Genomic DNA, 288,358 nt, shown 5'->3' on the forward strand with positions numbered 1-288,358 from the left:
TTTATGTTCATTATGCCTCTAAATATAGTGAGATGGCTGTTCATAAACAACAAACGAATTAATAATAAAAACATTTATTGTTCGTCTTCTTTGTAAGCTACATATTTATTGTATGAGACAAAATAATCAATTACAGGAACTATTACCATCGCTGTTTGAAGAACACTTAATTACACGTATGATTGAAAACATGTTTCAGTAAATTTTTAGTGCCACTGGAATGAAACTTGTTCAGCAAAAATGTATTTACAAACAACAAAATAGACATAACGCACAAGTAATGTGGCAGTCCATTTTGATCATAATTTGTAGGGATTTGTTATAAAAATAATTCTCAAACATTGGAGGCCTGTTCCTTAAGGGGTTTAAGGCAGTGTAAAAATATCAAAGTATCCTCTTTTTCATGACCTCAAGAGGTAACGTCTCGGGGCAGTGTGAACACAAGTTATTTTTATTGTTTGCACAACTAACTTGTGATATTTTCTTTTTGGAGATTGGAATGATTTGAGATAATGTTGCAAACCACATAACACTTTGTGTGTATAATTAATATTTAGACATATGCTCAGGTAAAGCTCTTTTTACTATAGAGTCCGGGGTAAATATAGGACAACGTTCATTTAGAAGAGAGGCATTATTTTTTATGATATACCATTTGTGTTTAAAATCTTTGTGTGAAAATGCACGCACTGTATGTTCAACAGGCCTACAAAAGACCCAAACTGAAGTGAAACATTGAACTGAAAAAAATCCTATACGTACAAGCACAATACCACATTTATTCCAACGCACTAATTTACTGTCTTAAGCCATATGTATCTTCCTCAGTCAGCCCTTCTCTCTATCTAATTTGGTTGCTCATCATGCATCAGTCCATACTGTGGCTTCTCATTTGTGTTTTGTGTGGTCCCTCTTTTGCGTCCCACGGATCTCTCTGCAGGGAGCTGAGAGGACTGACTTGTCTGATTGATGTATTAGGGTACAACCCATCAACTATTGTTTTCCTTACCAGTGTTTAGTGGCTACTGTCTTCACTGCCACTCCTATCTGGATACAAATGTTTCAGATTCAATGCACTGTAGTAATAAATGGCTCATATGGTGACCTCACAGTAGGTGAAGCACAGTAAACGTCACATTTGCCTGAGTTCAGTTTTATCATTTGTTGGTTATTTCGGGGTGGCTGTAGCTCAGGTGGCAGAGCAGGTCAGCCACTAATCAGAAGGTCGGTGGTTCGATCCCAGGCTGCATCCTGGCTGCATGCCAAATATCCTTGGGCAAGATACTAACCCCGTGTTTGCCTACTGGTGGTGGTCAGAGGGCCCGGTGGCGCCAGTGTCCGGCAGCCTCGCCTCTGTCAGTGCGCCCCAGGGCAGCTGTGGCTACAGTGTAGCTTACCATCACCAGTGTGTGAAAGTGTGTGTGAATGACTGAATGTAGTGTAAAGCGCTTCGGGGTCCTATGGACTAGAAAAGCGCTATACAAATGCAGGCCATTTACCATTTATTTGGAATGGCATCGTGTTGCTCTGTGCACAACTTTTCTTTGGGTGACTTTTTCAACTTTTATCAAAATAGCCAGGACTCTCACTTTAAGACCATGAATACTTTTCTTCTAGTTTGAGTGTGTACCTGAAAACTTTCCCACAGAACTTTCCTGGATGTCAGTGTTCGCTCCCCTGTCTACCTCTCTGCACCCTTTGATAATCCTGCCCAAAACTCCTTAAATTCACAAGAGAGTTCTTAAGAATTCTTGAAAAACTCCTCTCTGGCAGTAGATGTGTTGCTGCCCAACCGTTCACCTTCTTGATGAACTGGGCAAGGCTGGAAGGTTGGAGAGGCTGGATGTCCGATCACGGCACAGGCCATTAAAGATGAAGGACTGGTGTGTGGTCAGAGGTAGAGGGGAAAACCAAGCCGGACAGTGGGCGCTCGCACCTTCCCTCATAGCATCACAAACCAGGCCGACACTTCCCCCAGTAATGAGCAGGGGCCCAGACTATGGGGTCAATTATTCATATCCAGTCAGCTGGGAGAGATGGAGGTAGAGAGGAGGTGTGTTGAAGCTTCATCGAATCCTACAATTCCACCACACTCCACAATGATTTTTTTTTTGTTATAGTGCTGCCTCCATCCACACAACTAAATCTAAGACTGGGTCTTGTCTGGATGGATGGAGTGTAACTTTAAAAGGCATACATGAGTGGCCACTCACTCCAGTGGGCATCCTGCAGCAGTAGCCTGAGCTACTCAGCCATTCTCAGGCCTTACAAATTACTGTGTTGAAAGGACAGACATTGATCGTCAACATGCTACATCTGTTTCCAAGTACTGCCATCATGCATACAGCAGACCATATCAGGTCAGTTATCAAAGGGAATTACTCAACATGCTGCGCTTCAGTGGCGAGTGTGGATTTTTCTTTTGTAGATGCTTCTGTAGGTGTGGCAAACACGGCAACAAGTGCACCTCAATACCAGAGATTCTTCCAGAATAACAGTTCTCGTTTTTGTCAGATGCTACGAGATGCTACACATCACGTCCGTTTGCGACACTCGGGCAACTCCTGGGAATGGGAATGACTCCTGTTTCATGGCCATGTTGCCTCGGCAGAAATTTCTTTTTGCCTCCATGTTTAGTGGCAATATCTCTGACGTCGGGGTAATCCATTTAGAGTGACAGATTGCTGAGCTTTTTGCTTAGAAGTTGCATATGAGTCGGTATTTTAATAGTTGTCATGCGCAAGGGGAAGAATAAATCGAGTGTGATTCTACAGGATTGATCAGAATGTGTGCGGTGATAATATCTTCAACGTGTCCTCATCATCAAAGGCTGTTGTGAAGGTGAATAAATTGTACAATTAACCAGAATAGAGACAAGTTTAATAAGGTTCAAGAAACAACTCCAAAGAAACACTCCACCATATTCCAGTTTTGAAATATACACATCCATCTGTTACATGTTTTTAAGTCATCAGGTTTTTTTCTAAGTTGTAGTATTTGCAGGTAGTCATGTGCCTACTTGCACAACAGATTTCCAGTGACTGCTACAATGCAGGTGTCCGCTAAGACTGCAGCATGATTCACAATGCCTTCATGGGAATTGTGTGAATGCATTGCTCGTTTAACTCGTGCATTTTGCTACCTTTTTTCCCATATAATTAACAACGGGACAGATCGACAATTAAAATCGAATGGCAACATTAGTGTTGAGTGGTATAATAAAGATAATATATATATAGATATATATAAATCTTATAAAGTTTGTATCTGTCTTGTGTGAAACTTGTATGAAAAGCATACAAGAGTGAAAAGAGATATAGGATCCCTTGAAAAATTATATAGATGAAACTTGTATGTTTTGGACACTTAATAAAACAATATATGAAAGCAATGAGAAAGTGGCCACTTTCATGAGTAAATCATATAAGCCTTATATGATTCACTATATGAAGTAGGCCGCATCTTATGCAATTCTTTTATAAGTTTTTACTATTTCTTTTCCATATGGGAATGATTAAACTTTATATGTATATATATATATATATATATATAAGTATATATATATATATATATATATATATATATATATATATATATATATATATATATATATATATATATTAGGGGTGCAACGATACACAAAATTCACGGTTCGGTTCGGTACTTTGGTGTCACGGTTCGATATTTTTTCGATACAAAAAAAATGTTCATGCCTTTTTAATTTTTTATTTATTAAAATTATAAATATATATTTTAACACAAAAGTACAGTTTTTAAATTTAACCCTAACCCTTGTGCGTGTTGTTTTTTAGCTCGTCATATTGCAGCCACAGAAATTCTTTTGTCCATGAAACCATAAAGCTGCACTTTCTTTTTGCCTTATAGTCTGATTTGTCATAACTTCTCCGTTTTGTGGTAAGCTTTTCTTTGGCTGTCACTTCTTCACCCTGACCTGTCTTATTTGGCTCAGCAGAACTAAAATATATATCTGTCTGTGAAGGTTCTCAGTCATCCAGGTCATCGTAGTGAAATATATATCCTGCCGCACTCACATAAGCTCAGCGATTCTCTGCGCGATCAACCTCTCACATGTTTAAGCTGCGGGAGATTTCACTTGTCATGTTTGCATAGTAAGCTAACAATTAATAAGACGATGTCAGAGGAATTGGTGCACAAATTATCATCACTCACAGATCAGTGCTGTCGCTCTCTATACACAGTTCGCGCGATTGCAAAGTGAAAGCAAAAAAACAAGCGCAAATTCAAACACGATTTCAATATGTCACATATTGACAGTGGCTCACCCAATGACATAATTACCCAGCTACATTTCTGAAAGAATGCAAAAGCATTGACATATATTTTTCCTTCCTACAATAGCCCGACAGGCAGGGCAGAGATAGCCCCGGGACGTCGGGCTAGCGATATTGCGAGCCCTGTATCTGATTGAGGAATCACTCATCTTTGGAAAAGAGAGTTTATTACAGAGAAATGTCTCTTTCCAAAATAAAAGCTATACTATCCGCTTCTTCTGGGCTATATTCTCAGCAGCATATTAAACATATCAGGTCTCCATAAGGAGAATCCTGTGCTAACAGCTGTCTAAATGACTCGGCTAAAGTTTGTAGCATGCATGCTTGTTGTTTTTGTCTTTGCACTAGGATGATGTCGGTGTAAATGTGCAGTCATATTCGTTGTGTTCCCACTAGTGCTTTCAGGTTAATCTCGTTGAAATAACCTTAACGCCACAACACGGCAAATCTCCGTTAACGAGCTACCCTATACAGAGGGGCTAGACAGCCAACACGTTAACGAGCTAACTGCGCTAACACACTAGCTCCCACCCATGTAATTGAGCATTGCATGACACATCCAACATACTGTTTTACTTTAGTCCATGACTCGCTTACCTTCAGGGTCATACGTAACATGAAAACCAAAATAATTCCAAACGCCAGATCTGAATGAGGGTGGGGAGGTCCACTTCTGTCTCGCTAGCTTGCCCTGCGCTCTTCCTTCTGACCATGCTGTCTGTGTTGAGTGCTCAGTGAATCTGCGTTCGACTACTCCGCCTAGGCTGCACTCTCGAGCCTAGGCGGAGTAGTCAAATGCAGATTCACTGAGCGCTCAACACAGACAGCATCATCAGAAGGAAAGTTGATAAAATAAATTACAAATTTTGTATTGTTCTTTTTTTTTCCTCCCCTTTGGTTTTCTTTCTTTCTCTCCCCCTCTTTCTTTCATTCTTTCCCCCTGTCCTATCCCACAGTCATGTCTGTCCCGTTTGCAACTGAAAATAAAATAAATTCATAATTATAATAAAGGTCAATCAAATGGACCAATATGATGATCCACTTAAAATAAATCCTCTTGGCATCTTTCTTGGCCTCAAGACAACAATTCTGATGGCTATAGATCCAAACGGGACACAAAAAAAAAAAAAAAAAAAAAAAAAAAATTGACAGACATGACTGTGGGATAGGACAGGGGGAAAGAATGAAAGAAAGAGGGGGAGAGAAAGAAAGAAAACCAAAGGGGAGGAAAAAAAAAGAACAATACAACATTTGTAATTTATTTTATCAATTTTCCTTCTGACGATGCTGTCTGTGTTGAGCGCTCAGTGAATCTGTGTTCGACTACTCCGCCTAGGCTGCACTGTCGAGCGCAGATCCACTGAGTGCTCAACACAGACAGCATAGTCAGAAGGAAGAGCGCAGGGCAAGCTAGCGAGACAGAAGTTAAGCTCTACTTGCAACAGGCAAATTGAACCTCATTCAGATCTGGCGTTTGGAATTATTTTGGTTTTCATGTGACGTATGACCCTGAAGGTAAGCGAGTCATGGACTAAAGTAAAACAGTATGTTGGATGTGCCATGCAATGCTCAATTACATTGGTGTGAACTAGTGTGTTAGCGCAGTTAGCTCGTTAACGTGTTGGCCGTCTAGCCCCATGCACGGAGCGATCGGCGGTAGCTCGTTAACGGAGATTTGCCTTGTTGTGGCGTTAAGGTCATTTCAACGAGATTAACCTGAAAGCACTAGTGGGAACACAACGAATATGACTGCACATTTACGCCGACATCATCCTAGTGCAAAGACAAGTGGAAGCAGACAAAAAAAAGCAAGCATGCTACTAACTTTAGCCGAGTCATTTAGACAGCTGTTAGCACATGATTCTCCTTATGCTGCTGAGAATATAGCCCAGAAGAAGCGGATAGTATAGCTTTTATTTTGGAAAGAGCCATTTCTCTGTAATAAACTCTCTTTTCCAAAGATGAGTGATTCCTCAATCAGATACAGGGCTCGCAATATCGCTAGCCCGACGTCCTGGAGCTAGCGATTTTTTCAGTCGGGCTACCAAAATCTATCTCTTCCCTGCCCGTCGGGCTATTGTAAGAAAAATATATGTCAATGCTTTTGCATTCTTTCAGAAATGTAGCTGGGTAATTATGTCATTGGCATCGGTGAGCCACTGTCAATATGTGACATATTGAAGTCGCGTTTGAATTTGCGCTTGTTTTTTTGCTTTCACTTTGCAATCGTGCGAACTGTGTATAGAGAGCGACAGCACTGATCTGTGAGTGATGATAATTTGTGCACCAATTCCTCTGACATCGTCTTATTAATCGTTAGCTTACTATGCAAACATGACAAGTGAAATCTCCCGCAGCTTACACATGTGAGAGGTTGATCGCGCAGAGAATCGCTGAGCTTATGTGAGTGCGTGTGTAAAAGCATTTCAGTTCTGCTGAGCCAAATAAGACAGGTCAGGGTGAAGAAGTGACAGCCAAAGAAAAGCTTACCACAAAACGGAGAAGTTATGACAAATCAGACTATAAGGCAAAAAGAAAGTGCAGCTTTATGGTTTCATGGACAAAAGAATTTCTGTGGCTGCGATATGATGAGCTAAATAACCAGGGCTGCACATAAGTGGTCCGCAGGTGCGCATTCGCTGTCAAAATAAAAAACACGCACAAGGGTTAGGGTTAAATTTAAAAACTGTACTTTTGAGTTAAAATATATATTTATAATTTTAATAAATGACAAATTAAAAATGCATGAACATTTTTTTGTATCGAAAAAATATCGAACCGTGACACCAAAGTATCGAACCGAATTTTGTGTATCGTTGCACCCCTAATATATATATATATATATATATATATATATATATATATATATATATATATATATATATATATAGAGAGAGAGAGAGAGAGAGAGAGAGAGAGAGAGAGAGAGATAGAGACATGTTAAACAGGCCACAGAAACTTCTAGATCGCTGCATTTTGACAAAAATTTATATTTAAAAACAATGAAAACATTTAAAATTGGCTATATTTTTTAAAAATTATATATAAACGAAACACCTGCAGTGAGTAAAACAATGAAGACCTTGGATTTGCAAAGTGGACATAACATAACTTTTCCTATTAGTTGATACAATTCAGTTTAATTCAGTTTTATTTATATAGTGTCAATTTACAATTAGCACTTTTAATTGTAGCTTAAAGACCCTACAGCGTTAGAGAGAAAACCCCTACAATCTGATGGCCCCCTACAACCAAGCACTTGGCAACAGTGTGAAGGAAAAACTCCATTTTAACAGGAAGAAACCTCCAGCAGTAACAGGCTCAGGGAGGGCCGGCTATCTGCCATGACAGGGGTGAGGGGAGAGAGACAGATCTTTAAGACATTGGGGGGAGCTTAAATTATTCAACATTGTGTTTCCCAGTTCTTACAACTCCATAGAGGAGCACTGGGTGACATAAATTTTTGTCAAAATGCAGCGATTTAGAAGTTTCTGTGGCCTGTTTAACATGTCTCTGGAACTTTGAAATTAATAACATGTGAGTTTACACATGGCTATGATGACCTCACACGCCTTTTAAGAGAATGAGATACTCAACAAAGTACATTTTTACTATAGTTTGATTTTAAATTAACATTCAATGCTAGTTTTTCCCATTATCACTGCTTAAAATGTTCCCGTGTAATAATTGTTCATAAATATTTTATGCATAAAGGTTAAGCAGAGGAGATGTCCTTGGTGCATTCATATACAAATGCATAGTAATAAACGTAATAAAAATAAACCTTACAGTACCTCTATTGTAATGGGGTTTCCTTGCAGCTAAATCCTACTGTAGAGTGTACGGCAGAGCATGCTGTGTGCATTATGTGAGAGGGTCTGTGACTATAGAAAGACATCTATCAAAATCGCATAATGGCCACCATCAAGAAGCGCTGTGAAGTAAAAACACATGGAAAGAAGATTCCCCTCTTTATTAGCTGTCATCTTTCCCGTGAATATATGTGCAAATAAATGACTAGTATCGCACAGGGAGCAAATGTGGCCCGAATGAAGCCCTGGAAATGGGAGGGTGGAAGGGGAAGTGAGGATATGTGTGTCTGTGCATGCGTGTGTGTGTTTGAGGGGGGTCCACGGATGAAAAATCATCACCGGTCCGAATGCAGATATTGTGGCAGCCTCACACTCTTGCCAGTGTCACCCTCCATTCGTCACTGTCCGCAAGCCTGCCTCTCATTAAGTGGCCCCGCTCCGGCGACAACTTAATTTCCTTAAGAGGACCAGACACCTGATTCAATTGTGCACCCATTACAGATTTGTTTTCCCCGTCTAGGCCTCGCTGGGTCTACATAGCTCTGAACAGAAATACACTCCCACTATATTAAATGTTGTGGACGTAATTCCCAGACATATGATTCATGTCTGCCTCCCAGTATCCATCGCTCAAAATGCCCTCAGCTCACATGGTGGTGGTGTAGCTCCAGTCAGCTGGGCTGGTTCAGCACAGTTCCTGCTGCTGTAGATATTATATCATCACTGATGTGTTTTATTTCATATGTTCACATTGCTTTTTTTTTTTTGATAGAGCCTTATGGGTGAAATCCTAGCAGGGTGTGCACATAAACTGTCCTTTGTTCATCTGGTTCTTTCTAGTTTTTCATATTATTTTGATTTCTGATAGCTACCCCAATGAATTTGCTGTGTCTTGAATACTATTTTAAACATGACAAACTTGCCTCCCCTAATTAATAAGCCTATTGGCTAGTTATCACGTCATCCAAAAACCCAGAGCTCGTCAATAATTCAGAAACACTTTTGAGCCATTTCAACATGACTGCTCCTCGGTCTTCTGTCTTTGTAGATCAGACAGCGTAAGATGTTTTTACCTGTACATCAGCACAAGTGAGACTTCCATTGTCCATTTGACTGCTGGTCTCTATGGTTTACCTCTCACCTACACCTGTCAGTCAAACGGTAGCCATTGGAGACCGGTGGGAACCAGCGTTTTCTCTTGTACAGGGTTTAACTGATTGTTGCTGTAATTTTTCTGTCATGGCTTTTATCCGCAAAGTGTGAGTGTGTTTGATACCAGATGTTCACCAAAAAAACACACAAAAGCCTCATGTATTCATTTATTTATGGCTCGCTCTGTTTTTTTTTCTTTTTGTTTTGTTTTTGTTTTTTTGCAATCATCCTGTCATTTACCCATAACAGCATTTCCTTTGAGGAGTTATATTTGATCTCCCAATCATCCAAATAGGACCATACATCAGCGTGCACTGTTTTGGTGCTGGTAATACTCTAAATCCTGAGTAAAGCTACGGATTAACACCCACTGTCCTCACATCTACGGAAACACACGCGCGCACACACACTGAGAGTGCAGGTTTTGCCTTAAACCTATCCAGAAGACACCTGCAAAATATAAAACTGCTGAGTATGGGTCTGTTTTCAGCAGCCAATAAAGCTCCGAGAAAACTTAAAGTTACAGAAGGCATTTGCTCCCCCTCGCTGCTCCCTTCCTGTGATGGTTTCCCTCTGATCCTGCTCAATGTGTTTGTGTGTTTACGTGTGTGTGCGCACTTCATTTGCTTTTCTATTGGCAAGTTCAAAATGCAAAGAAAATCCAGGTATTAAAATATTATGAAAATGGAATAAAAGTGGAGGTCAGCTAATTTAGAAAAAAAGTCATTTATTTTCCAGTTGTTCAGCAAAACTTGTAAGGACATGTCTGCTACATGTTGTAAAACAAACAAGTGGTCTTATATAAATCTCCTTATCCATATAAATAATGTCAGTTTTATTTAGTTTCCAATTTCTGCTTAAAGCTTCTTTTTAAAATCACATCTCTTTCTATAAATTCCTGATTCCTCTGCAGCTTTTTTCCATTTTACCTCTTTATTTCCTGCATTTTGCTCCAACTGGTCCTCAGCAGCGTGTGTGGAGGAGTGTCTCCTGTTCCCCCTGTCCTCTCCCTCTCCAGGAGCTTCAAAAGGAGGAGGACCCACGCAGGGTGTTTGAAGAGCTCACTGACACTCCCCTATGGGTGGTGAACTGGCAGATGCTGAAACCACACAACTCTATCTATGCAGGAGGAGCATCCTTCTCATCTGCTTTTGTACCCCAGCCACTGGTTTTTCTTGCAGCCATGAACCAGACATTAGTTTCAACAGAATGATTGTTTGTAGGTTTGTAACAATGTGCAGTCACCGAAAGCCTTCCTTCAGTCTTGCTCTTACAACCATTTTAGTTTTAGACCTCAAGGCTGTAGCGTAAATATGACGAGTATTTTTGATTTTATAGGATATCAGTGTGGGTGATAAAAAATGCTACTATGGCCTTTGAATGCAACCATTATGAATAAAGCATTTCACATTTTGAGAGCTGTCTAACATCTGTAGTTCCAAATTTTTGTTTCTTTTTTAGTTAAATTAAATATTTAAGGCTGATGTGACCCTCTTGTCTCGTAATTTTTACCTTGGAGGTTCAAAAACAGGGTCGCAGCAGCCAGATCTAATCTAATTAATAACCGATTACGAGATGACATTGAATTAAATTCTGCAGAAGCATGTGTTTCTAGAAGGACTTATTCATGATCATCTGTGATGTCAACTGCGGAGCTCTAAGGCTAATGCTAAAGTCAAACTAAGGAAACCAGGAGATGAACGCCTAAATTATTACAACTGTGTGCAGTGATGATGAGGGACAAGATTGTTGTCTTCATAATGAATCAGGTGCATCAAGAAACTAGCAGTTTGTGATTGAATGCAGCTGAGTTGATAATCCATTTGCAAAAATATGGCAATTAACTGTTAGAAAACTGCTGCAGTCTGCATACGCAGAAATTCACATTAAGCAGGCAATCACATTAACATTAACATAAGTGTAGACAGAAATGTGTAGATTTGAAACAGAAATTCTGCCACAAATAGTGATGTAGTTGCTGCAGGACAATGGTTTAATTGCAAACAGAATCAGACACCCAGCAACCTTTTTTATGTAGGAATGTAACCAGAACAAAACCAGTTGTCAACCAGTTGATTCGAGTCCCCTGTTACAAAGAGACATAATACAGTTGAATTGGATGTAGTAGCACAAACTGACTCTGATCGATTGGAACGTGTTGGCTGTATACCGCAGTTTAAAAACTAGACAGCAATTGTTTGCAGACAGTCTCCAATCTGTTTGAGAGTGACTGCAGTCAATTTGAGTCAGACTATGATTATTCGGAGACAGCTTTTCTCCAACTAGTCACCTTGCAATTGAAAGTGGTCACCCAGAGGTCAGCTGCTCTTTGCATTTGGTCTACAACTGCAAAAAACTTCAGTGCAGTTACTGGGCAACCAGATTTTTCCTAGTCATCTGTTATTTAATGTGACTGAGCCATAAAATAACTGTAGAGTTGCACCAGGGGTAATGATGGTTGGTCTGCCACTTTGCTCCAGGCTAAAAGACTTAAAAGTCTGGGATAAATAAATACAAAGTCTTCATCAGACATGACCCACATAGGATGTTACTGATTTATGGTTTTTGAAACTATCATATAAACTGAACTAAAACTAAAAGCCTCATGTTCTCCTCTGGACATGCTGTCGTAACTTCAGCAGTTCCTGGTGTTTTTGTCTACCCGCACCATCCATAGTTTACGGTTGAGTATCTGCGACTTCCATTAGCCTCAGCTCGGATTTTGTGTTTACTGTTTATTGATGGTGACTAGTATAAATACTTTCCTGCTGAATATTACTGTGTTGGTCTGAGCATGCCATCAAACTGACTTGTATTGTTTTAAAGGCAATGTTTTTATACCTTAATTACCACACCAACAACCCCACAATATTAGTTACCAGTTTATTTTGGACATTTGGTACAAACACACATGGGTTTTGTATATCATACAGGAATATTGTTTGCTGCCAGCACAGAGAAATGCTCTGTATTGTCAGTATTTTTTTATAGCATCACACAGCTGTGGTTCCTGCCATGCTGATTGTTTGGCCTTTAGCTTCCTGGGTGGCAGCATTGAAGCTTTGACCTGTTCTGTCTCGCAGTACTCCACCTGCTCACTCATCTGCCTCTGTGTGCTCGACAGCACTCACCTCCTCCGACGGGCCTTCCAGAACATCAGCTTCTGAAAGACAGAGCCTCCCTCCCTCTCTTTAATTCCTCCCTTTTTTTCTCCCAGTGTTTTCACAGCCTTGCCGTATCTCTCTTCCTCTGCCTGTCCGTCTATTACAGCCAACTGCTCTCCCATCTCCTGTGCTCTCATGTCAGCAGGAGGCAAAAGAGGTGTCTTTCTGTAAAGAAGAACTTGCAGCTTTGTTTTATATCCCAACCTGTAGTGCTCTACCTGTCTGTGCCTATCATCCTCTGCTGCTTCCTGCTACAAAGGCTCTTCTCCATCATATCCTTTATTTAGTGGATTCAGAAGTGCACTGTACAAATACAAGATTGATATATCACAAATGTAGTTCATGTAAGAACCTTGCAAAAATATGTATTTTAAAAAATATATGTATTAAATTTATGCTTTTTATTGAAATAATGGTAAAATCCCAATCATACATGTAGCATGCTAGCATCACTTCAGCCATGATGGAGCTAATAACTAAGGAGCCCCTCTGATGACATGGTCAAAAAAATAAATAAATTGTGGCCACAAAATACTACTTCGTGCCCTCGAAATAGTATAATGTGCCCACGAAATACTTATTTGTGGGCACGAAATATTATTTCAAGGGCACGAAATAGGTATAACGTGCGCACGAAATGCTAATTTGTGGGCACGAATTGGGTATAACGTGGCAACGAATTACGCATTTGTGGCAACGAAATAGATAACGTGCGCACATCTTATTGATACGATTCCTGGACAGCTGCGTAGAGACATAAGCATAAGAGAAGGCTAAACCTATACACCATGGACAGATAGTATGATTGAGTTTTATTTTAGGCTGGGAATGAGCTAGAAATTCATTTTGAAAAGCCTGCAATGCAAGGAACCATTATTATGGAGAGACATTTAAACAGGATATTGAGAGCCCAGTTGCTTTACAGACGTAAGTACGACCTGGACGCGGGATAGATTTTATTGTCAACCAACTGCAAGTGCCTGGGAAGGATCACGGTTATCGGTCAAGTGTTTCGTGCCCTCGAAATAGTATTTTGTGGCCACAATTTATTTATTTTTTGGACCTTGTCATCAGAGGGGCTCCGTAAATAACATCTGTAGTTGTGCTTTGTGGAATGACAGCTAGGTGTTAGCTTAATAAAGATACACAAGCGTCTCTCTCAAAATGCACTCTTGATTGATTAATTCAGATTCATCTTTTCAGTACAACCACTGACAAACCTGATCCCTCTTTGAAAACAACTTATAATTTCAGGCTGCTGCGTGGATTTGTTGGAAGGAAACAGGCAGGTAACATGTATTTCTGTGCAAATTAAGGTTTTTTTCATCTTCCACTTTTTAAACAAAATTCTCTAAAATAAACACGTTACCTGATAAAGATAAACTACTAAAACAATGACAGCAGCATTGGCTGGCTGCCATTTCGTGTCTCTATGACGCTCATTGACCTTTTAAGTCGTTTTCTGTAATCGTTGTTGCCTGATATGTAAAAATGACAACGTTCACGTACATTGACACATAATTCTTGCTCACAAAGCTTGCATTTAACTTTTTTTTTTACCTTCTTCAAAGGTTAAAAGTGCTGACGTGTCTTTCTTTTGGGCTGTTAGCCTTCATTGTTTGAACCTGTTAGTGTTCTTAGTGATGTAGGCGTACCAAACAAGTTTTACTTTTTGTACATGGCAACATTTAGAAAATCTGTTAGACTGAAACATAAGCGAATATAAACATTTTATGGTTGATTACATTGATACCTCTGCCTGTAGCTTCACACAAGTCAGGGTGGTGTGACGTTTTATTTGTGGCCCATTTGTCCCTTACAGCAGCTAAGCAACTGCATTCACTTTCCTCAGAGCACAGATCAGTTTCAGTCAGTCCCTTTGTCAGTTACGGTCAGTAAATAGGAACACAGGTAAAGGAGTGAAAAAGGCGGCTGAGGTAAGAACAGAATAGAATGGCTTTATTTGTCATTTTATGGGAGTACTAAATTTGGAGCATCTCACTACAATTAAAAGCTATTGTCACATAACATTGTTTGAGAAAACAATAAATGAATAAAAAATAAATAAATCACTGGCCTGAATACGATGAGTCACATTCGCACATTTAAATACATGAACTTTAGATGCCTTACTCTTAAGCAGTGAAATCGTGTTATAGCATGTCTTTAATCAGCTGAGGGATGAACTACAAATACGGACATTTTTGCATCATGTTTGGTTTGTAATTCAGCGGGGAAACAGAAAACACAGTTCTGTTTTACCCTTTTCATTTACAGTGATCCTACTTCCCCCGAGCAAGCTATTACAACTCTGTGGTCATATTTCATTAAAGGACTGTTTAAAATGCAACATTCTTAATAGGCTCACTGTAACTTTGTGTGTGTGTGTGTGTGTGTGTGTGTGTGTGTGTGTGTGTGTGTGTGTGTGTGTGTGTGTGTGTGTGTTACAGCTGTGCCCGCCCATTATTCTAGCGCGTGTGATTCCTGCGTTTGTTCGATCCCTTTATCTAGTGATCAAAAAGGGACTGTGTGCCCATGCTGAAGGGGGCTGGCCCAATGAAGGAAGAGAGAGGGTCTCTACACATGTAATCCTTGTCAATGAATTTAGGCAATCTTTTTTTTTTTTTTATTAATGAATTTTTCAGTAGTTATTGCAGCGAGCTTCTCTTGTGAGTCTCTCTTTTCACTGTTCCCTTTGCTCATAAGTGAATCGCTCATCTAATGATTTAATTAATAGCATTGTATCCACAGATGAAAAGCTTATATTTAATCAGCAAAATGGAGTGAACTGAGATCAGGGGCCTTGCCTGTCATCAAAAACGTGCTTGAGGTCCCACTTGTTCACTAAGCCACTCTAAGCCCTGGGACGCCCATACTTAATTGAGAGTTAATAAATAAATGTGGTTAGAGTAATCCCTGGATCCATCCCCTCAGAGCCCCAAATCTAGCTCTGTGTGTGTGGCGCGGCCGCCTGTGTGTGTGTGTGTGTGTGTGTGTGTGTGTGTGTGTGTGTGTGTGTGTGTGTGTGTGTGTGTGCGCGCATACATGCATACGCTGGCCAAGCTCCCTGTGCCACTGCAATTGTGCCAAAGCAGACTCTACTGTGGCATGCCAGATACTGGTTTATTTACCTGAGATGCTCCCCGTGTCACTGCATGTGCCATATGTTTGATCCCAGGATGACGGGTCCCAGATGGGTCCCTTTTTTCAATTTTAGTCAGATGCAATATGTGCATTAAGCAAGTGTAATGTAAAGCTTAGTGTTTAAAGGAATATAATCTACTAAATGTACTAGTGTTATTATAAAAGATATATGCATATATATGGTAAGGAGTGGAGAAATGTTTGTAGTGAAAATCTTTATTGAAAAATGGAAATTAGTCTATAATCAACAAGTGTATTTGTTGGTTGTGCACGATGTATAAAATAAAGAGTAATGAAATAAAAATGAACATAAAAAAGCAGGGTAGATGTTAGATGAAATGCCAAGGAGGTAAAGAAATTAAATAAATGGATAAACTACAATGCAGGATGTGAGTTGCTTCTGATGCTAACAGCTGTTGGATACCGCTTCTCAAATATGTGAGAAAATAGTGAGTAAAAACTTGGAAGACTGAAGCTTGGAGCTTTACTTCAGATTCGGAAACATTCAGATTTTTTTTTTTGTCTTCTCTGTCCTTTTTTTTTGTCCTCACTGTTTTTATTATACTAATGCAAATTTTCTCGTATGAAAAGAAGGAAAAGGGGAAAGAAATTGAGGGAGAGAAGTGTGTGTTTAGCTAAGCAGGGGCAGCCCCTGGTCCATTGCCCATCATTTATTGATAAAGGCCCTGGAAAATGCGCGGGGGGGAAAAAAACTAATGAAATTATCAACGTTGTTGAATTAATGATGAATGGGAATAAGAAAAGGCCGGGTTCTCTGTGGAGTCAGAGAGGAGCGCTGCTTCATTAGCCATGCAGTCTCATCACATCCTCTTTTGGAGCTGCAGACACTGGGGCTCTCCACTCTCTCCTCTCCTCACCATCAGGACCTGCCATTGGATTTCATTCAAAAAAAAAAGAAAAAAAAAAGGAAAACCTCCCATCTTCCCTTATTCCCTCCGCCCCTACCTCTCAGCTTTTTCTCTTTTGCTTATCTTTTTTTTTTCTCTTTTTAGTTACATCACCTGCCTCCGCTGCTGCCACCACCCTTTTTTTTTGCTTTTTAGAAGCCAGGATCTTGTGGTGGCTATTTTTTTACCTGTCACTGTAATTTTTCCCGAGATGAAGCTAAAGACAACCAAATCAAAGGTGACCAGATTTCTGCAGACTTTTGTGGTCACACCTCTTTTTCTTCTTCCTCCCTTTTTATTTTTTGTTCTCCAGCTATCCCATCTGACTACATCTCTGTGGATATCCTTCCTAATTCTGAACATGCAAATGATATAGGAGGTAAAAAGGAGGAGGGCGGGGGGGTGCGTTTGGATTCATTGCCCCCTCCTGCTCCTCCTCTTCGTCTCCTTCTTCTTTTCCCTGGGTGGAGCAGAAGTGGGCTGGTGAGGCGAAGCACGCTGAGAAATGACGGGCATGGGGTCTCATTAGGTAAGCAGAGGCCAGGGCAGCAGGGCTTCACCCAGACGCTGATTATTCTGTGAGCAATATCTGGAGAATCACCTCAGCTATACACCTGATTAAAGCTACTGTCTCTTATAGTTCACAGCCCTCTTTGACTTGAAAAAATGAATTAATCTTCTCTGTTAACTTGGATTTAGTATGAGGTTTGGAATTTACTGCATTTAAAGGTCAAATAAATGTGTTTTCCCCATTTAAGCATTGTCTGGTTAGGCCTTTTCGTTTTATGATTCCTAAAGCATTAAAAAAGCATTTATTTTTCTTTCCCTCACAGTCACTCCTCCATCTGAATCCCAGCTGCTGTTTTCTGCTTCTTGTTTCATTCATCTGCCGCTGAATGCACTAAACGATTGTACTGCCACTCTGATAGATGTAATTATCTGTCAGCGCCGTATTTATTTCAATTCATTTTGTAACAGAACGAATCATTTTGCAGTGATTTTCCGAGCTTGGTGCATGCGTGGAGCCCACTCATAAAAATTGATGACGCGAAGCACAATGTGTGACAGACAGCAGTGACACGCATAATGTAATGTGCAGGCCCTTACATGGTAATCTGATCTGAGAGGGATTCAATTATTTAATAACAACAAGACAGACTATCATTAAAACAAATTGTGTGTGTCAACGTGAGCACACGGAGTGAGGTCACAGGTGTAATGTTACGTCCCACGCGCAAACGCGCGTGCTCCTTCTCCATCCGCTGGCGCTTTTCTTATGAATTGGCTGAATTGATCCTCTTATGAATTAGCCTGTCCTCAAAGGGCTCCGTCAATACATTGACTCCTTTTATGAGGGTCATCAAACACCCATTACTGGGCATCAGGGGGTCCCGTTTGGGGAGAGACTGCCCAGGGTGACTGATGAGGTGGATGGGGATGGTAGCTCGTCTGGGGGCCTCGGAGCTCTGGGCCTATAGCGAAGAAAAGAGGGGAGGGGGTGCTTATTGAGTGATAGATTCATTAGTTAAGCAAAGATAGATGAATTTGCTGGGAAACAGTGCTGCTGCAAGTTGTTTATATTCTGTCTGCTTGGAACGGTTATATTTTCTACTACTTTGGTCTATATGAAGTAAGGGTCCACCAGGGTTACAACCACCACTGTTCCCTTCAGTATTCATTATCATACTCTGGATGCGGTCATGTTCTTGCATAATTACTTTACCTTTTTATTTATAAAGTTAAAAGAAAAGAGTAAAAAAAAGAAAAGAGTAAAAAAAATAGCTGTCATACAATTTCTGTCAGGGTAACATCAGATCCATTGGATTTGTCTGACCCACATTACTGATTCCCTAAATCTCAAGGAAAAGCAGAAAATCCTCACAGTGAATGAGCTGGCAACGGTGACTAATATGTTTCTTGAAAATGATGATTAATCATTTTTCAACACACTTTCAGTTAAATATTAACAAACCAACCCAATGTTTCAGCCTTGGAGTGGAAAAATGATCTTCTTCTGATGTATTTTCACTGTAATAGGACTACTTCTGCCCGCTGTTGTCCTTTAATAATAATAATAATAATAATAATAATAATAAACAAAGTGCTTCACAGCGTGAATAAATGCCACACATTAAAGAAAAGCAAACATGTTCGAACATGCAGACACATAATCAACCATAATTTGCAAACCATGGCTGAAAATTAAGGGGAAAGTTTGAGGGAAAGCTAAGGCACAAAAAATAGTTTTCTGCAGTGTTTTAAGACTAATAACACAATCAGCCAACCTGATTGGCTGAAAAAGACTGTTTGAGTGCAACAACCTTAAAATTGGGATCACTGCTGATTTTAAAATCAGATCAAGGGTCAGTTAGGTAGACAATGGTTAGGAGACAATGCCGGGCTGTATTGATAAGGTCTTAGAAGCTCTGCTCTATAAGCAGGGACCTGCCATGAACCTTGCTGTCCTAGTAGAGCGCATCTCTTTCAGACTGCAGGCTTTTTGTAGTTACTAGAGAATTTAAAAGTAGAATGGGAGACAGAGCCTTCATCTCTCCAGCTCCCAGTTTGGATTCAGGAGACAGGCTCAAAACTTTGCCTTTTTTGATAAAGCTTATAGTTAGGACTGCAGCAGGTGACCCTGAATCATCCCTTAGTTATGCTGCAATAGGCTTTGGGCGTTTGGGGCTTCCTGTGATGCTCTAAGCTGAACTCTGGCTCTCTCTGTCATAGTTTTCTTTTTTTCCCATCTCTCTCTCTGCCTTCTTCTCTTTCCCTCATCCCAACTCTTCACAGCAGATGGTGACATGGCTCTTCCTGTTAAAAGAATGTTTTTCCTTCCTAGTGTCACCAAGTGCTTGGTCATCTGGGTCGTCTAATTACTGGGGTTTTTATTTCTAAAACCCTTTACAATATAGTGCCTCGAGGTGATAAAACACAGTCACTTTGTCATTTAAAAGCACAGATTGTTGATCTTCTCTGATATTGCTACTTTATGTCTCAATTATAACTGCGTGGATTTTTCTTTTAAGTAACTTCTAGCCCTAAACATATCTAACTGTTGCATAAGCAAGGCTGGACAATCACTTTCTTGATCCAGAAAACAAACAGGGGGAAAAGGAAATCAAACAAAGTGCTCAAAGCGTGTGATATTTTACTCATGAAGCAGAAGAAATTGTGTTGATGTGCCAGCAATAAACAAGCAAAGGGGAAAAGGAGTCCTGAAATATTCCCTTTAGTTGCTTTCAGGTGTTCCGAAACAATCTTTGAAACCGAACGTAGACGCAACGGGATGTAAACAAACTGTCACTGCTGTCAAACACTTGCTTCAAGAAGTGTCAAAAGTTCAGACTTTTCAATTACAGCAGCTTTAATATGCACGCAAGCCTCCCCTGACTGATTAAAATGCACCATTTTAAGTCTAATTGTTCAAGAAAACTGTGTTTTATGTTGCTGCAATGGTAATAACTAATGATAGATGCATAAAATTAGCATACATTTCCCAGACCAAGAGAATATCTGATCATTGTGCCATAGAGAATTGCTCTAAGTTAGGAAGTTAATTTCATTATCTCCTCCTCCTCATTTAAAGCCCGCCACTTTACAATAATTGGAAAACAGAATAAAAGATTAGCTTTTGACTGGATGACGGGCATTAATAAAGTGTGATAGAATGTGAGTGTTACAGAGTGGGTACCAATTACAGCAGCCAATCCCAGCCAGGCAGCCGTTGATGGTGGTGGTTCAATCTCTTCATCTGCTGTATAGTACCATCAGGGACCCACTGCAGAGACCTCTGCTCCAGCTACCAGGCTAATTGTCAATTCTGCTTAAGTCATAAGGAGAGCTATTTTACCCGGGCTTTGGAGAGGAAGTGAACTGTAAAATGAAAGTTAAAGGGGAGTATGAATGTAGAAATAAAGTTCAAGGAGAAGCGCAGGGAGATTTTGTGGAATAATTTGGGTGAAAAGATGAAGTGAAAAATGTTTTTCGGGGAGAAATAATCCAAACGAATCATATCAGTCAACTTTATGAAACTTGGTACAACCTGGTACGATAAAATTGATAAAGTTTATGCATAAATGTCCTTTATTTTTCAAGAATGTGGCCATTATCTGCAGAATAATTGCGCCGAATGAAAAACGTTAGAGTCTTAAAGGTCCACCTTGGGCTAAAGCAGAAAATTCATGGCATCAGTTTCTTCCCAATTCTCATGGGTCACCCTCATCCCTCATCATGTCACCGCCTTAGTCACATAAATCACATCAGTCGCGGCGGCCCGACGGCATCACTCACCAGCTGTTTCAACTATTTTAAACAAGTGACCAACGCAAATGTAATTTTGCTTTCACACTGAATGGTATGTGTAGAATTAAAAAATAAGACTAAGGACAGAAACAACACTTTCTATAAACTAGTCAATGCACTTTTTTTTATATAGCACAGCTACTAACACATTATTTATATAGACCATCCCTTTAGGAGGTGGTCTAAAGTGCTTTCCATTATGCAGAGTTTTAATATGTCAGACATTAATTTTGGAACTGTTGATATTGATGTTGATGTTTGTGCACATTTAGGTTTAAAATTTAAACACACTAAATCAAACTAAAAGAGTTGCAAGAGGTCTTACACAAAACCAGAGAACAGAGCTTTGACCAGTGCTACATGTGGTAAAATATTTAACTATTTACAGCTTGTCATAATGTTAATAGGTGTGCTGCTAAGAAAGACGCACTTTATTACCCCAAACTTAGAAATCTCTCTTTTTTTTACAGTAGGAATTAAACAGATATTTACAGATTTGACAAGTTATCTTCATTATAACTACTATATAATAATCAGTTTGCAACTCTTATAAACCTTTTTTGTAACAGTGAATTAAAGAGCAGTGACCATATAGCACCAGTAGTGTTCCAGTCTGGCTTTTAAATCACTGTCACCTCAAAATCTAAGATAAATACATCATGTAATATGACACTTATTACCAGTTTGCATTGTTCAGGACATAAATTAAAGTAACAATATGTTAATAAAGTTCTCATTCTAAATTCAAGAAAATGCATCAAGCAAATGAATCATATCAGCTGTTCAAAACACCTTTCACTTCACCTTTCCACTCCCTCTAATTGGATGCAAGTAGGACAGAATAGCAGGAACCTGCCGATCTATACACCCTCATACATACACACAAAACGCAGACAATGTAGCCTCATCAAAAACAATGCGGTGGGCCCTTTGTTGTCAAACTCTTCATACCGAACTCGCATATTCATGGGGGTGTATTTAAGCCATTTCTGCTGGCATAAGCACGCAGTGCAGCAGCGGTGTTCTGAAATGTCGTTTTTCTGCTATTCTTTGCCACTTAACCTACCTCTGTGTTTGAGAAAACGTGGCACCTCGTTTTTGATGCTCTGCTCTGCATCGCGGCCCCCGTCACGGTAAAGTCTCGGGGTTTAACAGCGGCTCGGAGGCCTGCGGTAACTCGAAACACCTCCCGATTATACACTAAACAGCAAGATTTGCAGTTATTCAACTGACATCAGTTTGCTGAGAAGTGGCAGTGGACAAACAGGACTGCTTTGAATTAGTGAGCAGCTGCAGTGTTGGTGGCGTATCCTACAGATGTTGAATGCAGCTGCCTTCTTATTCTAACAATAAAGGACATGCATCATATACATACCACCCTGAACTGGAGTATTATTATTTTATTATTACTCCATGCTCCCCGGCACCTTTTTTTTTTCAGTAACACAGATGCTCTTTAAAGAAGTTAGAGACGCCTGATACAGATTTTAAATTTTGCATTTTGCAGCACAATTACTTATTAGTTCAATATCGATACCATTTATCTTAAAACCTGCTGAGCTGGCTTGATATAAATTATAGGAGAAAGCATTTTCCTGAATCAAATTTTGACACAAGCAACAGAAAAATCACCTCAAGCCAGCCCCAATCCTCCTCCGACCAACAGAGTCATAAGGTTTTGTTTCTCCGGTGCAGAATGATCCACCTGCTGTCAAGCCTCTTTGATCCTCAGTAGGTTTAGCATTCGCCGTTTCCATTAAATCTCGCCTTTGGAAGAGCTGCCAATAAAGACAGGCTTTTCAGCAGCAATGTCCCAGACCTGCCGGATGTGGACCGTAACACCCTGTCGCACTTCTCTTCTCGTGTGTCTTTGAACTGACAATAACATTACACCACTTCCTGCACAGCAGATTCTTAGGAATATGGCACTTTGGGATATATGCTTACACTAAAAATGAAGCCGCGGGTTGCAGCTGGTTAGCTTAGCTCAGGTTAAAAACTAGAACTGGGGGGAGACAGCTGGCCGATCTCTGTCCGTGCATAAGAAAAGCAACAAATATTAAGACGGAGGGCTCTCTCTTATATTCTCGGTTTAATGTGTGTCTGTTAAGTCGTAACACAAGTTTGCAGCTTACTAATCGATGTGTCCGTACCAGCTGGTGACTAGATAAGATATCAGTTCCAGAATAAGAAAACTTAACAACTTCATCGTACTTGAGAGTTCTGTAATGTGTATCTACATGTACAAAGTAATTTGTAATTTACCCATACCAGCCACACCATGAATTATCTTAATTAGAAAAAACACCCCGAGCTCTTTCTATTGATCACCCAGCATGTTAAATCAAAAGTAATGTTGGACAGTTATCCAAGAAAGTCATTGGTGATTAATCAAGCCATGCTCAATGATTAGTCTTCTAAAGAAATTCTTCTTCTTTTAATGTCTGCTTTTTCACCCCAGCGTTTTGTATTTTTAATTTTCCTTTCCCACTGCCTTATTTGATGTTTTGTAACTTTTCATGTGTTGCCAGTGCATTGGTGCCGTTAAAAAGGAAACGCTTCCCCTTCTAGGGTGGCAAGGGTCTATATGCATATGAATATTTTCCATTGATGAATACGATAAGCCACCGCAGAGCCTTTGATAGACCGCTGCTCGAGTCCTGAGTGATGTCATAATGGTGGGACAGCAACCCTGGGCAAAACATCCCAATGCACAGTCGAGAGGACCAAACGTTAGAGCCCTTTGACGCCCTCTGTGTTTAATATTACAGGACTGTTTACAGAGGAGGGAGCTGGTTCTCTGATCCACCGGGGACCACAAGTATGTTTAAGGTCAAGCCATCTCAGTTCCTCTTCAGTCAACTTCAGGATCTTTGATCACTTGTTGTTTTTGAGTGTGCTGTTTTCAATCGTGGCCAGGTCTTTATAATGCATGAGGACATTACATAGTGATGAACAGCTTGGCAGGCGAGTCAAGGCAGTGATGGAACTTGTTACGTACTTTCCAAAAAAACCCCAAAAACTTCATATTCTTCAGCGTACCTTAAACTTAACGGGGTAGTTTGAAAATCTGGGTAAGGTGCTTATTTGCTTTCTTGCCGAGAGCTGGATGCAAACATGGATGAAACTCTGAGCTAAACTTTTCAGAATCTTAAAGTTCAGCTAGTCTAATAAATAATGCACTGTATCTAAAACCGCACCTTTAAACTCTGACTCTGGTACAGATGAAGGCATAGGCATGTGATATACACTATTAAACAGTGGTATTTAGACAGTTTGTTGGTGTCTCTGTTTAACACAGTCAGGATACCCAATTTTGAAGTCTTCATGCTGGTTAGAATTTATTTAAAGTGTTGGCTGACAGCTTCAGCTTCATCGCTTCCCCCCCAGTGCAGCTGATTTCTGTTTGGAAACACTCGCATACAGTTAATTTATATAGCAGCAACTTTTTTTACTTACTGAGTTTATTTGGAGCCCTTTCAGCTGGCTGAGATTCATTGCATGTCACCTTTCTATACCAGTTTCTTAGGGTCACTGTTTGAGTTACATCCGAAATAAAAGGTAAGTTTTCCAGGAAAAACAAAAGCATTATCCTCTTCCTGAGGCTTATAGAGAACCATTCAACAACATTTTTATTAGGATGATGATAAGTTAAAGCAAAAACTACTTGCCTATTGCCCATTTTATTTTGCTCTCACAAGAAAGCAAATATATTTACAAAATTGTCTATATGTAGCACGAGCACCACGTAATGCATAAACCATAACTCCAATCTACTTATCTTTTGTGACTCTACTCTCTAATTCTCAGGAGATGAGCAATGGTCACACAACTTCTTCTAACATCCAGTGGCCCATACCTGATTTGGCACAGCAACAATTTAAAGCTTTTAAATCATTTAAATGTAAAATGCATGTAGACTAAACACTGTTATTTATTGTTTAATCATACATTTGCTCCTCGGAGCAAATGTAAAAATGTAAAGGGGAAGCATCAAAGTAAAAACGCATGTGTTACTGGTTCTTTTACACTTTTTTTTTTTTTAATTTATACATCTTGGTTTTGAACAAAGGTAGTAAAGATGTCAGCGTGTTCACGTGTTAAACACATGGGGATGCTCGTTCGCTGTCTTCGTAAGTCTTTGTAACCAAATCCAGATTTTTAGTCAGGTGTGTATACATCATTTTATTTCCTTGATGCGCATCAACAAATATGCTGCATCTCTAATATTATGTAAACTCAAGGGAACGTATAGACTAAAGCTTCCCAGGGTTAATTGTGTCATTATTTAAAGAGGAAGAAACACTGATCTGGAAAATTCTGGGACTTTTTTGTCCCCCTGAACAAACAGACAACCTGCACTATATTTAGAACTCCCTGATGTAACCTCACTTGCGTGGTAATTTAATAAAATTCAGCCAGAAAGGTTGTAATATCAATGATAACTTGTCAGCATTAAATTAATGTGATTATCCTATCATTTTTTTATGACTAAACTTTTTTTTAAAAGGCTGATAACTGCACTATAAGTGCTCTTGACATTTCAGGCAACGTGATCCATGTTTACTTTCTGAAAATCTTCTTCTTCTTTTTTTCAATAGCACAATTAAGACCTGATGTTTAGACTTCTTTTGCGCTTTATATGCGAAACCTTTGCAAGCACAGAGCCTCTTTCCTGTTTTGAAGATTTTTGCAGGTTCTGAAATGATCTAACAAAGGTTACTGCCGGTGGAGGCGGCAGGAAGAAGGGAAGCTATCGAACTTGTGTCCTGGTTTCTCTACTGGATAATGATCTCTTGAAAGTGTGTGTTTTTTCCTCTTCTTCCAGTAACAGTGTGTGCGAGATGAAAGATAGTTCCGGGGCTAGTGCACCGGCGCACATCTGACTGAGGCAGGTGTTAGAAATGTAGATGGCTGGCGGAGACTAAAGACAATACAAATTTGAAGTGAAAACGCTACTGGCACGCCTCCTCTGTTCTTAACACGTGAAGCCCCAGGCCGATCAATTATTCATCCTACTGTGCGTGCGCGTGGCATAGTGTTAGTTCTGTAGTCGGAGAGGAGGTGTCTGTTGCACTTAAAGAGCGAGCGCCACATCGTTTGGCAGGCCCAGGTCTGTCAGCCTGTCTCTGTCTGTCTCTCTCTCTTTTTCTTACACACACACACGCACACGTAAAAAGCCCTTGTTCTGCCTGAGCCTTTTTAATGATGGGATCAGGGGCCTGAATTGGTGGCTAAAGTGCATCTCCAGTTATTCTGGGGGAAAAAAGGGGAAAAGAAAGAGAAACACAGAGCAAGAAGAGTGTGAAAGAGAGAAAGATAGGGTGGGTGGAAAAAAAAGGGAGGAGGAGGCGGGTGCTTTGTACACTGGGGGTATTTTTCAAAGCAGTGCAGACTTGAAGCCATTGGGAGACTCCTTTGACTTTAATCTTGGCTACTTCTTTGAAAATTATGACCGAGGACCACGGTTGCTTCATTAAAAGACATGTTCTGTTTTTTTGTGTAGTTTCAGCCAGATTTTCTTTTTTTTTTTTTGTGCATGTGGTGCTGATTTCAGCTTTCCACCCTCAGTGCTTCCCACAGCCTCCTGAGCACCTTACCAAGTTTGAGGACCACTCATTTAGGATGTGTGTGTGCAAATAGACCTGCGAGCGTTAGTCGGGCGGACACTTATACATCGACTGGGCAGATTTTCTGTTTCCTCAAATTGCCACAGAGAAATACACACCTCCCTGTTCCCTGGTCAACATCATCCCTATCCAATTGGCATTAGTTAAATGATGATTATACCATCTACAAAGATAGAAATCCTGTGCTTTGCTTGGTGAGATTGGGTCATCAGTGTGTAAAGTCCGGTGTGCCTCTGGTAACTCTTCTCTAAAAATAGCGAACAAAGTAGGCCGGGGTGATGAACTCAGGGGTTTGACTAGAACTAATCTGTAGGAAGCGTTCATGGATTTAAACACAGTCATTCATGTGAAAAGTGACAGAAAAGAAATGAAAAGGAAAGTGAATGCAGTGTTAGGGAAAGAAGTTGAAATCAAAATTTTGGTTTCGCGTTCGCACAACTGACCCAACTTGGTGTTCATGTGACTGCTGGATTAGGTTCTTGTTGGCAGCTCATCCAGAGTACATCCTGGATGAGCTGCCAATAAGAACCATCAATGGATGAACCATATTACTAGTACTTTAACTGATCAATCTTGGTTTCATTTAACTGTGAATAAGACTTGTTCCTAAGCTTAATGAAGTAATTTTAGCCACATGTACACATCCCATAACTGAGTCATTCCTTTTTTCTGGCGTGCCACTATTCAGAAGCTGAAAACAGTTAACACCCCAAGCCTAAATAAACTAATAACACAAAAGGATCCAAGCTAAATGTTATTTAAACACAGCCTTTTGCAATAGTATTAGCAAACTCAAAAAAATTTATATCACCAGCTCAACTACACTGCAGATTGTGTTGAACCTACACTGGTGTGGGTGCATTTGCTCATATTTGTGCTTTTTTAGGTCATTTATTTTACCCCCTTCAGTGAAGACAGGATATCTTGTTGCAGTGTGACACAATTAAAAGTGTCCAATGCAGCCACTCCTTGTGTTTGCAAGATTTTCTATGTGTGGTCCATCTTTGGTGGTTCTTCCAATACATGGTGAAATCTTTGACCTGTGCATAGTATCATCAGTGTCAGTTTAAATGCTGCTGTTTTCGGATTTTGAAACGCATCAAACATGCCTCAAATGGATGCATTCATTCCGAGCACCCACAGACCTACACAAACAGGCCTGCTGGCTTTTTGTGCTTTGATTTGACTGTCAAAGTTCTCCTTTCCTACACACATTTTACTAGTACTGCTCTTCCTTTGTTCAATAGCAAAATTAACTTGAACTTTTTACTTCACTTTTGAAAGAAAAAACAGCCACGAATGATCTGCAGTAACTTGAATCACTTTAACCGCAGTGTTGAAGCAGAAGCAGGAGCATTAATTCTTCCCCACAAATGGGATTTACTGAGAATCTTAAACTGATTAAATCTGTAAATGTTGCTGACTGAAAACTGTTCAAATGTGACAGTAATATTAGTTATGCATAATCATGCCTGTTGCCCAGGTATTTATACAACTGATATTTGGCCTAAATTCGGTGTTCTGCATTGATAAAATATTGAAAACTCTACTAATGTTCATGGCTTAGCTGTTGCCAGGACACATTGTTGACAAAACAAAGTCTTTTGACAGGATAACACTCGGGATCCTTTTAACCACTCACCCTGGCGAGCTGACTTCTCAACTGGTTTTTAGCACCACTCCAACACAGGAAAGGTTACTGGTTTGCTATCTTTCTCTCTCTTTGCACCCCCCCCCCCCCCACCCCCCCACACACACACACACCCACACATACACCCACACGCAGGCGTATCGTAGATCTGATCCAGTTGATCCAGTGACAGTAGAAAATGAAGGTTGAGAGATGAGACCTGTGTGAAATGCCACACAAAGTACTAATCGATGTCATGCTGTGTTCACATACTGTGAATGCACAAATCAGGGCACAGCAAGCTGCTTCTAATGACCTGGACCAGAAGACACGCACACACAGACACACACACATCTATACACGCACATTACGCACAGACACAAGCAGCCTGTAGACCACAAAATATATAGAGTATGTATGACACACATAAACTGCTTGTATGCAGACGCTGAGCTAGGATGATTTGCCCTTTTGCTCCTTCATCATCCTCTCACTCGTCTCCCTGTCTGTCAGTTGCTGCTCTCTGTGAATATACAGCTCACACAAATGTTGCCTGGTAAATGCTTTATGAAGTCTAAGTTGTACAAATCATGCCAGTACAGTTCCCCAAAGCACTGCCAGCAGGAAGCATGTGTAGGTTGTGATCCTCTGTAAACTGTATGTGCTTTAAACATACTGTGCATGCAGTATTCATGGTGTACCAGTGCCATCGCCACTGTGTGTGCAGTGTGTGTGTTAAAATGTCACGGTGTGAAAGTGTGCTTGTTTGTTTGGTTGTATATTTGTGTGTGTGTGTGTGTGTGTGTGTGTGTGTGTGTGTGTGTGTGTGTGAGAGAGAGAGAGAGAGAGAGAGAGAGATAGGGAGAGTGGACATACTAGAAAAGAAATTAGAGTGCTTAAACCACTGAGCATTAGCCAATAACTTGAAATCTACACCAACCTGTCTCCGTTCAGGCCACACCCTCCATTCAAAATAGAGCTAGAGGTGCCTGTGCTGCTCCAAGTAGAAGTATGAGTGTAAACTTCCTGTAAAAGGAATTTTAGGATCATTATTTTGTACGTGTAACATTTTTACTACGTTCAAGTAAATGATGGTGTAAATAAAATGTAGTTTTAAATTGCTAACAGATTGGTGCAGACAACTGTAGTAAGCGTGGAAGACACCGTCTTGTCTGCAAACACTCGCTATGTACTCTCCGAGATGTAGTGAAACAAAAAAGCGCAACAAAAAACAGAAATGGAGTAGAAGTCATGTCTTACTGCTGCAGGCAAGACTTTTTATTTTGAAGGTGAACGGTTTCCGTTTGAATTTTGCGTCACATGTTCATAGTTTCACTACTGCTTGCCAAGTAGTTTTTTAATCCAAATCACAACAACAGTCATCTCAAGGTGTTCTATACTGAAAGGTAGACCCTACAATCATACAACATAGGGGAAAAAAAGACAACAGTCATATAACCCTCTATGAGCAAGCACTTTGCTGACAGTGGGAAGGAAAAACTCCCTTTTAACAGGAAGAAACCTCCAGCAGAACCAGGCTTGGGGAGGGGCGGCCATCTGCTGCTAGTGGTTGGGGCGAAGGGGGGAAAGAGAGGACAAAAGACATGACAACAGCCAAAGCAATCACAAGGAGGATTTCAGAGCAACTTTCAACTAATGTCATACTACCGACCTCCTCCAACAAACACATGCCAACCAGTAAGAGACCACACAGTTTTGCCTTAAGACAGGTTGTTACCAGATGGTTGCTGACTGGTTTCTAGGCCTGTGTGACAAATAACGTTGGCAAATACTATTCTGAACAGGGTTTTTTTGGTTAAAATGACATGCTCAAAAACAAGCAAATAATCAGTGTGTTATCTTCATGAAGGAAATTTTATAGCGTATTTTTATATTTGGGTTGCCCTCTTTATAACAATGTTACTGGTGCTAGCAGTTAATAACTTGAGGAGTAATAAGTTACTGTAACTGTAAAGGCCAAAGATAATAATACCAGAGATTAAACACAATGGTAATATTCCAGAAGTCTTTATGTGTTCGTTGTGTTTCCTAAACTGTATCGAGCATCGTGGGGCTCTCACTATTGCAGCTTTATTTTTTAAACTTGTTAAACACACATGAACGTGTTTGCTATACGAGTAAAACTTCTTTCGTTCCCTTCACTGCGTAAACATTCGGGTTTAAAAAGCCTGTATGTTTTCAGACTCCAAGGTTTACACCGTGTTTACACAGTACAGAAAGTCAAGGTCGGGACTACAGAACTAGGTGTGTTATAAATCTCTTTTAGTGTTTATCAAATGGACTCAAAAATTACAATTTTCACACTACAGTAATAAAAGCCAAAAGTGTCCCTCAGTGTGCGCACATGAAACAAACGGAGACATGCGGGAGCCCTTTGATCAATCAATCCGTAAACAAACCCTGATGCAGAGAAACCCCGCAATTGGGTATGTGCAGATCAAACTGTGTCAAATCATCAACGGGCGAATAATAAGCACTTGTTCTCTGAAGGGCAGCAGTCACAGCAGCCCCATCAATTAGACTCCAGACTCTGTGTCTTTTTCCCTTCTATTGATCGTGAGCTGAGCGAGTCAGACTCGGCTTTGTCTCGTACCATACCTTCAAACTCGGCTTTTTACATTATGATGGAGATGATGGAGAAATGAATGCTGGTGTCTTTAAGTGTTGATCGTTGAAGGGGTTAAATTACAAATGCTGGCATGTTGATGGGAGGAAATTGTTACTGTTTCTTCTTTTTTTTCCCCATCTCTCACTTTTAATTTTATTATTTTTACCTGAAGTTTGTTCACATGCTGACGTGAGACATCTGGATGTGGCATATTTCGAGATACGCCTGTCCCGTCATTGTTTGCTATGTTTTTTTATTTTGTCCCTGATTGCGCGGCCACGAAGGTAGGAGCTTCACAACTATGGATGAAGTTTGGAACATTTTTTTTCAGTCTGCTCCTTCTTGTTAGTGCATGCCTCACGCTGTGCACAAGAGTATTACCCTCAAACAAGTCTGTCCTCTTTGTTTTGAGCTCTATGGGGACCCCCTCCCCACCCCCCACCCCCTTGCAAAGAAATAATGTTTTGGAAGGCAAGCCAAACCAATGTGCGAGAGAGAGCATGGAATCAATAGTGTCTTCTTTTCTTACTTGATTTAAATGAGGGCTACCAGCCTTGAAGTTCCTTCTTGCCATGTTCATCTTGAAAGAATATACGCTGGTTGCACCGACTCCAAAGCCCAGCACAGTTACCATTGGCATATTAATAATTTAATGCAAATAATCATTGAGTATGCAGTTTGTGTGCGAATTTGAGCTGAAAGACAAAAGTAGAAAGTGGGGCCTCACATTGCGTTGAGGAAAATAAAGTGAGATGTTACACATCCAGCGTCTCCGCGGGGCGAATGCTGGAATGAATCCCCCCAAGAGCTGTACCATCTCATCTAGCTTTCTCTGATTCACATCCTATCAACCGCTCTCATTTCACGCTGCCGTAATACAAGATGTCAAAGTGTAATTTGACAAGGTTTCTCAGAGTAAACAGACGCCGAGTTTTACTCTACATTTTTATTTGTGCCTCTTCTGGACAGCTTGTAACCAAACCTGAAGTGATTTAAATTTTTTGGGAAAGTATGCTGGCAAAATTGTTCTGTATCCACTCAGGTTTTGTTGTGTATTGTGTATGCACAGGTGTTAGTTGTGGTTGCGGCTGGCTGGGGTGTGTATGCGGAGGTTGTTTGGAGGTTGGGGTAGTTGATACACATCATGCAGAGAGAGAAATTGGTATTATATTAAAGCTTCTCCTCACAATGGTTGCTCTCAGGCTTCAACTCCAGCATCATTCGCACAGTCCCATTAGACTGTCAATAATTCATGTCAGGGATTTCATAGGATTCAGAACATACTTTCGCCTGTACTGATGGCAAATTTCTTTTATTTACACGGGGCCTGTAATGAAATAAGAAGCCTCACATAACTCCACACTTAGTCTGTAGGCTAATTTCTAAGAGAGAAAACAGGAGGATTGGTGGTGGGATTGTGAAGCTGAGGAGCTTTAGTTGTGCAAAGGGTCCCAGAGCAGCTTTCTTGCTTTGTGCTCATTAAATGTTGTGCTTTTCTTCTTGACTTATTTGCGAGTTTTGGTTTGCAATCCTATCAAAAACTTTCTGCAAACACATGTAATTTAGCAGCACTGTCGACTTGAAATGACTAATTGTTTCTTTTGCCATAAACATTTTGAAGTGTATTGCTGTCTGTAACTGTACAATCACCTAAAAACATGCTTTTGCATACCCGGCGTTGGGAGAAGGGCCCACTTCTTATTGTCCACTGCTTAACTGTTGTTAAGCTGAAGCTATAGAGCTTCAGTAAGCAGACGCACTATTGTATCACGTGTTTATCCAAAGGAACGCACAAACAGGAATGTTTGGTGATGCTACGCACATAACAACCGGTGGTTTCCCACACTAAGATGCAGCAATGTGCCAACAAAGTCGGGGGAAAAGAAGACGACAAGCTGATGTAAATATTCATGAATATATTTTTTAGTCAGGTTTGCAGCAGTATTTCAGAAAGGAAGGAAATGCATTCAGCATATTTGCTGGCTCAGAAGGACTTGTTTAACACATTTTGATGGGACCATATCTCGTGCACAAGAAAGCGCCACAGGGCAGCTTTAAGGTTTATGTTTATTGAATGACGACACCGGTGAGCCAGCAGGGAATGATCACCCAAATCTGTAGTCTCCCTTTGGTTTTACAAAGCAGAGGGTGTCCAGCTTAAAACTTTATTCTTTCTGTTGCTCTCACATAGGCAGGCAATATTTCTGCGGAACCATTCAAAATAAGCTACTGCTTGCTAACAGAACCTAAATGATCATGATAATATGACAATGTTCAGCCTCTGCCAAGAGGCCAGAGAATTTATTTGTAGGATTTTATTTTATTTTTTTAAGTTTTGCTTCCATTTAAAAACAAACAAAAACTGCTTCAATGTTATTTTTGTAAAATTTCGCTTTTCCATTTTTTCCTCAGTCGCTTTGGCACATTTCTTGCGTTTTGAAGTTTTCGACTCTGAAGATGCGTTTCCCAAAGCAGCTCACACATGCAGCAAAGCACTATAGTTAACCTGGAAAAGGCTGTACATCTTTTGTCGTAACAACAGTGGAATTTGTTTGCGTGTGTTTCTCTTCTTCTACTTCCTCTTTCACTCCAACATCCATAGGTTAACAGGATTTCCACTACCTGGGCCCACGTCCTCATTTTAGGTTTGACAGTGTTTTAGTAGGTAAAGGTGAATGCTTGGACATGAATTGAGCTGCAGTTTGGGAAAGGCCTCAAAGGGCAACCTGGCAGATCCCCATGTACTAAATAGAAGTGAAGAAGTTAAAGAATTGAAAAGGGGAGAGAGGGTGGGGCACGTAAATGAGAATGAACAGCTTGCAGACCTGGCGGAACATATATAGATAAGAACCGGAAGGAGCGTGTTGGAGGCGTGGTTCTGCTCCTGAAATTCCGATACCTAATCTCCAATTATTTTTCCAGAATATTACTAAATGCTATTTAGTATCTCTATTGATAGATTGAGCATCTGCTATAGATTAAAAGAATGAACATGAATAAAATAAGGGGCAGGTAAATAAGAGAACAAAGTCCAATTAAATGATAAAAAAAATACAGGTATTGTGCCAAGATAAAGGCTGATAAGTTAAGAGTTACTTAGTTTCCAGCAGTGAGCATCATAGCAGCTAATTCATCCTGTTTAGTTTTAGATCTAGGCACCACTTGGCTTCCTGGAGTTCTCAAAGACTTTTTCTGGTTTATGATGATTAAATATGTCAGCTACATGTTAAGAGCCCAAACCCTTTTTTAAATTGTAAACAAAAAGTAATACTATGAACTAAATGCCATGTCTTACTGGAAGGACTTGAATAAGCTTTTTATAAAATAAAATGTAAAATTTAAGAAATATATAAAATCAAAGTTTTATTATTTGTATAGAAATAATAATTCATTAAAAGAAAATTTGCTTGATATAAACGGGATATATGCCAGTCAAGTTTATTTCATTGGACCAAATTTCATTAAATTTAATAATTTCCACCTTACTCACGCAGCAAAATAACATGTCAATTTTTACATGTAATCAAATTAATTAATTAATTACTTTGCTGCTATCCCATTTTGATAATAATAATAATAAATCAATAGGGCTAAAATAATTTGGTGAGAGAGCTACATAAATGTGGGTGTCATCTGCAAAGCTACAATACCAAAAACATGTACTACCATAACAAAACACAAGCCTACTTTGTGCATATTACAGTAGCAAAACAGTGCTGGGAATCACCGGTCATACTGTCACTCCTCTCTCTTTGGTCATAAATTCTCATCATGTATGGATGAGTAGAAATAAACTTTGCTACACACTTTATCCTTTTCAGTGAGGAGCTGCTCAACGGACTGAGGATAATGTAATCCTTCAGGTGGCTGCAGCAACATTATCTCCTCATCAGCTGGGCTCAGTCCTCAATGAGATGTTATACAAGAGCATAATGTGTGGAAATTGCCCTTTCATTAAGTCTTGCTGTGGGTCTAAAAGTTCAAGTGCTCTGTGTTTTCCACCTTTCCACAACACTAAGTAAAAATAATTAAAATGCAAATGTGTAAGCCCCCATAAGTCAGAATGATCAAAAGGTACTCTAAGCAAGCACAAAAACAGCCATAGAGTGACTTCATCACCTGCTATAACAATCAATTAAAATACAATATGCAAAGAACGTGTGTGTGTGCTCAGCACAGTGGAATGAATCAGCGAGTGCCTGTGGACATTGTCATACGGACATATTAGCAGCAGCACTGGAATCCTTAGTGTTTTATGTGTATAATTTCCCCCTGATAGTGGTGGTGCTTATGGTGTTTTGTGAGTGTGTGTGTGTGTGTGTGTGTGTGTGTGTGTGTGTGTGTGTGTGTGTGTGTGTGTGTGTGTGTGTGTGTGTGAGAGAGAGAGAGAGAGAGCGAGAGAGAGAGAAACAGAAGCAGAAACAGAGAGAGAATGAGAGAGTGAGAGAGGTGATGTGGAAGGATGAAGGAGGCTGAGACAGGAGAGCTGCCCCCAGTAATGAGGCCCTTTTATGGGCTTTAATTTGTCCCGCTCCCCCGGGAGACTGATGAATGGCTCTCTTTATGCTCACTCTCTTTCTTTCCCCCATCTGTGATACAGAGGATTTATTTATACCCTGATATTACCTCTCTAACAAGTGCTGCCTCGCTATTACGACCGCCTGACTCTTCATGCATAGATAGGTAGACAGACAGATAGATAGATTGATTGACTGACTGATTGATTGACAAACAGATATGTGGCTCTCTTATGTTCCTGAAAAAATAAGATTCTACATGTGTGTTTGGATGTCTGTAGGCTCGCCTTGCTGTCTGTGTGCAATTCTTCCTCTGTTCCTTTTTTTTCAGTTTATTTGTTTCTTTTCTGTTCAAGTGGGTGCAGGGGAAAAAACAAAACATTTTTGCCCTTGGGCAATTCATTGCAAATTCTAGCTGACTCCTGCTCGGTTTGACTCTAGGGAAATGAAATTTAAAAACTAACTTAAAAGTTTATCACCAGTTGGCAGCTTTGGCAAGTGATAAAAATGACCGGTTGGAGAGGCAGATTTAGGTTGACAGCCACGGAGGGATGAAAATAGCACGCTGCATACGTTTACCTTGGCTGTTTCAAAGGAATGGGCGCCACGCTGGCAGGGCTGCCGATGCCCATGTTCATCCATTCATCCACGGCTCAGCGGCTTGTCACGGCAGAGACTTCAAAGGAGAGTTTTGAGTCACAACAGTCCTTTGCATCGACAAACAATGCACCAGTGGACACAGATTATGGATCAATGCTCACCAGCTTTTATAAGTGAGGAACATAATGCTAGCTCTAGTTCATGCTGTATTGCAATTCTGACCTGTCCGGCCATAATGCTCAGCTCATACCAACTGTCATGGTGCTGGATTTGGACCAGGGCACCTTCCATGCATTGGGTCCAGACGTAAACCTGACTGAAATGTAGTGAGATAATAACAGAGCTTTGCATGAATGAATGCTCTCAAACTTCAATGAACTGACGCAACGTTGTAAAGAAGAGAGCACCAAAATTTCTCAAGAATGATGTGAGAGCCTGATGAAGTCACACAGAAAGCAAAGATTTTAAGTAACGTATGCTGAGTGTTATGGCCCTGTCCATAATCTGTTTTGGTGGCTGTTGTTGTCTGTGCCTTTAAGTCTTTGCAGGTCCCGGAGTGGATGAGCTGACGGCTGCTGATTGGTCCCCTGGCCATGTGATCTTCATTCAAATCCCTCACCAGCAGTTGTCCCGGGGCAGCCACTGACAGCAGCAGCAGGCCTGACCCTGGCCTCCAAAACCTGAGACTTTTGTGCGACTTTTTGGAGTTTTGTATATAGTGTGTACATTAGTTTTCATTGTAAATAGCACCTTGTAATTAGCACTGCAACAGAAGGGGTGAGCTGCCTTATTGTTTTTCCTTGCACTGTTTTCTCCTGTTTATTTCAGTTAGGGAGTTAGGTGTAGCGCTTGTCTTTTGTTTGTTGTTTGATTTCACATAGGGTTTTAGATAACACCTTCTCCTGACTTAGCTGGTTTTGTTTGTTATTTTGGCCTTTGTTCACCCCGGAGCTTCATTTTTGCAGTGGAGAAAAATAAATCACGATTCACTAAGAAATTGGTTTCCCTTTGTGTATGGTTTTGGGGACCAGGGCGGGGCAATTCTTTCAAACTTGTGTTGCGTTCCTGTACCCCTAGACTGGGGCGTAACATAAAGTGGGGGCTCGTCCGGGATCGCTGGAGGGTCCGAAGGAGGGACAGCTTCGGCCTTCTGTCTTCGCTGGAGGGTCCGAGGACTGCTTCAGCCTCCGTCTGTCTTCGCTGGAGGATCCGAGGGACCGCTCCAGCCTTCTGCAGCTGGTGGGCTGCGTGTCTATGTGTGCAGCTAGTGAGCTGCTCGTCTGTCTTCGCTGGAGGATCCGAGGGACCGCTCCAGCCTTCATCCGCCTTCGCTGGAGGATCCGAGGGACCGCTCCAGCCTTCTGCAGCTGGTGGGCTGCGTGTCCGTGTGTGCAGCTGGTGGGCTGCGTGTCCGTGTGTGCAGCTGGTGGGCTGCGTGTCCGTGTGTGCAGCTGGTGGGCTGCGTGTCCGTGTGTGCAGCTAGTGAGCTGCTCATCCGCCTTCGCTGGAGCGTCCGAGGGACCGCTCCAGCCTTCATCCGCCTCTGCTGGAGGGTCCGGGGGACCGCACCAGCCTTCGTCGTCTGCTGGAGGGTCCGTGGGACCGCTCCAGCCTCCATCAGCTTCGTCTGCCTTCATCCGCCTTCGCCGGGGGGAGGGTCCGTGGGACCGCCCCAGCCTTTGTCGTCGCTGGAGGGTCCGTGGGACCGCTCCAGCCTTCATCCGCCTTCGCTGGAGGGTCCGAGGGACCGCTCCAGCCTTCGTCGTCTGCTGGAGGGTCAGTGGGACCGCTCCAGCCTCCATCAGCTTCGTCTGCCTTCGTTTCAGCCTTCGTTTGTCTGAATCAAACTTTTCACTTGGGGTTACATGTTTGATTTTTGGGTAGGGGGAAATGTTACGTTTCGGTGTGTCAGTGTTTTGTTTTTGCATGACTTATGTATTTCCTGCTATACTTTGAAAGTCTGTGTTATCTTAGTGTGTTCAGTTTACATTTTCCCTGTCTCGTCAGTTCTAATTTGCCCCAGCTGTGTTTCCCTCCTGTGGTCCATTTCCTGATTGCTCCCTCTATGTATTTAAACCCTGTGTTTCAGTGTGTCATGGTCGCGATCTCCCCCCGTGTTGTAAATAGTTTGGTGTTTTGTTGTAAATAAATAGTCTGTAAATAGCTGTGAATGGGTTTGTTAATATTTTCGTTTGAGACACCTTCGTTTTGGGATTTTGGTGGAGAGCTTTAGTTTTTTTCTCGTGTGTTTTTTTTCTTATTTCTATTTTCATACGTTGCACGCCGGTTGCCTAGGCCGGGGTGTAACATATGGGGGCTCGTCCGGGATTTGAACCCGGGACCTCTCGCATTAGGAAGACCTACCTTCGTATTCTGCGTCACTTTTTCTGGCCAGGTTTGGAGACTGATGTGACCAAATATTGCCGCTCTTGCCACGTTTGCCAGGTCAGCGGAAAACCCAACCAGGTTATTCCTCCTGCTCCATTGCATCCAATCCCAGCCTTAGGCGAACCATTTGAGCACATAATCATCGATTGTGTAGGTCCGCTTCCAAAAACCAAGTCAGGACATCAGTACCTCTTGACTTTAATGTGCGCCGCCACACGCTTCCCCGAGGCTATTCCGTTACGCACTATCAAGGTCAAAGCCATTGTCAGAGCATTAGTAAACTTTTTCTCCCTTTTCGGTTTGCCTAAATCAGTTCAAACAGACCAAGGGTCTAACTTCATGTCCAAGATATTCGCTCAGGTCTTAAAATCGCTATCCATCAAGCATCAAAAATCCAGTGCATATCACCCCGAGTCACAGGGTGCGCCCCCTGCTGGCTAAAATCCAGGCTATCCTAGATTTCCCTGTGCCTCGCACTAGACGTGAGCTTCGCCGGTTCCTTGGTATGGCCGGCTATTATCGTGGCTTCTGTAAGAATTTTGCAGATGTAGTTGCACCTCTCACCAGTCTCACAAGTGTGTCAAAACCATTTGTATGGTCCCCCACATGCCAGAATGCTTTTGAGTCTGCCAAAGCTCTCCTCTGCAGCACACCAGTACTTGCCGCTCCTGTTTTTTCACATCCGTTTAAACTTGAGGTGGATGCCAGCGCCAACGGTGCAGGTGCGGTACTGTTGCAGGAGGATAGGCAGAGTGTTGATCACCCAATTGGTTACTTTTCGAAAAAATTCAACTCCCACCAACAGAAATACAGCACCATTGAAAAAGAAGCCCTCTCTCTATTGCTTGCTCTACAGCATTTCGAGGTCTATGTCGGTTCCAGTTCAGCACCTGTCATTGTTTACACAGACCACAACCCCCTCGTGTTTTTGACCCGAATGCAAAATTCTAACCAAAGGCTCATGAGATGGTCCCTCTTAGTACAAGATTTCAATCTGGAGATCCATCACAAAAAAGGGACAGAGAATGTACTGGCAGATGCGCTGTCACGTGGTTTCCGGAACCCCTAAGCGCCAAACATCTTTAGGGGAGATGTTTGGTCTTGGGAAGGGGGGTGTTATGGCCCTGTCCATAATCTGTTTTGGTGGCTGTTGTTGTCTGTGCCTTTAAGTCTTTGCAGGTCCCGGAGTGGATGAGCTGACGGCTGCTGATTGGTCCCCTGGCCATGTGATCTTCATTCAAATCCCTCACCAGCAGTTGTCCCGGGGCAGCCACTGACAGCAGCAGCAGGCCTGACCCTGGCCTCCAAAACCTGAGACTTTTGTGCGACTTTTTGGAGTTTTGTATATAGTGTGTACATTAGTTTTCATTGTAAATAGCACCTTGTAATTAGCACTGCAACAGAAGGGGTGAGCTGCCTTATTGTTTTTCCTTGCACTGTTTTCTCCTGTTTATTTCAGTTAGGGAGTTAGGTGTAGCGCTTGTCTTTTGTTTGTTGTTTGATTTCACATAGGGTTTTAGATAACACCTTCTCCTGACTTAGCTGGTTTTGTTTGTTATTTTGGCCTTTGTTCACCCCGGAGCTTCATTTTTGCAGTGGAGAAAAATAAATCACGATTCACTAAGAAATTGGTTTCCCTTTGTGTATGGTTTTGGGGACCAGGGCGGGGCAATTCTTTCAAACTTGTGTTGCGTTCCTGTACCCCTAGACTGGGGCGTAACACTGAGGGTGAATCATGTGGATCATACTTAGCTTTTCTCACACTGCTTCTAGATTTTGGCTTCGTTTTTTATTAAATAATTACACAGTGTGTTGTTATTCAGCTCGGGTTATATTTACCTTATTTTAAGACCACAGGAGCATGAGATGATTTTTTTTGCTTAAATTACATCCTGATGCATGAAATCTTAGAACTGAAAGATAAGATTCAGATTTATTCTGCAATCTCAACAGTGAAGGGTTGTTTTTACTTCACTGAAAAGTTCAAATACATTGACATATTTATTTAGTATAAGTATTATGTATTATATGACTTGTTTCTGTTTTCTGCTTTAGTTTTACAATGATGATCAGATGAGAAAATCCACCAAATGGTAAATATTCGTATATATAATATCTAATCTAATAATATAATATCTTCGTGTGAGTCTGCCAATAGATCAGCAGGTAGCTTTAAACAAAAAGTTCAAGTATGCACTTGGATTTCTGGTGATGGGGGAAATGTTCTGACACAGAGAGAGTCAAACTGAGATCATTTGTTTCCTAAATAACTTTTTTTTAAATGTGGTTTTGAAAAGGCCAGTTTTCTATTAATAAATTACAGTATTGGACACAGACATACATCTTAAGAGACGTCATGTTTTACATACACCTTAAGAAAAACGCACAATTTTTTTTATATATATCTTTTCCATGAGTCAACAGGATGATGGGGAGAAGCTGGTGGCAATCTACTCTGTTTTATCTGTGCTGTGCTCATTTGAAAAAACAAAAAAAAACAACAGTTACTATCCTAGCTCAGTTTCCTTGAAGATAAATTGCTGCTTTTTACCTGTTTCTATCCATCTCCCATTCACTCCGCACCCCCTTCAGCTCACATAAATGAAACAGCAACACAGGAGAAGAAGAGCGCTGAGAGTAAACATAACAAAAATATTGGTTTGCTTTCTTTCTGCTCGCTCTACCCCTCTGGATATGTGATCACTAACATCTATTGCATGTATTGAGGGCTGGGCGATGGTTTGGCACATAGATTGTCAAATCACACCTCTGAGTAACTCTCAGCACACTTAGCTCAAGGCCCCTCCAGCTTACATAATCCTCTGATCTGTCTGCTGCTGGAGCAGGGCCAGCTGAGGATTGACAAACACACTGAGCTAAAAATGAGACACGCCATGCTGTCTTACAGGGCTGAGAGAGCGCAGTGACGACAACCATTGTGAGTGGTAACACCGTCTACATGGATGTCTGTTCTGAACAGAAATCCCACAGCATCATGAGATTCCCTGGTCCCGGCTTTTTTGCAGTGTTTAATAACTGTCATCAATCCTTAACACATGGTCCTGTTATTACAGGATACCTTTCCCTTTAATAAAAGGAAGCAGGGTGGTCTGCTTTTCAGACCTCACCCCTCTCACCCGTGCATCTTTTTCCATCCATCCATCCCCCTGACCCTCCACCCGTCTGGCTGGTGAGAAGGGAAGCCCACTTGCAGAGCCCCCTTTGGCAGTTCTTTTCAACTTCACAGTGTCCCGTGGTTGAGCTTGGATCCACTACAGAAAGCCATCTGCCCACTGTGATCACTTGCTAAAGTGTCTTAATTAAGCCTCATTGCCTTTGTGTTATATGCTCCCCTTCACATGGACCTCAGAAATACTCAGACAGCGCTGCTAGGCGGAAGAAATATTGTGTAAGTGGAAGGGAAGTGAGAGCTGGACTTAATATGCGCACACTGACCCGTGTGATATCGTATCTCAAAGAGTGGTGTCACACTCTCTGACATATATTGTCATTCTGCTATGTGGCTGTGCTAGAGGGATTTTGTTTTTGTTCAGGGGCTCACAGGAGAGTTCAGGCAGCGAGTGGCCCCACTGATCTGCAATCATTTGCATGTTGAACACACCCACGGCTCCTTGATGTAGACATGGAACAGTGGATGTGGACCGTGCCACACATGCAGGGTCCAGAGTGCCAACAATACCCTACGCACGATGACACATACCAAGGGAAGCTCTGTCATCCAGTGTCCTGTTCCGTGTCTTCATTCTGGGGCTGCTGATGAGAGGTTTTATGCTCTCAGGACCTTCAGATCTGTCAGCGGTTGCTCACCTGTTGTCACAATTTGATCCAAAAGAAAAGGGCTGTCGTAGCTTAGCATTATCACTCAAGTATATATCTGTGTGTGTGTGTGTGTGTGTGTGTGTGTGTGTGTGTGTGTGTATAAATATATCTGTACATATATTACAAATCACTGATTTACACTCTGTCAGAGTGGTCTCAAAGTATAGATGAATGGGAGCTAGCATGTAATTCAGGTCTGTCGACATTAGGAAGGTGTAGTCAACAGAAGAGCGGTGCTTCCTTGGCATTTTTCCTGCTCTGATGTATCTCAGTACAACAGTGGATGAATGCAATTTGCAGTAGTGCATCCTTTCCTTGCCACACTTGCAGGAGTAGGCTGCACACAAATGCTGTTCAAGCCACTGTGAGATGCTTCAATCTTAAAGGAACGTGATGGGGCAGTAACTGCAGTGACAATGATAATGCTCACCAGAAGCTCTCTGTATTGGATGAGATTCCAATTCATGATTCACAATCGGTGCCAGTACAGGAAGTGGTATGCATGTTGGTGATGCTGGATGTGTAGCACATGAGATTCCCATTGCAGACCTGTAGTAAATGATAGCCTTCTTATTAAGTGTAACTGTGGCGTTTCCCTTACATTTAGTTGCCTAAACTACCATCCAAACAGGAAGTGACTAGGAGCCGCTGAGACTATGGAAAGTCAACGACATCCAGTGACTTAAAGTGACGCTGAGTGAAATAACTGCTGCTCACACAAAACTTTTTTCAACTTCAAGACGAGTAATTCAAGCTAAACTTGCAGCAAGAATGCAGGATATCATTGATTGACATGTGACCTAGGATACCTGGGTTAGTGACCAACCTGCAGCGATAAAGTGATGCACAATGAGTATATAATTATAATTATATAAATATAAATATATATAAATTATATAAATATAATTCAGATTCAAATTATTCTTTTATGTACCTACTCACATGTGAGATATTATAGTTTTGAATTTTCAAATTAATTTTTATTTTTACGTAGTTTCTGGATTGTGTTTGCTTGTTTCAGGTTAGTTGTTATTCTTAGTTTTAGTTTTTATTAGTTTCATTTGTTTTCATCTTTTTAAAAATATGATTAAATGTTTGGAGGCATATTCCCAGTGTAGGTATTACAATAAAAATGCAGAATGTTTTGTAAGCAGTTGACTCACAGTTCATCAAAACCTGAATAAGCAAGCTGTGATAACCTATTCTACCAAACCAACAGAAACTAAATGGGAGGATATTTATTTTAGCTAGTTTTTCAAGTTTACAAAATTGTTTCAGTTCGTTTTAAATTCTTTCAAAATTCTATTTTTTTTTATTTTAGTTAACTAAAATGTTTTTTCAAGTCTAGTTTTAGGTTTTAGTCTAGTTTTAGTTATCTCTAATAACCACGGTTCAGACAGCTACCATTTTGGGGGGCCTGTTCAAAAACATACAAGTCAGTAACAGTGCTTCGGATTAGTAACTGCAGTAAAACTTTAAAAAAAAAAAATCCGATGGCAATGAAAGGATCACTAGCTATCATGTCTTAAACAGCAAAAAAAGTTTACAGTTAAAAATCCCAGCTTTGTATTTACTTTGTAAAACAAACTAAAAAAATATATTTGCAGGAAATTTCTAGCAAAGTCATGCATCTTAAAGATTACCAAACAAACAAATGGACACCAACAGCTGGAGTCTGAAGATTTATGTATGCCCCTCCTTGTAAAAGGATTATTATTAATAGTGTACAGAAATGGTTTTATATTAGTTTGAATTATTATTCTAAATTTGATTTAGAATAGCTTGTTCAAAAAGTCATTAACTTCTTGTACAGAAAGTAAATACAAATCCAACATTCGGTAATAATATTTCTTCTTCACCCTTTGTGAGCTGTTGAAAACAGATGCACAGCTATCATATTTTTTTCCAAAAAGGCCGAGGGCTTGATTGATCCTTCATTTGTCAAAATCACGGGGAAAAATCCAAAAATACCTCTAACTGTTCTTTTTTTTCTACTTCCTCCCCCTTTCTTTCTTCAAAGTCTTTCTTTCACCATCCATTACAAGTGTGTGACAGGTTCCAGACGGGTTGAGAGGGGAGAACAATGTGTTGTGACCCTCAGTACCGCCCTCAAGCTCAGCGCCTGGCTTCAACTCCTTCTCCCAGCAGGCCGTGGGGGGGGGCCTGGCCACCGCCCCTCTGCCCGCCTCCCCTCTCCTGGTCCCCCCCTTCTACCACCACCACCAGAATCAATCGCTCTGTGACACCATACAAACGATCCACCGAAGTCCATGCATCACAGTACAGTGCACCACCAACAATGACTGGCCATGTGGTTCAGGAGTGAGAAAGAAGGAGCCAGAATAAGATGGAAAGTTCTTACGGGTAAATATAAAATTAAAGGAGGGAAGGAAAAACAAGAGAGATGTGGCAGCAAAACAAGAAAAATGAAAAAACAAACCATGTGTACATATTGCTCCTAAACAATTCATTAAAATGTTTTAAACTGAGTGTCCGTAGGAAATTACACAGACCTTTAACCAATTAGTATATGCCAGTGCTATGGTGTCTGTGACATGTGCTGTTGAGAATCTGATATACTTAATTACGAAAGCATATTTAAAAAGTCTGGTGCAGTCTGGTGTTTATATGCTAAGAAATGGGCCATTTTAGCTCTTCGCTAGGTGATTCCTAGGCATGTATCATTACATTTTTGTATATAAATAATGAGTAACACAAATGAGATGTTATTGTCATGAAATTAAAATAATACAATGCTTTTATAATGTATTATAGGTTCATAAATGCTAAAAACAGGTCATTTTAGCCCATTGCTAAGGAGCTGCTAAGCAACGTGATGACATCATAGTATCTGATATAGACAAGAACCTTCAGGGGCCTAAGATGTAGCTGAGTGGTGAGTTTGGTTCCTCAACTCCTGAACATATAGGAGGAGTTAAAGGACAAACAAACAAATAAACACACAGACAGAAACACAGATGATATGTATTATAGTAAGCTATCATTATAATTAATTAGATGTTTGTACCAAGTGTAAACATACACTTGTAAACAAGTGTAATATATAACTGTAAAAGAATGAAACTACTCAATTACATACAAAGAAGTTTAAATTAGCAACACCATCTTCACTAGTTAAACCATGAAAAACTAGTTTTCCTTTTCTAAACAATAATATTGTCTTGTTTCCTTAATGATACGTATACTTTGGGCATTAACTGATAGTAGTATGTAGTTTGACACTTTTAGGTATAGGTTAGAAATAATGAATGAACTCTATAGGTGCTGGTGGGCTCTATAGTGTTATGCTGCACTGCTGGATTAAACCATGTAAGCAGTTTTGTGTGCTGTCTGTGTTCTAAGCTAACTGTCCATATTTTTGTATCCCACTATGATTTTATGCAAGTATGTAGCTCTCAACACACCCTTTCTAAATACAGGAATACAAAAATTTTGAAAAAGCGCCCCGGGCCTGGCAGAAAATGCACATGGGGTGGGTTTTTGTTAGTTTGCATAATAAAGCATATATCAAAATCTGTTTCATTCAGTCCCTTTCCTTATCCTTATCCATAGCTTATCGCTGCTTCATAAATGTCTCTGCAGGATATCAAAGTTTTGCAGTAATATTTCTATCCTGGCACAGTGGTAGTGACATTTCTTTACATCCACCAGAAATAGCTGGTTTACCAGAGATGAAGCAGGGAGCAGCTGTAGCAACACAGGTGATCTAGGCTTACATAAACTAGAAGCATGGTGGAGCCACAGTGAAGCGTTTATGATGTTCCACATAAAAGAGAAACTTTGCATTTGGAGGGATAAAGAGAGGGTATGATAACTGTGGCGTTTCTTGTTCTTTCTTGTTCTTCTTAATCACATATTGAGAGCGTTGATGTGTGAGACAGACATATTGCACTGAAGGTAAAATAGTGTGGATCTTCTAAGCTAACTCCTACAATGAAAGTAAGCAATTCTCATGATGTTAATTTAACACATTTACTGACAGCAGCTGCTGGCCGACGGTCACTAGGTAACTCTTTCACCTCCTACTGTTTGTTTTAATGCTGCTAATTGCGCATGTAATAATCATAATAGTAAAATTCACAATGCATCATTCAGTTGTAGTGCATGTGTAGACGACTGAAAATTTATTATAGCTTCAATTATAGCCAGAAGATCCTGCAAGCATCTGAGGTCCTCTCTGGTCAGCTACTGCTATTGTTTACTTCAAGCTGTATTACTCTGACTCCCAGAGGTCCCCTGGGAACCAAGTGCCCTCCGTCAAACCTCCCCCTTATCGTCACGCACACACTTACACACTTACACACTTACACACACACACACACACACACGGTGGAAGAATTGTGTTAATTTACCCAGCCAGTAGTATTAACCATATTATATCAAATAACTGCCACAGACAATTGGGCAGCCAGCTCCGTGACTTCATTTTAATTGATTTTCGTACATGCTCTCAGCTGTGGATGATTTGGTTTCCCTCTGACACTATGTTTATTAAAGGCATATTGCATAAAGGAATAAATAGATATTGTTGGTTGGATTTATATGAGCTTGGAAAGAATGCCGAGATTCGCCCCTTGTTTTAATATGAGCTGGGCGTTTAAATGTGTAGTTTGTTTAAAGTCAATATATTTGTTTAACCTTTGGGCAAAAGGGACACCTTTTGTGCGTGCGTGTGTGCATGCGTGCATATGTGTGTGTGTGTGTGTGTGTGTGTGTGTGTGTGTGTGTGTGTGTGTGTGTGTGTGTGTGTGTGTGTGTGTGCAATGGACTTTACCTTAATATGTGTAATGAAAAAAGTAAAGAGAAACAGAGAAATGTTTAGATTATTCCCGACCTGTCCATCAGAGGAATAACACTCAGCTTCATGAATGAGGTGACTTCATTGTAATATGCAGCACAGCCCGTGAATAGAGCCGTGCGCTGTGTGTTGGCCTGAAACTGTTTTTATTTTCTGTCTTTTCTTCAAGTGGAATGGCTTCGAGGAGACCCCAGGACCATTTCATCTTGAACATCCTTTACCAGCTGTCTCAGTCTTAAAGGCATGCTGTTCAGCCAACAGAAAATCCCACTAATCATCTTTTTGTGTTTGAGGGCACAATATGCTGAAACAGGCAGGGTGCAAACGCGCGCACACACACACACACGTATATATAGATACACATAAACACACACACATGCAGACACTGCCAGCCTGCTGCTCTCTTGTCCCCATGCCCTGAGGGGGAGAAAAGGGAGCGGAGGGATGGAGGGGGGTTCAGTATAATCACTTGTTAGAGGTCTGGCTCCGTCCCCCACGCTCCCCTCTCTCCTCTTCTCTCAGGAACCTCCTTACTCCTCCCCCAGCGTTCTGTCCATCCACCAGTTTGTACAGTGTCTCTTATTTTGGTTACTCCATGACTTCCTCCTGTGAGTTTTGTTGTTTACGCACACACACTCACACCACCTTATATACTTTGTAATATTTTCTATTTTCTAGTACTGTTGATATGATCATTTATGGAAAAAGGACCACAAATTACCTAACAGAGAAAAAAATTATTTAGGGCTTTGGTGTTATATATGAGAAGTTTTTAAGTAACCTAAATACTGTAGTCGCCTACTCTATGTTTTCCACTTTAGTAGCAATTTTATTAATTTAGTAATAAATTAATAAATGGTGTTTTTTCAATAACATATGTAGAAGTCCGTTAAAATAGAAGAAGGAGAAGAAGGAGACTGTGAAGAAGGCTGCCACATCTTCTGAGGAGGAGGCCGAAAACTCCACTTCTCCAGGTGACAGTGCTGTTCACACTGAGTGATATCTCCAATATGGGAGAGACAAATGTCATATAAGTCTGCATTTTCATCCTGGTTAAGAAAGACTTATTAACAGAACTTAATATGTCTATAAATTCTCAAATTCAGCTGTGTGCTTGATAAAGACTGCGACAGCCAGACTTGAGCAATAGTTCTCCAAGCTTTCTGGAGTTATTTCTTTCGGACATTGGCTGCTGTTTCACTCATTTCTAGTCCAGTTCTTGTACCCGATCATTTTCAGACCAGATGGTTTTTTGTTTGTTAAGCCACTTAATAGTGACCTATGAATCATTCAAGCATGAAAAAGATGAGGCAATGTTTGGTCTACACAGAACAGGCAACTTAGCAAAGAATCAGGTTTGTATCTATCTTTTGTCACTAGCAGCTCATTGCAAAAACACGGGATTTTTTCCCATTTCTTTACATGAATCTACAAAAAATACCAAACATAACAGAGTTTGGCTGGCGTAAAAGTGTAAAAGTTTTTTTCACCAACGAGGTGATTCCAAAAAGGTATTTGCCAAAAAATGTGGCATAACTTGGGCCTTAAGAATTGTGAGAAAACTGGACAAGAGCAGGATAAAGGAAAAAGGGACAGGGCTAGAACTTACAACAAAATAACAGAACCAGGAAGAAAATCCAGGAAAGACCTGATACAGGACCTGAGAGATGCATCTGGCCCGTCAGGTGATCCATTTACTGTTCACTGAAGCCTCATCAGAAATGGGCTCAATGGAAGGTTGACTGTCAAAAAGTTTGACTGTCAACCTTCCATTGAGCAAATTTGAAAGATCTAGTTATAAGTGTGTATAAAGCAGAGGTGTGGACTCGAGTCACATGACTTGGATTCGAGTCAGACTCGAGTCATTAATTTTATGACTTTAGACTTGACTTGAAAAAATGTTCTAAGACTTGTGACTTGACTTGGACTTTTACACCAATGACTTGGGACTTGAATTGGACTTGAACCGGTTTACTTGAAAAGACTTGATATTTCACCCCAAATATAAAACTTAACATGCATATTATATAGAGATTGAAAATGTGATGTCATTCAGGGGTAAAACCGCAAAGGATTCTGGGAACTCGTGGCAAGAGGTACTAGCGCACGCAGGCTTTCAATTGAAATCAGTCACACAGCGATAAAAAGAAACACAAAAATGTCAAGAAGCTGTTGTATCATTAACTGCAATAGCCGGTCGCATGACAGCCACGGGAAGCCGACAGGTAAAGAGATCGGTTGTTATCGGATTACGACGTTGAAGAGAAATTGTTCGAGCCATGTTTCCGAAGTAACAAAGACGCCACGGATGGCCTGGATTTCAGCCATTCAAAGATCAAATATAACGTCCCAGAACACTCCAGCTCACAGGTTAGTCTGCTCCAAGCATTTACACGAAGGTCAGTGTTTTTTAGTAGTTAATACGTCATTTTTCATAACATAATTGGTGATATAGGTTACAAGCAAGTCTGGCGCTGAACAGAAATTGTCGCGCTATGCTCCTTTATTTATTGTGCATAAATAGTGAATTGTCCTGACACAATATTGCGTTTCGCCTCTGTTATTATGGTACATTGACAAAAACATATACTTTTATTCACAGGATAAAACAGGTTTTTGTATCACTAATTGCCCAGTACAATTACAGCATACAGTATTATTGTCACTGCTACATTTCTGTGATGGGTACCAGAAATTATTTCCACTACTGATTAATTACCGTTGAGCTCAAAGGTCCTATTAATAAACGGTTAAGGAATGTGTATTTATGACGACGATTTGTGAGACTGGTAAACTTATGATAGGTACGATGGTCTTTACTTTCTACACGGTGCGTTTCAAGGTCCTGCACCCATCCGTCGGTAAACTGTACCTGGGCTTGTTGCAGTGACCTGAAGTTACTAAACTTCATGAGTGTATGCACTCACTCCAAGAACCGTATAATTATAAATATGCATATAAATATGCTAAGATGAGATAGCTGACTTCATCTAACTAGCAAATGTTGTCCAGGCTACGTTGGTGATACAGTTTTTTTTTAATGTGTATGATATTTTTGTCATGCGATTTTAAAGCTGGTCCTACAACCGCATCCAAGAATAACATGCAGCTTATCTCAGAACTGTCGGTGAAAATTATTCTTGGAGCTAGGTTTAATTGAGCTGCATTTTAAAGAGGTGCAATTTCACAATTTGTGTATATTTTCTAAGTTCACTATTTTGTCATGTGTTGAGAAAAACACAGATTTTAAAATTACATGGTCTAATATTTACATTTAGCATATAACTGCAACATGCTTTTTTTCGGGGTTTTTTGAAATTCAAAGTTTCAGACTTGTGACTTGACTCGGACTTTTACACCAGTGACTTGAGACTCGACTCGGACTTGCCTGACATTACTTGAGACTTCACTTGAGACTTGAGGATAAAGACTTGAGACTTACTTGAGACTTGCAAAACAATGACTTGGTCCCACCTCTGGTATAAAGGCACTCAGGAGAGAGGTACAACAGTGAGTGCCTGCAATCATCTGTACAGATAGATAGATAGATAGATAGATAGATAGATTTAAGTGTTTAAGACACATTTTAAAGGAAAAAGTTGCTGTTTTGTGCATTACGTGTCTTTGCTCCTCTTGATCTTTAGTTTGATATTTACACAGGGAGCTGAAGTCATGTGAACATTAAGTTCTTTCTCTAATTTCCCCACTCAATGACTTTATGAGTGAACAGGTAATACATCATTCTTCCCATTGACTAATGTTCTGGTTCATTTTGTCCTTTCCGCTTCACCATCGCCTGCCGTGCAACACTGATTAATACCATCACAGCAAATTAGATAGCCAAGGAACAACATGTTTATCATTTTCACACATTAAGAAAAGTACTTTCTTTCCCTCAGTGCATTCAAAGCAGTGGCCACATCAAGGTGATCTATGCATACACAGCACAGAGGGGAAATATTAATTGGAATTATAGCCAGAGATGTGGCCTTTCTTCTAAAGGTCTTTAGACAGAGGACGAGAGCTGAGGGTAAGGCACCTTTACGTAATGATGTCATTCTTTACAGTGATCCACACAGAAAGTTCTCATTACGTCTTTTGAATTTTAAACATGCTAACTAAGCAATGGACATACAGGCAAAAAAATGTGTCTATGATATTTGTATATCATATACTTGTGTCATTGTTGTCAAATACAGTTTCTTCCTTTCTAATTGTTTCCAACTTACAACTTGCTGCGGCGGTTTTAACTGAGTGTCTGGGGGGGACAATAAAACAGGCTACACTTTCCTCAAAGTTGTGTTACACATTCAGCAAACACAGAACAACTTTGACAATCCAAGACTCACTTTTCTTTTTCCTCCGTTTTCATCTCCACCAAGTCCTGAGGAGAATCTTGGGGTGTTTGGAAACTAAACTGCTAATTATTTCACACTTTTCAGTGGCTGGTTGCTAAAACTTTGTCCACTGGCTGCCGTTTGGGGCTGGGCTGTTGGTCTTTTTTTTCCTTTTTTGTGTGTCTGAAAACAGCTCCCTGCTGAGGGCTGCTGGATTTTTGTGTGTGTGTGTTTGTAGGTTTGTTTGTTTTGTTTTTTGCTGAAACAGCTGCCCGCTGAGACAAGTTGACTGACATAAACAAGCAAGACTGAATCAAACTAGTAGACACGGAGGCGCTAAAATCAAAACATTTAGCTGAAAGACAGTAAAATTAGATCATAATTAATCTCTGTGTCATTTTCATATATAGTCGATAATTTCTCTTTAATTAATTTATTACAGTTTTTCTCGATTGCTAAAAAACATTTCTTGAAACTACGCCTCATATCCTCACAACAGTAAACACAAATCCATAACATCTCACTCAATTTCCCAAACATCCTATTTCCAGGTCAAAATGAAGCTCTACACCCAAAACTATTCACTCCTGCTGAAAAACCAAACTTTGCCCTCAGACATCAAACACAAGCCCTCAAAAACACACACACTACAACAGAGTTTTGCACACTGGTACAATTAATTCAAAACAATAGCTCCAAAACAAATAGGTTGCTTATGGTTCTCCCCTTCAAAACCCTTGTCACATGATAAACACAAAAGACGCAACCAATGTATGTACAGTGGCACATTTTTATTCATGTACTATACAGTACAACACACACCAAAAAACATTATTCCACCTCAGCATCTTGTCTTTGGTCTGGGTCAGGCCAGAGAATCTCATCCACATCACAGGCTATATTGGCCCAAGCCAGGCAGTGGGGGTAAAATCCTCTTGCATGCCTGATCCACCCCTGGCATGCATCTACTGATATGTCTAGGCAGGCCTCTTCCATGGCCTGAAGGAGGTGAACACGGACATAAGGTTCTCGGTCATACACTTTCCACCGCCATGCCGAAAATAACTCCTCTATCGGGTTTAGAAAGGGAGAGTATGCAGGCAGAAAGATATTAGAAAACCTTGGGTTATTGGTAAACCAGTCACGAACCAGAGCAGCGCGATGGAAGCTGACGTTATCCCACACAACAACGTAGTGAGGCTGCTCTGGCTGTGCTGGTTCCCTGTAGTCCAGCTGGAACATATGTTGTCTTAAACCATCAAGAAAAGCAAGGAGAAGCATAGTGTTATAGGGTCCTAGTACGGCATGGCGGTGGAGTACCCCTCGTTGGCTGATGGCTGCGCACATAGTGACATTCCCCCCACGCTGACCAGGGACATTTACAATAGCCTGATGGCCAATTATGTTCCTCCCCCTTTTCCTTCTTTTGGTCAGGTTAAAACCTGCCTCATCCACAAAGATTATTTCATGGGGAACAGGCCGTCCTTCAATCTCAAAGATTCTCTGCAAAACACATAACACAGTAGAGTCAATCGGTACCCTGAACCACAGTTCAAGAGTGCTGAAATGGCAGCATAAACTGCCATGCTGTGATGGTACACAATACTTTATACAGTATCAAAACTCATACCTGAACATATTCCACACGTTGGTTTTTCACTCTGTCAGAGTTTCGTTCGAAAGGGACTCGGTATGCCTGTTTCATCCGGAATTGATTCTTTCGGAGGATGCAGTCAATTGTGGAGAGGCTGATGGCATTTATGCCTCGAAAAAGATGATCATCCTCAATCACTCTCCTTTGAATCTCTTGCAGGCGGATTACATTATTTGCAATTACCATGTTTACAAGTTCCCTCTCTTGCTCCTCCGACAAAAGCCTTAACCTGCCTCCACCAGGTGGTCGTCTCTGTGTCCTACAAAAATAGAAGCACTCATTACTGTAACTGTCACACATTCATTTTACAGGCAAATAATGGAAACATACTGAAACTCAAGACACATAAGTTCAGTAACTTAAACGTTACTGTACAAAGCAGTCTTACTGCAAGTACACCTACCTGTTTTCCTCCCTGAAGGTTCTGATGATGGAGACAACAGTGAAGCGACTCAAATTTGGTTGTACTCGTTGCCCAGCCTCCCTCATAGTCATCCCATGGACAAGGACATGGTCAACTAAAGTGGCTCGAATTTCATCCGAGACTGACTGTCTTCTTGCCCTTGCTCTTCCTCTTCCTTGTCGCCGTCGTTCTCCACCTCCACCTCCTTCACCACGTCCTCCTCCTCCTCCACCTCTCCCTCCTCCTCCACCACCTTCCTGTTGTCCTAGACCACCTCCTCCTCCTCTTCCACCACGTCCTCCTCTTTCACCACGTCCTCCTCTTTCACCATGTCCTCTTCCTCCACCACGTCCTCCTCCTTCAACACGTCCTCTTTCTCCACCACGTCCTCTTCCTTTGCATCTCTTTGGATCCATTGTTTCAAACCTGAATGAGCTGACTTTGGCCCTTTTATCTATCCATCGCAGGTTCTGATTGGTGTGTGCTAAATTTTGACTCCTAGTGTTTCCACCTGGTTAATTGTGTGCTAATTGAGCTCAAGCTATGCTGACTTAAGTTAACATTATTGCATGCTAGTGCTTTCTAAATGACTACATGGTGTAAGCACTGTAAAATGTAGGGATTTGTGTGTAGAGTTTTGCAGTAACAGTTCACCAAATTTGAGTCATGTGTCAAAGCAGGGAATAGTGTTTATAGTTCAGGGAAATGGGTGAGCTTTTTGAACAATAGCGTTACGGTTTTGAAATTTTAGTTTAGAGGCCTGGTTATAGTGTTTAGGCAATCGAGAAAAACTGTAATATGATATATATATATCTATATATAGATATATATATATGAATATATATATATAGATATATATGTGTATATATAACCTCTAAACATGGTCGCCATTTCTCTTTTACCTGTTTTTATTTTGTTTTACCTTTGTGCTATATAAGGACATCAGGAATTTTGCGAAAGCACCTTGAAAATCGTGATGGGCCATTCACTTACAATCGCAGCCCCAGGTATTGACAGAAAGAGAGCAAGCACTCAGAAATTCTCATATCATTTTCATCCTCATATCATGCTGAGAACGTAGCCTGGCACTGGTATGTTCTTACCCAGTGTTCCCTCTCTCAGGCTGTATATCACATCATAAAGAATACATAAACCCCTTCTCCAAAAAAACCTAGTCTCTAAGGCATCAGTGCCTAGCCCTGTTCTCTAACTCTGAACAGAAAGAGCTGAAACAAAGAACTTTCCTGAGAAAGAAAAAGAAGAAAAACAACATCGCTCAGAAAAGAAATTGAGAGACAATGCTAATAACTGTAAAATATGAATGGTGACTTGACATATTTACAAATGCGCTGAGAGGCGCCCTACTAAATGTGATAAAATGGGAAACCAATGGCATGGAAGAAGGCGGTTGTGGGCCCCCATCTCTTGCCATTAGATGTTCAGTGGAAGCTGTCAACAGAAGGCGCATTTGCCTGCCAAGCTCCCTCTCTGACTGAGCTCTCTGCCTGCAGCACGCCCCAAGCTCCTCTTTGACTCAAAGGGTTCATTTCACTTCTTTTAGCCTCATTCGCATGTGGTGCTACACAAAAACCCAGCTTGCTCGCAGCCTGCCTCTCGTGTGTGTGTGTGTGTCTGTGTAAACTGGTGTGTGTGTGTTTGAAAGGGTGTGTGTTTCAATTTCTTCTTTTACTTGTGTGTATGTGTTTGTGTGTGCTGTTTTTGCACGAGTGCACGTGCAGATGCATGTGTGTAAATCAAAAGGTGATGTCAGGATCCTCACTATTGCACTGACGGCCTTAAAGCAGCAGTGACAGGAACAAGAAGAGAGCAGAGGACCAAGTCCATCATCACACATTATTTTCTAGTGCTATTAGCATGAGCTCCTTTTACTGAGGAATCACAGCCAGCTTGATTTCACTGTGATATCTCCATAATTACATCACAGCTGAAAAATCTACCATAGTAGTATCCTCCCTCATGCTTTGTTTACTCCTCGTCATCTGTGGATAGCTGTTGTTATAAGACTGGGAGCTTTGGGGAGTGTTGATCTTTAAACTGGGAGCCACATATTTCCTTACACTGTTAGATTTCAGAGAGGTTTGTTTAAAAAACTAAACACTAAATCGCTTGCTAGGGTCAGAAGTTATAGGTGTTGCAAACCCTGAAGCTGAGGGGTGCATAAAGTATCCGTGTTTGACGTTGGTAGGTTTGGTTTGGTTACCAGCACGGCCTCATGGCAGTTTATGAAACAGTCACGCAACTGAATTTATACATTTGTTTTCCTGGACACAAATTTTCCCAATTCAACATAAACCTTTATCTATTGATTTGTGTCCTTGTCACAAAGTCAAGTGTCTGCTTTAGTTGGTTGGATCACTGGCAAAGGTGCAAGTTAGGTCAGGACTAACATCAGAGACTAAAGTCTGAATCTGACACAGAACAAGTTTACCAGAGATTTTTAAACCTTTTTTATTACTTTTAGACTTTTCTATTGGTTGTTTGCTTTTGGTTCTCACTCTGTTTTTAGATTTATTGTTAAACTGTAACCACCCCACGCCCACCCCACATATGGCACGTTCTCTTGAGTGTTGTGTTGACTGTACAAAAAAGGGGAAAAGCATTTACAGTGGGGCAAAAAAGTATTTAGTCAGCCACCGATTGTGCAAGTTCCCCCACCTAAAATGATGACAGAGGTCAGTAATTTGCACCAGAGGTACACTTCAACTGTGAGAGACAGAATGTGAAAAAAAAATCCATGAATCCACATGGTAGGATTTGTAAAGAATTTATTCGTAAATCAGGGTGGAAAATAAGTATTTGGTCACCTCAAACATGGAAAATCTCTGGCTCTCACAGACCTGTAACGTCTTCTGTAAGACGCTTTTCTGTCCCCCACTCGTTACCTGTATGAATGGCACCTGTTTGAACTCATCATCTGTATAAAAGACACCTGTCCACAGCCTCAAACAGTCAGACTCCAAACTCCGCCATGGCCAAGACCAAAGAGCTTTCGAAGGACACCAGGAAAAGTATTGTAGACCTGCACCAGACTGGGAAGAGTGAATCTACAATAGGCAAGCAGCTTGGTGTGAAAAAATCAACTGTGGGAGCAATCATCAGAAAATGGAAGACATACAAGACCACTGATAATCTCCCACGATCTGGGGCTCCACGCAAGATCTCATCCCGTGGGGTCAAAATGATCATGAGAACGGTGAGCAAAGATCCCAGAACCACACGGGGGGACCTGGTGAATGACCTGCAGAGAGCTGGGACCAAAGTAACAAAGGTCACCATCAGTAACACACTACAACGGCAGGGAATCAAATCCCGCAGTGCCAGACGTGTTCCGCTGCTGAAGCCAGTGCATGTCCAGGCCCGTCTGAAGTTTGCCAGAGAGCACATGGATGATACAGCAGAGGATTGGGAGAATGTCATGTGGTCAGATGAAACCAAAGTAGAACTTTTTGGTATAAACTCAACTCGTCGTGTTTGGAGGACGAAGAATACTGAGTTGCATCCCAAGAACACCGTACCTACTGTGAAGCATGGGGGTGGAAACATCATGCCATGGGGCTGTTTTTCTGCCAAGGGGACAGGACGACTGATCCGTGTTAAGGACAGAATGAATGGGGCCATGTATCGTGAGATTTTGAGCCAAAACCTCCTTCCATCAGTGAGAACTTTGAAGATGAAACGAGGCTGGGTCTTCCAACATGACAATGATCCAAAACACACCGCCCGGGCAACAAAGGAGTGGCTCCGTAAGAAGCATTTGAAAGTCCTGGAGTGGCCTAGCCAGTCTCCAGACCTCAACCCCATAGAAAATCTGTGGTGGGAGTTGAAAGTCTGTGTTGCTCGGCGACAGCCCCAAAACATCACTGCTCTCGAGAAGATCTGCATGGAGGAATGGGCCAAAATACCAGCTACTGTGTGTGCAAACCTGGTAAAGACCTATAGTAAACGTTTGACCTCTGTTATTGCCAACAAAGGTTATGTTACAAAGTATTGAGTTGTATTTTTGTTATTGACCAAATACTTATTTTCCACCCTGATTTATGAATAAATTCTTTACAAATCCTACCATGTGGATTCATGGATTTTTTTTTCACATTCTGTCTCTCACAGTTGAAGTGTACCTCTGGTGCAAATTACTGACCTCTGTCATCATTTTAGGTGGGGGAACTTGCACAATCGGTGGCTGACTAAATACTTTTTTGCCCCACTGTACATACAAAAATGTTTGGGTACCTGAGGAGTGTACTACAAAGCAAGGTTCACTTGATACAAACCGTGGTAACTTATGCCTAACATAAGTTATTCACAGCATCTTTTAACTGCCGTATAGTTTCTCTGTTTCGTTTGTTTCTACATCACAAATGAAGCCTCGCTGTAACGTTAAAGCAGGGCAAACTACATATATCATTGTCACTTGAATTTAAATGTATTCAGCTGGTGACGCAGAGAACATATAAATGTTTTTGTACTTTTTTATCTGTTGCTCGGTCTCTGCTACACTGCTGCAGTCGTAACTGTTAGAACACAGAACATACCAAGAATACATATGCAGCCAATAAATTCAATTTGACTTTGATTTACTGACAAACTTCCACATCTCCTTTATTAATCTTTATATATATTTAGACACTTTCTAGTTTCAGAGCTCAAAGGTGCAGCCTTCACATTAGAAATAAACAGCAGCAGAGTGCACTCAGCATTAGCATAATTAACTTGAATTAAAAAGTTTACTTTAATAAACTAAAATTAATTAATTAGTGCTAGATTAATGTCGTGTTTTGTTTGCAACAGTGTTGCAATTTACTGTTATTTTTTTTTATTCTTTATAGATGTTTTTATCACCATCGCCTGATAATGTCTCAGATTAGAGGAGGTGGCACTCACAGGGATCATTTTGTGCCAAAAAAGTAATACAGCACATAAAACACTTTTTCTGTGAGCGTGCCAGAGCCTGAAGCAGAAAGTCTGGCTCAACAGAGAAAATTGATAACCATCACCCTGTACCTGTTGTCGAGCCAGAAATGCAAAAGAATCCATGTTGAACTTTCTTCATATTTTATCCTTCTAGCTGTTATTACAAGATATTAGGGTGCGATTACTCAAATATTTTTGGTTAGATTTAAATATTTTAAACAAAACTGTTATCTCATGATTTAGTAAATGTAATTCTGCAACTTTGTAGATATGTCCAGTTTAATTTATCTCTGCAATACTGATTAAATAAAAATAAATAAGATACATTTTTGTCTCCAAACAAAAATTCTTTGTGTTACATATTTTTAAGAAGAAAAGATTAAATATTTAAATTTTCAAGCATTAAAAAAACATCTGTGTAGTCTTTTTTGGTTGTATGCTTTGTTGTTGTTTTTTTGCTACAGAAGGAAATCCTTATGATGATGATGAAACCTTTCAGATAAGGACTCAAAATAAACCAGAGACTGTTTTCCACGAATTGATTTGAAAAAAAATTGAATTGGATTAAACCGATTGTCTCTGTGACTTAACTCTGTTTTAACAATTAAAACGTGCTGCATACATTTTTTTAAATAGCAATAATAATTGGCAATTTAAAGCCACCATTTTTTCTCACAGTATTTGACTTCATAAGGCTCTGGCTGTCCTCTGGCCAGTCTCTTTGACTAGCAGCCCAAGGGTCAGACCAGTGGAGTGGAAGTTGAAGAGGGTTGTTTGAACGTAATAGGTTTTGACTGGCATGTGTTACGCGCTCCACTGCACCATTGATTGAGCGCTTGTTTGCTAAATCACTGCTGGTTTCCCCTGTCTGGTAGCCCTGTGACACGTGTGGTGTGTGGTCACTTCAGCTGGAAGAGAGAGAAAGGGAGAGAAAGCAGCGGGTCATGTGATCAAAAGGTGACACAAGTCAAAGATGTGAGTCAAAAAAAACAGACAAGAAGAGTGGAAATAGAGGGTGGAGAAGTCTTCCTTTTATGATGAAACTCTCCAGCTGAGAAATCATCAGTCCCTTAATTCATTCGCAAATCTTAGCACTTTAGTCTTTCCTCCATGGACACTTGGCACAACACCCCTCCTCCTCTTCCTCTCTCCCATTTCACTCCCACTCTGCCCGCACCCTCTGCGATTCAGACATGCTTTTTACAGCTTGGAGGAAGTGGCAGTGAAGGCAGGCTGGTGTCATGGGTCAATGTCACTCAGCCAGCCATCAACTCAACGGATGTGGATCACTGGGATGAGACCTCCCAGCAATCTCTCTTCTGGTCTCACGTTGCCATTATTAATCGATCCCAGCTAATAGACTTCACACTAATGACGGGGGGAAGCCAAAATGTGCTGTGCATCACAATACTTTGACTATGTTTACAAATTGAGCATGGGTACTAGGTACACCTCAGACATGCAGGTAATTGACATCTTCCTGCTATTCATGTCTGATATCAGCTAGATTTGTTCTTTAAGTGAAGCAGCCCTTTCATTGAGATTCTGGATGTAAAACAATATAATCTGTTATCATGAATGCAGGTCCACATGAATTCAGCAAACTAAGATCTAAAAATCAGAGTTAAGAAACTGAAGGGATCGGGCCGATTTGTGAAATATCACGAAAATCACTGGATAGCGAGCCATAAAATTTGCTATTCATGTCTTTTGAGATGTATCCCAAGATTTGATGCATCTTAGTTATTATTATTGTGTCTAATACTTTTCAGAATTAGATTGCTAAAACTCTATAGCTGTGTCATAGTGTAGTTGTTTAAACATTTTCCTCACTAGCTAAAGATGCCAGTTTGATTTAAAAGGAGACAAAAATACCAAAACGGTTGTGCCGGTAACTGCATCTGGTGTCAAAATCTGCCAGATCAAATATGTAAAACTTTCTGCTGGGGTGACCTTTCGTGAAAAAGGGAGTTGCTAAAGGTAGCTTTGTTTTGCTAAACTTCTAATCTAAGAAGCATGTTGGTATTTCCAAGTAACATCTTTTGTTCTCGAGCTGGCAAGTGTTTCAATGTTTAGTACTTAATCTTATCAGTTTATGATAAATATACAGTATTCCTTAGATGTTTATATTAAAGTAATCTCTAAAAACCATACTGTATTTCCTGCATATAAATATGGAGAGTTTGTAGTCTGTGGTCCGATTTCGTCAGTTTTTGACAAATTATCTTTGAGAAGACTTTGGTTGTGTGCTTCGGTGTGGTGTGACGAGCAAAAGAGGGACAGCAAAACTGCTAGCTGTTGTTTAATGACCATTTAGATTTTTTATTGTTTTTGTTGTTGTGTTTTGGATGGGCTTTTTAGAATTAATCTGTATTCTTGAACAATGAAAGTCCAGGAAGCGGAAGCTAAGACCAGACATTTTTATTTGCTATCTGAATATCCTGTCTAAACCACAGAGCCCAAAATACTCTTCTATGGAAAGCAACACTTCAGTCCAGCCTATTGGCTACTAGACTGAGGTATGTTGCATGAGTATGTGCTCACATAGCAAATGACTGCTCTAATCTTGAAATATATATTTTTTGATATTTCAGTTTTGGATAGCAGCAAGTTTTTAACGGCGTACAGGCTAGCATAGTATAAGCTATGCTATATGTTAGCATTTACATTAATTTCAAATACAGAGAAAAATGTTAAGTAAACCTTTTAGATTTAAACTCTTCTGTTCTGCAGAAAGACATTAACTAGCTCATTGTTTTATATCATTCTCTTCTATTTCCCTCTATAATTCTAGATAGGTTGTTGAAAATATCACAGCTAGCCTACGCAGCGCCTGGAGTCCTCCCCGTGCCTCTGGAAGGCTTGGTGAGTAAACAGTGTCTTTGCTGATTACAACTCCTCTCTCTCTGCAGCCCAAGGTAAGCTAAAACACTTTGATCTGTTATTGATTGTCTCCCTCCTTCTCCTTATCCCTCCACCCTCTTTCCTCGCTCCCGCTAAAACATAGGTGAGTCAGCCAGCGGCCCGAGGCACTGAAGCAGAAACCAGCAGGCGCGCTGCTGTGTTTCTAATGCTGACCACTGAGGTTAATTGATACTCTCTCTGTGGTGTAAAAATTATAATTATGTTTAAGGGAAACTGAGGAGCTGTTTAGACAGGAGAATACTAATACAGTTTCAGATACAGAGTAGCTGCAAAATGAGTACCACAAGACTATATTGAATCACCATTAGATTCTTTGACAGGGAGTGTGACGCAATGCACAGGATGTAGAGAGGAGCAAACAAGGAGAAAAAACCCAAAAGAGAGCTGTGACAAATTAAAGGAGAGCTAGTCAAGTGTCAGTCGGCACAAAATAAAATCTGGCAGTTAGTGGGCGTTAGTTTGGACAAATACTGGTATTTTAAGAGTGCAGGAAAAACTGTAGAAGTCCTTTGAGCTGTTGCAGAATTTAAAAGCTTCCTATGTTTTGGCATGAGCCAGGGAAGTGTAGGCTCTTTGGCCCTGCTTCAGATCCCATCCTTCTGCAAAATCCAATCAAAGAGCAGCTGAGGATAATAGTAAGAACTCCATTTGACAGCTTTACTTTTCATCATTTTCAAATGCGATAACATGCAGTAAAATGGCACATTTTCACATTTTCCTGACTAGCAAACTCTTCGGGTCTCTTGAGTGATGAGAGCAGCGGCCTGCCAGTAGCAGCCTCTGTCGTCACCTTCATAGTTTCGACGGACTGATGGGAGAAAAACACATTTTTAAAATGAAAGGTTCAACTTAAATCACAAAGCACTCACGTGACCTGAGTGTTTTTTGAATGTGCTACATGGTAGGAAGGGAATAACCCGCTGCTAATATTGTGGTGTACGTAGATTTATAATCCTAATCCAGTAGGGGGCTTGAAAAGGCTGAAACACACAGTATAAGAAAATTACAGTGGCAGCAACCAGCTGATTTGTACTTCATATGTGTTGCTGGATGCTCTCGTGATTTTGACCATCATACTGCAGCAGCAACAGAGCAGAACCCCAAAGGACCGAGGCCAGATGAAGGAATTGAGGAATCGATCAAAGCCCTGGTAGCAACGAGCTGAGATCTATCCTATGCCTTGGTTGTGCTTGACATTGGAGAGTGATTTAGTGGCTTCAGAGTGCTAAGTGTCATGTTCCCACATACTCTCCTTAATGAGAAAGTGTGGAAAAGAACTCACTATCTGCTTAGTCTGTTTTCATTTTTTCTTCTTGTGTAGCATGTCTGTTTCATTTCTCTCTCACGCCTCTCCGTGTGAGGGGGGTGCAGCTGTGAGATGATGAAGTTTCAGGGAAAGGTGGATGTGCCATCCATTACAGGAGGTGGAAAGGTGCAGATAAATCACCTTATCAGCCCTGCCTTCTCCCCACTGAGCTCAGGGAGCAGAGCAAGGGGAAATCCATCAACCTCCACAAATGGGACATGACTTAGAGATCACTCTGCCTCTATATAGGCCTCTGTACATACCTTGCACTGGCTTTAACATTGTATTATAACTCAGATCGAGTTCCATCCAGGCTGAGGCAGACATCCTTGTACAAGATGCAAAGAATAGTGTCTTTACTTTTCAAGCGTATTTGTTTGGTTATGGTTGATGTTTTCTGCTAAATCAAAGTCCAAAAATGTGCCTTACTTATACAGCAACAGTGTACAACAGTTTCCTGGTTGGACTTGGTGATGTTGGGCTTCAGGAAGACATTCAGTGCTGTTGTTTGGCTCTGAAATACCAAACTAGTAATGAAATGTTGTCCCCGCTGCAGGAGCTGTGTGCACGGCCTGGCTTTTGTCATTTGCATCACCTTCTAACAACATTGCCAGATAAGACTGCCAGTATTCATGATTTCATCATGATTCACTCAAGATTCATCAAGTATGTATAACCCAGGATGTTGTATTATTATCATAATGGTAAGGCTAGATTTTGCTAACTATGACGTTTTTTTCTGGTTGAGAAAAAGTTGTGGTTATTTGGAAAAGGACAAATATTAATTGCAGTTTTGTAATGGTACACAGACTTCTATTAGAAACAATATTATTACTGTCATGGTCCTGGGTCGGTGACCCAGTGTTTTTGGTTGTGTACGTTTTCTTTTGATCGTTTTTTGTATTATCACTGTTGTGTTGGGTTTCCCAGGGTTTAGTTGGGTTCCCTCTGTTTGGTGTCATCCCTCCTTGTGTATCCCCCTTAGTGTGGTAGGTCTCTGTGTTTAGTCCGCGTCTCTGAGTTTGTGTCATTACGTGTATGTGTTTCCTGTTTTACTTTGAAGGTCTTTGTCTGATGTCAGTGCGTTCTGTTTACGTTTCCCCTGCCTCATCAGCTGTGATGTCTTCCAGGTGTGTTCCCCTCCTGTTTCCCATCCCTTGATTCCTGGTGTGTGTATTTATAGTGTGTGTTACCTCGTCCTCGTTGCTGGTTCGTCTGCTTCTCTCCATCCGTCTTCCGTGTATTTCCTCGTACCTCCCTGCATATCTGTTTCTGGTTAGTTTCTGTTAGTTTTTCCCAGTTTAGGTTTTCTTAGTTTCATGTTCACCTTCACCATCCCTGTTGTATCCTCTTTTGGTTTAATAAACTCACTTGCACCAGAGCTGCCGCATTTTGGGTCCTAAATCATTTTCACACGGCTTTCACTGCAACTTGTGACAATTACCTTAATCTACAAAAAGGTAACGACATGTAAATGCACAATTTGAGGGCAAGAGCTTTGGTACTAGCAGCTATCTGGTTTCCATTTGTAGTCGTTTTATCAGGTTTTCAGTGCATGCAGGAGAACAACTACAGGGAGTGCAGAATTATTAGGCAAGTTGTATTTTTGAGGAATAATGTTATTATTGAACAACAACCATGTTCTCAATGAACCCAAAAAACTCATTAATGTCAAAGCTGAATGTTTTTGGAAGTAGTTTGTAGTTTGTTTTTAGTTTTAGCTATTTTAGGGGGATATCTGTGTGTGCAGGTGACTATTACTGTGCATAATTATTAGGCAACTTAACAAAAAACAAATATATACCCATTTCAATTATTTATTTTCACCAGTGAAACCAATATAACATCTCCACATTCACAAATATACGTTTCTGACATTCAAAAACAAAACAAAAACAAATCAGCGACCAATATAGCCACCTTTCTTTGCAAGGACACTCAAAAGCCTGCCATCCATGGATTCTGTCAGTGTTTTGATCTGTTCACCATCAAAATTGCGTGCAGCAGCAACCACAGCCTCCCAGACACTGTTCAGAGAGGTGTACTGTTTTCCCTCCTTGTAAATCTCACATTTGATGATGGACCATAGGTTCTCAATGGGGTTCAGATCAGGTGAACAAGGAGGCCATGTCATTAGTTTTTCTTCTTTTATACCCTTTCTTGCCAGCCACGCTGTGGAGTACTTGGACGCGTGTGATGGAGCATTGTCCTGCATGAAAATCATGTTTTTCTTGAAGGATGCAGACTTTTTCCTGTACCACTGCTTGAAGAAGGTGTCTTCCAGAAACTGGCAGTAGGACTGGGAGTTGAGCTTGACTCCATCCTCAACCCGAAAAGGCCCCACAAGCTCATCTTTGATGATACCAGCCCAAACCAGTACTCCACCTCCACCTTGCTGGCGTCTGAGTCGGACTGGAGCTCTCTGCCCTTTACCAATCCAGCCACGGGCCCATCCATCTGGCCCATCAAGACTCACTCTCATTTCATCAGTCCATAAAACCTTAGAAAAATCAGTCTTGAGATATTTCTTGGCCCAGTCTTGACGTTTCAGCTTGTGTGTCTTGTTCAGTGTTGGTCGTCTTTCAGCCTTTCTTACCTTGGCCATGTCTCTGAGTATTGCACACCTTGTGCTTTTGGGCGCTCCAGTGATGTTGCAGCTCTGAAATATGGCCAAACTGGTGGCAAATGGCATCTTGGCAGCTGCACGCTTGACTTTTCTCAGTTCATGGGCAGTTATTTGGCGCCTTGGTTTTTCCACACGCTTCTTGCGACCCTGTTGACTACTTTGAACGAAACGCTTGATTGTTCGATGATCACGCTTCAGAAGCTTTGCAATTTTGAGACTGCTGCATCCCTCTGCAAGATATCTCACTATTTTTGACTTTTCTGAGCCTGTCAAGTCCTTCTTTTGACCCATTTTGCCAAAAGAAAGGATGTTGCCTCATAATTATGCACACCTGATATAGGGTGTTGATGTCATTAGACCACACCCCTTCTCATTACAGAGATGCACATCACCTAATATGCTTAATTCGTAGTAGGCTTTCGAGCCTATACAGCTTGGAGTAAGACAACATGCATGAAGAGGATGATGTGGACAAAATACTCATTTGCCTAATAATTCTGCACTCCCTGTAGAGGATCACTTTTCCCAGAAAGGAATTTCAGAACATAAGCTAATACCTATGGCCTCAGTCCCAGGAACTGCTCAGAGCCGACCTGGCTACAAAAACTCATCAGCTACTCACTAAGTGGTAGTGAAATAACCAAACATGCTGCAACTAATAAATAGAGACTGTTGGTCTTCAAAGTAAAAATAGCGGTAAGGCACAACTTTCATTTTCAAGACAAATGTTCTCCATTTCGATTGCATCGCATTTTTCAAGTTTCACTACAGCTTGGCAAGTAGTTGGCCAGTGTTTGCAGTCAAGTTGGTGTCTTCTATACAAACCATGTGACCAGCTTCACCTAGCGACTGCCAACTAGTTGGGGAATTCACATTTTTCCCTAGCCACTTAACAGCGGGTCAATCACAGGTCTCTAGTCCTGTGTGACTGAGGCCTGATAATGATTTAGCTTTTCATTAGCTCTCTAATAATGTGTCTGCATTAATACATAATGGATAGGATTCGTATGGGACAGGAAGTCTTGAGTCCCATATCTGCTGGCTACTACACATGCCCCAACTTCTTGGCCTTTGTCCAGTAAGACTAGCTGATGAGTTTTATTGTCATCACCCCAGCATCCACATCTTTAATCCCACATATCCAGTACATCATGATCCCACACTTCATACAACACAACAGGCAAATCAAGCTTCTTACTCAAAGTGCTTTATGTAGTCATTCAAAACATAAAGGAATTTAGCAAATTAGCTAATCCAAAAAATAAATAAATAAGTGAAAAAACTCTAATAACTCTTGTATAACTAAGTTGGAACATTTCAATTTTGTGTGTGGAGCTTTATTACTCATTTGATTTTTTGTTTGCGTATCAGCATATGTGTTTTCTGTTCACACCGACAACATATTTTTCATGTCATTACTCAAGTGCCAAGGACTGGAAGCGCAGCCTCTTTGTCTATTAACAAGTCACGGCAACAAGTCAGCATCTTTTTCTCCTTACTCACATGAAAACTTTTTAAATTTGTTGATATTGTGGGTCTTTTCCAATTTTATGTATGTTTTATTCTCATAATAAAAACAGGCGCATACATTTAGCCGCATGAGGTTAACGCGAATATCAGCGCTATCGAAGTGATTCATTATACACTCATGTAAATTTCCCCGTGATCTTCTGCATCTCAGCATCCACAATTGCTGTACGGTGTACACCTATGGCTCCACACACAAGGTTGCTAAGCAACAATAATGACAGTGACCTTTTAGAAATCAGTGGGATATGTCCCGCTAGTGGAAATGATTTCACCACACACTCCAGCGCACGTGTGGGGCCTCAGTGTTTACCTCAGCTCACGTCCTGAATAGGCTGACAGAGAAAGAGAACACCTTCATACAACATCATGCAAAGGCATTAAGCACATTTTGCCCTTGAGGAAACCGGAGGAGTTAGCACTTCCCCGCTAGCTCTGAATGTAGTGCCTTGTCACCAACCCCCTTTAATGTAAAAGCAGTCTATTGGTATTCAGCTGCACAGGTATCTAAGAGAGAAAAGCCTTTTAAACATCTTAACCGCTGTTTGTTCTGTCTCTAGAGGGCATGTGCCGTACACTGGGGGTTTGAGAATAGACAAGGAGAATTGCAAATTTGTTTTGCCAGCTACATGTGCTCTGTAATTCCATGCCCGCTGCATTGTGAGAGATTGTGTTAGATTTTGCATAAACACGCACAAAGGCGGGATGTTTTGTTTAATTCTTTGAAGATTTGGGATGTTTAGTTGTGATTAATGACTCCTCTGCAGAAGGAACATTACACAGAGAGCAGATATGATGTTACCTTTGTGTTGTTTTGCTGCTACGGTTGTTGTCTTTTTCTGAGAACAGCTAGAGAGCAACAAGAACACATGTAACAGGTTTTCATATTTTACTTTTGATTGGCATACGAGACTACACACCAGAAGACGGTGATGGTTTAAGCAAACAAACAAGACTGAGGCCTGTAAGATATTTAGGTTTAGATGAAGACATCATTATATTGAAGTGATTTGCTATTTTGCTTACTTACAATATTTTTCAGAATTACTTTAATGCATTTTGTTGCTAACATTTATAAAACCAGCATCTGAATGTTGGTCCCCGTGGCTTAGTTTACAGTAAAATGCTTTACCATGTTATCAGTATAACTTCAGTATAATTAAAATTTTATAGCTAAGGGTTAAATGACAATGACTCAAAATGTCCAAATATAAGGCAAATATAATAATTAAACCATACAAAGTTACACATCACTGAGAGCGGAATATTGATTTGATGAGACTGGTCAACATCACATTTACACCTTTACTGTTTGTGCCGTAATTTCTTGACAGACCGTGTCATTGGGAAGGCACTGCACATCACATATGAAAAACACTGATCACAGCTACAGAAGCTGGATGAGGTTTTTCAAAAAAGAAATTCTCTGAACGCTGCATTGCAACAGAAGACGTCAGCTGATATGAACAGATATGAGTCTGTGTCTCAGTATTTGTCAAACTGGATCACAAATCAGAAGTGGAGACCTTTTGACATCAGAAGTAAAGTAGTACCTGTTGAAATGTGTTGGTTGTCTTGGTTGGAACTACTACTACTTGGAAGACACGCTTTACGTTTCCAGTTGTGTCGCAAGTTTTCAAGTTTCACTAGTGCTCAGCAAGTGTTTTTGCAGACAATTCAGCATCTTTCACACAAAAACTGCAGATGACCGTGGAAGTCCTCATGTAACCAAGCCAAAACACACAGGTTTTTTGGTACTGCACCTTCACTGCAACCAGGATAGCCAGCAACTTGCAGCAAACACTCACCAAATTGTTGGTCCCCCTTTTAAGAAATCCTTTTACAGAGTCACCAGGAGGTTGCCGACCGATCTAGGCCTGTGTAACTGAGGCCTTATGAAAACTGGTTCAACATTTTGCATGAAATTGCTTACACAATGAACCAATTCTGAGGTGTTTAAAGGGGACTAACTTTTTAACAGATGAGAGCGTGATACAATTTAAATAACATGTCGCAAGCCCTTGTTTATGCAGGGAAAAGCAGACATTGGACAGTTCTATTTATGTGCAGTTGTGCCAAAGCACTTGTGATGTGTTCAAAAGCACGAGAATTTGCATTTATTACGCACCAAGGTGACTAAATGAGGTTTAGGTTAAACAGGTACAGTACTTTTGAGAATTTTAGCTCACATCTGAGAAATGTACCAAGGCAACAGAGAAAACTGTAAATTCAGCACAACAGGGAATGACCTAAATGAAAGCAGAAGAAAGTTCCCCAGGCAGAAAGTGTAAGAGAACAGGAAACCTCCTTGGTGTTCATCTCTTAAGTCCTGGGTATGCATCTGAATGACAAACCTGTGTGTCTGTCCCCCTTTTAAGAAATCCTTTACAAGTGGTGAGACACCAGGGCCAGGGCTGTGGAGGCTGTATATTTCTATTCATAATTGATGACCCGGACCCAGACAGACAGCACACTACACATGTAATATGGATTCACTCTTGGTTTCAGATGCATGCCCTCGTCTGGACTTGACTCTAAGCCATCATTGTGTGTGGAGCTGGAATGGAGAGGGAATGGCATATGTGTATGGGAGGCTGGCTACATGTGCAAGGGTGTTCACATGTGTGTGTGTGATATGGTTGTTACAGCCAAAAATATAATAGACCGACCTTGTGTTCACCAGCACAAGTTTGGCTCATGTTGTGACTGTTGATTCCAAGTTTGGCTTTCCAAATTTCTGTTTTTAGAACTATTTCTTTGACTTCCTACCAGTTGCTTATTTTGTTTCACACTTACTTTGGTTCCTGTGCACCTCTGAGACAAACACAAGCTTAGGGGCTGTTACCTTTGTAGATTCCTGGAGACTAATTGATCAGGAATCCAAGCCCTGGTGTGTTTGCTTGGTCTCACGTTACTGTTCCAGTTTCAGTGAAGGTTCACTTGTTAACATCTTGTTTTATTCAAATCCCTGGTGATTTTTCTTACACCCTGTGATCAGGTGATCGAAAATGTGTCTTCTCCTATTATACGTCTATGGTGCGAAATTCATAAAGGAGATGATGATTAATGCTGGCAGTCAGTTTTGGCATATTTTGACATAATCTGACTAATTGACTAATCCACGTCTGACAACAGACATGGATCATATTAACTTTGTTATAGGCTAAAGCAGCGATTCCCAACCTTTCCATCTCCTTGATGGGTTTAAAAAAAGAAGATTTTTCAGGTTTAAAATAGTTTTATTCCATATTAGCTTCTTATTTCAACCATTCAGTATGTTCGGTGACACTCTAGTTATTCACACATTTTCGTATTATTATTTTAACCTGTTCAGGTCTTAACCAAATATTATAGTTGCGCTTATTTTTCCACTTACCGCTGGCCTTCAGAAGTACCCCTGAAGCACTGAGGTATTCACGGGGCTGAAGTACAAACTAATGTGTAAAAGACGTGTGTTGCGATCATGTGTGCCATGCGACGACAAGCCTTAACTGGACAATTTTTAGCTGGAAAACCAAACAGAAAATCTGTGCAGAAAATAACCACCATATTAGTGACTTGAAAGCTGTAGATATCCTCATGATCATTGTAAGTGACCTCAAAAACAGTGTGTCCATGCTGTTCTGCTTTTGCTGTTCTTGATTTTGGACTTAATTTTAAGACTCATCTTTCAAATTACAATAACAGGTGTAATCATTAAGCATTCTACAACACTTGACCTGGTAAAAAAAAGAGCGCCATTAATCCATGAATATTATAGTCACAATGTGTAATGAGGCTACTGATGCAACAGATAAATGCACCATTAACAAACATAACGTGTTCGTACGTTGTGCAGTAACACAACTCAGTTTGCTCAGTTTTACTGCCTGTAGTTGAATAATGAGCCACTTCCTCCATCTGAACAAGCCCGTCACTCGTCCTTGCCTCCTGATTGATTCTGCGCTTTAATGGAGTTGTGTGGTAGCCCGTGAGTCTCACCCTATCCTCTGGTCTCAGCTGAAGTTCACAGAGGCCAGAGTTCATACCCAGCATCCCCATAGCAACATATGACGAGTCAAACAGAAACTCCCTCTCAATAATCTGTAATGGATTTGACCTTTGAACTCTGCCCCCCACTGCCCCTCAAACTGACACATAGCCAAGTGCAAAGCCCTACTAGCTGTAGCCCGCAGCCATGTCCACCACATTTCCCTCCACATACCTGCCACGCAAAGGTTCGTGATTAGCTCTGCTGTGGCATATGTCATCTAAGTGAACTGGCTCGCATGTGCCGTTAATGCCGTCACGGCTTAAAACAGGCACGCGCTCTCAGTGATGACACAAAGTAAACGAGGACTTCATCTGTGCCTGTCATGGTCTGGCGCAGTCATCAGCTTTACCTGCAGTGCCTGACTCACTGCGACCTCACGCAGGTCCCCTGTCATCATTATGCAGCTTCACCTCGCTGCAGCCAATCCCGTTCTCCAACCAGCCTCACTTGCTGCATTATTTATCATCACTAATCAGGACCCCAGCACTGGTGTGCTAGCCACCTACCGGTAACATCACTTCCCTGACCCGACCCTGCCTGTTTCCCCACAGCATTAACGTGTGTTTACGCTAACGCCTGCTCATTAGGTCTAACTATGCTAGGCCGGGGCCAGCTGCCTGAGCTGCAGCTGTGGGGGTTGAGGGCTGGGGGTGCAGAGGCGGGGGGGCTTTTTAACATGCTCTAACCAGCCCAAGCATCCCCCTAGTGGGGTAGGGAGAACAGCTATGTGCTAATCTCAAACAACAGGAAAAAGCAACATCGGTAGCTAGTACACAAAGAGGTGGTTTACTGGGAGACGTGGCCTGCGAGGACCTGCGATCAGGCTCCATTATTGTTGTAATTAGCGTGCCTCGTGGAGCTCGGGCTCCCAAGCAGTGTGCCTCGACCTCCCCGCCTCTCAGTCTGTTTACAGCCAGCTAAGGCAACAAGGAAAGGGCAGGGGGCTGGCCACACGGCTCGATGCCTCTGTATCGCTCCAGCAGCAACACAGCTGTTTGCTCATTTGAAGCAAGACTCAGAAGGCTTTTCATTTCTCTGCTGTCCTACACAATGCAAATATTGTATTGCAGTATTGACGAAGAGAAGCCAAATACCCAAGGAGGGGCCGTTGGAGGTCAGATATAGGATTTCGGTTTTTAATCAGTTTCACTGAAAGATTGCAGCAGTTAGCAAGTGTGCAACAATAAATGACAGGATCAAGCTGACAGCAACACTAAACATTCAAAGCCATCTGAAGGCGTGTGTGCCCACATCAAATCATGCATGACTATGTTATTCCGTGTCGGGTCTGAACCTTCTCTTCCTGACATTCTCATTTCACTTCAACCTTTCAGCAACTGCCTGAACCTCTCACATTTAATTCCAACCCTTTGGTCCTCCATCAGCAAGAGGCCACCCACGGGTGCGACACCCGTCCCCTGATCACCAATTAGCAAGGCCCGTCCCTTTCCCCTGTTGAGATGCAGAGATGGAAGCGTGGAGAGGCAGAAAGGCAGAAAGGTAGAAAGGCGCTATCAGGGCAGTTTGAGGTGGAGGTCCCGTGAAGGACACGGCTCCCTGGGTGGCTGAGCGATGAGCACGGGACCGTGAAGGGCTGAGGCAGGTCTTTCCCACAGAATATCAGTCTTTCAGCAAGTGTTCCAGTGCCTGAGCTAATCAGACAGCTTCTTATATAAGAATAGTGCCACCTTTTCCTCCATAAGGACTTGAACGGATGTCCGTTTTCACTGTAGATGTGTGATGATGTGTGTGGTAATTTTTTTCCATGTGGGACCAGATGCTCTGACATAATTTCAGAAGATAAAGAACCATTTTGTCCGCATAGACGGCGTCTTTCAAAGGCCTTCCCCAATCTTTCTCCTCGTTGTCTCACTTCATTCCCTCTCTTATTGTACCTGATAAGAGACCCTGTGTTGCAGTGTGGTAATGAAGCCTGTGTTAGAAGAGCAGCACCGCCGGGCATTCAGGCCCCACACACCTCGGAGAGGCAGAGAAGCATGTGCATATCGATCTTATATTGTTTCCTTGAACCCAACTGCCTCAGTGTGCTTTGTGCTCTGGCTGCATTGCATCGCAGCTCGCTGTACTCTCTGTTGTCATAAAGAGCAGCAAGTGAGGTGTTTATGTGTACGAGCTCATGTGTCTGTACTTGTGGCTTAATTAGAATTTATTGGAATTTACAGAGAAAAAAAGAGATTCAAATTCCTCAACCTGTTTAAAGGGATCTTATAATTTCATCTGTACATAGTCAGGTTTTTTAATCATTTGAATATATTTTTACTGTTACTTAATACTATTACTTTTTTAAATTATTTTATACAGAAAGGATGTTTAATAAATGAAGCAGAAGATGGATGGAAGTTTCACATATAACATATAAATGTTAGTGTAGATGCGGCGTGTTTACACAGGGTCTAATCTGTTCATTCACAGACTCTGTGTGTTTATGTTTGTGTGTTCCTGATTTTTATTTTTTTGGAACGACAACATGAAAAAGAATCTAAAGGGCTAAAGCGCCATCTGGTGGAAATGAAGCAATGTGTTCTCTACTCATATGAGTGTCCATCTTCACACTAATGAGCCTTCATTAGTACACAGACATGTAACTACAGGGATGTGGTGTCTAATTATTGGCTAAAACTTGAAAAAATTGCTTTATCACTACCTAAAACTCACATCCAGGATTTTACCTTCAAATTTCTTTCCTCCACATTTATTTAGTTTCTTCATAGGAATGTTTTTTAGGCCAGAGAGGAGTGAATTGCTGTCTTATTTTATTTATTTGGGGGCTTTTTTTAAGCACATTGCAAAAAGCAAAAATGCAAGAGCTTTTTTTTTTTTAATGCAAAACGTAAATACTTGTTCATGTTAAAAAAAAAATGCTGAGGAACACGTTTAAAATTTGGCCTCACACTAACAGCAAAAAAGCCAACTCCACTATTTAGCATTTGTGTGCATTTTTTTCTAGATTCAAATCAGCTCTAATTCACTTCTAATGCACCTGCGGCATCCACCGAACGTGGCTCTAAATCTGAATTATCCTCAGAGTGCCTTGTGCGTTCTGCAGAGTAAATCTGTCATGTTCTGGCATCAAAACAAGCACCAAAGTTTATTTGTTTGCAGAATAGCCGGTGAAGCCCGTCCACGCTTTTCGCTGCAGTTCTTTGTACACAAAAGACTTATTTGGAGTAATGCATGTAGAAAGGGCTGGCTGTTCTGTCCTCTCTAATTGGCGCTGTCAGGCATCCCTTCGCTGGCTTGTTTCACAGTCTGATCGGATAACCCAGTCCACATGAAGAGAGGAGTGAAAGACAGCCCGAGCAAAGTTAAAAAAAAAAAAAAAGAAGAAGGAGAAAAAGGGAGAATAATAAAAGATGTGCAGGTTGTTAGGAGATGGTGAGCTGCTTAAGAATGATCAGCTGCCGAGCAGACGACAGGCTGCGCTTTCTTTTATACATAAATAGTTGTCTTTCACTCTGTATCTTGCCAAACAATCGCTGATCAGAGGTGTGTAAGCAGGTAGAGGGGGTGGGACTCTAATGCAACATGACAAAAGTGCTACTTTGATATTGCTGATATCATTACCCTCGTTAGCAGGTAAATGCCACTGATAAGATGGAATGGGAAAATAGATGTGGAAGGCCTGCTTTTAAGTGCAGGGAGGAGCGTGATGTTTAAGTGAAGGGAAGAATGCAAAAAGAAAGATTATTTTATTCTCTTTTATCCCGCAACACTCGAGTCGTTCTCTGTCCAATTATTTAATAAAGCCTGCTTTTATTTTTTGTTTTTTTATTTATTGTTTTCAAACCATTTTAGCGCTACTTTTAATTAGTCGTGTGTTTTGTGTGTTTTGTTCCCATCCCTATGTAGGTTTGTCTGGGCGCGCGAGAATGTGTGCGCGCCTATAATTCGGGTTCTCCGTGCGCATGTGTGTGCGTCAGTAATACCTGTGTTACAGTCGAAAGTAAGTAACTTCAGAAGTCAAGTGTATCATGTCGCCGGGATCTTCTTTGTGGTGACAACAGTGATTAATAATGGAAAGCAGATGTTGGCATCTTGATCTGAAATTTTCATGAAACTTCGCTAACGTGATTAAAGTGTATGTCTTCCTCAAGTCACTCCGAGTCTTTTAACTCCTCTCTCCGGGGAGTGGCAACAAATCATGGTTGAGACAACATGTCAAATCACAGAGAATCGTATGCATGTCAGAAACAAGCTCTCTGTGTTTCACCTTGGAAAAATATGAACTCATTCTCCCTCCATTGACGTTAACAGAATTGGGCAAAGTTTGATTATTTTGCAACATTTTTTTCTATAGCTCTAGGAATTTCACTTTCATATTTCTTTATTTCCCACTGATTCGGGCTATTTAAAGCATTTTAAACTTTAAAGCAGCTACAGGCCTTGTAAGTATAATTTCTTTTTCCCCCGCTCTAGGGCATCCTTTTGCACGTAAATCAGCTGCAATAGAAAAAACAACAACACAAACAAATAGAAGCATAAATAATATAAATAAAAGGCTTTCTATTGGCGGTCTTAAAGTAGTTCAACGCCTAAATTTAAAACTTTATCAAATTATTTCAGCATGAAGATGAAATAAATAAGCGTGACTTCGTGCCTGCTAGCGTGTCTTCTCCGGTGAAAAGTGATCTATTTTTCAGGGGAAGTTTAATGACATTTCTATTTTCTCTACTTCAGACTTGGGGATTCATTTTTATATTTCTTGTAAGGTGGGGGCGGTGGGAGGATAAATGCATTTGCAGCTTGCTGCTCAGCAAAGTTTATTTATATCTTAGGATGCATTTAAAAGCTCAGGCTGCTGTCACAAGGAGATGGCATTGCTCACTTCGGATTGTGAGGTGCAAATGTATGAAAAAAGGCTCGAGCTGGAGATTCAGCGCAAAGTAGCCGGGAGTGTTGTGGCAGCAGAAATATCTGATCACTTAAATGCTTTCTCAAACATTTCTGGAAGAGGCACCGAGACCGTCTTTCTAACTATTTCTCTCTCTCTCCATCCTTTTTCCACCCCTCTGCCTCTTTCTTCCTCGCTTTCTCACCACCTCTCCAGAATACTACAGCACTTCACCTGCAGTGCATCAAGATGATGCCATTTTTGCTCTGCGCAAAAATGTACAACACAATACAACACAATCGATAAATTGTCCTAGTGTGATCAGTCAGTCAACTGACAGAGAATTACGCAAGACCTCGCACAGACAGTTTGGCTATTGTTGAACCATCTGATGCACAGCCTGAATTCTGGAGACTTTACCTCCTAAATTATAATGTTTTCTAATCATTTCTGCCATAATTTGAACAGAGGAAGAGAAGGGCTCCTGCAGACAAATTTGTCACGCTCATTTGACTCTGTCTACTTGAAATCTACTCTATTTGAGCCCATAAGTGCAACAAAAAAGTGCCCAGCAACCGGCAATATCCCCTCCTCTAAATGTATTAATAAGCCCACCTGTACATTTTGCATGTGACAAATGTTTTATGCAGTTTTTGTGCAGTAATCTGTGTTTTAGAAACCACAGATAAAGAAAACAAGGTCGAATAAGACGTCTTTCTTGACAGGCGTCAGCGTCTGCTGTAATGCTTTACGAGTTATCCTCGACTTATCTCACCAAACTTTTCATTTGTCTTTCAAAACTTCCTGACAGCCCAGTCCTGTCTACGCCACTAAATCCCAGCGGCGCACTAGTCTGGAGCAAGCGGCAGAAAATAATGCAGTCCATTACAGCAGTATTCCTCAATGAAGGTTATAATGTTGGTTTATAATACTTTAGAGAGGTCTTAAATCAGCCTGCACTAACTTAAACGAACATTTGCCAGTATACAAACAACGCAGTTCAACATCTCAGAAACACTTAAGCCTCTAAAGTGGTCAATCAACACCTATTTTAGATCAGCTGAGATTTATTTCAGAGCTGTTATGTTAGATTGAATAATGAGCCAAATGAACAGGACATTTCTAAAATGATCAAGGCCTCAGCACTCACAGCAGAGTCTGACCCCACTGACAGCCATCTCACAGTCTCACATCCTTTTCACAGACAGCTTTGGCTGTTTTTAAACCAGCACACTCGGAGCCTGCCTCTGAATTCAAGACACTTTACCTCCTGAATTATAATGTATTACAATAATTTGTGCCATAATTTGAGCAGAGGAGGAGGAGGGCTCCTGCAGACACAGATTTTCCACGCTCATTTGACTCTGTCTACTTGAAATCCACTGTATTTGGGCTCTTAAGAGCAAGCGCCATAAATTGCATGAAAGGATGTGTGTGTAAATGAATATTAAGCGCAGTATTCTTTCCAGCGAGCCGACAATAGCTGTTTTCACATTCTATCTCATTTTTGTGTTTTCTCATACCTTTCCCGCTCTTCCCTAAGGCCATAAAACAGTACTTTTACATATATTACCTTTTGATTAATGGAGCTGTATTCATTATTCTGCCCTATTGCTAATTAGAAAATGCTCTCTGCTAATGATATACAGTTGGAATAATACTTGCCCACGAGGCACGCTATCACATCAGGTTTCATGCTCGTGCGCTCGGCGCGAGTCTTTACCCACGGAGCCGGATCTGCCTCGCTCCTCCCGACTCAGCTCGTCCATTAGCAATAGAGTCACGGCGAGCGCTGGGTGTCATTGTTTTTGTTCTGGCATAATGAGGCCTGTTTTCTCCGGAGAGTTGTCACTGAGGGTTGATGAGGTGTGCAAGAACTGAGTCAAGTCTTAATCAGGAGATCTGTGAGAGCACGCGCGTGTGTGGTCTTGATTTTTTTTTTTATCATGCATGAAGATATATTCATTTTGTTGTTGCTTTATAGCGTTTTAAAAAAACATTTACATCTATTAAAAATGAATCATTAGCAGGCAGATCATATTTCAGGTTGGTTATTGTATCGGGTGTTTCCGCTGCTCTGAAAAGGCTTCCATGTTTCTCCTCCTGTCACGGTCCAAACGACCAGTGGCAGTGACAACCGTCCATGTCCCACAAGCAGACTGGTCTGTACTAATGCAGCCTTATTCCCCTGGCTGCCCCCTGACTGTGTTAATGGCTGCAGGGGTGTGATGGAGGCATAGTGGGGTGGGGATGGGTCACAGCATGCTGGTGACAAGGTAACATAGACTTTTTTTTTCTACATATAACACAATATATATGCTATATATATACTCATGAATAAATCAAAGTATGAGTCCTACAATAAGAGCCTTAAAAGACTTGATTTTCATGTGTCTTTTCTACTTTGCTACTTTACTGTATTTGCTACTAAATCAAATGGACATGTCTGTGTTTATACCTGCTTTATATGTCAATTGGCTTTAAAAGTCTATCTCTATATAGTAGTCATGGTAACAGAGCAATCTTAGACATGTGCTGTCAAGACAAAGTTACAAATTTTGTTGCAAAACATGTAGAAACATGAAAAATACACTGATTCATTTTATGCACTCAGTAATTCAATTGTCAAACACTATCTACTGTAGCCAAGTAACATTCAAATATTGCTTCCTTTTAACACTTACATCTGTGTTCTCGCTAATAGTTGCAAGCGCACGAGTGCCAGAATGTTTCGACCTTTTTGTTTTGTTGCTGCTTTTTTTAAGCCTGTTTTTGAGCCTGTTAACAGAAATTGATATTAAACCCATCCTTCAAGTTCGCCTGCAATAATTTCAGCACTTTATCAAGCCTCTACATCCTACAGAGATACACGTGCATGCCCAGGTAAAATAACCACAATAAAAATCCACGTTTCTCATCTGCAGGTAAAACAGACAGCACATCAAAAAGACAGCAATTCAGCCGCGGTTTCGTTTGACCCTACAATACGGTCGGTGAAACGTCTGTAGTAACCGTAGGAGGAAGAGAAGACGAGGTCTGCTCTCGAGAGTCTGTAGAGAGAAAAGGCCAAAGGTTAAAAAAAAAAAGCTGGAATAGTGCCAAAGAGCTGTTAACACTTCCCACCTAGTTTTTGTGGCTCAGAGGTCAGCATTTTCTGAGATTACTACTTCTTATTTTCCCTTTTCCGCTCTAGCCGAGCACCATTACAGGCCAGCACACAGCCATTAAAGATCAACAGCACATACGGTTGTAATAGCACTCTCATATAGCTCTAGGGTCTACTAACCTATAGCCTCTCTGTGTACTGCATTATCCTGCTGCTGAAGTTCTCACTCAGGTCAAGCAGGTACTGAGGTAGGTCTCTGTTACATTGTTTTCAGGCTCTGGTTAAATAGTAATGATAACGTGATGCTTGATAAGTCCTCGTGAGGAAATAGTTAACTCTTCCAAAAAGTCACCACACTCAGCACTTTCTTTCAGTCTTCATGTGTAAATAATATTGTCCTTGTGAGATTAGAGTTGGGAGGAAAATAAAATATTATCAAGCACTTTTAGAAATTTACACTGAACCAGAGTAATATGAGAATCAAAACCCAGAACGTAACTTTTTAAATGTTCACAACTCATTGTTTGGATTCTGAGGTCCAAATGATGGTCCGGCAGCTCAAACAACAAACCTGGACCAGCCTTGTTTCCCATAATGAGACAACTAACTGCATTTTCACTGAATCGCTGCACAGAGGCATCAGTTATTGTGACAAGGACCCTTGTAAGCTACGTAAAAAATCATTTCCTCTACAGTTGGGGGCCCATCCAAGAGGCAAATAAGAAAAAAAGGCCAGATTTGTATTGTCTCTAAAATTAGATCTCGAAACCATATATTAGCAAAAAATAGTTTTTTAATAATAAAAAGTAGATAATTGGTATATACAGTTGTCTGTATTTTACCTGACCCTCTCTCCCCTACAAGTGGCAAGTGGTCTTTCCCAAAGTTAGCTAGCTAATGATCGAAACAGGCATGACAGGAAAGCAGGAAAAAAAGGTTTTAGTCAAGTTGTATTGTGATGATTATTTACAGTTTTCCCCAGTAAAGTATGGTTTCTCCATTTTGAACTATTCTGTGTACATGTATGCACACATTCCTGTATGATATGTCTGATTAGTTAAGAAAGACAAAACCTATGATCCTCAAAACAAGATGGCAAGAGCCCATCAAACATTTGTGCTCGGGGGTGTGTAACTCAGTGCTTCGGCATGATTACAAGCAGACTAAAAACAAAAACCGGAAGGCAGATGACTTCAGATTCTGCATATTTATATGGGAAAGGCGTTATGCAGAGATACCAACTTGTCACCAACTGTGTTCTGGGTTTATTCATAGCTCTGTGCTACTGAGTTTGGAAATGTTAGCGCTTTGGATTGACATAGGACTGGGAGCTAGAGTGACAGAATCAAGACAACTAAAACAGATCTGCAATAGGAGAGGAAGACATAAACGGGTACCAGACAAGGAGGAACGTTTTTCTCCCCCTCCCCCGTCCCTCTGGACTCTCCTGTGTTGAATCTCAGTTTTCCATTTTAATAGCGTCACAGCCAGAGTACTTAACAGTGCCCTCCAGAGGCAGTGACGTTCGTGTCAGAGTGACACGAAGGCAATGAAGTCAAAAAAGAAATTCACAAGAGGGGGCGCCACTCTTGGAAACAGATACAGGAGGCAACACATATTTCAGCATCAGTCAGACTAAATCACTTGACATAATTACAGATGCATATAGCTTCTTTTTTTTTAAAAAATCTTCAGCCTGTTACAAGTAATTATATGACTATGTCAAACCATACTGGTCATTTACTCCATTTTGAAATGTTTCTGGCATTCCCACTTGTCACCTGTTCATAGAACGGCAAAGATACTATAAATAACTTTAATCCTGCATTAAGTTGAAAACGGTAAAAAGACAACATAACTGAATTAAACCTCTTTCAGAAATAGAAATAGTGAGGTGTTCAGGTATGGTTGTGTTGTGTTTCACTCTCTCTGTCATCACTCTTAGTGTGTTAATTTTCATGTCTCATGTTTGTTTTACTTCAGTTTGTTTCCTGCTTTTATTCCTTACCTATCTGAGACCATCGGCTCTCCCCTGAATAGTTTCACCTGTGTCTCATTCTACTCTAAGCCTTGTTTATTCTTGCCTGTCCCCCTCTCCTTTGTCAGACTGATTGTTTGTTCTCCTCATGTCAGTCTTTTGTTCTTCTGTTTAGATTCCGGTTATGTTTAACTTGTCCTTTGGACAGTGTGTATCTTGGTTTTTGCACCAGCCAAATAGATGCTTGCTTTCCATTCATTTCTCCTGAGAGCATGTCCTGTTTCAGATCCTGTCTCCACTGCTATCATGACAGGTTCACCGCTCTGTGAAAGACTGCCTGGGCTAATAGTTTAAAGAATAATATTCACTTAAAATTACTTCACAACATTGCCAAATATTTAAAGTGTCAGGATACAGAATCAGGTGATCCTGAATTCTCCGTTAGTTATGCTGCAATAGGCCTAGGCTGCCAGGAGCTTCCAGTGATACACAGATTATTTCTTCTTCACTTTTTACAGACACTATGTGTTTACACACTACTTTGAATTTAATTATTAGTTATTATTATTAATCATTGGATCTCCACCACAGTGTGTTTTTTGTCTTGTCTTCCTGCCCTCAGCCTCAGCTGATTGCGGCAAACAGTTGCCCCTCCCTGGGCCTGGTTCCACTGGAGATTTCTTCCTGTTAAATAAGACTTGCCAAGTGCTTGCTCCTAGGACATTGTCTGACTGTTGGGGTTTATTTGTATTATTCTAGGGTCTCTACCTTACAATATGAATCATGTTTGTGTGTTCATGATATTGTCGTTATTCGTTTGGGTTTCATTTGGATGCATTTTGATTGTTGATGTTTCTCACCATTCAGGCCCACTTTGCTTTTAAGTAGGTCAGAATGGTGAAAATCGTATTTCTGTCAGTGTAAAGAAGTTTAACTGCACATTTAATCCCTGTAATTTCTCAATATAAGATTATAAATATGCAATACAATAAAAGGAATCTGTCAGCACAGTTGCTTGAACTTTTAAAAGCTGAATGTGAAATTACCTAAAAGGTTCTGGTAGTTCATGTCCTGTAATTAATACAGTAAGAAAGTAAGTAAATTAAAAAACGTTTGTTAAGTCACAGAAAGTGTCCTATTTTTACTTTTTTTTATTTATCTATCTTACTTTAGACATATTGTAAAAAAAAAAAATAAGAATTTTTATAGTAGATTAATAGTCATTGTGAGGTCTTTATCAGTAGGGCAACCTGTAAAAATTATGAAAATACAATTAAAAATCCAAAATTTTTGGCCACCCTCACATTCTCCAAAGATGTCCAGTGGGCCGGATTGGAGTCTTTGCTGGGCCGATTCTCACCCCGACCTTATTTTTGACACCCCTGTAGTAATTAAAATACATATTAGCATCTAGAAAATTATTTGTAGTCATTTGAAGGAAACTCTGGTTCATTTATAATATTCACGCTATAAGAGAGAAGTTAACTATAAACACGACACCTTTTTATAACATTCATAGAACTAAAAGTTGATGTTGCTAAACTGTCACTGCAGTCAAGCCGCTAACAGAGCTGCATTTTTAATAAGATTTAAGATTTAGAACAACATTTGGTTTCACATTACCGATTACCTGAATAAAATAAAATAGGTATGAGAGCAGAGTCTGTAGCTGTCCCGTTTAGCTATTACAAAGGTAAAAAAGTAACTTACTAAATGTATTTTTAAAATTAACTGTAAATCACTGCATGTTGTTGCCGTTTACATTATATACAGTATCCTAACTTTTTTTTGGATTTGTAGTTGTAGCCTGTAAATTACTTAACAACCACATGTTCCTACAAATTTCACTTTCACATTTTCTGGCAGTTCTGAAAGCAGAAAAACAATAGAAATGTTTACATGCATTTAAAATTGCACAAACCGAGGTTGGAAAACCTGAATATCACCATCTAAGCTCACATAATAATGTGTTATTCGTTAAGGTAATGAGAATGTGATTAATGTATTGATCTTTTAATTTATTGAGTCAATAACAGACAGAAAAGTGATTGTTTATGTCACTTCCCTGTGTGGATAAATATAAAAACTGTGTTATACTGTCTCTAAGAACATTATCTGGGCCAACATGCCACAGTATTTCCAAGATGATGTGGAAAAGTGAAAAAGTAATGATGCAAGCACAAATGCTGCTGAGCCCACACAGTGCACTTCTAATGTTGAAGCTAGTGGGCCTGGTTTAATTAACTTGTATTCAGGTTTCTGGCTGAGGAGAATAATCACAGTGCAGCTCTACTTTCACAGGAGAGCCAAATTAAAACACACACACACGCAAATGAAGGATATTCTTATGAAACTGTGTCAGTTAAGTAAGTGCATCATGTTTCCTGCTAAGGAAAAAGCATGTTTGAACTCAGTCAGTTTACTCTGAGAGATTTTACTTATAAGTTATTGAATGTAATTGATCACTTGCATGATTTTGAACAACTGCTGTTAATAAATTGCTGTTAAATCTTAGGAAAATAATGACAACAGAAAAAATAGCATATTGGAAGGAAGTCAAACTCATTTTATATGGTGGGTCACACTAAGCCCGCTTAACAGGGGCAGACCAGGGAGTGTCCCTTTTCTCTCAGTGTAAAGATGTTTAATTACACATTTAATCCTTTAGATATCTTAATATAAGAAAAAAGAAGTGCAATTTTAACATTGTGTCTCAGTGTTTTCTAAGAAATGGGCAAAGCAGAAATGCTGAATGAAATCTGTCAGCTTGAAATAAACATGCTAAATTACAGAAAAAAGTGTATTCATGTGTACAGTGGATAGTAGGGGGAAAAATTTCTGTAGCATATAGTGAAAGAAAATCTGCAACTTTTCCGTCATTTGTTTTTATTTATATATTACTTAAATGGTTTAATGTAGCATGAACAGCCATGTGAGAATCAGTAAAGCTAAAGCTGTCATGGTCCTGCGACCATGACTCAGTGACTTTATGTTTATGTTCTTTATTGTTATTACTTTCATTATTATTCATGGCTGTTTTGGGATGGTTTGTGTTTGGGATTTTAGACACTGGGTTCTGGGTTTGTGCTCCCTCTGTTTGTCCCTGGTGTTAGTGTTCCCCTGTCTCGTCAGGTTAATCAGGTCCAGCTGTTTCCCCCACCTGTGTGTGATTTCCCAGTGTCTCTTTGTGTACTTATAGTGTGTGATTTCCTCTGCTCCTCGTCGCGTCGTCTGTGTTCATACCCTGTGAAATCCCCTGCGTGCTCTCCCTGCTGTTCTCCCTTCATGTTCAGGTTTGCCACTCCTTTGTGTAGTTTCACCCAGTTTAGTTCATCCTTAGTTCTGTTTTGCCATCTCCACTTTATGTTTGATATTGTCAATAAATCGCCTTCACATCTGAGTAAGTGCTGCATTTGAGTCCGCCTTTCCACTCTTCACACGGCCGCTGCCCCGGACCGTGACAAAAGCTGTAAAATCCATGAAAGTACAGCTCAGAAACACAGCTAAAAGTTGAAATGAAGTAAATCTTTGGACGGTAACCCAAAAATTACAGATGAAGAGCTAAAATACCTGCAGGAGCTCATCTGTTCTTTGGATTGTTTTACATTCTAACCATTTCATAACTGGCATAGTTAAATGTGGCGTCCTAAACTTTAAACTTAGTTGAGCTTAGGTGTGTGCCTTATTCCTCTGCCTTCCCAAAGCATTATGGGAAATCTGGATCACAGTGCATCTTTACAACCATTCTTCACATGAGAGCCAACCTCAGGCTTTCAAAGAGTTGAGTTAAAGGTGTAGACAAGACTACTGGCATCCATCCCCAGGACAGCAGGCCAATTATAAAATTATGAGTGAAGAGTTCCTCTAGCTCCCCGATTGCACCAAAGAACCCTATTACCCAGCAGCCTTAGCTTTGAACACCTCTCCCACACAAAAAGATGACACAAGCCTCCGTCGCTGACTCCTGTCAGGCAAAGGTTTTGCAATTGAAGCTATTTTTTGTGTCTCTGTCTCCCAGAGTGTTTAAAAGCAGCACAACGGAGCCACACTTCCTAACATCCTCGGCTTAAAGGCAGCACTGGCAATATGACAGCCAGAAGAAACAGCAAGTGCCACTATTGACATATTCCCCATCCTTTTGGCATGTCATCTCCCTTTTTCTGGACACCTGATTGATTCTGACAGCCTATATTGGGTATTTCATACGAAAGAGAATTTTGTGATTAAATGTTAATGAGCTGGAATTTCTCTCAGTGCTTTTATTACAGGCCGCCAGTTTTGAACATTTTTCAAAGTAACACACCCAAATTCCACTGTTTGCAATGAATTAATAATACAGTCTTGTCACTGAAGTATCATGCATTCTTTAATCAGGCTCCGGGTCTGAAACAGTAGCTTCTTGAAAGGTATTTCTTTATGATCAGAATAATTAGAAACTTAGCGGCACTCATAAAGGGCTACTCAAAAAGTCATGCACTCATATATACAATATATGTGTGTGCATGTCAGAGACAGAGAAAGCGAGACCCCTGGGGTGGACTACTTTCTTGTAGTTGCTAGCTGAATTATATGTCCTGACTGGTTCACATCAGTCATGACTGGGGACTTGAGAAGACTGAGGCCAAAGGGCTGTGTGAACTGCGAGCACAAAAGAACAGAAGCGCGCATCTTTGTTCCAAGAACTCAAAGTGCTCGCCAAGTTGTAAAATAAACATCCACAAGTTTAGCTCACCCCCCCCCCACGCCTCACCCCTTCCTTCACGCAGCCAAGCCTGGAATCGGGCCTCCGCTGCTGTTCCTGTTGTTGAGGACAAGACACAAAATTGCGCTGGTAGTTTGGGTTGTTTGGTGTCCTTTGTACTAAACTGTATTTGAGCTGACATACAGTATATCTAATGTCTGCATCTGCCTCCTACCTGAAATGCTCTGCGGCTTTTTCTACAACTGCCAGCAAGAGACGAGATGGGAGCAGCCAGACTTGTTTTATTTCATCATCTCAGAACATGATAGTGCCTACCTCACCTACACTCTCTTTACCACTTTACCACCCTCTGCCAGTTGTGTCTGTGTGCACTGACATAGGAATAAAGGGATTTAAAAAACAAAACAAAACGGGAATGGGTAAAGTGAAAAATAGAAGGTGCTCAGCAAAATGTCTGAGGTGTTCTCACCGTTAATGCAGTAATCACAGCAGGGAGTGTTATTCTGTCAAAAATGCTCCCCAGTTTCAGGATTGTAATATGCTTGGTATGTGGATGCTGGCTTTCCTTCTCAAGGCAGAGAAAACAAAAGATTTTCACAGCTATTGTGTTTCAGTTTCAATTCTTAGGCTACTACACTTCCATGTACTACACTACGAGTACTGTGTACTTTTTGTTGTATCGCCAGGGTTATGTGAAATCACTGATCATAAGTGTGACCACCCCTGTTGCGCTGGCTGGTACAATTTGTGAGGAAACAATTGAACACCTGAACAACACATGTAACAACAGTAACTAAAGCCACCTCTCATTTCTTTATATTTTGCTTGCAAGGAGACAGATTTTACTGTCATTTTTCAACGTGGTCTTGAGCGATATCTCTACAGGCTTTCATCTTTCATAGTTTTTCTTTGGACATTTTAGCTGCTTTTTTACTCATTTTTAGTCCAGCCCTTACACCTGACCATTTTCAGAGAAAGGTTTTTTGTTAAGCCACTTAACACTGACCTGCCAATCATTCAAGATTAAATAAGAGCACGTAAATGAATGACCCAGTGTCGTGTCTACACAAAGCAGAAAAGTTAGCAGTGAAACCATTTTAAATAGTGTCTTTAGCCACTTTCAGCCTTTCACAAAAACACATAATTTATTGCCATTTCCTGAGCTGAATCTATAAAAATGCCAAAGATAACACAGTTTAACAGACATAAAATAGTATTTTTGCACCAACAAAGAGATTTCCAAATATTAGTGTAAAATTTGGTATATGGTGAGCAATGCGTTCTTATAAAATCTGAGGAAATTTGGCAAATGGTGGACGAAATAAGAAGCGGTAGGCCTAAAAAGAAAACTATGAGGAGCTGATGAACAGTATCTGAAAATCCTTAAGAAATGGGAGCAAAGAAAGACAAAAGACCTGAGAGATGCATCCAGTGTTTCAGTAAGTACACAGGATGTTATGAGTGAGGCATGTAAAACACGTTCATCTGTAAAACACGGTGGAGGTTTGGGATGGCATTCCAGTCAGTGGTGCTGAAGATCTTGTCCGAATTGGTGGAATTATGGATGCAGAAAAGTACAATCAGATTTTGATCCACCACTCAATACATCTACACTGCCAATACAGAAAAAAGAGACATGGATAGAAGGACACACAGAGAAGCCCTGAGAATAATTTCTGGAGGCTAGTTAAAAAGAATTACAAGAAACCTGCCTAAGAAGTTTTGAAGAATAGAGGTAGTCATGCTAAATATTTACTTTAAAGGTTGTTAGAATTCCACAAATTCTGTTTTTATCCCATATACTGGATTTTCATGCATGTTTCCTAGCAAAGAAATAAAGAAAAGAGGGGAAATATGTCTTTACTGTACATTGCCCCACATTCAGGTGCATAAGCTGCCAGATTTGTCGGTGTAAATGCACTCAAAATAGCAAGTGCAAGTATGGAAGTATGCAGCACGGAAGAGATGAAGGTTTCTTTTTTTTTTTAAAAGAGTGAAATCTGCCTTTGTAGACTGATTGACTTTCTGTCTCTTTGGAGTTTGTTTTTCAGAGTCTCTTCTGTTCTGCTCTGCAAAGTACAATCTGTGAGAAGCAGACCTCTGAGCTCTCTCCGTTCCTGAGCAGAAGTTAGAACAGTTGGTGCCCCTCAATAAGTTATAGCGCCATCATCCCAACTCAGGAACACGCAACAGTCTGGAAGAATTTCAGGTAAAGGCCTGTCTAATTAGTTCCCATCAAAAATGTAATTCTTTTCTGGAATTACGCCGCAAGGGCAGAGTAGCCAAAAGCGAAGATACCTGGTGGTAAAAAAAAAGAGGAAAAAAAAGAAAAATAATGAATGAAAAGAGATATTCTAACCTCGAGCCATAAGTACATTTATATGCTTGACATGACTCTGCCATCAATGTTGGGTCGAATTCTAATTTAATTTCTGAGATGTATGTGTAATTTTGCCATTAATATGAATGTTACCACCCTAAATATTTTACGCTTCTCATGGATATTGTGAGCGTCTCATATATCCTTCAAGACTGTATTAATTAATAAACTCTTTTCTGATACTTTTTTTTTTTGCTGGAAACTTCTAATAGGAGCACGCAGGTGGGATGATATAGTGAGCGGAGCCAGCACATAGATGTCTGGTGCCTCATTAACATCTCCGGTTCATTAGGAGGAGGCTTTTTTCCTGTCATCTTTTTACTATGTGCCAATGTTGTGTGGCCTTTAAGGTAATTAATAATGAATTAATTAACCAAATTAATTCGTAGGTTGGAGACGTTGTTCTGTAGTGAGGCCAGTCAGCTTGGATTTGGGCCCTGATGGGTGAGGCCCTTTACAAGCTGATGTTGTTCATGTTTCTGACAGTGCCAGCCCCCTGTCTAAAAGCCCTAGCAAGTGCCATTTGTCTCCAGGTTAACAGAAAGACGAGATATAGGGCGGGCTGAATTATTTAAGCTCCCACAACACATGCACTTTTGCTTTTCAAGCATGAGTTATAATTTAATTAGAAACTTCTGGTGCGTTGCTGGCTATTTAAATATTAAAATCTTCCGCTGATCACATTGGATTAGCCATCCCTGTGAAATTCCCTGAGATGTCAGTTGTTGTCTTTCTGTGTCCCCCCCCCCACACACACACACACACACCTTCCACTCTATCCCTTTTCTCACTCTTGCCGCTTCTCTTGCATCTCCATCAGCGTTTCCTGATCTCCCGCGCTCACAGGTTGTTTGTCGACTCCTCCATTAGAGACAAAGGACTTGTCATGGACCTTTGGGAACCTTAATGGGTGTCAGCTCAGAGTATGTGAGCATAAAACTGATCTGATGTGAATGAAAAGAGAGGGTTATGCCTTACAATCGGGCTGCGTCAGAGGCTGATTACATTAGAGCTTCTCCCCCGACAGCAGTAAATAATCGTCTTCCTGCGGTCATGTCGAGCCCCGTTTTCCGCCACCTTTTATGCTCTGAATTTAACAGATGCAACTTGTTGACTTGTAGCTCCACACGCGTGTTTGTGCCACTGTGTTGATGATTGTGGCATCTAGAAAACTGAAGTAGAAGCAGTTTGTTTTCCAAAAGCAAGAAAATCTTGATATAGCATAAATTCCAATAAGGTGGAATATGCCGTCAGAATCAGCTGCAGTGGCTGTATTCTCTAGAACAAAGGAACGTGCCATCAACAGTGTGGATAATTTATATGTAGGTCTTGAAGTACAATGGAAGTCTTTGTCACAGATTCATAATCAAGTTCTGACTATGCATACAAAGCTTGGTTATGTATCTGTGCCATAAATACTGAGGCACATTTATGCAGACTGCAGCTGATGATAAGTTTATGCATTGCTGATTTTTTTTTTTAATTACCACGATATGCACTAATTTCAAACTAGTTTCTTTTTTCTAGGAAATTTTAAGAATATGAAATCCAATTACAGAAGGTGAGGAAGCGGCTAAAAGCTGTTTTTGTCTGCCCCAAATATGTAGGTGAAAGAGAGAAAAGACAAAATTGTATCACTGCAGCGAGCTGATGCACGGCTTTACTCTGCACTGTATGTATGAATTATGGCTGACAGGTTGCACGATCCCTTTGCACGGTCAACCCAGTGACACACACACTCAATCAGCAGTGGCAAAGATGTACTAGTGATCCTAAGCAGTAGGCCTGCCGCCTAATTATAAACCAGCCTCTACCTAAATAGTCTCCCCCTGAAGGTTATTTATTCCTTTATGCGCCTTTTGAAGCTGCTTCCCTTTTAGCTTTAGCCCCTCTTTCCTGCTGCAGATCAATGGATGCATATCTCACCTGCCTTTGATTCAGAAATAGCTCTCACATGACAGACAAAGAATACCTTACTTTTCTTCCTCACCATATGCCTGTGTGGTTCTGTCTTTCTGTGTATTCCTACCTGTCATTTTGGCTGTATGAACAGGTGTATTTGCCTGCTCGCAGTGGGTGCGCCTTGTGCTGTTTCTCCAAACTCTGGGAGGTGCCCCGGCAGCAGCGCTGCAATTGTGTGTCAATCAGGCAACGCTGCAGACGGCCTCTCAGGCCCCCCATCGTGTGGGGTCCTCTTCTTCTCCTGTCTCATCCTGTCATCCCAAATTCTTTTCATCTCCTCCTCTGTTCCTCCCTCAACCCTTCAATCATCATCACCAGTTACTCTCTGAGAAGCGTTTCCCTCTTCATTTCTCCTCCATAGCATTTATTTGCTGCACAATTCACCGATATAACACTAAAAATCAGTTAAAATCAAATAATGCGGAGGGACATCTGTGGCTTTTTTTATAGACTGAATCGATTATATATGTCATATATATCTATATATCTATATATCTATATAGATATATAGATATATATTTAGATTCACAGTGTACTGTGTGCTGTACATTTTCTCCATTTTGGTTTTGTTTTCTCATTGCATTGAATCACTTTCTATTTAAATAGCTTTAAGGTCAAGTTAAAGGTAAAGGTTCAGGAAATATCTTAACATTTGTTTTTTCTAGATAGAGAGAGCATTTAAAAAATATACCTTTTCACCATGAGGAGCACAGTGGCTCATAGTAAAAGGGTTATGGTTTCAATGTGGAGCTTTGCATGTTCTCCATGTGCTTGTGCAAGTTTTTCCAGAAACGTCTTCTGGAAAACAGGTTAATGTTGTCTATGTCAGCTCAGGACACTGGGGCAAAAGTGAGTCTTAATCTTAAGAATTTCACATTGTGGTTAAATGAAGGTTAAAATGAAAAACTAAGTGTGGCGTAGGTGTGGTCTCTGGCCCGCTGCAGAGGAGGAGTGGCACGTGAGCTCATGGGGCGGCGCGGAGGCGGGGCTGAACAGGTGTTTGGGACGAGATTGAGATTCTTGTTATGTTTCAATGACAGTCGAGGAAGAAGGAGAGCGACTACTGAGCGGGAGTGTCTGTGTCCCATGTGTCAAGCCAAAACCACAGTATATAATAAAAGAAGTGTGTGTCACCATAACCACGGCGTGTGTGAGCGTGTGCTGGGGTCCGACGTCACACTAAGTAAATAACCAAAAGCGGAAAACTCTCATGTTTCATCTTTAAAAATTACATTTTATATGGAAGTTAGATCAATTCGGGAGAATCAGAGCTATTTCTAATTTTGTCTCATTCATGTACAATTGTGCTATCAGTGTGCATAAGTATGTGGACATTCTTACAGGTGCCATCAGTGTAATTACTGACTGCAGGTATGAAAAGTTCCCTAAAACACTTTAGTAGACAAGTCCCATATTTAGAACAACGGTTAAAGAGAATATCATCACAGGTGCTTTGTTAGCCGATCAGGACATTACAGTCAACAACTTTGCTCACTCTCTCTCCTTCCCTCTCTTTGCCAGACCTCCCCAGATGTTATTTGACTCTTATTGGCTTTAATATTTCAGCAGTTTGCACAGTTAGAGGAGCTCGATTCGCTGCAAGCCCTAATAATGTTACGTCCCTGTAAACACAGTTGTATTTACTGACTACTCGTAATCACACTGGGGCAAGTGCTGGATAATCAAAGAATGAAGGAGAGGATCCGATGTGTGTGCCGCCTGATGAAACGGTTAAAGAGGCAGAGGTGCACCGACGGAAACATCTAAATATGCTGCCTGCGTGAACGTCTGGATGGGCTTCAAAAAAAATCACCAACAGGTCTTTTGGGACGTATTTGACTCAAATGAGGTCGACAGGATTCAGTCGCTTGCAGCATATATTAGTAAGTGAATAAACTGACCTTCGGCCACCCCCGAAGAATTCTTTCGACCTTCTAACCCCGTATTCTTTCAGATGTATTGATTATTTTAAGCCTCCGTCGGGCCTATGAAAACAGTCTCAGTACAGACCTTTTCAGTCTGCTCTGTTTTGTATTGTATTTCCATTCATAATGAGCTCATCTGCAGCCAGATGTTCAGCTCAAATATGCTAAAGCAACCTCTGAGTCCAAGGCTTTCTTTTCTTTCTTTTTTTTGGCAAGAAGACTATCAGATGGCCCTGACAATTAATACTATGGCGAATAGGGCACTTTAATTATTAACCCTGCGTTACACTTGAAGAATGCTCACCAGGCGTGAGATTTAAAAGAAGCTAATGTTTCACTATCAAACCATTTCATCCAATCTTCATAACAGATGTGTGCGCTGGGGAGAGCATTACTTTCCTCAGTGGGTGCTGAAAATATGCCTGCTTTCCTCTCATCAGGAAAGAAGTCATGGTTTGTCTTGAGGGGCCAAGTGTCTTCTTGTGACTAGCCATTGGTTTTAAGTGGCTTGTGCATTTTTCATGGGACAGTGTTCAGTGGGAATGTCTTGTCACTCTATTAAGGCCTATTCAAATGGTAGTGGCCATAAAAACGAAGCAGCCCTGAAATATTAATTTGATATTGCAACACACCACAGTGTGTGTTAATTAAGGAGAGAGCTATATGCTTCAGACGGGACAGGGCTTTCATGCCGTAATGGTGGAAGATGAGTTAAATGAAAGCGGCGTTTGGGCTTCCCAGCTGATTTCAGTATGTAGATTTTATTTTATAAGTAGAAATGAAATGCCCGCCTTACATGGAGGGCACTCAAGTGCTGATAGAGGGCTGCTGTTAACAGTTCTGCTATTCATTAATATTTTTTTCATAAATTAAATTAAGTAGTACAGTTGTTTGCTGTTTGGTGGCTTTGTTTAATTAAACAGAAACAGCGCCGCTCGATTGAGAGCCTATAACTGAGTCAGGGACAGCCTAAAGGTTACATTTTAACCGCTGTACCTGTTAACGTGTGTCCTGTATAAGTGTCTCCTTAATGTAAGGCTGAAATGATTAGCCAGTAAATCGACTGGCGGGCTGTTATCTTTCTCAGTTTGATATTTAAGCGATAATCCACAGCAAACATCGTCAGAATCCTTTAATACGTTTGTGTATGTGATCACAAAAACATGCTATTTTCTAATAGTTTTAACATTTGTTGCAGTCCCGCACCACACAAGCACACATTTATAAAAGACTCGGTTATATCATCGTCACAATTCTATATTGTTTCTTTATATGTTTTTCCTTCATAGAGCAGTTAAAGTGTCATTTTGTATCCTTCTCTCCTCCTTCTTTTGGCCTTTTTATTACTTCTCCACCAGTCCTCCTTCCTCTGTAGGACAGACTAGCGATTATATACCCTATCTTCCATCTTAGAGCTTATTAACCTTTTTGTTGGAATATCTGGAGCATAAAGACCTCATTAAATATTTACATATGCACTAACCACTATGAAAAATTAAGAAACCCAAAGTTTTATTAACCTGTGGTGATATAATGTCTACTCTTGGCCAAAAAAAGCGGGTCTTTTTTGCACATTAAAGCATTCTGTAGCGCATAATAATGTATGGTAAGAAGGCTCCCCGTGCATAGATTAACTCTGCTTTAATATAACATTAGGTTTCCCCTAAACTAGCTTTATTATAGAATTATGCTTTTCATACAAGGTGTGGAGCTAAGGGCAGGGGAGGGATGTTTTGCTTGCAGAAATAAAGCATTTGCGACAGTCTTTAATTATCCATGGCTCTGTGTGTTGCGACTTACATACGTGAGGGTTTCAGAAAAATTCTCATGCCCTGCATTTCATGAATATATTAGAAGCCGTAGTGTAAATACCTGTCCCTGCTAGCCACACTGACCCGCCATAGGTGCAGTTGATCCACAACACGCTCAAACTTTCAAATGGGACTAAGTGGCGTTCAATTATTCAAGCATATATTCAAGAAAGGCAGCATAATACTTACAATCATATGCTCCCGCTACTCCACTCCTCTGTTTTGGATTGCGAGTAATACCTCACAGGAATGAGGCACTAATATCTCTTCACTGTCCCCTAAAATCACTCCCCTTTACTCTGATAGGTACTCAAGCACCCTGCTTCCCAGAGAGCTGTTACTTTGATTCTTTCGGTGGCGCATGCGGAGCCGGCTATGCTTCAAACCTGCATACCTGCAGGCACCTGCATGTCACCGGTGCAGTTCATCTGAAGGGAATTATGATTATAATTTCAAAGCAGGAACCGAATCTTATCATCAGTGTCAAGGCCAGATAGAAAGACAGATAGACTGTAATGTAATGTGGTGGCATATATTAAACTATCCAGCAGAATAAAAATTGCCTGCACATCAGGCAGTTATAACATTGTGCTGGCAATGATAATACAGTTAAATAATGTATCAAATAAAAGTGACAGGAAACAAAAACTCACATTTTTATTCGACTACATGCTGTTGACCATAATTGTTCTTGTGCTTGGAAAAGAGAGCTTGACTTTAGATGTTTAGATATTTAAGTATTGTAATCGTATATTAGTCCTTCTCTGCATAATATATGATATAATCTTATAAATTTAAATCTTCAACCATATCTCCAGTAGATGCTGCTTAAATTCTCCAAAGTTGGACTTTACTTTATTGCTGTAAAAGATTTAAATGTGTCTTGCCGTAAGAAAAATGGAAGAAAAAAGTCAATGGTCAGAGAAGGACATCGGTGCGGTAAAGAGTTAAAAAGACAGAAAAAAAGAATTGCAATTACAACGCATGATGAAAAGCTTGGAGAAACAATCCGGGACAGGAACATGGAAAGTGAGAGATGAGATGCGACCGAGAGCTGTAAGTTGTAGGTGTTAAACTTTGATGTCTCTGGCGAGTGAAGCAGTAAAGTACAGTACAGTGTGGTCTGTGAGTAGCTGTAGTGGGGGTGGGGGGGGGGGGTGGGGGTGGGGGGGCGTAAAAGAGGGGTAAAAGTAAAAAAAGAGTAAAAGACAGGAGAGGCGAGCCATACATAGTTTGAGTGAGACACAGCAAGTTAGGGGGTGCAGATAGTTAGATTGCGAGAGAAACAAGAAGGTTATCCATGATTTAACGCCTGTGGGGCCCTGAGATGAGCTTTTCCAGTTCAGGCTGCTGTGATTGCTGGCTGGTGCTGACTGAGGCTGGGGCCTTTCAGATCATTTCATCATGGAGCGCCTAATGAGGCCTGGGCTCACTCCCCGAGCACGGGGGGCTCCAGACACACCTCTGATGGAGAGGCTCCAGCATCTACCAGCAAACACCATCAGGTCCTGCCTAAGGAGGCTAGGAAAGGGGCACTTGGAGGGAAGTGGTGGTGGTGGTGGATGTTGCTCCAGGGTGAGCTGAGAGACCCACTTTGTCCCGAGGCTGTGTGAAAAGGTCACTGCCCGTGAGGAGCGCCCACAGGCCCCCGCTGCAGGGCGTCTGCAGGGAGAGTTGTTTTTGTTCAAACAGGAAGTGGCAGGTTAAGAGGAACATGTCCACCGAATCTATGTCTGCTGTTTGCTCGTGAAAGCAGAAGTGGGAGCTTTTGTTTTTTATGTTTTGGAGTTTGTCTGGGCCACTCTGAAAACACGCTGTGCCAGTTATTTTAGGTTACACCTTAGATGGCTCTCAAATTTATCAGGCAAATAGTCAAGGACTGTGGGACATATGTGGCAGTGTGGGTGCTTCTCTAATGAGAGGCAGCTCTTGGGGATATGAAAGGCAGAGCGGTAGGGGCGGGTGGCAGGGGGTGGGGCAGCAGACTGGTGGAGCGACCTGTCTGTTCACCCCGGCTATGGCCTTTGTGCAGAGTTAATGATGCCACTAATATGTTCTTTAAAGACCACACTGTGATTCATGGCTTTCATTAGCCCTGTGTGCCAGGGTGTCTTTCTCTCTCACTCTCGTTCTCTTTTCTGTCGCCCTTTTAATGATGGCCTGGAGACGAGGTGGCACGCTTGACCCTTAATCATACGAGTGAGAGGAGGCTGGGGCGAGTGAGAGGCGGTGATGAGATGGGAGGTTTTGGAGGAAAAGTAAGGGGTCTGAGGAGGAAGAAGAAATCAGATGGTTGTTCTTCATAATCTAGCTCCCTGGGGCTGGTTAAGCACAGCTCTTCTGCTTGGGCAGGGCAGTGTAGTGTCCAGTATATGTGTGGGCTTACAGGGAAAAGGCATAACTATCATTTATCTAAAATATCACTGAGCCTGTAAAATTCCTAAAACTCAAGACTTTTCACCTCTGAATATAACAATAGGCTAAACCTGACGTGAGCAGATTAGTAAGAAAAAACCCATCTCCTATTTAAAGATAATGATTTTTCATTCGTTGAGGTTTTGACATAAGCTCCAAAATAATATTATTATATTATATTTTATAGAGGTTTTAAGGAAATTCCTTGATTTAGGATCCAGCATGTCTCCTCATAAAATACTAGTCCAGCTAGGCTAGCTGGAGTGGTTCTCAGAGTTTATTTCTATTTCCACTGTAGCTAACTGGCTGGCTGGTTTACACTGGCATGTTTTATTCATCAGTATTGTACGTAATTTTTTGTTGTTGAGGTGCTGAACATGGGAAAAGTTTGCATAGAGTAGCTAGCTAGATTACTATCAAGTGGTGACCTCTGGGATAGAAAACAAAGGAAAATAAAGGACTAAAAACTGCAAATAAATTAGAGGTGACTTAAGGCTGGCCCTTTGTATTGACGCTTAAATATTTCAATTTTTATTGAGCTGCTTTAAGTGACAAATGGGCTGCTAGCTGCCTTGAAGCCTCGCTAATATTTTGGTGAACTGAGCATCTTGATCATGTTTGGAGCTTTGGTGCCTTTTTTAAATACAGTTATTTAACAAATATTTTGGCATGCTGTATCCAGGTTTCCTAATAAGTAAGTATTATTTTATTTGGAGTTTAGCAATAATTCACTGTATGTGATACAACTATGCAGTCAAGGTATGCTAACCAAGCTAGCATTAGCTGCTAACTTAACACTATACCCTTTCTTCCAAATATGGAAACACAGACTGTATGACTTGTCAGTCACAAGTCATTTGCCACTGAGCACACCAGAGATAAGTGTCCACTTTAATACCCTGTATCACTAATTTGCAGTATGACCCAAAATGAGCAACTATCACCAAAGGAAAGTGTTTACAGTGACCAAGGCTGAAAGCCATTTTCCTTTTTCTTCGATCTGTCTTTTTTCAGCCGCAACTCTCGCCATCTGGTGGCCTTCAGATGGAGTGCAGGTCAGAAGTCAAATTGGCTTCATTTCCTTTCTTTCTTTCTTTTTTTATGTCCATCTTTTATACTGTCACTTGATGTGCGTACAGAAACCAACGGGTGAAAGCCCCCATATTTAATGCATAGTCTATGCAAATTTTGCAAGATTGTTAGCTTGGTCGTTAACAGGGTAAACAAATAGGAGAGTTAAATGAAAATATTACTTTTTTTAAATCCTTTTTTTTTTTTACCATCTAATTACAGGAAGTGGACGGACTGGATGGTGCAACAGAGTCAATAAATCCATTTCTGTCTGAGATGCACCAGTTCTCTTGTTTCCTCAAAGGTAAACAACTCACTATTCATCACTACGGTTGAAATTGATTCAATGAATTTACACCATGGATACATTTTTTGTGACAAAAAATGATATTTATTGGCAAATTTATTGGCTTTTATCTCATTTCAAAGGGGACACTAAGCAAACGATAAAATCTGGCTCAAGTGGCCCACTGTAATGGTCACTATTTACAGATGTAGACCTTTGACCCAGTGCACTCAGAGCTGTCGGACATGCACGCAATTGTTGTCTTGTGGCAAGGACGGATTTGATGTGCTGAATTTCCTTGAACATGGTTCTTTTGTTTACATCTGTATATCCTGTTTTTGACCCGGTCTCTCTGTTTTTGGGAGGTCTGAAAAGGTCGTGCTCGGTGGGGGGGCGTTACTGGAGCACACTGGTCACATCCTGCAGCTGACCTCAGGACTTCCATTCTTGTGTCTTCTATTTGCGTCTGTGGAGCCCTCAAGCCAAGCCAGGCTTTTACTTAATTCGGGAGCACATACAGGACTTACCTGTGTTTCCTCATGTGGAAGGAAGAGTAAATGTTGAAAGGGGTTTAAAAAAACTTCTCTCCTGTCCGCTGGAAAAGATTGTTACAGACTCTTTGACCGTGTTAGGACTCAGGGAATCGCAGGATGTAGTGTTACTTGACCTTAATAATGGCTTTGTTGAATGTGATGTTTATTAAATCATAGAAATAAGGGCTAAATTTAAGATTTAAGAAACACCACTGAGATTTTCTCTCCTCTTTGTGATAGGCGATGACATGAGCAAAACTTAAAGTCATCTGAAGCAACGCTGCAGTCATAGCTGATGCTTGGTTTGTCTGTGAGTCTTCGCGTGTGGCCTGGGTGAGTATGTTCACAGTGGGGTAAACAGAGTATCTATCACCTCCAGCTGCCTGTTGGTAGGCAGATAAATAAATGATAAATAAATTACACGCGGACATTCTGTACTTGAGCTTGCTTTGCACAGAATTACAGTTGTTTACAAGTGTGTTGGGGGACCTGGCAGGCAGAGCCACGTACGTCTCTGCATCATGTTGTGCTGTTTTAGACCACTGACACCGGGGATAATTTCAATAATTTACACTCTACGTGATTCTAGGAGACGCCTCGTGTGTTGCTTTTTAAAAATGTAAAGCGGGCCATGTTAGTCCCTGCCTACCGACCACAGCCTCCAAGTTCAGCACACTCACAAACATAACATGGCTTTGGACCAGCACCCTGATGATGAAGAGCAGATGTTTTCCCCAACTGGGGGCATGCTCTTAATGCTTCTATACCCTCCATCCTATAAAAACTATCACCACCCCCTCCTCCTTTTTTCTCTTGCTTTTCTGGTCTCTATCCAAGCCATCCATTTTTCGACAGAGTAAAGACAGATTAGGGCCTAAATCCTCCGCAATTTGAGTCACGGCCTTTTGTGTGCTCCACACGGTGTGAGGAGTGGCGCACAACTGGCCCCCCATTTGCCAGAGATCAGGGGGTTAGGCCGGCCACTGATTGAGGGGGAGCCACAAACTGCGACCATGTTTGGAGAAATAATGAGATGGAATTAAGAGAGAGTCTATAGTGCAGACCTGGGTGTCACAGAGAGGAGGAGTGCTGGAGAAATTAAAGAAAGGGCTAGAGGTTTCATTGTGAGGAGACCGGTCAGCAGAGGTGTGTGTCAGCAGGAAAAGGTACATTTGTGACCCTTTGGATCCTCTCATTATACCTCAATTCTGCACAGAAATGTCTGGCTCATGCATTTTTGTGGCATTAGGCTACATAGCACTATAGCAGGTGGTGGCTACTAATCACAAGGTCTGTGGATCAATTCTCTAGTCTTCATGTCGAAGCATCCTTCGACAAGATGCTGCACTTTGAGTTGCCTATGTGGGGGTGTGTGCGCAAATGTTTGCACACTTTTCTTTTCTACCAGGAGACCAATCCAAGCTATCACAGCAGCACAGCAGTTGTCATATTCTAACATGTTGCTAACTTAGCTCACAATATTAAGCAAATTAAACAATTAACTCTCATGTATGTCAGTTAAACGCTATTTGTGTATGTTTCTATTCATTGTGGACCCTAAAGACTGAAGTCAGAATAGTTGAGTAGTTTTTGGCCCAGGCAGTTTGACGCTTACAATTCTGATATTAAGACCAGGTTTCTGCAAATAGAACAGGAAATACCCTCAAAGAAATCAGCACATGGTTGCAACAATGCCTCTACTCCTAACTTCAGTTTCATCCATATTACCATCTCATCCTCAGTTCAAAGCAGCTCAATGTTAATGAAGGTTCCCATGTACAAAGAGAAGCTTATGTAAATGTTACCTCTCCAGATGTTCCATATCTCTCAGAGCCAGAACTGCACTTAGCCGCCAGCCACATACTACCAGCTAGCATTTAGACAAACCTTTGTACCTTCACTTGCCTATAGGGCCTATCAGATCGTCGTACCCCCGAAAATCAATATCTGCTGCTAATGAAGTTTAGCCACACATTTTAATGAAGGACCCAATTTGCATTTGAAAGTAACAAGAGGGGAAATGGGTTCATTTTCCCCCATATCTTATTTAGTATGTACGTTTGAGCAGAAAGCAATGCGCCAGTTTGTTGTGTGTGGTAACATTTGTCCGATTGTGAGGGGGGTGTTGAGGGTTATTTTGATTGGTTACTGTATACACGCTGTTATTGCGTGTCTGAAAAACTCAGTTGATGCACATGTTTGTGTGATAAGCTTAAATAAAATCAAGCACGTTGAATCTGTTGAAAGTTTAAGTTGTTGAAGGCAATGGACATTACATGTCTGATCAAGCAACTGTTCTTCAGCAAACAAAGCTAAGCTAGCACTGGCCAGATTTTGAACCTTTCTACTGTATCCTGCTTGTTTATGAGTATTTATGAAAACGTTTCTCTGCTTTATGTGTGCGTTTAAAGCCTGATTCTGACATGGAAATGCCTGTCTATCAGCTGTTGTCCGTGTTAACCATGATTTAGCTTTCTATTGCATTTTCTGAATTTATTTATCTGCAACTCATTATATCTGCAAACGTGAAAGTGGAGAATAAATATCAACTGGCTAAACTGGAATTGCAGAAACACTGACCATTAGCCCCAGAGGTTAAATCAGCAGATTAGCTGATGGGTGTTTTATGACCCGCTTCTATTGTGGGACAAATGAGAATCTAAAGATCATAAGTAACCTGTGTAAAGACAGTAGTGCTGTATTTAGACTGTAATTAGCTCAAAGGAGGCGAGCAGCTTCTCATGAGTCCCTCTCCGCTCGCTTTTTTCTCCTCCACAACAACGTCCGTCTGTTTAATCTCTCCTCCACGACCGCGAGCGTCTACTGCGTGCGTCTCTAAACTAAACTGGCTTTAATCCTTATTTATCTTGCTGCTCTACATGGATCATCACACTCCCAACCTGTGTGTATTTTTGTTAGAAGTTAAATTGCTACAGTAGAAAGGCTGAAGGCTGTTTTCTTTCTTTCTTCCTTCTTCTTCTTCTTTTTTTTAAAGTGAAGCCCAAATCCCACATTTAAGAGGGGGAATAAATGGTGGTTAAGGCCTCCAGACTGAGGACTTGATGATATTCAGATAAACAACCTGCATCCTGCACAAACGCTTGCGTGTTTTCGGTATAATCCTCTTTTAAAAAAACAGGCGCTTTGATATGTGTTCTTGTGGGAGATTTTCTCCTGGACCAGGTGAAACATTAAAGTCTTATCATTTCACTAAACAGCTGCAGCTCACCTCAGGCTACGTTGCTTTATTTTTTCTTTGTTTTTGTTTTTTTCTGCCCCGTTTTATCTGTTTTTCTATGTTTGAATGTTTTTCACATTCTTGCTTTGCATGTACTGGATCTTGAGTGCATTATTCACAATTTACAGCACAATTTAGCTGTGCTTTTTGAATAGTTTATATCAGGCTGTAATGACCCCATCAAAGGTGATCATCACTGTGGCAGTTCACATTTAGACCAAAAATGAGGGATCAAAATTTGCCAAATGCAGCTCAGTAGAAATGCAATAAAGCCACTAAGGACCGCTGTTCTTCACAGATGGGCATCCTCGTCTCCGTCAGTTAAAGTTCTCCGCGAGCAAGCGCATATTTGTATCGTGTCACACTGCGTTCATGACCCTTTTCTACTTGAGCGGCTCCTCGTTCATGAAAGCCAACCTGCTCGTCTTATGTAAATAACAAGGCTGAGTCTCCGGCGTGCCACACTCGGTTAGAATACTGTGAGATCTCCGCAACAATTTTCGCGCTCTCCCCTGTCGGCAAAGTGTGCCACAATACCAGCTGCAGCAGGAAGGCAAGTTAGCCTCCAGCAAGACTAAAGTGTGCATCAGAGTAAAACAGTTGTTTACTTTGTTTGAACTGCAGTATCTCACCCACGGGAGAGCGCACGCTTGAAGTTTCGCGTCTTTCACTCCAAACTTGTGACGAAGGCCTGGATGAATAACAGTGTCATTTCTCTACCTCACCCCCCCACCTCACACCCCTCCATCCTCCCTTGTTCTCTTGTTGTCTTCTCCTCCACATTCACTCTATTTCTTTTACCACCCCAGCCCGCGAGTGCCACCGCCACCCTTCTTCCCCTTTGCGCTCCCCTCGAATTATTCATAAGCTCTTTTAAATTTTCAGCATGCGGCAAATTTATGGTGACACGCAAACTACATTATGTTTTTTCACCCCCTTTTTTTTATGAACTAACAGCACTGCTCATTTCTCTTTAATTGCACAGCAGTTGGGGACACAGATGCACACAGATGCGAGTGCAGGAGGAGGGTGATGTGAGAGGAGGGAAAGTGGAGATTAAAAGACAGCAGAGGCGAGGATTGTGTAACTTAGTTAAAGTCATGAGGCAGTGGTCCTAAGTGACCTGGCTCAGATGGAAGCGCGCCTGTGTGTGTGTGTGCTTATGTGGATACAAGAGAAGGAGGAGTGAGAAAGGGCCGATGCTGTTTCTCTGGTTTGCTTCTGCTTCAAATCCAGTTCAAACTAACACTACATCTGAACATCTGTTTTAAAGTTCCTCACAGAAAAATAACAGTGACTGTACTGGAAAAACAGTTCGTACAGCTCCAGATATAAATGATGAACTCAACATGCCGTGAAGTTTTTCCTTCGTTGTGTTCCTATGCTGAAAAGAGTTTTGAGTGTGTGTGTGTGTGTTTATACTTTACTGACCTTTTCCTGACAGCGTGCCTTCAGTGTATCTAGAGCAGTCTGAGTACATGTGAAAGCAACACTTTATTTTAACTGCTTGTGTTATTTCTTCAGATTTTTTATTGAGGTATTTGGGAAAACTTCATTAAGTCATAATGTGAAAAGTACTGTGCTGAAGTCTTGAGTCCCTCTTCATTTCTTTATATTTTGTTGGGGAAATGGGAAATAAGTCCAGCAACTTGTGACACCGAGAAATAAAGTTGTTATCAGTCAGACACTTTCCAGATCGTATTGCATCCTGGATCAAAAATTGAACTTTTCTGCGTTCATAATTCCATTTTGGCAACATTCCCGACACCACAGGCTCAAATGTTGTCCCAGAACATGTAGATAGACACTTGCTGTTGTACCTCTCTCTGGACCTCCTTCATACACACTGATGATGATTTCAATCAAAACTTTTTCATTTGGATTCATGACTCCATCAGACCTGTTGCGGCTGATTTTCAGTCAGGTTCTTGTTACTTTGGCATGCATCAGACTTTTCTTTCTGTTTCCCTTCCTTATGAATTGCTTCTTGACAGCCGCCCTTCCACTGAGACCATTTCTGCTGAGGCTTCAGGGAACAGTAGATGGATCAACTAAAGGTCCAGGTGCATCTCTCAGGTCTGTCAGGTTTTTTTCTAGATTTTTTTTTTCATGTTTATGCCTACCACTTCCCTTTGGTGGTCCACTTGTTCAATTTCCTCAGTTCTTTTAAGGACACACTGCACACCATGTGATATGCCAAGGTTTCAGCTATTAAATCTTTGGGAATCACCTTCTTGGTGCAAAAATAAAATTATATGCCTGTCAAACTGTCTTAACTTTGGGATTTTTCATAGATTCAACTAAAGAAATGGGAACAAATGATATGTTTTTGCTAATGGCTGCTGGTTAAATGGTGGCTAAAGTTTAAAAGTGGTTCTTTGCCAAGTTGTCTGTTATGTGTAGACACAACACTGGTTCATGCCTTGAGTTAGTTGCCATTTTATGCTTGACTGATTTATAGATCAGTGTTAAGTGGCTTAACAAAGAAAAAATAGTCCTCAAAAAATGGTCAGGCACAAGGACTGAACAAAAAATGAGTGAAAAAGCAGCAGATTTGCATGTTCTCATATCCATTAGATTCATACCAGGAGCCTTCTGGTCACAGCTCATATATTACAAAAAAAGAAAAGAAATTGAATCTAAAATGCGATCGGCACATGCACAAAGAAAAAAAGTATTGCATATAAATATAAACAGCAAGTTTTCATTACCCATTAGTTATAGATAAGTGGAAAACCTTGGCTTCTCAAAAGGGAATGGCCTCAAAACAACTAGATATACAATTAAATCTTGTGTCTTCCCTGGATGATTTTATCTTTATTATAATGGCTATTTTTCTATATTTGTGGTGCTTTTGCTGATCCTTGAAGCATCTTTTTTAAACAGTTGTGTCCATTTTGATTTGTTTTTTTTGGGGGGGGGGGTTGCTTCGTTGTTTTGTAGTGTCCAAAAACAACCTATCCAGTTCTCTTTGAGCTTAATAGAGTTGTAGCACTGACTGAACAGCGTCAGTCTGGGGATGCGCAGAGCAGCACAGAGGAAAGATCCAAGCAACAAAAGATTATTGATTGGAGAAAGAAACAGAGAAATCTTTTTGTTACAGATCAGGCTGAGGTGTCCATATCGCCCTACTCGATCCAGTCTGTTCTTATCTTGATGAACACATCTGTAAGGAAGTTTGCACGTGTGCCAGCATGAAACCATAACACGTTAATTTGTCCTCAAGAGAAATGTGAATTCAAGACAGCGCGCAAATTCTCTAGCATCATTCCTGAAACACACACGCACTCCCGGATTACCACGAGGGGTTAAAAAGACCAGATCAGACCGTAAAGTGTCACGTTTGTAACAGTCAGACAGCGCAAGAGATCAAAGCTGTACAAAATGTGTCAGATTTCGTGTGCGTGTGGATGTTTGTCTGCGTGTTTGTGGCAGGCCGGAGCTCTTCTTGTCACTTTTTTTTTCCTTTTCCAACCCCCCCGAACAGAAAATACATAAATTATACCCGAAATCATCGCCTATGATTGAAGAGGCTCCGAAATGGAGGAGTGAAGAGCATCGCCAGATGAAGTGAAGTGTTGAAAGGAGTGATTATTTTTGCTTCACTGAGGTCTTATTTTTCAAAGTGCCACTAAAAGCATGAGAGACTTGTGTCACTTTGCACTGGGAGGATGGAGGAGCTGAAGGGTGATTTGATAAGAGATGAAAGAAAGGTAGTGACACCCCGGCCACCATATTTTTTTCTTCCTTTCTTTCTTTTTTTTTCCAGACCTTTGCTCAAAAGCCCGATACTTCAAGTGGCTCCAATCATATTCTCCATGAGGCAGTGCGATATTTATGGCCAAGTGCCCACAGCTAAAGCTAATATTATGAGCTTCCACAGTGCCATCCATATTGTTTTACCTCCCGGTTGCCTGCGGTGAGGAACAAATAAAGTGCCTGACGCTGTAGAGTGGCACTGGCAGTCTTGGCTTTCACTCCTTTAGCAGGTTGGAGAGTAGGCTGGGCTGCAGAGAGGGGAGAGACGGGAAGAAAGGGGGCTGTCACTTTAGGTTGGGTAATTTTTGATGTGCACGTCAAGGCCTTGACAAGGGGAATGTGGCCGGCTTGTACATTAGAGTGAGGCTCACAGGCAGCGCAGCACTGGGGACAGGTAGTAATGCAGTCCCAAAGAGTGCTGCTCATCTGCTCGCACTATGTACTTGTCTGGTGCCACACAAGGATGCCCCCTGTCGCCCTGGCTCCACTCCCCCCATCCCTCTGCAGAAATGACTTTAGTCAGTGAGGGAAGAATCCATTTACAATGTGTGCTTTATAACATCTCCTTGACAATGCAGTAGTGGATTAGAGACATTTGTGATGAATCTTTTATAAAGACTCTTCCCCCCCCCCAATCTTTCTTTTCCATGTGCACAGGCTTTCTGGGTCCTGGCGCCACATGCACATGTGTCTGTTCGGATGTTATCGCAGATAGGGAGAGGAGATAGCGATGGGTTCTTACAAAAAAAGAAAGGAAAAAGGGGGAGAGTGACACAGAATCGTCAGAGTGGGGCATTAAAATTTATCTGCAAGTCACACTGGCTGCCATGATAGCTGGCGTGAAACTTTCCTTTGAAAATGAACGTCACTTGTCCTCTCCGTCATCCGTGCGCCTCGCAACCAAGACAAGCGCTCTCTGTCCTCATCAATTCTTCACTGCAAATTCTGACATTCATTTCGTTCATTTGCATAGCGGCGTAACGCGATCGGAGCGCGGCGTTCCCTTTTCCTCAACTTAAAAAAAAAAATGCTCCTTTAAAATTAATGCCGCGCCCAGAGAAATATATAAATATATCCTAAAGTTGACACGATGTTGTTCTACATTATTCTCCTTGAAAAGTGATTTTGTTCATACTTACAGCTACTCAGGCACCGCTGACGTGGAGGTGCGGGGCAGACACGCTCGGCCTAACAAACATGCATGCGGCTGTCTGGCCCTGCCAGCCCTCCCGTCTGTCTGCTCTGTGTTGTTAACATGGAAAGTTGCATACGCAATCCTGCGGTCTTGACCAACTTCATGCTGTTTTTTTAATGCGCAAGCCTCCGGTGAGTTCTCAGCAAAGAAGTTCACTTGTTATCAGCATTTGACTTTGCCAGTGATGCTATTGGTTTTTAAAGAGGTGGGGGGGTTGTAGACGCTTCTGCAGAAGTCGTCTGTGGCTTTCCACAAAAGGAAAGAAAACATAAAAATGGAGGATTAAGATTAAAATGAGTTCTATAAGGGTGATCTTCTTTAAGTCATCCTTTCATTTGTTTTCCAGAATAAACGTGCTCTCCTCTCCGAGCCGGCGTTTTCTCTTTTTCTCTGGGCTGCTGCTCGGATGAATTTTCTGCCTACGTTTTCCGCTTCAAGCTCACCTGTCCGCCACCGTTGTCCGTTTGAAAGGGACAACAGCAGCCAGAGAATATGAGAGCGAGTCAATGCAAACGCCGCACCGAAAAAAGAAAAGAAAAATTAAAAATTGATCACCTTTCCATTTGAATTCAAGGTAGGCATCACTCTCCATAAGCAGGCCTGTCTCTTTAAATCAAAGGAACTGTCACTTGTGCGACTGCCTGTTTACAAAATATGAGGCTGAAAATGAGACCTGGTCCCTGCGGACAAGCTCCTTGTATAAATATAAATAATGAATATTAGATAAATTATTTCTGCCCTTTAATAATGTAAAACTTGACGAAATTCACTTACACTGTGAAACCGGAGGATCAAACTAAAAGTAGATAATGCAGTGGGTACAATAGGGGTTAGAGTGCTCTGTGTGTGTGTGTGTGTGTGTGTGTGTGTGTGTGTGTGTGTGTGTGTGTGTGTGTGTGTGTGTGTGTGTGTGTAAAGAAGAACAGGGACAGGTTGGAGTCCCTGCTGACCTTGTGGTCACCTCGGTGCATTGATGCTTTGAAGGTGGTCAAATCGGAATTCATTTTTCTTTTATTTATAAAAAACCTTAAAACGACTGCCTGTGAGCAACCGCTCAATCATCGTGTATATTCTTTTGCCCATCTGCTGTGTCTGTATAATAATTATTAAGTCATAATTTGAAGAAAGGTTAAATATAAATGTATTTACAGCCTTCACAAGGTAATCAGGGGAATAAGTGGGAGCAAACTTACAGCTCCAGTCCCTCTGGGGGAGGTGGAAGAATGGGAGCGAATGCCTGCGCTGCTCTGCTGCCTGGGTGTCTTCTGGTAAGAAAGAGGGCGGAGATTTGATAAATGGTTAATTATGAAAAGCCTTGTGCCAAAGCTAAAACTGTAATTAGCCTTAATTGGCTAATTGGATAGAATTGGTGGATGGCATAAGCGTAATTACCCCGCTCTTTTATTTTTTTCCTTTAGCATTCAGCGTGAGATTATATGTGTCGCTGAGACAGTGACAGTTGTTGTGTTTTCTTTCTCTAATAAGTTTTGTAGCTTGTTGGGTGATTCTCGACTTGTGTTACTTTTTTTTTTAAACTGGTTACTCGGTCGGGTTTGTTTCCACCCTCACTTTCCAGCACCGCATTGACTTGTTGTTGTGCTCCTGCTCAAAAGCTAATAAAACCCTGAGTGAAGGAAGTCCAGCTTTTTCTCCAACCTGCTGATTCACACCGCTGGAGATAAATTGTGCAAAGGCCTTCACTCCTGGTCTGAGACAGTCGAGCGAAACTAAGAATTTTCTTTCTTCCTCTTGCTCTCTTTCTGTCTCTCTCTCTCTCTCTGACACACAAACTCACAGTGAGCATTAGAGCCGCTCAGCTCAAGGTGCTCAGACTCTCTGCTAATAACACCATCTAGAATTCACGCCCTCCAAATAGGTTAATGTGTTTTTGCCCAGAGGGCCCTATCTACCTCAACAGCAGAACTCTCTCTCTCTGCACTTCCATTAAGCTAGAACACTGCCGCCTATTAGCTGCTGCGGTGTGTATGGGGCCAGAAGTGAGAATGCGAGTACAAGCACAGCTTTTTCTCTCTTTATGTGTGTGTGTGTGTTTGGACCACAAAGGTGCTCCTGTAGTGCACTGAGGGTGTCACTACCTGGAGCTGCCTGGTGTGCCGTGTTAACTGTTGCAGGAGAACAATGTTATGGCCCCTGACAGCTTGTTAAAGACTTCACCGAGTTGTCTTCTGTGTGTGTGTGTGTGTGTGTGTGTGTGTGTGTGCGTGTGTCTGTGTCAGGATCCTCGCAGCAGATATTCAAGCACACATACACAGTCAAAACTCACAGAAACACATATTTGTGTTTGTTAACATCTGAGAGTGAAGTTTTTTTTTTGACTAAACAAACAAAAAAACAAGAAAAAGAAACAAGCTGCCACTCAGAGAAGACAAAAACACTCATTGCGTGGACTTTTAATGAATCCCCGCTTTGTTTGCTTTTGTGAATGTCCACAAGCGCTTCGTCCTTGTTCTGTCTTATTTTGTAGATTTACTGATGGGTTACTTAGGAAACTTTTTTAGTGATTACAAAAAAAATCCTTGTGAGCATAACTGATGTATTAATTACAGAAAAGGCTCAGAATTGTGACAGGACTTTTACAAACACCAACCTGGCTCCTCTCAAAAAGTGATGAATGAACGTGAACGATGGGCAGGATAAATACTGAGCGCTGCAGACGGTAATTGAACCTGAGAGCAGCAGCAAAAGCACCGTCCTGAATTGTTATCTCAGCAGTGTTACATTTAATACTGAAGGTGATCACTAATTAAAGATTTGAAGAATAGAACAGATGTATGAATCTATGAGGTGACTTAACTGGAGAAAACTAGCCTGACAGTGTGATTTTGTTTTTAGTTGATTTGAGATTTATGGTAAGAAAGAAAGAAAGAAGCCAAGTGCTCGCTTGCTTGCTCTTTACTTTCCAACGTAAATCGCCCTGAGATTATTCTTTTTGCTATGAATTGTTGCAGTATAGTGACGAAAGCTGAATTCGACACTTTAAGAATAAAATCAGCAGATTTGAAACCTTTCATATGGACATAATGGCACCTTTTTTCTTTTTTTTCTACCTTCAGCTCCTAAATTTCACCTTTCAAGCAAATCAATGTATTTTCATCAGCAGGACTGACTGGCGTATTTTTGGAATATATTTGCACTAATGAGTCATTTTTGCTACATTAATTATTATGTGATTCTAGCCGTGAGGGGTGTTATAAGGAGAGCATAAAGCAATCATTTCTGATAAAATTGCTTATGGCACAGCACTTGAGGTGAATGCACTGACTCTGTTGCAGACGTGATTTGCTTAAAGGTGAAGGTGATTACGGGGTGTAAAAAAAAAAAAAAATGAAAGAAGGAAAGAAAAAAGCAATTTTTGTGGTTTGAAATAGCAGCAGCAGTGGGCTCTGACCACCAGGCAGTCAGGGATTTTATTGGACTTTTTTATGAAATGCAAACGACTCTGTTAAAATCAAACACGTCCTTTGTCTCTGGGTTTCTTATTGTGCTTCTCTGCGTGTGACATGTGTTCATTTCACCTCATTCACTTTAGAATTCTGAATTTCCTTTTTTTTAACATTTTAATTTTAAAAGATTTTGAATCTTATTTCCATCATTAGGACCTGGCCTCACATCACCTCACAACGCTCCAGCATCTGAGCGCGTGCAGCGTTGTTTCAGAAGCTGCTCAATGCTTTGTGTCAGCCTGACCCCTAGTGGACATCCAGCCCACCCACCGATGCGCCCGTTTACAGAAGTATTACAGGGAAAACAGCAAAGAGGAAAACATCTATGAAACTTGAATAAGTTTTGTTAAAATTAATAAATCATCTATTGAGACGTTTTGATTGGATTTCACAGGCAGCACATGTCCTGAATTGTTTTGCGGAGAGGATTCGAGTTAGAAGTGCCTTAGGCCCTCAGCAGTGGTCTGTGTCTGCAAACATTTATTTGTATTTAAGCAGACGACGCCATTATTCATCGTGTTTGATGCCAAAGTCAATAACGGGCTGTACGGAAATGCGAGTTAAATTGCTCTCAATTCTCTGAACTGCAGTTCAGCGTGTCTGTCTATGACAACAATAACTCAGGCATTGAATATGTATTAACGACTGAAGGGTCCTCAGAGATGCAATGCATATATTTGATGAATTCCATGACTGACTCGACCAGCCCGTTTCATCGAGTGGAAAATAGATCTGACCAACTTAGAGACAGCAGAACTAATTAAATGGATAAAAGATATATATTGCCTCCTTAGAGTATGTAAAATTAATAGCAGACCAAAGGACTTGCCTCTAAGCCGCTCCATCCACTCTACAGCACTGAGCTACTACAGTGTGCAGAGCTTTGGAGGGCAGATGAGGCTTTGTGTGAGTGCGTCTGTTCTTCTTCTTCTGATGCAAGAATGATATTTCTCTTTTGTATATTTTATTCCCGTATTAAATTATCTGCACGCTCTTTGCTGTAAGTTGCTGTATTTCACTGCCTGTGCGATCAGTGTGTGTAAAGCCTGTAAATATGAAAAGTCTGCTTTTGTCCTGACAGAACAATATGCACACCTGAGCACTAAGAAGTACTGGCATCAAATGAAAATTACTTTTTTCCAAAACCATCAGACTCTTTGGTTTTTTGCCGTTGTTTAATTTTTTACTTTTATTTCATCAGGACATAAAGCTCAATAGACCCTGAGACAATATTAAAGCAGCAAGTAAACCAAGCATCCAGCCAAGGTTCAAACCCAGGACCGTCAGGCTGTGAGGCAAAAGTGCTGTCTAGTATGATGATTAAGAATTTGGGGTGTTGATTTATTTCATTTAAATAGGAATTAAAATATGTGTTCAAATGTTTCATATGACCAGCTGGGGGAAACTGAAAGCAGTGTCAGCTCCAGATCTATGAACCCTCCATCCTCCATCAGGTGGTCTGTCTATCAAGTCTGAAAAAACTGACAAAAAAAAATCTATATATATGGGTGTGTGTGTGTGTGTGTGTGTGTGTGTTCCTGTCTAGCTATCTTTGTGAGGACCGAAATCTCCATTCTACTATACTTATGAGAACCGACAGTCACTTGTGAGGACACACACACCGGTCCACACAAATTTGAAGGTATTTTTGAGTGTGTGTATGTGTGTGTATAAAAGAAGAAGAGAAAAAAAGTAACAAAAAGCTCACATTTGAGAAACTTTAATTAGCAAATGGAGCTCTAATGGAGGTTAAAAGTTACAAAATTAGCTCCCAATTAAGTTTCTGTCAGTTGAAAGTGTAATTCATTCAAAAATCCTTTCAGCTCCAGTCTTAAGTTATGCATATTATAGATATGTCTGGTTATACAAATGACTTAAATAGTCTTTTTGTCTGACTCTGACACACGCACTCACCAGTCCTTCACTGACCTGGAACAGCAGGTGACACCCGTGCTGGGAATACTCTACAGTGACCCACTTTGACTCCTTAGTGCCCTTCATTCTGAGCTTTGCTGGGTGTGAAGACAGGTTTATTTTAACCTTACAACTCAACTCTATTAACTTTTGCTTTTATAATGCTACATATTAGTGCTTTTTACCTGTTCAAGGTTCAGTTTGTTGAGCCCCAGTGTTCCAAGTTGCAAAGTTTAAAAAACACCTGTATAAAGAAATTCAACACACCTGTGATGATTTTAACATAGATGTTTTGAAGTTTACTTTCATACAGCAATGATTCAAATATAGATATCTGATATCCAGCCATCAGAAGATGGGTACACTGTGGTCATAAAGGGATGGACATGGTTAGGAGCAACACTCAGGTATTCTGTGGTGTTGAAATCAAGCTCAGTTAGTACTAAGGTGCTCAAATTGTGCAAGGAAAATATCCCCCATGCCATTACACACTACCACCAGCATGAACTATTTATACAGGGCAGGGTGGATCCATGCTTTCATGTTATTTATACCAAATTCTGACCCTAACATCTAAATGTCGCAGCAGAAATTGAGACTCAATAGCACATTTTAAAACAACAGAGATTGACCCAAGGTGCTCTCCAGGCACACAAAACTCATAAACAAACAACACAATAAGAATGAATACAAAGTAGGAAGGATTTTAAAAATGTGATAAATAAAATAATAATACAATCCATGAATAAGACTGAAAAATGAAGTATAAATAAAAAATGAAAGTAAATATATAAGTAAATAAAAGTCAAATAAAAGAGCAGTAGAAAACATTTACAGTGAATTCCACCAACGTTACATCTTTAGAGGTCGCCTTTAGTTTTAAGGCAAGAAGAGGGCACCGAGAGGAGTCGTTAGGACGATGATCTCAGTGACCTGGAGGCAAAATACAAAGTTAAAAGATGGCGTCAAACCATGTACTGTTTTTCCAATCTTACACCGTCTCATGTTGGTGAGCCCATGTGAACTGTAGCCTCACTTTACTGTGTTTTATACTGACAGGAGTGGCCCCTCGTGTGGTTAAATGTTGGCATGGTGTGGCTGGTGTGGCACCAGGTGTGCAATCTTGGACACAGGTCAGAGGTATGCTCTTCTGCATTTCATCCAGAAAACTGGATGGATATCACTGGATATTTTCCCTTTTTCAGGCCATTTTCTATAAACCCTAAATACGAATGAATGAATGAATGAATGAATGTGTGGGGAAAATTTCTGAAATACTCAGACCAGAACACGTTCACAGCCACTTAAATGACCTTTCCTCACTGATTCTGATGCTCAGTCTGAACTTCAGCAGGTCGTCTTGATCATGTTCACATGACTAAGTCCACTGAGTTGACATGTGATCCCCTGATTAGATACCTGTGTAAGCAATCAGTTTAAAAGTAGAAATACTGTATATGTTTGTTTTTATGACTTTTGTATATATACATGCTATAATTCTCATAATATAAGGCCCTTACTTGGCACCTGTGACTATGTATATATGTCTGTCTGTCTGTCTGTCTGTCTAATACATTACAATAGTCTAAGAGAAGGCCATGAAGTGAGTAAATGCAGGTTATGCTGCTGTTTTGGACCTTATACTATGCAGTATTTCTGCTCCCTTTATCTCTGGATGTGCATTCCTGAAGTGTAACTGCAGTGAGCACAATCCACCACTGGAGGGCACCCCAGTGAGTTATTGCTACAGCTCTCAAAGGATGCCTAGTCCTGCCAACTTGCCTGGCCTTGACCATGCACTTGGGAAGCCATCATTTATTTTTGGAGCCCTAGGCTGCCTGGCTGCTGTGAGACTGGCAGAGGGTGAGGAGGTGGGAGGGTAAGGAGGGAGAGGAGATGCAAGGAGTGGGAGGGGAAGCAGGGCAACTTACGCCAGCACCAGTGACACAAAAAGCATTGTCCTGATTTAATGGCTGTGAAGTCTTGCCTCCCCCTGGTCCAAGGAGCTGCCGATGCTTAATTAGGACGAGCATTCATTCAAGCACACACTCACACAAACACACAACAAAACGCCGCGCATGCACACACATACAGCACACCTCGGCCCCAGCATTCAGCCAGGCTTTCTGCTACAGCACCAGCCGGAAGCGAAGATGACTCAATCCAGCTCTGCCATCACAGAGATGAGTTATGAAGACAGACGGGAGTTTCTGTTGTATCGTGGCACAGCACGCTCGCTCTCCTTCCAGTATGGAGACCATAAAATTGTCACCGGGCTTTAATATGAAGACTTAAACCTGTGATGAGTCATCAAGTGTAAAATCAAACAGCCCTGTGGTTTATGAATCATAGGTGTATTGGGAGTTGTAACATGACATGGGTGAGTAGGGAGGGGGAGTGGGGAAAGAGCAGCAGGGGAGAATTTAACCTGAAATATGGCTTTTACGTGACCTGCCGTGACACCGTCAGACGGAGGTGGTGGCAGGTATGACTGACTAAATTGCTTGTGCATTTATCGCCTCTACGTTTTTCAGCATGTTCAGAATGACATTTTTAAAAAAGTACGGCACCATTATCCATCTTTGTTAATCACACAAATGCGTATTTTTATATATTCACCCAAGGACTTTGTATCTGCTAAATACATTCATTTCTCAGTTTGATCTCTCTTTCATTTCTCATGCAGCGTGTTTTGATTGAATGGCCTTGTTCATCGTGTAGAATATTGATCGCCTTGTATTGATAACACGAACCTCTGAGCAGCGCACTGAGCAAACCGCATTAATATGCATGCGTGTCATACTGGACCCATTTGTACAGGTTTCTGTATTTTAAGAAAGCGATCAGGCTCGTTCTCTGTGTTTAACAGGAAACTCTGGATAAATATTTCACTGCATCTTTACACAGAGAAATAAGAATACAATACAAACTCGAGTGCCAGCTCCACACAAACATATGCAGTGGGTTTTTTTTTCTTTTTCCAATGGATTTACATCCAGATGTATTAAAAATTCTCTTCTCCATTATCTGAAAATGCATATTTCTTAATTATTCATCGCAAGGCATTGAAGCACCCAGGTCTTTTAAATTTTTTATTTCTGCTCAGCTTCAAACAGGAGATCTTGTAAAGGGGACCCAGTTTTGGGGTGTGGGAATTGCTGCAGGGCGAAGCTGACAGGATTTTTCAGTCTCGAGGCACCTCTTGCTTTTTCATTACAGCAAAGCAAAGGAACAAATCCAGGTCAATTAAAATAAGGAAGAGGAGGAAGAGTTGAGTAGCTGGCTAAGGGGCAAAGCCATCACCGGGATCTACCACAAGAGGGCACAAGGAGCTCGGATAGTGCTTTCAAAACTTGGGGGAAGGAAGCTGCAAAAGGAGCTTGGTCGCAGCCCAGATTACATGTCGATATCCATAAAGCTTTTGAAGTTTATAGAATCTTTTCCAGAGAGGAATATACCATCAGTTGTCACAATAAACAAAATTTAAAAAATGATGTAAGAATATGTTCAAGTTTCAATTTGTATGCTCAGTTAAAAGTGCTGCCCCATCACTTTAGGCTCTACATAAAAGTCTATCAGACGCCTCCTCCTCCAGGCCGTACCATCACATGTGCGGTCCCTATAAAACCTGCTCCTTCAATTCTATTGGCGCCTTCTGCCGGAGTGAGTCGGAGAGCGTCCCCTCTTCGCTCGCAGTGACGCTCGTTAAAAACTCTGGAAGTGACACGCCCCCGTAAAAAGCATCAGTGGCTCACCCGGCGGGTGTCACATTGAATTTAATGGCCTCTTGTCCGCGTGCTGCGCTGTACGGGAAGTCATATCGTGATGTGAAAGGTGCTTTCCCCCGTCTGTCTCTTAATATGTTGTGACGCAAATGTTCACATGCTCTCTCTCTCCTGTGCACACACACATACACACAAACTAACTGAGGTATAAAAAAGCCATTAATTGTGTTTCTCTGACTCTCATGGTGGCTGCAGTCCAGTGTGCAAGCGTGCGTGCGTGCGTTTGTGCATTCTTGTGATAGATTAAGTAGTTTTTTAATATGTGTTCTCGTGTGTGTGATTGTAGCCTCCTTATGACCTCCCTGACGGCCAAAGTCAAAGATGGGCTGAAGTCATAACTCTTCTGTCTGGCTTTGCCCTTGAGCAATATCAAAGGCAGTCTGAGTGCAGCAAGTCAAACCACAGAGCTTCCGTCTTTAGCAGTGGACACACAAACTGAGATGACCAAACATGCACACAAAGGCCTTTCTAGTGTGGCACACACACACGATCAAACATCGCAACAGTCGGTGCTGCTGATTGTGAAAGACAGGTTGAATTCTGTAAAACAAATCGGTCAAAAGAACATTTTTGGAGCATATTTCCAGTTCGTAACATGTTGAGTTGTTGCTACTGATGGTTATTATTGGATGTTTTAACCAGAGCATGCTGTACTATCACTATCAAAGGAAGAAACATGAGCGGTCAAACCATGAGACCTGGAACAGTTTATCCCGACATCAAGAGCACCCCGAAATGCTGACAACGCCATTACAGCAAATCAAAGCTGCACCACTGTGGACTGTCAACCATACCGGATGTTTGCAGCAGACCCTACAGATTATATTTTTTACCTTTAACCTTTGTTTTCTCTCCCAAAAAAAGCTTATTTTAGCAGTCAGCTTGATCATAGGTAGAAATATGATTTTATAGAAGTCAAAGATTCACACTCTTCTTATTTTTTCTTTTAACCGTCTCCCAATACGCAGCATCTTCACTGGAAACAGCTTCCACCGTTGCTAGAATGAAATCTGATGGCGTGATAGTGGCGAGAGTAGAGAGTTGAAGCTGAAACATACTGAAGCCCTGAGCTGCACAGCTGGGATAGTTACGGCTGGATTTGCTGCCAGCAGTTCTTTTCACATACACATGGTCCAGTATTGATTCTTTGGGCCCTCATAAAAAGCCTTTGAAAAGACATATACGTAACTCTCAGGCAACTCTTCCAGGCTTAATAGCAAAACTTAAAACTAACCCCGAATAACCCGGTGAGAGAGAATCCGACCGAATCAGCACCCCAAAAGCCTTTGGCCTGCACTATTTGAGAACAAAGGTTCATGTCTCAACTTCTGACTGTCGTGCAAACATTTCCACTTCCTCAACATTTCATCCAGTGACACACCAGCCGCCTGTGGCTGTTAGTCTGAGAGGAAACAACAACAAAAGACTCTTGCATTACCATTATTACCGTTTTGGGTGCTTGCCAGCAACGCTCCAGATTACCTTGCATGGCAGACAAATTGGCAATCGCAACACCAGTGTAATGGAGGCTAATTGCCTGAGTGCAGGGTTAGTTTGTATTTCATGCAAATCTCATGTGCATAATAGTGAGACTTGGCTGACAAACAGGACAGGCAAGGGCCATTCTGAAGCAAACGTAATTGAAAATGGCTCTTTGACACGGGCCGTTTACCTCATATTCAGTGATTATTGCTCACAAGCGCTGATGAGCTCATCCTTACATTTACTATTTTGTGAGACAAGGTCCCAAGACAGCCATTGATGCAATAACTTCTGTGCAACCTAAAATTACCTCCTACCAAGTATTAGTAACGGTGAGCTTTTTTTCTTCTTCCTACAGTATGATGTGGTCGGGAATTGCACTGGAATAAAATTACAAATACCTTTCGTGTCAGGAAAGTTCAGCAATATGGCAGCAGAGCTGTTTAGTTAAACACTTATTATAGAAGAATAAAAGTTTTATTTTACTTGCCTAATTATTTATTTTTATGGATTAAAGGAGTTTGCTTGAGGATCACACATTTTTAGCCCGAAGCTTCGCCTGTTTTTACTGACAAAGGCACAGAAAAAGTTCACTAAGAGGGACAACAGAACGCAAAACTAACAAACCTGTTTTTGGCCTGTCGATTAGACTAGTGATGATGCGCTTTGTATTCATATCCATACAGCTTATTGAGCTGTAAGTGGGTCAGGTCACGGTCAGTGCTACAGTACGATTAACATGTAAGTGAGTGCGTTTCCAAAATAGACCCTACTGTTGCAGGACAGCTGCAGAATCTTTTAGGGGCCAAGGTTCAAGGACTCACATGGACCGTGCTACTGGATCATTCAAGACTTTTCCTGCCTCCCTTAATAAAGCTTTTACTCTTCATAGCGTACACATGCAGCACACCGAGAGCCAAAGAGCTGTTCTCTAGCGTCCTGAAGAGCACCTAGTCACACTCCGCTAACTTTGCCATCTGCATCGGGCTGTTTTGGGGGAAGATAAATCACAGAAGACCCTGTCCATGCTGGAAATAGAATTCTTCCAGTTAAGAAGGTCAGGGGTCGCATTTCTGGCCATGGCTGACTGTCCTCGAGGCTAAATAAAGAGCCTAGGGGTTGCAGAACAACACAGGCTTGCACAGACCTTCACACTCAATTAGGATCAAAACAGCCGTCAAACTTGGACGTGGATGAAGGTTCCTGAAAGACAAGGAAGCGATTCTGAGAAGCTCGCAGATCAACACATAAGTAATGCACACCTTTTTTCTGCTGATACATTGTCTGAATGGATGTGTTTTCAAGACTCAGCATGTATATTGTTTTTGCTTCAACCACATTCACAGTGGATTTGAAATGAAGCATAAAAACATGATTCGCTTAACAAAAAAAACAAAACTGTGTTAATCGTTTAGCCCTTTTTGCACTGTCTGCATTTGTACAGGCTCAAACCAACATAGTGTATAAATATGAGGAATATTATTGAGTCTTGGACACAAACCTTTGCAGCCAGTGACCAGCCTGTTAACAAACTTCCACTTCTTTGCTTTAAGTCTTTTCAACATTTGGTTGAACCTGAGCAGAAGCTGTAGCTGTACAGGCTCACATAATCAGCAAACACCACAGACCCAGTTTCATTGGCACTATACATGCACGTGTCATTACAGTGTGTTACCATGGTTGACAGATGATGATAGCTCCTTCTTTCTCTTCTTTTTCACTTACTCGGATACAAGACAATCTTAACTTTAGCTGACAAATAACCTTTTTCAAGAACTAGACAGGCCTTTTTATAATCTAGCAAAAAATCTAATCCAGCCTTTCTGCTCTTTTTACATACCAGTTATTTGCACTTTGTTGGAAACCTTCTGTTTACATTAATGAAGGTGTCTCTTTCAACGTCCACAGGCTTGACCAGCTGTTGTGAAGAGGTTTGTATTTACAGAGGAAATGTTGATATCGTCACTTTACTTATTCTCCATCAGCTTGCAAGAGTTTCTGCCATCTTTCTTCAAGCCTTTTTAGATTTTTCACTTTAATGGTAATGCCTAGGGTTAGGGTTAGGGAACGTATCGAAGTCCCACTTCTTAATTTGCGGTGAAACCTGTCATAAAGCTTTGTATCACTTGATCTCTGATGGTTTACTTTCAGGCCTGAAAATTGAGGAAGAAATGAGTGCAATGCTTAAACAGTTAATGCAATAGTTTATGAATTCCCTTGAATCAAAGCCTCAAGTATACACTTCAATCATATCTTAGCTGCTTCACTGTGGGGGATGTGGAGGGGCAGAATTATAAAAATCATGTTTCCCATTACTGATTCATGGAATAATCAGTTAACGTGCAGCTTACATTCAGCGTATTAATCAGAGGAACGTATTTAAATTTGTCAGCCACCGCCATGCTGTTTCTAAGGTGTTTGTTTATTCTGCACTTTCCAAATGGCACCTCTGACCCAGCCTGCGAAACGTGAAAGCGGAGCCGCTGAGTGTGAGGTCAGCGCCATCATTTACATCCTAAACACACGACAGGCTGTCAGGCAGAGGTCAAAGCAGGTCAAGTTCACATCCTAATACAATGTGAGGAGGGCGATCTCTTTACACACACAAAAACAAATAGCTGGTCGCATCTACACGTGCAGGCGGTAGATGCAGCGGAAATGTGGTAAATGTGCAGGAAGAGCCACCTTAGTTAAAGTTATTGAATATTTTTGTGTATATATTTTTTACAAACAAAAGAAAAACACTCTTTATCAACCATCCATATAAAAAGTTCCACATTGCACAGCCAAATGTTATAAAACAGAATCTCAGGTTGTCCTTGTCTTCCTTTGATCCCTTGTGAAAAGGCTAGACAGTCATGCTGCAGTGATCAGTCAGGGTCAAAGTCATACTCCACTTTCCCCTCCCTCCCTCATCCCATGTCGTCTCCACTGTAGTTTTGTAGCTCTGGCAGCTGGTGGTGCTGTAAGACTTGAGTCTGCCCCCCCTTGGCTTTCTCTCCTACATAACAAGGCTGTCACCTATTCTACCCTCCTTTGTCCTCTCCCCTCCATCACTCACCTCCACACGTCAACAGCGAGCCACTGCAGCATCCTCCGTCAGCCCGCTGCGATCGGGCAAGTGGGGACCAGCGCTCTACGCAAAGTAAGCCTGGACGACGGAATGAAGTGTCTTCAAATGAAATGTAAAATAAAAAAGGAGGTGGATTTTGGGTGTTCAGTGATCTAAAAGAAAAACAGTTTTGTTCTGCAGAGGGTTTAAAGGACAAATGCATGCACATGCAAGATGAAGAAGATCCTGCATTGATTCAAGAGTTTTTAAAACAAACAAAAAAAAAAAAAGCTCACAGTCCGAGAGCACGATGTCTCCCACCAGGTCATTTGTGTGAATGGTATTAATTGGGTTCCCTGTGAGGCCACACGGCCAGCGGCTCAGTTATGATTCCAGTGGGTAAATATTTGCCTGCACTAACCCTCACCAAGTGCCATAATGATTCTTTGTGTGTTGCGCTGTGTGCCGTGCCTTTCTTTGTGTGTGTATATATATGTCACTCAGCGCCTATGTCCGCCTGTGTTTCGTGTCTGTGTTGCAGCTCAATCTCCCTCCAACATTCCGTCTCTTACAGCTGCAGCTCGCCAGAGTTTGATCAATAACGCGTCCTTCATTCTCAAGTCAGGCCTGACCTTGGCAGCCTTTTGTCTCCTTCCAGGGGCCAGAGTGCGCATGTACAGGTTGGAAAACAAGGCTCTCAAAAAAAAAAAAAGAAAATCCATCCTTGGACAAAAAAGAATCCCCCACCCACCCCCAACCCCACCCTTCTTCCAATGCCTCCACGCTACAGCATTCTCATTAAGAAACTAATGAATCATATATTTATAGCATTCTTATCTTAGCGTAATGAGGTGATGCCACTTTTGAACTCATTTGCTAAATGACCACAGGCCAGACGCAGAAATGGAATAAACTTCCAATTCCCTGCATGTGCCACCGCATTGATTTTCACAGGGCAAAACACAGCAGAGCCAATCCAAACCTGACTGAACAAAGAACACCTATGCAGTCACGGATGATTTAAAAAATAAATAAATAAATAAAGCAGGCCTGTTCGCTCCGAGACATTTTTAAAAGCATTACAACATGGAAGACTGCAGCAGTATGCAGTCAGAGTTGATCTGACAGATCTGTTTACATGCTAATGCAGCCTGACATAGCCTGCAGGTGGCACCATTTATAGATTGGTCCTGCAGTCTTTGTACTCTTTGTTGGTCGGTGATACATATTTGCATGGCACATTTTTTCTTTCACAGGTAGATATTCAATCTGTGACGGCGCATTAAGTGATCAACAAGTGTATTTTGCAACACAGTCACCAGCAAAGTTCAGATGTAGGGGTTTAAAAAAAATATATCTGTAACTATCCATATATATTTATATATCTATCTATGCGCACAAAGCAATCAAAGCATGATGTCATATTGAGCTAAATCTTTGTGATCAATTTGCAAACCAAAGAGCCAGAGACTGAAGCTAAATGAGCCTCACAACAGGAGCTTTTGTTTATAAATTCTTGTTTTGAAGCGTTTTATTTGAAATTATAAAGCGGCCGATTGTCAGATTATGTGTAATGATGAGTGCATTTGTACACGAGCCATTCAGTAATGGGTTTCTGCAGGCCAGTCGCATCAAGATCAATTACAAAATTAGCACATTAGGACTGACAAATTACAAAATTATGTTCTAATCCTTTTGAAGCCTTCTGGGAAAACAGTGGTAGATTTGATGTCTCCGCTTGCTCCGGGGATAAACTGTGAGCGAGCGATTTCACTAAAAGGACAAAAAGAATAGATCATTCGTCTTCCACAGTCAGACTTCCCCACGAGCAAGGGGGAAGTCTAAGAAGCCATTTAAGATTTAAATGACAATTATTAAAATCATTAAGCATGTATGGATATATCAGTCAGAAAGCACTTTCATCATTGACTGCTACTGGTAAATACAGGACATTTGCTTGTATAGCAGTGAGCTATGTTCATCTGTTGAGTCACATCAATTTTGTGCTGGCTAAGTGTTCAAAAACAGTTCAGTTTGTTTTTACATTGAACATTTCTTTGTTTCCATGGCACCAAATGGGAAATAAAAGCCACACCAGATGATGCATCTCTACAAATAGTTTAAAATTTGCAGGTTTGGACAGAGCCAAAAGAAATTCACCAGCTTTCTTAACCACCTTTTATTTACTTAAACATTAAAGCCCTTCTGAGTGAGGAAAACGCAGGTTTGTGTTAAATTCTTAGTTTTCCTGCTAGGAAAAAGTTAGATTGGACCATATCCGGTAAATGTGCGAAGCTATAGTTGTTTTCCTTGTGATAATAACACCAATATGTGTAAATGACGTTCAACGAGTCAGACATAAATCGAAACTCAGAGTTTATTCATATATTCCACTTTCACAAAACAAACGCTTCTCAAGCTTTACAGAACCAAAAACGTATGACAGTCGTCTTCTGAAACATTATTAAAAACTGAAAAAATTAAATGAACTCAAAATGGTCTTCACTAGACTTTCCTCTTCTGGGTGCTGATGTACAGAACTGTAAGAAGGAGACAGGAGAAAAGAAGGGGGGGGGGGGGGATCTTATTCATACACGATGATCCATAAAAATAAATCAAAATTCCGAAAATCTCATTTGACAGACAAAATACTCAATGAGGCGGCGTAAAGCAAAACAGAGGCAGGCTAATGTAGGATTTTTAAGATCGACACAGACATCTGGTGACTTAAAAATCCTGTATGTCGGATGATATTTTTTATTTCCTTTCAGACACACAAAATAAACATATTCCCCTAACATTTTTTTGTGTGTAGTTATTCATTTACACTCCACCCGACTGCTCGAATCAGCTGGTTGTTGGAAACACCCTGTACTGCCAGGAGAGATGCTGAAGAGCGCCATCTGCTGGTTAAATTGTGTAACATCAATGCTCACAACATTGTTGAAGGGTGTTTCTCTCGTCTTTAATTTATTTTATTTAGAAGCCGTTATAAATTATAGTCTGGCTCCACTGCAAAATGTTTTTTTTCTTAAATGTCTTTAACAGAGGAGCCATTGTGTGTTTTGTTTTTATTTTTTATGTGAATAGCTACTGCACCTCACAACAGTCTGAATGCGCAGCCCCAAACACAGAAGTTATTCCACAGAAACAAATCCCAAAGAAAAAACAATAATTCCAGTAACAAGAAAATGTGCTGCTGATGATGATTTAGCAAATTCTATGTTAAACCTTGACCCCCTGCAGCATCCACATTCCACATTTTTTCCCCTCAAAGATAATCTGTATAGTTTGTTGTACTGGTTATTTTGACTAAAAATAACACTATCTGCGGCCTGAAACACCGGCCTGCATGACTCACATTCGAGATCAAATCACACACTGGATACAGTGCATGCCTGGTGTCTGGAAAATGCAGACAGAGAGATGAAGATGTAAACAATACAGTTAAAAAAAATGTTCCGACTACTGTGGTGAATACAGAATATATTAAAACTATCTCTGCAAACAAGAGCCTTACAATGAGCCAATTCTCATAAAAAAAAAAAATTTAAAAAAAAGGGGCATACCAGTGATTAAACATGAAATCTCTGTGTCAGGACAGTTTCAGTGGTGTGAAAAAGTGTTTGTCCCCTTCTTGATTTCCATTTTTTTTTAAATGTTTGCTGTTTTAGATCATCAAACAAATGTAAATATTAAGCAACAATAACACAAGTAAACACAAATTTCCAAATGAAGGCGTTTAGTCTGACTAGTATCACGCCTGTTCTCAATCAAGAAATCATGTAAAGTGGAGTAGACCAAAAATATCCTCAAAAGCCAGGCACATGTCGGAATCCAAATTCAGGAAGACATGAGAAACAAAGACCTCTTGGTCTTGAAAAGGGTTTAAAGCCATTTCTTGAGATGTATGACTCCAGTGAACCACAATGAGAGCTATTATCCACAAATGGCGAAAACATGGAACGGCCTCAGAAAACATTTTGATGATCCCCAAAACTTTAGGGATAATACTCTCTGGACTGACGAGACAAAAGTTGAACCTTATGGATCATGCATGAAGCGAACACAGCATTTTAGAAAAGGAACGTCATACCAACAGTGAAAAGGTGTTAGTGTGTTGGTCTGAGGCTACCTCAGGACCCGGAGGCTTGCTGTGGTAAATGGAACCATGAATTCTGCCGTCCGGCCACCTGTTCATTACCTCAAGCTGAAGCAGAGTTGGGAGAATGATTCAAAATACACCAGCAAGTTCACCTCTGAATGGCTTAAGAAAAACAAAATGAAGTCTCTGGAGTGGCCTAGTCAAAGTCCTGACCTGAATCCGATTGAGATGCTGTGGCATGACCTTAAAAAAGGCAGTTCATGCTTGAAAAGCCTCCAAGGTGGCTGAACTTAAACAAAGATCCACTGCAAAGATGAGTGGGCCAAAATTCCTCCACAGTGCGGGAAAAGACTCACTGCCAGTTATCGCAAGCACTTGACTGCAGTTGTTGCTGCTAGGGGTGGCCCAACAGGTTTAGGGGGGGCAATCACTTTTTCACACAGGACCATGTAGGTTTGGATTTTTCTCTCTCCTAATAATAAACACCTTCATTTAGAAACTGCACTTTGTGTTTACTTGTGTTATCTTTGTCTAGTATTTAAATTAGTTTAATCTGAAACATTTAAGTGTGACAAACACAAAAAAAATAGGAAATCAAAAAGAGGCAAACACTGTACAAAGCCATTGTACAGTTTAAGTTCAAGTCTGTCTATGCTGATCAACATGGAGAATATTAATACAAAGTTTCATAAAAATATAGCAAGACACACAAGAAAATGCAATATTGAACTGACAACGAGTGAAAAAGGGCAGTTCCCAAGAGCTTTGTTAACAATGTGTTGTTTTAACAATAATTAGTGAGTTAAAAATATCTTAATAAATCAGCTCGGGCATCAGCTTACAGCTACTGTCATTAACAGTTTATCTACTGATTATTATCATATAATGATGTACTTCGAAAAATCTATGCAGGCAAAAAGTTTAATTTGAAGACCAATTTAATTTGAGTGGGATTTTTTTTTATCATTAACTAATTATCACCATTTGGCTAACCCTCACAATACTTTCAAGAAGGCGAGAGACCTTTTCCACAGTTTAAAGAGGGAAAAAAAAGTACTGGTATAAATAAAAAAAATAAATAATAAAACACATTTCTGAGTTCAGTTTTACAGTTTCAGGGTTCTGGTTACTCTTCACAACTGACTTGTACTGTACAGCTTACTGGAGCTGTGTACACTTTTATTTTACAAGTAAAAAAGGAGTTGTGTTAGAACAGAACATAGCTAAAAGGTTATGGCACCATTAAGTTGTGCCATTCATAATGTATGCCCTCATTTAAACGGAATTAATAAGCAAGCACTGAATGTGAGTCATTATCAGACAGACCACAGCTTCCTGTTTTGAGAGGAACATCCTACAGAGCAGGTTACTTTTCTGGGCAAGTTGGCTATTTGACAACCTTTTTAGATCACACTTTAATCTGCGCTCCTCACCTGTGTTTGTCATATTTTCGTCTCCTTTCAACTGTCATGAAAGAGTTCCAGTTTCAGACATTCAGAGAAAAACCTGATGGCCTCAAAAACATAAACCTGCATTTATTTTTAATCTATTTTATCATCTCTGTCACAGCTGCACAGCATTTCCTTAGGTTTAGCATATTTATTCTGCACTTCAGTCTTCTTACAGAAGACCTATACTGCCTTAAATACCAAAGTCTACATAAAAGGGACATGCTTACCATTGTTTCCTCTTAGGAAGGCATCGCCATATTTGTTCTTGAGTTGCCCGTTGACATACTCCTCTGTCTGCTCTATGGCGATGTTCATGTAACCATCTAAACAGGCCAGAACACCTGCAGGTACACAAACACACCGTGTTTTCCTTTAAAGTCATTACTTACCGATCAGTATGGGGGGGGCAAGTGGCTAAGCTGTTACGTACCTCTATAATCGACACCAGAGTTCAGTTTGACCACAACAGGTCTGCCAATGATCTGCTTCAGAAAGTCACTCGGGGTCTGCTTCCTCAGGCTCATTTTGACTGTGATCTGAAAGGATGGAAGATGAGCATTAGATACTATAGTAGCGATTTATTTCATGGAGCTACAACTCGTGTTCATGTCTGTAATAGTAACGATTTCCTAACGCAAACAGGCTAGTATCGTTAGCGGCTAGCTAGCTAACGAGTATAACTAACCTGCTAACCGACTATTTTCCCGTGAATCTGCGCAGCGAGGGTCGCTGTCTTTGTGAAAAGCATGCTTACATTTTATTGCACCTAACAACACAAGAAGAAACCCTTTAATTTTATATGCAGCAGCAATATGTTTGTTAGCATTTCACTCACCAGACCGACGTTTTCCAGACAATTGTATTTAGCATGGACGTCAGTTTGACCAATCACAAGCGTGTTCTGTACGGAAAGCGGCTGAGGACAAAAACTTAAATGCTTGATCGCTAATCACATAATCAGCTATCAAACTGGCAACAAAGTAGCTATAGTTTTGTGATTAAATGTTTGCCTGAGCCTTCTGTATTTTTGCCTCTTTTTTTTTTTTTTTGCATATTTGTCACATTTACATTTTTCAGGTAAACAAAGATAACTTGAGTAAATACAAAATACAGTTTTTAAATTATGATTTCATTTGTTATAGGAAAAAAGCTTCTAAAGCTACCTGGTCCTTTAATCCCCCCTAAAAAATAATCCCCCCTTGTTAAGTCATGAGTTAACTGCTAACTTTTCCCTAGTCACAGCCAGGGCTGGTTACTGCCAGACCTGCTGAATCAAGAAATCACTTAAGTAGAAGCTGTCTGACAAAGTGTAAAAGGTAAAAGATTTCAAAAAGCAACACACCATTCCTCATTCCTTGATCTAAAAAAAATAAATAAATTTCAAGAATTGATAAGAAACAAAGTCAGTGACGTCTTTCAGTCTGGAAAGCGTTACAAAGCTATTTCTAAGGCTTCGGGACTCCAGCGAACCCCAGTGAGAGCCAAGGTGCCACAGGCAGTTTTTAGGTTTTGGGAAAATAAATGTTTCAAGCAGGGCCAGCTTTCGGTAGTCTTTTCCCTTAATCAATAAAATCAAACCACATTTCATATTTACTCAGGTTACCTTTGTGCAAAATTACAATTTGTTTGTTTATCTGAAACATGAAAGTGTGCCAAAGTGGCAAAAAAAAGAGGGGAAAAAAGGAATCTGTAAGGGATCAAATACCTTCCTCAGAGCATGCGGTGTTTTATGTGTTTAAGACTCTTACAACACTGTAGCCTTGTGTTCAGCATCACCGTTACTTTTGGTCCCAGCCATCACAGTTGATGTGCAAAGAGAAGATTGTGAAAAAAAGGAAATATGAATTTTAGTCCAGCAAAATTATATATATATATATATATATATATATATATATATATATATATATATATATAGAAGAAGGCGGCCGTAGTGATCGATGTAGCGGTTCTGAATGACAGCAATATCAAGAAGAAGGAACACGAGAAGCTGGAGAAATACCAAGGGCTCAGAGAAGAGCTCGAGAGGATGTGGAGGGTGAAGGTAACGGTGGTCCCCGTGGTAATCGGAGCACTAGGTGCGGTGACTCCCAAGCTAGGCGAGTGGCTCCAGCAGATCCCGGGAACAACATCGGAAATCTCTGTCCAGAAGAGCGCAGTCCTGGGAACAGCTAAGATACTGCGCAGGACCCTCAAGCTCCCAGGCCTCTGGTAGAGGACCCGAGCTTGAAGGATAAACCGCCCGCAGGGGCGTGCTGGGTGTTTTTTATATATATATATATATATATATATATATATATATATATATATATATATATATATATATATATATAATATATATATATATATATATATATATATATATCAGCTATTTATTTTCCTGCTGTTAGTCAATAATTTAGATCTGTGCGTTTTCTATATGTCATATTTCACATAATTACCATCCTAGACTGAAGGAGCATGATGAAAACAATACATTTGAATCTGGATTCTGGTTACAGCACAGAAAATCACTACCCAAATAAGAAGAAATCAGAGCAATTTCTGGTTGAATATTACTAATAACAACAGAGATAATGATGTTGGTACGTCATACCTCTTTGTGTTGTTAAATTAAAATATAAAAAAATCCTTTAGGTGCTTGCCTTGTTTTAAAATGCATATGATCCTGAGGCAGAATTGAGTTAAACTTAATGGGTGACATCAATATATATTATAACCTATGGTTTCACAAAAGTTTGGATGCTGTAAAATGTAAACAAGAACAAAATGCAGTAATTTGCAAATCGTTCAAAGCCTATAATTGAGAAAAATACAAAGGCAACATATCAGAGTCTAAACTGAAAATATTATAAAACTATCAGGTACATGGGCAAAAAATAAGCATACTGGAAATGTTGAGTCTGCAAAAAATCTGTGGTCATTTGTGGTACATAACAGCAATTAATCAATCAGAGAATCGATAAAGATTTCACCAAAACTTTTGCTGAAGGGCCATGATCTATGGGCTCTCAGCTAGCACGACATTAAAAATAGACATGATGCTTTAGTAGAAATCACTGCATGGGCTCAGGATCCATTTTCAGTAAAATATTATTTGTCAACCATTCGCTCTCACATTCACACCTATGGGCAATTTTGAATGACCAGTTAACTGCACTAACTGCATGCCTGGTTGTCTGTGACAGGCTACCGACCTGTCCAGAGTGTACCCTGCCACTCACCCTGTGGTAGCTGAGATAGGCTTCATCCCCTCTACGACCCTGAATTGGATAAATGGACGGAGGGAAGGATGGATGTTATTTGTCACTGCCTCAGCAAATGAAAGTTAAAACACTACCCTGCAAAGAAAGTACATTTTTATCAGCACATAGTTCAAAAGCTGAGACCTGTGATGGTCATGTAGTACACATGGCGTGTTTAACCTGCACATCTGTAGGGCACACAGGGATAAACACACATTTTCAAGCAGCATATGCTACACAGTCCAAATGATGCGTTTCTCAGAAGAATCATTGCTTATTTCAGTGAGAGGATGTCTGTACATATTCTGAATATTCATCATAAAGAGTAACAGTCCTTCCTGTTTGTTTTTGTTACACACTAAAAAAAAATGGATCATTGCAAAAAACAAAATAAAAAAAAACCTCAAACAATTCCAGAGAACCCAAACAACGGAAATTATGTATCAAGCAAGAAGAAGGAAGGACTCTGTGGTCTAAATTACTGCAATTTAATTTCAAGAAGGTTGTGTTGTAAAATGTACAGGTGATGCAACACAGTGGTAAATATGCTTCTCCCTAAATGTTCATGAAACTACTCTGAATCTCACATGTTTGACTTTGATACTATTTTACTGCACTATGCATAATTTTCTACATTAATCATATGGACAAAGTCTCATTTAATTTAATCCAAAAGCTTAACCTAATGTAATAAATTTCAATCTCAGTGGAAATCTTTAAAAGCTACAGAAGTTGACTTATATGTTAAAGTGAGTTTATGAGTGTTTCTCACTTTGGGTTTACACATTTTTAAATCACTGTGGAATTTCTCTGTTTTAAAAGAGAAATAAATAAAGTGCATTATAGCTTTAAAAACGTATAATGCAATATTAGTAATAGTATTGTTATTTTTTTATTATTATCATTATTATTATTATGCTATTGGTAAGCTGTGCTGTGAAGGATAAGAGAAAGTCTACCATCTGATAAAAACTCTGGTTGTTAGGGTGCGTGACCCAAACACTGCACAGCTTGGGAGGTACATGAAAAATGGTGTAGGGGGGGAAATAGGGATGAAATGGTGAGGTGAAAGATAGAAGAGGATAGAGGGCACGAGGATGTGCCAGTACGTGTTAGCAGAGACAGAGAGGTTGAGAGAAAAAGAGAGAGAGAGGGAGAGAGAGAGGGGGATTGTGAGAGGTGGAATCATAAAGTACTTCTTGTGTGTCTAGACAGGTTGCTTGTTAGCAGGGCATGGCTAGCCCTGTGGAGGCTAGAGGTTAATTTGGTATCTGCTGCTGTGTTAAACTAAGGTCAGTACTACAAGTCCTTAAGTCATAAACAAGAGTGGTTAAGAGCCATGTATACACCTAGGCACCGGTTAATGAATATTCAATGAAGATTTTTTTTTCCCCCTTGTCCCTTGTTTCCTTTGTCGTTGCTTGCTTTGTAGAAAATTTTTGGAAAGGAAAAAAACCCACCGTTTTTCTCCATGGCCTTCAGAAATGACCTCTGCGTGCTTACATTTAGTTGTCCTTTGTTATCCTATAGTTGTAACGAATAGTGGCTTTTTGCTTTTTGATTATTCGCTTCCATTCTTGAACGCACCGAATGCAAATGCTTGTGATTTTTATTTCGTAGTACAATAAAAACCAATGATCTAATAAAAACAAACGAAAAAAATGTCCGAGTCATGAAGTTTGTGGATAAAGCAGAACTTATACTCATGACTGGCATTTAATGCAGATGTTTTCTTGGATCTTAGTGGAAACATAATGAGAAAATGTTTGAAGTGAGCTCGCACGAGCAAATCGGGTATAATTCACATGCTGAGAAAAGTGCTTCTGGCCTGTAACCAGCACAAAATCCACCAATGATGGTTAATAAGTCAGCTGAAATAGGGCTTAATTAAAACATTGACACTGTGGGCTGTATCTGTTAACCCGTCAGTGATCACCAGACTGTTCTGCTGCCTATGCATTACATTTGTAATGTATGTCTAAGATGCCAAGTCTTTCTTTGTTTTGTTTTACATATGCTGTAACAGCAGATTCAAAAATAAATAAATACATAAACACATGCAAATACAAAAGCATCAACAGGCTTTGTTTTTGTTTCTAATTTCATTGTTTTTGCTTTTAGTCAGCACATGTTCTCAGGTAAGTAGTAGATTTCCCTCTCTGGTGTCAAATTGCTTCAGGCAGTCTTAAATGTTTGATTTTTTTCCTCACTGTATTCTAATTTTGTATTCATTTGCATTTCATGTGTGTGTGTGTTTTATACATATATATATATATATAATTTTGCATTTTAAGGTAATGGATACTGGCTCTTTGACACTTCCCATTGTCAGTGGCTGATATTTATCTGTTACAATAATTTGCTTGGGCTCAAATCAAGTGAAAAATGTATTGATATAAACACTGACTAATGACCAGATTGTTATTTTAAACACCTGTATTGACAGATTTTCACAATCACCACATCATTAGTTTGCTAACAAGTTAAGGCAAAAGAGGCAAGTATTGTATTTTTAATGCTTCTTTATTCATATTTTCTTCTATTTATTTTGGTTTCCCAAAATAGCAAGCATTTAAGCATTTCACAGTAGTAGCAGCAGTATAAAAGCAGGAAACATCAACCGTGTAGTTATTTTCAACCTGTTTTTTTGGAGCCTCACGCCCACACAGAGGCTCAATAAGGCCAGATTTAAACAATAATAATGATAATAACTGGGGGGGGGGGGGGGGGGGCAGCTTACATTAATGTTTGGACAAACAGCTAGTCATTTTTCTTCAAAACCTCTCTGACCATGCAGTGTAAACCTGGTCAGCCAGAAAGCATAACAGCAGTGCTGTCAATTGACAGACAAATCCCGTCTCCATCTCCAGACCTCTTAACCCCGAGGGATGGGCTTGTGAAATAGAAAGATTACGGTGACGGGAGATGCTATTGTAGGTGGGAAATGGGGGACTGGACCAAAGCAGGCAGGGGCTTGAGGTGAGTGGGAATAAGGAGGAGGGGGCACATCCCTCTTGTATCCTAAAGCAATATGCAGGATGGGGGTTGAGGTGGGTTGGCAGTGCAAGATGTGGAGAAAGTCTAGACTGCATTGACCCTTTTGAAGCCAGGTTTTCTCTTCAGGTCAAGCTTGATATGGAGAAGATAATGGAAAAGCTTGGGGGACTTTTCAAATAAAAAAACAGATTGGTAGACCAAGTATCCCTTCTCTAGCTTCTGTGTAATCCCAAACTGTATGGAGGTAATAGCCTGGAAGTGATGGGAAACCTTTTTCTTCCTTTAAAAGGCGACCAGGACAACTCAGTTGCATGTCTTGAAGCTTGTATCTATTACTTTTGTAGCACCTAGGGTTCCTTTAAATGGTTGACTTGCTTAAACATCTTGCCTGCCCTCTGTTCTTTTAACTGTACAACAGCGCGGCCGCTTACCGAAACAATTGATCAAATCGTCACATTTACTGCACATCCACAAAACAGAGCTCTGAATCCCTTCACTGTAGCAGGGAAGTGCTGAAGAATTTACATTTCTATGCATCGGTAAATTGCCCACAGAAGCAATAGGAGTGTCCCTGTGCTTTGAGTTTTGCTCCTTATTATTTTCTTGCCCATGACACGTCGCTCAACTTCCACTTAATGACTCAGCTATGAGCGCTGACAGTTGACAGAGGTTGGCTGGCCTGGGGGCCCCGTGCTTAGAGAAGGGGGTGGCACAAGGCAGGCTAGGTGGGATGTAATCACTCCCTGTAATTTGGAGGAAAACCACTGAGCTGCTCACAGTCAAGATGAAAGCCCCGTTCTTGTTCCCATCATTCCACAGCCATCGAGCTCCACTGCTTGCAAAAATCTGAAAAGAGAGCTTCAGAGAACCAATTCTGCCTGGTTGATGTCCCCCAGGGTTTAGTCCTGAGACCATCTCAAATCAGCTACAGCCCTGGAGCCATGTTCTTTCCCCAAGGAGTGTCACTGTAGCCAGACAGTCAGACTGCCCATCCTGTGCTGTATGGCCCGAGCGCAGCCAGCCAACACAACTCTCCTGAGATCCTCCTTAGTGGAAAGAGAGCTCAGTGGAGCTTACGCTGTGGGCTTGTATCTGGCTGTCTGTCTGTCATTCTGTCTGACATTCTCCCATGTTGCCGTTTCCCTTTTATATCTCAATCTGGGGAAAGGAGGGAATGCATTTCAAAGCTGTTCCACATCAGGGAAGGAAAAGAATATATTTTATTTTTCACAATATAGCAAGTTGGATAAGTTTGCCAAAAAGCATCCTGTCGTGAAAATAATTGTCTGAACTGGCCAATAATTGCACTTCGTTAAGCTCAGTGTACTTCATTTCCCCGAATGACCATTTTCACAGCAAGATGGGCCAGTTTGATCACTTTGCACGCAGCGCTATGCTACCAAGTTGCCAAAGGGACACTGTAGTGGTTTTGCTTGATAGATGGTGAATGGTGCTTATACAAGGAGCCACTCCAGTGCACCCATAAATATGCATTGTGACATTTGGAACAAAGCCGCTCGTCCTCTCTTTCCTGATGAGCCCTGCCTGCATACTATAACATATTGCCATACTGTCACACCTTGTGTTTCATAGCCAATCTCTCTGTTCATCAACTTGGCAGATAACCTCTAGATGCTGACAAATGATATGGGCGATGGCATTAGAGCTCTATTGTATGCAAAAGCGGGAAGCAGTTTTCCAACAGTGATGCTTGTGCAAGTAATTAATGATTAATCCTTGTTATTTGATGATGAATATGGTGCAGGGTTGCATGAATATTAAAAAAAAAAAAATAAGGCCACACTTTCTATGTTCATTTTTCCCAATCTGCAAATAGTCAGCATCACGTAGATAGTTAATTAAATGTAGTTGCTGTTATTTTAAATTAGCAGAAAATGAAAGATAATTAATAATATTTACTGACCCCCCCCCCCGAGCAGGTTTCTTCCTGTTAAAAGGGAGTTTTTACTTCCCACCATCGCTAAGGTGCTTGCTCATAAGAGGTCATCTGACTGTTGGGATTTTTCTCTGTCTTCTCTGTATTATTGTAGGGTCCATACCTCACAATATAAAGCACCTTGAGATAACTGTTGTTGTGATTGGGTTCGATATAAATGAAATTAAACTGAATTTAAAGCTAATTGATTGGGTTTAGGATAAGATCATAGTGTGGGATAAACTGCACCTTTTCGCAACTCTGCGCATTGCTGATGAAGTGCAAGGATTACCTATTAACTTGCAGTTTATTAACGATCGTATTATAAATCAGGTCCCAAAACAGGTTTCCCTCTATCAACAAAAGGTTTGGTCTGAGGATGTGTTCTCGCATCCACACACCAGACTCGGGCAAGTGCAGAAGAATGCTCCCAGTCCTCGCTGTAGCATTAAGAACATAGCTGGCCTGGATCTCCAAACACCCCATTGCGTTAGAAAGGAATAAATATCCAAGACAGCCAGAAGCAGTTCCTTTCAAATCCCACACACACGCATATCTCTATCTCTCCTCCATCCCTCTCTCTCTGACTCTGTCTCTCCCTCTCTCTGTCATTTGACCAGCAGTGCTTCCTGCCACTGAGGACCTGTGACTCAACAGCCAGAATACAGCAATGTTCTTTTGCCCACCCTCTTGAATATTCATAGAAATAAGAGGACCCATCCATCTTGCATCCATCCACTTTTATATCTAAAAAAAAGGAATTGTGTGTGTGTGTGTGTGTTAGAGGTTTACAAGCTAGCACTGGATATCTAAACGGGTGCTGTTGGAGAGGGTAGGGGCGGGGGTAGGGTGGTGGGGGGCTGTTTTACACTAATTTCTTTATCCCTTTCACAGGAGTGCCATGTTACAAGAGAATTCCTGAGGCGAGCCAATGGCCCGATAAATCTGCCGGAGCCTCTCTCTCAATTTGTCTTCGTGGAATGTCAGCTGGCAAGCGCCCAGACACTGAGAACCTCTTTTCACAATGCGCCAATCTAACAGACGAGATCCCATGTTGGAGCTACAGTACGAGGACTGGCATGGATAAATTGCCACGTGCCTTATCTATGTGTCTTTATGTGTAACTGTCTGAGGTCCTCACTCGGCCTCTGGAAGGCCACTTCCTCTTAGACTCGACAGTTAACCTGAACGGCCGGGTGGCTGACATTGACAAAATGCAGGTGTCGCCAAAGAGGAACCTGTTATGTGACACAGACGCTGTGTCAACCCGTCTTACGCCATATGACCCGCAGTGTGAACAGAAATTGTTCTGTTTGGTGTCGTTCATCACTGTGTGGCACAGTCTCCCACATAGCTCGGTCCAGGTGGCAGAATGGCAGAGTGGGAGAACAGACCATGTTTGTGTGAAGATGCAACAACTATCTCTCTCTTTTTCTCTCTTTCTTTCTCTCATTTGCCTCCCTCTTTCTGCTCTCGCGTTCCCTGTTCAGACAGATCGCTGTGTATCTGTCTTTGGACACTATTTAAAGGTTGTAGGTTAGCAAACAGGAAGATGCCTTCCCACCTGTACCCCTATATGAGCCATGAGTCATGATCCAGTCATAATCCATTTATATGTACAATATTTGGAGGAAAATGCACACGTATGTACACACACTGGTGGGAACATAAAGTTTATTATTAACCAAGAGAAAGTTTTATTTAATGAAGTTCATAAATTAAAAAGTGCTATCATTTTTATGCATTATTTAGACCTAATTTAAAATAGATTATCCCCTAGATACATAGCAGTATGTCTGCATAATGAATGCGTTTATTTGTTAAATTAAGTTGGGTAAAAGTCTGTAAAGCAGATACTTTCAAATAAAAAAACAAACAAGTAAATACCACTCGATCCTCTACATCTCTAACATTTCAACACAGCCCACCACACAAGCGTATTTCGGGGGTTCATGTTACTGCATGACAGTTGGCATGACTGTAAAAAAACGCCATGTGCCAAGTGGAGCTGCCAATGCTCAGCATGGCTGGTTTTAATATTTTAATGTGTTTCATTACAACATTATGGGCCAGATAGCCTTTCTGACGTCCAGACAATTGTCTGCAAATGAACAAGATTACATGACAAGCCCTGAATGACAGCGCTGCCCACTGTTGCCTACCCTAGCCACTTATCTGATGGTAGCCTAGCAACAGATCCCTGACCTGGCTTTGACCTGCACCCGATAAGGTCAACACCTGAAGGCTCTCCCATTGGAGGGCTGGCTGAGAGAGAGGTGGAGCCTGGGGATGCAGGAAGACAAAGGACTCACAGACCAAGGGCAGCCTCCTCTGCATACAGCTCCCTGCTTGTACAAAAGCATGCCAGACCTCCTTACTGGCTTGCATTATACCTGCGTGTGTCTGTGTATTTATGATTGTGTATCAGAGGCAAGGCAGTCAAAAAAAACTGGCAACAAAAAAAAAGCCCAACTGCTGGTACACCAACCCCTCATAGCTAATTTAGACGGTGCATTATTTTTGGTAAAGGGTGAAAAATATCTCCACATTTCTCCCAGAATTACTTACAGCAAATGAGAAGTATTGTGGTGACAAGACCGGATAGATACATTATGAAGGAGGTGCTGAATGTGAAACTAATCGACCACAGAAGCCCACCCTGACAGACACCCCTCCCACCACCCCTTCTCTATTATTTGTGTGCATGCACACACGGAAACCTCACTTGGTTTAACAGCAGTGATATGGAAGTTAATCCAAATTGTGATAGTGGCAATATCCTATTAGACCATGGCAATAAAATCAAGCTGAGACTGGTAACGCATTACAGATATCCGAACATGTTCAGCACGCTCCATTACAATGCGAAGTGACATTAATCAGCAGGGGTCCTCTTACACATACATGGAGGCAAAAAACAAACATGCAAATAGTGCACACACAAGCCCAAAGTAAAAGCTCAAAGGAAATATTTGAGCCTTGAAATGATCACTCGATATTATTATTTTTTAAATAATTACTGAAATAACACTGGCTTTTTACAAGATAAGTACAGACATATTGTAAAACAAAACAAAAAAAAGATAGCCAGGCAAGCCAAGCGCAGAGAGGTGGACAAATGAAAAGCAGTTCATAATACTCTTTGTAATTATTTTTGCTCACCCAGCCTAGGAGTAAAAGTGATTTAGAGGCAGGTGGCAGAGAGTTTTACAGTCCTAATGCTGTGTGAGTTTCTCTTTTTTTAAAAAGTGCCGTTATTCAGTATGCAAAGCGTTTGAAATGATAAAAAGAGCACTACAGTTTTTGTAGACCAGTGTTTGCAAAGGGTGTGTCACGAATAAGCTCGTATATGATTTCTTTCATTTTTTATAACCATAAGTTTTCGCATCTTTCCGTCTCTCTGATGTGCATATTCACTGAGGTTTTGTCACCGTGGTGATGATCATTCAGCCCTGTCAGGTTTGGCGCTAAAATAACTCTCGGCCCTGAGTCGAAGGACCTTTCGCTTCCCTCCAGGGCTTTTTGCAAGACCTCTGCCCCAGTTCACCCAGGGCAACCTAGGCTCCTCCTCTGTATATGTGTGTCTGTGGAAATGTGTGTGCATGCGTGTGTTTGCACTGTCTCCTTACTGTGGGGAAACTGTTGAAGGTCAAAGGGGAGGAAGTTGGCCACCTGCCTCTGTCACACTAACAGTAGCTGAGGGGAAAGAGAGAGGAAGCAGTAGCGGGAGACGTGCCATACACACACACACACACGTGCACTTAAAAGCACACACACACACAAACGAGCACACACAGAGAGAGAAAGTATAAGTAAAAGTTGTATGTGTGCATTCTTTTGTCTGGCAGCTCAGTTTTCAAGGTCAGCTGGGTTGGAGCTTGGAAATCCTTAAATAAGTTGAAATTATTGTCATTTGAGTCACATACTCTTAAATTTCCAGCACTTTGTGATGCTTCCCTTTTTTTTCACTGAACATTTTATTGACCTTTGTAAAAGTTTGTTTATCTGATCCTCACACTTTTATTCCTGAGTCAGAGAAGCAACTCCTATAGGCTCCAGGAGACCCGCTGCTAAAAAACCTGGTGCAGGGAGTTCTCCATTGGTATTTGCTAGAGGCGACAACCCTGCTCGCACCCTGCATAAATGTGCCAACCGAGGACGAGAGCATAGAAGGCCAGAGGGCAAAAAGGGAGTGAACCACCTGCTTCTGTCACACTGTCAGGATGAAGGCGGATAAGTGTAAATAGGGTGAAGTGTGTGTGTGTGTATATGTGTGTGTAAGGGCTGGGTTGTGGATATTGTGTAGGAGGAAGGGGGGACAGGTGGCACGCCGGACAGCGCTGGCACGAGCCACCCAAGGATTTATCACTCAGCGACAGTCATGGCTGGGCAGGGGACAGATGTTGCTGTTTACCCCAGGGCAACATCTGACTGACTGAGCCTAGCATTGGCCCAACCAGCCCAGCCCAGCCAGCACAGGATGGGGCCTGAGAGGATTGAGGAGAGGGAGGTAGGGGAAGCGACAGAGGAGGAGAAGAAGAAAGTGGATAGATGCTCAGTTTGCTCAGTTTACCCCCAAGGTACACAAGCAAGCGAGCCCATTTCTTTCCAATCTGCTCCATGCTCCACTGAAGCACCTGAAACTCATTTAGCCCCCACTAACTGTTGTGCCACTATAGGGAAGCATTTTAATAAGTAGTAATAATGCCACATGACAATATGAGCTTTCATCAGAGGCCTGAAACCTAAACCAGCTACTGGGAAGTGAAACAAAGAAATTGTAATTGACCTCGGATGTACTGCGCATTAGTTAACAAAGCAGACACAAACACACGGCCCTTAAGATGTAATTAGTGCATGCACGAATACACACGCGCTGCACATGTGTTCCACCAGGGTCATGTGAGAAGTTTTAAGAGGCTGTCACCAGCAAAATAGTTGAAGCATTCCTCCCTTGAGCAATGAGGAACGACCTTTAGGTTCAACCGTGAGTGAGGTCATGTCATTGTTGCCATGGCTACTATCAGCAGGCTGCCCTGTTGCTCGCATTACCTCAGCTGCCTGGCATTGTCAGGGTCAGAGAACAGGCTGTGACCTCCCCATGGTGACCAAACTCAATGGGGAACAGAAAAAAGCTCCACTAAGACAAACACTAGTGTCCTATTTGGCTGATCTGCTGTTAATGTAAATGCTTAGTGGAAATTATGGCATTTCCGAGACAATGCAAAAGATATTCTTTGATGATTTGTGCCTTGAAGAAGTCAGCCTTGTAAAGTGAGTGTGATATAACATACAGTTTGCTATCATTAATGATCACTAATGTGGTGTAATAAGCTAAGGGTGGACAAGCAGACCAAGATTTTGCACAGGAGCACGACACACAATGGCTTAAAGGAGAGATCTGCAGTGCCACTGTTAGGCTACAAATGTGCAAACAAGAAAACTGTCTCCAGCAAGAAGAAACGCACATTTATCTGAGATTTCATCGAAAAACTGCAAACCACATCACTGATGGTGTGATCAAAAGTAGCTCGCTCTGCAGGAGTGTATGCATGGAAGCTGATCGGAAAGTAAATACAGTAAAGTCATCTGTGATAAGGCCTGTTAGCTCGATGACTCTGTCCACAGTGAACGCTCTACACGTTTATCTTTTAGTGTTTAAACTAAGAGTTTCTTTCTGATGTAGTGCAAGAAACCGTCTAGAGGTCTTGTCTTTTGCATATTTTATGTTGTAGAGAAAAAAACAAGCTGCAAGCAGAAAGAAACCTAAACGATTTGAACCTCTTTTGTTTCCCAGCTCATAAGCTTTCTGCCTGGAGAACCTGTCTTTGTCCATCTGCATGTGCACGTGAGAAACAGCTGTTTACACGCCACAAACACACTGGGACAACTCTATTAAAATTTTAATATAAATCATTGTAATATTCAGCATCACAACCCAACATTATCCTCTCCACAAATGAAAAAAAACCTAATGGAGTGTCTTAATCATTTCATGCAGGAGATGCAATATAAAATCGCTCTTTTGCTATTTGTGGAACATGTTTGTCCACTCTCCTCCTGATAGGCCCCATTTAATCATGTTGTTCTGTTTCCTAATTAGCAGAAATGCAAAGTGTCTTTGTCACCTGTGGACAGCCAAGAGGGCTAATTTGGGCTTTTCACTAATTGCCACGGTAACGAGCCTCCTGCGCCTCCGCTGGGGGTGGGTGGAAGGCATGGCAGGAGGAGGACTGGAGAATGGAAGGATGGAGGGATGAAGACACAGCTCTGCTCACACACGGCCGAGGTGTGAAAGAACGCGGCAGGCCAACAGAACACAGCCTGGAGGAGTCCAACAGCAGGGAGTGGGGGACAGCCTGCGCTGTGAAAAAGCCCCAACACCCAGCTGAGAGGGAGGAGGATTCAGCTCTGGCCAGTTTTGCTCTCTCTCAACTTTGATGGGGAGATGACTACATTGGGTTGGATAACTGTTGGACATTTTTCTGACACCGACACTTGTTTTTTCCCCCACCTGATTTAATACAGGTTTCCACACAAATGCACTCTTTTAAAAAACTGTTCTTATTATAGACAAACTCCAGGAATAACTCTGCAGGCCGTTTTTTTTACATGAAGTTTGACATGTGTGAAGCCTGAGTGTATTCTTCTTGTTGCACTTTTCATACACATTGCAAATTATGTTGAAATTAAATTTAAAAAAGAAGAAGAATGCATTGCATCTAGTCGTACTCACCACAAGCCCCCTGTTATTTATTTCCATTTATTATTAACTTTTACCGTGACGCAAATTGAGGGCTAATATTAATTGTGATAAGGATTATATATACATATATATATATATATATATATATATATACATTAGGGTTTTAGTGAAAATGTATCCACAGAGCGCTGAATTTAATGTTAAATTTCGCCCCGGATTTAGCGAGTTCCACCAGCAGGTCAAAGCGAAGATGTGCATTCATGTTTGCATGCACCGCATAAATTATTGTCGCGCTGTTTTTTTTTTTTTATTTTTTTATCTCTATACATATAAAAATATATTTATTTATTTATAATGGTTTTTATGTTTGTTTTGTTTTTGTGGGAAGGAAATTGCCCTGACTCCCTTTAATGCAACCCGACTCCATCAATATGCTCTCTCCGCCGAATTATGTCCCTGCTTTCTCAAATATATTTTTTGTTCAGTAATACACTCTGAAAGCTTGGGGGCACCTTGTCCGTACGCTGCTCTCGGGGGCGAGCTCCTCCAATGTGTACGTGCGCGCAAGTGTGCGTTTGAGTGAGTGAGTGAGTGTGTATGCGAGAGAGAGAGAGAGCGCGCGTGTGAGCGCCTGTGTGAGCGAGAGAGAGAGCGCGCGTCTGTGTATGTGTGTGTGTGCGTGCGCGCGCGTGTCTGCCTGCTCTGCTGTTGCTGCCCTTTGATCCCTGCATTAGTGTTAGTTAGGGGCTCGGAGACACACTTGCACCGAGAGCAGCCATAGTCAAGACACGGCAACAACAACAGCGGCACCTCCTCCGCCTGTGTGTTCCCATTCCCCCAACAATACACTTTAAACCGAGCAAAGCCAGGTGCACGACCAAGTCCCTGCCATCACTGGCGCCTCCAGTCTCAATGGGAAAAACCTTTTTTCTCCTTATCCCTAAACAAGGACGAGAATGTGATTAAAAACGGGGGAAAATGCCAAGGAGGAAGCAGGAGCAACCCAAGCGCCTGCCTTCACGTAAGTCGTTCGCTCGTTTTGTGCAATTTTAACGGCTCTCCGTGTGTTTTGCGCAGTAGTTTAGGGTTAAAGAGGTGAAACAGACAAAAGACTCGGCGTAGGTTATTTCTCCCCTTTTTAGGTCCGAGCGAGGCAGCCATGTTGTTGGCGATGGGTAACGTTAGCCTAGGCAGTGAGTGGATAAATGATACGTGGCTTTAATAAGGGTATAATCGATAAAGGTCCGGTTCCGCTAAAGGTTGCGGTCAGTTGGCATATGTGTCGGTTGTGTGTGCGTGTGGGGCGATAACGGCCGAGCGTTTTCGGTAATGCGTTCGCCTCCGCTAGGTCGCTTTTCGGGTAGAAAGGGGAGGATCTGGGAGTCTGGCCGCAATAAAATGAAGGGTCAGTCGGATCAGACGAGCCAGACTCTGGCTACCCGTACTCCAGTGTTCCTAGTTAGCAATAGCGCTATCTAGCAACGCTCGGTAAACTTCATTTCGTCGGCAATAAACGTCCAACTTTCGCCTCATAGTTTTTTGCGGCTCCCCAGTCGTAGAGACGAAAATTCTTCTCGCTTGTTTGTCATCGACTTTTTATTTTTATTTTTTAAAGTATGGTTAATTTCTCTTTTCTTTTTTTTTCTTTCCGAGGCAATGCAATTTTTCCTCTCCCCCCTACCCCTCCCAGTCTGCATGCAGGCTGTGTCAGAGCCATGGTCGGTCACCTGAAGTTCAGGGTTTTTCCCCCCTTCCCTTTTGCAGCCATTCATTGCAGACAGACTACGATCAATAACGCGGTTAGAAAAAGGAAACGACACTTGTGCTTCTTTACTACGTTTCTCACGGTAACGCCGTGCAAACGCCGCAGAAAGCCCATTAGAGAATCTCGTGCTGAAGCTGAATTGGGAAGAAGCTCGTTTTTTTTTCCTTTTTACTTTTTTGTGTTTGACCCTACCGTGTCTTGGATGTTCGTATTGTGCCTTTTATCAGTCCAGATAATGAAAAGCTGCAGTGACATTCTCTGACCACTAGAGGATTGCTGGAGACGTTAGCGTGGCCGATGACAACTATTATTAAAGGGTTTATCCAAGAGTGGCATTTAGTCTGCTCTTAATCATTCTTGCCCAACACGTGCGTAAGCAAAAGAGCACAATTAGTCATATTAGTATGTAAATGTAATGAATAATGAGTGATTCATGTTTACATCAACAGTGGCTTGATGCATTTGTCTATATGGCACTGTCTTCTTCTTCTTCTTCATCATCATCATTTCTTAAATGTCAGATCCGGGGAGCTGCTCGGCCTAACCAGCACAGATCCCATTTTCCTTTTCTCCACTGTTAATATTAACTGATCTACTGTTCAGGTGTTTGACCTAGGCTTGAACTTGGGGAAATTGCAGCGGTTGGCTGGGAGGCATAGAGGTGGAGACGAGGTGACAGTGGGTGCAGGGACTCTGTGTGTATGTGTGTGTGTGTGTGTGTGCGCGCGCGCGCGCGCGCGCGCTCCGGACTTGACTGACAGCGAGTCCTCGCTGATGTGCTGCATGAGGAGTGTGTAAGTCACATGGATGAACCGCGCAGAAGCAGGGTCACGACGTTTAAATGATAAGAATCCACTTCAGCCTGCGTACTATCACTACACATCCTAGAGGGAGGGTGTCTTTAACGGTAGTTGTGCAAAGGCATGTGTTTTGCCAAAGTCTTGTGTGTCATGACGTGTGTCGAGCGCTCGCCATAGCCCTGAAATGCAAGCAGTGACACATTAATTTCACACGTGAGGTGAGAGTGACCCTTTTCTGTGAGGTGTATTCATCAGTTTGCTCTGCCATTCTCTCTTTAAGAAAGGTTTCAGATTGGGGGTGGGGGGTTTCTACTGTACAGCCCACTGTACTCCTACGAGCTTATACTCGGCTTTTCCTGGAAATAAGAACACGTCTGTAGTCCTGCTCAGGTGGAGTGACTCACTTTGTGATATATATTCAAATAAATTGTATTTTGTGTGTGTGTGTGGGGGGGGCGGAGGGCTGCAGCACTTGAATATCTATTAAACCATCTCAATTTTTGCATTCTAGACTTTGAAAGAAGCAGCAAGGTAAAGGCACTGACTTTTAAGGATGGAGTTTGTTAGTTTAAAATGTAAATATTTGGTATAGTGTGTGAATCGAAATGAACCGTTCTATCAGACGAGCGGTGAGCTGATTAAAATATAAGATCCAAGCAGAGGGGAATGAGAGGGGTTGCTTAAGATTTGTGATTTACGACAACCGGTGTTTTCAGAAGGTGCACACGGTTTCGTGATAAAAGCTGTTTGGCACAGTGTGATTATGTATAGTCTGGATCAGCAACACAAGATGTCCCAGTATTTTCTCTCTTTTTGAGCACATCAACCTTTCAATTAAGCCGCTTCGTAATTGGCCTGCAACAAAAATACTCTTCACCCACGTATCTGAAACCATGCACTCCCGTGTAGGCACTGTACTGGAGCACTGCTGTGCCTGTTCCTGGCTCTAAATGAAAGCTGCTTTTTTTTTTTTCTGATTTAGGAGTTGTTTCCCTCCTCAGTCAACAAACTGTCACAGAAAAGTATGAATTTGTCAGAAGCTTTTTGCGCTTTGTTTTGGATCTTCCCACTCTAGAATGGAAGTGTCACCCCATGCCATTCGCTGTCAGTCTGTGTGTTTTTCATTATTCAGCCAACAACACCCTAGTGGTGTGCCAGCCAACGAGCACAATATCGAGCTTCAAATCTCTTCATCTGTGGTGAAAAAGGGCAAGCTAATACACTGGCTTTAATGCTGGAGGTGCTTTATCTTAGCACAGACCCAGATATATGGGCTGTGCTGCCCAGTGTGCAGTGTCCTATTGTCTGTGGCACAGCTTGTGAGTGGAGACTATTCTTTAAGTGCGTGTGCATGGCACACACATGTGAAAGTGTTATGAAAGTGAACACACAACCTCTTGTGTGTGTGTGTGTGTTGTGTCTGTGGGTACATAAGCTGGCTATGGAGGTCACAGTACAGTATGGCGCCTTCACTCTGACAAGTAAACATGACCTTTGGTGCCACAATGAAAACAGCCATTCTTTATGACCTTGTGGTGTGTTATTGTGTGTGTGTGTGTAATGTTGCTGCTTTATTACTTGCGATTCAAAGTTAGGTTAAAATGCGTAAAAGTTTGGATATTTTGCATGTGACTTTGTGCATTCGAAAATGTGAGAAGCAGCATTTTTGCCGCCTTCTGTCCCCAAAATGTCCATATCCCAGCTTCCGCTTTACTCGGATCACCCGCTCCGCACCACCTCGTGCTTCTCAAACAATCAAGAAGAGCCACATCACAAAAAGCACCGTCCTCAGCGACTGGGGAGGAGCCTTCTCCGTCCGCCCCTGGTTATCTTCAGCTGAAATGGAGTTGCATTGGACATTTCTAGATCTAACTCTGCTCGTCTTTGTCAGCCAATAGCTGACAGACTGGGTGGCTCTGGAGCTTACTGTAATGGCGGGTCACTGGCTACCTTCCACTTGCTATGATTATAATGACCTTGGTGGGGCTGGGGCTTGAAAACATTGGATTAAGGGGAAAGGAAAATGAGAGGAGGTTTCCATTTCGCTCTTGGCATAAAATTTGTGGGGGAATTTCTGCCAAGAACACCCCCTCCCCAACACACACACACACACCCTAACATCACCACCGCTGCCCCTCAAGTTGATGAGGCTTGGGTGCACTGGCGGCGTCGGGCGAGTAGAGCTCAAGCGAGTAATGATACACAGCCTTTAACTTAGAAATGAATTATAGGGCAGGGGAAAGGTGGCGGACGCCTCTCTCGCTGTATAGTCTTTGAGAGAAGAGAAACCTGCTTCTTCTTCTTCTTCTTCTTTGTAAGCAAAAAAGAAGAAGAAGAGTCCAGCTGCCTTTTGTGTTTCACTTAATAGTAACAGAAAAACACTGAGAGTGATGCGAGTTTGGGCAAGGTTTAATGGGCCTGGTTTCAAAGAAGTAACTAAGCCTCAGGGTGAGGATCAATATTTATACCAAATGTTAACCTTATTTGCTGCTTCAGACAATTGGCTCAAAGCACACAGACTACAAAAAAAGAAAAGGAAAAAAAACCATTTCTTAAGAAGCAAAACTCTGTGTGGATCTGTTACTTGAAAATAATGTGAAATGAACGCGCTGTAAAAAATTCTGTTTCACATCCTGTTGAAGGCATCATTTGAAATGCTAACCGCTCTTTACACAACCAGGCTAATACCTTACTGAGTGGGTTTGTGTTTTTTTTGTTTGTTTTTTTTGGTATTATGTCTCCCTTAGATTTTGGTTATGTTTGTTACTCGAGAACATCTGAATGCAGGCATGTCAATTGAAAACTCCTAACACTCGGGTTCAAGTGTGTTGGTCAGTGTCACGTTGGTAAAGCACAATGGAGATTTTTTTTTCTTCTTTTTTTGTCGTTAATTCAGTTTCTTTTCACTTTAATTGGATTTTATCACCAATACAGAAATCAGAAATACAATACTTTGAGACACAAAACCACGAGCCTGGATTTCCTATAACTTCTTTTTGCAGTAAATACAAGTCTGGGCTAAAGCAACATAAAGACACACAGCATCACAGAAATTCATTTTTTTGTATGTGTTGGGACAGAAGATGAACAATTGTGCTGAGATTTCTGGTGATAATTTGACATGTTTACGAAAGAAATCTGTTTTCTTGGAAGACTGCGTGCACTTACGGTTACCTAGACTACAGCGTGCTAGTCAAACCAAAACTACAAGGCCTGCTTGGATCTTTGTGGATTCATAGCTAGTTGAAGCACCACACAATGACAAGTGGTGGGCCAGACATAATCCTTTTGTGTCTAGACACACTCACACAAGTTATGCAGATTGTTATATTACCTCGCCAAGTCTTTTGAGGTTTCACGACCCAAGCGTCTGTGTGCATTTTTTTCTTTTTTTTTTTTAATTAATGGAGGAGAATCATGCAAGTCGGTCTCTTGCATACTGAGAAGGGCTATAACAGTACCAAATGCTAAAGGTTGTAAATACAGGATGATTTGCACTTGAACTTCAAGCTCTTGCTGGGCTACAATGATAAAGCATCATGTACACATAGTAGTGTGACTGGAACATCGTCAGTAATGACGTTTTTATGTTAGATGGTGAGACTGAGTATCACCGTATTTGTGCAGAAAAAATATTAGATTTTTTTTTTTTTTTTTTTTTTGATTTAGAAAAAGAAAAAGCTCCCCAAACTTGGACAGTTTTTTTCCTTGTGGTAATGCATTAATGTGCAGTCTTGGCCTGAGTTATAGGAGATTAGAAGATATTAGAGTTTTTGAAGATTGAATAAATATTATCCTTTTTCCCCTTTATTAAATATGTTTGAGAAAGGAAAAAGTCCCGTGCCTTTTTTCTGCATTTGAGTGACGGAGAGAGACGGGAAGCCCGGGGGGAAAGAGCGGGGTAACGACTTGTAGTAAAGATCCATCTGGCTGGGAATCGAACTTGGGACTTGGCTGACGGACGGTTTTTGTGCTCATGTGATACTCACCCAGTCACACTTTGGATCTCCCCCAGCTGGTTTAATACAATTCAGCGACATTTTTAGCAGAAGAACTGACAGAGAGGCGTGCCGCTCATAGAAATATAAAGACTGTTTAATAAAGAGTAAAGGAATGCATTTGACCAGTCACAGTAAACAAGCATTAAAAAGCTTACTGTTCGAGCCTGTGGTAAGTTAGGTGTCTTAAAAATAAATTCTGGTACAGTGTAACAAAGTTTAGTTCAAATTGTAACACAGGAAAAAAAAAACTTGATCTGAAATGGTCAACTTGGAAAGGTTTTTTTTTTTTTTTTTCAGATGTGTGTTATCTAATCATTTCAAAGTGCTTTCTCTGAGCAGAGAGTCCTCTGCAGCACAAAATCAGTAGTCAGCCTAATACTTCAGTACAGTACCTGCCTGTCTGCCTGGTCACAATCAGAACCCCCTCTGTGAGGAATGGAAGTGCCTCAGCCTTGGTAACGATTTTTCCCGTGTTGACAAGTCACAACATGGAGATCTACAGCTCGGAGAGCAGCCCTTTGGCTACGCAGAGCCCTGCTTGCACTGAGTAATAGCAATCTCACAGGAGTAGCAGGCTTTCAGCTGGCAGCAGTTCATACGGAACAGCTCGCCGGTGCAGCTGGGAAAGACAGAGCAGAGTGGAGAGGGAGAGAGGAGCTGGTGGTGGTAGCAGCAGTGGAGATGGAGGGAGGGAGGAAGTGGAGAGGAAGAGCTGTTAAGAGCTTTGGGCGGTTTCTCTGTTGTTGTACCACACAAGTGCATCCAGGCCCTGCAGGACAAGCCTTTAACAGGCATGAGGGATGGAGAGCATGAGAGGAGAGGAGGAGGAGGCGGCGGTGGTGGTGGAGGAGGAGGAGGAGGAGGAGGGAGGTGGTGGTGGTGGTCTGGGGAGCCGAAGCTGGCTAGTCGTGCCAGACGCTCGCTCTAAACAGGGATGTGATTTATTGTTTGCCTCTGTCTCACGTTTCACTCCTAGAAAGACACTTAAATTGCGTTGTTGAGAGATAAAGTACTTCCTCAATTGTCTTAAAAGAACGACCACCCCCTGCGGGCTGTGAAGAATTTTTTGAGCATGTGGTACATCATTAACAAGTGCACCAAACTGGGAATATTTTTGGCACAAGGTGGCATCTTGATTTTGTTTTTCGTCTGTGGATTCCGCTTGGTTTATTGCTTCCTTTTTTTCTTTTTTTTTTAACTGTCTATATACAGATCCTACTGCTTATGTATATTACGCATTAATTACTTACAAAGCTGCCTTTTAAAACTCTGTAATTCAATGTACGTATATTTCCTAGTGGGCTGGCCAACACGTTGATCTTTGTCACCCTTGCTGAGTGCACTCGGCACGGCACAGTGCTATGGGATGACCTCACTTCCTGTGTGGGTAGAAGAGGGCAGGAGGCCTCGTACGTACACACACACACACACACACACACACACACACACACACACACACACACACACACACACACACACACACAGACATTCTGAAGCACAGCCTGGCTTCAGTTAGCCTTCAGCGCACCAGCCAGGCTAACCCCTCTCCCTCCATTTGGCGCGGACGCGTTTCGTCTTTGCGCATTTGGGCAGACACGAGCACGACGCGGGCTAATGTCTTTAACTAGCTGGTCTAACAGCTGTGTGTTTACAGCTTTTTGGGACATAGGATCAGTTTTATGGGAAAATTAAAAGTACAGAAGGGGGGGTCCGTCACAGACACAGGATAGTAAGACCATAAGGCAGTGACAGCTCTCTAGGGAAACAATATATCACCTCTAAAAGAGGGTGTGGAAGTGTTTGGCAGTGGGACAAAAATCCAGAGAAGTTAAAATCACTGATGTGATGGCATCTCCTGAGAAAGACATTGTCAGGGCGGTGTTAGGTTATTTACGATGTAGTTGTTTCATCTTCTGGCGTATTAAAACAAATATCTTGCCTTTCATTGTTAACCAAGGGCACATGCTCACTTGATTCTGACCTTACAATTCTAAAGAGATTAGCAAATAAGTGGATGTTTTTTGAGTGCAGAGTCCAGTGGCTTATGGTTCTTTTAAAGAAGCCAAAACCATAAGTAGAAACAAATTAAGCTGGACAAATTAGTCGAGTCAAGTTACCAGCGGTCGGATGTGGGAAGCTAAAAGACAGAATCAGGTGGCTCAGCTCATAATTGCCCGTATGTTCCCACACCCCACCAGTGTTTTGACCGAGGTCCATGTTGGTTCAGATTGCCATGCCATTAATCCCTCGTACTCTACAGGGGAGTGGTCAGCGGCAGATGTATTTGCACTTCCTCCAGAAGGTTTTCTAGATTAGCCCAAATCCTCCCAGAAAAACCTTTTTAAAACCTCATTTGGCACGCACAGTCAGACTTTGTGCTCATAGCTGGCCAGAGAGCCGTGCCTCCCTCTACGTCTCATTCTCTCCGACTCCCCTGATATTATTATTTTTTGTTTTGGGGTTGTTTTTTTTGTTGTTGTGGTTTTTATTTTTATTTTTCGTATCCCTACCTTGTGGTTCTCGCAGCTTAGCCCCACGTCGATTTTTGGACTGGGCAGTGTAATTGTTTGGAAAGTCGGTTGTGTCATTTGCATGTAGCAAGCAGCCACTTTTCCAGTTTCAGTGGTTTGACCTTGTTGTACCTGCCAGCCAGAAATGAGATCATCAGAAGAGTAGACGAGAAGCTGACATCTCTCCTCCACCTACCCGTGGCTTTAAGTGATGGTTGTCATAGCAATCATTATGCCACAGAACAGACTCAGTGGGTGAAGGATGGCTTTGAATGCGGCAGCCTCGGGTCACAACCTGGTTATGACAGAACAGATAGACCTATGAGGGTTGGTTGCAGTACACACTCTGCACAAAGTAAACAGCCACATACAAACCTTGTGAGGTTCATATGGATTTCAGGTCGAGATTGAAATTATTAAAGCAGTGCCACCCCCTTTTTTTAATGCCACAAAGAAAGAGAGGCAGGTATTGGTGTAATGGAGAGGGGGAAGAGCAGCATGGGGCGAACAATGCCTCTCATTCCCATCAGCTGCCCTGGCCAGCATTTAACATGGAGATTGGAAACGGAATAAGCCCCCCCCATTCTCCCTGGACCTGCATGTAAATGAGGCTAGCGGTTAGCATTTCCTGCTGTGCTACAGCAGTTCTTCTCTCTTTCTTGCTCCTCTCCCCTCCTTTTTCTTTTTTTTTTCTTAAGTAATGGTCTGAAAGTACTCCCCCTTTTCCTGGGTAGGAACCGGGACCAATCCTGATTAGTGTCCCTGTCCTAAGTGACAGGCTAAAATCCAAGCAAGCACTGCCTTGGGCGCCTCTGCCAAACAGCCTTCAAACCAATACCACCATATAAAAAAAGACACCCCCCACCACCTACCCCCCATTCGCAAGATTCCCTCCCTCCCCCTCGTCCTCCTCGCTCCTCTGCTCATTCTCCCCTGCCGTCCTTTCTGAGTGTCTCTAATAGATGCTGTCTCCATCGCTCTAACACACTGTCCTCTCACATACATGCATACATGCACATATAGAATTACCTCTCACTCTTCCCTCCTCTCCACCTCACACCAGAGCTTGCTTTGTATCCCTGGGTGGACTGGCTGCTATAGAGCCAAGTGTCCCTTTTGCCAGTAGGGTGATTTACAAACAATACATGGACGCTGTACACACTCCCACCTTCCACCCTCCTACACTCTCTCACTTCTCTTCCACAGACACACAATCACCTCTGTGAGGAGCTTCAGTATGCCAGAAAACTACGCAGCAGGGTGATGGCCTGTTCTTTTCACACTTGTTCTAAAGAATGTACCCTGGCTTCTTCTGAAAGTTAGCGCAACACGCACGCCTCGGTTTGAACGAGGTTAGTTTGTTTTAAGCGGAAGAAAAATTGGTGGCGTCTGACTTGTGTGTCAAGTGGCTTATTATTGGTCATTTTCAGCACCACATGAAATGATAATCTGCGCTCCATTTGTGACAATTCTGCCTCACGCAGACAAGCAAATGCGTGAGGAATTTGTGTATTTCATTTGAGGAGTTGGGATGCTGTTGCAAGTTTGGAAATTGGTATACTTCAAAACCTTAGTATTTGTCACTAATTCCTGTGTACGTTATAACTGTAAACCAACCACGATACTAGTGAAAAGTGCTTACATATGCTTGAATATTTTTGCATACGTACATGCATATATGTAAAAACATGCACGTGTGGGTTCCATGTGGTTTTATGTGGCCACCAACATGTCACAACCAACGAGAGGGTATGAGGGAAGTTTCTGAGTATGAGCAACTCTTCCTCACACAGCCAAGAAAGTGTGAACTCAATCATTCAGACCGGGTCTGTCAAACATGAATCAAAAGGTCCAATCAGGCCCACTGGATGACTTTGCAAAGTGTGGAGGACTTTTTTTTTTTTTTTGTCTTCAAACTTCTCCGGCTCAAGGACCACCATCTACATATCCATTTGTCTTCCTCCAGTTCACAGGAATTACTGCTCCTAAGTGTTGGTCAGATTTTAGTGAAACTTGAGCACGTCATCACCTAATAGGTCTTTTCCCCAAATTTGCTCAGTGGCACAGTCATATTGATCGTGTTGCAGGGACCTTCCAGTTTTCAAAAGAAGCTCTTCTGCTCTTAGTGTTGCTTAACCTCTCAATGGATTTTAATGGATCCCATTATTTTGTGCAATACAACCAACCGAAGCTCATCACTCTGTTTCTGTACTTCACATGTTACAATAATATGTGAATTGTGATCGATCATGAAGCGGATGATCTAAAACGTGATTGCCAGTGTGACTGGGCCTTTTACTTCACTGCACTTTGTACTAGGAAGAATTGTATTACAGGTTGTACTTTGTTTTGTAGTATAATTTTTTTTTTTTGGGGGGGGGGATTTTAATTTTTTTAAATTAATTTTTATTTTTTAGTCATTTTCATATATAATTCATATATAATAATTTTTATTTCTTTCAGTGTTTTTTTTTTTTTTTTTTTTAAATTATTATATATTTGCTTTATTTTGCTATGCTTGTCTACAGTAATGTAAATGGTAAATGGCCTGTATTTGTATAGCGCTTTATTAGTCCCTAAGGACCCCAAAGCGCTTTACACAACCAGTCATCCACACATTCACACACTGGTGATGGTAAGCTACATTGTAGCCACAGCCACCCTGGGGCGCACTGACAGAGGCGAGGCTGCCGGACACTGGCGCCACTGGACCCTCTGACCACCACCAGTAGGCAACGGGTGAATTGTCTTGCCCAAGGACACAACGACCGAGACTGTCCAAGCCGGGGCTCGAACCGGCAACCTTCCGATTACAAGGCAAACTCCCAACTCCCAAGTAAGAGGCCCAAACTAGGACATTACCCATGATCTGTCATATGACACTATATTAAGGTGGTTAAACTAAGGAGCTGGGCCAGTGTGTGTCTCTGAATTATGATGTTTGTTTGTAGTTACATCAGACTGTGTTTCTTCCAGGTGCTTTGTCATCCGGTTTGTAAATGGATGGTTTATTAAATGTGAGCATTTTCAGAATGTACTTGCTCTTCTTTACTCTAAAAATAACACAAATGGATCATTATGCTATATTTCGAACCACTTGTGATCAAATTGGGCTGAGCGCATGTGGCCCATGAACTGAAATGAGTTTGATTAATGTTGTTCTTAAGTCAGTTATTCCTAATTAAATAATAGTGATGCTGTTAAAGCCCTGCTCTTGAATTGCTTATGACTTTTTTTTTTCTCCCCCCAAAAATGAAAGGTTTGCGTTTTGGCTGACTTCACATAGACCTGCCATCTGGCTTTTCTCCACAAAAAAATGGAGTACTAAATTATGGTTCATAAATTTAGTTTTTGCATAGAGTCCGGCTGTATTGAGATTAAAGCCATATTGCAGTGCCTTACCCAAAGGAGGACTACAAGTAGACTATAGCAATGCAAATTAGAAAAAATGGTCTATAAAACAATATATTGCAACATAAAACAAAATAAAGTTGGCTCCTTCCATACCTCTTTGACCAAATAGCAATTTCGGCTTGTCAGTAGTTTTATTATTGCTGGGATTAGATGATTACTTACTGACATCTAGTTTTTAAAGACCTCAACCTGTTCAAATTTGTGGAAATTGTTATTTTGCCGTGAAATTTACACACAGCCACGCAAAGAAACAAACCACTAAATTATATTTAGGGAAACCAAACCGCAAAGGTGCTGAATAGTAAATTTGAACCTTGACATTTGGCACTTCTCTTTAAAAACTGTGGCGTTATCACATTTGGAGCAGTGAACAATAGTTATAGCTTTTGATGGTTTTTCTTATTCATTTTGTATAGAACACCCCATACAATTACTTTAACTGATAAGAGGGGTTTTGTACAGCCTTGTCAGACTTGAGATGTTCTTTTCAAATGGCTGCTTAGATTATTTACCAGCGCGCATAAAGCAGATTCAGTAGAAAAGCATGACTCATCCCTACTAAAAACACTACAAGCAAAGAAGATGCCATTCATATTAAAATAAAAAATTGGCACAAAGCGTGACAGTTAAAATCATCAACTGACCCACGGCCGCTAAGAAGTTGACACAGCCCTCTTAACTGTTTAAACCAGAGCCCTGAAAATCCAAATATCCTGGCTTAATTTCTCTTTTTTTTTCTTTTTTTTTTAAAAATTAGGCAGTTAAACCCTCTCCTAGCTCGAATGTCCTTCTTTATGTTGTTTTTATGTATCTAGCCAGAGTCAAGTCTATTCAAGTGGCTAGTGTTTCAGTAGCAACATGTTAAGTCAAGGACATTCAACATGTATGGCATATTTTGCATCCATATCATAGCTTTGTAAATTATCTCAGGTTTTAATTTAACATAACATACACAAAATATCCACCGCTATAGGAAGCAAGTTCATCCACTGAACAGTAAGCGTGTTTTTGTATCCTTTACTCCTTTTTATTTGATGAGCATAATCGCGGCAGCTACGTTTATCTGACATTAATGATATTAACAAAGTGACAGTCATGTCTTTGCAGTTTAGCTTCTGTTGACACTTTTGAAACTTTTGAAGCTCATTATGAAGGGAAGTCTTTGATCAAGGACTAATGATTATCTGATAGGCAGTCAGCATTTGCACCTTACGTTCGTGTGCTGTTAGAGAACTCGTTTCCACTGCGCCTGCACTGGCGGCAGCTAGCTAATTGTTATTTGTGCTAAAATTGTAGGGTAAAGGTAAACTACTTAAGACAGTTTTATATTTGTAAACTGGTCTACATTAGTGGAAATGTACATTTCAGATTTGGATTCATCCCTCCATAACACCTGCTGCCACTGATTTCTCAGTCCACTTATAACTCTTTTCCACAATCCAAGTCCCACTTAAGTGTGGGTGGGGCTGTCACAGCAAAGTGGCCTGAAAGTCTTTTGTATGCGACACAAACAAAACACAACAATGGAGGACATTGAGGCGATGGTATACTTGCTGCTCAAAAAAATCTGTATCTTGTCATTACTGCGGTGTTGGTTTGTGTGTAGCCATTTCCATCAGTTTCAAAAATGGCAAATTTGATTTTTGTAAAGTAGTCGATCTCATGACATGCACTCTGTTTATGTCGCAAACCTTAAAAACAAGTCCAGTTGAGTCAAGTCGAGTAGGTGCTAGTGGAAAAGAGGTATTTTTGTATAATTTGGCATACCTCAACCTTTTCTTCCTGTTTCCCTTCCTTCTTGACAACCACCCTTCCACTGACACCATCTCTGATGAGGCCTCAGTGAGCAGTAGATGGGTTAAATGAAGGTTCGACCCCATCTCTCAGGTCCGATGTGAGTTTTTCACTGGATTTTTTTCCCCCTTATTACTTAAGGACAGGACATTGAAGTACTGTTGCCTTTCAGTTAACTATTTGTAGATAATTGGCATCTTGTTACAATGTTTGAATAGCTGAGTACGCAAAAGTCACCACAATCATTCCTTCCTGGGCATCAGGCGGCATTGATGGTATAAATGGAACGATACCATCTATATGTTGTTTCAGAGCTCTCAGTTTACTAAATTAGGATCTAGAAAGATGAGCTGTGGAGCAGACAATAATGGTAAGAGCTTTTAATAAGGCGCAGCAACATAAAGCATTCGTCAGAGTAAGACGAGGTTGCGGTTGCAAAACATTTAAAATGCATGTGCCAGTATAATGGCCTGCTCTCACAGAATGGACAGGTTCTCAGCAGGGCTTGCATCTAGCCTTCTATACCATCTGAACAGCTGTAAACGATATACACAGATGTTTAGGAAACTCCAAAAAACAAACCATTTACTTGATTCGTTTTCCAGAATATTGATAAAATGATTGAATGGAATGATTTGCATTCTCGTTTCATCAATGCAGTTTCAACACCTCACATTACCTGCTCTGGATTCATAGTGCCAAATATCTAGCAGCACATGCTTTGGCCCAGACGCACATTGAAAAAAGCAACATATTTACGGACATATTTACGTGCGACCGTGGCTCAGGGGGTTGGGAAGCGTATCTGTAACCAGAAGGTCGCTGGTTCGATCCCCGGGCTCTCTGTCCTGGTCGTTGTGTCCTTGGGCAAGACCTACCGCCTACTGGTGTTGGCCAGAGGGGCCGGTGGCGCTTCTGTCAGTCTGCCCCAGGGCAGCTGTGGCTACAACCGTAGCTTGCCTCCACCAGTGAGTGAATGAATAGTGGCATTGTAAAGCGCTTTGGGTGCCTTCAAAAGCGCTATATAAATCCAATCCATTACTGATTTCAGATCATCGAAATCGGCGTGTCTAGTCTGCACGATAACACACGAATGCAACACACTAACTAGAGTTTTTCTCATTCTTCTTTTTTTCCCAGCGCTTTTCTTTGTCAACCTTTTCAAGACAGGAAGGAAAAAAAAGTCTTAAAATGCAATAACCTTGAGAGTGTTTGATAGTATAGGCATGGTGATTAGAAAATGCCTGCCTTTTGCCCACTCAGTTGAGAAGCGATTTGACAGTTTCATGTGGAATAGATGTTTCACATATTCTAAGCTGGTTCTTTGAACAGTGACAGATAGCAGACCCTGGCCTGTTCTCACTGGGTACTTCAGTTAGTATACAAGCCTGAGCTGTTTATTGTTATAATGATCAGTTTTAACATTTAGTGGGGTATTTTCAGTTTTCAATTACAGATGGTGTTCTGAAGTGTGTGCGTGTGTGTGCATTTTTGGGGCATTATTAACTCATATGAAGTTAAACTAAATTGGTTTACATTTAGCAGAAAATAATTTATATTTCTAGTAGAAATATGGGCCAATATACTGGCAGATATTCACCTGGTTGACTGCTTCAGCCTATTGATGAATGCTGATGGTGACTGATGTTTGTCTGTTGTCACATCAGTTTTGTGTTGTACAGATGCAGTGCTTGATATTTGTGCAGCGGGCTACAAAGACCTCTGAAACTGTGTGTGTGTGTGTGTGTGGTGTGTGTGTGCGTGCTTTCATTTATCCATTTCTTAAACTGTTTCCTTTACAAGATTAAAGGTTGTCTCATGAGTTTGATGATTTTTAATTTGTGCTTAATCAAAGATTGTATAATAAAGGGCTAAAAGTGTTGATATATCCCTAGTTTAGAGCAAAGTTTGTTAAGCCAAACTTTCACACTTCTTTTAAGTACATTCATTTATGATACTTATGTTCAGCTGTCATAAGCAACTGCTTATATAAACTTTGCACATTGTCAGTAGAATCAAGTCAAGACCTATGTGTTTGTATGGGTTTTTTTTTTTCCAAACGATATATAGGATTGGAGAGTATTTGCATTGAAATAACTTGATGTTGAGCTACATAAAGCTTTTCTCGAATAAAGCTGGCCATTGTTTGCGTAAGTCGTCTCTCGTCGATCCCAGAAGTTCTCCTGCAGCACAGAGTGAGACACATTGCCTGTGAAACAACAAAGGAACAACTTCACATGTTATAACGACATGCGTGGCAGCATTGGCAAAGTTCATTGATTTGTGGAAATAACACACTTGAAAAGAAATCAGTCTTTTCAAAACCACCCTGTCTCTGCTGGCAAAACCAGTCACTTTGACCTCATAGAAAGCACAAATTGTCTCCTCACTTTTGTGCTATAACACGTAACATCAGATCCAAACTAACCTGTTAAAATACAAAGGTCACGCATGAACACAAGCGAACCAATCAGCAGTGTGTTTCAAGCTAAAATGACTGTTTTTCTTGTCGGGATCCTATGTTTTGTGTATGTCTGCCTGCCTGCCTGGGGGGCCGTGCCAACTGCCATCAAAAGGTAATGTGCACTGTGACGATTAAGCAGGAATCTCATACTGCATTAAAAACAGTCACTGAAATGTTTGCTCTTTTAAACATCATAATTAAATATATAAGAAGGATTTGCTTCTGAGAAAACGACTGCTTTTAAATATGAATGTTGGACATTTGCGTTCTCACATGCACCTTTTGTTGGTTATTATTTAGAGTTCAGGGCTACAGCTTTATGCAGGACCCTGTACAGTTCACGTTAAACTCGGACACCATCTGACCGCCTCTAACCCCAAAAGGAGTGAAGTATTTGCCCCGGGTGTTGCTCCTTTTTATGTTTTTGCACCATTTTAGTGTCACATTGACTTTTTTTTGCATTTTAAGTTGACTTTTAAAGTGACTATAATGAAGATTTCTTTCCTTTAGGGATGAACTTGTAATGTTTCAGCTTAAAGCTGCAGCATGTAATACATACGTCTCCCTCCAGCAGTTTAGGCACATAGCTTCGAGTACACATCTGAGGTTATGAGCAAGAACTTTTTTTTTTTTTTTTCTTTTCTACGTGAGATGCTAAAAATGGAAGGGAAAAATAAACCAGGATGTAAAGTGCACTTCATCTGCATTGAGGAATTTCAGAGGTCTCGGGCTCTCAGTCGTCTCATTCTCTTCCAAGAACACTTCTCCTTCCTGTTTCACCTCTGGCATGCCGCCCAAAGTACCCACAAACCACGGAGGCCAAGGCCGAAAATACACAGATGGTAATTTGCGCTACATTTCAATACGACTCAACCACCATTATATATAGCACTGCTGTCTGAACCCTGATCCCTACTGAGAGTATCACCTCACCTCAGATTCCAGCTGAAAGATGGGCTCTTTATGTTTTTGTCACAGACACAAACACTTGGGTGGAATAGTGCAGGTAGCTGGAGAGGCGTCGATTCTGGATTTTTATCATTTTTGAACTGAATATCTGAATGTCTAATGTTAATCTTCATTAATACATGGGATGACATGTCATGTAAAGACATCGTGTTACTATAGGGTGAATATCTTGTTCCTAAAAAAAAAAAAAAAATTCTAACCCGTGACCCCTGAGGGAATGTTTTGGTTTGGGTCCCTCAGTTCGCTTGGAGGAGAGGATGGCTGTAATAAAAAGTTGATTTGTAGCTGTGATAAAATGTTTGTGTCCAGATGAGAGTGGTTTCTTCCAGGATGATGATGCCTTCATCTGTGCAGAGCATCAGGGCTCACTGATGAAACTATGATCTCATCTTAGTTGAACATGGACACGGTGGTGTCCTCCATCACATTCTCCTCCACATTGTTGAATCACCACGAGAAAATGAGTTGATCAGTCTTTACAGTAGGTTTCTAGAAACTAGTCACTTTATGATGGTCTTTCTATTTGTTTAAAACTAGTTATTTAAAATGTAAAAACTAGACTAGTTAAATGGCAAGAGGTCCATAACATGATTTTAAAAAAAAATAGGCATCTAAATGGGGCATGTGCAAACTAATAATGTAATGTAATGTAATAAACGAAAAGTGCACAGCTGACATGACTCTGTAGAGGAACATACAAATAAACACAATGCATGCAAAAGCAGTGCAGAGGCCACCTTCGTCTCTGGTCCCAAGCTCATTAAGGATGGATTGAGGGCGAAGTGGAAAACTATCCTGTGGTCAGTGCACAGTTTAAAAGCCAGCACTAGTGATATAGTAGCAATAGTATGGGGGTGCATCAGTGTATTTAGCACGGGTAACTAGCACATCTATGAAGGCACCAGAAGGATACATGCTTGTTTTAACAATGCAGCGCCAAACAACGCTGTAATCGGCCTGCTTACAGGGAAGCTCTGATCTATGACATGGTTCAGGGTTTGTTTGTTTTTTCTGTTGTGAGCCATAGTACTGTCAAAAGTACAAAAACATGTGTATACATAATCTAAGTAAGTTAGTTGTATTTGTGCACTTTGCTGAGACTATGTTAAAACAAATTAATTGCTGATGAATTTTTTTTTAAATTAGTTAGATATAATCGTGATTAAAAATGGTGCACGGCAAGCAACATCTTTGGTTATTATACATTTGATCATCCATACATGAAATTAAAACCAGCGTGCGAGATTAACTAGTGACACTAGAAAGGACTAGGATAGGACAGCAGTGCTGTGATTAATTGTTCGAAAAATAGTTAGATGGATCATTACACTATCACTTTCTTTTCTAGCACAGGCTTGGGTTGGGTTTTTTTCTGTAGCTAAAATTTCCAGATGTTCCATAAATGCCTCAAATGTGAACCTAAGAAGATCTAATGCGAACTAAGGTCACGTTAAAAGTGAATTCTAGAAATAGGTGTGTTTTTATTTGTATTTTTTTTTTTAGCACTACACAACAAATGCCTTCTTTTCTCACCTCCATTGCCTTTGCTTTGAATAATGCTGGCATTAAATTCAGTGATCATTTTTATTAAAATCATTTGGACATTATTTTATCAATTAAACAGATGTTTAAAATGATTTCCAAGTAAATGTTTTCTGTTTCAGTTGACATCATTTTTCACACTGTTGCCACTTTTTTTCCCCTTTTGTTTTGGAACCGAGCTGGAATTTTAAGAAGTCCCATTAAACAGCCCTGCCCCTGTTTGACACTACAGATTATTTTAAGATTGTTAAGCGGTGGTGTTGCTTAACATAAAGGACAGGCACAGTCTTACAAGTTCATTTAATGTAAATAGGAGGCATACTGTCCTGTATGACATTTCGCCTCAGTAATCACTGGTATTGCCTGTCGCCTTGTTGGTTGTCATGTTTCATCAACTTCCTAATGGAAACAACACGATGAATAAACTCGATGGAGTGATGGTCATGTTGCTCCTGCAAAGGAACATCAATATTCAACCGATTTACAGATGTGTCCTTACTCTAAACACATGACACCTTTCTTTTTCTTTAAACCTTTGGTTTTATATTCAAAAATGGGAAATGGCAAAAGAGCCAGGATCTGGATTTGTAAAAATTTAATTGATTTTTTTTTATTTTTTTATTTTTTTTACATTTTTAATATAAGATTTGTCTGTTTAGAAAGGTACTGACTTACATGTGTTTTACACTTGTTGACGTTGAATCAAAAGTAAGTCTAATGTTTCTAATAAATGTCAATGAAGTATTGTGTTAACATTCGGTTAAATCATTACTCCTGCAGTCTTCTCTTGCTGTTATTCTTCTTCAAAGTGAAAACTTTTATAAAATTGGTTGGTGTTAGGGAAAAAGACACGCATGAAGTAAAGTATATGACAAAGTGGCTAACATCCTGGTTACACAACTGAGACTACTTTACTGATTACAGGTAATAATGAATAACGAAATAAGTAATTTCTACTTTTTTTTTTTTTCTTCTTAATTCAGGGGGGAGGGGGGGGGGTGATTTTGACATAGATCAAGCAAGTGAGGGTTTGTGGAAAAAGGAAAGGGAGGTGATCCTGATCCACTGTGTTCCAATTAATGGAATTACCTTCCTCCTTGGGAGGACTGTTAGTCATTTGCAGAGACGTGAAGCAGTCAGTAGTGCATCTCTCCCACCATATTGTCCAGCGAGCACTAATAAGGTAGCCCTGACCGCCGGGCTTGCTCATTAGCATAGCCCGCGGCTGTGGCAACCCCCGCCAGGGTCCAGCCGGACACTTAATTACTGCCCCGGCTCCTTCTTCACCACATCCATACTCCCTGCCTTCCTTCCTATGGCCTCACCCTGTGCCCTACCTCCTTAACCCAAGCACACATACCACGATGAGCCTCCCAGTCTTAGAAGGAACGAGAGGCTAATCATTTTGGTGATGTAAATGTGATGGCTCTAGTCTCGGTATGTTGTGACAGTCTTTCATGTTATTTCACTTTGTAGGGCTTTGCGGTCAGCAGTCTGTGCGATTTTTAGTGATTCCCTGACCTGCACTATCCTCCTCTCTCTAGCTCTTGTTCCTTCTCTCTCTCATTCTTATATTAGCTCATGGGCACGACTCTCCTTTTGACATCAGCGCAGTATTGATGCACCCCCTTCCAACCTTAATCGGCTAATGGCCTCCTCTTCTTGCCTGCCCAGTCAGATCAGCCCCTCCCTTTTTGCCATCTCTCTATCTGTCCCTTCCTTCCTTCACTGTCCCGTCTCCTCTCCCCCCCTACCCCGTTCAGGCCTGGGGTCGGGGAGGCCAATATTCATGCCTGGCTAAGCAACAGAGTAGCTTTGTGTGTGTAAGAGAGAGAGGAAAAAGGAGAGGGAACATGTTAGTCAGCAGCCTCGCAGAAGTCATGTGGTCGGTGACCTCTCGACCTACCTTTTACTCTAGTGTCCTGCTCTTCTCTCCTTTCTCTAATTCACACGCCTTCCTTTTATATATTTACTTATTTTTTTTAACTAGTGATCTTTCTGTGCGACAAGGTTAGCTGAAATATAGCTGGCACACGGTCTGTACGTCTACATCTGAGCACGAAAGCACACACATGCGTGCACAACCCTCTGACCTGGAAAAGCCTCAGCCAAAATAATCCTGCCAAGTTCACAACTGGAGATTGTTGACAGCTCTGTGTGGTGAAACAATGAACAACTCCACTACCTGGAAGGTCCAACTGTTTTTAGCTGTAGTTACGGGCTGTGAGCCTCCTGGTTTCTTCCTTTGACAGGTTAGCACAACAAATTTCTAAACGCTGTACATGAAAATATTTTTATCTGCTCTGTGTGCATCTCTGGTCAAGCTCAACACTGTTTATTCTGGGAAGTCTTGAAGCCTTTGGCCCTCCCTTTAATGGAGTCTCAGGCTGGACTTGGACCCCTTTATAGGTCTGTCTTTGTCTGTCTATAATAAGGTGGCGCTATACATCTCAGTGGCCCAGAGAGAAAACTCCCTCCCGTTTTTGCCAGTGAATCATCCGTGTGTGAGTGATAACAGATCCAGACTGCTGAGCACCCCGCAGCTGTTTGTCTCAACATGCAAGTCATCCCCGCCATTACACCGCTAAATGGTTCCCTTTCAGCGGCAGACACTTGCCGCCTCGGCCAGTATCTCCATGCCTCCATCATCAAACCAGCCACCGTTGAGGAGCCGAAGCAGTTAAATGTGTATGTCAGGGGAAAAAGAAAAAAAGGAAAAGATAATCATGGGCAGGACTTTAGCAATTAAACATGTGTTTGTTCTTCAAAGAATGTCTCAATGTGTACGATGGGCATGTAGCACTAGCTGTAAGTACAGAACTGGCATGAAGGCCCCTTAGAGCTGGTCTGGAGACCATGACCTTGGAAAATGTCATTCTGTCCACAGGGGTGGCTCGCCTGTGACACACAAAGCCATGGTAGTGAAGTGCGCACTGTAGCACTCAGGCAGAAGCCCAGTGGCTTAGTGTTGTGTGCAGCTGCACCTAACCCCGAGGTTTAAGATTGAACTTAGGCAGCAAGAAAGTTCAGCCTCAAAGCTGAGACCTCGGGTCAGTAATCTAGCGATTTCCCTCTAACCACATTACAGCCATTAGTGGCTCTTGCTGCTTTTCGCATGTCACATGGAAATGGGTCAAGCCCTGCCCTGCATGACTCACTGGCTCCTTCTCCCTCTGCCTCCCTTTATTCCTGTTAACCCTACTCCGGTGGTAAAATGGCTTCAAGCGGCATGGTAAATTGGGTTCACAATCGGTGCATTTTGGTGTTTTTCATTCACCTTAATAATAGTCTCAACAAAGTGTCACACGAGCTCGTCAGTGCCATAAAGTGCGTCCTGTAATATCTTGTCAAGGTGAAGGCTACTAGGCATGTGGCTATAGGATGTTTGGAAAGCACTAAGGCTGATATTATAAGGTGATCCGTTGCTCTGCTTTTTGACATCTTCCTCTGTGTTACTGTAAAATGTAAGAAAGGAAGTGGGGGTGTGTTTGAGATGAGAAGATATCTGGAAGTGTGCAGGCCCTGTTTGATATCTGTTGCAGAAGGAGAGTAGCGGTCACAGTGGGTTGTGATTGTGGTCACCTTTGCGGACCACAGCGAGCCATGCTGGCCAGATGTCAGCCATCTCTAATGATCCCTACAGGTTGCTGGGCTGGGTTGCCTGGCAACGATTTTGCCTTTGCCTGTAAACAAAGAGCGGACCCACCGGGCCTCAGCGAGGGTCGTGAAGGTGAACACAGCTTTGGTGTGCTTGGAAATGTATGTTGGTGTGTAAGACATCTTAAATGATATTTTCATTTTTGAGTGCCTGCTCTTCTAATGAATCTCAGCCAGTTTTTTGTTAAATGTTTCGTGAGCTTCGTGTGTTCAGTAACCCAAAGAGGAGGTGTCAGTTTTGACATTTTGTTTCACCCGGGCTTGGTGCATTTGACATATTCTTATGGAGGTTTGTTAATATGTATCAGGAATATTCACTTTTCTTTGTTCGCCCTTGTCTGGCAAGCTGTAATGTTTTGCTTATGAATATTGATACATGAAGTGTATATTAATGACCCTTGGTGACCTTAACCCTATCCTTATTGGCTCCCTGGTGGTATCCGCAGGCTCATGAATATTAATCTAGTTCTGTAACCTCCATTACCCTAATCTTTGCTGTCTAGCCTCCCAGAAGGACCCGTTGTCATGGTAACCCCTTTACTAGGCTCTTCCAGACCAAGGGTGGGAAAAATAAGGTTTAAAAAAAAAAAAAAAGACAGAAAAATCTAAATTACTCAAACATCTTGGATGTGCCTTGTGACTGTATTAAAAAAAAGAAAAGAAAAAGAAGTTGAATTTGGGCTTTAAGTCTTTTTAGTTGTCTGCCTGCTTTTTCAGCTTTTAAAGGCTTTTTGACTCCCATTTAGGATTTTGCATTGTGTAGTTTGCTAATCTCTGCAGTGTAGAAGCCGGACTGTGAAAGCTTAACTGTCTTAAGCATCATAATTGTAAACCTAAGTTAGAGCTGTACGGCAATTGTTTAGCTGTGAAATAATCATCAGTCTTAACTGTTCGCTAAAGCAACCTTTGCCACAGTACTCACACACTTTCATTAATTCTTCCTTTGGTTTCCTCTCCTCTTCCAGATGTGGACAGCAATGAGGAAGGAGGGCCTGATGGCACTGCTGTGGAGGAGGAAGGCTGGTTTGGGAACGCCTCTGACACGCGCTCAGAGTCGTCGTCTTTTGGAGACACCCAGGATGAGGTCCTCCTGCCCAGGGGCTCCTCTCCCGACGAACGACCTGGAGTCAGCGCTGGGTCTGGGGATCATGACACCTGTGGAGGTGAGAGCTCACTGGGTTGCCCCACGCCTATCCATCGTGCCTCTTTGGAACTTCTTGGACTGGATGGAGGTGCATTCTCGGCCCAGGACACGCTCTCGTCTGTGGTATCGTCACTGTACGGCGAGGCAGCATCTCGAGCCCTGGGAAAGCCCCTCAGCAGCAACCTACGGCGCCTCCTAGAAGCTGGGTCGCTAAAACTCGACACCGGGGAGCTCCTGGGTCGGTCATCACGGGGAGGGGCTGGGGGCGACTCTCCTCCAATAGGTCTAGCCCCACCTTTGACACTCTCTCCATCTTCCCACCACGCCCAGCAGTTAAGTGCTCTTGCCCGAAAACTGGCCAGTAACAACAACAACAACAGTGGCTCAGCCTCACCGGCCTCCACAGCTCCTTCAGCCACCAACATCAAGCAAGAGCCCCTAGACCCCTTTAACTCTGTCACCCCAAGCAACGGCAGTGGCTTTGTATGGGCAGGTGTGGCAGATAAGTGGCCCCCAGCCAGCTGCTCCACGCCCTGCGGCTCCAGCCTGTCCCCGGACTCTGCAATCCAGAAGTTAAAAGCAGCAGCCAACGCTGTGCTTCAAGACAAGAACGCTGTGGCCTCCTCTTCAACGACATCTTCCTCCTCATCCACCTCTGCCTCATCTGCAGTGCCCACCCTGGGTGGGGGTGGTCGAGGAGACGATGTGGTGCGCTTCGATGCCTTTAACTCTCCGTTTAGCCCGCAGTCAGCTAGCTCCACCCTCGCTGCGCTCTCCAAGAAAGTCAGTGAACGGAGCCAAGCCTCGTCAACGGGCAGTGCTGCTACGGACCACCAAGCAGCGAGTTCCTTCCTCTCACTTGTGTCTATGACCTCCTCCGCTGCCTTGCTCAAAGAGGTGGCAGCCAGGGCAGCAGGAAACCTGCTGGCAGAGAAGAAAGACGGTTCCCCCTTGGCAACTACTGGGGTCCTCCAAGAGGACGTGAAGCCCCTGTTGGACAAGAACCAGAAAGCACCCACGCCCTCTACACCCAATCAGAGCCTAGAGTTGCTGTTGCCCTCTCCTCCTAAGGGCAGAGGGAAGCCCAGCAACCAAGCAGGTAATCTAAAAGCACAATAAAGGACTATAATAAGCATGGGAATCACTATAAGCATAATGAGATTAGTGAATTAATTAAAATAATGGTTGCACCAGTACGGTACAGTACAGTAGGTGCATAACTCCATATTTCTCTACTTAAAATATGTAGTTTTTTCGTCTTTAGCAAGAGAGACTTGCAAAATTATTAAAGTACACTCAAGTGTTAGATTGTGTTAAACACACAATCTGTCTGCTTAAAGTTAAACAAGACTGCTATGGTTGAATGTGCAAGCTTGTCTTACTGCAGCAGAAAATAATTCACGTCTTTTGACTGTCAGTTCAGTTTCTATATTTCCCCAGCCATCGTGTGGCCAAACATACAACACTATGAAATTCAAAGTCACACCGTTAGCAGTGCTAAATTATTACTTCGTTCTAAGGATGACTCCAAAAACCTTTTCGTGTAGCAGCGGCAGGTTCGCATGTCACCAAAAAAAAAAAAGAAAAAGAAATGCCGGCGGAGAAACAGAATTGTGAACTTCGGTGACATGTTTTCTCTAGTTTTGTAATGGTTTTGTTCTCACCTCACTGGCGCTGAAGCAGTGTGTAGTGTAGCCTCAGCTTAACTGTCAGCCGAGCAGAGAGCATAGCCGAGAGAAAACAGCTCTGGCTGGCCTTCTAGTCTGGGAAATGGTCTGTGGGCTCGACGGGGGGTTCCCGACTGAGACCTCACTGCCTTCCCAGACCAGCTCGTTTGTGCTCGGATGTGCGTGCTGCCAAAAGGGGGCCGTCAGTGTGTGCTCGGCACAGTGGGGAGCCCTGGAGTCCATATCCATCTCAGCAGCCTCCTCCTGGCTTCATACCCCACTAACCAGAGCCCTCTGCACTGATCAGCACAGCAGACTTAAGGCCAAACACATCATACTTTCCACTGACTGGATACAGATGCGTGCACTCTTTTTTTTTTTTTTCTTTTTTTTTTTTTTCTCCCTCACTCTTTCTTCTCTCCTCTCGTACACGCTGTCTCTCAGTTACTTACAAATGGGCACGCAGTATAATCTGTAAGAGCGTGCTCAGATGTAGACGTGCAACCCAAACAAGGGTGCACACACAGATCTCACTCTTGGACAGGCGGAGAGATGACTTCAAAGTGCAAGCTCCAGCTAAGTAGTCTTAAGGGAGAACAGAACGTTTTCAGGGAGATGGATGGGCACTTTTGAGGGATTGTGTCGCAACCCCGCCAAAACTAAAATGGCTGGATCAAATTGACTTCAGACAGATGAGGCAGTCGATGTAATATTCTGTGATCTGCATGCTAAAAAGGGGTCTGCTCTAACCCGGCATGCCGTCAAGGTCGAGCAGCACTGTTAAAAAAAAAAAAAAAATGCAGGTAGTTGTTTGGTCGCCAGACTGAAAAATGTGACCTTGATTATTGACTGTCATGTCTTGTTTTATTGTAGACCCTCGCTAGTTCTGCTATAAAACTGTATCACGCTGGCATGCTGTGCTTTCATGTTTTAGGAAGAATCGACTCCCGTTTTTCTAACACGTGATTAGGCTTACACATATTAAGCACTAAACACACACACGCTGCCTCCTGGTTTTATTTCTGCTTTGTTCGCCTCAACTTAGACTAAGCACAAGTCATTTCTGCATTGTGATCTCTGCTGTGCTTGGAGAGGTTGGGCCGCAGATGGTGGTTTATTGTTGCAAATAGGCAGTCTCGAGGTTTTACACCTCAGGTCAATGAATGGCTGAGCACAGTAATTTCACCAAACACTGATTACCAGATGTTTTTCAAGGAACGGCACTGGAATACTTATGAAGCCATCCTGACAGGCCCTTGTAGAATTTGTAATGCAATCATGCCTCTTTCTAATAAGACCAATTAAACAGTAATGGATGCCGGATATGAAGCCAACAACAATAATCGAGATACTAAAACATGCTAGAGTTTTTTGCTTTCATTGTTCCATCGCTTCCAGCTGGTGTTTCTCTCGTGATAGTTTTCATCATTAGGTGCGCAGACGTTGTCTCTCGCAGATCTGATCAGTGTCTGAGTAACTCCCTTATTAAAGAGGGGATTTGCATTTCTTTACAGTGGGATTGTCAAACATGGATCCTGCGGCTGAGAACAAGCCCACCGAACTGTCCATCCCTGATCCGCTAGGTGGCTTTGCAACGTATGAAGATCGTCGTTAACAAATCCAATTTGTTTTCAGCCAAATGCACTTAGTGCAGTTTTAGTGCAGTGGTGCCGGCATTATTACATATGGATCTTTTGAGATCAAATAGGATCAATACTTTTGGCAACCGTTGCAAGAGCTTGGTTCGCATTGCCGGCAATAAGTTGGACTCGTTCCCGGTGGGTGATGGGCTCCGCCAGGGCTGCCCTTTGTCTCCGGTTCTGTTCATAATTTTTATGGACAGGATTTCTAGGCGCAGCCAAGTGGCGGAGGGCTTTCGCTTTGGTGGCCTCAGAATCTCATCTCTGATTTTTGCGGATGATGTGGTTCTGTTGGCTTCATCGGGTGAGGGCCTCCAGCTCGCACTGGAACGGTTCGCAGCCGAGTGTGAAGCAGCGGGAATGAGGATCAGCACCTCCAAATCTGAGGCCATGGTTCTCAGCTGGAAAAGGGTGGAGTGCCCACTCCGGGTCGGGGATGAGTTCCTGCCCCAAGTGGAGGAGTTCAAGTATCTCGGGGTCTTGTTCGCGAGTGATGGGAGAAGGGAGCCGGAGATCGACAGACGGATTGGGGCTGCAGCTGCAGTAATGCAGACGCTGCACCGGTCCCTCGTGGTGAAGAGGGAGCTGAGTGTAAAAGCGAAGCTCTCAATTTACCGGTCGATCTACGTCCCTACCCTCACCTATGGCCACGAGCTGTGGGTAGTGACCGAAAGAACGAGATCGCGGATACAAGCGGCAGAAATGAGCTTCCTCCGAAGGGTGGCTGGCCTCTCCCTTAGAGATAAGGTGAGAAGTTCGGCCATCTGGGAGGGGCTCAGAGTAGAGCAGCTGCTGCTCCACATTGAAAGGAGCCAGCTGAGGTGGTTCGGGCATCTGACAAGGATGCCCCCTGGGCGCCTCCTGGGTGAGGTGTTCCAGGCATGTCCCACCGGGAGGAGGCCCCGGGGCAGACCCAGGACACGCTGGAGAGATTATATCTCTCGGCTGGCCTGGGAACGCCTTGGTATTCCCCCGGATAAGCTGGAGGAGGTGGCTGGGGAAAGGGAGGTCTGGGCCTCTTTGCTTAGGCTGCTGCCCCTGCGACCCGGCCTCGGATAAAGCGGATGAAGATGGATGGATGGATGGATGGATGGATGGACTTTTGGCACGCTTGCTTTACAGTAACTATCCATCCATTCGCTTCCGCTTATCCTTTTCAGGGTCACGGGGGTGCTGGAGCCTATCCCAGCTGTCATAGGGCAGGAGGCGGGCTACACCCTGGACAGGTCGCCAGTTTGTCGCAGGGCTAACACACAGAGACAGACAACCATTCGCACTCACAATACTCACTTACAGTAACTAAATGCTTCGTTTAGCTAGTGCATATTCATTCATCAAAGTCCATCAACATCTTGGGACTGGATCTTGCCTCTAAAAAAAAAAATAAATAACAGAAAAATAAGAATAATAATTCTTTGGTTCCCATCAAGGCTCTCCTGAGGATGGTGGCAAACCATTCCAGTGTCCTGTGTGTGGCCTGGTCATCAAACGCAAGAGCTACTGGAAGAGACACATGGTCATCCACACAGGCTTGAAAAGCCATCAGTGTCCGCTGTGTCCCTTCCGCTGTGCTCGCAAAGACAATCTCAAGTCCCACATGAAGGTTGGATTTTATTTTTCTCCTCTCTGATCTGATCCCCTTACATGTCGTGTTTGATCACTATTTAAATGTTTCCATTTCTCTTTTGCATGATTTAATACTGTTGCGGCTCACAAAGAAATGTAGAAATAAAGCAAAAGATGTCCTAAAGCTGTCTTCCTGGCACCATGCAGTGCTGGAGATAAGGAGGGGTTTGACACTTAAACCTGTCCCCATTTTTTTCCCAGGTACATCAGCACCAGGACCGGGGTGAGACGTTTCAGTGCGAACTCTGTCCCTTTACCTCCTCCCGTCACTTCAGCCTGAAGCTTCACATGCGCTGCCACCAGCACTTCCCACGCACAGACGTCAAGGTGAAAGAGGAGATCACCACCGACACGGAGGGCGAGGGCTCCCTGATGGGTGACGGCAGTTCCGCAGACATGAGAGCAACGGAGGTGTCCCCGCTGCACTCGGACGCTCAGCAGCAGACGTCCCCTCCAGTCGAGGCGTCCTCCAATCACATCCACATCAAGGAGGAGCCACAAGAGCGAGACCTGTCCGTGCTCTCCCCCTTCAGCATCTGCAGGGACCGTGCCAGCAGCAGCGCCAACTCCCTGGACCTACCCGGAGTAGGGGTCGGAGTCGGCGTCAGATCCAGCCCCAGCGCTCCGACCACAGCCTCCTTATTCAGCCCTGACATCACTACCAAAACGGCCACTGACCTGCTTATGAAGCTTTCAGGTTAGCATAGATTTATTTTTTCCTACGTTAAACAAAAGCTTTTTTTTTATAGTGCAGTCTTTACAGTGCTGCATTTAGTTAACGCTGTGCAGAAACGCATAGAAAAGCAGCTCACACAGACGCAGCGGTGGTGTAACTCCTGTAATCCATAATTGCTTTGTTTATTGTGCCGCTTTCTCAGCTTGACTTTTTAAACTCGACTCACTGCAGTTGCACTTTCATCAAGAGTTTTTCAGTTCTTCCAAACTCTCATATGAAGACATCGGCACTGATCTCCAGCTAGATGTTGTCTCCCCTTTGCCTTAAGTTTTGTTTTGATTCTTCATTGTCACCAGAAATAACATTCGTAAGAAGTGTAAACACTTTTTTATGCTTATTGTCTCAGGTCAAGGCTGCAGAATGTCTCTGAGCTGTTTTATTTTTATTTATTTTTTATTTTAAATGGCTTATAAAAACAACGAGAACGTAAAATGTCTATTAGTTCAAACATGCGGGGAATAGAGAGTTTTAGCTTTTGACAGCAGCACGTACACCAACGCATCTCAGGCTTCTTTTTTAAATTTTATTTTATGGGCATTAACATTAGAAAACATTTAAAATTCCCATTGGTGTCATTCTTTAAACGGTGAAAAGAAACGTAACAGTTCAGACTATGTGCATCTAGTCGCACTGCACAGATGGGTTTTGGCATATGTGACTGAGCTCTTTAACTTATTGAGCACAGAAAAGGTGGTGTCATAATGCCACATGTATTCAAAGTAATTTCAACTATACTAAAGGAATTCAAACCTTTTAATCATAGTATACTGTAGTGTCTTATACATCATACATACATCATCCATTCATGATTTGTTTGTGTACCATACATTGTGGTACCCACACGACAATAGTGGTTTCTGATCCAGGTTTTGGCCTAACGTGTTCTTGCTTGTGCATAGGTATTTGTTATATATACTCTGTATTGCTATTGAAAACATAATGTAGTGAACTGATACAGCATCTTAAAATATTCCAGTAACATCAGTTTAAAAAAAAAAAAACAAACCCTAGCACAGATGACGCTGAGATAAACACGGGAAGGTGAGATCTGGGCTTTAAATCCATATTCAACAGCTGACACATTTCAATGATTGATACACAGAGTTTATGCATAAGTGAGAAACTGTTGGGCTCAACACATCTAGCTCATTTACTCACATCCTCCTTCTGCCCAATTCACTGCATGGGGCTAAGACTGCTCAGAAAGCCTTTTCTGAGCTTTTCCTGTCTCTTCTGTTTTTTGTTGTTGTTGCTTATGAATTGAGGACCCTGTCGGTAATGACTCAAAACATCTAACATAAATTGCTGGTAATCGGGCAAAGCGCATCCCACTGTACGCACAACCAGGGTTGGTAGCAGCAGAATGGAATATATACAGGAAATTGACTTATGTGCCACTGTGACGCTCTTAATGCTTTATCTACTAGGAGTAACCCTTGATGCTCTTTCCTGAACTGAGTGGTTTCTGTCATATTTCGGTCATGTGACTGGGTTTGTATCACCTACCCTTGGGAAAACCTGGAAATTGTCTTTATAGATGTACACAGAGGTGTCAAAACCCATCATTGCTGGTACGAGGGAGGTCGTCCAGTGTGGTATTTATGGGGGAAAGGGCAGAACCTTAAATCCAATAGCATAAAACATGCAGTTCATGCAAACATGCATGTTCTTAGTTAGTCTAATTTTTGGAAATTGCAGTTATTTTTACATATCAATACCCAAGTAAAGGTTCAGTTTTAAAATCATTTATCCAGTCAAACATAAATGCAGTATGATGGGGTGTTTTTTTTTTTTTTTTTTGTTGGTAAAATTGACACTTGGTAATGCCCGGTGGCACGTCTTTAGCTCTGTGCAGCTGGGCACTGATTAATTCCGCAAAAGCAGTCAGGGACTAAATGATTTGCTCAAGGGTACCTCGTCAATAGTGGTCAAGGAATTTATTTTCTCACCGGCATCTTGTCAGTTGTCACGGTTGGTGACTAATTGTAGATTCCTGGCGTCTTCCTCCTGCTTTTCCTTGCACGTGTTGTTATTATTACTGACAAATTCAATTCCAAATTAGCCAAAGGGATAAACTGAATATTTACCCAAGCGGACTTAAAGATTGTCGTCTAAAATAGAAGACTTCATATTGGCTGCTCTTGATAGGAAGTTTGTCCTTTCCTTCTTTATTTTCCTAAGCCAGCTATGATACTGCACTTTCTTGAACAAACTTAACAAACACGCTGTTCCCAGCCGTACGTGGCCCGACCCATGTTTAGATGCATTTCACTGTGTTGCAGAAAATATCAAAAGATGAGCTTGGAGAAGATGGCAAGATTGATGGAAAAAGGTTGACCGGGGTTCAGCGCCAGGGTCGAGGCGACGACTGCCACTCTTCCTCTTAATACTGTGTAATTAGATTGAGATCTTGAGAGTAAGGATGGGAGGGGAAAAAAACCCTGGGAACATTAGATTAATTAAAAATTTATGCATAATTCATAATTAAAAAGGAATTCATAATTTGAAATGATTAGCGCCCTCAGCGCCATCCTGTGACCCCGCCAGGATGCACGGGGACTCGGCTCGGCTTAGTTAACTCCCGCTCGATCTTGCACGCCCCGGCTCCACATGGATGCCCCCTGGGTGCCAGTTGCGCTTCACTCCCAGACTGCACAATCAAGCCCAGGCAACTCCCAGAGGAGCCAAGATGGCTCCCTGCAATGTCAGCCCAGTGTCAAGTGGCGGACATCTTAGTCGGGGCATCATTCAAGGAGAGTGAGGCAGGATATAAAAAGACAGGACGAGAGGATGTTGAACTTGAATGCGTGATGATGGGCTTTAATGAATACCACTTCTTTGATCACAAAGTTCTCTCCCTTTGTTGGGGGGCGGAGTTAAAGAAAGGAGGGTTATGAAAGTGGAAAGAAGTGGGCTCAGATCTTTATGAGACTTACCCATGCCAAGGAGCAGCCAGGAAAGGAGAGGTGAGGAAGTTCCTCCTGGGACCTCTAGACTCCATTTCTTTTGACCTCCCTGCCAACCCAGATTGAGTGCGTACACGAGCAGCTCATCCCTCCTGCTTTTACACCGCTGTCTCAGTGCCTCGATCCCACAAGGCCCTATGGAGGCGGGGGCGGGGTATTAAAAAGCTGCAGAGGGAAAAATTTAAAAAAAAGAAAAACGGGGAGAAAAATGAGACAGATAAAGTGACAGCAAGCAAAGGCGGAGGGAGTAAAAAGCAAAGAGGGAGTTGCATTGAGTTCCCCAGGCATAAAAAGCCAGTGAACTCTCAGTGACCTCTGACATAATAAGCATATCTCTTTTTTTTTGGGGGGGGGGGTGGCTGCCCTGCTTTCCGTTGAGTGTTATACTGATACCCTTTGATTTTTATCCTTGCACACTGACACAACCGTTAGCTATCCGGTGTGATCCACATTTTGATTCAGAGATGAAAGCCACAGAGGCACTTTGAAATGCACAGCCCCTACCCTGTGCCCAGTGGACCCCGAGTTAATAATGACAGCGGGCACTGCACACCCTCCGAACACCCCCTCCACTCCCACCCCGCTGTGGTGACACAGGCACAACGTGCTTGACCCTGGCTGGGTGTGAATAATTGGTGTGCGGGGGGGTTTATAGGAGGTGTTGCATCTGTCATGATGCTTCTGCAGTTGTCTTATTTATGCGTTTCCTGGGAGAGCGACTCCCATGTGGTGCTTGGGTACAGTAATGTGACGCAAAAGCAGAATTTAGACTTGTAAAACATGCCATTTGTGTGTCATCCTAGCAGGAGATCGAGGTTTTTTGTGTGTATTTATGCATATTGAAGGAAAAAAGTATGCAGGAAAGATTCTGTAAGCCATTTTTTTGGGAACTTCTCATGACAGAGTCTTTTTGATTCCCTTCTTTTAAGAATGTCTAGATTTAATCGTATGTGTCCCCTGCTTTCCAGCTCTGCATGAGCAGATACAGGCAGGTCTTTTGTGTGTGACCTCTGGTCCATACATCCCCACTGCAGCCATCAGTATCACTGTCCGGTGTCTAGCACACTGTCAGCTTTTGTTGGGTTCTCAACCTGCCCCATGTAGCCCTGTGCTTTTTTTTTTCTTCCTCCTCTTCTCTGAAGAAAAAAAAAAAAAAAAACAGCAGCCAATTGTCAGAGGGGGAGCAGGCCGGCGTGACAGAGGTGGAAAGCTAATGAAGTTATTTGACGGCAGCCCTGGCCACGGAGCTAGAGGTGAGGTGGAGTGGACAAGCGCCTGGCAGTGAGACAGATGAGGCTCAAGAGAGAAGCGTAGCGAGGGGGAGAGAAACGGGCAGGAGAACGGCGATGGAAGTAGCGTTGGTGGCAGGTGTCAGAAGGGTGTGATAACACGGAGACAAACTGATAGCATCGTCAAACCTGAGCTAGAACCAGCGCAGGGAGCTGACACTGGACATTGGTGCGCACATGCACAGACACACACACAGTCACGAAACTCACATAAGCGAAGCCCAGTCACCCAGAGATGCCCATCTCCTCCGCGAATCTGTGCTCACTTCACAGAATGATCTGCCAGGGACTGGATGCTCATGATGCTATTGTGATTGTGAATTTTGACAGACAAAAGGCCAAAAGTGTAAGCTTGGTGGTGTTGTTGGCCGAATAGTTCCTGTTGGTGCTCTGCGCTGCCTTTTTTTTTTTTTTTTTTTTTTTTTTTTTTTTGTTCTTGAGCCATCAGCTCAGAGGAGTAAAAAACAAAAAACTTGCCTACTGGATTAGGCTACTAAATTATTCATTGGGATCTGTAACATAGATTCTGAGTGGAAATGCGCTCTATTTATAGCAATCCAAAAGGTCACAGGAGTGGTGTGACTTTGTGTGTGAGTGCATGTCCTGGAGTTGTTTTTGTTCTCATGAGGCCGCCGAGGAGAAGGATTCGAGAATCCGAGCTTGCGTTTAGTATTTATTTGTCAGTGGTTTAAGCGCAGCGACTGCCCGGGGTTTGAACGCAGCATGACGAAGCAAACGGCAACACAAAGTATGGTTAAATGTGAGTTTTTGTTTAATCTGTGTTTGTAAGGCGCTGACCAAGTGTGCTGTCCCTGTCTGATCCGACATGGCCCAACACGCTTCTAATTAGAGGACGTCCTTCCAGGTGCTGACCAGGTTATACTTAGCCTGCCCGCTGACATCTGACAGCATGACATTTCCAGCTGGTGCCATGTGCGACCCTGCGCCACTGCCCCCCTGAACTTGAAGGTCATCGCCCCACCCCCATGTCCCCCTCCCCTCCCTGCTGCTGCTCACCCTGTTCCTTCTCAGCCTCTTGAACTGCAAGCCCAGCCCTGCCATTGTGTGGCACTGTGGCATCACAACATCACATGGGTGGTCAGAACGCCAGCACCTGTCCCCTTTCCCTGCCCTGTATCCCCTGTCCCTGAGCCCTCTATCCCTCCGGCATAGATCATCATTAATCAGAGGGGCCGGGGCCAGCGCAGATTGATGATGTGGGCAGGGGGCGGCAGGCCTGTGGCGGTTAGAGATGTTAGGTGAGACGATCGGGTGAGGAGCGGAGCAGATCTCTGCTGGGGCCAGAGGAGACTGGACAGCAGTCTGTCCAAGAGTGATAGCCTCTCTTATAGCCATGCTCTGTGTGTGTTTGTGTGTGTGTTGCAGATTGAGTGTCCATGCTAGGATGTACAAGCTGTTTCAAACTGTACAAGTGTCAGGGGTTGTGCCAGTAGATGTGAAGATGTGTTTGTCGCTGCACCACTTGACATTAGCACAGTCAAACAGTATTAGCATTCAAATGGAAAAATGGAAAGCCAAATTTGGTGTGGCTAATTATGAAGTTGAACTAGTGATACCTGCATAGCTCCTTAGCAGGTACTCAACCGTGGTGTCTGCTGGAGCGCTCGCAAATTGATTTATTGCAGATTGCAGTGATGTCCTTCTACAAATGAGTCATGTTGCTATGGGGTAAAAATAACATTACCGGTATATACCAACTTTATTTTTGTAACTTCTGTCATGTTTGGTTATCATAGCAACGAAGCTGCTTCTTGACTCGCATATGAATTTGCCCCACATCACAATGCCACTATTGCAGATAGTGTTCACAAGTCACATGGGCTGATCTCTTTAGATTTTGAATAAACAAGATCAAAGAGCATGTAAACTCGGCTTTTTCACTTCATGCAACAGCGGGGGAATTTGATCCTTTAATACGTCCAATTAAGTCCAGAAGGCTTTGTAAGTTTTCAAGTTATTGTGTCCTCATAAATCAAACGAATATTGTGCAGTGCATTTTTGAATCATTTGACATAGTTAAAAAAAAGAAGAAGAACAAAACTATATTTGGAAATGAAAATGGCTCTAGTGACATAAAAAGGTTCAGTGAGGGATCTAGAGGAAGTGGTTTTTAATTTTGTGGCCAAACAGTGTGACTTAAATTTAAGTAACTGAAGTTTTGTGACATTGCACAATAATCTATTTGTTAAAAAAGTCCTCAGTACTCGCGTTCTTTCTGAAAAATGGTATAGTGCACCTGCACTTAATTGGTAGACAGTGGTATCCTTTAACCTTCTGTTCCCACAGCCCTGTATTAAACAGACGTGACGTGTCTTTCCACTAACAGTATGGTATATTTTTGGCAATATTTTTAGCTCTTCTTTTTTGTATGTGTTAAAGCAGTTTTTATTTCAACCATTTTTCTGAGCCATAACCTGTAAAAACCTTCGCTTTAGCACAGGGAGTAGTGGAATGTGCTCAGAGACACAAAGAGAGGCGCTTGCCCTGCTGTTCTTTTCTTGGCGGCTATCGGAAGTTGCTCCATGTCTAATTATTAATTATTCATCTAAGGCGGATTAGATGTGGCCCAGTTTCTCTTGAAGATGACTTTAGAGCAGAGGGATCCATGTGACAGTTCAATCCCTAACCTAGGCTACACACAGCAAAGATGGCAGATAAGACTTCGGCTGATTGCTATCAGAACTGCTGGAATTATTTCATGTCCAATTATTTCATGTCCCCTCATGAAGGGGATTCAGATGATGTCAAATGCAAAAGGAAACGAGGAATCCAGACTTAAGGTTGAGAATAATATGCACAGAAATGAATGGGTTGGGGAGAGGGAAAGGCTCTGTGAGGTAGAAAAGAAAGAGAGGAGGAATTCTGAATTTGTTGTGGATACCCTTAAGACGAAATGAGATCATAAGATTGCGCCCTGGGTTTTTCCCCCCATATCGCGCCAACTGTTGGCCAGTATGACCTGTGATATCCCATTGTGGAAAATGTTGTCATTCATTTGTTTTTTTTACATTTTCACAGTGCTGCGTAAGTGACTTCAGCTTATGAAATGCATGTCAGGTGTTTTGGTCATGGCCTTCTTTGGATAATCACTTTTCCCTCTGATCTCTTTCGTCTTCTTGACTCCAGCGGCCAATCAGAGGGAGACACTCAAATCTCCGTTCCAACTGAAGGAAGAGCCCAAAGTGGAGGAAGCACTGAGCCCGAGACCATCCTCCCAGTCCCAGAGCCAGATCCAGCCAAGCTTCCCTACGACTTTCAGCCCAGACGGGCCAACGGTGGCTGCAGCAGCCACAGATCGCCCAGGGTCGCTGAAACCAAGAGAAGGAAGCCCCATGGCTAAGAACAGCTTGCTGAGCCAGGATATCAACGTTAAGGTCGCCTCTGAGCTGCTGATTAAGCTTTCAGGTAGACTATCTGCTTATCTATAGAACTGTAGAAATGCAAAATGAGCTTTATAGCTCTCAGATCGGTCTTTGCAACAATTGGCACAGTTCTGTGCCCTTAAATCTATGCAAAACACTAACTCTGTGGTCTTCAATATATATTTTGAATTCTTGCACTGTATTTCGTGAGTTTCAACAAAGCAGTTTCTGCAAACATACATATCTAAAAGAACGGTCACCACTGCAAGTAGTTCTAGGAAAGAACAGGTCACGCACTGTTATCTTGTTATTTATTGTACCATTTGGCTGTTTATGTTCCAGATCAGCTTGGAGGTTAGATGTAGGCCAAAGGTTAAGACGCTGACTGACATAAAACCCAAGCTAAAACTGAGGAGAGTATTACGGACCTGCAGGGGGATAATTGTCTTTGTTTTTTTGAAGCTTCTGTTTCACTTTTATTTTGTTTAGTGTCTTCTGCTCTGATGTCCCCCAAAACAAGGCCAGCAAATGGCAAATTATATAATATTATATAACCTTGCTTGCATTGTTGAACTTAAACTCAACCCTGACTTGCTCCTTGTTCCATGTCAGGCAGTTTAAGAGCAAGAGTTTTGACATGAACCACGTCTCAACCTGTGCGGACCGCTCTGACATCATGCATTGCAGCATGATTTAGCCTTTGCCTCTTCTGGTTCCCTGCCCAAGGAAGCAGAAGATGCAAACCTGATTCCTTCTTTCGGAGTGTGTGCGCTGCTGCTTCTGCGCTTAGCATTACATAAATGCAATCATTGTTTTCAACGTACTATACGGTTTGTATCACGGGCTAAATAAAGTGTTAGAGCAGGTGCTTTTTTTAAACCTGCATCAGAATCTCTACTGAATGCCAGGTCCGGTTCAAGTGTGTTATGGACAGGTGTTTGTCCACTGTGGGCTGCTGGAGTGCGTCTCTCAGGCAGTCAGGAATGAAACAGGCTGAAGTATGCACCGAAACAGCTAGCTTTTCCAACTACATATGAGCAGAGTGATTCTTTCCTTATTGATTGCTTAATTGCAGTGCTCACATTATGTGTACAGCGCAATTGTTTTTCCTTTACAAGTATAAGAGGAAGACAGGCGGTGCAATCATAAAACGTACAGTGTGGCACACTCGTGCAAGTATGCATCCACACAAAGAAAACAAATGGCTGTCTGACGGTGGCGCAGTGGGGTGTTGCTCCATCCGTGGCTCTTCATCCTGTGCCAGTACGTGCACGCTTGACAGACACCCTCACACACACCGGTTGCCATTGTTCTCTCTGGGTCGACTGGTGTTCACAGTGACTCATGCTGGCTGGGAGCTCTGTGATAGTACACGTGTGCTGCTCCAGTGCCTGCCCCCAGGTCACGTTTCCGTGTGTGTGCATGTCTTTGCAGAAGACAGGGATTACATGATTGGCCCGTGAGTGTAAACAGAGAAATTGAGACAATGCTTATGGGCTTTATATAATTCCTTCACTGTACTCCCTCTACCTGTGCTCTTTGTTTCATCACTGCTCTTTCCCGTCCCTGTGCTGACGTTATCCTGACAGTTTATTTGGGCTTCAAGCGGCATGACCAGCATTTATCCCCTCCCGTTACTTACACTAGCTCTGCAAGGTTGACCTAGGTTAGGGAAAGATGCTGCAGCGTTCATCCGTCCGCTGGCTCCCTCTGCCCCCTCACACAGTCCTCGGAGCGCAGTGCCGTCCATTGCCATGGCAACAGTGGGGGCGGTAGATGGAGAGGGCTGTCTAGAGTGACAGCCTTGACAAGAGTCTGGACCCTCAAATGACCCTGGGGGGTGTGGAGGAAGGGAGGAAAAAGATGGTGAGGAGGAGGAGGGGAGGGAAGCGGGTAAAGGTCATTGCCGTTACAGTCACGTGTGATTACGATCATGAGGTTCAAGGGCATCTGCACTGTAACCTTTCTCTGTCCCTCGTTAAAGGTCAGGCCAAGTACACAATAAGCCAGTGAGGGTACTCGGAATAAGGAAAACGCATCGGTATTTTAGGTTAAAACATCCTTGTCTGTCTGTTAAAGTGTTTATTTCCACATACTTGTATGTCAGTACAGCAAATGGACACAGCCTAATTAAATTTCATCTGCTCGGCTTTCCTCGACCATGGCATTGGACAGTCAGAGCAAGTAGGGTTGTCATCATTACTGCCCATTGTGCTGTAACATAAGTTGCATCATCCCTTTAACTAGGTCACATCTTCTCTTCGCGCTCTCTCTCCCTCTTCCTCTCTCATCCTTATCAAACATTTGTTGGTCGTATATAGTCGCCTTGCTAGTGCTACCTCCCCCACATCTGTTTAAAAACCAGGCTGCTGGTGTCTGGGGGCTAATTACGCCAGGCTAAATAGTCCCTGGCGCCAGCGGCTAACGTGTCCTAGCAGATGGGCACTGGTGTTGCAGGGCAAGGGGAACATGGCGTCACAGGACGGGAGGGGGAGAAAAGGGGGGGCGATGTAGGGCCCTAGGTGGTGCCCTGGCAGACTGGCATCGTGTGGGTAACAGCCGTGCCTCCCACTCACCATCCAGCCACCCTCACCATAGGTGTGAAATCACACTGTACTCACTTAACTCTTTTTTTTTTTTTTTTCTTAGGAACAGGCCTTGCATCTCCGAGGACATTTTACGGGCCCTCTCCCCTCTCTAGTGCTCGTTACTTTGCTAATAAAAGTTGCATTAAGCAATTTTGACCACTAAGGAGCAGAAAGATTTAGAGCGAGCAGTTGACAGCAACACCCTTTTAACATATGAGGTTAGTTTTATTGTTGTTGTTATAGAAAGCCAGACTGTATGCACTCACTCTGCAGGAAAAGGGACAAATGCATCACACTGGAGCCTGTTCCGATGTCCATTCAATTTTAGCTATTAATATTTGCTGGCAATTCCCCTGGTTTGGTGGTCCACCTCTTTGATAGAGGGGTCGCTGTGATTTTAAAAGCTGTAAGGTTGGGCTTTTTCATCTGTGTAGCAGTATCAATTAACTGAATGTTAAATAATAAAAAAGAAGCCTTTTCAGCTTTTTTCCAGTAGTAGCGGCAGATCTAATTCATTGATAATTAACAGTCAGCTTCACCTGGCTTCCTAATTAATGGACTTGACACGATTATCTCAAATGCAGCAGCTACAATAACATGATAATGTTTAACCACAAATGTGGAACTTAAAGAAGGTTGTGGATTTGTTTACCTGGAAGAAATCATTTTTCAGTGATAAAATATTTCAACTATGGTTTTGTGGAAACGAACAAACAGTTCATTATTTTATTTTTTTTTAATCCAATGAAAATCTCATTTTGACAAGCAAGCTTTTTATCCTCTTTGATTACATACATGGATACAGCTCACAAAGGACTTTTTCCGTTTTTCCTCTTTAACTAAAATGTCAACAGATGTTTTTTTCTGCAGAATTTCTTCACTGGTGATGTGTTTCAGGATTTTTGTCCATGTACTACACATCTGGGCTTTCATTCAGTTCTTTCACAACCCTCCTTTTGTTGGTAGTTTTTCTGTTGTGGAGATTAGGATTATTATTCTGTTAAAAGAAACAGATGCCTCACAGGTCATCGACTGGCAGTTTCATTAAACAGTCCAGCATGCTGACCTTTGAGTCAGAGTTTGGAAAGTTTGAGTGTATGCTCTTCTTTTTAACGGCCAGCCTCAGATATGGAGACTCTGGTTTACTTATCTTCCTCTAGATCATCCCGCTTCTCTTCTGGTTAGAATCAGTTTGGTTGGTTATGTGAAAAATGTAATACACACCATGGACAATCTTTCTTTTTTGGCAGTTTCCTACATGGGCTGATCTGCTGTGGGGGGTTTTTCTTACAAGACTTTTTGGACCTTTCTAAACTATAATTGTACCCACAGAGATATTGAAATAGCTGAATGTATGGATTCTTTTTTTCTCCTTTTTTTAGCACATCAATTTTTAGGGAAACAAATTGTTCATTCATACATTTTCTTAGACTAGGGGCGGGCAATTCATTTTCGTAAGAGACCACTTGAGAAACTGTTGTGGAAGACTACATAAAGCTGAACTCAGTTGTGCTCAATATTAATTTATATTAAGTTATCTTCTTATAAGCTGCTACTGTTACTGTAAAAGTAGATGTTACACTTTGTAATGAGAATGTGAAATGGGCGTACTAAAAATGCCAACATTGTTTCACTATTTATTCAACATTCCCAAAAACAGTTTTGAATAAAATGCGTATTTTCTTTCAATGACTCTATGCTATTGCTATTTTGCTTGTAGTTTTAAGTGGGAAATCTAGTCTGTTTTAGGCTTAAACTATTTAAAATTTGGTTCATTGTATGAGTAGAAAAGCAAGGGGCAGTCACAACAACAAGTGCAACGTCTGCCTTCCTTTCAGAGAGCTCTATTACTTTTCTTCTCATAAAACTCTCAAATTTCTGCTCTCAGGTCCCATATTCTTTCTCTCTTTAATGGCACCTCGATGAGCTACCTGACAGCTGTGTGGTAGCCTGTGTCACCATGTTCAGTCTCATCCTAGTTCAAAAGTAAAGCAAACTGTCTGTGATTTGGTGTTCTTGCTCTGATTAAGTAAACTAATTTAGTAATCAATTTCCATGTGGTTAATTCTTAGCAGTTGCTTACACCTTTCAGGTGATATTTCAGTCACTTTATCTTGTATCAGTTTCTAAAGTCCAACATTTTTCCCTGTCAGATTTGGACCTCCATCTGTTGTAACACCATCCTGTTTGTCCTATTTCAGCATGAGCCTATCCAAGCATGTACTTGTCATGTTTAGCCTCATGAGATGATTCAGACACGGCAATCTGCTCTCCACAAACAAAGTACACGCTTTCACCTCATACTTCAGTCAATAAATAATTACAAGTCCAAGTCTTGTTAAAAAATATAGGTTGTGCATTAATCTTTTTATTTTGTTTTAGGGTTTGTTTGTTTTTTCTCCATTTTTCCAGCGCATTTAGAGAGAATCTGCATTTTCATGCAGACATGCTAATTTAAGTTAGAAATAGCAGTCCTTCAAAATAAGAGCAACAATGTTGTATTATGATTTCCCAGAAAATCATAAAAAGAAACTCTCAATAAATACAGTAAGCCATTTTATTGGTGACTGAAATGTGACAAAGGCTACGATACAAGTATTTACATTTGTGTCATAATTTGCCATTGACTTGGGTCCAATATGGCCCACATACAGTGCCACTGTCTGCCACCCCCAAAAGCCTGAGTGTTTACAGGGCGAGAGCCTGGGTACAGCCTGGGAATTCTTTTAACTATCAATGTTATCCTGTTAAAGGGATCATTAGAAAATAAAGCATCCTCTACACCTACATACATTAAAAAAAAAAAACCCCACACAACAAAAAAAATCCGTCATTTGTTTATTTACTTACATGTCTGATCAGTATAATATTCATTTTGTTATAATGCATATTAGATACAAACATAAATACCTTTTATTTAAAAAGATGAGGTAATTTGAATGAATCCCAGCTTTGGTTTGGATGTAAAGAATGTTAAATATTTAAAACCTTTCCTCTTTCTAGCAAATAAGTAAATGCGATTGTAATTTTTCTCGTCACTTGCACGTAAAAGGATTCACTGTTTACTCAATATAACCTATCACAGCGTAATGCCTAAGCACCTCATTCTAATTCAAAACACTGGCATTACTGTACGGTATTACTTTATATTAAGCTCTACACTGTTCTGGCAGTGTCCTCACTGTGCCTCCTCAGTGTGGCCGCTCGCTGACCTCTCCTACTCCCGCCTTCCTACTTCCATATTCTGTCTCACTGGCTCCTCATCACTGCCTATAAGTTCTATTTACAGAAATGCAGAGTTGATTCCTTTTGCCCCTTGCTGGATGTGTTTGCTTCCTGAGTGCCTGGTAATATATGCAGCAGTGATTGACAAAATTACAGAGGAAATCACTTGGCACCTTTTGTCCTGACCTTTGTATGATAAGGCTTTAGTATCCTTACCTCAGCTCTGGCTTGTGTCCAATGTTTTTGTTTAGGAGTACTTCGCAAAGGCCCTATCTGGCTACTTATGGGCTGTATATCAAGCACGCTGCTCCAGAGTCAGATGTAGCTGCAGTATGCAACCGTTGGAAGCCTGAACTACTGCACACTGGCTGGTCGAGGATCAATTGTAGCAGCAGCTGTCTGTGAAGTCTGCAGGCAAGGCTGCTGTGGCTCCCACATGACATGCAGTCTCTACACTGCAGCCTTTGAAGCGCCTGAACTCTTCACCCCTGTCTGAGCAGGTCGGCTGGAGAGCAGCAGAATAGAGAGATTGAGAGAGCGAGGGATGGGGGCAGGGATGGAGAGAGATGTGGAATAACAGAGCAGGGAGAAGTGTAGACTTGGGTAACGGGAGGGGGAGAGGTGGAGAGGTTGTCATTTAGGCTCTAGCTATTCCTCATCCTTCTGTCCTTTTCCAGCTCTTCTTTCTCACTTTGCTTTTTTTTTTTTTTTACCCTGTTACCCTCGGGTGCTTCTTTTTTCTTCTTCTATTCTAGCACTGTTTGACATTTTTCCCTATCGTTACCCATCCTCTTTACCTCTCTATCTCCCTCACTGCCTGTCACTCAAAGTTTTTATTCCTATGCTTTCATTGCACCAAAGTAGTGCAGTAAATTGACTGTGCATGTATTAAATCACTGGACTGTGTGAGTGTTTTAATCCAAGTGTAATTGTGCAACCTGTGCACTGTGTATCCTCAGCAAAACAGGCTCCCAGGTCCACACAGATTCAAGTTGACACCTGAGGCCAAAGGTGATCACTAAAAACAGAACATCACACAAATCCCAATCACTTCCAGTCTGACTCAAACACTGAGTGGAGATGTGGAAGAGAGAATGAGAATATAACATGTTTGTAGTAATGGGGCATACATTCAGAGTTGCACAGAATGGCTGCTCTTATAACACTTCTTATATGATCTAATCAAAGCACATTTTTATCGCTCAACTTCATTGCAGCTTCATTTCTCTGGTAAAACAGAGACACAAAGACGTGAAGTACTGAAACTAAACCCAAATTAAACTAAAAGGCCACTTCTTATTTTAAAAAGATTCGGAACGACAATGATATGTGCAAGTCTGTGAAATTGTTTCATCTGCTCTTAAGAACTGAAAAAAGATCTTGAGCCTTCAGAAAATGGCAAATAGACACAACCTTTGTGTCTGTTATTTTGACATGTATCAAGAGGAAGTGGACACTTAAAGTACTGTGCAAACGTCTCAAATCAGTCATTGAATTTCTTTTGAGTTGCAAATTCCTTGCAAAAATGTGTAAAAACATGTACGAATTAGGTGCAGTAAATTATTGAAACATGTGCAAACAAAAAATGAAAATACAGCGTAGTATTAGCAAAGACAAAAAAAGAATCTGTACAATTCTCACGAGCTTGAAGTGAATCTTTTGGACGTTGGCTGCCTTTTATTCTGTTCTGTCTCGATGATCCTACACTGCTTCAATAAGGTTGAGGTTCAGGCTCTGGAGAAGCCGATCCATGAGTGATGGTGTTCCACTGTGTGGTTTTGTTGTTGTTTTTTTTCTCTATCCAGGTATGCTTTTACTGCACTTGCAGTGTGTTTGGGATCGTTGCCATGCTAAAAATTAAGCCGTTGACAATTAGATCCATGTTTCAGGTCCTGTGTCAGTCTTCTGATTCCTAAAAGACATGGCGTTTAACTGCTGTTCCATCTGCGGTACATAGTTTTTTTTAAATTTTTTAGGTGTGCACTTGTCCTCCACTTGTCCATTTTCATTTTTAATGACACACTCGCACTATGCAGAGAAATATCAAGTTTTTGCCAGTAGGTTTTTGTGAGTCACATTGTTGGTGCAAAACTTCTATTTAATGTCTGTCAAACTGTGTCATCTTTACCATTTTTCAGAGATTCATCTAAACAAACTGGAACAGATTATTTATTTTTCAAACAAGCTGCTAGTAGCAACGATCCAACTTGAAATTAATTCTTTCCTAAGCTTCCTATGATCTGTAGACACAACATTGGTTCATCCCTTGTGTTTGACGATTTTATTTTATTTTTTATGCTTGAATGATTCATAGGTCAAAACAAACTTAAAAAGATTTCTCTGAAAATGGTCATTACAAGGACTGGATTAAAAAATGAGTGAAGAAGCAGCGAGAGTCCAAAGAAATCCCAGATAACTAATGCTGAAGACCACTTAAAAAAATGCAAGAAAGTTTGGCTCCTTGAGCAAAATATAAAGAAATGAGGTGTGGCTCGAGACTTTTGTACAGTACTGTATTAATTAATGAAATGCTGCCATGGAAACCATCAGGAAAGTGGAGGAAGCTCTAAGAAATTAGCCACAGAAAGTTTTAAAAATAGAATATTAATGGAAATGGAAATATCCCAGATGTGACAAACTCCTTTTACTATTTTTGTGTAGTCTGGTTCCCATCTTGAAATAGTGGTGCTGGAGCAACAGTGACACTAAAGAAAAGCTATGATATTTATTGAGAAAGGGCACAGTCTCTTTTGTGCGTACCATGCACACTGAGACATTTTTCCAGACCTGATTCTGTGGCGTAATGGCAGCTGGAGGCTTCTGCACTAGAGGGGAACACACACACACACACACACACACACACACACACACACACACACACACACACACACACACACATGCGCTCTTGCACGGGCTGGATTCAGACAGTGTAAGGGCCGCTTTTTATGGCTTCAGAACATTAGGTCATGACCCCAACCAAAAAGCCATAGCTATTATCAATGTGGGAGTAAGGCCACATTTTCATTTTTTTATTTGGTGACAGGTAGACTTTTCATCCAGCCTGCTGTGATGTGATCCTTTCAGTGTCGGCGTGTTTAAGATCAAATGTTTAGGGATGAATTCGACCAATCAAAATTGTTGGACTGAAACTGTGACTACTCTTCAACCAGTTGATTGATTGAAAAGAAAATCTGTCCATGTTTTTTCTAAATTAACTAAATTTACTGCAGTGCACGGCACGCTCTCAACTTAAAAAAAAAAAAACAGTGCTGCAGCATTTTAAATAATTTAAGGTAGTTATTTAATGCTCAAATGATAAGTGTGCACTTGTCCATATTTATATGACGGCTGAAAATAGGTCTTTCTTAACCACTGATACCAGAACATGTTTGGTTGCATGAGAGCACATCGCCCATCCAGACATCCTGGAGAAGTAAGCCCTTTAAAATGTGCTACGTCTGTTATCATGTGATCGTTGTGTCATGGCTTTTTGAGTTATAAGCATATTTATCCTAACACGTGAATGATCCTCTGGTACATTGGTGCATTTCATCTGTTTTGCAGCAGATCAGTTCACGCAGCCTCTGTCACTAGGGTGGAGATCTGATGGTAAAGGCTCGAGTGTCCCTTGGTTGACCCTGACAGTGCAGTGCCCCCTACCCCCTCCACCCTCCGTTCTATCTCCTCCTCCTCTCCTGTGCTTCTCCATCAGCCTCTCTGAGGTTACTCTTGGCCAACTCTGGCCACCTGATTAAGGGATTAGTGGGGCTGATGGTTGTCAGTGTCCCCCACATGCTGGCTACTACCAATAAAGCAGACACCTGGACCTCAGGGAGGAGGCAAGGGGCTGGTAGCACGTATTTCATGCACATAAACACAGGAGTGTATGCATACACATGGATTTAGTAAATTCAGTTTTAATGCAGGACCAGTGTTTGTCTCACGTTGGCCTTTTTGACCAGACGGATAAAGAATGTAAGAGGAGAGGTGGCAGGGTTAGCCCAGGTCTTTTATTGCCCTCCTGTCTTTCTCTCCTGCTCCTGTAGCCTCCCCCACGCCTCCCACTGCTCCTGATGTCCTGCCAAATTTGTATATCCCTTTAATCGTGTGAGTCGCCATGTCAGCAGCACTGTATAAACCCCACTGCTTTGTCTTGCTTCTGTTTGTCATCACACCGAGACTCTGCCTCCTGCCATCACTCTGGTCAAAGATCAGCTATCTTGGAATTGCAGATGCTTAAGGATGTCCCAATGTTGTTCTTTTTTGGGGGTTTTGTTGTTGTTTTTGTGTCTTGGATCTAAGTTACTTATTTATTTTTCCTCATTATGCAGCTGCACAGTAAAAACCTGCTGTAAAATGAACTCAGAAGTACATTTAATCTGGTAAATATAGCAATCAAGACCACTGGAGAGCTTGTGACACTGAAATAGCTCTGTGTAACCCCAGTTTCTTCATATTTTTCTTTAAACATCCATGGATGGAATTTGAGTCTAGATCAGTTCAGGACATTCCTAACAGCTGCCATCTCCCTCATGACTATTTTTAGCTGCTCCCTTCTTTAAACTTGCACGAGAAACAAGTCATTGGTTGCTTTAGCATTTTGCATCATTGATTGCGAGATGGTGGGGAGGGGAGCACATTACACGTGTCATCATAAACAGAGAGGCATTGCTTCCTAGGTAACATTTAAAGGGTTTTACTGTCTCTGTTGCTTGCCTCAGTAAACCTACATGGACTGCTGTCCTCAAGCGACAGCATGACCTCCCGCTGCCCTCTTGCCCTCATAATCACACAGCTAGATGCTAACCGGCTCAGCTCAGCTTTAGAGCCAGTGCTCTCATGCTTTGGCTGTTATTCGGATTTCTGCTGGTTTAGATTTAATTCCATTCATGCAACATCTGTAAACACGCATGCAGGATGCGTAATTTACTTGGACCTGAAGGGAGAGTTTGAGTGTTTTGTTCTGGTGAGATGGTGAAATTTGAATTAACTAAATGTTTTTTCCCCTTTTTAAAGAAGTTTAAACTGAAGTCTTACTTGATTCTTTTAAAACGGCATGCCCCCCTGCTGGGGTTTAGGGTCTCTGTGGGGGTAGGATGGGCAGAAGGGATGGGTGGGGTATGGAGGGAATCTCGGTTAAGTGAATGTGATTCAGGCAGGGAAAATAAACTAGAATTTCATAATGTAATCATGCTGATCATTACAAATCTATTTGGATTTCTTTATTTATTTATTTTTAATCGTTAGTGATTGACAACAATTGAAGTGAGTGGTGTAAACCTTTTTTGTTTTTGCCTTCTGAAGTCAGGAAATGCCAGGATCACTGATTTAACTTAGTATGTTCAAAGATAGAAGAGGGAGGGTTTTACTTTTCTTAAAATAGACTTTGCTTAAACAGAGTAATCACGTCTGTTAGGTAATTTTAGAGGAAAAATGTGCCAAATGAAGCACTTTCATCAGCAATTACACCGTTCTGTTGTCAGGTTTACTTGAAAAAGTGCAGTGTAATATTATACTGCGCTAAGTCTAGACAAATTAACAATAGAGAGTTTTATAAAATGTTCAATAAGGATGGATTAATTGGAATACAAGAACAAGGGCCATCAATTATAATTAGTTTAAGGACCCCGGTCTGATTGGCTGGAGGAATGCAGGCAAACAGGACAGGTGTAGTGATGTTAAAATCTGAAATAAGGCGAGGTGTGGAAAAATGGAAATGATCATGAAATTTGAGGATGAATAATGTTATTCAAGAGGAATGAGAGACTGTTCTTTTGTTTTTGTTTTTAAGGAAAGTTTTACTTTCCTGGGCTTCCTGAAATGATCAGAGGTAATTGGATGATTGGATGAACCTGCTACAGTAACTATACATGTATATATGAATCATTATGAGGGGTCGTAACTCCAAAACTGACTGGAACCAATGGTTTAATGTAAATGGCGTACTGTATGTTTCTGTTTAATCTTAAAAATTCATTAAGTATGCACTAATGTAGTTAAAAATATACAATAATAATTGTAATAATACTGCTAATTTTTCTTATTAAGTTATTGCTCAGGGTTTTCTGTGGTTTCGGTATCACAGTAAGCTAGAGTGAAATCTTTACCTACAAATATTTGGGTGTGCTGGTTGAATCTCTTTGAAGAAACCCTAATAATTGCTCCTTGTTTGCTTATTTTCCACAGAGAACAACAAAGATGCCCAATACCAGAAGGTGAAGGTAAAGGCAGAACCCATGGAGGTGGACCCGCCACCTGCAGACCTCACCCCACCTGCCTCCCACATGCTAGCCTTCAGCACTTTAGGGGCGAGTGAGAAGAGCGAGCCAATGAGTAACCTCCACGAGACGTTGGCATGCCCCCAGAAAGATCTCTTCTCGCAAGACATATCGGTCAAAATGGCCTCTGAACTATTGTTTAAATTGTCAGGTATGTTACCTCAGGCTGGTCACTCACTGTTTACTGAGCCATAGAAGATCTACAACACACACACACACACACACACACACACACACACACACACACAGGAGCATCATGTTCTTTTTTTTCTCCCCTCAGCACTCTGGTGTAAACCTTGGACAGTTTGTGATATTTGACCATAAAACCTACATGTTTCCATTTCCATCCTCTGGTGGCTCTGTAGTAAAGTCAGGATGTAATGACTTCCTGCTTTTTACCTGTATGGCCATGAAAGTGACATTGAAGCAGCAGACAGCTGTTTGTATTGCTAGATGAAGACAGAGCACTGACGTGTATTCATGGCCCCCCAGAGAAAAACCAGGTGTGTGCATGTGTGTATGTGAGAGATGAGGTTTGTAGCCCTGGGCTGGGACCCAGGGCTCTATCCAGGTTCTGATTGCATCTCTTAAATGCTGTACAGAGACACAAGCTTGTGTAAATCTTTCTTTTTCCTTTTTTTTTTTTTTAAATTCTTTTTTGCTCGTCTTGCTCTCACACATATTCACAAATTCACACATTGCCAATCGTTCTTTCCCACACACTCCTGCACACCTTTACACACTCACACAAGGCCCCATGGGGAGTGGTGTCTGCACAAATGCCCCCTCTTCTCTCTCTCTCTCTCTCTCTCTCTCTCTCTCCCCCTCTCTCTCGACTCGTTTTCAGACATGCCGGCTCAAGCACACTTGGCTGCACACGCTCCCCCTGCACTTCCTCTCCCTCCCTCCTTCCTTCTCTCCCTTTACATTTCTCCCGTGCGGCATCTCCATGGCAACGCGGAAAGAGACCTCTGTCCTTGGCGAGCAGTGTGACGGAATAGGGTGTTTTGGGTAGGGGGTGGGTTTTGGTAGTGGTGGTGGTGGGTTGTAGCAAAGGCGGGGGGTGGCTGAGGATAAGGAGGGTAGGGAGGGCAGCGGGGGTACGGAGTATGCCCACCCAGGGAGGCCAGGCCATCACTAGCCTGGCAACAGCGACGACCGCCCGCCTTAGAACTGGGCTTGAATGTGAGGGGGACTGGAACAGAGTGGGCTGCTGTCACACAATGAGCAATCAATATGAATTACCCAGAGCAGTAGGACCTCAGAGACACATCAGTAGCAAGGTCGCTCTGAACACCGAGATGATTGCAGCTTTGAAATTCACTTCAATGCGTTGCCTTGAAACTCACACATATGGCTCCGTTCTCAGGCATTTTGTATAGTGCTCTTTACTGCCAAATACTGAAACGGCCATGATCCGTGCGCACATTTGCTGGGCACCTAGTGTCCAACTTGATAATTCTTGCTTTACTTTTAAGAGATTTCCTGTACTGTAGTGCTGTAGGATTCTCAAGGGTTTGATTTTTTTTTTTTTCTTTTAAGGAGGGAAAAAAAGAATCTTTGCTCTTTTAGTACATTTATATTGATATTTCTTATTACTAAACAGTTTCTCGGTGGGAAAAAAATTAATAGCACCTTGCTGTGTTTGTGGGCGAGGGGCTTTTTACAATTTGGGGCAAATAAATATTTGCCAGTTTAAAGAGTTTACTTTGTCACTCAGTGTATTAAACTGCCTATTTACAGATGGGTAAAACATTAGAGGATAAAGCTGAACCATTAACCTCCAACAGTGAGCTGTTACACTGTGGGGGGCTTTCTGGGTTTACTTGTCCCCTCAGACTCATGTGTAAATGCATAACTTATTCTGTGGTCTCATTGTTGCACTGATGAGGCATTAGCAGGTTCGTACAGCGTGACGGTGCCTGCATCCATTGGGCAAGAGGTGGTCACTGAATGGTTGGTTACATATGGAAGTGTTGTGAGTCACATTCTGTGAACTTTCCATGCAGCAAATCTCAATTGAGTTGAACACCGGAGGAAGACTTTGGTGTGGAATGTGTGCATACAGTGTAATACAGTCGAATATTAAACATTCCCATCTTTTTCAACCTTCATGTTATTGAAGGTGATTCAGCTCTTGTGCTGTGGTTTGAGTCCATAGGTGCAAGAGTAGTGGTGTTGATTTAGATACTAAAATGTTGACAGTTTTTGTTTCCCCCCCCCCCTACATTATCATACAAGAGCATGACCGTACACCAACACATGTGTCATCTGGGTAGGCTAATGCATATCTGGGCAGCCGTGCACATTGTTATTTTTAATTTTTTTAAATGCTTGCAAATTGGTGTTGTTGGGCGAGCTCGTGGCGCAAAGGTCAGCAGACCCGCTGGAGAAACTCCCACTAATCCAGATGGCCAGTGGCCTCCCTACTGGCTGTGGCAAACCTGCACTTTACGTGAGCATAGCTTAACTTGGCAGTCTGGCCATAAGTTCACTTGCCGTTGTCCTGATTGTGTCACAACCGATCAAGAAGGAAAGTTAGGACAGCGCTGTTTAATTATTCATCCGATGGCTTGATCTGTGTGATTCCTCTGAATAGCAGCTCATGTGTCAAACTAAGATTGTCTGGGATGTTGGATAAATCTCTGCACATGTTTCATCTCTGTGTCACTGTCAGACAGCGACTTACGACCCACGGGGCGTTTTAGGAAACTTGCCGACTAACACTGAGCCTAAATGGACAGCTTGTCACCGGTCCCTCAAATTTGAGCACAGTGGTTTGACAGAAAAGATATCTAAACGTATGGTTTATTGTTTTTCTCTCCAGAAAAAGTCAGCAAAGCCAACAACCACAAAGACAGTAACATGGTGGGGATAAACAGGTAAGTCTGTAAATAGACTGTAAATACACGTGTTTTTGTTCAATGTCTGATCAGTAATTACATGGCTTGAATATTGGGTTGGTTTGATGGCCGTGTAAGTAGGCTGTGTGATTTATTTCATGTCTCTCCATTTCAGTCCATTTCTGGACGAGTGCTTCAGACAATCACCCTTTAACTCGCGCTCCAAGAGCACTTCGCCCGCAGAGGCCAGCTCCTCTACCAGGGTACCATTCAACGGTGAGACACGTTACCGACACACACTGTGGGCCAACATCATCACGGGGAAACACGGACATGTAGATAAAAGTTAAAGATGCGGGATTCGAGTTCTAGTGTTTTCAATTAGACCTAAAGACAAATTTAAAAATGATAATTTATATGGAATTTAAATAATTGATCACATAAAGAAAAGTAATTTGCTTATTGATCGAGAATGAAAATCATTGTGGCCTCAGCTAAAAAAAAAAAAAAATCAGCGAATTGATCGGGTGTCTTTGTGTTTTGTTACGAGAGAAACTGGACTAAAAAAAGTCCTCCGCAGCTCGACAAAATATGAGACTTAATTAACTGCCAGGACTCGGTATCGCTGCATCATTCATGGTCTTTAAAGGTTCCAAGTCTTCATGTTGTTCCCGCTACAGCTTCGGGAAATAATTGATAATGTGGAGTTGCTCATTACCTGCTTTCTTACAATATACAGTATGTCCACAGATTAATACTCTTCGTGTGAATACAGCACACACACACTCTCACACACACACACACACACTGTGGTTAAACCACTCCTCTCACCTTTTCATATATAGAGCTGCTTCAGGCCCTTCTGAACTCTCGCACATTTCCCCAACCTGAAGGCTCTGCTCAGGGCATCCCCTCTCTTCCCCTCTTTCCTGGCATCTCAGAACTTCCCTCCTTGTTCCTTTGGCAGTAAGAGATCCAGAGGTTAATTAGCTTGTGCCAGCTTTGCCTGTCCCTCTGCCAGTTAATGAAAATCTGATTGGCTTCTGGGTGTCAAGAGTGTCCTGAAAGTTAATTCGCCCAGCCCACCTCCCCCTTTCCCTTGTGTGTTTAAGCTTCACATTCAGCCTCTGCTGCCTTTTCTCTCTCTCTCTCTGTTTTTTTTCTTTCTTTTACAGTTGTACCATTTCTCTTTCCTCCCTCATTCATTGTGTCCGCGTTTTATTGCGTCTCCATTGCCTTCGATCGGTAAGTTTGCCCACCGCAGCTGTAGGGAGGTAGACCTTTAAACATATTTTCAGTTCATTGGTCGGTGAACTGCCATCTTTTCCCTGCCACTTTGTGCCACCTTTCCTTTATAGCGCAGATGTCACTGTGCGGTTTTGATCCTGCGTCAGCTGTCAAAGGCATACCTCGAGTCTTTGTTTAGCACTCCTGTGTAATATAATGATTATACATTCCACTGGACTCCACTTTGTTAAATACAAATAACTTTTATAATGTAAGTTATAAATAGAAGTGTATAGGGGAAGACAGTATTTTCCTGGAAAATGCTGCCATTCAGCTGCTGTGGCCATGAGAAGACAAAAAGAAAAGATGTGCCGCAACTTATAAAAGGTGATCAGTGTGTTTTTGTTTTGTTTTTTAAGTCTTTAGTTTGCCCACAGTCAGAGAGTTTCACTAAATACCAGAGATGTAAAGTTTTCTGTTTTAATTTAGTCTTTTCATAAAATTCCTCAAATTTTGGTTCTTTTGGGGTTTTTCCCTATAAAAATATGTAAAAACCAATGAGCAGAAAATGACACCTTACCAGTATGAACAAATGTCTTTAATTCTTTTGTTTGTTATTCACATGACTTGGTCTTAAATTTTAATAATTTTTTTAATTTATTTTTTAATTTGAGTGTTTAATCTGATCCAATCAACAGCTAAAATTCCAAAATTAGGTTGGTTTTTTTTGTTTGTTTGTTCGTTTGTTTGTTTGTTTGTTTTTTGAAGATGGACTTATTCTGTTTGTAGATCCCAACTTCAAAGTTTCCTTTAACATTCGATTTAGACATACTATGGTCCGGTCACACTATTGGGAAACCGTGGTTAGAGACCGCGTGGTTGCTTCAAAGATGGGGGCCGAGTCTGTGACGGCTCGCTGTCAGTTGTCATCTTCAGAGCAACTTTGTTGCATCAAAACTGCAAATAAAACCGAGGCAGCTCTCAGGTTAAAATTGAATGAGGTCAAACCAGCTCTTATATCCAATTGCAAACTGTAATACAGCCTTTAACTGTAATAGACACACAAAAAATAAAAATAACAAAACTGTTGCATGTACATACACAAACTCAGGTTAACCGCTTACACATCATAGGTTTGAAACAGAAATTCCTCCATAGACAGTGATGTACTTGCTACAAGACGGCGACTTAACTGCAAAATGATACCTGCACTCTGCAACCTTACTTATATAGGAATATAACCAGCTGAGTCGATTCCCTCTGTTGGAAGAAGATGAGTTGCGCCTGAGCGTGCAGTCTGATTCAGATTAATTGCAACATGTTCGCAATCTGTCTGCGTTTAGAAATTAAAAGGAAGTTACTTGCAAACCTCCAATCTGAGTTATTGCATCCAGTTCAAGTTGACCACAGCTGTTTGATACAGGTTGCCTCTCACCAGGCGACCCATGCAGTCGCCTTGCAATCCAAAGTCATTATCCAGACTTGTAAGTAGGTGACTGAGCCTTTAAACAGCTAGTTGATATCTTATTTGATGTCAGTGTAAGATAACGATTTTTCTATGAAAACCTGCATTTTCAATTTCACGTGTGCGTGCGTGCAGTTTATCCAAACCAGTTGAAATTTCACTTGATCATTTTTAATCAGTATAGATCCTCCGGCTTAATATATAGTGTTCAAAAATTAAGGACTACGCTAAAGCACACTTGAAATAATCAAGTTGAAAATCATGACGGACAAAAGACCGGATTCAAAATTACACCAAAAATCAAAATGAAATTGTTCCAGTATTTTTTTTATTTTTTATTTTTTAATGGCTGCACTATTGTTGTCATCTACAAACTACACTTTAATTTGTCCGTCCACCCCCTGGAAAAAACAAACAAAAAAAATCCATAAAAGAACTTAAAACCAGACTGTGAACTGCATAACAGGCGACATAACGGCTTCAGCAGAGCGTCTGTAGCACAAAAATGCTCTCCATTATGAAGCAGCTAATGGAGCAGCTATCATGCAGAGATGAAGCTGAAAAGTGTGAGCATTTCCCTTTAAGCAAGAAAGAGAGAATAAATGAGTAGGAGTTAGTGTGATACCAGTGTGACTTGAGGAGTTCGCTGTCTCCTCCCTCCAGTCTGGGGTTTAACACAATCCTTCATTTCTTGTTTGCGTCCCTCTCTTCTGCTCTAATAGCACTAATTAAACCATTAACCACTTGAAGGCCCCTACACCCTAATTGGCTTAATCATCAGTGTGTATGCCGGGTCATGGCCTTGAGCCTCTGCTGTCTGGATTCTCATCACTCTGTGTGACCAAAACCATCCCCGAGTCTCACTTGTGTGAGTCAGGACAAGTTAATGCTTTCATGGGGTATACTTTAGCTTTAAGACATAATAAAGATTAGGATTTGTACAATAGGTCACAAACTGCGAATGAGTTTAAAAACCGATAGATGCAGGTAGATTCCAGCTAATGCAGGATGTCACCTTGAGGACTTTTACTGTGTTTATGCGTGTGAAGAAACACAAAGTCACTCGTTATTAACGTCACTAATGGTAGGTGTTGCTTGACACCGGCCTGCATGCATTTACCATCGTATTCCAGCCTCGTTCATCCTTCTCTGTAGCAGAGCGGTGAACGGGAAACAAGTATGATTACACATGTTCTCCCCTTTTTTTTTTTTCTTTTTTTAAAATTGATTAAAGGTAATTAAATTCACAATGGGTTTCATGTTGTTTCAACATGTGACACCTTGCCTTTAATTCTGTTTCAAATTAGTTTTTTTTTTTGTTTGTTTTGTTTTTTTAAAGGTCCAAACGAGTTCCAGACTGTTCGTTTAATCTATTTTTTACTTGCAGTCCCAAACCCAAAGCGACATTTTCGGATGTTTTCACATTGTCTGATCAGCAATCCAGAACTTTCCTACCAGAGGATATTTGACATTTCTGCATGTTAATCAATTTAAATGTTCATTCAGACAGTTTGACCTCCAGTTTAAAAACGATCTGGATGAATCAAGAAACTCAATCTGTAGTCAACTCCTTGAATCTTGAACACTTCCTTAGAAATACTGTCAAATCGTTATTTCACGAGTGGTTCAAGGTAGGAGAATTTTTTTTTTTTGGCTTGAATCAAGTTTTATAAGAAAAGTAATTGTTTTGATAGAATTCTGTATCTGTTGTCTGGATGCATCTATTGTCTGGATTCTCTGCAGAAAAGTCGAGCTGACTGTGCGTGATCTTGCTTTGACAGTTCCGAAACTCTGCGAGGAGACGGTGTGACGCAGATGACAGAACATGAACAAAGATATGCTAGATAAATTCAGTAGTTTGCATATGGAGGCTAGAGAGGCGATTTTTAAATGCGTGAAGCTGTGTGAGTCACTGCAGCAGCAGTGAAATGTCCTTTCACACCAACATCTGTTCTTTACCAGTTGCCACTAAACATGCCCCCAAAATGCCACAAAACAATCTTTGCTTTTTTTCCCTCATTGTGGTATTCAAACCCACACGAGTAGCTCATCGGCTGGCTAGACGGTATGTTTTAGGACAGCCTTTAAAAAAATAAAAAAAAAATAAAAAAAGTGATAGCGAGCAGTTGTTAAATATCAACAGTGGACTGAAGTGCACTGATTTCCATCTGCAAAGAATCTAACTCTGAGCTAGTGGGAGGAATGAGCAGCATTTTTTCCTTTTCTTTATCGTCATTTTAAAAAAGAGAGACTAAAGAATTTTTAAAGATGCCTTTTTCACCTTTTAATGTCTTGCACATAGAAAGGTTTTGGCCAAGGCTACCTGTGTAGCCTGTTCCCTGAACAGCATAGACATTTGTAAATAAAATTTCTGCCTTCATTCATGGTAGTTGTACACCACAATGGGGTACATGCTTTTGCGCTCGTGAATTACTCCTTGCTCTATTCATATGGTGGGGGTTAGTTCAAAGCTGTAACTTCTATTCTTCAGCATCTGTCAAAGCAAGTGAAAATTCTCAGTGTTATTCTTTTTATGTCTTTCCTTCCATCCTCTCCCAAATGAAAGAGGTGAAATACAGCGAGGAGAGTTACAGTGGTGTGCTTGTGCTGCAGGCTTCAGAGCAAAGGACTTGTGCTTGCTGTTGACATTAAGAATGCATTTAGACTGCATCCCACCTGCAGGCTAAACAATGAGCATCTGTCAAATGGTGGCAGACAGGTTTCACTCTCGTGGGTTAGCAAATTAGCCCGCGGTGTATCAGTCGTCTGCTGTTCAGACGAAGGGAATTAAGACTTTTTTCATATTTATATGCCTGAAAATGTTTTGATTATGGGGCATATTTTCTCAAACAAGCCTTTTTTACCTTTCAAGCTTTTGGCTGTCGAACAGATTTTACCTTACAATCATCAAAAACGTGAACGCAGATTATAATTAAAATGCATTCGTAAAGAAGGAACTAACAAAACATGTCACCATTCTGTTTCATTTGCCCCGTTTCTTGTCCTGGTGGGTGATGGGTAGGCACACACAGGCACCTTTATGAATGTGAAACTATGTGAAATTATTACATTAGATTAGAAAATGTTTATGTACCCTTTTAAGAGCCAAATACTGTGACCACCCCTGCTTAACACACCTTTTGCATGCTGTAAGTGTCGTGTAGTATCTGGTCCCAAGATGGTTGCAGCAAATCCTTTTAATTCAATTCAAGTTTATTTATATTGTGCCAATTCTTAACATTTGCCTCAAGTGCTTTACACTGTAAGGTAAAGACCCTACAGTATTATGGAGAAAAAAACCCATGAGCGAACATTTGGCAACAGTGGGAAGAAAAAACGTATTTTTAACAGGAAGGAACCTTCAGCAGAACCAGGCTCTGTGACGGCTATCCTGCACATCTGGTTAGAGCATAAGCTTATTGCAGCATAACTATCCAGACCTATAAGCTTTATCAAAAAGGAAACTTTTAAGCCTAATCCTACAAGTAGAGAGGGTGTCTGTCTCCCAAATCCACCCTGGGAGTTGGTTCTACAGGCAAGTGGCCTGATAGCTGAAGGCTCTGCCTCCCATTTTACTTTCAAAAACTCTTTGAATTACAACCAAGCTGAAGGTCTGAGAGCAAAGAGCTCTGTTAGGATAAGTCTTTAAGATATGACAGCGCCTGATTTTTCAAGACTTTATATGTGAGGAGAAGGATTTTAAATTAAATTCTGGATTTAACAGGGAGCCAGTGTAAGACGTTTGAGTTGGAGCGCGCATTGTTGGACTCGGCTGAGTCTTGTTCAAGCGTGTCCCCTTTAAAGCACCTTGAGGCAACTGTTTTTGTTATTTGGAGCTATATAAATCAAATTGCATTGAATTAAATTTTATTAAAAGCCTGTCAACATTATACTTTAAGCTGTCAAGAGATTTTTTTTTTTTTTTTTAAACCCAGTTGTCGTGCCATGGTCACTTGGTCACTGTTAAAGCTGAGAAACTTTGACTCTTATCTGATGACTCTTAGAGACATGGGCCATGTTTTGGAGCTGCTGCTGTACCCAGAGAATATATGGGCCAAGAATTTTGCTCAGATGTAGTTGTTACTACAAACTGCATTCAAAAAGCTTCCTGTACCGCAGTCTGGATATTCACTTTCAAATATGCAATTATAAGGATAATTCAGTGCACCAGATCATGTTTCCTGCATTCAGTAAATTGACCTGCAGAACCAGCCTTTCCCTAAAGGTTTAATATATCTCTGACCATGACACATGCTGCTGTTATGAAATATCCAACATTGTTTGTTTCACTGTGGAGTGAGAATAATGTTTTGGCTCATCAGGGTAAATTTCAGGACGGCTTAGATTATGTCAGCTGGATGCAGGAGGGCAAAAAATGGCTGGCATTGTTCTGTCCACAGTTCAAAAATAAACCTTACATATTTAAATTCACTAATAAGTATGAAAATTACAGTGTACACGCAAGATGTCCTTTTACTGCTGCTGTTTATCCTGCTGGGCTGCTGTTATTACTTTCTGCCTGTCCTGTGAAAAAAAAAAACGGCCTGGCTGCTAGGTCAATAATTATTAGATCCTGTCCTCAAAGAAAGCAAAGAAGCAGATTTCTTCAAATGTGAAAATATTTCTCAACGAAAATATGAACGGACGAGTGCGCCTCGATAAAGCTGCGTTACTGGTCTGAGGAGGGAAGTAACTGGGGCATCGTAGCGGGCTAATGTTGAAGCCTCATATCCCACCTGACAATAGATTATTGAATAAAAAGAAAATGCTTAAAACAGACGAGGAAAGCAAAGGTTACCCAATAATCCAGAGAACACTATGGTTAGTAGAAGCTCACTTAGCACAGCAGTGCATGTAGAGCGTAAGTAACTTTGGCTGAGTTACAGCAGTCTGCAGTCGTTTCTGTAGCTGGCAGCAAATGATGGGAACGGTTTTCTCCGTGTGTGTGCACGTGTGTGTTCTAGACTCGGAAAAGGATGACGGAGAGCTGGGAAATGGGATCGCCCAGTGGAGATTAAACGAACAGCTCTTCCCCTGTCCCATTTGTGGCAAGGTGTTTGGTCGACAGCAGACCCTTTCTAGACACCTCTCCCTGCACACAGGTAAGTCACCGCCAGCATGCTGTGACGTCTTCTCCGTTCAAGTGCAGGCATTAGGTATTCACCTGTGTTGTTGATGCTGCCCACAGTAAATAAATAAGGTTGACTAGACTAGATTACCCTTCCTTTAAAGAGATTACTACCATGATTAGTCTCACTGGGAAAACTGCCCGTCTAATTACCCAGCTAGAAGGATGCCACGGAGTATACACACACACACCCACACCCCAGTAATTCTGATACTGCTACGATTGGTTAGCTCTTTCACTTTCTCTCTGGGAGTCTGCCTCACTCCCTTGTGTCCTGATTACCCTGTGTTTTTCAGACTCGGCCCGCCTTTGCACCCCATCGATTCATTCTACCCCATCGCCGTCTTCCACAACTCTCCTCATTCCTTATTGGTTAAAAATGAATTAATAAATAAATAAAATGATTCTCCTGTTTGTAAAGTTTTTGTCTGTTCAGGATTAGTAACGAATAACTATACACACACAAAGTGCACAAATGGAGACTAGTGTACAAAATGCCCCCACACAATTGGACATGCTCTCACATTTAGCGTGCACACACTGCACGACATGCACGCTCACCATCTGAGAGTGTTGGCTGTGAACAGCTTGGCCACACCACGGAGAGCAGAAGCAGGGGCATATGTCAGTGTGATGGTCTTTTTGGTTTCCCCGGCGACATAAAGGTTGCCTGGCTTCGTGTCCTTGGGGCAAATGGCGTATGTGTGTGCGCGCGCGTGTCTTTGTGTAAGCATGTGTGTGTTTGAGCTGGATGTGCTGTTATGTTAATTTGTTTTCAGATAAAGAGAAGTGTGTTTTTGCGTGGATTTCATAGCGCTCGCAAATTATTGGGAGATGATGTTCATGTGTGCCTGTTGTTTTTTTTTTTTTGTTTGTTTGTTTGTTTTGTTTTGTTAAAACATCTTGTGGTATCTACATGTTTTTCCCAGAAATCTGGGGATCAGGTTTACAGTTGGGGTCGGGCGAAGGTGAGGCAGGGTTAAGCGTTAAGTAATTAGGTTTAGGCTTGCTTTAAAAGCTCGGAGGCTGAGCGCAACTTAATGAAATATCATCTGAGGTGATGTTTACAGTAACCCAGGGTCGTGTGTGTCTGTGTGTGTGTCTTTCCTTGCAGAAGAGAGGAAGTACAAGTGTCACCTGTGTCCTTATGCAGCCAAGTGCAGGGCTAACCTCAATCAGCACCTGACCATCCACTCTGTCAAGCTGGTCAACACAGATGCTGAGCAGATTGTCAGCGCTGTTACAGCTGACTCCACCGAGCGCAAGAACTGCCCGTACTACTACAGGTAGGACCACGTGTTACCACCACACCTGCTGAGGACATCTCAAGCCAGTACCACATAGTGGATTTAGGCTTTTCAAAAAAAAAAAAATATATATATATATATTTATTTCTCTGATGCACAATTACACCCTCTCTCTGCCACTGCTACATGTTAAAGGTTTGTTTTCATTTTATCTGAAACATGCTCGTTCGCCTTCTTGCTAAAGGTTCAGATGAGGAGATGAAGTAGATCTGCTCTTGTGTCTGTGCTTTTCACATGAACCAAGACCCAGTGAACAGTTGTGCAAAAGTCCCACATTTCCTTATGTTTTGCTGGGAAGCTGAGAAATGAGTGTTGCAGAAATATGTTAGCGATACATGGAAATACAGTATAAAAAAACAAAACAGAGTTTGAAATTCTAACAAGCTTGAGAAAGTCAACATTTGGTGTGACCACCTTTATTCTTCAAAACAGCCTGAACTCTCTTAGCAGGTTTTCCTCTGACTTCTTTAAGTAGTCTTCAGGATTAGTTCTCCAGGTTTCTTGAAGGATAATCAAAGCTCTTCTCTGGATGTTGGCTGCCTTTTGTTCTTTTCTCTGTCAAGATGATCCCACCCTGCTTCAATAATGTCGCGTTCTGGGCTCTGGGGAGGCCAATCTATGACTGATGGTGTTCCACTGCATGTGTGTTTGTGTTTTGCTTTTAAATCCAGGATGCTGGACACTTTCCTGTGCTCATAATTCCGTCATTTTTCACAAGACCCCCAACAACCCTGGCTGAAATCCAGCCCCAAACCATGACACAGTGTCCACGGTGTTTTACAGATGACTGTAGGCACTCACTTGTTGTATTTTTCAGTCCAATTCGTGTTTAATGTGGAACACTTCAGCTTTTTCTCTTCCTTAAGAATGACTTCTTGACAGCCAACCTTCCACTGAGACCATTTGTGATGGAGCTTCAGTGAACAGTAGATGGATATCAGCTAAAGGGCCAGATGCATCTGTCTGGTCCTGTGTCGGGTCTTTGCTGTTTTTGTTTGTTTTTCTATTTTTTCTGGATCTTTTAAGGATGTCTAAAATTGCTGTCCATAAATCAATTTATGATTGATAGTTTTTATTTGATTTGTTTTGTTTGTTAGCCCTGCTATCTTCTTTTCTCCTCCTTGTCCAGTTTTGTAAAAAAAAAAATTAAGGACATACTGGACACCAAATCAAGAATCAAGCTTTTGGGGAATCATCTTGTTGGTATAAAAATGGTCTTTTTTGCATTTTTGTAGATTCAGCTATTTGTGTGACACGCTGCTAGTTAGGACCTGAATCAAGTATTTAAAATTGGTTCATCCCTTCAGTTAGGTGCCCTTTTTCTAATTAATTAATTTGTTTTTTTGCTATTGCACAACAACACTTTAAAATAAATTAAAATAGGTCTTGTTCCTTGGAAGCAAAACATAAAGTACTGTAGCTTAGCATAAAGAGTGGTGTGGCTTTTTTGGAGGACAACAAACAAATAAACTCAATTGTGGGGTTTTTATTATATATTTAAAAATAAACAGCTACTCTGTTCTGGTAAAACAGCTTGGATTTTGATTTGTGAGCAGCTTGGTTGAACAAACAGAACTTAGCTAATCATCTCTTCTTTCTGTAAATGTCTGCAAAAAAATCTAACTGGATGAATTTCCAAGATGTAACTGGACACTTTAATGTGTCCAATGTCTTTTAAAATAGGTCAGTTGCACTATTTCTGAATTGTATGTTATCTTCAGCAGTCTTTATCACGTTGAGAGGAATGTAGCTACAACATACCATTTGGCAGTTCTTGCAGGGAAAATCTAACACTGAAGCGGCCCGTCGGCCTCCTCTCATTCTCACCCTCTTCCTCCTTCTTCCTCTCTGTTCTCTGTCCAGCTGCCATGTGTGTGGTTTCCAGACGGAGCTGAATGCCCAGTTTGTCAGCCACATGTCGCTCCATGTGGACAAGGAGCAGTGGATGTTCTCGCTCTGCTGCAGCGTCTGTGACTATGTGTGCATGGAGGAGACCGACATGAGGAACCACATCAGCACTGGGCACACAGGTACAGATAGCTGGCCTGACTTTTGGTGGTGACAGCACTGATGAGAGAGTCTTTGATTTTTATTTTTGTTTGATTGTTTGTATGTGTATTGTTGGAGTGAGCTGATGATCAGTTTATGGAAGAAAATGTTAGGAAAGTTCTGCAAAAAGAAAAAATACGCTCCAACTCATCAGCAAAGCATGAAATATTCACACAATTTGCTTTTTTTTTTTTTTTTTTTTTCCTGTTTTTCCTAAACAGAAAAAGCTCACCCTCTGGCGAGGCTGAAATATTAGACTTTACTGTTTCAGCCTCCTGCTCTGTCTCATTAGCTGCTGGAAGGCTAATGTTAGCTGCGTGTTAGCATACTGCTGCCACGCTACTCGCAGCTTTTTGAATGATTCACATTTCACCGTTTCCCTCCTCGTCTGCTCTCCTCGCGTCTAGTCCCACCCACAAGAGGATGCAAGGAGTCCAGGCAAAAAGCATCCTTGAATCTGAACCTCATTTTTAAAGCGACTGGTTATGTGTGACATGTGGCAGAGATGCATGGCCTGCCCGCTGTTACACTGTCACAGCCTACTGTTGGATAGCAGATGTCAGATGAGACTACCGGCGTTCAGGAAGAGCTTTTATATTTCAACTTAATAACTCAACATTTCATGTTATTTTCTTATTATTTTGTATCTTAGGATGTTAATTGTATTTAATTTAAAAAAAAAAAAAAACACTTTTGGCTTCTGAATGGCAGAAAATGACTTGAATTGATGAATTTCTTTTCAGCAGCAGAAACAAGCTTCTCATAGATGCACTTAATGGATAAGGAGGAAGACTTAGTTGTAGAGTCCTCCTCATACCATGGGCCAGATTTACTAAAGGGGGGGAAGGCGCTATACTCCTGTGGTTAGTTTTACGGGTGATTTACAGATGTTGCGCTCTAAATCACTTGCGTCTTTTTTTGAATATCGAGCGCGAAACATGTCTTTTTTCCATCTGAAATGTTGGTGTAATTGGCAGTAAATCAAAGTTTTTGTGCATGATTTAAACATTCCCCTCCAGATATTAAAGAAAGGAACTAAAAGAAATACAATATTTTCTTTTTCACACCTAAACCTAATTTGGTGTAAAACGTATAGGTGTTATCTGTGTCTCACGCCTCTGTAATATGTCATGGGTGCAAACGGTGCCACAGAGGATACATCTGCGCACCCTCAATCAGGCCTCCTCTCTTCGTTCCTGCCTCCTCTCAGTGCGTTCTAGGAAACGATAGATGTTTCAGAACGGCACACTAACATGATTTCCCGGTCACAGGTAGGAGGAGATGAGGAATCACGTAAACTCGATGGAGAACTCTTTCCCATATGGGCGGGACTTAACCGCACTCTGCGTCTTTTAATCTCCTTTCCGCTCGCTGTTGTTTCTGCGGGTCCTCAGACCTGTTCTGCAAAAGTACCCGATTCAGCTCCCGCAGAAAAAGAGATTTATGGAGTTATTTTCAAAATTACTCTCGCATGGAAGAGTGGGTGGTAGCTTACACATTGTGGCTCTTGGTCGCAGCTCAGAATATAAATACAGTGCGGTATTTGGACAGTGACACATTTTCTATTATTTTGGCTCTGCACTTCAACACATGGAGTTTAAATTTAAACAACGGGTGAGGTTAAAGAGCTCTCCCCCCCCTTAGCAGCGCAGATAGGGCGAGCAGGGCAATCGTAGGGCTCCTCCTCTGCTCACCTTGTCTGTATGTGAACAACTTAAAGGTAAAGTGCTCGGTAATAAGCATTTGAGTTGGCTGGTGTATGTGCGTTTTGTGAACAGATATCAAATTTGAGAGAAATAAAAAGCATAATCACAGCAATATAAACTCTGCCACTGTTTAAATATTTATGGGCTGCTTTTGTGTAATTAAAGGAAATCACTATGGGCTGTTTTAAGCAAAAACATCTTAATGTAACCCTTGATAAAAACACATTTCCGAGGACAGAGGGAAAGACGAGCGGCAGAGCTGGGTTTCATAAACAAGTCTCCTCCAATCGACCTTCTTTGGACTTTTAAAGCTGCTGGTCTGAACCTCTGGTGGTCGATATGACTGTTTTTGTCTAAAACAGCTTTGTCCAGTTTATTGCTGACGTTGTGCTCCTCTGCTAGTGCTCCTTGTTTGTGTGTGTGTTTGCTCCTTATGTGTGGGTGGGAGGGTGGGATTGTCCGGCCCAGACAGCTGAGGGGTCTTTCAGAGGCCACGGCGGCCTTGTTTATCTGAGAAGGTTGGCCCTTATCGTGCCTGAGGGGGGGGGGAAATCAATAGGCCTCGGGTCCTTTTGGGGACGAGCTGGGTTTACGATGCCACTTTGGCCATCTTTTAAGTCTCTCAGCGTCTCTTGGCATTTATCTCAGCTTCGCACAAGATGGACACCAGTGGCAAACGCACAAACGGTGGCGGGAGGGGGTACGAGCGACTTCAACTGTAGAAACGTGCATCCCGCCTTTTTTCGTGAGGGATGTTTTAATGATTTGTCAAAGGTCCTGCCCATTTTTGGTGAAGTGTCAAAACTTCAGGTGGTCGGAGAGGGTGGGCTCAGCAGCCTGTCAGATGTGTGGACACACCCAGGCGCGAGATGGCAGAGAGCTCACCGGGTGTTTGAGCCGACCCCCTCCGGTGAAGTTTGCAGTGAGTGGGGGGTGGCGGGGGCTTGTGTGGGTGGGATTTCATAAGAAGGGAGGAGTGAAAATTTGCCTCTTTATTTCTCTTTATCATAAATGTTGCTGGACAGTCACAGAAAAGTTATTCTGTGAAAGAAAATTAAATATTTCTCAGTTAAGTGTGTTTTAAGGTCGAGTCTCGGTGGCTCAGGGCATTCCCTCCCCGCTTGCATCTTTTGCCATTAGCCTTTGGGATATTATACGAGAAGGCCAGCAGATGATAAATACTGCAGCAAAGGAGACAGAGGCACGCTGTATTTAAAAGCTGCTGAGACCGTGCTGTGAATGACCCTGGTATATTTAGATTTGATTGAAGGCGCTTCGTCATCTTGTGATACCAGGCGGGGGGAGACACATGTGCGCTGCATGTGCACATTCCTGTACATTTTATGCTTGTGTGTGTGTGTGTGTGTGTGTGTGTGTGTGTGTACTAGGCTGTTATTAAAAAGGTAGGTCAACCATTTCAGGATCGGTGCAGGCTTTTCCTCCCTCCTTTTTTTTCTTTTCCTCTCCCTCCTGAGTGAATGCCCTTTGTTGAGCTGTGCCCTGAGATGCTCCCGCCATCTTAGCTCCTTTGGCCATGACCCGAGCTCCTCGCCCCTCCCTCCCTGCCGCCCCCTCCGCTCTTTATTCCCTCTCTTTTCCTACTGAATTGCAGACTTACAGACGGGGATCAATAAAAGCACACTGCATCTTGATTGGACTGGCAGCAGGGCCTCAGTCAGAGCTCAGGACCATCGAGCCTGCCTGTTTTCATTCTGTTTGTGTATGCGTAACAATGGGGATCTAGAAACCGATGATGTGTCGCTCACAGATTGTGTAGATTTTTATTTTCTCTTCACTGCCCCTGCAGTTTCTCTCCCCTGCTTATTAGATCCTACCAACAAACGTTTCTTTCTCTCTGTGCTCCGCCCTCCGGCGTCCAGGTCTGAACTCGAGAAGTCCCCTCAGCGAGACCAAGAGCACCTCATCCTCCCTCTCGGCCCTCAGCGACTCGCTCAACAGCTCGGAGGGCGGAGACCTCACCCACGGTAACGAAGAACTCAAGAGCCTGTTAGCCCCGCCCTCCTCCGCCGGCAGCCAGTCCAGCTCCGGAAGCCACTCGGGATCAGGAACCGAGGACAAGTCTGACAAAGGCAAGGGACTGTGGGAACTGTTGCACCCAAATACACTTTCAAAGCCCCTGAAATCTCCACAAACTGAATTATTCATTTCTAAATGAGCAAGAATCAGAGTTTAGGTGTTCTGAAAAAGTTGTTTAAAGTGACCAAACAAGCAAAACTGACATGTTTTTGAAACCTCGCTGGGGTCAAACTGATCAACAAATCTCTTGGCCAAACAGTTTGAGGGTACTCCTCTGATTGAGAAAGTGAGTATTAAAGAGATCCCGTCTCCATAATTACCCTTGTCTTTTGAAGATCTATTAAGACTAAATGCTTTGGTCAGGAAGGTGCACGCTGGGCGACGGGCTCAAGAAGACGGGACAACGCCCCCAAACCGATTCCGTCCTTCAAAAACACACTCATTAATTCTCAACCAAGCACAGCCAATGAGTACATACTAACTTGATTCAGTTAATTGTATTCGTATGTGGCCTCATCGAGGATGCTGTGAATTGTTTTGTTTTTTTTTCCTTTTATTTGGATGCTCTGCAGATTTTATCCATGAAGGTTAGTTTACTCTAAATGAGAGTCTGTGTACAAAAACCATGTCCCGTGTTCTGAAGTCTGTCTGTACTGTAGAACAGAAAGAGGTTTTTGTTACAGAGCGGTAAGGGGTCATTTTGTTGCAAGAACTGCAGGGTCGTGTGTTTTTTAAAGAGCTCGAGCCCTTTTTTGGACTCAGTCAGGATATTACAGCCGCTGCTGCATCTCCTTGGATGTCCACTTTCACGATCTGTCTCTCGTGAGCCCCTTTGCTTGAACAGAAGTGCAGAGGAATTTTACTCCTGCAGCCTAAGAGGGCATTATTACACCTGACCTCTCCCTGTATCTGAACTCTCTCTCTCCCCTTAGCAGATGGGCAACCTCTGAGATTTCGTCCAAATGCAGATCAGCTTTCTACAAAAAAACAAACCCGGTCTTAATACTCACCGTTCTCCTCCTCCTCTTGCTCTCTCTCCAGGTTTCGAGTGCGTCTTCTGCAATTTTGTGTGCAAGACGCGCAGCATGTACGAGCGCCACCTCCAGATCCACCTCATCACACGAATGTTTGAGTGCGACGTTTGCCACAAGTTCCTCAAGACGCCCGAGCAGCTGCTGGAGCACAAGAAGTGCCACACCGTCCCCTCCGGAGGGCTCAAGTAAGGAAAGCAAGTACAGACAGAGGTTCCTAACTCCGCCCGTCCTTCCCCTCCCTTCCCCTCTCAATTCACTACACACAAAAATCACATACTGTATATACACACTCATTAGAGTACCTCGTGGGGTGTGCTTGTAACTTATTATAAATGCAACATTTTTAAAAAATGCACAAGCATATATAAGCATTATTCATTTAAATAAGAGCTGATTGTAACCAACACGTTTTTTAATTTGAAGATTATTTGGGCCGCATGCCTTTAATCGCCTAACCTCCCTTTTAATGGTTATTATCTGCGGCCAGCAAATGAAATGATACTTGATTCAGTTTTTCTCAACAGCCTGTCTTGGCAAGTCCAACTTATTAGACAGCGGTCTGTGGGTCTGCAATAGCTGTTGTGAACAGAAGGGAGAGTGGAAAGGAGATGGAAACGGGCTTCCCCTCAGGGTCTGTTGTTCCTCTGCCCACAGCTAACAGGCATGCCAAGGAAAAAATATCTTAGGAAACCTGCATTCCACAAAACTACTTCCCTCCCTCCTCAAAATAACAGACACATGGTGCACTCTGCTGTTGATTATATAAAATTTGTTGGCACACCCCTAAAAGATAATCAAGCGCGTTACAGGCACCCCATAATCACAAATGTCTAAATCACTCGCAGTCTGTTCAGTCTAAATGGATGCAGTGGAAAGAATGAACAGCCTTTAAATACCAGTGTGAACAAACACACATGCACACTGCATATGGTTCCGTTATTTTTAATGTATTCTGATAAAGCAGCCTTGTTTTTATTATGCTACAGTCACACTAGAAGAAAACGGCAGTCGGAGACCGCAGTGCGACCAAAAGTATTGCAACTGTGCGCAATCAATTTGAAGTTGTTAAATTTTTAGAGACTAAGTCTGCAACCGCTTGTGGTCAGTTTTGCCTTCAAAGCAACTTTGGCACATCAAGATGGAGATAAAACGGCAATAGGCTGGAGTCGGTCGGCTATCTGTTTCAATCTAGCAATCAGTCAACTAAATTGCAAATCTGTTGTCGTCTACATGCACAGAATTTCATATTAACTACTTACGTTCAGAGTCCAGCGAGAACCTCAGAAATATCTCCACAAATAGTGACGTAGTTGCCGCAGGACAAATATTTGACTACAAAGTGACATAGGCGCTCTGCGACTTCTGTGGCTTTTATAGGAATATAATGGAATGCAGCCAGTCTGCAACCAGTTGTGCTCATGGTTGCAGACTGACTCTGACTGATTGTAAGATGTTGGCAGTCTGTTGATAAACTAATCAGCAGCTATTTATAAACCTTCACCAATCTGTCTGAGAGTCGCTGCACTCAGACCATGAGTGTTTTCAAACCGGTTGCCTCCCACTAGGAGACCTGTGCGATCAAAAGTGGTCACAGAGAGGCTGAGAGTTCTGCGCACTCAGCTGCCGAATGTGGAAGAAATTCAGCGCAAACACCGGACAACCACCAACTTTTCCTCTAGTGTGACTGAGCCATTAGCACCGACTGTGTGTACAGCTCTCGTCTCCTCACGCTTCCCTCTCCATCACCATACTCCAGTCCCACAGGAGCCTTTGTTGTACTGTGACACGTCCTTGTGACATTTCAGGCCTGTCAAGCTAACATAAAACTCATCTGCTGACCTCAGCACCCCCCCCCCCACACACACACACACACACACACACACACACACACACACACACACACACACACACACACACACACACTGATAATGTACCAATGTACTTAAACACACCTTTAGCTTCGGCCATGTTAACGCCACTCTGGATACAAGATTCAAGCTTCTGTATGTGTCTTAAAAAGTAAATGCAGATGTTTTGTGAAGATTCATTTCAAGCAACACGAGTCATGTTTTGTTTTTGTTCTCGAGTCTCTCACACAACTCCAGTCCCGTGCATGTGCAGAACCATCGAATATCATTATGAATACCGCCTCATCTTGTCACGAAAGACCTGTGTTGTACATTTTTTTGTTTTTTGTAGTTTTTTTTTTTTTTTTTTTTTCTGTTCAGCCATCAGTGAAGTTCTCAACATTGCTATAAATGTGTGGAAATGGTAGCATTTCACTGAATGAAAACAGGAAGCTGCTTAACAGAGTTGCACTGACTTTTATCTCATCTGAAAATACGAATGCAAAAATGACACAAGAAGCCCCTTCATAGCTCGAAGACCTGCACGGCGTCTTTTAGTCGTTACCTCGACACGTTGCTGCTAGCTGTAGTGCGAGCGATTAAATGTAAAGGACTTCTTGTTTAATGATTTAACTGTTTGTCTGGTGTACGTTTCTGAAGCCAGATTAATTTTTTATGGTACAGTATACAAATAATATAGACCTGGATAGAGGACATTTTAAACGGGAAGAACAGAGCTCTTTTGATGTCTGCGTATTCAATTCGCTCCAGCTCGACTCGTATACCTTACTGTTAACATCTGCATATGTGACCTTCTGCCAGACTCTTACTTTCTTTAAGCCACTTTTATATTTACTAATAAAAGCAGGCAGAATTAAGCCAACTAGAAAAATGTTAAAGAACCTTCGGGGAAAATTGCTTTTCGATTGCCTGCATTTTCTTACCCCCCCTTTGAGCCCAGATCAATACTTTTTTTTTTCTTCACCCTTCCCTCCCCCCTCCCATCCTGTGTGCGCACACACACATGTATGAACTCGAGCAATGTAAAGTGTTTCTGTATATGTAGGAGTGTGTAGAGAGGGAGAGAGGGCCTTGACCATTTCGAGGTTTTTCTGAGGTAATTCTGTTCTGCAGGGTTTGTGAAGCGCTTTGGGGCCCAGAGCAGATGAAAGGTGCTATTTAAATGTAAGTGCCACTCCATTCCTTCATTTCCCTTCATGTCCTACTGCTCCAATCTTTTTCTCCTGCCTGTCATCTCCCCTACCCCACACTGCCTCACCTTCCTCCTTTCCCTCCCCTCCCCTCTCACACATGCATACCTGGTCACTTCAATTCTTTCACCATTAAACTTCCACACATACCACCACGTGCACACAGAACTGTACATTGTACTCAATTTTCCTTTATCTGTCCTCCTCCTCTTCATCATTCTCGTGTTATTAAGTTTCAAGGTGTCTTACATGGCTGTGGACATACATGTTCCTTTCAGCTGTCTTTTGCTTTTGTGTGTTGTGTCCTCCCTCCCTGCCCCCCTTCCCTTCCTCCCTCCGTCCTTCCTTCCATTAACCAGGTGCCCTTTTTGCATCTACTCCACCAATCGTCCAGCGGCCATGGAGTGCCACCTTAAGACGCACTGTAAGATGGAGTACCGCTGCCGCATCTGCCAGGGACTGTGGCCCGACCAGGCCTCGTTGGAGGCCCACATGCGCAGGCACCGCCTGGGCAACCACTACAAGTGTGAGCAGTGTGGCTACTTGTCCAAGACGGCCAATAAGCTCATCGAGCACGTGCGCGTGCACACGGGCGAGCGGCCCTTCCACTGCGACCGCTGCTCTTATAGCTGCAAGCGCAAGGACAACCTCAACCTGCACAAGAAGCTGAAGCACGCGCCGCGCCAGACTTTCGGCTGCCAAGAGTGCCCTTTCACTACCACACACCCCTTCGTCTTCAGCCGCCACCTCAAGAAACACCAGAGCGGGGGAACGGGGGGGGTGGACGGAGCCTTAGGGGGAGGAGGAGGCGGAGGAGAAGAAGAGGAGGAAGACGAGGAGGCGGTAGGGGAGGAGCTGCCGATGGAGACGTCACCGGGTGGCTCGTCGTTGCAGAAGAGCCAGGAGAACTTCCTGTTTGGCGGCGGCGGCGGTGGTAGCAGCAGCGGAGGCAGCGGGAGCAACAGCCCTCTCATGAGCCTCACGGCATCTCAGGCGCTTCAGTCCGTCGCGCTGTCGCTCACGCTGGGCAAGTCCCAGCAGCTGGACCCCGCCGGCCCCCGGCACGGTTTGGTTAGCGCCAACGGCGTTGGCGGCGCCACCCCAAGAGACCCCAGCGGAGCGAGCGTTGCCGGCGACGGCGGCAGCCCCTCCCTCTTCCTCCCTTCTTCCCGCCACATGTTGGAGCAGTACAGGAACTGCGACCGGGCCCACCTCATCCCCCTCACCACCCTGTTCACCCACGACAGCCGCTTCACATTCCACTCCCAGCTCCACTCCAGATGGCGGCCGGCCACGTCTCCTCTCCTCTTCTCCTCCAACTTGGCGTCCCCCTCCCGCTCTTTCCCCTCACCCTCCTCCCACAAACACTCCTTCCTGGCCTACCTGGGACTGATGGAGAGGGCCAAGACTGTCTGACCTCACCCGCCACTCCTCCTCCTCCCCCGCTTCCTCCTCCTTCCCCTTCCTGCTCTTTCCCCTCACTCCTCGGACGGTGGTGTGAATGACACTTGACCACTGCGGCGGGAGCAACCCTTTTTTCCAATCAGACCAGCAGAATAAGCTGGACCAGAGAAAAAAAAGAAAAAAATAACATTTATAAGAGAAAAAGGCTGTACATGCTAAAATGCATTTATATATAAAAAAGCTGCTTTTCTTATCAGTTCTATCAATTGAATTATTACTACTTCAGCATCAATTACTACTCTCTTTACCTGTTTTTTTTTTTTTGTTTTTTTTTTTTTTAATATTTTGTTTTTGTTTGTTGTTTTTTTCCCCTGTTTTTAAGCATCTGAATGACCTGGACCCAGCTGCATTACCTGACGGAACTCTCACTTTTATAGCTAATTTTTCGTTAGTCGTTTCGAGGAGACAAAAAGACGAAAAACAAAACTCGCAAGTGCTACAATTTTAGTGCATTTTTGTCTATCGCTATTATGCATCGGAATAGCATGCCTGTTTCTGTGTTTCAAACTAGCTTTGACGTCATTAGGAAGCGAAATTCGAGATATCCTTGAAGTGTTAGCGGTGCAATTGTGGACAGAACCAATGAAACGGAATGCTTTTCAAAAGCAACGCCTCAAACCACGCACTTACTTATTTATCAATCTTGTACATAGTTTTATAGCCCCCCCCCCCTTCCCATCTTTTTTTTTATTTTTTTTTACTTTTATTATTATTATTATTTTTTAAATTTCTGTTTTCTTTTTGTTGTATAATGGTGAAACGGTATTGTGCGTAGCTGCTGGCTGATATCGATTCCATCTCAGAGTTAGTAGTTATTTCTAAGCTCAGAAAAAAATATATGTAAGCTGTGACGATGTAAATATGGAAAATCCGACCTGTCATCAATCAATCTAAATATGAAATATTGCAAAAAAAAAAAAAAAGTTACAAACATCCGTTCGTCTCTCCTGAGACGGGATCGATGTCAGAGCAGCGTCACATGCAGAACTATGTATCACGCACCTATACTTAGAAGAGATATGAGATAACTGTTTTGTGGAGGTGACCCGCTCTCGGGTTTAGCGAGCTAGCCCGCAGCAGGCGTCACCGCAGGCCGATTCAATGGTGCTTTTTGGAGCTTTTGTAATTTTTTTGTGTACAAAAAAAAAGGAAGAAAAAAAACTGTTCCAAAATGACTTGAATGAATGTATTTTTGTTTATGTACATGGAGAAAAAAAAGGCGATACAGAAGTGTGAACAGTCAAGAGACGTCTTCAGTGCTGGTAAAGGCGGGGAAAGTTAGTGTTTGGTGGCCTTTCTGTGTCCTCGTTTATTTTTATTCTCATTTTTTTGTCCTTTATTTTATTTTTAACTGAGCCTTTTACATCATAATAAATCTTTTCTACTAGCGTTCATAGAGAGCCCGTGACGAGGCAAAGCTCCTGTAGGTGCCACGATGAAGCCAAGCCGGGCCTCTGTTAGGCCGGCAGACACGGTACTGCTTTTAGTCCCCCCGCCTCCTTCCCTCGTGTCAACCTTTTGAGTTTTAATTGCACTTACTTTAGTTACACTTCAAGCCAAAAGCACTTAAACCTTTTATTTTACACCCCCCCCCTTTTTTTTTAAGTGCAAACTTAGATCCACCAAGTTAGCATAATGTGAAGTAGGCAGTAGTTGCTGGAAATGACTCAATCAACACCCCTTAGTTTCACATTTAGACGTTTCTGGCGGTGCAAAAGGGTCTGCCTCTGTGAAATCAGAGAAAGCAAATGAATACAAATTGCATGAATTAGACAGTAGAGGTCAAGCTCCCCCTGGGAACTAAAGGTCCCAGGCTAAATTGTGATAGCCAATTTTGCACAGTGCTGCACTTTTTGATTATGAGACTATGTATTTATCCGCGAGAATGCTCGAAAACAAGTCTTTTTTTTGTTTGTTTGTTTTTTTTTGCAAAATGGAGCGGCACAAAAAAAGAGCTTTACCCGTCATCGATCGCGTTTGTGTTTCCTAAGTGGTCTTTAAGCCAAAATCCCTTATTTGTAAAGGGGTTGTTTTCCCTTATTATTTCCATGTGTCTGTTTTTACTTGTGCATTTTCTTTTTTTAAAAATGAAATATTGTTGCATGTTTATTTTGGTTTTTTTTACTTCACTTATGTAAGGTAAAAACAAAACAAAAAAGAAGAACGCATCGATTGGACAGAGAACGTAAATCGTCAAGACCAAATTGTAACTCGTGGCAGGACGTGATGTTAGGATGGAATCCGTCACGTCCTGCTCTGGAGTGATGCCTCGATTGTCTCCCCCCCTCTTCCTCTTCTTTTTTAAATTCCCGTTTGTTCCTTTTTGTTCTGTCGACGTCTGGCATGCTGTCTCTGGAGTAAAGGGAGCATCTCTCCAGCACACACACAGACACACATACACACACTTTCCTTGTACTATCTATGTTATCTTTTATACTCTAGTGCCACTTGGTGGAAGGAAACCACCTGAGACTTCTGAGAATGAGTCAAACTAATTGTCAGGGTCCAATAGAGGAAAAAAAACAGAGATAAATAATAAAAGAAAAAGAATGTCTCCTCTTGACACCTTTTTAAAATGTCTGCCTTTTTAATACAGCGTAATCATGAATGGCTGCACTTCTTTACATCCTCCCCCCTCCCTGTCTCCCCTCTTTAGTTTGAGTGTAATGTTTAAAAAGGCAACAGGGCTCTCTCCTTTTGAAACCCAGTACTCTTAAGCACTTATTCTCTTTATTTTGCCCAACTGTAAGCAGCACAGTGACCTTTTTTTCTTTTTTTTAATGCTTGACTACCTTTTTGAGCACTTCAGAGTATGCATGACATTGTCCTCTAGTTCTTTAGCACTTAATTGTGTTTCAAACTAACTCCCCCTCGGTTGCATTTAGTTAGCATCACACTGCACTGTCTGCAATCAGTTAGCTTTAAGTTTGGCTGTATTTTATGATTAGAAAAGGCTCAACTATCTTAACTTTTGGCACTCGGTAAAGATTGGTATGTGCTGTACAAAGCTTTTTTTTTATTACTCCATTGTCAAGGCTGTACAGGGTTGTGATGATAACTGGTAAATAGATCATTTGTACTTTTTTTTTTTTTTTTTTTTTTTTTTTTGGTTTTGTATTTGTTTTTCTTTGTTTGGCATTATTTTATGTTCAACTTGCCAGATCTAAATGTAACAGGATTTGAAAGTAAAGCTTACATCAGATATTATGTCGGCTGTCTTGTCTTTTTCTTTGCGATATTGTTGGATTTCGACGCTCACTTAACCGCACAAAACATCTTCACAGATGTAGGTTTTGGGGGCTTTTTTCCCAATCAGAGACAATGACCAAGACTTTTGGCTGATTTCCCCAAGGCTGTCACCGCAGCAGACCAATGTTGCGTGTTTGATTTGGTGACACTAGATGTCCTCCCATTTGTGTGGGCTTGATACCCAAGACCAGAGTTGGATTAGCTTGTGATCCAACGTTTTTCATACGCCACTTTGCATTCAATCATTAGTTATTATTCATCTCTGGCTCTCTTCCACAGTGTCTCTTTCCGTTTTCTCTCCCCGATGGCTCTTCTTCCTGTTAAAAGGGAGTTTTTCCTTCCCACTGTCGCCAAGTGCTTGTAGCAGGGTCATCTCATTGTTGTTTTCTCTGTTATTACAAGCTCTTAGCTTACAATATAAAACACCTTGAGGTGACGTGTTGTGATTTGGCACTACATAAATAAAATTGACTTGAATGTGTGTCTTCAAAAAAAAATCAAACAAGGGGAACCTTTTGCTTGTGAGGCAGATGTGTTAAACACTACAGTTCAGAGCCATGCCAACAAAGTAGTTTAATTATAAACTGGTTTCAAATTTGTTTAGAAACTGTGAATAAAAATTTAATTAAAAAGACATTAATACAGGCAGATATAATCCATCTATTTTTTTCCAGTTACCCTATTTAAATTTGCAGGTGGGCTGGAGCCTGTCCAAGCTGTCATGGGCCGAGCATACACCCTGGACAGGTTGCCAATTTATCACAGTGGTAACCGAAAGAAATGAGAGAGCCCATTCACTCACACATGCATACCTACGGAGCACCCAGAAAGCATTCAGAGCGCTTCACTTGTTCCACAATTTGTCACGTTACAGCCTTATTCCAGAATGGATCAAATTCATTTGACACCTTATCGTTTTCCACACAATAACCCATCATGACAAAATAAAAAGCCTTTGCTTGCAATTCTTTCAAATGTATTAATACAAAACAAAAATAGAACACGTACATAAATATTCACAGCCTTTGCTCAACGCTTTGTTGAAGTGCCTTTGGCAGCAATTACAACCTCAGGTCTTTTTGAGTGTGATGCTACAAGCTTGGCAGAACCTCCATCAGGTTGGATGGGGACCACTAGTGCACAGCTATTTTCAGATCTCTCCAGAGATGTTCAAGTCCGCGCTCTGGCAGGCCTCTCAAGGACGTTCACATAGTGGTCCCAAAGCCACTGCTTTGTTATCTTGGCGATGCGCTCAGCATCGTTATCCTCTTGGAAGAGGAACCTTCGCAGTTATCATCCCTGTACATTGCTGCACTCATTGTTCCCTCAACCCCTCAGTTTCTGCTGCTGAATAACATCTCAGCATGATGCTGCTACCGCCATACTTCACTGTAGGGATGGGATTGGTCAGGTGATGCCTGGTTTTCTACAGACATGACACTGGGCAAAGACTTCAATCTTTGTTTCATCACACCAGAGGATCTAGTTTCTCGTTGTTTCAAGTCCTTCAGGTGCCTTTTGGCAAACTCCAGGTGGGCTGTCATGTGCCTTTTAGGTGTTGTTCTTGATATCCTCCCTGAATAAGGTCCAAATAAGGTACCCCAATCGGGCAATCAGCTCTTTCTGTACCCTTCCCTAGATCTATGCCTCGATACAATCCTGTCTCTGAGGTCTACAGACAGTTCCTTGGACTTCATGGCTTGTTTTGTGCTCTGACATGCACTGTAGACTATGGGACCTTTTTATAGCCAGGTGTGCACCTTTCCAAATCATGTCGAATCAACTGAATTTATCACAGGTGGACTCCAATTTAAGCTGTAGGAACTTCAGTGGAAACAGGATCAATCTGAGTGTCATGGCAAAGGCTGTGAACACTTCTGTACATGTTGTATTTTTGTTTTTTATTTTTAATGACTTTGCAAGAATTTCAAGCACACCTTTCCTGCTTTGTCATCACGGAGTTTTTGTCTGGAAAAAAGATTGGGGTGTAAAATGAATTGAATCCTTGCTATAGTTCTGAAAATGAAATGTTTTTCCCCTTTTAGCTTAATTTTATTTATTTATTTTTTAATATAGAACAAAACCAAGTGATAAAATTCAAACCAACAGCAAACTGCTCCTTAAAGTTCTTCAAAAAGTTTTCTTCAGGGAGAAAAAAAACCCCCCATCAAAGATATATTTAATAAAACGAATCCTTTGTGTTCATTCAAAAGAAACTCTGTGGTTTCGAACTAAATTATTCTGAATGGCTTTCTCGTGTCCTCTGTGTAACATTTGGTTTTCCCATTCTTGTCCAACTTAGGATTTTAGCCTCCCAACAGTTTGGCGTCTCATTTGTGGTATTTTTGTGTTATGTGAGTGGGTAGCTGGGTTTTATACAGGTGACAGATGTGGAACGGACACCTGTCAGCCTACACTGTGGAGCAATCCTGCTGTAATATGTACTTAATGTGATTTGGCATCATCTTGCTGAAATAAGCAACGCCTTCCCCGAAAAAGACGTCATCCGGATGGCAGCGTATGTTCCCAGATGTTACCAGATGTTGCCCATGTCGTGGGCACTAATTCAGTAATTCTCTGAACCATCACTGATGCGAACTCTGTTCCCGACCAGCTGGTCTGTCTCCTGTTAGGGCCGGGGGACACACGGCCCACGGTTTCCAGAGAGACTTGAGGCTCAGAAGTGGAGGATCTGGATCTAGTCAGTTTTTTTATTTAGTCTTTGCATGTCAGTGTTTTAGATTGCATTTGTGGGATGCAGGGACACACTGTGTTCACTGATAATGGCTTTCTGAAGCTCACAACGGATACATTTCTGTTTTCAATGCAGCGCCCCCCCCGGGCCTGAAGATCTTGGCTATTCAGCACTGCTTTCTATTCTTGTCTCTTTTTTCTTCCAGTTTTCTGAATCATTAAATGACATTATGTACCACAGATGATGAGATCCACAAATTCTTTTCAAATTTTAGGCCGAAAAGTTTTTTTTTTTTTCGTGTGGTGAACCCCTGCCTGTTTTTATTTGTGAATTACTCGGCCTCTCAGGGATGCTCTTTTGTTGTCCCAACTTTTTTTGAAAGATGTTATCGAATTCAAAGTGACAACACATTTTTCAGTGGATGAAATTTCTCCATTTCAACATTTGCTGTTATCTTTGACCATTTTCATTTAAATAGAGGTGTCACATGGCTTCCATTCTGCGTTTATTTTCATTTTATACAGCAGAAGGTAGTAAGTGAAGTGGACTTGAGATGAGTTTGCTGAATTACAACATGACAAAGGCAGAATAATTAATCACTGTGCCCACAGTAGAGGTCATTTCAATACATTCTCATGTTCAAGAAGCTAGTTTGAGATGATGTGAGCTGTGTGACATGGTGTGTTGTCCTGCTGGAAGCTGCCATCAGAAAATAAGCACACTGTGGTCATAAAAGGATGGAGATGGCCAGCAAAAAGATTCAGGAAGGCTGTGCTGTTTAAATGTTGCTCAGTTGGTACTAAGGAGCCAAGAAAATGGACTATATTGCCAAAAGTATTCACTCATCTGCATTGAAACATGTGAAATTGAGTGACATCCCATTCCTAATCAATAGGGTTTAATATGATGTCTCCTCACCCTTTGCAGCTATAACAACTTCGAGTCTTCTAGGAAGACGTTCCACAAGGTTTAGGAATGTGTTTATGGGAATGTTTGACCGTTCTTTCACAATTGCACTAATGTTGGACCTGAAGGCCTGCTTCACAGTCTCTGCTCTTATTCATCCCAAAGATAAGAGGGGTTGAGGTCAGGACTCTGTGCAGACCAGTCAAGTTCTTCCACACCAAACTTGCTCATCCATGACTTTATGGACCTTGCTTGGTGCACTGGTGCACTGTCATGTAGGAACAGGAAGCACTTGTCCCCAAACTGCTCCCACAAAGGTTGGAGCATGAAATTATCCAAAATATCTTGGTATGCTGAAGCATGAAGAGCTCCTTTCACTGGAGCCAAGGGGCCGAGCCCAGCTCCTGAAAAAAATCCCCACACAATAATCCCCCCGCCACCAAATTTTACACCCATCAGATGCAGTCAGACAAGTACCGTTCTCCTGGAAACCACCAAACCCAGACTGGCCACTGGATTGCCAGACAGAGAAGCGTGATTTATTACTCCACAGAGCATGTCTCCACTGCTCTAGAGTCCAGTGGTGGCGTGCTTTACACCTCTGCATTCGACACTTGCATTGAGCTTGGCGATGCAAAGCTTGGATGCAGTTGTTTGCCCATGGAAGCCCATTCCATGCACTGTTCCGACCCTACCATCTGAAAATTGCTGGAGAAACTGAGACTCGTCGGATTAAGCAACATATTCCAAGCTTCTGTTGTCCAGTTTTAGGGAGCTTGCGTGAACTGTCGCCTCAGTTTCCTGTTCTTACCTGACAGGAGTGACGACCCGGAGTGGTCTTCTGCTGCTGTCGCCCATCTGCTTCATGTTGTACATTCAGTGATGCTCTTCTGTAAACCTTTGCTGTAATAAATGTTTATTTGAGTTACTTTTCCCTCCCATTAACTCAAAGTAGGCTGATTATTCTTCTGTGACCTCCAGAGAGAACTCCAGCTCACTGGTTATTTTCTCTTTCCAACCATAGAGATGATTGTGTGGGAAAATCCCAGCTGTTTCTGAAATGCAAGCAACCACGCCAAGTAATTTAAATCACCTTTCTTCCCCATTCTGATGCTCAGTTCAAACTTCAGCAGGTCATATTGACCATGTCTACATGACGAGCTGCTGCCATGTGTTTGGCCGATTAGAAATGTGCAGTAATAAGCATACGTACCTAATGAAGTGTGTGCGTCAGCTTACAAAGAGTGTGATTCTAAATGTGCCGAGGCTGTCATCTTAACAGTTCAGGGTGAAAAAGATGAAAATGAGTGACTGAAAAATGAAATACTTAAATTGAAACATTTACATTTGTAACCGAGCAAACACAATCTGCTAATGAAAGCTGTGTTCTGTGCATGATGGGAAAGAACAGAACAGCCACTAAATGAAGCATGCAGTGAGATTGTTTTTCTCAGCAACAACAAACCAAGCCCTAATTCCTCCACCGCCATCTTGATTATGAACGCAAGCGCTGTGGTGGCTATTCAGCAATGCTGCGACAAATGTGAATAATAATAAGATGAAATAAGAAGTGAGAAAGATTACAAGTTTGTCTCAGACCCACAGGAGCAGAAATCATGAGCAGCGAGTTAAGGAGAAGCACCGATCATCTTTGAGGGACGTGGCATTCTCGAAATTTATAACAGCGCCATGCCATCGTAATAATAAGGAATAGGATCTGTCATGGGGTCTAGCTGGTGTTTTTATTAGACCGATGGGAAGTCTCTGCGCCTCTCCTTTCTGTGTTGTAGTAATGAAAGTTACAGCACGTTCTCTCCCAGCCAAAGGTTGGCCCTGCCTAATGAAAACAGATGAAGCAGAGATAAAGTGTTTGCCGACATTAAGGGACTCATTTATCACCGTTAGCCCCGAGCTATAGAACACCTTGGTCTGGAGCTCTCCTTTAACAGGCCCTGCCTCACAGCACCCCGGTGGCACACTGCAGCCTTCCAGGCGCATGCACACCTCCATCTTTACCTCTCTTTTCCCCTTCATTCTTTGTGCTTCACACAGATATATATATATTTATAAAGGTGTTGTTGTTTTTTTACTTCTGTGCAAATACACAAGGTTTATATAGGTTTTATAAGCCAAAAAAGAGAGTTTTTATGGAACCTTTATCAAATCTAAAGGATTTGGGAGTCCTTGCGGGACCTTCATAGCCGTTCGCCTCCCAATGTTGACCCTTTGTGGGTTCAACAGCCATCCGGAGCCGAATCGCCTCTGCTGAGGGGAGGGAGGGGGTCATGTTCTCATCTTAGCTGCTCATCTTGCCTGTGTATTAATGAATCTTTTTCGGCTGTGTTTAAAGCTGCTTAATTAAGTTCAAAGCAGCGCTCGGGGCACTGTGCGCCTGCTCGGCTGACCTCCCTATGAGTGGAAGTGTTGATTAGGAAGTAAAGAGACATGGAGGCACTGCAGGGGGTGGCTATTGATTGAAAGGATAGAGAGAGAGGGGGGGAAAAACTCATTTGGATTGTGGTGATTGGAATATCAGACTGCAATTTTTTTTATATAAATATATATAACTGATCTTCTGAATAACAATAACTCAATCCCCTGCGCTGACAGTTTGGTGAAAATTGCCAAACTTAAGTGAGGAATTTTCTGCGATAAGACCAAACGCCAGAGTTTTCCCTCATCCCAATAATAGCCCTTCACCCCCAGCCCGAGCTGTCTGCACGGTGTCGACCTCTCGACACCACCTCGTGAAAGTTGGCCGCTGTGGATCGATAGCGTGTTAGCTTTTTTGTTTGTAGGTTCAGGGCTGCCTTGGCTTTATTACAGCTGCCGAGAGTCACGGGGGAGTCGTGCGTGGCTTTGTGAGAAAGGAGCTCCCTCTTGTTTGCCAAAAGTGTAATCCCGCCATGACCCGCCGCGACCCTGCCCTGAGAGGAAAGCTGCTTAGACAGAAGTGCGTGTCTGTGGGAGCTCCCAGCTGCCTGGCCTCTCTCTCCATCTCTCTGTTTTTTCCTCAATACATCCACCTCACTCTCTGTTTTTCCCCCCTCTCCTTACTTTATAGCACCATCTCTCCTTTTTACCCCTCACGCTCATCTCATATATCCTCACCGTTTATTTCATCTCGCAGCAAACTTCATGCATTCCTCACTCCACATCAATACTTCTGAGACTCCCCCCTCCTCCTCCTCCTCCTACTCCCCCATCCTTCCACTGTCGAGCTTGTGAAGAAGGCGAGGCTTTGCTAAGTGCAGACAGATCTGATTTTTTTTCCTTCCAAAGGAGAAAATAAACACACAAAGTCTTAGACAGACTTCAGTACAGTGGTGGTGGGGTGGGGTCTGCAGAGCAGGACCAGTGGTGCAGGAGGGGAAAGAGAGAAAAAGGAAAGGGAAAATGACCTCTGGAATCGATTTGGCATGGGTTGAAGCCAAGGCTAAAACTGTGCGCGGCGAGGCTCCGCTGAGGCTGCTTGTTGATTTGTAAATCTATTCATCTCTGACAAAAAATTAGGCACAGAAATGAAGTGGTAAAAATGTGAAGCTCCATGTTGATTCGAGCACTTAACGCCTGCAGAAGTTGTGCAAGTTTTGGTTGCCAGCTACTGGAAGAGCGGCTGATTTTATGCAGAAGAGCCAGCCGATGATGTCCCATGTTCCAAAAAAAAAAAAAAAAGGAAAGAAAGAACAAGAAAGAGGGGCAGTCAGCACCTGATGCACGCTTCAGATCATCTTTGTGGGATCGCCTGGAGGGTCACTTCACTGGGATGCTCTTGATTTGGACACGCATGGTGGGGACGTGGATTTATAATGCAGGTTTTGGTGCCCGGCCCAGGGGGCATAGCATCACTGCCTGCCTGCTCCCCCTGCTGCGCCCGCTCCCCCGTCCTCCAGGGTGAGACATCACTCGGCGGGGGTCAGCAGCAATCTGATTCAGGAAGCACTGCAGGGGAGGAGGGGGGTGGCGGGTGGGTTGGAGGAAAACTGGGGAGCGGAGGTAGGTGTGGGCGAGTGGGGGGATTACCCACAAGTCTTTGGGCTTGGCATATCCAGAGTTAGGGCAGCCTGAATCAGCAGGAGGGGGACAGATCATAACCCCCTGCTGGCTGCTGCCTCAAATATAAAGCTAATGCTTGGCCACTCCAACTGGATGACAAACACATTATAGAAGGGAGAACGAGGGAGGAGGTGGTGGAGGAGGAGGAGGGTGGTGGTAATGGGCAGAGGGAGAGCAGCTCTACTTAAGTATGATCGTGTGTTTGAAATAGATAGGAAACAAGCCAGTCTCTGCTGTTACCATGGCATTCTATGACAGTCACCAGCCATAGGTTACTTAGTTTCTATGGGTAACAGTCCGTGCTGCACTTCACATCCACCGTGACACTGAACCTACAGATATCGCCCACCGAATCTCAGCAGCTCACAAGAAAGAAAGAAAGCCTCCCCTGCATCATTCAAAACATCCACACGCACCCCGGTTGTTTTCCCCCCCTCTCTTTACCATGATGATTTCAATGATTTTGGGGGTGGGGGTGGTCTGCTGAGATCTAAAGTGAGGAGAGAGCTTAACAGAATAGTCCAAGGTCGAGCCCAAACTAATCAGGCTCCTCATTTCCCTGGATGAAGTAATGAAGTAGAACGCTGACCCCTGGCTGACCCTGGGAATCTGTAGCAGCAAACTGGCCTGGAGACCAATTAGGCAAAAGTAAACGGAAATATTAAAGCACGGCATTCATTTTTTAATAAATATAATCCCAGACTCACACACTCACACACACACACAGACACAAAAGCAGCTTCAAAGCTCAAAGAAGGGCTTGATGTCTTACAGACTGTCAGGGAAACTTAAATCTTGCAGGGTAAGAAGCTTCTTTTTCTCCCCCCCCTCTGAAGACCAGGGTTGATTACAACCTGGTTAGCTCTCCTAATTATCTCCTGCACTTGAGCTTTTTTAATGATTTCCATGATTCAATTACCCCTAACTGAATTCCTGTCTTCAATCAATTAAAGCCAAAGCTGCGCGCTCATCCATCTTCCAATCAGGACACCGGGAATCCCTCCATCCATTCTCATTTGAGGCGAGAGAGCGGGTCAGACAATTAACAGAGTTTGCATCCATCCATGTCTCTTTCCCCCCACCTCTCTCCTACTTCTAACCACCGCTTTCAGTCGGTTTAAGTGTGGTTTAACTTAAACTATAAATAACTAACTATTAATAGGCACTGGCAGGAGGCTCCTGCCAACAAACAAACGCTGCTCTTGTAAACGTGTTCTGCAGCGAAACCCTGAAGAAATACACCATCGCCTTTCATCCGAGAACCTCTTTGTCCCGCTCCACTCTGCTGGCTGTTGTGTTGCCTAATGTGAAGGTGAGTGGAGTGACAGCGGCCTTCTTCGCCTCTCAGGAACGTTCCTGACCGCACAAAGACGCCCACACTTTTTGGCACCATCTGCTGGAACCCTGAGAAACATGGAGAAGAAATCATGCTTATTTGTAACAATAACAATAAAAAGCAGGTGTGGAGGTGGGGGGAGAATTTCTTCCTGTTCCTTTTTTTGTTTTTTGACATCTTAATTGCATACCTGCTACTTTTTGCCAGAAAACTTTGATTGATGAATGCTTGCAGCTAAATTAGAAGTAGAAGTAGAAGAAGAAGAAGCATAGAAATGGTTGCCAAGGTGCCCAGATAGTCATTTAACCCTCATTGGTTGAGAGGGAAGCCAAGGGCAGCGGCAGCCTTTTCACATGCTGCTCTTTCCATCCCCATTATCTCCTCTGTCTCATCCCCGCGACCTTTGGTTTCCTTGAAAGGCTTTTGCATTCTTTTAAAATGAAAATACCAAACGGTGCTCTTTCTGCGCAGACGCGCGGGATGGTGCTGCAGATTAGGTTTGATGTTTTATCGTCATGGCGGCTCGCTCTTCAGGAAAAAAGAAAAATCATTTAACAGCAGTGCCAACTGCAGAGAGCAGAGCATTGGGGAGTGTTTTGGTCACGTTTAACATCGGGGAAGATCAAACACAAACGGAGGCCTGCTAGACTGCAGCGGCCTTGCGTGGGAATCCCACCATGATGAAGTCTGTGGCAGAACCACGGCCCCAAACGTCCCCATCAGCATCATGTTACTGGGAGGCTTCAGATGTCTTCATTCAGAGGGAAGCCTCGAGTACGTCTTTCCTCAGAGTCTTAGCTTTTTTTTTTCTTTTTTTTTTTTGTCCTTTTGGATGGCAGCGCACATTCCCTGGCACGATTTTCAATAGCGCTCCCCCTGGGGTAGCAGGGGAATGGCTATCTCTACAATTACACTGACAGCTCTTTTCTAAAGTGCACTTGATTTATTTGATTTAGCTAAGATTAATGGTCCTCCCACCAAGCAGGCCTGGCTGAGATGCGCAGCACAACACAGACTTCACCGCTGCATATGCACAGGTGTATGCCAGCACTGGTGTACTGGAGATCTGTATATATTTATACACATATGCACGAAAAGTCACAAATCCATGACCACTCTGATCCAATCTGGGTTTTTTTGACCTACGTCGCATTTGAAAATGATAACAGTAGACATCCACTAAAGAGTCCAGAACTGCCAAAATAAATCTAATTATTTAAAGAATTGTTATTTTAACTCATATATAATCATATTTACCTTTTTGTTTTAAAAATATTGCAAAAACAATAACAAAGCAATTAATGTTGGATGCTTTTATGTATTCAAAAGCATATCACTGCAACATATAAATATGTAATGTATTAAAATATACTTATTTTTTAAAAATATTTTGCAATCAATGCAAAGCTGAATCTTGAAAACCAGAGAAGCAGTCTGACAAAGTGGGCTTAAAGAAATTAAAAAAGCAAAACATGGGGCCAAGATTGAAAGAAAGAGATGTGAAGTAAAATCAGTGACATTTATCAGTCTGGAAAGGGTTACAAAGCTATTTCTAAGGCTTCAGGACTGCAGTGAAGCACAGTGAGAGCCATCATCGTCAAATGGAGCGGTGGTGAACGGGAGTGACCGGCCTACCAAAATTACTCCAAGAACGCACTGATGATTCATCCAGGAGGTCAGAGAGGAATCCAGAACAACATCTTTAAGAACTGCAGGGCTCACATGTCTCAGTTAAGGTCAGAGTTCATGATTTAACAATAAGAAAGAGTCTGGACAAAAACGGCCTCCGTGAGAGTTCAAGGAGAAAACCACTGCTGACCAAAAAGAACACAAAGGCTCGTCTCACATTTACCAAAAGACTTTTGGGAAAATATTCTGTGGACTGATGAGACAAAGGTTTAACTTTTAGGAAGCTTTAAGTCCTGTTACAGTATGCCTTAAAACTAACACAGTATTTCATTAAAAGAACATTATAGCAACAGTCAAACACGGTGGTGTTAGTGTGATGGTCTGGGGCTGTTCTGCTGCCTCAGATTCACTGGCGTAACTGATTGAACCGTGAATTCTGCTCTACCAGAAAATCCTGAAGGATGATGTCCGGCCATCGGTTCATGCCCTGAAGCTGGAGTCAGTTATTGCACCTCCTTCAGTCAAGGATGGCACCACCAGTTCATGGATTTTGGGGGCAATTACTTTTCTACTTAGGCCACGGTAGGTTTGGATAGCTTTCTTTCCCTTAATAATTGTAATCATTATTTAAACTGCATTTTACATTTTCTTAGCTGATCTTTATCTGAACAAGGGGACAAATACCTTTTTCTCCAGCATACTGTGCATTTTAAAACTGTAAGCTCTCCTATTGTAGCTGCTGTTGGCTGTATCCATACATTTTTAAGAAACTACTGCTCATCTGCAGACCTGCCGGAGACTCCGTGGGCTGAAACACTGTGAATGAATGTGTCAGCAGTATGAGCCGTGCTGGCCTCTGAAGCACCTGTCACACATGCAGGTGAGATGTTTTTCAGTAAGCTGTTTCTTTGTGTTTTTAACTAGATTTCATTGCTGTACTGGCACGCCAGCGCTGTGACAGGAGTGATTTCATTTTTGTGTGTTTTTGTTTTTTAATTTATGGTTTGATCTTATTTTCTGACTCCGAATTTCAAAAACAGACACGTGTTCCAGAGACACCTCCCCCACCACCGTGTGCCAGGAAAAGCTTTGTGTGGCTAGCTGGCTGACAGTTGCCAGGCCAGTGGTCCGGTACAGTCCAGTGCTCCTGGCACTGACGCCTGCCCATCTGCCTGAGTTGTCCAGGAGGACAAAATGTGCTACGTTGTCCTGGCAAAGCTCCCTGAAATGTCAACCTGGCGTAACAAACCCATGCTGTCCCCTTGGCCCTTGTAGGCCTGGTAGTGTTGGTGGGGCGCTGCCCTGGATCAAGCAGGGAGCCAGAAACATGCCAAGGTAACAACAACTGCTGATCGACTGCCGGGGCGCTACCATCTTGTCCAGTGTGGATCGAGTTTGCTCAGGATGGCTGTTCTCATTATGGGCCCTGAACCTTGTAAAACCTGGCGTTTCCTCGGCTGAAAGAGGGCAGCTGGAAGGAAAGGAGGCAAACCATTCCTTTAAAAACCATTATGAATAAAACCCATTTGTGACTTGGCATCTCCTTTTTTTTTTTCCTTTACAAGCAAAAGACAAAGGATGGAGAGGAATAACACGCGGAACATGTTCTCCGTTGTTCAAGCAGATGGTCTTGGAGGTGCTGCGAGGGTCTGATGTTGGCTGACTCTGTCCCGCAGCCCCCTCAGGGCAGCAACTGTGAGTGGTCATTAACACAGGGAGCAGTCCATGCCAGCAGAGAGGGGAGGCTAGAAGTAGTTAACAACCACTATCCAGTTAAATCCTCTTTCTCCGTGCTAAACATGAGCAACTGCAGCCTTCCTACTGGCTGCCAAGGCTGAAAAAGCAGCACATCATGTAAGACCTTTAGAAAAAAAAAAGACATTGTTTGGAAAGCACAAAGGAACAGAGCGGGAAAAGGTGTATTTCTACGGCACTGTGCCTCATCGCTCACTTGTGCTGAATCTAAGGTTACAGCCGGGGCTGTCTGGCAGTTATCCATACACAGTGAATCATGCCGTTCAGTGTGTGCGCGTGTGCGCGTGCTTGTGCGCGGTGAAGCTGTGGACAGGTATGACAGGGCTGACCTCCACGTGTTGCCAGAGAGAGTGTGTGGCCCAGTGTTACCTGTCATAACATGGGCTGCCTCGAGCCCCGGAACACCCGCCTGACCAGGCCACTGGGCAGCCAGAAATAATAGAGACTGGCAAGAGGGCAATGAGGGGTCACACAGACGGGGGGAGGAGGTGGTGGCGGTGGGCGGAGGGGAAGGACAGGGACATATGACAGGAGGACTTGCAGAAGCATGAAGGCAGGAGAGCGAGAGAGAAGGATGGAGTGAAGAAGAATTTACTCCAGCGAGGAGGATTGGTAAGGATAATGATGCGGCGGGGGGTGGGGGGGCAAGCGGGTCAATCAAGTAGCGGAGAAGAGGACAAAAGAGAGGAAGGCGAGGGGGGCGGCTACTGTTCTCGCTCCACACCGCCTCTGTGGAGAGTTAAAAAAAATCACGTGTGAAGGCGGTGACAGTCGCCCTCTCCCACCCCCCACCCACCCAAACAAGAAAAATAAGCCTCGCTTATGAGAAGCCGGTCCACGCCTCGCCTCGCTTCTCATTTGTTTTGGAAGCCAGTTTATCTTCGCGAGTATGATATTCTCGAGGTGCAGCCACTCGCCTGCAGAGATGGAACAGCTGAATTCACTTAGGCAGGCTTTGGCCAGCAATTAAAGTGCCGGATTAAGAGTGATTGCATTTTGTGTCCTGAGGAGGCGCTGCCTGCCATCTTGAGAGGTCTCATTAACATGGCTGCCGTAGGCTGTGCTGAGCACTGCCACAGGCAGTTAAAAAATAATGGAGACATTATCAACCTTAATGTCTTGTACCTGGAGTGGGGAAGATTTTATAATCACTATTGTGATGGGCCACAGGCTGCCAGTTGTGCAAAAGGGAAAGGTTGGATGAAGATAACCCTTTTTTCTGACCAGACCCCTGTGTGGGTTTTTTGATCAGCCACTACACATGGGGAGCCTGAGCAGCTGGATTTCATTAATTGAGTGCTGGCAGCGTTCTGCTCTGGCGGCAGGGGTGAGTCACACTGGTGGGATTGGTCTCTCTCTCCCTGATATCATCTTCCAACCATAACTACAAATAATTATTCACTCAAATCCATTACCGGGGGTCAATCAAGTTCCCCAATCAGTTCTAAAGTCCAATTACTGGCGCCAAGGCTCTATTCGCGCCTTCCTGCAGATGAAGGCCTTAGCCCACAGGCTGCCCAGTAAATTACACATAGCAAACAGAGGAGCGTGTGGGAGAGCGAGCCTCCTCAGGTGCGTAATAAAGCAGAGGTACACAGTGGTCTCTCCCTGGGGCATTCTGACCGTGCCAGCCGGCAGACTTCACCAGGTTAAATAGAATTAGCCCATGCAATGAGATGCACTTTGAATACCAAACCACCACGTCTCATCACTCCACAGGCTGGAGAGCACGCCCAGCGCAGCCCAGCATTAACATCCATCTCAGCAGCTGATATAATAAGACGTGTCGCCATGAGGGTCTTCTTATGAAGAGGCTGCACAGTGACCCACCGGAGCAGCATAATGAGTGGGGTGCTACATCTGCAAGCAAAGCGGGGGAAGCGAGAGGGCTCCTCGCATCGTTTTTGTGGCTGTCTCAAAAGTCGAGTCCCGAGCCTGGAGGAAATGCTTCTCTTTCTCTCTCACACACACTCATCTGTCACTACAGAGGGACAGCAGTGCAGCCAGGCGAGTCAGAGCGGCCGGGTTGGCAACGAGGCAGTCAGCTCGAGTGTGTGCGACAGGGGATGGATGGATGGCTCGTATGTATGTACAAGATGTGTAAGCGGTGAGCCGGACGGATGTTCGTGTGTGTAAGAAGGGGAAGAAAAGAAAACAAAAAAATAAAACAAGAGAGAATGGAGAGGGGGAGGAGGAGGAAGGTGGGCGAGTGTGATGTTATGTGCTCGTGTGTGAGGAGGAGAGCAAACATAGAAGAGATGGCTGAGGCTTTGTGGATCAGCAGCCCATGACCGGCTGTCACACTACACATAGACACACACACACACACATCTCCAAAAATGTGGCTGGTAGCAGGGCTGACATTTCCCTCTGTCAGGCTTCCCTCACGCTCTGATCTGAGCAGAAAACAAACTACTACGCTGATGCATCCTACAAGAGGAGAAACATGTGTGCCTCTCTGCGCTACAGTACACCCGCTCTGTTTACTGACATGTGTTGTAGCCTCATTTTTCAGCATTCGGGCTCTGAGGTTTTTTCTTGGAGGGGGTTAAGCTGAGTTTTTAGGCAACAATCACAACAGTTCTTAGTTTGCTCTTTAACCAAGGAAGGCATTTTGACTTCAGACTGCTGACACAATGAAACGCTGTGAATGTAAGCCCCCCCCCTCCTCTATTAAACATGGAAAAAAACAACCAGTAAAAGAAAACCTCATCAAAGAGCCTGTCTCTGTCCTCTGCTTACATTCAAGAGATCCGGCAAAATGCTAAACACATGTGGACGGGCCCTGTGTTTGGGCTAAGATGGCTGAACATGATCCGGCAGCATTTGAGTTAATCTTCCTTAGTGAAACCGCATGGTGTTGTTTACACTGGAGACAACTGTGTGTATATGCATGGATGTGTGTGTGTGTGTGTGCGCGTGGAGGGAGTCCAGAGCTGCAGAACTCACTGTTCCCTTTTGCAAAGCCAGAGCAGTTACAGTGTGTATGTGTTTGTGTCAGCATGATGGAGGAGATGGGTGTTACTCAGACCTAATGAATCCATCTGCATTCAAGGGGCATTCTTCCTCTCACACGCAGGCGGGAGCAAACGAGCAGCGACCTGGGAGCCCGTCCAGCGGTTGGTGGGGGCTTTCGCAGTATTTCCAAAGCAGACTAGAAAGTACAAGCACAGATTAGCACTGAATTCACCCTGTTTTTTTCCTTTGAGGAGGTTGAGAAAGCTGTACAATCACACACTCAGCCCTCCTGCTCTGTACTGTACCAAGCTTGGCTCCTTTCTGCTTTTCAGTGAGGATTGAGAGAGAGGGGGGGAAAAAAAAGCAGAGGATGGTTGTGTACAGAGAGCTGGGTCTACAGTACCTCGAGCTCGACCTCGAGGAGAGTGGCAGCTGCTGATGTCCTCACCTCTGAGTGACCCGGCACCCTAGGCAACCTCGATGAAGAATGGATGGAGGGCAGGAGGCGGGGGCGCTAAGAAAGGGAGGGCGGTTGGCACTGAGGGTTCAGTCATTAGGATAATGAACCCACAGCTGAGTGGGATTTGGGAGACCTCTAGTGGCTGAAGAAAGCACAAACTTACATTTACAGAACACTGATGGTACGATAAAGATTATTTACATAGTGTATAAAAGCAAATCCAGTTCTTAGTGACCTGGAGGAAATGAATCACGCCTTCTTGATCTTGTGACTGCTTCAAACTACATCTGCCGGCTTTTAAAGGTGAGATATTTCAGGCATAAGTCAGATGTGCCATTTTGGTTACATAACAGTGATTCTTCCACACTAGCAGAAAGACAATATCTAAAATACAAATTCAGGAGCTTATTGTACTTTTTCTCATTTATGCAAATGTGTGCATATTTAATGAGAACATCTCATTTGCATATGATATCCATGGTGATACGTTTTATTTGAAAACCATAAATATTAGTTTTTCAGTGACGTGACATTACAACAAGCTTGAAAGGCCACATTCGGAGTAATTGTGTTTATTCCAAGCAAGAAATCTCCAACTCAGCTCTTACATGAAACTTCGTTTATATTTCTAAAGCTGCTTTTTTTTAAACAGATGGATTTTATTTATACAGCATTCAGACACTGATTTATGAACATTTATTCATATTTTTCTGGTTTATCAAATGATAAAAACAGATTTTATAAAGACTCTAATGACCTTGGCTTTAGTCATTGTCCAATTCGATTTATGATCTGCAAAACTATGCCAATAACAGGGGTGACAATGCCTCATCAAAAATACACTTTCATAAAACTTGCAATACAGAGCATTAGACAGACCGGAAATTTTCATGGTGATCTAAACAGTTTTCTCTCTGTAGTCACCTGTAGCGTTTCTCCTCTATTGATCCTGTAAGTAAGAAATAACTACAAGTTTAAACAAATTAACCACTTTTTTTTTTTTTATCACTTATTCAATTCAGGGTCTTGTTTCTCCCACAAAAAGAAAATTATTTGAAAAGGTAGAGATGAGTGAAAATTTCAAGTTATTATTGCAAAATGTTGACTTAATGAGTCAAACTTCTGGGTGAGTTGAAATTTTGACTAATAGATGACTTGTTTTATCTGCCCAGTGGCAGAAACAAGCTTCCGTATGCTTGTCTTTTTGGGAAAAGAAGCCTGATTACCTGGAAAGACCTCCCTCAGGCACGGAGAGGAACATCCAAACTCCACACTGAAAAACTGTTGGATCTGAACCCAGGACCTTGTTCCAGCAGGATTACAATCCTACCTCCTTGAGCACACCTGATCTCGGACACTGAGCAAGGGTCGGGCCCGGTTAGTACTCGGATGCACCGCCTGGGAATACCAGGTGCTGTGAGCTTAGAGTGGCTGTGGTTCAGGAGGTCGAGCAGGACATCTACTAATTGAAAGGTCGGGGGTTCAACTCCTGGCTGCTCCAGGTCTGCGTGCCAAGATGATGATCCCGGTGCGTTCATCGGAGTGTGAATGTTATATAGAAAGGACTTGGATGTACTAAAAAATGCTTGTGTTGTAAAAACTGCTTTTAGTGCTCAAGTAGAAAAGTGCTATATAAGAACCAGCCCACAATGCAAAAGGTAATAAGCTCTCAATACCAGTTTAAGTGACTTACTGTGTGTCAGAAGTACCAGCAAGTTTACACAAATTTAATGCCACGTGTACACAATCTCATAATTAGACCAACGGGACAAACACAAGGGAGTTCTTCAACATCATTGTGCTGACAGCTTCGACTGTTGGACTATGATGTTACAGAAACCAAACAGCCTTTTCTATCTCATCGATATATTTTTGTTTTAGCATTTATTGGCATTTTCAGTGAGCTCAGGGGGTTTTACACTGTAAGTTAACGATTCTACAGTATTAGAGAAAAAACCGCAACAATCACACGACTCCCCGTGAGCGAGGAAACATCTGACAGAAGCAGGCTCAGGGACAGGCGGCCATCTGCCACAACCGGTGGGTAGCGATGGAGAGGAAGAGAAGAAGAAAGAGAGGATAAGGAGACAGGGCAACCTGGGACAAGAATGTTACAAAAGGGATTCTTTAGACTTTCAGAAAACTTGACCTCTGACCTTGACCTTTAGATCGAGGTCACCGGGATTTGAACACATCTGAGATTTTTAGTAGATGCACCTATGGCATCAATTTGAAAATCGAGTCATCGCATTCACACACTTGGACGTCCACGCCACCTGCTCGCCCGGTGGGTTGAAGACAATACTCCAGTGTGCGAATTCAGAAAATCGAATCAACAAACTGGATTTGAACTTTATGTGACCTCGCATTTTCTTCTGGTTTAAAGAACACTTACAACCCTACAGGACTCCTGGACTAAAACTGGAGGCCACAGCCAGGCTTTCCCTCAGTCTTCAGATGTCAGTTTGGAGTCTGGAAATTATGATGTGTACGTTTACATAAGTTTATATATTTAAAAAAAATAGCTGACGGATTAACAGACACTAAAAATAACAGGTGCAGCCTACGAGTACATAATGGGTGGGAAATACCCTGTGTATAGATTAGACTGTATAAGAATATGCCGCTGACACCGGCGTCTGCTGCGGGGTCCATGAATAAAGCAGCTGCAGCAGCCTCTTTAAATAATAAAGTAATAAAGTAGCTGCACCGGCATTATGAGTGCGTGACTTCTCTTTGTGTTCAGTCCTCCGGTGGTGTCCGGGAGCGCAGCGCAGTATGAACTTAATTCTGGAAATATTAAAGTGTGTTTTGCCTGAATTCGAAGCAACCGTACAGCTGAGTCATTCAGACGAAGCCCAGCGCTGACATTTCTGGCTCCGGAGAGCCGAAAAGAAATGTCATTAAATCTCTGACAAATCTCAGGGCTAATATTCGTAGAGGTAACATTAATCACTCGGCCCTTTTTCATATCGTGAGCAAACACGCAGCGGTAGAAGAGCTCGGCCAACTGCGCCGGCAGATTTAATGTAATTCACTTGTCCACTTAAGATTCAAATTGTTCTTTAATAGAAACCAAACAGTGGATTAAAAAACAAACAAAAAAAGAAAAAACACTGATGCAAAGCCTCGATGCTTTCCTGAGGAAAACCTGTTATTAGAGCAACATCTTCAGTAGTTCAGCAGCAGAAACACGGGGCTCTAACTAAATCGATTCTACCCAAGCCCGATCCTTTCATTGACGCTTTGTGGCTCGCAAATAGGCTGTTATTACTGATATTACTGATCGTGAGGAACGAGTCACAGCTTTACTGTAACACGCCGTTCATGATAGTGAAAGATACCGCTCAAACTATTCTTCAACTGCAACCACACGACCTTTGAATCCTCCTTCACTGATCTCGTTAAAACTTGTCCGTAGTGTCCAAAAGAGACGGTCGCTTCCGCGTTTCACATCTCGGACTCTCAACGCATCTCATTTTTGCCAAACGCGAGTGCGTCTCGGAGCCGCTGACGAGAAATGACGACTTTCAGCGCTCTTCCTGCTCTTGTGACTTGGATGAAAGCAATCAGAAAGCGAAGCCTCTGTAGACGGGGGGTGACTCTCACGTATTTAAATTTCTAAATCGTGTGTTAAAAGAGCAGAGATCGAGTCTTTTTGTGCAAACCGCAGAGCCAAGGTCATTTTCTCGCTCTCCTTTTCAGTGAGTGATCCGTTCCTTATCTGACAGTGCAGTCCCAGTGATTACTGTGATGAAGAGGATGAAGAAAAGGCTCTGAGAAGCAGGTCAGCAGCCAGTCCTGGAGAGATGGCTCCTTTGGTGACCCTCTCCTCGAGGTGGGGTAGAGCTTCTCTGACACCGGGGTGATTTTGGAAATGGCACAGGACGCTCTCCTGGATCAGACTCCACATCCACACCTTCTGCTGGGCCGTCCGCCTGCCCTGCAGCTCACCGCTGGCCAGCGCGGCCTCCCGGTATGCCTCCATCTTGGCCCAGACCTCTGGGATGCCCTCGAAGGTTTGCGAGGAAGCCCGCACCACCTGCGGGTGGAGAAGGTGAGGGGTGGGAAGATTCATGATTCAGCTGTTCAAAATGAGCGTTTCACAGTCACAGCAAAATATACAGAACAGAGAAAGTTTTATATTGTTAATGGATTTTTATGCCTCCTGTAGGTCATGAAGTCTTTAAAGCAAATCATCATTTTCATTTCAAGGTCATGTCAGTAGCACGAAAATGACGGCAGCTGCCAGAGGTAAGTTCAGATCTCTGGAAGAGTATGTTTAAGAAAAGCCGCAGTTCCACTAATGGCCACTTGAGGCTCACCCCAAAACCGAAACAATCCCCATTGAATCTAATGTTAAACAGTATCAAAAAGCACATTTACAGCTCCATATACTTTAGACTTCTATGGCGGTTTCCTCTCTTCATGACAGCTGAACAGTGGAGGATTTTGTTTTTTAATTTTTAAGACAAATCAACAGATCTGGATGCTGGTAAGATGTGGGCTGTTTGGGAAAAAAATGAAATGGCCTTTAAAATGGTAAATGGCCTGTACTTTTATAGCGCTTTACACTACATTCAGTCATCCACACATTCACACACTGGTGATGGCAAGCTACATTGTAGCCACAGCCGCCCTGACAGAGGCGAGGCTGTAGGCCTACCACCAGTAGGCAACGGGTGAAGTGTCTTGCCCAAGGACACAACGACCGAGACCGTCAGAGCCGAGGATCGAACCGGCAACCTTCCGATTACAAGACGAACTGCCAACTCTTGAGCCACGATCGCCCCAAGAAATGAACTGAAACAATTTTGTGAACTAAAATAAAAACAGAGGAACTGTCTTTAGCTTCAGCATCTGTTAGCTTGGTGAAAATGCCGAGGCATTGATGAATGTGTTTACTGAAACTCAGGGCGTCTACAAGACTGTGAGACAACCGCTTTTGAAAAGTTTTGTTTCTCTCGTTCTGTATTTTTTTTTTTTTGACAAACACTTTCCTTAAAATAATAAAAGACTGAAACTAATAAAAACTAAACAAAAACTAAACATTTTCAAAGTGTAGTAAGAAATACTTCTCTTAAAACTAACTGCAACTAAACTGAAGTCAAAATAAAGTCAAAATGAAATGAAATGAAAATTATTAGATAGTTCACATGAAAACAGTCAGCCCGTTGCAGGATTTCCATTAGTTTTACCGACAGTTGCTGCACTTTGTCTTCTCTGCATGCGTGCATACCTGCACAACTGGCTACAGGAAGGTCTTTTGCATACACCTGTTGGGTCTGACTGAGCTTGGATGGGGGACCACCGCCACGTCTCCCCAAACAAACCACGCCGGGGTGGGAAAACAAACCAGAGCTCGACCCCATGCGACCAACAGATATGTGCTTTTAACTTTATACGTTCACTTTGATATACCGATGTGTGTTTTTATGTTTTAAAATGTCTCATTTTTTCCTGTCGACTTCAGCTTTAATGTTTTATTTTTTAACTACAAGTGCAACATGCACTGCTGAGCCAACCGTGGCACATTTACATTGATGTTTTTCAAATGCCAGTGATGATTAAATCCTGAGCAGGTTACCGGTTCACCAGTACAGACTGCTGAACAGGAAGTCTTCTTGGGAAAAGCCAACCTGAGCTTCCTACAATACACAATAAATGTAGAGGTTATTATTAAAAATAAAGGTTTAACCGAAGACGGGCTTTAAGCTTCCCCCCCGCGATCATTAAGAGAACATTTTGGATGCGGTAAATGCATCAGAGTCTGGGAGTTCTGCATTTAAGGTTTTTTCCTTTCAGTGCACCTCCAGCCTACAAGAAGCTGTCAAGTCACTACGCAAATATCAAGCATTCGTCTGTCCTTAACACCTTGTTCACGCAGGCAATCCGGGGATAAATGTCACTTATGTGTTTAGTACTTCGACTGCACGTCTCTCCTCAAAGCTTAATGCAGATCCGAGAGCGCATGATGAAATTCAGAGTAACATTGAGTTTGTTGAAAGCGGGCTCCAGGTTTACAGGTAGACACAAAGCTCCATTCAGATGTGCAGATCCTTTCTTTGCCGTCTTCTATTAAACACCAGCTGACAATCAAATTTGAGTCACTTACACAGCTCAGAATATAAATGGCAGCTGTGATCAAAATCCACTTACACACGTTCCAGTTACAACGTTAAGGTGAGAAGAAGAAAGATCATGTGACTTACTGTACTTACAGCATATTCTCTCATATAAATGATCTTTTTAAAACTACTTAATACATTCACAGACCGCCTTACCTCTGCTGGTATCTAGTTACACAAATGCTTGTAGTTCTCCAGGTTTTCAGGTGTTACACAAATCTTTCTAATATTCGTCTCTCCGCCGTCACATTGGTTTTGTTTCCGCTGGCCGCAACATTGAAAGCTTTAAAGCCGCTCTCACTGTTCCTCCGTAAGAAATCATCAAGAAGCCACTAAAAGCTGAGAGGGAAAACAAGCTTCTTGTAATCTGGATGTAACAGCTCTTAAAGAGGCACTTGAGGAATTTTGTATTGCATTTCTAAAACACCAGGGAACAAAGAAAGCTTCAATGACCCTACGGCTTTCATGACATCTAAAATAGATTTGTGTTAACACAACATGTCTTGGAAATGCCATTCAAAGACGTCGGTCTGTCCGTCTCCTGGATTTACAATAAAGTAGCCTTGAAGCTCAAACTGAAATCAAGATTAATTTATCTAATCTTACAAACCCAATATTAGAAGTGCTGTGAAGTTACAAAAAACTCATCTGAAACAACATTTAAATCTAAAAGCACCAAAATAAAATCAGAAACACGAAAGAGCAGAGACATAAAATCATAGTGTTCCTGATTTCTAATTTTTTTTGTATATTTGTCAAACCTGCATTATTTAGATCATAAAACACATTTTATTATTAGACGAGGATAACCTGAGTAAATACAATATGCAGTTTTTAAGCGATGATTTTGTTTATTAGATGGGAAAAAAGTCCAAACCTGTGCGGCCCTATGTGATAAACTATTTGCCCCCTAAACCTGATAACTGGTTGATCCTGGCTTGGTAAGTAAGAGCTGCAATCAAGTGTTTGTAATAACTGGCGATGAGTCTTTCACATCGCTGTGGAGGAATTTCGTCTCACTCTTATTTGCAGTGTTGTTTTAATTCAGACACATTGCAGGGTTTTTGAGCCTTTTTAAGGTCACGCCAAGGAATCTCACTTGGATTTGAGACTTCGACAATGCAGTGATGTGAGACGTTGTGTTCTTTTTGCGTCAGCAGTGGTTTTCACCTTGAACTCTCTCATGGTTGCCTTTTTTGCCCAGACTCATGTTGAATCATGAACTCTGACATGAACTGAGACATGTGAGGCCTGCGGTTCTCCGAATGTTGTTCTGTGACCTCCTGGCTGAGTCCTCGATGAGCTCTTGGAGTAATTTTGGTAGGCCGGTCACTCCTGGAAAGGTTCACCACTGTTCCAAGTTTTCTCCATTTGTGAATAATGGCTCTCACTGTGGTTATAAGTCCTGAAGCCTTATAAACAGCTTTGTAACTCTTTCCAGACTAATAGATATCAACGAATTTATCTCTCAGCTGTTTTTAGTTTCTTTAGATTGTGTTGCTCTTTGAGATCTTTTAGCCGGCTTCACTTTATCAGACAGAGTCGGTTTAAGTGATTTCTTGATGCAGCCAGTCTGGCAATAACCAGCGCTGGGTGTGACTAGTAAAACTAAGCACAGGTTTCCAAAAATGTGATTAATCACAGTTAATTCATGATGTGCATGCACTGTGTATATGAATGTAATCGTTTTTTAAGCAACATGTCTAAAACCTTTTTCTAGTTTCACTGTCCAAAATCTGCCTTTTTTTTTCTGACATCAGTGTAATCAGTCTTTGGGGGTTTTGGGTTGTTGGATGGACAACAAAGATTAAATTTAAAGACGACCCGTCGTGCTTCTCAACTCTGGGACCATTTACCTTTTGCAATTTCCTACATAACATAGACCAAAGGATTAAGTGATTGTGAAGAGAACCATAAAAGTCGCCTCACATGCCACCAAGAGTTTAATCATCAAGTCAAAATAGTATTTATGTCACATCATAGTGCCACGCAAAGCAGAGCAAGAGACTAAATCTCTGCCATACAGTCGGGAAACAGACACGAATATGCACAACAAAGCCGAGCGTGAAGCATAAAGAGAGAGGAGCTGTAAGAGAAGCCTATCAGATTTTATGAGAACGAGCACTTTTCTAATCAGTGAAATGCATGACGCAGCAGCCGAGTATCCAGTGCATTGGGAGCGGGGGGTGGGGGGTAATAAGGACTGGTAGGTGGGGGTGCTTCCTGGCTGCTTGCCCGGTGGGCAGATGCAGCACTGGGCTGGGAAAACAAAGGGACAGGGCTAGCCAGGCGAGCGGGTGAGGTGGGACACTGCAGCACTAGTGCCGTCATGTTATGATGACCCACCCCCACACTCCTCCTCCTCCTGGGTCAGCTGACCTCTCTGTGGGATATCTTGTTGGGTCCATGTGCTGTAGCTGCCCAGCAGAGCAAACACCAAACACCACCAAATCCTTGTTACCGACTCCTTGCATCATTACATCACTACACACACACACCTTAGGGTTCCAGGATTTGGACTGTCTCCTGAGCAGTTTGAGTGCGCTGGTGTATTCAGCCTGGATCCTCCTGGCCGGCACCACCAGGTCTCCGTCTGACTTTGTCACCACGACCAACTCGGCCCTTTCGATTATGCCCCTCTTGATGCCCTGAACAGAGATTTTGTCATTAGAGAGGAGGATGATTAAACGATGAAAACGCTGCCTGATGCCTGAGCTCCTCAAGGCTCCTGCACGGAGCTGCGGTCAAGTGTTTTCAAGCCTGAGACTTTAAAAGTCTTAAGACTTTCTTTCCATTCAACATGGCTGATTTTTGCAGTCGATATCCAAAGATAGATGGAATCGAATTGTATAAATATTTTCTTTCTGTACAGAACTGTGCTAAAGTAAATGGCCGACCCTTAACCCTAACCCCAGGTATGAGAACTGGACTGAAAAAGCAAAGGAAAACTTTGAAAGTCCTTCAGAAAGCCTGGAGAAATATTGCTCATGACCACTTAAAGAAATGAGACTTTTGCACATTACAACACCTCTGATATAGTTAGGTTTTCTATGATTAGCTCAAATAATCCCATATAAAAATATACGGTGGTATGTGTAGACCATGAGCTAACTGTACATTTTGACTCTGAGTAACACAGGTTGATTATTAAGCACTAATTTACTGGAATGAATTTTCAAGCGTGCTGCTTTCCTCATGTGTTCATGTCCGAGTGTTTCCACATTACCAATAGTTATTATAATTAAAACAAATGCCACTTCAGCTACCTACTGTCCCACCATAATCACTGTAGCATTAATCATCATGAGGAAGGCTAATGAAGTGAATAATTTTCCTAATTAATTAAGTGGCGAGCATATACTTATTGTGAGCATGTTTATCTTTACAAAAAAAACGTGGACACACAATCTGCTTTTGCTTATAAACAGTGCTTCATAAATATATTCATCAGGTAATTTAGTTTAGGTTTTATAATTCTGATGAATTTAAAGATCGTTGATATCAGATAATCAGCGGCTGATAAATGACAGCAGCTCAATCAAAAACTGGTTTTATTCCCCTACACATTAGCACGAAATTAACAATGACTAAATTTTACTGGTCGATTACTTTGTTCCAGCTCCACAGATGAGCTGAAGCACGCTTGTTTTCACTGACCTGGAGTTCATCGCCCCCTGCTGGTGGAATCAGCAACACAAACATGTCAACCATGTCTGCCACTGCGAACTCTGACTGGCCGACTCCTGGAGGAAAAACAAAAAAAGAAGAAAGATGACAAAACAGAGGACTAGTTTAACGATCACTGCTGACTGATAACACGACAAAGTTTGATACGACACAGTATCCTCTCATCTGAAACTAAATCTACAGTCCTATACAGCCTCACGCTTTTCAAACGATACATCCAACAGTCACACTAAATATTTGCCTGCGTTTGCGTTGTCTGAAAATCTAAAGAATTTAAAGGAAAGCTGGTCCTGGTGAGGACTTGCTCAGTCATTCAAAAATCATGAAAGCTGATGAATAATCATGAGCTTTCACAAACTTCAGAGCGCTCACAGTGAATAAATTTTAGCCTGGAGATGCAGAGCAGGTGCCTGATGACTGGCGCTGCTATCAGACATCACATTGAACAAATTATGTTTGCATTAAAAAAAAAAAAACTTAGTACAAGCAGAAGAACAAATACTTGCTGAGATTATGGCTTTAACACGCTTACTCCGAGGGTTCGCGTCACAGCATCTTACCTACAGTCTCCACAAGGACGATGTCGTGACCTGCTCCCTCGCAGAGAACAATGGCCTCGTTGGTTGTTCTGGTGACACCTCCAAGTGTTCCCGAGGTCGGCGATGGCCTGATGAAGGCGTTCATGTCTCTTGAGAGCTCAGTCATACGAGTCTTATCGCCCATCAGAGACCCTGCAGCAAGAGGGATGAGTCACTTGGCAGCAGTTTTACTGTGCAGTGCTGCTTGTAATTACTCAGTGATTTCAGCCTATTCAAAGAGGACCTATTCTGCTTGTTTCCTGCTCTATATTTTATATTCTCTCAAATAAAAATAGCCTGATTCATTTATGGAAAATAAATGGTTTAAAGCAAGCAGTTTTAACTTCTCTCTCTTTAAGGCCACCACCTGTGGTAGACAACTTTCTGCTGCGGGGCTCTGCACCTGAAATGGTCGTGTTAAAGAGATCCCTGCTCAGTGACTTTACACCAAGAGCAGAAAGGAACAGTCAACATACCTCGTTATTTGAAACTTTGACCGATATGAACATTTATCTCCGTCATCGTATGTTTCTACACAAATCAGGAAAAGCACTTTAATACAGCCAAACATAAACAGCACAATATTCCCTGAACCTAAATCCAGCATCTTTAAACATTACATAAAATTTCCCTGTGCGCTGTAAAGCTCAAAATAATAATAGTTCATCTGTATCACAGTAAAAGCAGATGATGAACGTGTCAGCGGTTACCCCCAGTGGTGCAGGAGGATGGGTCGACAGCCAGCACTGCAACTTTATGTCCACGTCCTGTCAGCATCTTCCCCACCACCTCGATGAAGGAGGACTTTCCTGCTCCGGGGGGTCCAGACAGACCTGAGAAATCAAAGAGATCTCATCAGTTTGCAACAAACAGTGACGATGACACTTATTTACGTAGCACATTCCATTACATCAGTCGGTTATTGAATGTACGCACAGATGTAATTGATCTCAAGTGAGCAGGCAGCTTGTTCCAAAGACGCAGAGCACAGTAACTGAACCCTTCAGGTTACTTGGATCTGATTGTGGAACCAGTTAAAAGAACCTGATGACCTAAGAGGTCTGACTTGGTTGTCAGATATGTACTGGAAGGCCAAACCATTGAGAACTTTGTGAACATACAGAAGTGATTTTATATGGTAATGAGAGCCAATGAAGTGGTCTTCAATACTGGGATAATGTGGTCAAATTTCCATGTACCTGTAAGGATTCTGGCTGCTGTGTTTTGGATAGACGGCCCATTGATGATTTGAGTGTTAAAATAATCTAACCTTTGTGATATGAATGCACGGCGTCAGTCTGAAATTGTAATTTCTAACCTTAGATATACTTTTAAGTGACAGGTAACCTTATTGATCTGGTTATCAAAAGTGAGATCACTGTCCAAAATGATGCCTGACTTGTTCACTGTGTGACGAGAAATGAATGATAAATATGAACAGGTTTTTTTGTCTCTGACTTTTTTTGGACGAGTATTTCTGTCTCGTCTCTGCTCAGTTCTAAAAGGTTTTAAGACATCCACCAGTTAAGGTCATTAATGCAGCTTATTAGTTTGTGAACAGAGGTTAGATCATTAGAGGAAAGTTACAAGTACAACTGTGGATCATCTGCATAAAAATGGTAGTCATGATTCTTGTGGGAGGGAGGTTAAACTGTAATGGATGGCACCAAACAGCCCCAAGAGCTGATTTCTACTAACCTAATTTAAATTTATGTGCTAAAGTAACTACACAATATTGTTTCTACTTTCTGCTTTTAAAGCTTTAATAACGCAGAGTTTAAATGTAAAAATGTTAAACTCTTTTTTTTTTTTTTTTTTTTGTTAAACACACTTCACTTTGGGGTCAAGTCTGAAGAAATCTGAATGCAAATTTATGTGACTGTTTCTTTGCACCACATAGAACATCGGAGCCACTGCTGCAGAAACCGTCTGATGAAGGATTCATGGCAGAGGTGACGTGTTCATACTACAAGGTGTGTTAAACATAAGGCCCTGGGGGCCGAACTAAAACACAAAAGGGTCCAAATAAGCCCACTGCAATCTTTGCAAAGCCTGAAAATTTCAGAGAATTCATCCCCCCGGAAATTGCACCACTATCCTTGTGGTGGGGATTTCAGCATTAGGACATATTTACTGGCTGTGACTTTGTTTTTTATCGTAAAAAAAAGTGTGAAATGAGAAACTATTTTACAACAGCAGTTGTAAAATAGTCTTCATATGAAGGTTTCGTGTCTTATAGCTCCACTGTGATCTGTAGGTTATAATGCAGATACAATGGCAGTAGCCTTAGTTTAAATGTACTTATTTTAATACATTTTAGGTTCAAAGACACTTAGAGACAAGAAAAACTGAGTTCAGACAACCGCCACAGACTTAAGCCTACACACCTACTCTGAAGGCCACTGGCTTCCCTCCATTGCGGCTCTCCTGCTCCCTCCTGTAAGCCAGGACCCTCTGCAGCAGCACCTGGGCCAGCTCTTTCTTTCTGGGATGCTGGGTCTCCACCAAAGTGATGCACTCTGCCAAAGACGCCCGCTGTCCTCCGATCAGCCCGTCATAAAGTTTATTCAGCAGTCTCTGCTCAGGCCCACTCAGGTCCTGTATGTGCTGGCTGGCTGCTGTGCTTTCAGTCCGTGTGTGCTGGCAGCTGTGAGGCGGGACGATGCTCCGGTACTGAGGGCGTGAAGCAGTGAAGCAGTGCCAACTGTGAAGGCGGCACGTCTCGGTGAGTGCGGGGGCAGTGGATGAGGAGATGTGGCGGAGGAGAGCGAGGCTAAACTGTCTCATTGTGTGTCAAAGGTAGGGCGGTCTGGGAGGGCGTACAGGCTTACAGTTAATTTATCCAGCGGTACTTCCAGCTGAGGTGCTTACAAACGTCACCGTTACAGCAGTTATAATAGTCACCGTCAGGCTAATGTGTATTCTTTCTAACGTCAGCACGTAATGTACTCGTTGAAGGCAGTTGTTAAAGACGTAGTTTGGACAAAATAGCCACAAAGTGTGAAAACTAAACTCACTCTGACCTCGTCCCAGTTGCACGGAGACGTTACAGGTTATCTATCGCCATCGTTTCATTCATTCACTTCCGTTTCCGTTGACGTCTGACACCGCCCACCGCAGTATTTCCGTCGGTTTATTTGGAAAGTAAAACGTTTCCCAAATACATCTAAAATCTGCCACAGAAGTTTAAATGTGCGATTCGTTACTTTTTTTCTTTGTGTGTGTGTTTTTTAATAACAGACGAAAGTAGTTAAATGAACATTTAAATATGGCAGTTGGCCATTTTAGCCAGCAGGTGGCAGCAGATGTTAACCTTCACATCTTATCAAATCAAATCAAATCAAATTCAAATTTTATTTGTCACGTACACAGTCATACACAGTACGATATGTAGTGAAATGCTTGGACAACTGCTCGTGACCTAAAGAAAACAAAAAAGGAAAAGGCTATGAATAAGATAGGAAATAAATATGAAAAATTAAAAAGGGTAAATTTAACTAGGAAGGAATAAAATATAAATTAAGGTTAAAAATGAAATAACTGTACAACACAAATTAGAATGAAGAGTAAATTTAACTGGGAAGAATAAGATAAAATATATAAATTAAAGTTGAAAATAAAATAACTGTACAACAAAATACACAATATAGAACTATATAAGAATGTATGAAGAAATCTAAATATAAATAAATATATACACAATAACAGCAGCTGTACAAGTATTAACTGGAAATGAAGAATATAGTGACCAGTGTTGTGCAAAAACAAAGTCCAGAAAGTCCAGTGTGTGTGTAAGAACCATATTTGTGGGTCAGTACTGTGTGGTGGTGTGATTGAGACCGTATCGCCTGCGGGAAGAAGCTCCAGGGTTAATTCCCTCTAAAAAAAAAAAAAAAAACTAAAAAAAAAATCAAACTTGATAATACATGCATGTGTTCCGCGTCCTGTGCCACTTTAAATTAGTCAGTATTTCTGGCATGGATCGAGTCTTTAACTACTGTGGCCCAGGCTTTGGAGCAGTCTGCTTCAGGGTGTGAGCAACACCACCATTTTTTCCCTTACAGCAAAAAGTACTAAACTTATTTTCAGCTTGGCTTTATTTAGATTGTCCAATCATTTATTCATTTAATTTTAAACAACTCCCTTATTAAACAGGGATCACCTAACTGGTAGCTATGGATCTTGGGAGGAAATTTTGGGAAGCAAGGCTGAGATGTTTTGGACATGTGCAGAGAAGAGATAGTGGAAACACTTGACAAAGGATGGTGAATATGGGGCTTTCACCATTATTAAAGTTGTGCAAAGATTGTACTTATTGTACTCTGGAAAGAACTCTGGGTTTTAGAAAGATAGCTGAATTCAGTATGAACCTCATTAGAATGCTTCACTGTGCTGCTGGAGCTTGAATAGTGGACCATACGTGAAAGTAATGACAACTCATTAAAAAAAAGTCCCTTTTTAAATTGATTTGATCACAAACAGCAATTTGTTATCATTTTACTGGTAAAAAGGAATCAATTAAAGGGGGACTGGAGAAGCTGGTTCAAAAAGCCTTAAAACAACTAAGATGTGTTGAATACTTGGAAACATGTAGCACAGTAACAGGAGCTGGAGACCAGTGAGAAACAAAACAATTACAGAGAAAATAATCTATAAAAATATATCTTATAATAAACAAACAACTATTATTTTATCCCTGCTGTTTTTTGAGGTCTACAGTAAAACAAGTTTTCCTGTTTGGCTCAAATATAGCAATAATAATTTATACAATGCCATTTATGGCCTGTATGTTGTGGTGCTTTAAATTCAGTTTTGTAAACAGTGTTGTATGTATGCTGTATGTCAATCACATGAGGAAGAGACTCACTTTTATTCTGAGTACACTGCAGGCCTGAGACAGTCAGGCTAGTAAAACACTGGGATTATTCCACCTGACATGCTCGTCTGAGCAGCCTACGGGAAACATGCAGCCTTGTGGGAGGCGGCAGCACTAACCACACTGCAACCATGCCACCCACATCACAAAGTCAAATGAAACTGCTACACTCAAACCATCCACTCACCAACTTCCAGAAGACCTTTGAAGGTTGTTACAGTGCCATCACAACATGTGTCTTTAAAAAAAAAAAAGAAAAAAAAAGTGTGTTTGTGTGTGGTGGGGGGGGGGGGGTATTTTATGCATTTCCATGCAATTTACTTGAAAATGCAATTATGCTTAACACTGGTGCAGTTGGCTTTGGCATGCTCTTGTAATTGTGCGTTTCTAATTGAAGGTCTACTTCCAAATATACATACAAACACAGGAGGAGCTCTTCCATCACTTCAGAGGGCATTACAGTGACTTGCATTCATTTCCCACTTGACTCTTACCTTAAACCAAGTCTACTCATTAAAAACCTAATTAATGAGGGGAATTGCCGTTTGTCCCCAGAATCTGATCTGACTGGGTGCAACAATTTATGTCCCTACACAAGTACAGGCGCACGGTGTACTTGTGTGAAGTACAGGATGAAGTGAAGAATCTGGCATCATGGTGCCAGGACAACCACCTCCAGCTGAACGTCGGCAAGACCAAGGAGCTGGTGGTGGACTTCAGAAGGGGTCAGCACAGAGACTACAAGCCCATTATCATCAATGGAGCTCCAGTGGAGAGGGTGCAGTCCTTCAAGTATCTTGGTGTCCACATCTCCTCAGACCTGACATGGGCTGCCCACATTCAGGTCCAGACCAAAAAGGCTAGGCAGCGCCTGTATCACCTACGACAACTGAGGAAGCTCAGGGTCTCTCCAAAGATCCTCAGGATTTTCTATACAGGCGCTGTGTAGAGCATCCTCACACAGAACATGACATCGTGGTTTGGGAACAGCTGTGTGAAGGACCAAAAAGCTCTCCAGAGAGTGATCCGTACAGCAGAACGCTGCTGCAGGATTGCTCTCCCCCCGCTTCAGGACACCTACACCAGGAGATGCCGGACTAGAGCAGCGCAGCTACTGAAGGACCCGTCTCATCCTGGCAACAAACTGTTCCAACTTCTGCAATCTGGTAGAAGGTTCCGCATCTTCCGGGCAAGGACAGAGAGACTCAAGAGGAGCTTCTATCCCCAAGCCATCCGGGCCCTAAACACACACCCACCCTCTCACATCATCTATAATTGACTGAGTCAGGACTCTTCCAGACACTCTAAACCCAGGCACAATGTACATTCCAAATTCCTTTAATTTTAAATATGTTTATATTGTCTATCCTGTAAAATAGTCAGATGTCTATTAATATTAATGTACAGAATTCACCTGCTTGCTGCTACTACTGCACATTCACCCAGTGTGTGTGTCTATCTATCTATCTATCTATCTATCTTCCTCTACCCCCCCCCCCCCATTTTTGCACATGTCGAGGAGCATGTCAGGCTACATTTCACTGTGTGTTATACTTGTATAACTATCCATGTGACAAATAAAGAACCTTGAACACACACACGCACACAGAAAGTCCCCAACAATACATGATGCATATTTTCTTAGCATGGGTGGCCTGTAATTAAACCAAGTCACACAAAGACAAACATGCAGAGACAGTGGTCATGAAAGAGACAGAAATATTGCAAGTAATGAAACAAATTTATTGACTCTTCCAGTAGAGACTTGATATTCATGGAATAAAACTGCTTTTCTGGGAGTTTTTACTGAGCAAACCAGACAGAGGAAGCGAAAACAAAATAAAACCAAAACAAAGAGGCAACATGTGAAAGTGCAAACAAAACTAAAAATGTTCAAAAAATACAAAAAGAATGTAAAGAGTACAATAGTTTTACAGCAAACAGGATTGCTCAAAGCATAAAAATAACTGAATGGCAAAAATCTGCATTTTATTAAAAGAAAATGATTTGGGGAAGTCAGTAGCTGACACCCTTTTTCTCAGTCATGATTAAAATCTGAATACTCAACTTTTTCCCATAACAGTCATTTAACACCTTTTGCTCAATGTAATAAGATGATGAGGCGCAGTCACTGAAATATTAATGTCCTCAATGCGACTCGACTCTGCATGACACATCAGATTCAGCTGCAGAGAATACAGCAGGGGACAAACTACACTGTACTTGTGTTTGCCTCCGCTTCATTTCATGTTCAGCTACCAGTCTTAAATGTGTAACACTACACTAACCAAACTAGGCTTTGAAAACCAGACTGCACAGCACATAATCTAATAGTGAATATATCTAAACACTATCCGTTTTTTCCTCTTAAAATTCATTTGAAACACAAGATGAGCAACACTTTAAACTGTTTATGTCTGAAATGCCCTTTGAGTGCCATGCACCACACTAAATCCTACACTAAATGCTCAAATGGCCCTAAATTTTGCCCTCATATTATTCTTCTACTTGTAATAGTGGATTTTATGTTGCTGTTATACAGATAACTTTAACTGCTCTCACTTATTATAATCTAAGAAACATTTTGACAACCCGGCACACTTCTTTACATATCGGGAGATGAAAATTTTCCTGCTAACAGTTTACATTTCAGAAGCACATTTCATGCCAACCTGACTGCAGTTGGACAGAAAACAGAAACCAACTGCATTTCGGTGACCTGGAATGTCCCATAATTATTGTGACTACATGTGTATATCAGGATTTCCGAGGGAAGAATTAGATGCAAACTAGTTATGAGTCAGAATAGTAGAAAGATGGAAAAAAAATGTTGCGGGAGCAAGATCAAAGAGGATACTTGCATCAATATGAGTATGATGGTCTAATTATTACAGTTGGTCACAGAGATCAAGTATCTTCCAGTTGCATCACGCTCACCTTGCTAACTCCTCTCCCAGTCTGTAAATGTGCCCAATTCAGACATCCTTCAAGTAGAGAACAAACCCATTTAACAACCCGCCTAACCTCAAAGTCCCGGATCAGTTTGTGTTTCAGTCAAAACTTCAGTCTGACAAAAACACAAACCAGTCTGGCACCAGCTAACCCCTGTTCCTGCTACTTAAATCAAAATGCTGGGATATGGACATCCACAGTGCCGAGCACAGTGAAGCCTAGGAGACGGAGGATATGGGGTTGTGAGGGGAGCCCATCTGAGTCAGCACCTTATCCAACCACTGCAGGGGGCCGTGCAGGTGAATCTCAATCCAGCAGGGTGTGCTGGTCACATCTTGGCGGTGGTACTCTGCACCCCAGCCCTGAAAAGCACAAAAACACAGGTTTTATTTTCTTACAATTTGGTGGTGATTTAAAAGAAAATGGAAAATGCTAATTATTTTTGGACTGTCTCATTCCAGATATTTTACCACTTTAAATTAATTTTCAGCTTAAAAAAGTGCCTTTAAAAAAAAAAAAAAACCAAAAAAAAACCCCCTCCAATGCAGAGTTTTAAAAACAGGGCACAGTTTAAGTGTGGCTTGACTGAAATTTCATGGTATAATAAATCTCCTGTCAGCTGTGAAAGACCATCAGCTGACATTAAAATTACAGATTATCTGTAAACATTAATGTGCATTTATTGTAGTTTTATGAGAATTTAATTTATAACAATGTAAAATTATACAGCGTAACCACAAAATAGAGACAGGCACATAGTTACATGCTTAACTGTAATTATGTTACACAGCATCAAACAAATACTGTGTGTGTGGCTGCTCAGCTGTTTGTACAACTGCTGAGCCATATAAACCTTTTTTAAAAGGTAAAAACTGATTAAAAGCAGCTAAACATCTATCGTCCAAAAACGTTAATTTTTTAGAAGGAAAATTCAAACCAGACTACCTTAACAAAGCTCATGCGGATAGTGCACATCTTGGTGAGCTCATAAACGGCCTCAAAGCCGTGGTTGACGGACTGAGCCAGCAGCTCAGCGAACTCCTGGTTGTTGAAAATCTTTAGGCTGCAGCCGCTGGGAATCTTGCAAACAGTCGTGGGATGGAAGCCGTGATGATAATTGCAGTTACGACTCTGGACGAAGATACTGCTGTCACTCAGACATTCTGCATACACCTCCCCTCCAACGTAATACAGATGGACGCCTAATAGAGAGTAGTACAGTATTAACAGGGTGGATGAGTCTCTTTTATCAAAAGAAGACAAACATCCGTGTGGTCAACCTGAAATCAACAGACTGGAATGTTTAGTCAATCTGTCGTTGCGTTTTACGCCACATCTCAGTTCCTGCTGACAACATGAATTGATTTAGGCTAGTCTGGCGACAATTGCTTCATTTTGGTCACCGACAGGTTTTCCATGTTGTACCTTTGCCAATGTGCCTCCTGGTATTCTCAATAGTAGAGTTGCGGTTGACGTTTGAGAGCAGGCCGAGGCAGAATCGGTTGCGGTTGTTGGAGGGATCTGTGAAGCCATCGACGAGCACACTGGTGGAGGAAGCCTGGAAGGCCTCTCCAACACGATTATTGAGCTCGTAGTAAACAATAGAGCACCAGTGCTTGGGTTCTTCATAGGCCACAGGCTGCACATCTGCACAGGAAACACATTAACAAGTCACTAGAGTGAGTAGAGTACACGGTACATGCCTCACACCAGGCACAATTGTGAGGGGCATTTAAGAGTCGTGTGCAGAGAAGCTGATGACAGGAAACCAAATATTTAATCAAATTCTTTCAGACTCTTCTTTCATTCAAATTATTCCATGTTGCCTATAACCATAAATAAACAAGCACATTTCCATACATTTATTCTGACCCAAATCAGTGTATTCTAAAGTGTCAAGGCCAACTGTGGTCTGCATGCCAGGGTTTATTGAGCAGGCAAACAGTCAAAAGACGGGACGTGAGCATGCTCGCTGAGCCTGGTATCTCAGGGTAAGCTGGTGCCAGCTGGCCTCACCCTCTCTCTGTAAGGGGAATAAATCATGTTTATTTAAGCGCATACTTCTCCCAAACTTCCTCTGTAGCGTGGCACTGGCTAGCAGGTGTGTTTTGTCTGTCCTTTTCCCAGAACTGGCCTACAATAGAAACCTGCTCCCCTGTACAGGATGCAGCTTGTGGAAGAGAACTGGAAAAAAATCCCCAAACTCCAACTGCCAGGAATACTTTTAACAGCTCTGCTGTCAGCATGCATGGGCAGAATCTCTAAGCTTTAATGACACAAAAGTTCCGGCAGCAGTCAGAGCTTTATCAGCGTTTGCACCAGCAGATAACTGCAGAGTGCAGCCATTTACGAGTTTAACTCTAAACAGTAAATATTTTTTTTAAAAAAGGGTCAAAATCAAGTTCAGTCCCAGAGTATCACCTGATCACATCAGCTGATATCTTAGACCAGTGGTCTAGACCAGTGTGTTGCATTGTGCCGTGCATTATGAATGATGCACACTATTCGAAAATTCATGACAACCACATCATTAAAAGTTAAAATTTAAAATGAGAAAACACTAAATTATCCATTTTCTTCCACTTATCTTGAGTCGAGTCATAAGGACCAGGATTGGGTATCAATTAAAATGTAAAACAGATTAAACTAGTAGATTTGGTACAGACTAGTGACAATAGCAACAATTAGTTGACTAGTAGCGCATAATCCCTACAATTTACCTTTGTTCCCTCTATATTTGGGTAGTCTGAAGGTTTATTTAAAACCTCTCATCATCTACCATCAAACTTCTTTACAGCTGTAATCCAGGTCTTTGGATTACTGATTGAAATGATTACTGCTATAAGATATAAAATCTGAATCAAAGGGCTTTGGAGTCCAATACATGTCCACTGCTTAGTCTGTTACGCATTTATGAATGCAGTGCTCAGTTGCTGTCTGTCTAGCACAATAAAGTATACAACACAAAGTCAAGATAGCAGCAATTACTGCACCGCATTTTAGATTTAAAAGTAGGAGGCAATTAGTGAACCTTATCGTTAACAAGTTTTAAGTTATTACCCGCCGCAAAGATGACATAAGCCTAAGCTTTTATAGTCCCCATAAAACGGCTTTGAGGCCTGTCTTAATTTGCTGAGGCTTTGAGCTTCCCTTGAGCTTGCACCCACAGACAAAGCCTACTGTAAACTAGCATGCCCTGCCCACACGCCGTTTTATCTGACAGGATAAAGAACAGTGGCCTCACTGAAGTTTTCCTCTCACTTTGTGCATTTCCATGTGACCCCCCCCCCAAAAAAAAGAGGTATAAAGAAAAAAGGTGAGCAGGTACAGACAGTGTTTTGCAGATATCACACAAAACGTGTGTGTGTGTGTGTGTGTGTGTGTGTGTGTGTGTGTGTGTGCCAGCAAGACAGTAACTACCATGGTTACCTGCCCGGTTGTTACTCTCCAGGGGCAATGGTGGAGCCATGAGGTTGGTGTCCATTGGCTGAGGGCAATCCTGGCTCATCTGCTCCTCTGGGGGCATGTAGGCAGGAGGGGGAGTCTCTGCATGAGGAAGGAGACAGAGCAAAGTCAAGTGAGCTTTAAAGTGGAGGAAAAGTGTAGGAGAAGAAAGAAAACAGAAGAATAATTACTACCTGGCATCTGGAATGGACTGCCGGGGTCAGAGCTAGATGGTGAATGAGGAAAGGTGACGCTGCTGCCACTTCCAGGTGAGTTTGGGTAACTGTTCCCAGGTGAATGTGGGAAAGGCAAGGTGTTTGCCTGACCAAAGGATTCTGGGAAGGTGGCATTTTGGGGCATGTGTGGCTCGTTCTGTTGTAAGGGGTTGCGAAAGCGAGGCAACATCGTATGCTTGGCATTAAACTCGCTGTTCCTTGGTACCAAGACAGGTGGCAGCACTGTAGAGGAAGAAACAAACAAATGGTGTTCAGAGAGAATATACCGAGTCGAGTTAAATTGGACTCCCTCCACCCGTTAGAAAGTCGTATTATGTGACACTAAAGCTCTTGCAAATTACAATCCCCCCCATAGTTAATCATCTATAAAGAAGGTAGGAGATTTTTTTTTTCCCATGCTTCAGATCAGAGGTGGATGAAAATGACATATTGATATAAACTGGGAGATGTAAAATCTGCCAGCCAAAACAGCTGCGACAGCAGTCATTCAGCCTCATTTACTAACAGTATGTAAACACAAATGAGTACATAAATCGTACTTACAAACCTTTCATGCACAAATCAATTTACTCGTACAAACAAATTTAGAAGTGCCTTTGACTGCTTTTTCAATATCTACTCGACCAAGGTTCCAAGAGAGCCGAGTTGAGCAGAAAATGTGGCGTCAGGCTGCTTGCCAATGATTGGCTAGGGTAAAGTCATGGGATGAGCCCTGAGAGAGACTCCTTTACAAGAATCAAACCCACTATTTTTGAAACCCAGCAACAAACGGCTACAAATAATCCATCACCGTGATCCAAGAACAATGTACAAGGTAAAGCAATGGTAAATATTTTGTACAGGCTTCATTTTGGTGCAGAACTGCTCAAAGATCAATTGGCTAACATAACCGTAGCGTAAGAACATTCATAAGGTAACTTGTAGATGTAGCTTATGTCTAAAAAATGTTTTTATTTCTTACAAAATTCCTCATTGTGTAGGGCCCAAAGGAGGTCTGGGACAATTAAACAAGCATGTGGCAAATTATTTTAGTTTATTTTCTGATGTTCCAAAACATATTTATGTTGAAATGCACGTATGCTTTGTCTTTTTTTTTTGCTGATAATAATAATAATAATAATAATGATAATAAATTTTATTTATGAGCGCCTTTCAAGTCACCCAAGGACACTTTACAATAAGATAAAACACTTAGTAAAACAATGGCAAAATAAGAACAATAAAATAAAAGCACAAGATAAAATGAACAAACAGTGGATTCACAGTGAATATGCAGATTTGAACAGATGAGTTTTGAGTTGGGATTTAAACTGGGGGAGAGAACCAATATTTCTTATTTCAGGGGGCAGAGAGTTCCACAGCCTGGGAGCAGAGCAGCTGAAAGCTCTGCTTCCCATGGTGGTGAGGCGGAAGGAAGGTACAGTAAGCTGGATAAAAGAAGAAGAACGAAGTGAACGGGCAGAACAAGTGGTGGTTAACAGGTCAGAAAGGTAAGAAGGAGCGAGGTTATGATTTATCTAACACCACAATTACCCACTGAGGTAAATTCTTCATTAATCCCAATCTTAAAAAACAAAAAAACAAAAACAAAGAAAGATAATTACTTTAAGTGCTCATCATATCAAGCTCTACCCACGTAGAAAAAGATACATCTGAACTCAATAAGTTATTTGATGCCAGCACAACAAAGGAAATCTGTTTCTGGCACTTTCCATGACTCAACATTCTGCGCACAGATGTCGCTACGCATTTCAAATGTCAGCTTCCAGGCAGTAAGTCTTAGCCAGCAGTATTGGCCCAGACTCTCAGGTTTCTGCACTAAAAAGACATTTTGAAGCAAGCTGTTCTTGTGGAATTCATCACTTGGGGTAAATATCCTGGCTGAAGGCTGTTCAGGTGCAGTAGAAACCACAGATATACACTCCACTTGTGTCTATAAATACCTCTGCAGATAAATAAAGCTAGTGGTGAAACTTTAGATGAGACTCGGGTTGCTGTCTATATTCCTGCAGGTAGCCTGAATGTGCTGCAATAGGCCAATGGATCAATATATAAATAAATGTTTATTTTACAGGCTATTTGTGGAGCAGTCAGACAGCTGTGCTTTTATGTATAAGGTTGAAGGGAAATTGGCAGGATGTGTTTGAGTAGGTGGGCTGGGTTAATAGAGGAAAAATAGGGTGTGTTGTGGTGTTTGTTGTGGGGGGGAGTCGTGTGGCCAGACAGGTGCTGTGGGGTTAAATCACCTTAGCCCTTTCTTCCACCCGCTGTGAAAACAAAGTGTCTGTATGGCAGCCAATAACTCTTTCCTCCTATTGTGAGAGACTAAGTATCTTCCTGTTCCAGCCATCGTCGGAGAAACTGCCTGCAGTCATACGTGTGTGTGCGTGTGCGTTCTAATTTTTGTGACATGCGTCCAAGTTTGAGAGTGTGTCTGCCTGTATGTCTACATGTGTTCAAGATAAAGGAGAAAAAAAAAAAAAAAGTAGAACCTGCAGTACTGAGCATGCCCAAAACAAAGCCCTCATTCTGCCCAGATGGAATTTTCTGCTACATACATACACACCCACACAGCACCATGCAGACAGCTGTTTTTATCTTGTCGGCTGACTTTCATTTTGTGTTTAGTAAAAGGCCAGTTTGTGTTTGATTTGTCTTATTTTTGCAGGTAGAACCCCAAAGCAGTGGACAAACCTAGGCAAGGAAATAACTCAAACTCGGGTAGTACAAAAAGACATTATCCTGAGTTTATTTTTTTTTAGCTGAGATCTTTATTTTTATTCTTTGTAAAGTCATTTTTATTGTTTTGGTTTTTTTTTTTTTCTTCCTATATATATATATATATATATATATATATATATATATATATATATATATATATATATATATATATATATATATGTTAAATCTAATTGTGTGTGCCCTGCCGCTTTCCATGTGGCCAGCCTCCTGAACTTCTCCTTAATAATAATAATAATAATTTTAAAAAAAATGTCATCTCTCTATGATCATCCATGTAAATAAAAAGTTGTGTGGATATTCTGGTTAGGGACAAAATCTGTCAGAAAACAGGAAGGTAACTAAAACAACATACAAAAAATATACAGAACTGATTAAAGGAACTGATGAAAGGAAAATATAGAAACTTGAGGATCCTAAAAGTTTTAAATTGTTATTTTGTCATGATAAATATGAGATGGCCAGGAAAACCAAACCAGGAAATCACCATTAATCCAAACCACTAGGCCCAAGTGTCCTTGAATTTAAAAATGTGTAGATTTTTTGTTCATTTTACAGTTAGAATACTTGTATTATACTTTCAATCTTTTCTCTCATGAAAGCAATTCCTCTACCTTGACTCATGCCGTCATCTATACTTAAATTGCAAAGTATCCGAGTTTTGAGTACCTTTAAGAGTGAAATGTAAAATTTATAACAACACTGTCAAAGAGTCTGCACATCTTAAACAGGTATTAAGGTCAGTGTAGAGGCATGCCGTTCAAGTTACCTCGGGATTTCACTCACCTGGACTGTCCACTCGTTTGTAGTGGTAGGGATTGATGCACACATCCTTCTGTTTGGAGCCAAAGGGGTACTCGCAGCATTCCAGCGCTTTCAGCTCATGGTGGGACTGCAAGTCAGGCCAGCGCCACACCCGACAATAGATGACGTGGGGCAGGCCTTTCCTGTGAGACACCTGCAGCCGTCCATCCAGTGAGCGGGGGATTGTCACACAGTTACTGGGCTGACCCGGGCAGCTGAGAGCCCGCTCCAGCTCCTCCATGGCTCCCTTTTTCTTTTTCAGTTTCTTAACCAGAGCATCCACTGCCTTTTCTGCCCATTTCTCTTCCTCATCTCCCTGCTTCCAACCCAGCAGCCGTTTCACGGCTGGGCTGGTGAAGGAGAAGAGCGAAGTGACATTCATGTTGGCCAAGCCGCCCTCCTCCCCACTCCTAAAGGAAGCGCAACCAGTCGTTGGACACTGTCCAGTCTCTGAACACAAAGATTTAAATATTATTTGTTTGTTTTCTTATGTTAAAATCCTTGGCTTCCAAGATGCAAGACAAGGTCCTCTTCAGAGTCACTAGAAAAAAATAAAAAGAAGTGTGAGTTAAGAAGTATAAGCATAACTTACATAAGTGTAAGTTAAAGTCCTTCACAAAAAGATGTACACGTCACTGCCTGCCCGTTTCACAAAGCTGCTGCAACTACAAAACATGAACATAAATCTCCTCCTCCTCTTTAACGGCACTAACAGACCTGCTCGTGTAAGCAATGAAGCAAGCAATGATTTCACCCATACAGCTGGTCTGGTCATATCAGTCATGGGTTCTGGGAAAAGAGCTGGAGAGTCACAGAGGACACCCTCCTCTGATCATCAGCCCTAACCAGACATTCTCCCAATAGCTTCCTGTCCTGTCTTGTCACATTACCACCAATTACTGATGTCATTTACAGGAGAACACTTCTTATATGTGCAAAGTTAGCACATCCCACAGAGAGAAGCAGCCGTGCAATATGGCAAAACACCTGGAGAAGGTATTTTATTACATTATAGTGCTGCCTAAATCTTTGTGGAACAAATGATTATATTCAGTCAATAATAGCAGAAATTAAAGAATATCCATATATCAGAGAGGTAAAAGCCAGCAAGTTCTGTCAATATTAAAATTATATTAAATATTTTCAAACAAAATCAGATTTTGAAATTAATGTCAATTACTTTCGTGATTAGACTCATCGACTACTAAATACACTTTTTCCCAAACAAACATGAAGGTCATATTTAGTCAAGAACTTTATTTAAAGTGTGCAACTTCAACAGAAACAGCTGCATCATGTAATGCAGTCAGGGGTAGGGATGGGTATCGTTTAGGTTTTATCCGATACCGGTGCCAAATCGGTACTTTTGAAACGGTGCTTAAAGAATGGAGAACACAAAATTGGTCCAAAAACCTCTTATGTTCAGCTGTTTTTTGTAAAAAGATAACAATGTTAGCCTTTTCTGCAGCTATGGGGCATATATGGTATCACTCTTGGCTGGAAGCAGTGCTTAAACAATGGAAAAAAACACAAACTTTGTCCAAAAACCTCTCATGTTTAACTGTTTTCCACTTTTTCTTTGGTCATTTTAGCCTTTTTGGCCAGGGTGAAGGGAGCATCTGCCATCAAACAAGAAGACAGCCGCATGTAGCTATGATGATGTTTGCTAGTTCACCTTACATGCATTAATGTAATAACGTGGTTAGTCTACTCAACGTAAATTACACACGAACAACATTAAGCTACTCACGCAGAGAAGAACGGCTGCTGCTGCCATCATCATCCGTCATCATTTCTGCTACACTGGCAGGGCTAGGGGCCAGGACTCTACTCTTCGGGTTTTTGGGGGATGCTGCATAACAGGCAACCCACCCGCAGTAGATCTGCACGGCGTGAGGTCTCGCAGCAAGCTATCAAATACGGCGCATTTCTGGGCTTTAAAAAAAAAACGCTATGCATCGCCAGGTGTTTCATCGGATTTGAGGAGTTACCTCCTTTGACAGTATCACAGTATCAGCTTAAAGCACTTGTTGCAGGCTGCTGAGTTTGCATATTTTGCTGTGAAGTACAGCCAGACTTTTGACCGCTTCGCCTTGGACATTTTTAATCTGTAGCTCTGCTCTAACAGAACGTACGTACCTGGGCCCGCCTACTATCCTCGGAAACGTAAAATGATTGGCTAGAAGTGTATCACAGCTCAGGAAAAAAAAAAAGCACCGAAATAAAGCACCGAAATGTGCGCTGCTTTTCGGTCTGGTTACTACCGTTTATGTCAGAACGACACCGGTACCCATCCCTAGTCAGGGGTTGGCAAATCAAAGATTAAAAACTATTTAATTCCAGGTTTCCAGGTGAACTTATTATCATGCGTTTTTAGTGTATTATGTTGCTTTTCTGAAGGCCATTTGTATATTTTACTCTGACCTACCCAGAGACTATCGAGACTGTGCTTGTTAGATAACCAAACAAATAAATGTTTGTGTGTCTGTGGAAGTGCAATATGACAGCATATTGATTCACACCGATATGATCAAGGCTTTTAGAATTATTTTCTTTCTTATCTCTTATTCTCATCTTGTTTCTCAGCTTAATTTTCAGAGAAGATTAAACATATTGTGTACATACTATGAGATTTTATGATTCAACAGTGCAAAGACAACTTGCTAGGTAAAATAGTGTGTGCTTGATAAAATCCAACAGAGGTGTGGACTCGAGTCACATGACTTGGACTCGAGTCAGACTCGAGTCATTAATTTTATGACTTTAGACTTGACTTGAAAAAATGTTCTAAGACTTGTGACTTGACTTGGACTTTTACACCAATGACTTGGGACTTGAATTGGACTTGAACCGGTTTACTTGAAAAGACTTGATATTTTACCCCAAATATAAAATTTAACATGCATATTATATAGAGATTGAAAATGTGACGTCATTCACGGGTAGAACCGCAAAGGATTCTGGGAACTCGTGGCAAGAGGTACTAGCGCACGCAGGCTTTCAATTAAAATCAGTTATACAGCAATAAAAAGAAACACAAAAATGGCAAGAAGCTGTTGTATTATTAACTGCAATAGCCGGTCGCATGACAGCCACGGGAAGCCGACGGGTAAAGAGATCGGTTGTTATCGGATTACGTCGTTGAAGAGAAATTGTTCGAGCCATGTTTCCGAAGTAACAAAGACGCGACGGATGGCCTGGATTTCAGCCATTCAAAGACCAAATATAACGTCCCAGAACACTCCAGCTCACAGGTTAGTCTGCTCCAAGCATTTACACGAAGGTCAGTGTTTTTTAGTAGTTAATACGTCATTTTCATAACATAATTAGTGATATAGGTTACAAGCAAGTCTGGCGCTGAACAGAAATTGTCGCGCTATGCTCCTTTGTTTATTGTGCATAAATAGTGAATTGTCCTGACATGATATTGCGTTTCGCTTCTGTTATTATGGTACATTGACAAAAACATACTTTTATTCACAGGATAAAACAGGTTTTTTTGTATCACTAATTGCCCAGTACGATTACAGCATACAATATTATTGTCACTGCTACATTTCTGTGATGCTACCAGAAATTATTTCCACTACTAATTAATTATCGTTGAGCTCAAAGGTCCTATTAATAAACGGTTAACGAATGTGTATTTATGACGACAGTTTGTGAGACTGGTAAACTTATGATACGTACGATGGTCTTTCGTTCTACACGGTGCATTTCAAGGTCCTGTACCCATCCGTCGGTAAACTGTACCTGGGCTTGTTGCAGTGACCTGAAGTTACTAAACTTCATGAGTGTATGCACTCACTCCAAGAAGCGTATAATTATAAATATGCATATAAATATGCTACGATGAGATAGCTGACTTCATCTAACTAGCAAATGTTTTCCAGGCTACGTTGGTGATGCAGTTTTTTTTTAATGTGTATGATATTTTTGTCATGCGATTTTAAAGCCAGTCCTACAAGCGCATCCAAGAATAACATGCAGCTTATCTCAGAACTGTCGGTGAAAATTATTCTTGGAGCTAGGTTTAATTGAGCTGCATTTTAAAGAGGTGCAATTTCACAATTTGTGTATATTTTCTAAGTTCACTATTTTGTCATGTGTTGAGAAAAACACAGATTTAAAAATTACATGGTCTAATATTTACATTTAGCATATAACTGCAACATGCTTTTTTTCGTTTTTTTGAATGACTCGAAAGGACTTGAAATTCAAAGTTTCAGACTTGTGACTTGACTCGGACTTTTACACCAGTGACTTGAGACTCGACTCTGACTTGCCTGACATTACTTGAGACTTGACTTGAGACTTGAGGATAAAGACTTGAGACTTACTTGAGACTTGCAAAACAATGACTTGGTCCCACCTCTGAAATCCAATATGAGTTTTAAAAGGCTGTCTTTCAGATTTCAGAGGAAGGAAACCTCTAATGAGTAACCTGCTGAGGCGAGCAATCAAAAAAAGCTTTAACACTGCACACCGGTTCTGGGCAGGAATCTGGCCATGCGTAGGACAATAAAAAGGAAGTGCATGTGAACCCCAGTATAAATGTGCCTATTCACTGGGGTCCCACGGGAGCAATTCAGTAGTCAGAAGGTACACACATTTTGGCTTTTGAAAGGGAAAACAAGAGCACATTCAGCACTCCTCGTTCCACCTTCTTTTCAAGTTATGCCTGAATGCAATTAGGCAGATAAAACAGAGTTATGGTTGAGGTTTGGCTGAGGATGAATGTTCAAATGTGATCCTTGAATCAAATAAACAGCGTGTCAGGAATCCACCAGCGTTTATCTGTAACCGATCGTGGGCGAGTGTGCATCACTCTGACAGTAAAGCCTGCAGTATATTGGATTTCCTAAGAGCAGGAACAAATACATCATTAAGACTGCTCTGTAGTTATTCCTGGCCCTTCAGATTATGGGATGAATAGTGATTTCTATCTTTGACAACTACTGCCTATGTAAGCTACCTCATACTGGCATCTGGGCTGGGACGTTTGATACGAACAGGTGCTATTTACAAAGTGTGTGTGTTTGTGTGCATGTGTTGTGGAGGCCGTGGACACTTACTACTGCCAACCACACTGACTGGAAAGCTGCAAGTTACAACTAAAATTAACTTGAATATAATTGGCTCATCTAAAAAGTAATACAAAGCTACAATCATTGAAAGGACGGGGCATATGGTGGGAAAACTACACCTTTATATTGACAAAAGACTCGCCACCTTAACAGAAACAGGAAACAAGCTGTGGAGTTTTATCTTCTTATGTGTCATCGCCTGAACAACAGTGACATCACTTCCTTCTGCTGAGACTTGCAGGCTTTTCCACAGGTGCAGGATGGAAAACAAAAAATGTTTCCTGAATTGACCATCCCTGACTCGTTTTTTCCCCTCAGGCTCTTTCACAATGAACATCTTTTCATTGTAGTGAAACAGTTAAGGAGGGGTAAAAGAAAATCCTTGGGTGTGGCCTCTCTTCTCACTGAAGTCAAATTAGATTTCTGTCATGTTACCCCTAATTTCATTTGCAAACTAACTCTTCTATTTATGAGGAACATGTATTAATACCAAGACTGTTACAGTTACATAAAAGCAAAAACTAGGTGTGAATTTTTTTTAGGTAATTAAAATTAACATTTGAATAAAGTGGATGGCATTGTGTACTCACAATATCTTAGTTTTGTCAAGGGGGTCAACTTTATTAACACAACAAGCATCAGGAGGCTTTGGCATTTAAGGTTTTAGTAAATTCTACGGATACCTGTATTTTCATAACTATTCTGAACTTCTGCCCCTGAAAAATACCACCAAATTATAACTAGTAATAATCCTAGTTACTATTTTACTTGTTTTTTTAAACAAGGAAAAACAAACAAATAACTGACTATAATTTAATGTACACTGGTAGCTAGGGGTGGGCAATATATTGAATATACTCATCTATCGAAAGTTTTTCTGCGGGTCTTGTGCCTTTGCTAATGTTGCCTTGATAATAATTACACACAGAATAAAACTACCACCTTTAAAAAAAATCCCAAAACAAATTATACTACTAAAATTAGGTTAAATGTCACTGAAATGAGGACCACTGCATTTTTAAACACACACACAATGTCAGACTAGTTTTCTGTGTGGCTAACATTGGCAGGACTAGCCCCAGTAGCCCTCCCTCCTTGCATGCAAACATGAAAATGAAAAAATTATTTTAAAAAGAAATTAAAATGACAATAAAAAAATATATATACAATGACAAGTAGGGCTGCACGATTAATCATTAGAAAATCGCGATCTCGATTCATACTTATGTGCAATCTCATTTCCAAATGACAACGATTTAAAAAAAAAAAAAAAAGACGACGACGATTGTACCGCATTTTGATCCGGGACGTAATCTGCATAAAAACAAGCGCTCACTCTTCCTACTCAACAAATGACAAGGGCGGAGCCTTATACCATGTGATACAGAAGCTGTGCCGTGTGATGCTAAAATTAGCAGGGAAAAAACAACGGAGAGCACGTCAGGGATGACGAGAAAGTGACAGGAGAAAATCCGTCCCGGTCAACCACCCAAACATCAATAACGGGAACCTTATACACCGCTTCCCCATACCCGTCGATCTCCCGCAGGCACAAAGAAATTACGGAGGCTATTACTTATCACCTGACCAAAGATATGGCTCCCATCAACACTGTGCAAAACGAGGGATTTAGGAAAATGATCAACACCCTAGACAAACGCTACACAGTGCCGTCCCGCAACTATTTTTCTATTGTTGCACTACCTGCTCTATGCACGCAGTGTCGAGCAACGGTGGACACGGAATTTCAAGCAGTACAACATTTTGCGGCAACAACAAAACGTGAGACATTTGTTTTTATGTTTATTTATTGTTTTTATGTTCAGTCTCAGCTGTTACGAAGTTGATGTGCAGTTAATAAGTGCAATAAATATTTATACTGGAAAAGAAAATCGTGAGAGAATCGTGATCTCAATTCTAAGCCAAAAAATCGTGATTCTCATTTTATGCAAAATCGTGTAGCCCTAATGACAAGTACAATTCTTACCAAAACTTGGGAATTCAGCTAAAATTCTTACTACTACTAATAACAGTATTTAAAAAAAAAAACAAAAAAAACTGACTTATTCAAATAATTGTTTTGCTTACAAAATGAGATTAAGGTGACATCATCAACTGTCCTGGGGGTCTTTTAAGTAATCCACACCGACTGCATCCTACATTAACTAGTGGCTTGCTTAAGGTAAATATAATAAATGATATAATAAATAAAATAAATCAGAGAAAAAGGAAAAGGAAGAAAAAAAGGTGTCTATAAATAGTTTATATTTGAATATACCGTATTTTCACGACCATAAGGCGCACTTAAAAGTCTTAGATTTTCTTCAAAAAGTACGGCGCGCCCTGTAGCGCAGTGCGCCCTGTGTGTTGTAAGGAGGACGTAGTAGAGAACACCATGAGAACGCTAAAGGGTGAAGTGTGGGCGTTGATCGTATATACCGGACAATCGCACATATGTGCATTATGTGGAACATCGTTGTTTTAACAACCCTGAAAATGGCAAAGAGACACGCTTATGAAGCACAGTTTAAACTGAAGGCCATCAGCTATGCGGAGGAACATGGAAATCGAGCAGCCGTGAGAGAATTTAAGATTAACGAATCGATGGTTCGCAAATGGAGGAAGCTAGAAAACAAGCTCCGGCAGGTCAAGAAAACGCAGCTGAGTTTCCGCGGACATAAGGCGAGGTGGCCCAAGTTGGAGGAAAGACTTGAGCGGTGGATCATCGAGCAAAGAACGAGTGGGAGAAGCGTTTCGACGGTCACCATTTGGCTAAAAGCAGTTTCACTAGCTGAAGAGATGAACATTGAACATTTCCAAGGAGGTCCGTCTTGGTGCTTTCGTTTTATGAAACGGTGCCATTTTTCCATCCGGACCAGGACTACGGTAGCGCAGCAACTTCCAGCGGATTATAAGGAAAAGCTGGCCATCTTCCGCTCCTACTGCAGCAAACACATCGGCGACAAAAACATCCAGCCCAGCCACATCACAAACATGGACGAGGTCCCGCTCACTTTTGACATCCCGGTGAGTCACACTGTGGAGAAGAAGGGGACCAGCACGGTAGCGATACGCACAACGGGGTATGAAAAGTCTTCTTTTACTGTTGTGCTTGGCTGCCATGCTAATGGACAGAAACTGCCGCCTATGGTGATTTTAAAGCGAAAGACTTTGCCTAAAGAGAAGTTTCCAGCAGGAATCATCATTAAGGCAAATGAAAAGGGCTGGATGGATGAGGAAAAGAGTGGCTGAGGGAGGTGTATGAGACCAGGTGGTTTTTTCCACGCATCACCATCGCTCTTAATCTGTGACTCTATGCGTGCCCATCTCACAGCCGATGTGAAAAAACTAGTGAAACAAATGAACTGTGAGCTTGCTGTCATTCCGGGAGGCCTGACAAAGGAACTCCAACCGCTGGGCAAAAGCCGGCATCATTTCCGAGGAGCCGCACGGCACGGAAAGTGACTCTGACAGTGAAGAAAGTGAACTTGGCATGTTTGATGGAGATTTAGCACAGCTGTTCAATTCAGACACAGAGGATGAGGACTTCGATGGGTTTGATTGATGATAAAAATGTGAGTACCAAACTTTGTTTTGCTCCTGCTTTATTTTTAAATACGCACACTTGTATGCTTGTGTGTTGTTGATGATGACGATTACCGGTAATAGAAATGTGAGTAAGGTACCGAACTCAGGTTTGCTCCCGCTTTATTTTTAAATACGCATACGGTACTTGTATGCGCCCTATGATCCAATGCGCCTTATGTGTGTGTTAAATACAGTAATGGCACACATAACTGAGACTGCGCCTTTTAGCACAGTGCGTCTTATGGTCGTGAAAATACGGTAATCAAAACCAACTCTTAATTTACACCCCCCCCCACCCCCACCCCTACACGTTTTGTTAATCAAACACCAAGTAAAAAGAACATATATATGACCAAACTTCTGACACTTGTCTTGCTTGTTTTAAACCTAAAATGTATGACGCATTTCTCTTGGTCTAAAAAAACTGAAATAAAAAAATGGGAAAAAAAACCTTTGCTGTTACTGGCTGCCTGCTGCTGTTGTAGCATAACCTCATCCGTTCACATAACTATCAATACAAATTAAAAATCTCTAAAAGCTGACATACACTATATCTCTATGCTGGCCTTGTCTAAAGCAAATCTGACTGAGCACATTTTCAAAAAAATTAAAACATTTACGCGAGAGCTGAGGATGCTGTGTCAAAAACAAAAAACAAAACCCCACACTGTTCAAAAGGTAAACATCAGCATCATCTTATTTCTGTCAGGGTCACCACCCAGACATATAAGAAGTTATTCTGATTCATATCCAGCCACAGAGCGTCTTTGATGGTCTCTCAGTAACAACCAGTGCTATTAGTACAAGCTCAGGACTAACTGCACAAAGACTAACTTTAATGCATTTCAGATGGAGGATTCCACAAAGCTTTGTACAGTAACATCTGGAGCAAACCTAACAATCCTGTACTGTCATTCAGCTGCAGATGGAGGCTATGTCTCTGAGATATTTCCAGCCCTGGCAGTCAATAACATCCGACTGCTAGCCTGACCACATGCTTATTTAAAGGCCCTGATATGGCACTGTGTTTCTTCTTTGGACAATGCTAGTTTGGAGTTTTCTGTGAGGCAGTCAAAACAAAAAGGCGCCAATGCACCCCTCCTCCTATATCTATGTATGGACTAGGATGCCTGTATGACATAACGGCCTTTCTGTGAACCAACTTTCCAAATAAGTGTCTGAAAAGTATTTATGACCTGCAGCAACAGTATATCTGGTATTGTTTTTGTCATGTATGTGTGGTTTTATGTGGTCCTGGAAAACTCTACTGTACCAGGAACTATAACATAGGTGATGTTGAGTAATTTGGTGAGTATACATGTGCCTATCTACGTGCAAATAAAACTTTACAGGTGTGTCACTGATATTATAATAAAGATCTCATCCAAAAACTCTGGCATTTTGCTGATAGAATGAACATCTCCAGATTCTTCTTCATCTCATTATTATTATTATTATTATTATTATTATTATTAAATGAATTTTTAGCTGAAGTGCCTCCTGAAGTTTGACTTCAGTTGGAGAAGTCACACCAAACCTGACTTTGCAATTCAAAATTGCAGTGGTGAGTGTAAACAGTAGTAGAACATACAGTATAATCTGTACTACAACTATTGTGTAAATAAGCCATACATGGAGAACCCACCAGGCTTTATTTGGGAACATGCTGCAGGAATGTTTTTAAGTGCAAATTAATGCAATGCAGGAAAAAAAAATTAAATTAAATAGGATTGTTACATCATCACTTAGCAAGCAGATGGGGAGAATGTCATAGGATTTCACATTCAGGTTAATATTTCAAACACATTTTAACCAAATAAATTATTAAATGAACTCAATCCACACATGATCCATACTTCAAATTTCTATGTAACCATCAAACTTTGAGCATCATCTCTAATCTGTGACACAGGCATTAAAGAAAGATGCCTGCAGTGGCCTTGGCCGTTGCTCTCTCCTCTATGAAAATGGAAACGGATACTATCATTTAAACAGCTCCATAAAAACATTACCTATAGCCAAGTCTGAGCAATGCTCTCTCACTATTGTGTTAGCGGTAGCTTGTTATGGCCATCAGTTAGCCCACTGGACAGAAACTGAGGCTAATGGGAGCACAGAGTGGGATGATGCGACACTGACAGGGGAAGGCTTTAACCCACCTGGTGCGAGCTGTTCGCCACTACACTAGCCCCATGGATCATTTTGCACTGCTCCAGTGTCTGTTAATCAATTTAGGCCTGGGCTGTGTAGGATGAGCAGGCAGTAATGATGCTCTCTAGACCCTCCCTGGGGATGGAGCATTATAAAGAAGCTACATTATTTATCAGCAGGGTCCTGGATAGGGCCTCCATTAACCCCCGCTCAATGGAGTCACTGGCTATAAACCGTGGAGTGCAGGAAAGAAGAGAGTGATAGATAAAGCGAGAGGAAGAAAGGAGGAATGATGCAGAGACAGAAGGAAAAAAGTGAGAGTGATGGTGAAGCCTGAGATCTAAGACAGGCTGAGTGTTTGGGGAGGAAGAGATATGAAGAACACTCACATATCTGGTCTCTTCAGCTAGTACTTCAACATCAAGAGCCTTCAAGGGGCATTACTATGTGAATCGTGACACTACAAGGATACACTACAGGCTACTTTACGAATACCATTTCTAACAACGAGGCTAGGATTATTTTTTTTTTAATGAGCCAACAAATCGCTTTTAAAACAGGAGACCAGCTGTCATTTTTAACATCCTTTTGAGAAATCAACATTAGTACTAAGAAAAATACTTAAAGTACTTGTCATTTAAATCATGTCGTTAAAAAAAAAAGAAAAAGAAAAGAAAGAGCTAAAATATCTCTGGTTCCAGTTTCTTAGTCAGATGTCCTACAATTATCAGTTTCATATTATTGCAAGCTAAATATCTTTGGACTCTCGGCCAAACAAAAAAAGCTGCCCAGTTTAGCAATTTTATGCAATAAATAAATAAATAAATATAGAACAGGACATTTTACATGAAAAATATATATAATTAACCTGTCAAACTTTCCTTGTTGTACAGTCTTGCAAAAGCAGCATATCTTTGCATAACTGCATTGTGCACCTTGTGGCTAACATAAAGTAACATATCTGCTGTAAAATATGATGAGTTCGTTTTTCCAGGCTCCCTAATAACTACTTCAGTTGGTTGCAAACAACATTAGGTGGACATGTACAATTAATCAAATTTTAATTACAATTTTGGCTTCAAACTATATTTAAAACAAGAGTTATTGTGCTGCACTAACAATTTGGCTTTCAGTCCCACTTACAATACTTTTGTCATTCTCTAAAAATAATTTTAAGTTCAATGAAGCCACTATGGCAATCGTGAGAAATGACTTTATAAATGAGCAGCCCTAGAATTAACGCCGAACAGCTAGACCTAGAACCAATCAACACAACAGTCTAAGAGCAAACCCCGAAGTAATCACAGTCATGGCATTGACCTGAGGGGCTCCTAAAAGTCACCAACACATCCACTGCTCAGCATCCTTCCAATGCTGATACAGAAAACTCTAGAAACCTGCACCAAAAGTGTCAGGATGGTTCAGACTCTGACGAGACTGAACTGGGATCAGATTCTTTGCATCCCAGACATGTCAGTCTACCACAGCAGACATAACTATCAAACACATGGGTTTTCATGGTGCTATTTCAAACATGTTCGGAACTCAGCGTTGGGTTTGTGTTGTGTTAGGGTGGACACTTCGCTCCAACACATAGCAGACATGTTATCCCAACCATACAGTGACACAGGGACACAAGACTTAAGGTTTAAATCTGTCATGTTTCTTCTTCTATTTATCCAAGAAGAACAGTGCTTATCTAAAACTGTCAACTAAAGAGTTTATATTGGTTTAAGTCTCTCATAAAGGAAAACCTGCAACGTATGGAGACCTTGCAGTGTACTAGTTACCAGCAGCTGTTATAGTGAATGGATGATAGAAAATATCATGCTTTGCGTTCACTGATGCAGATATCAAGCTCATAAAAGCCTCTGATAATGACAGTCACATTCAAGAGGCTTCATGCTTATTTTTAAGCTGAAAAAAAAAGCGTAAATACAAGTTAAAGCACAACATACTGAGAATGCGATCACAGACAAGGACAAATTCCTGTCCTTTGAGTAATCTGATATGTCATCTTCAATAATGTCAAGAGAGCTAGCTCTAGTTGTTGTAGGTCTCTGCCTCCCTCTGCAATCTTCCCTCACATGCACACTCACACAGGCAGAAATTCGTAAACACATGGGGACACGGTCCTCTGAAGTGCACCAGCTGAACAGCCACGTTAAGTCTGCATACATTAACACTACAACAATATACTTTTTTAAAGCCTCAAATGGCAAGGTGTAATACGTGTTTACTGATTATAGAGTGATATATCGTTTAGTGGCATCCAAATATGATACATTTCAAGTGTGTAACGTTTTAAATCAAGAGATTTAGCTAATTAATTAGGTGATCATCAGAAACTTAAAGAGTAGTCTTGATAAGTTTATCAAGCATTTTCAGTCGTTTATCACGGGGAAAAGAACACTTGCTAAACCCCCAATTTCTTGCTTCTCAAGAGGAGAAGCTTGGCTCCTTTTCTGTTCAATGTCACCGTAAACTAATTTCTACACAGAACAAGATGAAGCCCTCGGGCGACTGGTGGCCATTTCTTCCATTTGTTTTTTTATGTTACAGACTAAACAGCTAATTGATGAAGAAAAATAACAACATATGACACAGAAAGACCACCCGTTTATCCGCATAATGCATGCCCCCCCCCCACCCCCACCCAAAAAAAGCAAAGCAAAAAAAAAAGAAAAAGAAGAAAAAGCGGTAGTTTAAAAATAGCACAATAATCATCATTCCCAGCTGCAAATGGATTACATAGTTAAATACGGAAGACCTCGTCCCGGTGAACTCTTTATGGTGATTTAAGGGGAATTAAAGGGAGTTTAGCTTTTAGACGAAAAGCTTCGCTTCTACAACATTTCTGCGAAACCTTTGCTGCTAAATTCCTTAAGTTACCCACTTTCCCCCCCTTTTGTAAAAGATGTGTACAAGACATTTACAACTTTGAGGCTAAATTTCCACTGCTGTCTGATAAAGTGTGCGCAAAAAGAGGGGAAAAAAGTTTGAAGCTGCCAACTGACAGTGATGAGCGGATAACCGCTGGGATCTACTTCCTTTAAAAAAAAAAAAAGAGTCGAGCACACTATGGTTACCGAAATAAAACAGTTAAAGGCAGCTTTCATTTACAAATCTGTGAAGAAAGAAAAACTTTACCGCACCTTTTCTTCCTCTGTAGCTTTCTGTTTCTGTGTCGCTGGCTCCTCCTGTGTGCTCTCGCCGCCTGACTGTGGGTCTGCTTGGCCTGGCGTCAGTGAGTCGCGGAGCCGTCTCACACTCTCCCGAGCGCCAGTATCACACCGCCGCGAGATGCGGCCCCACCGGCAAGAGGCAGACCTACTTTTTGCACATCTAACATCTTCATCGAGAGCGTGGAAGTGGATTATGTAATAGCAAAACGGTGCGGTTTTAGTGCAAAGGTGTGAGGTTTCTTTAGTGCAAAACGTGTCTGTTAAGATAGGTGAAATGTCGGGGTTTTTGGGAGACGGGAAGAGAGTCTCTAAGTAATACGTCTAAGTAATAAGTCTTTAATCTTTACCACTCTGTTGGCTCCCCCAATACAACAGACATCAATCGGGACTAAATGGGGAAGTATTTTGAAAAAGCTCGCTTTTATCTATAGCAGTAATATTTCCGAGAGGCTGTTTTTAAGTGACACATCTCTGTGGTTTCTCTGTGAACTCCTGAACTTCAAGCCTACCTCTCGGTTTCCCCTCTCGCTTTGACTGTGACATGATAAGCACAGTTCAGCCAGGAGAACAAACGTGTCCCAAGAGCACAGTAAGCACAGGAACATGCTCATACACGCCACCATCTCCACCTCCTCAGACACTGATGCACGCTTTTTAGGGTCCCACTGAGTACTGCACGATGACACATGAAAACACAGCCTTCCTGCAGGACAGCAGCTGCAGAGGACATGAAAGTTTCTTGCACACGAATGAGCCCAATCTGTGCATACTTGTGCCGCAGACTCTGAATTGACCATGAGGGCCAAGGGGAAGTAACCCATTATCTGATCAGATCTGAATAAGTCACAAAAGCGACAAAAGCGCGATATCTTATCTGAATGATAAGTAAACTTTAAACAGTCTTTTTTTAAACAGTCAGAGCTCGTAGATGTTATTAGAGATCCTCGAAAATATGAAATATAAGTTGAAAAACGCCACAAAGTGTCCAAAGGGTGACCACAGGCTTATTAGTGTAATAATTTGCTCAAACATACAATGACGGCTTAAATATACTTAACACTGGCAGAAAACGGGCTTAGATTTTTGTTGTTGTTTTTTTCATTATATTTTAAAAAGTGTAGTAAGGAGGAGGGAGGAGGACTAGATTATCTTGAAGACAGGCGGAGGGAAACGTTCAGAGCGGAGGAGGCTTCTGGCGCAGGTGACGTCACGGCGCTGGCGACAGAATGTCTGAGCGAGGCGGGAGCGAGCCGCACGTGAATAAATCTGGGAAAACAGTGCGAGCGGGGAGGGTGGGTGGAGGTGGGGGGTGTAAGGGAGGGAGGAAGGGACGGCGAGGATGATCGTGATGATGATAATGAGAAGGGATAGGAGGAAGGGTCCCCAAAATTAGTTTTATTTGCTAGAGGATTCCCCTCACACACGCACACACAGGGCAGCAGCACATTCATTAGACCTCATACATTTATAGTCCTATTAGGGAGAAAAGCCTACTGAGTTTTTACAGACTCTATGGGGCTTCATCGAATTTTATCTCATTAGAAGAGCAAAATTTAACCTCTAATATTCCAATTAAGGTAATTTAACTTTTATATTCGCATATCACGCTTTCAGATTTTTACACTGCTGCTTCCTAGTGCTCTGCTCTCTGGTGAAAAGCGGGCCCTGAACCAAAGTACCTTGCTTCATAATATCTCTGAGAGTGGAAACAAAAAGTGGAAACAATTCCACTTTGTTACACATGACAGCTCAGCTCATAAAATATTAGTCATTGTTACAAGCTTCCCAGACAGCTTAATGTGGTCAAATGGATCTCCACCTCGACAAGCGACCTTAACAAAAAGAAACAAATGAACAATGTAAAGAACACATTTCAAGTTTACAGGTTTTATGCTCTATTACAGACAACTCCAGTACTCCAGAGCTACAAAACTGACAGCTAAGACAGGGTTAAGCAACACCTGCCTATATTTTGCTTTATATTTTTTAGCATTGCAATGATATTGTCTATAAATGAATATGAAGCGCCTTGAGGCGACTTTTGTTGTGATTTGGCGCTATATAAATAAAATTGAAATTGGAAATTGAAATAAATGTATAGATTTCAGAAGTTAGAATATTTTAAAGCCTTTTCAACACTGATAGGAGTATAATCTTCTTTGTCACTGGCCTGTGATCTAAAAACACTCACATGCCCCCCCATGCCCCTGAATCATATTTGGGAACCACTGGATGCAACGGTAAGGAAAAAAAAAAGATGTTACAGATCCTCAAAAGATTTGCTGGCAAATTTAATTATTTAACAGACGAGTATCGGCCATCTTCTTTTTTATACAGCAAAAATGCAAATACTTGCATTTCTGGAGCGGTGGCTAACATGAAGCAAATTACATTTCAGGTCATACAAATTCACTCATGCAGTCGCTGGAAACAAGATTATGTGAGCAATAAAAATACAAATCAATTACAGTTGCTTATTTACCGTGCTTATGTGCTTATTATTGTATCAGTGGCAAGGAAACTACCCAAAAGTTTATACAGAGGGTTCCTCATCATTGTAATGATGACAGTAGATACTGTAATGGCTGCAACTCACTTTGCTTTTTCCTTTTATGTGAGACGTACAGTGCTCATGCATATTCTGAACAGAGCGGTTTCCTGTTCTTACACTGGCTCTGTAGTGGCAAGGACTCAGCGTGGATTAAATTAGACGATATCTCTTGTGGAGCCATCACACAGCAGGACACCAACCGCGGATGGAGACGAGGAAAGAGCAACAGAGGGGTCAGCCCTTTCCCAGTTCTCTTGATTGTCATGCATGTGAATTCAGCCTTAGGTCTGCTGAATTTGCACGAATAAACACACCATGAATCTAAATCCACCACCAGACATGGAGGAGATATATATATGTTCATGAAAACCCCGTGAATGGTCTTGCTTCAGTTTAGCTGTGTTTAAAATGCATCTGAAAACATCAAACACACTTTGATCTCTGTTCACAGCAGTTTGGAGACATGAAGTGGCCACTTCACGGATAACAAACCAACCTTTTGTTGTGGTATAATGGACCTGCCAGTCTCCACTGGTGTTCAAGAGGCACAAAGGTGATAAGAGTTTGTAAATGTTTGCTGCATTGTCGTGGTCAGGTTTTCTTTTGTTCTAACTGACTCTGAGAAGGAGAATTTTACCTACTGTGAGCTCCTTTGAGGTCAGACACCTTAGATGGAGACTATAAATATGGATGAATAAGAATAGGATGCGGGCAGATAAATGCAAAGAGCAACTTTCATTGAAGTACTTTTTTGTCATTTATCTCCAAGTCTGTTATGCTGATATTTAGCATATGGTTTACTTATTAACCTAAATAAACTTGTTGGCATTATGAGAAAGGGTCTGCCGCCTAGTGAAACGACTGTGCTGCATGTGATTGTTTAGATAAGGAGATTTAGCTCGTTAAAATCTACAGTACTGTGCAAAAATGTCGAGCAACCGCTTATTTCTTTATATTTTACTGTGAAAATGGCAAACATACATGAAAATACAGTATAACAATGTATGTAAGGGGGAAAAAACTTTTAACCTGACTTAAAAGTGTCAATATTTGGTTTGACCAGCTTTATTTTTCAATGTACCCTTAACTCTTTTAGACAAGCTTTCTTCAGGAATAGTTCTTCAGGCTGCTTAAAGGACATTCAAAACTCTTCTTTGGATGTTGTCTGCCTTTTGTTCTGTTTGCTGTCAAGATGATCCCACAATGCTTCAATAATGTTCAGGTCCAGGCTCCGGGGAGGCCAATCCATGACTGATAGTGTGACATTATGTGTTTTTCTATCGAGATATGCTTTTGCTTAACTGACAGTGGGGTTGGAATCACTTTCATGCTGAAAAGTGACACTATTGTCAGCCAGGTGGTTTTAAGACGGCGCTGAATGTTGAGTTAATATCTAACAGTACTTTTATATGGTCATATTTGCATAATGTTGATAAGATCACCACTGGCTGACATGCAGACCCAAACCACAACATAGCCTCCATTATGGTTTATAGATACCTTTAGAACAGGGGTAGGCAACCTTTCTGATGGCGAGTGCCATTTAAAATGTCCTAGAAGTCAGTGTGCCATATGATTGCATTAGCAATAAATTTAATAACACTCTATATGAACAGTTACACACTATATAGAACCACTTTATAGAATTATATTTGTTCGCAGATGTTGGCAGCTATCAGCGAATAGTTATCAGCTATTTTGAAACAAAAAAAGACACTTTTTATCCATAACAAGAACTCCATAACAGCAAATGAACAGTACAACAGAACAAATGCTATTTATGGTCTCCTCACAACAATGATAAGAAAAATAAACTAAGCCAATATGGCATGTCTGTTAATACAGAGACACACATGTTAATGTGATCTCTGGTCTCCCACTCAGAGACACAGGTCTCCGAGTGTCCAGCATTCAGACGGCTACCTGAGGACACCTCGTCATGTGAGAGAAAATCTGCTCACACAGACATGTAAAGCCAAATACTGTCAATAAGGCCTCTGCAATGTTCTGAAGACAGTTAAACTTGTCAGGTAGTGATGTCCAGCAGGTGAAAATGCAAGCTCCATGAACACTCACAGCTGTGGATTCCAGCATTAACTCAGCCAGTTAATGCGAGACAAATCTAGCTGCTCATTAAAGATTTCTGGTTTGATCAGAAAATAAAACATTGGTCCATATACCTGAAAGTCCCAATTTGCGATGTGCACCGCTGGCGCGGCCATTTATTTTTTGATGCACCTTCTCAGATTAATTCACTGCGTGTCGTGCCCAGGGCTGGACTGGGACAAAAAATCAGCCCAGCAAACATCAGCTGATACTAGAAATTAATATTAAATAAATTCTAACAACAGCTGATCAAGCTTAAACGTGCTGCTGTTGTTTAACGCGACATCTGCTGGTTTCCTCTTTCTGGCGCAAAGTGGGCGATAAAGAAACAAGAGAGAAAAGCCGATCAGCTGATCATTGATCAGTTTCATGATTAAAGTAGCAACAGGAGAGAGAGGGGAGAGAATGAGAGAAGAGGCAGCTGTGCGGAGTAACAACAGAATAACTCCAGCTTTGTGCCTTTTTTTTACATTCTAGCTGAAGTCCGGGACAAACTGCGTCCCCTCTCAGCTCAACACGAAACGGGTAATAATTTCTCTGAATGTGGACGATTCCGTCTTTTTATGGACGGTTGGCAACTCTACTAACCTTATGAATAAAATAAAGTTCACTATCAGTAACATCATAGCACCCACCCAGCTGTATAGAAACTCCATCATGCTAGCTAGTTCGCAGTACGAGTTATTGCAACTGACTGTAAAAAGTCAGCATAACGAAAATAAACTCCACCTAAACTTAGTTTATATCTGACCCAGATACTGCAGGTCATAACTTCTTACCTGAAGTTCAGTTCACCTGACACTCGGACCGGCGGCCGCCTCGGGTCTCTCCTCCTCCTGCCTCCCCTTTCCCTCATCCACCTGCTGGCCTCCACCACTTGTTAATGTTACTGAATCTGTGGAAGCTCCACCATAGCCACCACCAAACAACTGAGTTATTTTTACACACCAGCCAGCATCTGGCCAATCCACCACCTTTCATTGTTTATACTGTTACAAAAAATAAAAAATAAAAATCATCGGGCCACCGGGCAGTCCAGCTATGGTCGTGCCATCAGTTAACCCTTTGCATGCCAACTGTGGCACGCGTGCCTAGGGTTGCTGACCCCTGCTTTAGAAACTCATGGTTGTACTCTCTCCTGACCTCCTCTGTACATGCATGCAAACTTTCAAATTTGGATTCATCACTCCATGAGACCTGTTGCCACTGATTTTCAGTCACATTCTTGTGTAACGTGGCATACCTCAGCTTTTTCTTCTTGTTTCCCTTGCATAAGAATGGCTTCTTGACAGCCACCCTTGCATCAACTGAAAAAATTCTTAAAATTCTGCTTATTGGAAGCAAAATGTAAAGACATGAATGGTGGCTCAAGAATTTTTTTCACAAAACTGTACACAAGCAGCATAGACATATCTGCAGTGTGAACGTAGCCAAAGTGACCTGGGTCGGATTTGAAAAAATCGGATTTGTGCTGTTCAAACCGTCATACCATGATCGGATATGGGTCGCATAGGGTCAACAAAGTCGGACTTGATGCGCCTACAGTGTGAATGTAAGCCTAAGAGAAAAAAGGGGATAACAGAGGGCACATGCAATGGCAAAACCACATGTTGACAAAGACAAACAAAAGACAAATATCAGATGTGATCATTAGACATAATTTCTTTAGGCGCATAACTGCAACAATAGCCAGGTTTAACTTCCCTACCCTTGCATGTAGGCTCATTTCCTACATGCATTTATTTAAATAAAATTTCTCAACCCGTCACTTTTGAAGCTCAGTTCTATTGTCCGGTGCAGAAATCACAAGGGTCTAAAAGAAGAGCTCTTGCTCTCGAAATAGTCAAATACTCATCTGCTACCTCAGGCCAAAACAGGACAAGAACTACAAGGCCAACATGCTGCCTTTAAAATGTGTAGACAGGACATTAACATTTAAACCACTTAGTAGTAGGCTGTATTAGGTCAGGGTTCACACAGAGCCATTTAGAAACCTTGGAGAGCTGCCTGTCTCTAACCAGGCGGAGGAAGAGTGGATTCATGGGTTAGGATTGATTACAACATTAGCTCCACAGACTTCCATGAATTAGTGCGTGGTCAAAAGGCTTAATGATGACTGACACACAGGCGTAGATGACACTCCTTCACACATGAAATTCATTTTGCCATCCGAGGGCTCTTGGCAGGCCCCATCAAATTTTTTGCAGTAACGTAAGGCATGGCAGCAGTGCATCGGGCCAGCTCACATTTCAAACGGGTGGCTCATCTGGTGCAGCTTTTTTGCAAGTCCTTCTAGAAATAATGTCCAGGGTGGTAATATTTGAATGCTGTCTCCAGGGGCACTTAGCTTACCTCTCCTACCTTCACTGCACAGAGACAGAGGGTGCACCAATCAGAGGGTGGCACTCCCCGAAGCCCTACTAGCTTTTCATTTTAAGGTCAAGATGTCCTCTAACATGCCCTGAGGTTTTTCGATGAGCATGCTCAGCAGATACGTACCTCATCTGACACTCAGAGGTCTTTTAGAGGTTTGATCTTTGGTCCTTTCATCAGACAATGCTGTAGTTCTAATCTAAACCCACTGTGTAAAATGACACTGTTCCTGCAACCCCCAACCCTCACCATTCACACTTACATACACCCACGACAAAGAGATTCCCTGGGCTCAGTGTGGAGGGTGGTCTGCCCTGGTTTATTGAGTCGAAGTGTCAGAGTCTGACAGCAGCTGTCACGGTCACTTGTTAGCTGGGACAGTTAACCCTTGATAGCACAGTTGTCAGATGCAGCACATTGTGCTGGGTGGTGACATGTTGAACTTCACCCAGCTGCTGACACAAGTTTATCTGGGGCTGGGCACTTTGATGTGCTCAGAAGTTTGGTCCTTTATGCACTAATCATGTATGTTTTATGGAAAAATGTACAGGTTTTCTTTCTATTTGGAAAGATGTAAAAGTCGAGGTAAGTTTGAGATGCTAAATTGCCTTCTGCTTGAGATTTAAATGGATTCACATACAGTCCAATTCAATTTTATTTATATAGTGCTACATCACAACAACAGATGACTCAAGGCGTTTTATACTATAAGGTAAAGACCCTACAATAATACAAAGAAAACAGAGAAAATCCCCAAAATCATATGACCTCATGTGAGCAAGCACTTTGGCGACAGTGGGAAGGAAAAACTCCATTTAACAGGAAGAAACCGCCAGCCGAACCAGGCTCAGGGAGGGGCGGCCATCTGCCAAGACCAGTTGGCAGTTAATGGATGAAGACAGGACAAAGACATGCTGTGGAAGAGAGGCAGAGATTAATAATACCAAATTACAAGGTGTATAAACACATAGTGAGTGAGAAACACTGAAGAAGAAACACTAAATGCATCATGGGAATCTCCCAGCAGCTTCTACCGATTGCACCGTAACTAAGGAAGGATTCAAGGTCACCTGGTCCAGCACTAACTATATGCTTTAGCAAAAAGGGAAGTTTTAAGCCTGATCTTAAAGGTAGAGATAGTGTCTGTCTCCTGAATCCAAACTGGAAGCTGGTTCCACAGAAGAGGGGCCTGAAAACTGAAGGCTCTGCCTCCTATTCTAAGCCTGCAGTCCGAGAGCGAAGTGCTCTAATGGGGTGATATGGTACTATAAGGTCATTAAGATAAGATGGGGCCTGATTATTCAACCTTGTATGTGAGGAGCAGGATTTTAAATTTGATTATGGATTTAACAGGGAGCCAATGAAGCCAATATAGGAGAAATGTATTCTCTCTTTCTAGTCCCTGTCAGTACTCTTGCTGCAGCATCGAGAAACTCCCTTTTAAACCTGCCAGCAGAACAGGGCTCAGGTAAGGGCGGTCATCGACCAGTTGGGGGTGAGGGGAGGAAGACAGGACAAAGACAAGCTGTGGACGAGAGCCAGAGATGAATAATAACTAATGGTTAAATGCAGAGAGGTGTATAGAGACATAATGAGTGAAGAAGAAACACTAAGTGCAAGGCCCCAGATGTCATGGTCCTCGGTCTGTGACCCAGCGTTTATGAGTCAATAATATGAGTTTAAGATTCTGTTCTAGGTTTTGGTTCTTGTAAAGTTTGTCAAGTCAAGTCAAGTTGGCTTTATTGTCACTTCAACCATATACAGTTTAACAGTACACAGTGAGGCGAAACAACGTTCCTCCAGGAACCAAGGTGCTACATGCAACATAAATTTACAACATAATTTAACAGAAAAACTCTAAACTAGCTAACTAAGAGGCCTAGTTAGCTGGCTAGCAGAGACAAGACAGACTGACCTAACATAAATTACAACATAAATTAACAAAAAACGATCTAACTATCTAAGGATGACTTTGTGTGTCTCAGGCTCTGTCTGCATTTTTTGCATTTTTCATGTTGTATTGTGATAGTCACTTGTCCTGTGTGCATCATGTTCTTTTTTGCTTCCCCTTGTTCCATTAAGCGTATCCGGTTCAGCTGTGTTCCCATGTGTCTCCACTTTAAACACCTGCCTGTGTATATTTGTCTGAGTCTCCGTCTGTCCCCTGTCAGAGCATCTGTTATGTTCCCATTATGCATTATCTGTTTAGTTCATGTCCCCTGATGCCCACCTTGGCATCTCCCTGTTCTGTGTCATACCCAGTTCAGGTTTTCGTTAGTTCCCGTTTATGTTTTGGACTTTTGCCTTTGTTTTGGACCAGTGTCACAACCTCAACAAAAGTGCTTGCTTTCTGTTAAACCTCCGTCTGCTTCTGTGTCAGCATTTGTCTGTCTCTGTGTGTTAGCCCTGCAACTTCCCTGCTGGCAACATGCACACTTGGAATGCCACAACCAACTGATGAGTAAATAAGTAATTACACATTACACATTTTATAAACATCTGATCATGTATCAGAAAGAAAGAAAAAATCTGATTTCAGCCAGGTGTTACCTTTAGCATGCACTGGGATGATTCACAGCTATGTGTGAAATAGCTGTGATGAGAGTCAGCACCTCAAAGTCTGCGGCCATGGTTCTCTACTAAAAAAAACAGAGCAATGTTGTTATGGTGACGAGAGAGCTGAGACCAAAGATGAAGGTTCTTTAGATCCATGTTCAGTTCCTTACCCTTGGTCATTATATCTGGGTAAAATCTACGAGGATAAGGTTGTGAATACAAGTGACCGCAGTGAGTTTCCTTCATATGGTGGCTAAGCTTTGCCTTAGAGATCGTCTCATCTGGCCTCAGAATGCCTGGGACACCCCAGGAGAAATTTGAAAGTGTTACTGGGGAGAACACTTTCCCCACTTAGCCTGCTGCTCCTGCAACCCAACTTCAGATAAGAGAATGATAATGGATGTAGACTAGATGGATTGATCTTTGAAGTACCTGAGTAACATGCTGCTTTGAGTGAGACAAAATATAAGTGGATGAAATAATTTAATAACTCAACACACATTTATTAGATTTACCCTGAACTTTACTCCTGCCAAAGGAATTTCCACATTTTCTGAAACAAAAATATATTCCTAATGATAAAATAGTCACCAAAAATATGAGGGTAGTCATACATCAGCACACAATATTACACAGTGACACACACAAACCTAACTGATTTGATCCAGTAATTTCCAGTAATACAACACACTTCTCTCCAGTGTTAAGTATTGCATCAGATCAAACCTGATTCTTTCCAACCAGATCATCAAGCAGATGTTCCATGTGAACACGCGCACTGAGGTCATACCTCAGGAGAGGAGGAGGTCGGTACATCTGGATATGGCTGAAGCATTGTAAGCGATAGCCATCATGACATCACCTCCTCCTGATTTGGCCTCTGAAGACAGATCTGCAGGGCAAAAATAGACTGGTCCTCAAACAAAGCTCATGACTGAATGCTCACAGAAAATCATTACACTAGTGGGCAAACAACAAAGAGATATGAGGTCAAATGTCAAACAGCAAAGCAAAGTGCTATAAATGGATAATGAGATTCTGTTAGATCTATTTAATGCTAAGTGGATCAAAAGTAAAACAGAGGGGAAGTTTTCCTTAGGACGGTGCAAATGCTGTAGGCATCTACGCAGAGTAACTTATTTTAAACATACCTGAGATTTTTTCTCAGGTATGTTTAAAAATAGGTTTTGGGGTTTTTTTTAAACTTCTGTGATGCATGATTACTGTTGTGGCCATTTCGAGCAACAGATGATGTTTTTCTTTGTGCTTGGCATCATTTAAGTTATGTTTGTGTTTTTTCTCCACCATTTGGAGCATTTTTTTAGTGGAATTATCCATTAAAAATGGCTTGCTATGCAGTTAATTGTGCTAGCAAACAGTCCAAGACGTTTATGCGTTAGTTTGCTAGAAAGGCCCTTTGTCCCTCCTGGAGAATAGGCCCACTTCCCACCAATGCTGCCCACCATGAGGTGGCTTTATCACCTGCTTCTATTCCAGTCTTAGTTCTATGACATACGCGACAAAAGGTCACAGTGGCAGGAGTTTTGCTGCCGTTCCCTGTTTCTTCTTTTTTGTGGGTTTCAGCAATTTTGTGTTGTTGTTTGACATCTTTCTCAGAGTCTGCTTGAGCCATCCCCACCTTTAAGATCTATTCTTGTATCAGAAGTTGCTCATCTGCTGCTAAAGGTTGAAGTCGCTAGTTTTGTCATTTTTCTCATAACTGGATTAAGAGGATGTGGTGTAGGCACTGGTTCAGAAAAGTCTGGACTTTAGCTATGGCTTTTGTAGCTTTTGCAGTTGTCTGTGTCTCTGCTGTACATAGCAGCACTGGCTTGCTGTGCTGATTTTATACGACTTTAAGTTGTATAAATGTAGCTTGGTGGAAATTCTAGTTATTCATATGATAGTGCTAATTAACAGGCAGCCATGTTTGCAGCGCCTTCTAGTCTGCCAAGCTAAATAAGCTAGCTAGAGTCTTTAGCTAAAATCATACCCAGTATGGCGGCATCTGACACCAGGAAAACCAAAATTGTTTTTGCCAAAACCTTAATTGTGAGGTCATAAACTAGCAGGTAAAGTCATGTCAGCTATCTCAGCAAAAATCACAGTGTTCAAACATAAATAGAGGTACAACAGAGTTTGTACAATTCTAATGAGCTTGAAAGTTATTATTTGTCTTTATTCTTTAATCCAGCCTAAACTCTTTTAGTCAAACTTTCTTTGGATTTCTTGAAGGACATTCAAAGCTCTTCTTTGGACTTTTGCTGCCTTTTGTTCTGTTCTCAGTCAAGATGATCCCACACTGCTTCATTAACGGTGAGCTCTGGGGAGGTCAATTCATGACCATGTTTTAGGGATGACTATAGGTTCTCACTGTTGTACTTCTCTCCTGGCCCTTCATACATATTGATGATGATTTGAAGCAAAAAACAAATTTGGATTCATGGCTCCATAAGCCCTGTTGACACTGATTATCAGTACATTTTTTGTGTGGTGACAGCCACATTTCCATCGAGACCGTTACCAGTGAATCTTTGGCAAACAGTAGATGGATCAACTGAATGGCTAGATACATCTCTCACGTCCTGTGTCAAGTCTTTGTTGATTTTTTCCCCCATTTCTCAAGAACATACTTTCAGGTACTGTTCATCTGCTGCTGACAACTTTTTAGGCTTGTCATTTCTTCCTTTTTCCACACTTGTCCAGTTTCCTCTAAATTTTTGAGTACACACTGCACACAAATTGTGGGGTAAAGACAGCTGTGTCACAGCCTCACAGAGCTGCTCTTAGTCTTAGTCTTAATCTGCTGGGTCGTGCTTATTTAGGTCGCGCTTTTGAACATTGTGTATTTGTTGAAATATTTAGAAATATGTGATTATTAAACCCCCCCAGCTGTAATCACCAGTTCCCTACTGAATGAAGATATCTGCATAAGAATAGGATAATGAGCTTGTCTAAGTGACTGGGTCGTTTCATCTTCTTAAGCATTGTCACAGCAATAGTGATTGAATCCTGACACTTTATTTCAACTAAAAATGTCAGTGGAGTTTAACACTGGAAGCTCAAGCTACAGTGGGTGAAGGAGCCACGAATGAACTAAATACAGACACGGGCGACGTGGGAATTCACTCTTCATTTGCACCCTGAGACAGAAACCATACCCAGACACTGAGATGATGTCACCAATGTTTAATTGATCCCTGTGGTTGCAGCTGTCATGTGACTGAGACAGATGTGGATATCCATGTTAAATCAGCTTCATAAATTAAATTATAATCATACATAATCATATATAATATAATCAGGGCTTTCTAGAAAAAATGGCTTTACAATGTTATTACATAAACCTCCATCTCAACTTTCACTTAGCTCATTCCCGAGTAAACTCACAGAGGCTGTAGTGAGGTGTCATGTGTTCAGCTGGCTAAGTGCACCACCCAGCTTCTCTCTCCATCGCCTATCATCAGTTTAAAGGCTTGGCTCACCCTTGGGGGTTAGGGGGCATTTACAACAGTTTTGCTATAGGACACCAGTGCAACAGTTTTTACCACTACTGTGCTTTATGAAGCCACAATAAATCTTTAATATGGTATCCGCACTTAGTCACTTACGTCATTTTCTGTTTTTATCAAATCAGACTGAAGCTTACGTGATGATCTAAACAGGAGATACACAAAATAGTTAACATTTGAACAATGATTTTATTCAAAAGCACTAAGCCAAATTTAAATCAGTTTTACTTTATTTACACAGATAAAAATAGAAAACCAATCTTCTTCAATCACCTATTAAGGTCCCCATTTATTTTTCACACAAACCCCCTTTAATCATTAGATGCACAATACTCCACATACACCAATAAATAAACCAAAGTGGGGCAACACACACATTTTCATAATACAAATTTCACCCAGCATCAAATTGCACAGCAAGTGAGTCTGCGACCAGATAAAGAGGTTTAAAGTCCTGATTTTATGGCTCTATTTATAAATAAAGCCATAAAATAAGTAGAATTCACTTGAAAGTATCCTATAAACAGAGCTCTACGCCAAACAATTCATCTAAAAGTAGATTCAGTGCACCACCTGGTGGTAAAGAGTGGTCAGTAAAAAAGAAAAAAAAAAAGCTTTTCAGGTGTTTGGTGAGTAGCTCAAAAACATGAACACGTAAAATGTGTTTACAATTTAAAAAAAACATCCTTTAAGGATATTTAAAGAGCAAAAAAAAAAAAAAAGAATCAATCAATCAATCAAAAACAAAGCAGTGATACTAATGAGGTAAAGGCACACAGCCCAGCGTCGTGGTCTCAAGGTTTTTAAGCATTTGCTTGGTTGGTTATTTTGGATTTTGTGATTAATTAGAGCTTCTTTTTTTTTGTTGTTGTTGTTTTCATGGTCTTAGTTTTTACTGTTATTGCTTAGCTGACCTTTGTTTTTTGTGTGTTTTATTAAGTATTCTGATTCCAGTTCTTTGAATATAGTTTTTGTATTAATTGCCTGGCCTTCTCCAGCGTTTTCCTTAGTGTAAAGTTGCTGTACATATGTATGTGTTTGGCCTTTGTTTGTTACTTTCTGTTGTGGTGTCTGTTTTGGCCCATTTGCCTGTTTATTATTATACCCACAGACATTTTCTGGTTTCCTGTCATTTCTAAATGTCATGGGGTGAATATAATAGAAAAGGAATGAAGGATAAAACTCAGACTCTCCAGCTCCAGAATCCTTGATCCCTGGGAGTGCACCTCAAAAAAGAAGATACAGCTAGGTCGGTAATTTGTTGGACAATGACACAATTTTTGATGTTTTTGTAGTTTTGCCTCTGTAAGCCACCTCAGTGGTTATGTATGTGGCTGAAAGAGATTTACAGAAAAAAATTGGATGAAATGTTTTGGACTAACAGTCATTCTAACACACAGCCAAAGGCTCAAAATAAACTAGTAAAACTAACACAGGGGACAACCTTAGGAAAGCTTCTATAAACCTACTAGTATCAATAAAAATGATCAAGTATCATGTTAAAAACAAACCCAATATCCTAAAAAAAGGAATTTTTTTTAGTTGTTTACATTTTTTTTTATTGTAATATCCAATAATATAATTGATTCCTGGGCTGAATCACTGTGTTCCTCACAGAGATGTGGCCATGAAGTTTAATCAACACTTCTTTAAAACAGCTTAATCAAATGATGATGAATATTATAACCCACAATAAAGCAAATAACTGTAAACTGCCCATAAACACACGAGAGACCGTTCAAAGCAGATTTAGAGAGGCATTCATATGTATTAAAAAAAGACACATTCTGTGAACCAGGCAAGTCCAGTTTGGTACTATCAAAGTTTGTAAATTAAATTATTCTTACTATTTTTCATATAAAGTATGTTGATATAATAACTGAAGCACAAAAGTCACCCTCAGTGAGTTATTAGCTTTAATAGCTCTTCCCCCCTCTGTTCTGTTTAGACAGAGACAATAGAGCCTGAATTATATGTAGTATATGTATGTGTATGTCATTATGTGTCATGTCTGTATGGGGATATTTATGGATGCACATCCTCTGGTCATCCATGAGATGTCAGTGTTGTACTACTAACGGTTAGCGTGGCCCAAAGTGTTGCCTCAAAGGCGCCTTTGAGAGTCTCTTGGCAGCACCTGACTCACAGCTAAACACTGGAACATTTGGATGGAAAATGAGACTGTAACTCGGGCTTCAAGAAACATTCCACGTCAAATTATTTAAACTTTTCCGTCAAAATAGACTACATTTTTTTGAGAAGCCTTTTAAACTGAAATGGTTTGCCAGTAATTCATAGCGCTAGCATGGAGGCCAGTGTTGATTTCTTTGATGCCAAAATAGACAGAGTAAAGCCTAAAGTAAAACAATATCTCGAGCGATCGTTTATAACATCTCAGATCGACTGCCAGCTGTGGTTGCAGTGCGGTCAGGCTGAGGTGAGGTTTTTGGGGTTTGCCAGTTCGACCTCAAGTTTAGCTTAAGTGGACATTGAGGTTTGCTCTCATTTGTATGGGTTTAGAAATGGAGCAGGAAATGGGGGAACTTCTTGAGCACCATGCAGGTATTTCAAATTGTGAAAAGATGGACAGGACATCACTTAACAACATATCAAAAACGGGCTGCGTGTGTCTAAGTAGTGTAAACACAGAAAGCACCCTGTTCTGTGCTCTGGTTTTGCACGTCAAAACAGCTAATTTGGACATCAAATCAAGTGTATAAACATGCAATTTGAGCACTGCGGTAATAAAACAATTTCCATCCATTGAAGTTTTTCGCAGAACACGCTGTTTCAATTTCCCAATTCAACTCTGAAAATTTAGAGTGCGTCCCCGTGGGCAGGGTGGGGTCACTGCGAGCACAATGAATGGGAAGGTATTACACAGCGTGACTAGAGCCCGTCTCTGCGTCTACATCTATACTCCCCAACTTCTGCCCTTGTGAGATCATTGACCACTGACAGGGAATTGGCTGCAGTCTGCTCTCACTGAGTGATTCCCCAGTGGGACAACCTGCCAGGCAGCGAGCTTGCCAGCTACTCTCTCATGCATTTCTCAACAGAGTGGCCGCTGCCAGCTCGGCGAGTCTGGGTGTGTGCCACACAGAGCTTCCTTAGCTATCCCAGACACCTGAACTAGCACAGGAGAAGAGGGGGGAAAACAGGGGAGAAAACAGGGATAGCACGGTGGGGGAGAGAGCTCGGTTCAATAGCCAGCAAACAGCCACTGCAGCTGTTGTGGCCTTTCTCACAACGATTCCACTGTTCAGCCTTCCAGCACAGCACTAATTAAAACTGTGCCCATCCCTCCGCTTGCCAGAACTTTCTTTTTACACATACATTTAGGGCACATGCAATCAGAAAAATGCTCTCTCAGACTCATATGGCATCCCCAAATCTACACAGTCTTTGCCCCCTCACAGCATATTACCAGTTTGTTTCAAGTTTGTAGTTGAGAGTAAAGCATGCCTGGAAGATGTGGGATATAAAAGGTAAACAAAAAGCGTGAAGAAGATTAAAAAATTAGGAGTATTGCAGTACTGGATCAAACTTGTCTAATGCGATTGTGACTTGTCATCCTTCCTACTTTTCTTTCACTGTTTTTCCCTCCTGTCATTGTTAGTTATGTATCTGTTTCGTCAGACTTGCCTGTTATAAAAAAAAACAAAATCGTGATGAAAAATTCTTCATTCCTTGCTCCCAAAATGAGTTAATCCCTTTGGTTCCCCAGGTTAAAAGATAGACTGTATATAAAAGAAAGAAGACACCCTTTTTGTGACCGCACCCACATTATTAAATATTTGGATTAGCCATATTTGCATCAAATATCATTAGTTCTGGATCAAAATGTATCGCAGAACTGGATTTTCTCAACTGTGATATCGCTTCCTTTAGGTCGGTGATTTCCCAACTGTTGGCAGGGGGCCCCCTTGTGTGCTGCAAAGGTACTGCAGGAGGGCTGCAGTAATAACAGAAATTGAGTTTGAAATTACTCTAAAGTTACACATTTATATGCATCTATTTATTTACATAAGAAGTGAATTAAAT

The 288,358-nt window shown here is 41.8% G+C and overlaps 4 protein-coding genes across 7 annotated transcripts; 1 reads left to right on the forward strand and 3 right to left on the reverse strand.

Annotated features, from left to right (window-relative positions):
- Positions 1-102,905: 102,905 nt before the first annotated feature.
- On the forward strand, positions 102,906-216,094 carry znf827 (zinc finger protein 827). Of its 3 annotated transcripts, XM_085276559.1 has the most exons (15): positions 102,906-102,929; positions 162,743-162,930; positions 163,823-165,100; positions 168,739-168,911; positions 169,136-169,631; positions 177,073-177,351; positions 189,308-189,550; positions 192,227-192,281; positions 192,418-192,518; positions 199,899-200,036; positions 201,177-201,348; positions 203,233-203,399; positions 207,005-207,214; positions 208,203-208,380; positions 211,613-216,094. In XM_085276559.1, the coding sequence occupies exons 2-15, from the start codon at positions 162,804-162,806 to the stop codon at positions 212,667-212,669; spliced, it is 4,674 nt and encodes a 1,557-aa protein (XP_085132685.1). In that variant the 5' UTR covers positions 102,906-102,929; positions 162,743-162,803; the 3' UTR covers positions 212,670-216,094. The 3 variants fall into 3 exon arrangements, with proteins under 3 accessions (XP_085132685.1, XP_085132686.1, XP_085132687.1); XM_085276560.1 differs by lacking the exons at positions 102,906-102,929; positions 162,743-162,930 and adding an exon at positions 140,560-140,962 and having other exon boundaries at positions 211,613-216,092; XM_085276561.1 differs by lacking the exons at positions 102,906-102,929; positions 162,743-162,930 and adding an exon at positions 147,466-147,916 and having other exon boundaries at positions 211,613-216,093.
- lsm6 (LSM6 homolog, U6 small nuclear RNA and mRNA degradation associated) lies at positions 121,864-125,985 on the reverse strand. Its single transcript, XM_085276558.1, has 4 exons — positions 125,896-125,985; positions 125,491-125,596; positions 125,288-125,401; positions 121,864-122,044 (listed from the first exon to the last, which is right to left on the reverse strand). Exons 2-4 carry the CDS (start codon positions 125,582-125,584, stop codon positions 122,010-122,012), a joined length of 243 nt encoding a protein of 80 aa, XP_085132684.1. The 5' UTR covers positions 125,585-125,596; positions 125,896-125,985; the 3' UTR covers positions 121,864-122,009.
- Positions 216,095-234,811: 18,717 nt separating the features above from the next.
- On the reverse strand, positions 234,812-245,248 carry mmaa (metabolism of cobalamin associated A). Its single transcript, XM_085276562.1, has 6 exons — positions 244,542-245,248; positions 242,865-242,987; positions 242,137-242,307; positions 241,547-241,632; positions 240,388-240,537; positions 234,812-235,803 (listed from the first exon to the last, which is right to left on the reverse strand). Exons 1-6 carry the CDS (start codon positions 244,939-244,941, stop codon positions 235,507-235,509), a joined length of 1,227 nt encoding a protein of 408 aa, XP_085132688.1. The 5' UTR covers positions 244,942-245,248; the 3' UTR covers positions 234,812-235,506.
- A 3,511-nt stretch (positions 245,249-248,759) lies between these two features.
- Positions 248,760-271,339, reverse strand: smad1 (SMAD family member 1). Of its 2 annotated transcripts, none has more exons than XM_085276563.1 (7): positions 271,187-271,339; positions 257,188-257,746; positions 253,621-253,884; positions 253,403-253,528; positions 251,408-251,629; positions 250,928-251,184; positions 248,760-250,344 (listed from the first exon to the last, which is right to left on the reverse strand). In XM_085276563.1, exons 2-7 carry the CDS (start codon positions 257,585-257,587, stop codon positions 250,201-250,203), a joined length of 1,413 nt encoding a protein of 470 aa, XP_085132689.1. In that variant the 5' UTR covers positions 257,588-257,746; positions 271,187-271,339; the 3' UTR covers positions 248,760-250,200. The 2 variants fall into 2 exon arrangements, with proteins under 2 accessions (XP_085132689.1, XP_085132690.1); XM_085276564.1 differs by having other exon boundaries at positions 253,412-253,528; positions 271,187-271,335.
- Between the last annotated feature and the right edge of the window lie 17,019 nt (positions 271,340-288,358).

Source organism: Mchenga conophoros, linkage group LG6, assembly GCF_057382185.1.
Source record: "Mchenga conophoros isolate Kocher_MC1m ecotype Shallow Benthic linkage group LG6, M_conophoros_male_GT1.1, whole genome shotgun sequence".
Taxonomy (NCBI): Eukaryota; Metazoa; Chordata; class Actinopteri; order Cichliformes; family Cichlidae; genus Mchenga; species Mchenga conophoros.

What these genes read in the sequence shown, in the direction of transcription:
- lsm6 (XM_085276558.1), bottom strand. Translation starts at nt 125,584, where the DNA reads ATGAGCCTGAGGAAGCAGACCCCGAGTGACTTTCTGAAGCAGATCATT. An exon ending in CTCTGGTGTCGATTATAGAG is followed by an intron (nt 125,402 to 125,490) that starts GTACGTAACAGC and finishes GTGTACCTGCAG; the next exon opens with GTGTTCTGGCCTGTTTAGAT. An exon ending in CTTCCTAAGAGGAAACAATG is followed by an intron (nt 122,045 to 125,287) that starts GTAAGCATGTCC and finishes TCCTTCTTACAG; the next exon opens with TTCTGTACATCAGCACCCAG.
- znf827 (XM_085276559.1), top strand. Translation starts at nt 162,804, where the DNA reads ATGCTGGCCAGATGTCAGCCATCTCTAATGATCCCTACAGGTTGCTGG. An exon ending in ATCTCAAGTCCCACATGAAG is followed by an intron (nt 168,912 to 169,135) that starts GTTGGATTTTAT and finishes TTTTTTTCCCAG; the next exon opens with GTACATCAGCACCAGGACCG. An exon ending in ACTATTGTTTAAATTGTCAG is followed by an intron (nt 189,551 to 192,226) that starts GTATGTTACCTC and finishes TTTTCTCTCCAG; the next exon opens with AAAAAGTCAGCAAAGCCAAC.
- mmaa (XM_085276562.1), bottom strand. Translation starts at nt 244,941, where the DNA reads ATGAGACAGTTTAGCCTCGCTCTCCTCCGCCACATCTCCTCATCCACT. An exon ending in ATCCTCCTGCACCACTGGGG is followed by an intron (nt 242,308 to 242,864) that starts GTAACCGCTGAC and finishes CTCTTGCTGCAG; the next exon opens with GGTCTCTGATGGGCGATAAG. An exon ending in CCAAATCCTGGAACCCTAAG is followed by an intron (nt 235,804 to 240,387) that starts GTGTGTGTGTGT and finishes CTCCACCCGCAG; the next exon opens with GTGGTGCGGGCTTCCTCGCA.
- smad1 (XM_085276563.1), bottom strand. Translation starts at nt 257,587, where the DNA reads ATGAATGTCACTTCGCTCTTCTCCTTCACCAGCCCAGCCGTGAAACGG. An exon ending in CAGTCCATTCCAGATGCCAG is followed by an intron (nt 253,529 to 253,620) that starts GTAGTAATTATT and finishes TTCCTCATGCAG; the next exon opens with AGACTCCCCCTCCTGCCTAC. An exon ending in CAGGAGGCACATTGGCAAAG is followed by an intron (nt 251,185 to 251,407) that starts GTACAACATGGA and finishes ACTCTCTATTAG; the next exon opens with GCGTCCATCTGTATTACGTT.